This window comes from Bufo gargarizans, chromosome 1, assembly GCF_014858855.1.
Source record: "Bufo gargarizans isolate SCDJY-AF-19 chromosome 1, ASM1485885v1, whole genome shotgun sequence".
In the NCBI taxonomy this organism is placed as follows: Eukaryota; Metazoa; Chordata; class Amphibia; order Anura; family Bufonidae; genus Bufo; species Bufo gargarizans.
The window spans coordinates 139962282-140250639 of NC_058080.1; the positions used below are offsets into that span (position 1 = coordinate 139962282).

The 288358-nt window shown below is 44.3% G+C and overlaps 1 protein-coding gene, 1 long non-coding RNA gene and 3 other non-coding genes across 6 annotated transcripts; 2 read left to right on the plus strand and 3 right to left on the minus strand.

The window, feature by feature from the left end:
* Positions 1–16265: 16265 nt before the first annotated feature.
* LOC122941658 lies at positions 16266–22369 on the minus strand. 2 transcript variants are annotated; one of them, XR_006390478.1, is made up of 3 exons: positions 22314–22369; positions 19201–19556; positions 16266–17932 (listed from the first exon to the last, which is right to left on the minus strand). It is a non-coding gene; the product is annotated as an uncharacterized LOC122941658 (long non-coding RNA). The 2 variants fall into 2 exon arrangements; XR_006390477.1 differs by lacking the exon at positions 22314–22369 and adding an exon at positions 21013–21033.
* On the minus strand, positions 17999–18111 carry LOC122925301. The gene has a single exon (XR_006387610.1). It is a non-coding gene; the product is annotated as a small nucleolar RNA SNORA26 (small nucleolar RNA).
* LOC122925302 lies at positions 21959–22076 on the minus strand. The gene has a single exon (XR_006387611.1). It is a non-coding gene; the product is annotated as a small nucleolar RNA SNORA26 (small nucleolar RNA).
* Positions 22370–72940: 50571 nt separating the features above from the next.
* Positions 72941–191573, plus strand: LOC122925251. Its single transcript, XM_044276718.1, has 11 exons — positions 72941–73075; positions 98930–99028; positions 100858–101002; positions 114898–115003; positions 115187–115263; positions 128339–128393; positions 135279–135336; positions 135418–135506; positions 137387–137462; positions 180049–180141; positions 191284–191573. The coding sequence occupies exons 1-11, from the start codon at positions 72941–72943 to the stop codon at positions 191323–191325; spliced, it is 975 nt and encodes a 324-aa protein (XP_044132653.1). The 3' UTR covers positions 191326–191573.
* Positions 191574–222565: 30992 nt separating this feature from the next.
* TRNAW-CCA lies at positions 222566–222637 on the plus strand. Its single transcript has one exon. It is a non-coding gene; the product is annotated as a tRNA-Trp (tRNA).
* Positions 222638–288358: the final 65721 nt, after the last annotated feature.

Genomic DNA, 288358 nt, shown 5'->3' on the forward strand with positions numbered 1-288358 from the left:
GAAACTTGCGTTTTTTCAGAAAATCGCATTGGCATTCAATAAACTGTATTATAAACATATTTATAACTATACGGGACAGTGATATAAGCAATTTGTCAAACATCCAAATAAGATTATTACTGAAAATTGTTATGCAAGGATACATTTGATATGTGCCCTTGTTTTTTTTACTCCACACCGGGTTTTATATTCAACTAGACCCATCTCGGACTTTCCATTCTGTTTAACCCTAGAGGATGTTGGGTATAAAAAGGGGTAGACCCCCCTTTGCGGGCTACCACTGAGGAAGGGGTTAGGAAAAGACCCCGAAACGCGTCTGGTTTTTAAGAACCGCACATCAGCTGATGAACGTCTTGACCCCAACAATTTGGATCGGAACTTCTACCCTGCCGAACTTTTGATTCCATGGCACACAGCTAATATCCTGACCTAAAAACCAACAGGGTCACGATAAATGCTATACCTTATTCACACCTTCGCTTTACCTGAAAGAGTCGAGAAGACCACTGGAGAACACCTATATCGAGGGCTGTCAACTTGCCTGCATCGCTCCAGCTAAATTACTACAATCAGGTACCGCCGTATCTGACACCATTAACCACGTGGGACGCCACTGTGAGCTTTAGTCAGAAGGCAACCGTAAGTGTGATCATTATTTGCCAGACAGGGGATATCCTTTGAGTATGTTGAAATAATCAAATGAAATAATCAAATGAAATTTATCGAACTCTGTCCGGACACCTATTTGAACAAACATTCGAGTACTTATTCGACATAATATCTCTTGATTTTTTTCACAATATCGTTTTTTTATAACATCGTATTTCTACCGATTATATGTATATTTTACAATTAGTTTTATTATTTGTTTTATTGTCTTAGTATTTGATCTGCATTTAGGTGTAATAAATAATATTATCATCTCATGCGTCAGCCTCTGTGTGGTCCAGGTGGAGAGTGCTCAGCCTCTCTACATATTCTACATTTTCTTTTGACAGGGGGAGTCATTAGGCTTGGTAGCACCCATCCACAGCTACAAGCGGAGTGAGCCACCATATTCTCTATCTATCAATGTGGATTTCGGCATACAAATGGAGAATCTGGGGGAATGCCCCCTTTTGAGTTTATGGTTCACCCCGCTATTGACAGACAGCCTAGCGTCCATTGAAGGGCACCAGAGCTGTCTGATGTTAGCACCTGTTCTTAGGGCACACTTATGTAAAATAATTTAATTAGTATAAAAAAAACAAAAAAAAAAACAAATAAAAGTCAAGTTAAGGCTACTTTCTGGTTTTGAGATCTGGCAGTAGATCTCAAAACCGGAGCAAAATGCTTCAGTTTCATTTAATACATCCGGATGCATCTGTTCCGTTTGGATGCGGTTGTAACTGGATCTGTCACTAAAAACATTGTAAATCAATGGGTGCCAGATCAGTTTTATTCATAGCCGGAAAAAAACGGACCTGGCACTATTAACTTACATTGTTTTTAGTGCCGGGTCCGGTTTGTTCAGTTTCGCAGACTGGAACGGAAAGAATCCTGATCTGGTTTGTTTTGATAATGAATGGGGACAAAACAGAAGCATTTTGGCCTGGTTTTGGGATCCTCTGCCAGATATTAAATCGGAATGCAAAATGCCAGATATTAAAACCGGAATGCAAAATGCATATGTGAAAGTAGTCTAATATACTTTACTAAATACAAAGTCCTAAGACATAAAACCATATACACATATTTGGTATAGTCATGACAATGACATAAAAACCTGTATGATATATGTACTAAACAACGGCACTTGCATAAAGTCCTACTAGTCTAAGGGCTCTTTCACACCTGCGTTCTTGTCTTCCGGCATAGAGTTCCGTCGTCGGGGCTCTATGCCGGAAGAATCCTGATCAGGATTATCCCCATGCATTCTGAATGGAGTGAAATCCGTTCAGGATGCATCAGGATGTCTTCAGTTCCGGAACGGAACGTTTTTTGGCCGGAGAAAATACCGCAGCATGCTGCACTTTTTGCTCCGGCCAAAAATCCTGAAGACTTGCCGCAAGGCCGGATCCGGAATGAATGCCCATTGAAAGCCATTGATCCGGATCCGGCCTTAAGCTAAACGTCGTTTCGGCGCATTGCCGGATCCGACGTTTAGCTTTTTTAGAGTGGTTACCATGGCTGCTGGGACGCTAAAGTCCTGGCAGCCATGGTAAAGTGTAGCGGGGAGCAGCATACTTGCCGTCCGTGCGGCTCCCGGGGCGCTCCAGAGTGACGTCCGGGCGCCCCAAGCGCATGGATCACGTGATCGCGTGGCACGTCATCCATGCGCATGGGGCGCTCTGATGTCACTCTGGAGCGCCCCGGGAGCCGCGCGGACTGTAAGACTTTAATAGCGTCCTGGGTGCCATAGTAACACTGAAAGCATTTTGAAGACGGATCCGTCTTCAAATGCTTTCAGTACACTTGCGTTTTTCCAGATCCGGCGTGTAATTCCGGCAAGTGGAGTACACGCCGGATCTGGACAACGCAAGTGTGAAAGAGGCCTAAGGGTACTTTCACACTAGCGTTTTTCTTTTCCGGTGCTGAGTTCCGTCCTAGGGGCTCAAATCTGGAAAAGAACTGATCAGTTTTATCCTAATGCATTCTGAATGGAGAGTCCGTCCCTCAGGATGCATCAGGATGTCTTCTGTTCAGTCTTTTTGACTGATCAGGCTTTTCAGAAAAACGTAGCATGCAGTATTTTTACCTCCGGCCTAAAATCCTGAACACTTTGACTGAACGCCTGATCAGGCCTTTTTCCCATTGACTTGCATTAACGCCGGATCCGGCGCCGTGTGTTCAGTCAAAACGGATCCGGCTTTTGCATGTTAAACCCGAAAAATAGGAAAAAAAAGTTAAAGTCCATAAATGGCGGATCTCTTTTTTTTTCAATGCATTTTTCCATTGTGATCGAAAGCCTGATCAGGATTCAAATGTAATCAGTTTTCACACGTTTTTCCGGATCCGGCGGGCAGTTCCGGTGTCGGAATTGAACGCCGGATTCAAACAACGCTAGTGTGAAAGTAGCCTAACAAAATACAAAAAATGCCTAAGAACAGCTATATATAAATAAAAAATAATCATTTTCTTTGTCTGGATGCAAAAATGGGAAAAAAATGTTTATTTCCTCAAGGCCAAAATTGGTCCCTTCCTCAAGAATTTGAATCAATGCAGGTTTGGGTTTTGGTATAAAAAAACACTGTGTATGAGAGTACATGATAACTGTGGCAGCAGCGCCCACTATATTCCTTTTACTAGAGCACCTAAATTCTAACATTGTATAAATATCCTAATTGGGGCAGTTTATTGGCTGTTTGGACAACAGAATCTGCCATATCTAGCTTTAGCGCTGCTGAGCAACAGCTTATTTCTAGGAAAAGCTGTGTTCCGCTATCAGTGCTATTTCTATTCAGTATTTGCTTATATATCTTGAACTGTTTTTATAAGAAAGCAACGATGTCAAGTGGAAAATTAAAATCCACATTAACTGCCGAATTAGATCATGGTCACAAGGTCACATTTTCTCCACTGCCTGTCCCTTTATGATTGCAGAGCAATTTTTGTTTATATTAGGATACAATTAGCTCTAAAGTAATAGCTACTATTACTTTAGAGCTAATTGTATCCTAATAAAAACAAAAATTGCTCTGCAATCATAAAGGGACAGGCAGTGGAGAAAATGTGACCTTGTAATTTTAAAACCTATGAGGCTTGCCATACATTTGAGATATTGTACACAAGCGCTATCACTCCTGACCCCACATACATATACATTTGGATGCTGCCAAAGATAAAGATAAAAAAAGGATTGGGCAAGTTAAAAACCAACAGCCCAATCCTTATCTCCCTCAACATCTGCTGCTGAACAGTTGGTATGCCCCCATAAGTTTTAGATAATCGGCAAGCACTAATGTCCAGCTTCAGTGGGTTGTCCAGATATACAACTTACTCTTTTAATGAAAATCTGTCACCACGATTTTGGACTATTATCTGCAGTAATACACTAGTAGTAGATTTCCTTTAAAGGGAGTCTGTCACCTACTTTTCACCAATATAACTAAGAGCACTGCCCCATAGAAAATTGCATACACATCCCAAGCATACCTGTGTGCACTTTTTGCCTTTATTCCAAAAGCACTTTTATTCTGCTGGTAAACAGCTCCTAAGTGCCCAGCTTAAAGTGAAAGTAAAAACAGCTTTCACTCCTGACTCGATTTCTAACAGCTACAGTATACCGTATTTTTCGGCCTATAAGATGCACCGGCCCATAAGACGCACCTAAGTTTTAAAGAACAATAAGAAAAAAATATTTTCCATTACACCTCAGGCCAGACCAGCAATCAGAGACCCCCAAAGTTAATCAGACCTCAGCTTACAGTCCCAATTAGACCCCCAATGCCTCAGATCAACCCCCAAGCTTCAGCGATCTATCGGCCCCCATATGTCAGCCATCAGCTCCCATATGTCAGCCATCAGCCGTAAAGGCAATAAAAGAGCTTGTAGACAATTAGGAGAAAATGGCTGCTTTCTTCCACACGTTAATGCAATATAATGGCGTTTGTAAGAAAGCATTCATGATTTTCAAAATTCTGTACAATCCCTTTAATGCTAAAACATTGATGGCCTATGCTCAGTACAAGCCATCAATATCCAATCAATGTGTGTCAGACAGCCCCAACCTCTTACTGCTGCTCAGCTGTTCAAGTAGCTCCATCCAGAGCTGAATTTTAGAGAAACCCACAGCACTCTATAATTTGTTACTTGACGGGACCCCCAGCCAGGATCCCCATCCGCAGGCACCATCTCACTAATTTTTCTATTGGCATTTGTCCCCAAATTGGGACCAGGAGTGCTGCTTACCCCATTTTTTTGTCCATCCAGAGCTGGATACTGAACAATGTTCCCACTCACTTCAATTAGATCAGAGCTATAGCAATCAGTTCTGTCAACTACATGGTTGGAACTGTGCAGTTCCTGTGCTGGAGCTACTTTGAACAGCTGGAAGTTAGACCCCATATAACAGGCCATCAATATACACTACTCACAAAAGGTTTGGGATATTTGGCTTGTCGGTGAAATTTAAGTATGAACCTAAATGCACTCTAATCTTTACAGGTGAGCCTACTGTTCAGTGTTTCTGTACTTTTTGCACAACTTACTATTCTCTAACAAGGAGCTTAACAGCTAAATTTACAACAGCTGTTTGATCCATGAATTGCCAAATAAATTTCCTGATTCAATTAGAATTGGTATTTAACCAGTCATCCTCACCATGCTGTTCACATTTTGACATCATGAGATCAAGATGACACCTAACAAATCAACAGTACCTCGCCGTGGCAAGGCTTCAAGCAGGATGTACTCAGACAGAAGTGGCCACTGGGCTTAGAGTATCATGAGCAGGTTGCAACAGAGATACTGGAAGTCACAGAAAGGCATATAAGTGGACGTTCTTTTGGCCAAATCCCACACTGATGACAGCTTCATTGTGAACAATGCCCTGCAGAACTGGATGATAAATGCCACACAACTCCAGGCACATTTAACCCCTTCCCGACCTTTTACGTACAGTTCCCGCAATTTGACGTAATAGTACGTCATAGTGATCGCGGGGGCATCGGAGCAGTGCGCGCGCGATCACTGCAGGGGCCCGGCAGTCCGTGGTAGCCAGGCCCCTGCTGTATCCGCTGGCATCGCTTTAAAAGCTGATGCCAGCAAATTAACCCCTTCTATGCCGCAGTCCGCGCTGACCGCGACATAGAAGAGGTTTGTGTCGGGTGAGGGAGAGCATCGAGTCCCCGCGCTGCTGTGGCGGGGACCCGGTGTGACACAAGGCAGCCCGATGCCGTGCAGAGGCTGCCCAATGCCTTGCACGGCATCAGGAACTGCCTTCTATGGGAGCCGAGGAGATCCGGCCTCAGGCTAGGGTCTCCTAGGCAACCTGTCAGTGTATGACTTAGTGTCATACACTAACAGGCAAGGCATTACAATACAGATGTAATGCATTGCAGAGGGGATCAGACCCCCAAAAGTGAATGTCAGAAATAAAGTAAAAAAAGCACACATATTAGGTATTGCCGCGTCCGTAATGACCGGCTCTATAAATATATCACATGATCCACCCTGGCCGATAAACACCATAAAAAATAAATAAAATAAAGACTGTAAAAAAAAAAAAAGCTATTTTTGTCACCCTACATCACAAAAAGTGTAACACCAAGCGATCAAAAAGGCGTATGCCCCCCAAAATGGTATCAATAAAAGTCACCTCATCCCGCAAAAAATGAGCCCCTACCTAAGTCAATCGCCCAAAAAAAAAACAACAATATGGCTCCCAGAACATGGAGACACTAAAACATCATTTTTTTTGTGTGTCAAAACAGCTATTATTGTGCTAAAGTGAAAAAAAATTAAAAAAGCATACATATTAGGTATAGCCACATCCGTAACAAACAGCTCTGTAAAAATATCACATGACCTAACCACTCAAGTGAACACCGTAAAAAAAAAAAAAGCCATTTGTCACCTTACATCACAAAAAGTGCAACACCAAGCAATCAAAAAGGCGTATTACCCCCAAAATGGTATCAATAAAAGTCACCTCATCCTGCAAAAAATTTGACCCTACCTGAGAGAATCCATCAAAAAATAAAAAAAAGCTATGGCTCCCAGACTGAGACACTAAAATATGATTATTTTTTGCTTCCAAACTGCTATTATTGTGCTAGATTGAAAAAAAATTGTATACATATTAGGTATCGCCACGTCCGTAACAAACAGCTCTATAAAAATATCACATGACCTAACCACTCAGTTGAACACCGTAAAAAATAAAAAAAATTGTCACATTACATCACAAAAATTGCAACAGCAAGTGATCAAAAAAGCGTATGCCCCACAAAATAGTACAAGTCACCTCATCCCGCAAAAAATTTTACCCTACCTGAGAGAAGCCATCAAAAAAAATAAAAAAAAGCTATGGCTCTCAGACTATGAGACACTAAAATATGATAATTTTTTGCTTCAAAACTGCTATTATTGTGCTAAAGTGAAAAAAATAAAAAAACTATATTAGGTATTGCCACATGCGTAACGATCTGCTCTATAAAAAAAGTCACATGACCTAATCCCTTGGTTAAACGCTGTAAATATAAAAATGGTGCCAAAACATCCATTTTTTTTTACCTTGCCTCACAAAAAACTTAATATAGAGCAATAAAAAAAATCTTATGTACACAAAAATAGTACCAATAAAACTGGCACCTTATCCCGTAGTTTCCAAAATGTGGTCACTTTTTTGAGTTTCTACTGTAAGGGTGCATCAGGGGGGCTTTAAATGGGACATGGCATCTAAAAATCAGTTCAGCTAAATTTGCCTTCCAAAAATCAAATGGTGTTCCTTTCCTTCTGCGCCCTGCCGTGTGCCCGTACAGCTGTTTACGATCAAATGTGGGGAGTTTTCTGTAAACTGCAGAATCAGGGCAATATTAAGTTTTATTTGGCTGTTAACCCTTGCTTTGCTACTGGAAAAAAATGGATTAAAATTTAAAATCTGCCAAAAAAGTCCAATTCTTAAATTTCTTCTCCATTTTCCATCAATTCTTGTTTTGTATACCTTGAGGGGTGTAGTTTCTAAAATGGGGTCATTTTTGGGTGGTTTATATTATGTAAGCCTCACAAAGTGACTTCAGACCTGAACTGGTCCTTAAAAAGTGGGTTTTGCTTCCATACTTCGACGCCTTCTAACGTCCCCAAAAAATTAAATTTCATTTTCAAAATGATCCAAACATGAAGTAGACATATGGGGAATGTAAAGTAATTACTATTTCTTGAGGTATTACTATTATAAAAGTAGAGAAAGATGATAATTACTCTTACCGGTAATTGGATTTTCCGTATAGCCTCCACAACGGCACTTCAGCAGGAGGGAACCCCGCCCCCAGGGACAGGAAACGACGTAGAAAGCAGAAGAATAAATGCCTCCTCCCCATTACCTTCTCCAGTAAATACCAAAGGAACCAGGATGATGCTGAAGAAGTAACCTTTTATTTGTAGGGAGATATAAATCAAGTTATAACAGACAAAATATGCAAGAAATTTATGGGTGGGAAAAAACCCAGTGCCGTTGTGGAGGCTATACGGAAAATCCAATTACCGGTAAGAGTAATTATCATCTTTTCCGTACGCCTCCCACAACGGCACTTCAGCAGGAGGAATAACAAAGGAATCCATTAGGGGCGGACTCCCGCCGACAGGACTTTACGTCCAAACGACAAATCCGAGTTGGACTGAACGTCCAACCTATAATGGTTAAAAAAGGTGGAAGGAATAGCCCACGTAGCGGCCTGGCAGATCTGTGACAAGGAGGCGGAGGCAGATTCTGCCCAGGAGGTGGAGATTGCTCTGGTTGAATGGGCCTTAAGGCCCCCTGGAGGAGTAAGACCCTTAACTGTATAGGCCATTGCAATGGTCATTCTTATCCAAAGGGCTATAGTAATTTTTGAAGCCGCCTGCCCCCTATTTTGGCCTGCATACTGGACCAGAAGACGGTCGGATTTTCGTAGTCCTTTGGTGGCTTCCAGGTAGCCCAGAATACATCTTCGTACATCTAGATGGTGAAAGCGTCTTTCCCCTGAAGACCTAGCCCCTGCGCAGAAGGAAGGTAAGGAGATCTCTTGTTGGCAGTGGAATTTAGAAAAAACTTTCGGTAAGAAGGAGGGCTCATGTCTCAGTACAATCCTATCATCAAGGATGGTTAGATATGGAGGCCTGCATGATAGAGCGTGGATCTCCCCCACCCTTCTGGCTGAAGTGATAGCTATGAGAAAAGCGGACTTAAAGGATAGCAACCTGAGGGGGATTGACTCAAGAGGTTCAAAGGGATGGTCCATAAGGACAGAAAGGACCAAATTAAGGTCCCAAGGTGGAACCGTGGACCTAACAACTGGGTGAAGTCTGCTGGCTCCCTTTATGAAACTCTTGACCACATCCAAATCCGCTAGTCTCATATCCAGGAAGGCACTAAGGGCTGAAATTTGGACTTTAATAGTACTGACACGAAGACCTTTTCCCAGCCCTTTCTGAAGGAAGTCCAGGATTACCCTCATATCTGGGGGAAGAGTGGGATTCCAGGATTCCTTGGCAAAAGAAAGGAAGGCTTTCCAAGTTCTCCAGTAGATGTTGGAAGTTACTTGTTTTCTGCTAGAGAGCAATGTGGAAATCACTGCATTCAAGAAGCCCTTGGACTTTAAAATGGAACGCTCAAATTCCAAGCTGTCAATTTTAGTTGGCTGACTGCCGGATGCCAGGCTGGGCCCTGATGGAGAAGGTCTGGAGACAGAGGAAGGGTCCAGAAGTCCCCCTTGGAGAGGTTCAGAAGGAGGGAGAACCAGGGCCTTTTGGGCCAGTATGGAGCCACTAGGATGACATGGGCTCGTTCCTCTATTATCTTTGCCAGAACCTTTGGTATCAGCTGGAAAGGAGGGAACGCATATAGCAGCCCCAAAGGCCATGGACCCGCTAAGGCATCCACTCTCACCGGATGGTCCCTCGCCGAAAGGGAATAGAAAAGGTCCACCTGTTTGTTCTTCTGGGAAGCGAAGAGGTCTACTCTTGGGACTCCCCATCTGCTGCAGATGTTCTGGAACACTGCTCTTTTGAGGCTCCATTCCCCTGGCCAAATTCTCTTCCTGCTCAGGAAGTCCGCTAGCGTGTTCTCGTCCCCCTTTAGATGGACCGCGGTTATGGACTGAATGTTTGCCTCTGCCCAAGAAAAGATCCGAGATGCTATCCGACAAAGGGAACTGCTTCTTGTGCCCCCCTGCTTGTTGAGATATACCACTGTGGTGGAGTTGTCGGAGAGGACTTTTACATTTTGTCCGCGGATGATTGAAGCCAGGGATTTTAGGGCCAGAAATACAGTCAGAAGTTCTTTGGCGCTTGAAGAAAGGGGAAGGGTCTCTGCGTCCCAGGATCCCTGCAACAACTGACCCTGACAATGGGCTCCCCAGCCTCCCCCGCTTGCGTCTGTTGTTACTACAATTTGATTGAAGAGTCTCCAAGGGACCCCCTTGACTAGGTTTCTCTCGTTCAGCCACCACTGCAAGGAGAGTCTGACCCCTGGAGGTAGGGTAACTCTTCCTTCTAGGGAGAAGACGCTTTTGTTCCACTTTTTTAGTAGGAATTCCTGAAGAGGTCTCCCGTGAGCCTGGGCCCATCTCACCGCAGGAATCGTTGATGTCATGAGTCCCAGAATCTTCATAATCCTCCGGAACGTGACTTTCGTCTGGCTTGAAAAGACAGAAATTCTTAACCTGATGTCCCGGACTTTTTGTTCTGGAAGAAAAGAGGTCATTTGGGTGGAATCCAGAAGAATACCCAAAAAGATCATCTTTTGGCTGGGTGATAGATTTGATTTCTCTAGATTTAGTTTCCAACCCAGCGACGTTAAGGTCTCTAGGACGAACTTCACCTGTAGCTGCAGTTGAGTCGGGGAGGCTGCTGTAATGAGAAAATCGTCCAAATAGGGTATGAAGCTTATCCCCTTCTGGTGAAAAAAGGCTGAAATTTCTGCAATGATCTTTGTGAACACTCTGGGTGCAGAGGCCAGGCCAAAGGGTAACACCTGAAACTGGAGATGGAGAAGACGCTCCCCCTGAAAAATGGTGAAACTAAGATATTTTTGATGTTTCTGATGAATTGGAACATGGTAATATGCGTCCGCCAGGTCGAGCGTTACCATGGAGCAGCCCTGGGTTAAAAGGTTCACTGTAGATTTTACTGTCTCCACCTTGAACCTTTTGTATCTTATGTATTTGTTGAGGCCTTTTAGATTGATAATTGCTCTGAAAGAGCCATTGGGTTTTCTTATGAGAAAAATTGGGGAATAGAATCCCCTTCTTTCCTGGTCTGCTGGAACTGGAACTACTGCTCTTTTTTCTAACAAAAGGACAATCTGAGACTCTAAAAGATTGTGATCCGATTTTAACCTTTTGTTCAAAATAAATCTGTCTGGAGGGAGAGTGCAAAATTCCAGCTGGTATCCCTGATGGATTACATCTAGGACCCAGGCTGAATTTGAGATTTTTTCCCAAGCCGGGACAAACTCCTTCAATCTCCCCCCCACCGGACTGCTGGCGTCATTGGGAGGACTGTTTTGTGGATTTATCCTGATTAAAGAGGAAATTTCTACCTCTCCCTTTTGAGGACTGCCAAGAGCTAGAGGGATCCTTCTTCCTACGGTCCTGTCTACCCTTTCTTTGGGGGCGAAAGGAACGACGCTGTTGGAAGAACCTGGACTCTGGTGGAAACCCCTTTTTTCTATCAGAGGCCTTTTCCAAAATGTCATCTAAGACAGAACCGAAAAGACGATCTCCCTCACAAGGGATACTGCAGAGTTTATTTTTAGAAGCAGTATCACCTGACCAAGAGCGTAACCAAATTGATCGCCTTGCCGTATTAGAAAGAGCCGCTGACCTAGCTGATAACTTTACCAGGTCGGCAGAAGCATCTGCCAGAAAATTAGAGGCCTGTTTCAAAATCGGCAAGGAGGCCAGGAGATCCTCTCTGGGGGTGTCAGAGACCAGGTGTTCCTCCAGCTGGGAGAGCCAGAGAGACAGGGATCTAGCAGTATAGGTAGCAGCTATGCTAGGTCTCAACATGGCGGTATTGGATTCCCAAGCCTTTTTAAGTACGGATTCACATTTTTTATCCATAGTGTCCTTCAATAAGCCGACGTCTTCAAAGGGTAAGGCTGCCCTTTTAGAAATTCGGGCAACAGGGGCGTCAACCCTTGGAGTTTTATCCCAAAGAGCCGAATCTTCCTCGCTAAAGGGATATTTTCTTTTAAAGATTTTTGAAGTACCAGCCCTTTTTTCTGGGTCCTTCCATTCATCCCGTATAAGCTTATGGATCCTGTCATGGATCGGGAATACTCTCCTCTTCCTATCACCCAGCCCTTTGAAGATCTGATCCTGGACTGACTGTGACTGTCTAGTTTCTTCGATATTAAGAGTTAACCTTATCGCTTTCAAGAGGGCGTCAGAGTCCTCTACTGAGCATAACGGACCACTGATCTCTTCATCAGAGGAGGATCCTGAGTCAGACGAATCGTTAACATCGTCGTCCTCCATATCCCATTCTATCTGGGGCTCCGAAACCACCTTAGAGGTGGAGGGTTTCTGGGAAAAAGATGCCATTTTTGATTCCACTGCTGAGCTCACTTCCTCTCTTATAATGGATCGTAAATTCTCCACAAGAGAAGGGGAATCCTCGATCATTATTTTGTCCGTACATTTTTGGCAGATAGGTTTTTTACTATGTGCTGCCAGATGTTTTTTGCAAATAGCACATTTTTTCTTGTGCAGATTCCCCACTCCTTCCAGATTCTCTATTCTGAAAAAAAAACAAAAAAAGGGGCAAGGGCTCCCTTTTATTATAGGGGAAGGAGTGGGGCAACCGTCACCAGGATAAACCCTCAGGTGAAGAGAAATATAAAATCACTCCAGAGGAGGAGGCTTACCGGACTGGGGGCCTTAGGGGCATCAGAAGGCTTCTCCTGCTGCAGAGACATGCTGAGGGATCCCACTGCTGCTCTGCTGGAGACACTGAGCGGCGTTTTCTTCATTTCCCGCCGCTATTTGAATAATTTCCGGGTCACATGTCCAGGTCTCGCGAGATCCCGGCCCAGAGATCTCGCGCGCCTTCCGGCCCTGCAAGTGGCTACCTCCTGAGACGGTGCACCGTCCGGGGCTGCCTAAAGTAAGGACTTACGCCGAAAGCAAGCGGAGGGAGCCGTATCTCGCCCCCAGCGTCCGCTGCTCTGCCTCAGCCCTCCTGCCGAGCAGGGAATACTTACCGCAGGCTGGGCGCATGAAACTTCGGCAGGAGAGAACCTGCCCGCTTTCCACTCATCCCAAGGGACAGGAAACGACTGGAGAAGGCATTTATTCTTCTGCTTTCTACGTCGTTTCCTGTCCCTGGGGGCGGGGTTCCCTCCTGCTGAAGTGCCGTTGTGGGAGGCGTACGGAAAATTGAAATTTTCTAATGTTTCAAGATTTTTGGTAAACTTGATATTTAGGAATAAAAATGTATTTAATTTTTTTACCACGGTCATGAAGTACAATATGTGACGAGAAAATCTCAGAATGGCCTGTATAAGTAAAAAGCGTTTTAAAGTTATCACCACATAAAGGGACATCAGATTTGCAAAAAAAATGGCCTGGGCAGGAAGGTGAAACCAGGCCCAGCGTTGAAGGGGTTAAGGGAGGTGAGAGGCACCCAAGTGTCACGTCAGAACCTTCAAAACCATTTACATCAGCATGCTAGACAAACTGCACAGGTATCATCGTCTTGGGTCCAGGGAGCATCTACACCAGACGAGGGACCAGTGGGCCTCAGTGCCGTCGATGGATTCATGCTGAGCAGAAATGGCCACCAACAATATTGGAGACATCAAGGAGAGTGCTATGCATCAGCCACTGTTTGCCTTTGGTGCTGTCACAAGTGCGTCTAGTCAGTACAGAACTGCCTTGTGCCTCTGCATGAATACATGCCAATTTCAACTTCATGGACAACAATGCTCCAGCTTAGGGAACAGCTGCTGGAGACTAGGGTACCTCAAATGGATTGGCCTGCACATTCTCCAGACCTGAATCCCGCTAAAAACCTATGGGATCAGCTGAGTTACTGTGTAGAGGCTCATAACTCTTTACCCCAGAACCTCAATGGCCACCCTTCAAAAGTGGGATGCTATGCCACACCAGACAATAAGTAGACCTGTGAACCGCATGAGACATTGTCAAACTGTAATCTTCTCAAGGTCACATGACAAGTTAGTCTTTTTTGTGGGGGTATACCCATAGTTGGCTTTTGTCAATAAATAGTGCGAGATGAGGAAACCACCATCAAATGCTTCTACTTAAAAACCCTACTTTTATGATACATCACCACTTAGCATGAACTTTACATTTTCCCATGTCACCTGAAAGCCAAATCACCCTAACTTTGTGATTAGTGTATACATCTTCGAACCCCCTTTAAGAACATGTATTCTGTAACCTATTTTGCTTGCTTTCCCTTATTCAAGCAAAAACTGCTATAGAGATTTTTATTTATTTTAGACCCATATGTAGACTATCCATAGTGAAAGTCTCACATGACCACTGATACAATATGCTCACATTTCCACCATCGCTGCTTTATAGAATGGGGCAGTAAGTGGAGAGCCATCTCATTTCACAACAGCTCCATTAGATAATGGAGGCAGATAAGGCAGGGCAAAGCATGGCACCGGTGTTACTTTGGTTTCTTTGAGAGGGGGCTAGACTCCACTTCCTGGAAACTTAAGTTACACTCTTGACTAAGAATTACACAGCTGATGGGTCTAAACAGTATCACAGATCCCAATGACCCAAAATAACCTTCATATTACCTAAACTAGTCTTAAACTCTAGTCCTCAGGGCCCACCTGCCACCTACAACTCAATTCACCTTAGGATGTTGGCCATTTTAGGCTTGGTATTAAAGATATGAAATCATGTCAGTTTAATTCTGTTGAGAGGGAGTATATCTACTTATTTAATAGATAGTACGTTAATAGTATATTAGAACTAGAAGAAAACTGTCCACAGAAAAGCATTAAATGGATTCTGCACTTTGTTTAAACTGATGATCTATCCTCTGGATAGATCAGCAGGGGACCGACACTTGGGGCCTCCACCAATCAGCTGTTAGAGGGCAGTGGTGCTTGAGCAGCTCCATGGCCTTCTCAGTTTACTGCCAGCCCAGTGACATCACAACTAGTATCAACTTGCCTGGGTAGGGCAAAGCTCCATTCAAGTGAACAGAGCTTAGCCATGCCCAGGCCAGTTGATACAAGTCATGTCACTGAGCCAGCAGTAAACCGTGAGAAGGCCACAGCACTGCTGCCTTCTCAAAAAGCTGATAAGCAGGGGTCCTGGGTGTCATACCCCTGCCAGTCAAAAGCCGATGATCTAGACAGAGGATAGATCAGTTTAAACAAAGTGCAGAACCCAGTTAAGCCTTTAGACATGCAGATGAATTCCTATTGCCAAGAGTTCAAATGAGTGCCCCTTGGAGATGATCTGGCAGTGCAATACTGCCAATTATCCAATGAACAATCAAATGCTCATTTAAGTCAGGAAATTGGTATCCTTCAGCAGGTTTAAAATCAATAGACAGCAAATCGTGTTGTGCAATTAAATCAATCTACTGCTGGCAAACAATGATCCAGTTTTAAGACTAGCAATGGCATTAGCCATACTGGAGGAGACTGCTGCATGTAATAGCAGTGGTCTCCTCTGCTGCCAAGCAGGAAATTGCCAGGAAGGAACGCTTCCTTCCGACAATTGAATACATGACTTGCAGGTGTAATCAGCCTCACCTCAATGGCACATGGTGCTCTAATTGAGTCATTCATCCCCTTCTCTATATGGTCAGTGAATTGACGGCAAAAGTCAAAACCAAGGCAGTTTGCCATGGTAGGATGCCAAACAGGAAGTTCCCCAGAATCTTCATATTGATGGCCTTTCCTCAGAATAGGTCAATATAACATTGTCAGGGGGACAATCTTATGGCACTTAAGCAAGCCTCTTCCTAGGCCAGGGATGTCATGATCATTTACATGGCTACATGTAGTAAAGTTGAGGCACACCGTTTTCAGTGTTGCAATTTCAAGGATTTATTCATTCAAATCATATGCATATTTAGTGCATATGAACAGTATTCTTAGACGGATGTGTCGGTCACACAGGACCTTCAACTGCGGTCACATTTTTATCTGTTCGGTATGGAGGCATGTGGGGCGCTGGACCATTAACAGTCTAGGCACAGCTCTGTGCCATGGAAACGAATGGAGCGTAGCTGATAGCAAGCACAGCCATTTAATGCATCAATATGAAAATCCCCAAGAACCCCTTTGAGGAGCAGAGACAGGAAACACTGACGATGTAATGTAAGGTCACCGTCCATTTAAGGTTTACCCCATTTTGGTCTTGTATGATCAGTAACCAGTCAAAATGTTAAAGACAGGACAAATTGCTTATCACAAGTTTGAGACAGAAACACTCCAAGCATCAATAACTGCAAACAGCCTTTTTTTATTATGTTCTTTATTAGTGTCAGTTAAAAGGATACAAAAACATTTTTTGCCAGTTGCAATATGAATATATAGCAGTACAATGGCACATAAAGCAAGAGCATTTGGTCCACGAACACAAAACAATGGTTCAAACACTTCACATAGCTAAGAATGCTTGATCTAGCATGATTATATCAAATTACTAAACCTTTCTATTAAGAGTTGTCCCAGAGGTGCATAGAATTTCCCTCCAAGCACACCACAGGTCGTGTAGGAATTTTACCAGTAGGTTGTGAAGTGCAGAAGACTGGGCTACACAGGGACAGTCCACTTAAACTAAAGCCTATGCAGGTTGGAAACAAGGCATGAACTGGTACAATTCTGTGCTGCCCAAGAGGGTATCAAATGGATTCTGCTCCAAAACAACTTTAATATGAAGCATTAACACTGTAGTATATATTAGGGAAGATTTACCATTGCAAGAGTTTTGGTGCATGCGATACACCACATTTAAGGGTTTTAGACACTTTCTGCCTTGGTTGCTTAGAGGAAAGTGAATGTGGCCATTTTCCATAGCCAAGTCTTCCTGCACTCCCAACAGTCACCAGGATACTGGAGAGGACACCAAGGTAAAGAATGCCCCGCACATTACAAGCACAATAAGGCAGTTACTGTTAAATCACAAGTGACCTTTAGCTTATTGGATGAAATTATAGCTTACTGCAGAATTCTCAGATAATACCAATTAAAAGTTAAGGGAATCAGTCACTCATGTGCTTAGAGGGCAGCATACAAGTTTTATATCACAACCTTATTCTGCCCTCAGGGCAAAGAAGGTGGCCAATTCCCTTTAAAGAGGTTTTCCAGTATTTAGATACTGAACCTATCAGGATAGGTCATCAATATCAGATTAGTGGGGCCAAACATCAGGCACTCCCACCGACTAGCTATTCAATGCAATGGCTGAAGCTGCAAGCACAAGGTGCTGTCAACTGGTGGCCATGCTGTGGTACTGCAGCTCAGCTGTCAGTCCAATGAATGGGAGCAGAGTTGTAGTGCAATGGTCAGTTGACAGCCATTCTGACAAAATAGGCAAGTACGGGAAAACCCCTTTAATTCTACACTATACAAAAGCAATTAGTTGAAATTCTTAACTCTGCCTCTGGGTCATTGAGACTTTCCCATAGGGAGTAATGGAATTAACCATTTGTGAGCTTGCATATTGCAGTTTAAGCCTGACCTAAAGTGCGTCTGAACCTTACTAAACACATTAACACCAAATCAGTCAAGACTCCAGGAATGTTGGCATTCCCAAAAATACTGCCTTGGAAGGAATGGGTACCTCTATGGTTCAGATTCTTTTTCGGACCATTTTACCTAGAGTGGGAGAGAAGAAAAGCAAAAAACACAGCACCTAATAATTACAGCACTTAAAGAATAACACTGATTAAAAGGTATAATGGAGCCAAACCCACTCTAGAAACTTCTCACCTGACATGGATTCAACTCCGCAAGTCAGGCTGATAACTGTCTAGGAATGGAAACATATGCTTTAAAATAATCAAATATAGATGTAACTAAATTGTGCACACCATATAAAAAAACTGTACCACACATTTTACCAAGGGCTCCAGTAGACAGGTGTAAGGAGGGCATCCACAGGAGTAGTCCACTGATTCACATGATGCATCAGTATGTCGAGTTAAAAGGTCTTGAATACAGCTGGCCTTATGGGTAGCAAGACTGCAGACTGTAAGCCATAACAGAAGGTGGACTTTAGCTTGTAGGTTATTCTCAAGATTCCTGGAAGAAATAATAGTTTTACACACAGGAAACATCACATTTGTATTACTTGTGAGGTTTACAGTGAACTGTTGCTCCAGACAGGATACAAAGTAAAAACATTTTTACCTTGAGTTTTAGAGAGCTTTATTATACCCCCCTGTGTTGGCCACTTAAAGAATAGGTCTTAAAGTGGGCAAAGCTAAAAAGGGGACACCTTTGGACAAAACACACTAGTTAAAAGTTACTTACATTTAAATCAGGCATGTCCAAACTGCAGCCCTCCAGCTGTTGCAAAACTACTCCCCAGCATGCCCTAATGGCTGTAAGCTATCCAGGCATGCTGGGAGTAGTAGTTTTGCAACAGCTGGAGGGCTGCAGTTTGGACATGCCCGATTTAAATAAAAGCAGATGGTAAAGCACTGTATATAGCAGTTCTCAGTCTTCATATGTCATAATAGCTGCACTGTTATGTGTACAACTCACTGAAATATTGTCTACACATTTATGTTCATTGTGGAAGTGAGGGCACTAAAATGAAAAATGCACATTAAGGGAATCTCATGATTATGATCTGAATTTTGTCAGGGGTTGTCCCATTGCAACCACCAGGAAGCATGCATCGGTCTGACCACTTGGGTCCCCGGTGATCAGACAACCAAGCCCAAACCTGTGAAAGGGGAATAAGTTAGTGGGACAACCCCTTTAACAAATCTTGGACATCTCACTGGTTGTGAGCACCAACCATCCTTGAGATCGGTGGCCCAGTGTCAAGGCTGTACTAGTGAACTTCTGTAGCTGTATGGGTCTGTTCCATAAAAGTCGAGTAAGCAGAATCCATACCAAATTTAGTGGACTAAATGATAAATCAGTAAAAATCTATTTGGCTGCACCCTGTCCTTCGCTCTGGAGGCTGTATATAGTGTGCAGAAAGCAAGTACAATATCACTCAGCAATATTAAATTACCACTGACCCACATGCCTACCCTCTACAGCACCTATGCAAAGTGCAACATCCCTGCAGTCACCATTTTAAGCTTACCTACCAGAGGCCTGCTAGCACAAAGTAGGGGACAAATTGAAGGATCACACTGCCTACAATGTGTGATGTGTTAACATGGAAACTCATTTGGTTTTGATTTAATTGCCAACTTGCTTCATGTTGGATGCATTAGGAAGAGATTATCCTAGAGTACAGCAGTATGGAGCAGACACCATGAAGATGCAAATAGGATTGTGTGAGCCCTGCATAAAGCAGATCATGTCTGGAACACAATGACAATACACACCTGTGTCTTTCAGCATGATGTGGAGATTGGGGTACACTGGAGCATTTACTGAGCCACCACCGGTTTCTGGGCACTAGCCTGCTCTTTGTCTTCAGCCGTTTGGGAATTGGACCACTCTCGATACACACGAGATACTGTTGCACGCGAGTAGCCGAGCAGCTTAGCAGCCTCCGCTACACTCTTGCCTGAAAGAATCGTGCCAATTATCATGCCACGTTCAAACTCATTCAACTCTTTCATTTTCCCCATTTTGAAGCACTGACTACTGGCGCACACAAACCAGTCTTCCTTAAAAAGGTTGTGGTGGACGTTGCACTTCAAAGCCACTGGAATAGCAAGGATTTCCAAAAGAATTCCTATAAAAAAAAGAAAAAATAAAAGTTGAAATACAGAAGAGCATGTTTAGTGTATAGTCTGCAGACGCTGAACCAGCAGAGAGTGTACACAGTAATAAGGCATCAATTGGGTACTGAACATTGACTGCAAGTCCCCCAACTGCATGGACGTGCATACATGTAGCCACATCTATGAAGTCAGAACATCTGCTGAGAACACCTTCTCTATTCACTCTTCAGCTATATGCTATGACAAGTAGCTGCATCACCAGGTGGGCTGGGGGACCAGAGAAAGGACCGACATCTCAGACTTTTGTAAGTATGCCATGATAGCAAAGTGGGAATACCCCTTAAAGGAAGCCTGTCAGGTCTGCATTAGGCAAGGGAGAACAGTACAAACCGCTGCAGCACCCAGGACAACTGTCAGCCAGAGTTATGGACTGCGATAGGCTGCAGTGGTCACACATCCACCACTGACAGTTGGCGACGATGCAGAGGCGAGCTGAAGTGCTGGGCCAGGAGCCACAGACCAAATCCAGCAGTGGGGGGGGGGGACCAGGTGCAGTGCAGGCCTGCCACTTCTGGAAGGTCTAATGTCTTAGATCACCCCTTTAAAGGGAACCTGTCACCAGGATTTTGGGTATAGAGCTGAGGACATGGGCTACTTAGATTGCCACTTGCACATCTGCAATACCCAGTCCCCATAGCTCTGTGTGCTTTTATTGTGTAAAAAACGATTTGATACATATGAAAATGAACCTTAGATGAGTCCCTGTCGCCGAGACGAGTCTAGTGTGAAGGAGCCTAGCACCGCATCCTCAGAATATCCTCCTTGCTCTGACATCACAAAGCTAGAGCGCCGTAATCTCACGATGCGAGAGATAGCACATGCGCAGTGTCCCTTCCCTGTGCTAGCATCAGTCTCAGGGAACAAACTGCACATGCACTCTCACGAATGCTCTAGCTTTCTTACATCAGGGAGCAAGGAGATTTGGAGGATGCGGGCAGTGCTGGGCTCATCTCAGGGACAGGACTCATCTAAGGTTAATTTGCATATGTATCAAAATTTTAGACAATAAATGCACACAGCTATGGGGACTGGATATTGTGGATGTGCTAGCGGCCATCTAGCAACCCATGTCCTCAGCTCTATTCACAAAATCCCAGTGACAGGTTTCTTTTAAGAGGTAGCAAAGATCAGCTCCCTCTCCGAACAGCTGATCTGCAGGGTGCCTGGAGTCAGACCTCCAGGGATGAGATATTTATGACCTATCCTGAGGATGAATCATCAATACTGTACACCACTAAGTCTCCATCCACCAGCATGGATCAGGAGTTCTGTCACAGCAGGGTTTGCCACAAATTTGAGAAAAAAGGCATCATGTGATAAGAAAATCTGGGTTCTGCTTGGATTTAAAGGGGATATCCAAAGAAAAAAAATAACCCCCAATGCCCAGGCCCCTCAGCTTTTACTTACCTGTGTCACTTCTGATCCCTGCACGGCCACCACTGCATCTCCCCGTCACACATTAAAACATCCAACAGGGAGGTGGGGGGCCCTCATCAGTGCAGCCAACAGCAGCCTGACAGGGATGAGCATCCCTAGAGTCACCCATGATGCTAAAAATGCTCGCTGTCTCCGCCTGCCCACACCTGTTTTGATCTGTGCAACAATCATGCAGCGGGGGGGAATTAGAAGCAACAGTTGCCAGGGAGAGGTGCAAGTACAACTTAAGGTGCCCAGGCATTGGTGGGCATTATAGGCGTTGGATTACCCCTTTAAAGTCGACAAACCACATTTCTCATTAGGAGTCCATCCTTGTGGTAAACACATCACAGATCCACAAAGTATGGATGCAGATCCTTCATTTTTTTTTCTCAGCCCTACTGATTTCAATGGGTCTGGACTGCATTTTGTGGGCATTCTTGCAGAACAGAGACTGATGTGGAAATCAGTCAGTGTGACAGGGTCCTATACTTGACTGTAGAACGCAGACCACAAGTTACATATGGTCAGGTGCAGGATACCTTAGGACCCATGCACAGGACCAACAATTTTGCAGACAGCAAGCCACAGACAGCTGTGTACACGCTGCATCACAGTGAGGACACCATCTTAAAGGGTCCACAACCAGTGTCTTGCTGCCAGAGACAGGACATGTCCCAGCCAGAGTGGATACACAGAAGGGCTTCTGTGCACTTCCAGGTACATGCTACAGAAAGTAAGACATGTCCCACCTTTAGCAATAACTGATGGCTTTTAGACCCATTGAAATTCAGGGGTGACCACAAGTCTCCATGTTTTTCAGACCCACAGCAAGAGGGGCAGCCATGCACATTGGAGGACAATACTACAGCTACATTGTTAACATGCCCTGCATCAGAATGCACGGGAGCGCCCTCTAGAGGGCGGCCGGCGAAGAAGCTGTACCTCACGACAGGATACAGGGAGGAGGGGGGAGCTCCACACTGTGTTTTAGAGAGAACGTGCTCTGCCCCCCTGTGTTGACACTGCAGGGCACGACAGCTCTGAGTGGGCAATGAAGGGGCGGTTCAGCCAGCGAGCAAGACAATACCAGGCTGGGTCACGTGACAAAGACCCCCGCCAGACAGCGCTAATAAACGCTGCACTACCGCAGGGTATGACGAGGATGTACCGTCACCCAGAGCACCATAAAAACGGCCGTTACTAACGCCTATATAGAACTCCCGGCACACGGTGCAGACCGCTCACCAGCACCCTGTACACCCAAGCCCGCTCCTCACACCACCACTCACCAGCAACCAAGCCGAGACACAGAGGAAGAGGAGGGTCCGGCTACAAGCTAATAAAGAAGACGAACTCTCGCGAGAGTCATCAAATAACGCGACGTTACAGGACATCATGTGACAGCTGCTCGTTGTGCCGCACGTCATACGGACTACATTTCCCGGCATGCCTCACCGCTGGTTCCATTGTAATGGATGGTGGGAACTGTAGTCAGCAGTAGTATGTAGCCCTGAATGGTAAATAGTAGGGGTTCTTCTGTTTGTTTCTGTCTGTCTGTGGCCTTGCACCCCAAGGTGCTGTCAGTTGGTTGTCAGGCAATCTTGCAAAATTCGAGTGGTTGTCAATCTACAAGAGTGAATTCAGTCTGGGAGTGACAACTAGTGGTGAGTGCCTGAGCATCTATTAGCATTCATTGTGGACAACATAGCCCAACCTGCTGGACTGTTTTGTCTGGTAAAATACCAGGCTCCTTCACAAAAACCTGATGAATCCCATTATAGTCAGTGGGGTCCGTAGGGCGATGTTTGTTACCGTCATTTGATGGCTCCTGTTCTGCCGTTATTTCTTTTCTACTTGTACGACAAAACAACGGAAAATGAAGAGCTGGTGTAAACTCGCTTGAAGAAAAAGGCTTTGTCCACTTTCATTATTGGCTTCTATTCTTAAAGGGGCTGTCCACATAGTTTTCAACTGTCGAGAAGGGACATCAAGGAGGTTCAAAACAGGGGAACAAAAAACAGCGTGAATACAGCATCATGCAAATTTTTTTCCTTATGCCCGACCACTTTTAAATAGAGCACAGCCTAAACCTGTGGCAGATGAATTATAAATAGTATATATGACCGCCTTTACCACAACCCAAAAATACAAATTAGGGTCCATTCACACGTCCGCAATTTCATTCCGCATTTTGCGGAACGGAATTGCGGACCCATTCAGGCATTTAGGACCCTATGAGAATGCCAGCAATGTGCGGTCCGCAAAATGCGGAACACACATCGCCGATGTCCGTGTTTTGCGGATCCAGATCCGTGGATCTGCAAAACACACACGGACGTGTGAATGGACCCTTACACACCTGATCCCCTAACCGATTAAGTATCACACCAGACTCCCTATAGAAAGACACCAGACCAGACTCCCGTCTTATACAAAGCCTGGGCTAGAGCCCCCTAGATATTCATCCCAAGCCAGAACCCCTTTATACAGACCCCATATCAGTACCCCCCATTTATAAACCCCTCAATTTTGTTTTCATTCCTCAGACAATAACCCCCCCTTGTTTACAGACTGCAAACTAAATTCCTCCTGGTTTTCAGACTGCAGATCAGACCTCTCCTTATTCACAGGTTGCATACCAGGCCTCTCCTTTTTTTGAGACTGCAGACCAAACCCCTAGTTTACAAACCAGACTCCTCCTTGTTCACAGGCTGTAGACTAGACCTCTCCTTGTTTTCACACTGCAAACCAAACTCCTCCTTGTTTACAAACCAGACCCCTCCTTATTTACAGACCACAGACCAGACCCCTCCTTATTTACAGACCAGACCCCTCATTATTTACAGACCAGAAACCAGACTCCTCCTTATTTACAGACCACAGACCAGACCCCTCCTTATTTACAGACCACAGACCAGACTCCTCCTTTTCTACAGACCACAGACAAGACCCCTTCTTATTTACAGACCACAGACCAGACCCCCTCGTATTTACAGACCGAACCGCTTCTTATATACAGACCGTAGACCAGACCCCTCCTTATTTACAGACCAGAGCTCTCCTTATTTACAGACTGCCGACTAGACCTTGCCTTTACAGACCCCTCCTTATTTACATACTGCAGACCAGACCCCTCCTTATTTACAGACCGCAGACCAGACTCCTCATTGTTCATAGGCTGCTGACCATATCCCCAGTTTACAGACCCGTCCCGTCCCCAAATCTGTGCCAGGCCCTTAAAGGGGTTGTTCGGGTTCAGAGCTGAACCCGGACATACCTCCATTTTCACCCAGACTTGAGCATATAGATCCTGACTTGAGCGTAGGAGCAGTTCATGCTCCGATGCCCTCCTTTGCCCTGCGCTAAATGCGCAAGGCAATAGCATTGTGAAGAGTTCCGGTGACGTACCAGGCTCTCCATGGGGCTGCCAGGAAGCCCGATGACGTCACCGGCACTGATAGGTGGGCTTTAGTCCTGCCCTAGACAATAAAACGGTTAGGGCAGCGCTAAAGCACGCCCATCAGAGCTGGTGACGTCGCCGAACACACTGCCGAGCGGAAGCTTCCACCCGGCAGTGTGTTATTGTAAACAAAAGAGCCCGTACCCTGCGCGATCTAGCGCAGGGCAAGGGAGCACATCGGAGCATGGGCAGGGGTGCTGCCTGGGTGAAAATAAGGGTATGTCCGGGTTCAGATTGTGGACAATATCCAGCTCACCTGCTGCCTCTATCCCTTGGATCGACTTCCCTGATGCACGGAAACCTTGGTAAGACCGTGAACTTTTAGGAATGAAAAGATGAATCCAGCATCGAATCTTGTGGATTCCTTTATTTAATGTAGTACAGATCCATACAGTGACAGCATCACCTCAGTGGTCCAAGTTTCAGCTCTGAACCCGGACAACCCCTTTAACTACCCCAAAATATTCAACCACTCATCCTTCCTTCAAGTGCTCCTCCACTATATGTCATGAGCATAGTAACATAGTAACATAGTCTATAAGGCTGAAAAAAGACAATTGTCCATCCAGTTCGGCCTGTTCTCCTGCAAGTTGATCCAGAGGAAGGCAAAAAAAAAGGTAGAAACCAATTTTCTCTACTTTAGGGGAAAAAAAATTCTTCCAACTTCAATCAGGCAATCAGAATAACTCCCTGGATCAACGATCGTGCTCCAGACAGAAAAAAAACCCATCAAGGAGCCATTGGCTCCTAATCTAAAAAGTTTAAGAGCCAAATGAAGTTTTTTAGTCGTCAAATTTTTGTTGTAACATAAGGGTCAGAAGCAGGGTTTTCTTTAGCCTCTTGGCTATTAGTTTTTCCATTCATAAACCTCCACATTGAGCTCCCAGCAGCAGATATAAGCCTGCAGGGCATGCTGGAACTTCTGGTGTGACATCACCTGGGCACATGGTCTTTGCTCAGCAGAGGCTCCGTTCTCTCCATGCTGTCCCTGGCACTTCATGAGCAATCGGCAGTGCGCGCGTGCTCCCCTGTTCCATGAATGGCAGTTAAATTATCGTGCGTATTCATACGCATTATACATTTTTTAGGGAGAAAGACTGCCTGTACAGGTGTCCATGACGCTTGTACAGTCGTTATTGCGACTAGGGATGAGCGAATCGACTTTGGATGAAATATCCGAAGTCGATTCGCATAAAACTTCGTTCCTAAATTGCAACCTCTCCTGCACAGCCGTGAGAGGAGCAGCCAATGGTACGGCAGCACGCTGATACTGACCAATCAGCAGCCTCCTCACTAATAGAGCTCTGTACTGTACGGAGCTGTGTGTCTGCTGGATGCAAGACCTTTCTTCTTAAAGCGGCAGAGCAGCGGAAGGTCTAGGCGCAAATGGCGACAAGACTACAAAGTCTTGTCACCATTTTGCAATTCTAAGTCGCATTGGCGACCATTTTTGTCGCCATCTGGAGCCCTGAACGACCCATGTCTAGTAGCCATAACCTCTAATATTATTACACTCCAGAAATACATCCAGGCCCCTCTTGAACTCTTTTAGCGAGCACATTAGCAATTTACATAGAAAGCACCATACCTGCAATAAAGTGCACATAAATCTTCACATATTGCACACCATATCGATATACATATTAGAACAGTGGTGTCCAACCAGGGCCGCGCGTAAAGTGATATAAATCCTGCGAGCCAGAACCAGGTGGCTTTGCCAGAACACATGCAAATGTTCAAAATGAAATATTCTAGTTAACGTACCGTTAGAAAGAAAGGAATCATAAACCAAAAATAATTTCTGCACTCACCATTTGATGTCATTTTATTAATGTGTAACCACTTTTGGAATGTTTGGCTCAAAATTTGTCACGTTGATTCTCAGTACAGAATGCAGATGATTGTCGCGCCCGTATTGTGGCCTGCAGACAACGGGTCCGCAATATACGGGCAGCGGCCGTGGGCACACTGTATCACAGATGCAGATCCATTCACTTAAATGGGTCCTCAATCCGGGAGGTGCGGTTCAGAACGGAGGCACGAATCGAAAGCCCACAGAAGCACTTACGGAGTGCTTCAGTGGGTCTTTTGTCCGTGCCTCCGCAGTGCAAAAAAGAAGTGCATGCACTACTTCTTTGCGGTGCGGATTGCTGACCCCATTCAAGTGAATAGGTCCGCGTCCTCAGACGTGCATTAGAGACTGGAATTTGAGTTCCACAGCACGGGCAAGGCCGGCACGCAGTCGTGTACATGAGGCCTAAGGCAGACCTTTTTTGCCTTCTTGTGTACAACTTCCTCACTTGCCATTTGAATTAACCCTGCTGAAAAACTGAAAACTTTAGTTTTCTTCTGCAGCCATGGGAGTTGCTGTCTCAACCGTTGTCTGAATCTTTTCTTCAGAGTTGTAAAGTGGAGATAAACTATTCATTTTCTTATCAGGGCTTGGTTGAAGATTTTGGAAAGGAATACACCTTGGAATGAAGTCATTGGTTTCCATGGTATGCTTGGCTGATATGAGCACTCACTAAAAGGGGTAAACATTCCGGGCATAGATGCCAGTCAGCTGCATATTCTTACCGCAGTCACTTCATAAAAAGAACAATAAAAAAAACATTGATCGGTAACCAACCTGTCTGGCAAATAATCATTTGTCTTTCCTATTCCTAATTTGGTTGATGGAATTTCAGAGGGAAATCAGTTTGAAATACATAGTAACAGGAAAGTCTCGTGAATATTGGATTTCTAGGCATCCTCCATCTCAGCCAGCGGACGAATTCTCGTCTGTATTCAGCGCAGGCGCAGTGAATGTCTGACCGCTCCCTGCACAGACATCTCCACTGCGCCTGTGCCGATTACGTCAGAGTGCTCCGAGGAACAGATGGCGCAGGCGCAGTGGAGATGCCGGCGCAGGGAGCGTTCAGATAGTCACTGCTCCTGCGCCGAATACAGACGCACACGGCGCAGGCGCGAGAATTCGGCCGATAAATGAGATGGAGGATGGCATTCTAGAGGAGATGGGCGGGCTTGACGGACGAGCGGGGCGGCATACAGTGTGAGTAGACCGAGCCTCTAGGTGCTGAAAAGATGCCCCCATAGCACCTAGAGGCTCATTAGCATATCAATAAAAGTTCGTTTTTAGTGAAACGGATCCACACAAAGGTCTGAAAATAGCATTGTTAGGTAGATCAGACACTAGCAGATCGCTAGTGTCTGAGAGCTAATTAGGTCCAAATGAGGTGGTAGAAACCCTTTAAAAGTTCTGGTACTTATAAGTTGTCTACATACAGTGCATTTGGAAAGTCTTCAGACCCTTTTATGTTTTTAAGATTTTGTTATGTTGCAGCTTTCTCCTAAAATTAAAATGTTCAAATTTGTATCCATCAATCTGAACTCAATACCCCATAATGAGTAAAAGCAGAATGTTCAGAATCTTCACAGTTGTATTGTAAAGGAAAAACTAAAATCTTTCATCGAATAAGTATTCGGACCTTTTACTCAGTACTTAGTTGAAGCACCTGTTGGCAGCGATTACAGCCTCCAGTCTTCTTGTGTATGATTCCACATGGTTTCCAGAACTGAATTTGGGGATTTTCTGCAATTCTTTTCTGCAGATCCTCTCAAGCTGTGTCAGGTTGGATGGGGACCGTTGGTGGACTGTTCAGCCATTTTTAGTTCTCTCCAGAGATGTTCGATTAGGTTCAAGTCAGGGCTCTGTCTGGGCCTCTCAAGGACATTCAAAGAGTTGTCCCTAAGCCAATGCTGTGTTGTCTTGGCTGTGTGCTTAGGATCACTGTCTTGTTGGAAGGTAAATCTTCAGCCCAATTTGAGGTCCAGAGTACTGTGGATCAGGTTTTCATTAAAAATATCTTTGGTCTATTTAGCTTTCCGTTAACCCTGACCAGTCTCCCTGTCCCTGCCGCCGAAAAACTCCTCATAGCATGATGTTGCCACCACCATGCTTCACTGTAGGGATGGTATTGGGCAGTGCCTGGTTTCCTCCAAACATGAAACTTAGAATTGAGGCCAAAAAGTTCAATCTTAGTTTCATCAAACCCTCAAAAGGGCTAAATGGAGAAAAAGACGCTCATAGAAAAAGTGTGTATAGACTGCACATTTCAGAGTGAGTTGATTATGCTTACCTTCATGTGTTGGCCTAGATTAGGCACAACACTAATGTAAAGCCTATCAGTCATGGTAGTCGGTGTTGTTGCTGTCTTCTAGGTCTTCACTGCATAGGGGGCCACCCCTCAGGAGGAAAGGAACTTGGAGAGGATTGGTGGACCTTCAAATCCATCCATAGGGTGATATCTCTTGGAGGAAAACAAGACCAAAGCAGCTAAAGTGGTAGTTTCTTTAACCTCTAAGATACTATGCATTTTGGACTGCAAGGACTCCTTTTTTCAAGTCTAGAAAGTAGTTTAAAATAGGCCACTGTATACCCTGATATACAGACACAAAAATAAATACAGATAATAATCTGACTGGGAAAACCGGATTAAGGCTGTATTCACACGTCCGCAATGTGTTTTGCGGATACATGGAGACACGGATCCGCAAAACACGGAAAGCGGCAATGTGCTTTCCGCATTTTGCGGACCGCACATTGCCGACATAATAGAATATGCCTGTTCTTGTCCGCAATTGCGGACAAGAATAGGACATGTTCTATTTTTTTGCGGAAACTGAAGCAGGGATGCGGAAGTGCGGATCCGCAAATGTGGATGCGGACAGCACATTCCGTCCCCATAGAGAATGAATGGGTCCGCACCCTTTCCGCAAAATTGCGGAAAGGATGCAGACCCATTTTGCGGACGTGTGAATGGAGCCTTAAATGTAGACACTTTGTTGCCAACTTCATAAAATTTGATAGATAATACGGGTTTAAAAAAAATATATAAATAAAATAAATATGCTATATCAAAGCTAGATAAATTCATAATACTTTAAAATGATATAAATAAGTTGTAACAAATCAGTCATATCGAACTTATGGAAATTCATAGTACTGATAAAAACAATAAAGGGCAAGCAGTGACATTAACAGGGTTTTCCGGGACCCCCACCGTTCCGCTGTTTGAGAAGGCACCAATGCTCCTGTTAGTGCCGCTGTCTTCTTACAGCTTACCAAGCACAGCGCTGTACATTGTATAGCGTCTGGGCTTGGTATTCCAGCTCTGCCCCATTCTCTTGAATGGGGTTGAGCTGCTCTTAGGTCACGCGACACACGAATGTGTTGTCACTCGGCCTAAGGCTGAAATCAGGCTGTGGTGCCCACAGAAGCACCGCTGCCTTCTTAAACAGCTGAACGGTGCTGGTCCCAGGTGTTGTACCCCCCCCCACTGATCAGATATTGATGACCTTTCCTGAAGATAGGTCATGAGTATACAAATCCCAGAAAACCCCTTTAAATTAAAAACATGGTGTCAATTACCATTGGGTAAAAATCTGGATATTCAAAATGAAACCGTATAAGGTTACACTAGCGATTTTGCTGGATCTGGCAGGGTTATGAATGGATCCGGTTGTATTATCTTTAACATAACGAAGACGGATCCGTCATGAACTCTATTGAAAGTCAATGGGTGTTAGCCCAGCGGTCCGTGCGGCACCGCTGCCCCTATCCGTGGGCACTGGCGCCGGGCTCCCTCTTTTTCCTCCTGCCGCCATACTGACAAACGCAGGCAGCAGGTAGCTTAACTATCTGTTTTCCATGCCAGAGTTTCCTTCCTGCAGGAGACTTGCGTTAGTGTGTCTCTCTTCACCTATGAGGCCACACATACATGCCCTCTGTCTCACCAGCCTATGGCTGGATTTCAGCAGGTATTTAAAGGCGCTTCCTACTACAGGAAGCCTGAGCAACCTCATGGTTCTAGCTTGTCTATCTCCAAGTGCTAAGGTGTCTCTCTTGTCTGCTTCACTGTGTACTGGACCTTGCTTATTGAACACAGACTTTGCCGCCTGCCTCTGACCTCGGATCTCGTTTATGGACTTTGTTTGCTTACCGCCTGCCTCTGACCTTGGACTTTGCTTACTGACTCCGATTGATTCCCCTTGGTGCTTACACTGAGTACTCTGACCCCCTGATCAGCTGCCACTGACTCGGGGACTGCTCTGGAGTACAAGAGGATATAAGAGGAAGCAAGTAGCGTGGAGACGGTACTAGATGTAGGGGAGGCAAACCATCTTTCATCGGGTCACAATGTGGTAAATTTAACAGACATTGTTCTGGACAGTGACTGCCTCTCATTACTGTCCAAAGGTCTTAATTATGGACGGGTGTCTGAGTTTAAGGCGGTGAATTTTGAAGTGGACATGTTTAGAGCTATAAGGAAATTAAACTTGCATAAACATTTTCAAACGTATACGCATACTACAGAACATGTCCAAACAACACAATCTGCATCTGTAGGTCCATTGGGCTTTCATTTGAGACATGGGGTGGAAGAGCAGGATAGACAGATTGTTCTCACACTGTTAGACCTGCATAACAGTGGGGATTCTGAGATGCAGGAACACACGCAAGAATCAGAGTCCTTTACACAAGGGATCAACTCCACGTTTACTCCCCCCTTGTCGGCTGGAGGTAGTTTGGATCTATTTTTCAAGTAAGTCTTGAAGGAAACCAAGACATTGATATACCCACAGATTCAGTCTAACCTTAGTGCGGGTGAGCACAAGGCTTCGGATTGGCTTGAGAAGTGTAAAGAGATCATAATCAAACCAGCCGACAAGGGGGGCAATGTGGTAGTTATGTATAAGGCATGCTATATGCAAGAGGCCAATAGACAACTTAGGGATACTAACACTTATGTTCCCCTCACCTCAGACCCCACCTCCAAGTATCAACAACAACTTAGAACATTATTGTGGAAGTATGTTGACAGAGGCTTTCTGACTAAGTGCATGGCCGAAAAGCTCTATCCCCAGTTCCCTATTAAATATGTGTGGGATATAGTACCCAAGATCCATAAATCGCTGGTAGACCCACCTGGACGCCCCATAGTGTCAGGGAACGGTTCCTTGACTGAACCCCTGTCCAAATATTTGGATTGGATGTTGTGCTCAGTGTTAAAAGGGGTCCCTTCCTATCTGGAAGATACCACCGATTTTCTGGAGGCTTTGAGAGAGATACAATGGCAGGATGGCTTTCATTTAGCTGCGGTAGATGTGGAGAGTCTGTATACCAGGATTCCACAGGAACTGGGGATAGAGACGATTCGAGATATTTTGCGCAAAATAAACAAAAGTGACGTATACATTGATTTTGGCACAGAGTCCCTTTCATTTATACTGATACATAATGCTTTTACTTTCAACCAGGAATGGTTTAAACAATTGTCAGGTACAACAATGGGGACACCTGTCTCATGCACCCTTGCAAATTTATTTTTAGCTATTTTTGAAGAGAGGTATATCTACACTATCCAAAATCCATTCTTTTGATATATCAAAGTTTTTCTTCGATATATCGATGATATATTCATTGTCTGGACAGGTGACAAACACATGTTTAGTGCATTTGTGGAATATCTGAATCAAGTAATTAATATGAATATGCGGTTCACCAGCACATTCAGTGCGGAGGAACCGGATTTTCTTGATGTCAAGGTAAGGGTTAAGGATGGTCAGTTAAATTCTACCATTTACAGAAAAGCAAAAAAACAAAATGGCTGCACACCATTGTATATGCAAACAATAGAGCTAAAGAATGGGGTCATTCTAGATAAAAGTGGTACAATACCGACTATAAATGAGTAATGGAAGCTCTTAGCGCACATACGTGTCGGGCCCACCTACCAAGCGTCAAGGTGGCTTCCGCAGATGGGTCCCTATCACTAAAGATACTGCCTCACTTTGGACTTACTAAAGTCTCCAATATTCAGGGCTGTGTAGGAACCAGCTACAAAAGTACTCTGCTCATAAGTCCCAGGTAGATGGGCATGTCCAGTCTTAAAGAGGTGCCACCCCCAATATATTGCAAGAAAATTTAGACTAAAACCTTCAGAATCACAGGTGCATATCCATGAAGCAAACATAATTACAAAAAAACAAAATGGCTGCACACCATTGTATATGCAAACAATAGAGCTAAAGAATGGGGGTCATTCTAGTTAAAAGTGGTACAATACCGACTATAAATGAGTAATGGAAGCTCTTAGTGCACATACGTGTCCGGCCCACCTACCAAGCATCAAGGTGGCTTCCGCAGATGGGTCCCTATCACTTTTTATTGCAGCCATTTTGTTTTTTTGTAATTATGTTTGCTTCATGGATATGCACCTGTGATTCTGAAGGTTTTAGTCTAAATTTTCTTGCAATAAATTGGGGGTGGCACCTCTTTTAGACTGGACACGCCCATCTACCTGGGACTTCTGAGCAGAGTACTTTTGTAGCTGGTTCCTACACTGCCATGAATATTGGGGACTTTAATAAGACCAAAGTGAGGCAGTATCTTTAGTGATAGGGACCCATCTGCGGAAGCCACCTTGACGCTTGGTAGGTGGGCCCGACACGTATGTGCGCTAAGAGCTTCCATTACTCATTTATAGTAGGTGTTGTACCACTTTTAACTAGAATGACCCCCATTCTTTAGCTCTATTGTTTGCATATACAATGGTGTGCAGCCATTTTTTATTTTTGTAATTATGTTTGCTTCATGGATATGCACCTGTGATTCTGAAGGTTTTAGTCTAAATTTTCTTGCAATTTACAGAAAAGCTACATCCACTAATGCACTATTACATTATATGAGTTATCATCCGCCACACATCAAAACTGCAATTCCATATGGCCAAGTCATGCGCCTCGCCAGAATTGTAAATGATGACATGGAATTTAGGGAGCAGTGTGTGAACATGAATTGACGTTTTTTACAAAGGGGTTACCCGGAGAAGATAGTGGATAGCGCATATTTGAAGTGTGTGCATAGGAGAGAGGTTCTGGGTAGAGATATCAACACAAAACAGAAAAAAGAGGAAACAATGCAATAATGATGGTGAGCGTAGAGCGGTGTTCACATTCGACTATTCCCCAATGGCTTCAAACAGTGATTTTAAACAACTGGCAAATGCTGCAGAGGGATCCCTCCAATTGTCAGTTTTCGCAGAAGTAAGACTATAGGTGATGCCATTGTCAGGAGCAACCTCCTCCGTCCAGTTGATAACTGGCTGGGCAGGGGCGCTCCCAGAGGAAACTTCGCATGTGGACACTGCTCTATGTGCGCACATGTACACAAGCAGAAATACCTGCAGTTGGGACATGTAGGACATGTAGTTAAACAATTCATACACTGTAAGACCCAATATGTTGTGTATGCGATTTTGTGCCCATGCGGGAGGTTTTATATTGGTAAGACACACAGGTGTCTATATATACGCTTCAGAGAACATAAAAAATCTATTATTACCAGAAATGGAGCAACCAGAATAATTAAACATGTACATAATGAACATGCGGGGAACAGTGAGATTTTGAAATGTGCGGGTATTGAAGTGGTCCACACCCCCATGAGGGGGGGGGGGGGAGAGGAAACGCATTCTCCTGCAGCGAGAAGCAGCATGGATAATTAAAACGCAAGCCATGGACCCTCTAGGGTTAAATGATAAGAATAAAGGTTTTAACACATGTGTTTTTTATACCACTTTAAATGTAACCAGTGATGTATGTGAGATGAGTGTATTTATAACCCCCTCCTCCTCTACGTCACAGGAGGCTTGACAAAGCGCAACAGCGCTCGAAACAGCTGTAGCCTGTCTATCCACCTGTGTTTTGTCCACGTCCACTATGTGTACTAAGAAATAAACTGCAAACAGCAGCTTAGGGACCAGTGGTGAGTGCCGCAGTGCTTTCTTCTTATGCTATTATTATAATCACTACATCACCGATAGAGCACCACCGTGAAGGTTTGGGATCCCAGTGTTTAAAGCGCTCCAGTGACCACATAGACACATGCAGCAGTGCCGGCTGTGCTCTTTCTCTCACCCTTAATGAGCCCCTGGCAACTACCCTAACGGCCCAAGCCTATCCTCACCATCAGAGGCTCTAGTGAAAACCAGGTAGTGGCTTAGTCACGCCCCTCCAGAGTATACCCAGTCAGTGGCGCAGTGGGTCCACACCCGCTTGCATAACAATGGGTGACAGATCTATTTTCTATTGTGTCAGAGAATTCCATTGAAAAGTCAATGGGGGGCAGATCCGTTTTCTATTGTGTCAGAGAAAACAGATCCGTCCCCATTGACTTGCATTGTGGGTCATGACGTCTTGCGCCACATCCCAGGACGGTAAGCAAACTGCAGAATTTTGCGATTTTCTCTCTGGTACGAGAACGGAACATAATGCATTCTGGAGTATTCCGTTCTGTTCAGTTACGTTTTGTCCCCATTAAAAATGAATGGGGAGAAAACGGAAGCATTTGTGATGGATCTCAATACCGGAAAATATTAACGCTAGTGTGAAAGTAGCCCAATATAGAATACCATATGATGACAAATAAGGATCCTATGTGTCATAGCTGGCACTTCTGTACAACTATGGATGGATAGAAGTGGAATTAACTAATTACGCCAATGTAACCTAGATAATCAGATGTCATAAACAGTGGACATAGGTATGCATTGATAAAAAGAGGAATACTGATGTACGTTCCTCTGGCCACTCTCGTAAAGCTCAGATTGGAGGAGTGCTGAAGTGATTGTTGACTTTTCTTTCATCTGCACACAGGTTAGGGCTCTTTCACACTTGCGCTTTTCTTTTCCGGCATAGAGTTCCGTCGTCGGGGCTCTATGCCGGGAAAATCCTGATCAGGATTATCCCCATGCATTCTGAATGGAGAGAAATCCATTCAGGATGCATCAGGATGTCTTCAGTTCCGGACCGGAACGTTTTTTGGCCGGAGAAAATACCGCAGCATGCTGCGTTTTTTGCTCTGGTCAAAAATCCTGAACACTTGCCGCATCGACGGATCCGGAATAATAGCCCATTGAAATGTATTATTCCGGATCCATCCTAACATCTTCAGTTGCGTCTGCGCCAGGAAGTAGGAAGGGCTTGGCTGGCGTGAAAACTTCCACTAGACAGCCCGTGCGGGAGAAGACAGGGCGTGAAAGAAGCTCCTGGAGGTGAGTATTGTGTGTGTTTGTCTCTTGCATATTTTATTAGTTAATAATTAAATAATTTACATACCGGATCTGCCCATCAGTACACGACGGATCCGCTGTTTCGATGGATCTGGACGACGGATCCGGCCCCATACCGGATTCGTACGACTGATCCGGAAAAAAAAACGTTGATGTTGGCTTCAGGATTTCCGGAACAGTATCTTACCAAAAAAGCCGGAAAGATGCATCCGGAAAGAAAAAATTATGGGTTCTTACGCGTTTTTCCAGATTTGGCGTGTAATTCCGGCAAATAGAGTATATGACGGATCCGGACAACGCAAGTGTGAAAGAGGCCTTATTTGGAAGTCAGCCAGAGTGACCGTTGGGTTCTTGGTCACCTCTGTTACCAAGGCCCTTTTCTCCAGTTTAGGCTACTTTCACACTGGCGTTTTGGCTTTCCATTTGTGAGATCCGTTCAGGGCTCTCACAAGCGGCCCAAAACAGATCAGTTTTGCCCTAATTCATTCTGAATGGAGAAGGATCCGCTCAGCATGCATCAGTTTGCCTCTGTTCAGTCGCCATTTCGCTCTGGAGGTGGACACCAAAACGCTGCCTGCAGTGTTTTGCTGTTCACCTGATGAAGCGGTGCCAAACGGATCCGTCCTGGCACACAATGTAAGTCAATGGGGACGGAGCCGTTTTCTCTGGCGCAATCTGGCACAATAGAAAACTGATCCGTCCCCCCTTTTAATGGTGTTCAAAACGGAGCCGTCATGGCTATAGAAGACATAATACAACTGGTTCCGTTCATGACTGATGCATGCGGTTGTATTATTGTAACGGAAGCCTTTTTGCAGGTCTATGACGGATCCGCAAAAAACGCCAGTGTGAAAGTAGCCTTACTTAGTTTGGTGGGACAGCCAACTCTAGGAAGGTTGGTCCAAACTTTTTCCATTTAATAATTATGGATGCCGCTGTGCTTGTGGGAACTTTCAGTGCAGGAAATATTGTTTTGTACCTTTCTTCAGATCTGTGCCTCCACACAATCATAGCTTTGATCTCTACAGGCAGTTCTTTTCTACTCATTGCTTGGTTTTTGGTCTGATATGCATTGTCAGCTGTGAGACTTTTATATAGACAGGGCTGTGTCTTTCCAAATCATGTCCAATCAACTAAATTTACCACATTTGGATATTTCAAAGATGGAGTAATAGGAGACCCCAGAGCTAAATATTAAGTGTTATAGCAAAGGGTCAGAATGCTTATGTCCATGTGAAATTTTTATTTTTAATAATTTTGCAAACGTTTCTAAAATTTTATTTTCACTTTTTCATTAAGGGTAATTCAGTGCAGAGTGATGGGGAAAACTAGATTTTTAAAAAAAAAAAATTTTTAAGGGGGTATTCCCATCTTGCTACTTCATCCTCAATTGCTGCCAGCTATGCTGTTCACTTCCTGGTTTCCTGCTGCTAAGGCTGGGGGGGCTTAGGCAGTTTAAGTGAAGGCCTGCCACGCCCCCTTATGACATTGTTCTGTCTCCACATGAAGGCGAATGAAGGTGTAACGGATAATGACCTTGTGACTGTCCTACCTTCGTATCCAAGCAGTGGAGCAGACCGGACCGGCAGATGCTCAGGTTAGATGGATCCAGACGTAGACACGAGGATGCAATCAAACGGGGGTTTATTTAATCCAGAGCAGCGACATACAGTGATGCAGTAGATGCTGTGATGTGGATGTCTTTCCTGAGGCAACTGCTGAGGCAACTGCTGGTCAAAAACTGATGCCTTCACAAGCCAAGGTGTGTGTCTCCAGTCACAAGGAGTGCAGCACTGAAAATGGCTACAGGAAGTGACAAGGACAAGGCTGCTAAAAACACGCCCAGAGAGAAAAACTTTATAGACAAGAAACAAGGCGTGCAGCATACGAATTCCGGCCAGCAGATGGCAGCAGAGAAACAATACATAGAAACAACATAGTAAAAGGAGATATAATAATACAGTGCAGGAATTCAATTTGAAAAGAACAGCACAGACATCACAATGAGAACTCAGTCCTTGCGTGCTAGTTCATGTGAAGAGTATGAGTCATCAGTCTGGCAGCCTGAAGTGTCTGTGAGGCCCCTCCCCCTGCTGGGGAATAATCAGAGAGCCATGTGAAGTGAGCTCAGTGTACAGTAACACGTGGCTGGTCTGCACAGTTTTACACACAAAATCTCTGTCTGATCTTTTACAAACCCATTCTGTCCATCAAAAACTATAATTCCATATTATACATTAGCTCAAAAGCTTGACCAACCCCCACCTACCAGCATGATGCAGATTTGTTTCCATTACAGCTGTACTCCAGTTGTGTATAAACCTTACCCTATGTATCTTTATAGATGCATATACAGCTCTGCTACATGTGTCTTCTCCAGCCCCCTAACATCACTTTGGCTGAATGGCTTCCTATACAGCCCTACTACATCTTTATTCTACTCCCCCACTAGCACTGTGTCTGAAAAGCTTCATATTCAGCTCTGCTACATCTGTTTCTCTCTTCCACCAGCATTGATGCTGACCCGCCACATATACAGCTCTGCTACATCTGTCTATTCCCTTCCCCATTAGAACTGTGTCTAAACAGCAGCATATTCAGCCCTACTACATCCATCAGCCCCCCAAGTGCCTCCATCAGTCCCCAATCGTTGGTGGTGCACGTAGAAATAATACTCACCCACCGCTTATGTCCTCCGACGCTGTCCGCACTGTCTCTTCCCTGCACAAATTGTTCGGACGGCCGCGCATGCGCAGAACTATATTAGACGCTGCTCAAAAGAATATGGATCCGCAGCATCGCAAGGGAAACCACTGCGCCGGCGAGCGGTGGCCGTATCCATGAGCAGCGAAAATAAACAATGGATATTGACAATTCTATTTGAAAGAGAACTGTTTTTTTTTAAAATCATATATATTTAGAACAAAGTTTACTGGGGGATAAATAATTTTATCAAATATGATTAGGAAGATGCGAATACCCCTTTAGGCCTCATGCACACAACCGTTGTGTGCATCCGTGGCCGTTGTGCCGCTTTCCGTTTTTTTTTCGCGGACCCATTGACTTTCAATGGGTCCGTGGAAAAATTGGAAAATGCACCGTTTTGCAGCCGCATCCGTGATCCGTGTTTCCTGTCCGTCAAAAAAATATGACCTGTCCTATTTTTGTGACGGACAACGGTTCACGGACCCATTCAAGTCAATGGGTCAGTGAAAAATCACGGATGCACACAAGTTTGTCATCCGTGTCCGTGATCCGTGTCCGTTTTTTCCTATCATTTCAAAGGCAAACTTAACTTAGATTTTTTTTTTCATTTTTCATGTCCGTGGATCCTCCAAAAATCAAGGAAGACCCACAGAAGAAAAAACGGACACGGATCATGGAACAACGGAAACCGTTTTTGCGGACCGCAAAAAAAACTTTCGTGTGCATGAGGCCTTAAGCAAAAGGCCATCATTTAGAAAGTGTCAAACCCCTTTAAAGGGCATCTGTCAGCAGATTTTAACCCATGAAACTGTCTGACCTGTTACATGTGCACCTGGCAGCTGAAGGCATCTGTGTGGGTCCCATGTTCATATGTGCCCGCATTACTGAGAAATATGATGTTTCAATATATGTAAATGAGTCTCTAGGAGCAAAAGGGTCATTGCCATTACACCTAGAGGCTCGGCAATTTCTGCATCTACCACATCCTCTCCACTTTCATTGACAGGGCCAGGCAGTGAAAGCATCTTCATGCAGCGGAAGCCGTGTGTGGATCAGGAGCGAGGGTAAGTATAATCTATATTAGGTGCCCAGGCAATGGGGGGGATCATTATAGGGGTTGGATAACCCCTTTAATTGCTAGTATATGACATCATATTGTTTGGTTAGAATCTGACCCCTGGGACCCTCAAGCCACTCAGTAGCCCTTTACTGTTTTTCCTGCATAGTGGCACACTGGCTGCAATTCCCTGCCAAGTGGGTGGGAGCGTCAGTGTTCAGGGAAACATTTGAAGAGGTGCGAAACCAACGCTGTATTCCCTTTAGGCCCCTTTCACACGAGCAAATTTTCCATGCAGGTGCAATGCATGAAGTGAACGCATAGCACCCGCATTGAATCCTGACCCATTCATTTCAATGGGCCAGTGCTCATGAGCTTTCTTTTTTACGCATAATTTCTGTGTTGCGTGAGAATCGCAGCATGTTTTGTATTGCGTGTGGAAAACGTATCAAAACTGATTGCACCCACGCAGAAAAAGCTGAAACACTGAACGCAATTGCAGATAAAAGTAACTGAACTTGCTTGCGAAATGGTACAGGTTTCACTGAACGCATCCTGACACAATCTGTATTGTTTATGTGAAAGAGGCCTTATTCTCAGAATCGGTGAAGGTCCAGAAGTTGGACCCCCACCAGGCACAAAGTGATAGCATATTGCAACAATATTCTGTGACTTAATAAAGTGGGAATAACTACAATATTCACAACTTTTTTAATCCTGTTGAAAAAACATTACGGTAAGGCCTCATACTTTATTTGCACACCCGTTGAAATTAATGGTTCTGTGTACGGTCCAAAGAAAAAAACAGAACGGATACAGAAAGAAAATACGTTTGTGTGCATCCTAAGATGTCTGTATTAAAATATTGAAAAACCTGCATAAACAGTTTATTTTTTATTTTTTTTGTAGCGTTTTGGTGGTCAGTCCAAGTTTTACCAAACAGGCATGTTTTCCCCATAGGCTTCTGTAAAGGACTGTTAAAATGGCAATCTGTACAAACTTTCACAAAATTTAAGAAAAAAAACACCTACTGAATATTACCCCCTTCCTGACCAGGCCTAATTTAGCAAATCTGACATGTCACCTTATGTGGTAATAACTTTGGAACGCTTTTACTTATCCAAGCCATTCAGAGATTGTTTTCTCGTGACACATTGTACTTTAATGTTAATGGTAAATTTGAGTCAATATGTTTTACCTTTTAAAAAAAAATAAAAAAATCAAATAATGATACTTAATAAAATATTTATTAATTAACATTCGCCATATGTCTACTCTATGTTAGCATAATTTTAGTAATGTAATTTAATTTTTTTAGGACGTTAGACGGTTTAGAATTTTAAGTACCAGTTTACTTTTTTAAGGACCAGTTCAGTTCTGATGTCACTTTGTGGGGCTTACATAATAAAACCAACCTATAAATGACCCCATTTTAGAAATGACACCCTTTAAACTATTCAAAACTGGTTTTAGAAATGTTGTTAACCCTTTAGATATTCCACAGGAATTAAAGCAAAATAGAGGTGAAATTTCAAAATGTCACTTTTTTTTTGCAGATTTAGCATTTTAATCATTTTTTTCCTGGAACACATCAATGGTTAACAACAAAACAACCTCAATATTTATTACCTTGATTCTGCAGTTTGCAGAAACACCCCATATGTGGTCGTATACCGCTGTTTAGGCACAATGCAGAGCACAGAAGGCAAGGAGCGCCATATGGTTTTTGGAGGTCAGATTTTGCTGGAATGGTCTTTGGGCACTATGTTGCATTTGAAGAGGCCCTGGGTAACCCCACAGTGAAAACCCCAAAAAAGTGACCACATTTTCTAAACTACACCACCTAAGGAATTTTTAAGGGGTATAGCAAGCAGTTGTTTCATATAATTTTTAATACCTGGGTGTGAAAATGAAATTATTATTTTTTTACAAGAAAATGGTGCTTTAGGCCCAAACGCCTTAATACAGTAACACCCCAATTTAGTCGTAAACTGTTATTTGTGGATAGGCCAGGGCTCAGAAAGGAAGGAGCGGCATCTGGATTTTCTAACATGGAATTTTCTGTCATGGTTTTTAAGAGCAAATACTTTTTATTTTTTGTTGAATGAGCTGCGTGAGGGCTTATTTTGTGCAAGACAAGCTGTAGTTTTTATTGGCACCATTTTGGGGTACATTTGGCTTTCTGGTTGCTTTTTAACAAATTTTTGGGAGGTGAAGTCACCTTTATAGCTGTTTGGTGTCATTTTTCATTTTTTTATTTTTACACCATTCACTTAATGGTGTAGATTATGTGATCTTTTTTTTATAGATTTGGTCATTACGGACGCAACAATACCAAATATGTCTAGTTTTCTTTTTTTATTCTTCCTTTTTACACAATAAAAACATTTTTAGAAAAAAAAATGTTTTTATGTTGCCATTTTCTTAGAGCCATTTTTATTTTATTTTTTCATTTTTCTGGCTATAGCAGTGCTCCAGTCTAAAAAAAATAACCAGGAGTCAATGGCTCCTAAACTAAAAAAATTAGGAGCCAAATTTGGTGTTTTTTTGACTTTTTATTTAATAACCATTTTCCCCCCTTAGGGGTTAGAACCTGGGATCTTTTAATCTTTAAACATTGTCATGCATTTTGCACTCGCGTGAGAAAAATCGCGCATGTTTGGTACCCAAACCCGAACTTCTTCACAGAAGTTTGGGTCTGGGATCGGTGTTCAGTAGATTATATTATTTTCCCTTATAACATGGTTATAAGGGGAAATAATAGCATTCTGGATACAGAATGCATAGTAAAATAGGTCTGGAGGGGTTAAAAAAAAATATAATAATTTAACTCACCTTAGTCCACTTGCTTGCGTAGCCAGCATCTCCTTCTGTCTTCATCTTAGCTTTGTGTAGCAACAAGGACCTTTGGTGACGTCACTCCGGTTATCACATGATCCATCACCATGGTAAAAGATCATGTGATGGATCATGTGATGACTGTGACGTCACCAAAGGTCCTTGTTGCTACACAAAGCTAAGATCAAGACAGAAGGAGATGCCGGGCTGCGCGAGCAAGTGGACTAAGGTGAGTTAAATATTTTTTTTTTAACCCCTCCAGCGCTATTTTACTATGCATTCTGTATTCAGAATGCTATTATTTTCCCTTATAACCATGTTATAAGGGAAAATAATAATGATCAGGTCTCCATCCCGATCGTCTCCTAGCAACCGTGCGTGAAAATCGCACCGCATCCGCACTTGCTTGCGGATGCTTGCGATTTTCACGCAGCCCTATTCACTTCTATGGGGCCTGCGTTACGTGAAAAACACAGAATATAGAGCATGCTGCGATTTTCACGCAACGCACAAGTGATGCGTGAAAATCACCGCTCATGTGAACAGCCCCATAGAAATGGGTCGGTATTCAGTGCGGGTGCAATGCGTTCAACTCGCGCATCGCCTCCGCGCGGAATACTCGCCCATGTGAAAGGGGCCTAATAGTGCTCTATTAGGGTGAATAGGACCTCACATTCTCCCTGCTGCCCTGTACATAGTACACAGAGCAGCACAGAGATTACCATGGCAGCCAGGGCTTCAGTAGCGTCCTGGCTGCCATGGTAACCGATTGGAGCCCCAGCAGTGTAATCTGCCACTGCCACCAATGGAGGGGAGGGGACCCTGTGGCCACCATATGACAATGAGGGGGGGGGGCTGTAGCCACTGCGCCACCAATGATACTAATAATGGGGGGGAGGGCTTTGGGAGGGCTCACTGCGCCACCAATGAATGTAATTAAAGAGGACCTTTCATGGGTCCAAAGAATATGAACTAAGTTGCAGGCTACATAGAGCGGCGCCCAGGGATCTAAGTGCACTTACTATTATTCCTGGGCGCCGCTCCGTTCACCGCTGTGGCCCCCGGTATTTTCCACATTCAGAGCAAGGAGGAGGAGACGCCAGAAAAAAAACCTCCCTGTCTCTGAGCTGCTATTGGACAGCGCGGCTGTCAAGGAGAAGGAGAGACACTGGCGTATCCTCCTCCTTGCTCTGAATGTTTAAAATACTGGGGGCCACAGCGGGCGAACGGAGCGGCGCCCAGGAATAATAGTAAGTGCACTTAGATCCCTGGGCGCCGCTCTATGTAGCCTGCTACTAAGTTCATATTTTTTGGACCCATGAAAGGTCCTCTTTAACTCATTTATACAAGTGTCGGCAGCTGTATCACAGACCCGGCACCCGGCCTCAATAACAGGGCATGCGATCCGCAGCAATTAACCCCTTAGATGTGGCACCTGAGGGGTTAATTGCTGCATATCACATGCCCTGTTATTGAGGCTGGGTCTGTGATACCGCTGCCTATACTTGTATTAATATGTTTTACATTCATTGGTGGCGCAGGGGCCACAGCTCCTCCCCCTCCTATCTCCCTATTGGTGGCAGTGGTGGCCGCGTCACAGTGGGGAGGGAGGGACTCCCTCCTTCTCCACTGTGCTAGTGAAGAGAACATGGCGCATGCCATGTTCTTTAACTGATACTAGGCTGCGCAGCAGCGTGGCGGTCCAGTCGCAAATGGCAATAAGACTAAAAAGTCTTGTCGCCATCTGCAAATTTTAAGGTGCACTGGCGACCGTTTTGGTCGCCATTTAGAGCCCTGTATAGTCTTGTGTGAGGGCTTGTTTTTTGCGGGACGAGGTGACGTTTTTTTTTACTGTTTTGGCATAATTTTTATGAGTTTTTTTTACATCGTTCACTTGATGAGGTAGATCATGTGATATTTTTTGTAGAGCCAATTGTTACGAACGCGGTGATACCAAATATGTCTATTTATTTTTATTTTTTTCATTTTACACAATAATAGCATTTTTAGAAAAAAAATCATGTTTTTGTATTGCAATTTTCATAGAGCCATATTTTTTTGTATTTTTCTGGCTATGGTCTTGTGTGGGGGCTCATTTTTTGTGGGATGTGCGTTTTTATTGCTACCATTTTGGGGTACATACGACTTTTTGATTAACATGTTTTTGGGGAGGTGAGCTCACAAAAAAAAAAATCAGTTTTGGTGCAATGTTTATTTATTTTATTTTTTACGGCGTTCACCTTATGGGGTAGATCATATGATATTATTATAGAGTCGGTTGTTGTGGATGCGGTGATACCAAATATGTCTATTTTATTATTATTTTTTTCTATTTTTTAAATAACGGATTTGGGGGGAAAATTTTTTATTTGACACTTTGTGTCCCCCATAAGGTCATACAAGACTAGAGATGAGCGAATTTTTTAAAAATGAAATTGCCGGTTCGCCGAATTTTTCGGGAATTACGGTAAAACCGGCTATTTCCTGGTTGCCAAGAGCTGCCTATGGCAGCATCAGGAGGACGCCACAGAGTGGCACAATGACATATTCTGGAGTTCGCAGCAGTATGAGGAGGCCACAGAGTGGCACAATGACCGTGTCTGGAGGTAGCGGCAGCATAAGGCGACCACAGAGTGGCCCAATGACAGAGTATGGAGGTGGCAGCAGCAGCAGAATCATGAGGATACCAAAGAGTGGCAAGGTGACATAGTGTGGAGATGGCAGCAGCAGCATCAGGATACCACACAGTGGCAAGGTGACATAGTGTGGAGATGGCAGCATCAGGATACCACAGAGTGGCAAGGTGACATAGTGTGGAGATGGCAGCAGCATCTGGATACCACAGAGTGGCAAGGTGACATAGTGTGGAGATGACAGCAGCAGCATTAGGATACCACAGAGTGGCAAGGTGACAGTGTGGAGATGACAGCAGCAGCATTAGGATACCAAAGAGTGGCAAGGTTACACAGTATGGATATGGCAGCAGCAGCATCAGGATACCACAGAGTGACAAGGTGACATAGTGTGGACTTGAGATGGCAACAGGAGGATACCACAGAGTGGCAAGGTGACATGGTGTGGAGATGCCAGTAGCAGCAGGAGAATCAGGATACCACACAGTGGCAAGGTGACCTAGTGTGGAGATGCCAGCAGCATCAGGAGACCACAGAGTGGCAAGGTGACAGTGTGGAGATGGCAACAGCGGCAGCATCAGGATACCACAGAGTGGCAAGGTTACATAGTGTGGATATGGCAGCAGCATTAGGATACCACAGAGTGGCAAGGTGACATAGTGTGGAGATGGCAGCAGCATCAGGAGACCACAGAGTGGCAAGGTGACATAGTGTGCATATGGCAACAGCATCAGGATACCACAGAGTGGCAAGGGGAATTAGTGTAGATAAGTCAGCAGAAGGATACCACAGAGTGGCAAGGTGACATAGTGTGGAGATGACAGCAGCATCAGGAGACCACAGAGTGACAAGGTGACATAGTGTGAGGATGGCAGCAACATCAGGATACCACAGAGTGGCAAGGTTATATAGCGTGTATATGGCAGCAGAAGGATACCACAGAGTGGCAAGGTGACATAGTGTGAATATAGCAGCAGATTTATCAGGATACCACAGATTGGCAAGGTTACATAGTGTGGATATGGCAGCAGTAGCAGCACCATCAGGATACCACAGAGTGGCAACGTGAGATAGTGTGGATATGACAGCAGCAGCATCAGGATAACACAGAGTGGCAAGGTGACATAGTGTGGATAAGGCAGCAGGAGGATACCACAGAGTGGCAAGGTGACATAGTGTGGATATAGCAGCAGGATACCACAAAGTGGCAAGGTGACATAGTGTGGAGATGGCAGCAGTAGCATCAAGAGACGACAGAGTGGCAAGGTGACCTAGTTTGGAGATGGCAGCAGCAGCATCATCAGGATACCACAGAGTGGCAAGGTGACATAATGTGCATATGGCAACAGCATCAGGATACCACAGAGTGGCAAGGGGAATTAGCGTGGATAAGTCAGCAGGAGGATACCACAGAGTGGCAAGGTGACATAGTGTGGAGATGGCAGCAGCAGCAGGATACCACAGAGTGGCAAGGCGACATAGTGTGGAAATGGCAGTAGCAGCAGCAGCAGAATCAGGATAACATAGCGTGGAGATGGCTGCAGCAGCATCAGTAGACCACAGAGTGGCAAGGTGACAGTGTGGAGATGGCAGCAGCAACAAGATACCACAGAGTGGCAAGGTGACATAGTGTGAGGATGGCAGCAACATCAGGATACCACAGAGTGGCAAGGTTATATAGCGTGTATATGGCAGCAGCAGGATACCACAGAGTGGCAAGGTGACATAGTGTGAATATAGCAGCAGATTTATCAGGATACCACAGATTGGCAAGGTTACATAGTGTGGATATGGCAGCAGTAGCAGCACCATCAGGACACCACAGAGTGGCAACGTGAGATAGTGTGGATATGACAGCAGCAGCATCAGGATAACACAGAGTGGCAAGGTGACATAGTGTGGAGATTGCAGCAGCATCAAGAGACCACAGAGTGGCAAGGTGACATACTGTGAATATAGCAGCAGATTTATCAGGATACCACAGATTGGCAAGGTTACATAGTGTGGATATTGCAGCAGTAGCAGCAGCATCAGGATACCACAGACTGGCAAGGTGAGATAGTGTGGATATGACAGCAGCAGCATCAGGATAACACAGTGTGGCAAGGTGACATAGTGTGGATAAGGCAGCAGGAGGATACCACAGAGTGGCAAGGTGACATAGTGTGGACATAGCAGCAGGATACCACAAAGTGGCAAGGTGACATAGTGTGGAGATGGCAGCAGTAGCATCAAGAGACGACAGAGTGGCAAGGTGACCTAGTTTGGAGATGGCAGCAGCAGCATCATCAGGTTACCACAGAGTGGCAAGGTGACATAATGTGCATATGGCAACAGCATCAGGATACCACAGAGTGGCAAGGGGAATTAGCGTGGATAAGTCAGCAGGAGGATACCACAGAGTGGCAAGGTGACATAGTGTGGAGATGACAGCAGCATCAGTAGACCACAGAGTGACAAGGTGACATAGTGTGGAGATGGCAGCTGCATCAGGATACAACAGCATGGCAAGGTGACATACTGTGGATAAGGCAGCAGCAGGAGGATACCACAGAATGGCAAAGTGACAGTGTGGAGATGGCGGCAGCAGCAGCAGGATACCACAGAGTGGCAAGGTGACATAGTGTGGAAATGGCAGTAGCAGCAGAATCAGGATAACATAGCGTGGAGATGGCTGCAGCAGCATCAGTAGACCACAGAGTGACAAGGTGACAGTGTGGAGATGGCAGCAGCAACAAGATACCACAGAGTGGCAAGGTGACATAGTGTGGAGATGCTAGCAGCAGCATCAGGATACCACAAAGTGACAAGGTGACATAGTGTGGAGATGGCGGCAGCAGCAGCATTAGGAGATCACAAAGTGATCCGGTGACAGAGTGGGGCGGTGGATGGCAATACCAGTACACCCTGATGAAGGTGGGTGAAAGAAGGAGCACTTGGCATCTTGTGTGTGGCATCAGGCGGGTGGCAGCATCAGAGTAGTAGCAGGTAGCAGGCAGGTAGTCAGAAGGAACCGGTCACTTTTATCAAAGTGTTGGTGGGGCACCGTGGATGATCAGAAATTGGTGGTTGGAAATCCTGGCTGATCCATGACTGATTCATCTTGACAAAGGTCAGTCTCTCCACATTTTGGGCAGACAGGCGAGTTCTCCTTAGGGTAACTTTGGCCCCCTCCGCACTAAACACCTGCACTGATGCCACACTACTGACCGGGCAGGACAGCTTTTCCAGGGCAAACTGCTAGTTGCGGCCACAAATCCAGTTTGGCTGCCCAGTAGACCAGCAGATCTTCAATGTGGGTTGGCAGGGTGCTGTCCAAGTATGCCACCACCTGCTGGTTCAGGTCCTGCTCCGGGTCTACCTGCTGCTGCTGGTGAGTATGCGGGTGAAGAAAGCTACTTATCAGTGACTGTAGACTCAAGATTGCTGCTGATGGAGCTGGTACTGCTCCTGCCACCCCACCCCTCCCCAGCAGCCATGGCAGTGGAACATGAGCTTAGAGGGCTCCCCCGGTCATACCTGCGAGAGGATGGACGATGGCGCAGATAGGCAGCGGCCAAGTGACTATATAGGATGTATCTGTAGTAGTTAAGTTTGTCCTCCCTCTCAGTGGGTGTAAAAAAGGCCTGCATTCTGGACTGATAGAGAGGGTCCAACAAGGTGGAGAGCCAGAAGTCATCCCTCTGCCGAATGGTGACAATTCGGATGTCACTACGCAAGCAAGAGAGCATGCATTGGGCCATTTGTGCAAGTGACTCGGAGGGACTCCCTGCCTCCATCTCCACTGCATACTGCCACGGTGTGTCTGGGTCACCTGTCTCGTCTTACTCATCGCCCTGTAGCTCCTCTGGCTGCTCCTGGTTCTTCTCTCCTGTTAGCTGAGTAGAAAAACCACCCATTTCGCTACACATTGCCTGTGCTCCAATGTCTTCCTCCCCCTCCTCCTCTTCAGCCCCCATAGGGCTCATGTGGCCGTGAGATCTAGGCTCCATGTCTCCAGTTCCCTCACCAGCCATTGTTACCACCTTCTGTTCCAGGACATGAAGCAGTGGAATGACGTCGTACATCCCATAGTCTGAGACTGACAAATAACGTGGCGTCCCTCAAAAGGCCAGAGCGAACGGCAGGTGTCACGCATGAGCTGCCACTGGTTAACATCGAAGTTACACAGGGGAGTACTCCTATCCGCTTGCATCATCAAGAAATTGTTGATGGCCTTTCTCTGTTCGTATAGTAGGTCCAACATATGGAGTGTGGAATTCTAATGGTTGGAAACGTTATATATCATCCTATGTTGGGGGATGCTGCTCTGCCGCTGCAGCTCAAGGAGGGTGTGCTTTGCGTTGTACAAGTGGCTGACATGCATGCAAAGTTTCCTGCCCATTTTTAGGATGTCTTGCAGATGGGTGGAAGACTTCAGGAACCGCTTGACAACCAGATTGAACACGTGTGCCATGCAGGGCGCATGGCTCAGCCCTCCTTGATGCAGCGCCAACACAATGTTCTTACCGTTGTCGTTCACCATGGTTCCGATTTTGAGTTGTCGGGGAGAAAGCCAGGATTAAATTTCTTGATGAAGGACACGGAGCAGTTCCTCCCCTGTGTGACTCCATTCGCCCAGGGAAACGAGGTGCAGAACAGCGTGACACCGCCGCGCCTTGCACATGTGGTATGCTGGAGGGGCACTGTGACTTGTCCCTGTAGTGGAGGCTGAGGACATGGTGGAGGATGAGGAGACAGAGGCGGACATTGTTGCAGGACCAACGGCGTGACAACGTGGAGGTGGAAGTGGCGTGACCTGGCCAAGTTGCTGGTGTGGCTGTGCAGGAACCACATTTACCCAGTGGGCCGTAGTTACAGCTTGACACATTGGTGCTGCCGTGCACTTTGGCAAACACCGACAGGCTCAAGGACTGGCCTGCCTTCTGTTCTACATATTTGTGCAGGGCTGGTACTGCCTTTTTGGCAAAGAAATGACGGCTTGGGACTCCACCTCGGCTCAGCACAAGCAATCAGTTCTCTTAAAGGTGCAGAGTGCACCACTTGGAAATGGAGGGACTGCAGCACCAGCAACTTGGACAGGAGCACGTTCAGCTTCTGCACCGCTGGATTCGTGCACGCATACTGCTGACTCTTGGCAATCGTTTCGGTGATCGATTGCTGACGGAATGACTGACGAGGAGCATCTGGACCAGCAGAAGATGGGAATGACGGACAGCTCCCTTCGGCTGAGGTGGTGAAGCCTTGACTGGCTGAAACCGATGCGTGCCATTGGGGCAGGCTGGACCACCACATCGGAGCCATGGTTCTCCCAGGCCACTGCATACCACATGTGCAGGGCGTTGTTGACGCAGGGCTGTAGTGCCAACATTGGCACCCTGGCCAAGCTTCATCTTCTGCCCACATATTCTACCTATGGCCACGTTCACCTCCTCCGGCGGCTTAACAAAAAACTGCCACACCGCAGAGTAGGTGATTTTCCCCCCAACAGTCCGCACTGACTGACTGCTACTGCCGCTGCCTCTGTGAATCCCTGCACCACTACTTCCCCGGCAGGTAGGCTGCTGCAAAGCGGATGGTCTACCCCAGGCACGTTTGGCTCCTGACCTCCCACTACTGCCACCCTGGTGACTCCCGGCCACCCTATTGACTTGCTGGCTCACGGGCAAGCTGCCACCCTCTTCTACCGATGATGATGAAGCAAGCCCCTTTGTCACCCGGCTTCCCCAGTGCGATCAGCTTCATCATTAAGTACTGTCTGCACATCACTGATGTCCTCCACAACAGTCTCTGGGTCAGGAGCCTGACCACTCGCAACACCACCTCCCACGCCACTCTCCTCATCACTACTTGCCCGCCTAGCGGAGGAAGCAACGGATGTCTCCTCCACATCTTGGCTGGCCATTTTCTGCTGACTGTCCTCTAGTAGCTTGTCCTCGCTGAAAAGTGGAGGCGAGCCCACAGCATATAATAGTTCTCTAGGTGAGGAAACAGAAAAGGACAGAGGCAGGTTGAGGACAGGTGAGGGTACAGGGCCTGCTCCCGGGCCATGCCAACTAAGGGTTGTGTATGACGAACCCACCGATTGTTGGCTGGGGGTGTCTGATGTCACTTGGGATGAATTGGATGACCGAGTTAACCAATCAAGAACCGCTGGGTTGCTGGTCAAGGCACGACTGCTAGATGACACCGGGAGCTCAGGCCTCTTGCTGCGACTCCTGCTGCCACGCCCCCTTACTCTGCTGCGACCTCTGCCTGGGCCAGAAACATTTATGCCACTCCTCTGTGCATGGCCTGGCACTTCTCTGTCTGACAAACTTTTACCTGAACTAAATAAATTAAAAGCAAATTAAAACACCCCTAAAAACGACAAAAATATTTTTCTTTCTGTACTGAAATAGGCCACTAAACGCTTTCAACATATAACTGCAGAAGTCAACTGAGAATATATTTTTCTTTTTGTACTAAAATAGGCCAGTAAACTCTTTTAGCAGAAATAAATGCACCCGTGAAGTGCGTATATATTTTTCTTTCTTTACTGAAATAGGCCACTAAACGCTTTTGCCACAAATAAGTGCACCAGTGAAGTGCATATATTTTTTTCTTTCTGTATTTCTAGCACTGTCCCTAGCGCCTTGTGTTGTCTCTCCCTGCACTAACATGCTGTGAAATAATTCCTCCCTATCCTGCACTTTTAAATAGTTTTTTCAGTTTCTTTGTTCGCAATGAGGTTTTTCCTATTGCTGTCCCTAGCGCCTTCTCACGTCTGTCCCTGCACTCAGACCGCTGGAAAATGGCACAATCTAAAATTTATAGGGCTGTGACATCACAGGGCTGGCTGCTGATTGGCTGCATGCATGCATGTCAATCTGGGTGATTCCGCCTTCCCAGAGTTCCTTGCCCCATGCCCTCACATGTGCAGCCGCCATTTTAGGAAAAATTGTGATTCGTTACCACAAAGCGCGAGGTAATTCGCATTCGTTGCGAATCTCATTTTTCCTGAATTTTAGATCGAATTCCACTTCGTCAGCTTTGATTCGCTAATCTCTATCTAAGACCTCTGGGGGACATTTATCTTCATTTTTTTTAAACTACTGATTTCTTCTGTAATTGGGGCTAACATAGTAGCCCCAGTTACAGGGGAAATACACCCCCCAGAGAGGCTGTACAGCATGATACAGAGCTGTACAGCCTCAGTGCAGGGCTGATCGTGGTCTATGGAAGACCCGACAGCTCGTGCACTCACCGGGACCCGACGATCACATGATCACCGGGCCGGGGCAGGAAGCGGCACATCGCTTCCTCAGCTGTATACACAGCGCTCATTGAGCGCTGTGTATACAGCGATCTAGAAGGCAGGGACACCCAGGAACGGTCCCAGTCTTCTTTCTGGGGTGCCCTGCTGTCACTAACAGTGGGCTCCCCGCTCGGCAGCTGCACTATTAGGGAAGTGGTTAAACTGACATTAAAATATTTGGAATTTTTCTTATATGTACAGTATATTAAGCTGCAGGAAAAAGTGTGTGTGAAGGATGGCTAAGGATATGTTTAGGCCTTATTCACACGTCAGTGTTTGTGTCAGTGATTTACATTAAGCTACTTTCACATTAGTGCTTTCAATTCTGCTATTGAGATCCTAGAGAGGAAATAAAAGGACTCTTGACTTTCTCAGTCGAACGTATGGACAGCACTATCACAACTGGCTATTTTGCAATTTTCAGGTTTATTGTTAGACAACGCGTTTCGGGGTACTTCTGACCCCTTTATCAAGTCAGAGGTTTTTTTTGTGATCATTAATATAAACCTTGTGTCAGCGGTGCGGGCGGCATGGCTAGTGTATCAGCAGCACGAGGAGAACGCTGACACACACCGTCATAGGATCTCAATAGTGGAAGAAAGCACTTCGGTGTTGTCCCCATTGAAGAAAGCACTTCGTGTTGTCCCCATTCATTGTCAATGGGGACAGAACTGAACGAAACGGAATGTACCAAAATGCATTCCATTCCGTCTGGTTGCGCTCCCATCGCAGACAGAATAACACTGCAAGCAGCGTTTTTCTGTCTGCAATGTGCTGCGGAGAAAGACGGATCTGTTCTGGCACACAATGTAAGTCAATAGGGACGGATCAGTTTTCTCTTACACAATAGAAAACGGATCTGTCCCTCATTGACTTTTAATGGTGTTAATGACGGATCCGTCATGGCTATAGAAGACATAATACAACCGGATCCATTCGTGACGGATGCATGGTAATGGAAGCATTTTTGCAGATCCATGACAGATCCGCAAAAAAAGCTATTGTGAAAGTAGCCTTAAGGCCTCTTGCACACAAATGGGTTTTTTTTCCGTTTACATTACGTTTTTTTTTGCGTTCTGTATACGGACCGTATACAGAACCAATCATTTCAATGGATCCGCAAAAAAATGGAAGGTACGTATGCCTTCCGTTTCTCTATTTCCGTTTTTCTATTCCGTTCAAAGATAGAACATGTCCTATTATTATCTGCATAACGGACAAGGATAGTACTGTTCTATCAGGGGCCAGCTGTTCTGTTCCGCAAAAAACGTAATGCACATGGACGTCATCCTATTTTTGCTGATCCTTTTTTTTGTGGACCGCAAAATACTGAGGCCTTAGGGATTGTGAGCCAAAAGAAGGATTGGAGCCTCCACAGAGATAAGGTATAAGGGAAAGATCTGCACCTGTTCTATGTTTAGAGACTAATGTCCCATTTTTTTTCCATGATCACGGATCCCTCACACACATTATAGTCTATGGGTCCTTAAAAACCACGGACACAGCACGGATGACATCTGTGTTTGGCGAGTGGATTTCACAGATCGTTGGTAGGAAATCCTCTCAGGATAGGGTAGGGAATATTGCAGCCTTGTACTCCACCCACACCACTGTCCATACCTACTTGCACTATCCATCCTTAGTGAAGGTCCACAACTGGACGACAATCCCTACTTAGCTAAGTGCAGGAGCCTAAACCAAAAAGGGAAATTTTTGAACGGCCCCCACCACCCCAGCAAATTCTTTGCAACCCCCACTCGGGTGTCTAGTCAAGATCGCTCTCTCTGGTCAGCAGGCAAAGGTGAGGTCACAAACTAGTCAAATACCAGGAGGTCATGTTAGAGGCTAAATCAGTAATCAGAAGCAATGTCAAAGAAACGCGCAAAGGTCAGTGATCCAGAGAAGCAAACCACAGCTAGCTAGTGAGGCTTAGAAAACCAATGACAGGCACCTGTGACCTGCAGCTGGCTACCTGTTTGAATAGCCCGCATCAGGAAGCATGTGATACGGGCATAGAGCCTGATTGGTCCGGGGATCCGGCATCCTGACAAGTCGATCAGCCCCACTGTTATCAACAGAGTGACACCACCAGAGTGAAGCCAGACTTGCCGCGGGACCACAGACAGATAAGTGCGTGTTAGATACTCTGGAAACCAGTTCTGAGGCTAGCAGTGTCCGTAGACTCTGGATAAGACACGGAGGGCAACAAATGGACATACAGACCAAACACAGATTTTTCACGGATGACCATCCTGTGCTTTTTCCTTGCATCTCTTCCATGAGATCAGAAGCATACATCTATTCACACGGGCCCTTTATTTTCTATTGTCTTTGTATTCGGTTTTTGCAGGTCACCTATACAAAATGCAGCCATGTGCAGGAGCCATAACCGATAGAAAAATAGCCAAGGAAGAAAATGTTCAGAGAACTATTCATTAATATATTCAGTTTGTGCTCCTGAATTATTCTTATTTTAAGCTATGTAGACTCATCTGATAAACTGTATTCCTGCATAGTTAGGCAGACGTCATGATTATTTTCTCTTAGCATGCAATGTGGTGTGTTTTCTTCACATGCCTTTATATATCTGATTAGTGTTAGCTTTAACAGCTTCTTCAACATTGGCGCTTCCATTTCATATAGACAGGCAAAATGCAAAAAATGTAACATTTTAGGAGGGTGTAGTGAAAAATAGTCCACATTAATGCAGAAAATCTGGATTCAAAACAGATTGCTATGGCACATTTCTATATTTCAGCATAGGAATGTGCCTTCTGTTTTCATTCACAAGCTGGTGCACCTTAGGCTACTTTCACATCTGCGTTTTCAATTCTGCTATTGAGAAGAAAACGCTTTAGTTTTGTCCCCATTCATTGTCAATAGGGACAAAACTGAACAAAACGGAATGTACCAAAATGCATTCCGTTCCGTTTGGTTGGGCTCCCATTGCGGACAGAAAAACACTGCAAGATGTGTGGAGAAAGACGGATCCGTCCTGACATTAAACTGATCCATCATGGCTATGAAAGACATAATACAACTGGATCCGTTCATGACGGATGCATGTGGTATTATGTAATGGAAGCGTTTTTGCAGATCCATTCCAGATCCGCAAAAAACGCTAATGTGAAAGTAGCCTAAATGTAAAGCCATATTTCACAACTCACAGGAAAAAGCAAGTTTTGTCCTCCTGGATAAGTAGCAACTACTCTCTTCCCATAACAGGCAAATTGTTCAGTCCCCAAAACAGGCAGAAGTGACATCCTTGCGAAGGGTCCAGCTTGGTCACCTATGGAAGCATTTAGGAACCACAGCAACTCAACTATACTCAACTATAAAGTGTAGACCGCGTAAAGTTACAGAGCAGGATCTCTGAGTCTGGGCAGGGGTGGACTGGGAGCCTAAAGTGGCCATGGAAAAAAACCTAGGCGGGTCCAAATTTTAGAAGGCAACACAAGAAGCGCACTCTTTTTACACTGTCTTCAGCTGATTCCACATAGATGTCTACAGAACCTGTTCTATTAAACGCTTATACAAGCAGAGCCCCCCGACAGAGTGGAGAGGGTGTCAGCAGTACGTTTGTGTTCACGTCACTGATTATTTTGCCCTTCCTCTGATCCGTCAGAACAATAACCCCTCAAAAACCGCTGAACGGCAAATATATTTTACTTTTGCCACTAATATGTACATGCAACAAAAGGCTTTAGAACATGTAACTGCACCTTTGAACGGCAAATATATTTTACTTTTGCCACTAATACACGACAAAAAGGGCTTTAGAATAGAGTTGAGCGAACACCTGGATGTTCGGGTTCGAGAAGTTCGGCCGAACATCCCGGAAATGTTCGGGTTCGGGATCCGAACCCGATCCGAACTTCGTCCCGAACCCGAACCCCATTGAAGTCAATGGGGACCCGAACTTTTCGGCACTAAAAAGGCTGTAAAACAGCCCAGGAAAGGGCTAGAGGGCTGCAAAAGGCAGCAACATGTAGGTAAATCCCCTGCAAACAAATGTGGATAGGGAAATGAATTAAAATAAAAATTAAATAAATAAAAATTAACCAAAATCAATTGGAGAGAGGTTCCATAGCAGAGAATCTGGCTTCCCGTCACCCACCACTGGAACAGTCCATTCTCAGATATTTAGGCCCCGGCACCCAGGCAGAGGAGAGAGGTCCCGTAACAGAGAATCTGTCTTCATGTCAGCAGAGAATTAGTCTGCATGTCATAGCAGAGAATGAGGCTTCACGTCAGCCACCACTGCAACAGTCCATTGGCATATATTTAGGCCCAGCACCCAGGCAGAGGAGGGAGGTCCCGTAACAGAGAATCTGTCTTCATGTCAGCAGAGAATTAGTCTGCATGTCATAGCAGAGAATGAGGCTTCACGTCAGCCACCACTGCAACAGTCCATTGGCATATATTTAGGCCCAGCACACACACAGGCAGAGGAGAGAGGTCCCGTAACAGAGAATCTGGCTTCATGTCAGCAGAGAATCAGTCTGCATGTCATAGCAGAGAATGAGGCTTCACGTCAGCCACCACTGCAACAGTCCATTGGCATATATTTAGGCCCAGCACACACACAGGCAGAGGAGAGAGGTCCCGTAACAGAGAATCTGTCTTCATGTCAGCAGAGAATTAGTGTGCATGTCATAGCAGAGAATGAGGCTTCACGTCAGCCACCACTGCAACAGTCCATTGGCATATATTTAGGCCCAGCACACACACAGGCAGAGGAGAGAGGTCCCGTAACAGAGAATCTGGCTTCATGTCAGCAGAGAATCAGTCTGCATGTCATAGCAGAGAATGAGGCTTCACGTCAGCCACCACTGCAACAGTCCATTGGCATATATTTAGGCCCAGCACACACACAGGCAGAGGAGAGAGGTCCCGTAACAGAGAATCTGGCTTCATGTCAGCAGAGAATCAGTCTGCATGTCATAGCAGAGAATGAGGCTTCACGTCAGCCACCACTGCAACAGTCCATTGGCATATATTTAGGCCCAGCACACACACAGGCAGAGGAGAGAGGTCCCGTAACAGAGAATCTGGCTTCATGTCAGCAGAGAATCAGTCTGCATGTCATAGCAGAGAATGAGGCTTCACGTCAGCCACCACTGCAACAGTCCATTGGCATATATTTAGGCCCAGCACCCAGGCAGAGGAGGGAGGTCCCGTAACAGAGAATCTGTCTTCATGTCAGCAGAGAATTAGTCTGCATGTCATAGCAGAGAATGAGGCTTCACGTCAGCCACCACTGCAACAGTCCATTGGCATATATTTAGGCCCAGCACCCAGGCAGAGGAGGGAGGTCCCGTAACAGAGAATCTGTCTTCATGTCAGCAGAGAATTAGTCTGCATGTCATAGCAGAGAATGAGGCTTCACGTCAGCCACCACTGCAACAGTCCATTGGCATATATTTAGGCCCAGCACACACACAGGCAGAGGAGAGAGGTCCCGTAACAGAGAATCTGGCTTCATGTCAGCAGAGAATCAGTCTGCATGTCATAGCAGAGAATGAGGCTTCACGTCAGCCACCACTGCAACAGTCCATTGGCATATATTTAGGCCCAGCACACACACAGGCAGAGGAGAGAGGTCCCGTAACAGAGGATCTGGCTTCATGTCAGCAGAGAATCAGTCTGCATGTCATAGCAGAGAATCAGGCTTCACGTCAGCCACCACTGCAACAGTCCATTGTCATAAATTTAGGCCCAGCACCCAGGCAGAGGAGAGAGGTCCCGTAACAGACAATCTGGCTTCATGTCAGCAGAGAATTAGTCTGCATGTCATAGCAGAGAATGAGGCTTCACGTCAGCCACCACTGCAACAGTCCATTGGCATATATTTAGGCCTAGCACACAGGCAGAGGAGAGAGGTCCCGTAACAGACAATCTGGCTTCATGTCAGCAGAGAATCAGTCTGCATGTCATAGCAGAGAATGAGGCTTCACGTCACCCACCACTGCAACAGTCCATTGGCATATATTTAGGCCTAGCACACAGGCAGAGCAGAGAGGTCCCGTAACAGACAATCTGGCTTCATGACAGCAGAGAATCAGTCTGCATGTCATAGCAGAGAATCAGGCTTCACGTCAGCCACCACTGCAACAGTCCATTGTCATAAATTTAGGCCCAGCACCCAGGCAGAGGAGAGAGGTCCCGTAACAGAGGATCTGGCTTCATGTCAGCAGAGAATCAGTCTGCATGTCATAGCAGAGAATCAGGCTTCACGTCAGCCACCACTGCAACAGTCCATTGTCATAAATTTAGGCCCAGCACCCAGGCAGAGGAGAGAGGTCCCGTAACAGACAATCTGGCTTCATGTCAGCAGAGAATTAGTCTGCATGTCATAGCAGAGAATGATGCTTCACGTCAGCCACCACTGCAACAGTCCATTGGCATATATTTAGGCCTAGCACACAGGCAGAGGAGAGAGGTCCCGTAACAGACAATCTGGCTTCATGTCAGCAGAGAATCAGTCTGCATGTCATAGCAGAGAATGAGGCTTCACGTCACCCACCACTGCAACAGTCCATTGGCATATATTTAGGCCTAGCACACAGGCAGAGCAGAGAGGTCCCGTAACAGACAATCTGGCTTCATGACAGCAGAGAATCAGTCTGCATGTCATAGCAGAGAATGAGGCTTCACGTCACCCACCACTGCAACAGTCCATTGGCATATATTTAGGCCTAGCACACAGGCAGAGCAGAGAGGTCCCGTAACAGACGATCTGGCTTCATGTCAGCAGAGAATCAGTCTGCATGTCATAGCAGAGAATGAGGCTTCACGTCACCCACCACTGCAACAGTCCATTGGCATATATTTAGGCCTAGCACACAGGCAGAGGAGAGAGGTCCCGTAACAGACAATCTGGCTTCATGTCAGCAGAGAATCAGTCTGCATGTCATAGCAGAGAATCAGGCTTCACGTCAGCCACCACTGCAACAGTCCATTGTCATAAATTTAGGCCCAGCACCCAGGCAGAGGAGAGAGGTCCCGTAACAGACAATCTGGCTTCATGTCAGCAGAGAATTAGTCTGCATGTCATAGCAGAGAATCAGGCTTCATGTCAGCCACCACTGCAACAGTCCATTGGCATATATTTAGGCCTAGCACACAGGCAGAGGAGAGGTTCATTCAACTTTGGGTAGCCTCGCAATATAATGGTAAAATGAAAATAAAAATAGGATTGAATGAGGAAGTGCCCTGGAGTCCAATAATATATGGTTATGGGGAGGTAGTTAATGTCTAATCTGGACAAGGGACGGACAGGTCCTGTGGGATCCATGCCTGGTTCATTTTTATGAACGTCAGCTTGTCCACATTGGCTGTAGACAGGCGGCTGCGTTTGTCTGTAATGACGCCCCCTGCCGTGCTGAATACACGTTCAGACAAAACGCTGGCTGCCGGGCAGGCCAGCACCTCCAAGGCATAAAAGGCTAGCTCTGGCCACGTGGACAATTTAGAGACCCAGAAGTTGAATGGGGCCGAACCATCAGTCAGTACGTGGAGGGGTGTGCACACGTACTGTTCCACCATGTTAGTGAAATGTTGCCTCCTGCTAACACGTTGCGTATCAGGTGGTGGTGCAGTTAGCTGTGGCGTGTTGACAAAAGTTTTCCACATCTCTGCCATGCTAACCCTGCCCTCAGAGGAGCTGGCCGTGACACAGCTGCCTTGGCGACCTCTTGCTCCTCCTCTGCCTTGGCCTTGGGCTTCCACTTGTTCCCCTGTGACATTTGGGAATGCTCTCAGTAGCGCGTCTACCAACGTGCGCTTGTACTCGCGCATCTTCCTATCACGCTCCAGTGCAGGAAGTAAGGTGGGCACATTGTCTTTGTAGCGTGGATCCAGCAGGGTGGCAACCCAGTAGTCCGCACAGGTTAAAATGTGGGCAACTCTGCTGTCGTTGCGCAGGCACTGCAGCATGTAGTCGCTCATGTGTGCCAGGCTGCCCAGGGGTAAGGACAAGCTGTCCTCTGTGGGAGGCGTATCGTCATCGTCCTGCCTTTCCCCCCAGCCACGCACCAGTGATGGACCCGAGCTGCGTTGGGTGCCACCCCGCTGTGACCATGCTTCATCCTCATCCTCCTCCACCTCCTCCTCATCCTCGTCCTCCTCGTCCTCCAGTAGTGGGCCCTGGCTGGCCACATTTGTACCTGGCCTCTGCTGTTGCCAAAAACCTCCCTCTGAGTCACTTCGAAGAGACTGGCCTGAAAGTGCTAAAAATGACCCCTCTTCCTCCTCCTCCTCCTCCTCCTGGGCCACCTCCTCTTCCATCATCGCCCTAAGTGTTTTCTCAAGGAGACATAGAAGTGGTATTGTAACGCTGATAACGGTGTCATCGCCACTGGCCATGTTGGTGGAGTACTCGAAACAGCGCAACAGGGCACACAGGTCTCGCATGGAGGCCCAGTCATTGGTGGTGAAGTGGTGCTGTTCTGTAGTGCGACTGACCCGTGCGTGCTGCAGCTGAAACTCCACTATGGCCTGCTGCTGCTCGCACAGTCTGTCCAGCATGTGCAAGGTGGAGTTCCACCTGGTGGGCACGTCGCATATGAGGCGGTGAGCGGGAAGGCCGAAGTTACGCTGTAGCGCAGACAGGCGAGCAGCAGCAGGATGTGAACGCCGGAAGCGCGAACAGACGGCCCGCACTTTATGCAGCAGCTCTGACATGTCGGGGTAGTTGTGAATGAACTTCTGCACCACCAAATTCAGCACATGCGCCAAGCAAGGGATGTGCGTCAAATTGGCTAGTCCCAGAGCTGCAACGAGATTTCGCCCATTATCACACACCACCAGGCCGGGCTTGAGGCTCACCGGCAGCAACCACTCGTCGGTCTGTTGTTCAATACCCCGCCACAACTCCTGTGCGGTGTGGGGCCTGTCCCCCAAACATATGAGTTTCAGAATGGCCTGCTGACGTTTACCCCGGGCTGTGCTGAAGTTGGTGGTGAAGGTGTGTGGCTGACTGGATGAGCAGGTGGAAGAAGAGGAGGAGGAAGCCGAGAAGGAGGAGGTGGCAACAGGAGGCAAAGAATGTTGCCCTGCGATCCTTGGCGGCGGAAGGACGTGCGCCAAACAGCTCTCCGCCTGGGGCCCAGCTGCCACTACATTTACCCAGTGTGCAGTTAGGGAGATATAGCGTCCCTGGCCGTGCTTACTGGTCCACGTATCTGTGGTTAGGTGGACCTTGCTACAGATGGCGTTGCGCAGTGCACACTTGATTTTATCGGATACTTGGTTGTGCAGGGAAGGCACGGCTCTCTTGGAGAAGTAGTGCCGGCTGGGAACAACATACTGTGGGACAGCAAGCGACATGAGCTGTTTGAAGCTGTCTGTGTCCACCAGCCTAAATGACAGCATTTCATAGGCCAGTAGTTTAGAAATGCTGGCATTCAGGGCCAGGGATCGAGGGTGGCTAGGTGGGAATTTACGCTTTCTATCAAATGTTTGTGAGATGGAGAGCTGAACGCTGGCGTGTGACATGGTTGAGACGCTTGGTGACGGAGGTGGTGGTGGTGGTGTTGGTGGTACATCCCCTGTTTGCTGGGCGGCAGGTGCCAACGTTCCTCCAGAGGCGGAGGAAGAGGCCGAGGCGGCAGCAGCAGAATAGGCCGAGGCGGCAGCAGCAGAAGAGGTAGCAGGGGGAGCCTGAGTGACTTCCTTGGTTTTAAGGTGTTTACTCCACTGCAGTTCATGCTTTGCATGCAGGTGCCTGGTCATGCAGGTTGTGCTCAGGTTCAGAACGTTAATGCCTCGCTTCAGGCTCTGATGGCACAGCGTGCAAACCACTTCGGTCTTGTCGTCAGCACATTGTTTGAAGAAGTGCCATGCCAGGGAACTCCTTGAAGCTGCCTTTGGGGTGCTCGGTCCCAGATGGCGGCGGTCAGTAGCAGGCGGAGTCTCTTGGCGGCGGGTGTTCTGCTTTTGCCCACTGCTCCCTCTTTTGCTACGCTGTTGGCTCGGTCTCACCACTGCCTCTTCCTCCGAACTGTGAAAGTCAGTGGCACGACCTTCATTCCATGTGGGGTCTAGGACCTCATCGTCCCCTGCATCGTCTTCCACCCAGTCTTGATCCCTGACCTCCTGTTCAGTCTGCACACTGCAGAAAGACGCAGCAGTTGGCACCTGTGTTTCGTCATCATCAGAGACATGCTGAGGTGGTATTCCCATGTCCTCATCATCAGGAAACATAAGTGGTTGTGCGTCAGTGCATTCTATGTCTTTCACCGCTGGGGAAGGGCTAGGTGGATGCCCTTGGGAAACCCTGCCAGCGGAGTCTTCAAACAGCATAAGAGACTGCTGCATAACTTGAGGCTGAGACAGTTTCCCTGGTATGCATGGGGGTGATGTGACAGACTGATGGGGTTGGTTTTCAGGCGCCATCTGTGCGCTTTCTGCAGAAGACTGGGTGGGAGATAATGTGAACGTGCTGGATCCACTGTCGGCCACCCAATTGACTAATGCCTGTACCTGCTCAGGCCTTACCATCCTTAGAACGGCATTGGGCCCCACCATATATCGCTGTAAATTCTGGCGGCTACTGGGACCTGAGGTAGTTGGTACACTAGGACGTGTGGATGTGGCAGAACGGCCACGTCCTCTCCCAGCACCAGAGGGTCCACTAACACCACCACGACCATGTCCACGTCCGCGTCCCTTACTAGATGTTTTTCTCATTGTTATGGTTCACCACAACAACAAATATATTATTTGGCCCAATGTATTGTATTCAAATTCAGCGGGATATAAATTTGAGGCCTAGTATTTAGGCGCTGGGTGACCGGTATGGATTTAGTGACAGAATTAGACTTGGAAATGCACAGAAGCGTGTGTGTGTGAAGTTATTCTGAATGACCCAATGTGCACCTTGAATATTATATACCCTTTTAGGGATAGATTTCAAATAGCTCTGATATAGCAGAAACCACTAAATTATGAAATTGCTAAATTGGGAATTGTATTTCAACCCAGAACAAAAAATGTGCTTTGACGGACACTAAATAACTTTCCCAGCCACAACAGGACAGCGTTAACGAGAGATTTAGCAGGATATAAATTTGAGGCCTAGTATTTAGGCGCTGGGTGACCGGTATGGATTTAGTGACAGAATTAGACTTGGAAATGCACAGAAGCGTGTGTGTGTGAAGTTATTCTGAATGACCCAATGTGCACCTTGAATATTATATACCCTTTTAGGGATAGATTTCAAATAGCTCTGATATAGCAGAAACCACTAAATTATGAAATTGCTAAATTGGGAATTGTATTTCAACCCAGAACAAAAAATGTGCTTTGACGGACACTAAATAACTTTCCCAGCCACAACAGGACAGCGTTAACGAGAGATTTAGCAGGATATAAATTTGAGGCCTAGTATTTAGGCGCTGGGTGACAGGTATGGGTTTAGTGACAGAATTAGACTTAGAAATACACAGTAGCGGGTGTGTGTGAAGTTATTCTGAATGACCCAATGTGCACCTTGAATATTATATACCCTTTTAGGGATAGATTTCAAATAGCTCTGATATAGCAGAAACCACTAAATTATGAAATTGCTAAATTGGGAATTGTATTTCAACCCAGAACAAGAAATGTGCTTGAACGGACACTAAATAACTCGCCCAGCTACAGCACTAAGGACAGATTTAGCTGGATATAAATTTGAGGCCTAGTATTTAGGCGCTGGGTGACAGGTATGGGTTTAGTGACAGAATTAGACTTGGAAATGCACAGTAGCGGGTGTGTGAAGTTATTCTGAATGTCCCTATGTGCACCTTCAATATGATCTACCCTTTTAGGGATAGATTTCAAATAGCTCTGATATAGCAGAAACCACTAAATTATGAAATTGCTAAATTGGGAATTGTATTTCAACCCAGAACAAGAAATGTGCTTGAACGGACACTAAATAACTCGCCCAGCTACAGCACTAAGGACAGATTTAGCTGGATATGAATTTGAGGCCTAGTATTTAGGCGCTGGGTGACAGGTATGGGTTTAGTGACAGAATTAGACTTGGAAATACACAGTAGCGGGTGTGTGTGAAGTTATTCTGAATGACCCAATGTGCACCTTGAATATTATATACCCTTTTAGGGATAGATTTCAAATAGCTCTGATACAGCAGAAACCACTAAATTTTTAAATTGCTAAATTGGGAATTGTATTTCAACCCAGAACAAAAAATGTGCTTTGACGGACACTAAATAACTTTCCCAGCCACAACAGGACAGCGGTAACGAGAGATTTAGCGGGATATAAATTTGAGGCCTAGTATTTAGGCGCTGGGTGACCGGTATGGATTTAGTGACAGAATTAGACTGGGATATGGCCAAAAAATAACCACACTATTGCTGGTTAAATGCACTTGGTGATGGGCGCAGCTTGCCCCTGATGTAGTATATGGCCAAAAAATGAACAGACTATTGCTGGTTAAATGCACTTGGTGTCACAGCTTGACCAACCACACTACTGAGGGTTAAATGCACTTGGTGACGGGCGCAGGTTGCCCCTGATGTAGTATATGGCCAAAAAATGAACAGACTATTGCTGGTTAAATGCACTTGGTGACGGGCGCAGCTTGCCCCTGATTTAGTATATGGCCAAAAAATGAACAGACTATTGCTGGTTAAATGCACTTGGTGTGATAGCTTGACCAACCACACTACTGAGGGTTAAATGCACTTGGTGACGGGCGCAGCTTGCCCCTGATGTAGTATATGGCCAAAAAATAAACAGACTATTGCTGGTTAAATGCACTTCGTGTGACAGCTTCACCCTGATGTAGGCTTTAGCCAAAAAACAAACGCACCATTGAGGGTTAAATGCACTTGGTGACAGGCGCAGCTTGCCCCTGATGTAGTATATGGCCAAAAAATAAACAGACTATTGCTGGTTAAATGCACTTGGTGTGACAGCTTCACCCTGATGTAGGCTTTAGCCAAAAAACAACCACACCATTGAGGGTTAAATGCACTTGGTCGCAGCTTGTGCTGGCGCACCACAAGACACAAAATGGCCGCCGATCACCCCAGAAAAATGTGACTGACAAACGGTCTGGGCAGCCTAAAAACAGTGAGCAATTGAGGATCAGCAGCTCAATGATCCACAGCTGCAGATCGATCAGTTAATCAAGTCCTTTGGAGGAGTTAATCTGCCTAATCTCGCCCTACTGTCGCAGCCGCAACCTCTCCCTACGCTAATCAGAGCAGAGTGACGGGCGGCGCTATGTGACTCCAGCTTAAATAGAGGCTGGGTCACATGGTGCTCTGGCCAATCACAGCCATGCCAATAGTAGGCATGGCTGTGATGGCCTCTTGGGGCAAGTAGTATGACGCTTGTTGATTGGCTGCTTTGCAGCCTTTCAAAAAGCGCCAAGAAAGCGTCACAAAAGCGCGAAGAAAGCGACGAACACCGAACCCGAACCCGGACTTTTACGAAAATGTCCGGGTTCGGGTCCGTGTCACGGACACCCCAAAATTCGGTACGAACCCGAACTATACAGTTCGAGTTCGCTCATCCCTACTTTAGAACATATACCTGCACCGCTGAACGCCAAATATATATATATTTTTGGCACTATTACACTCCAAAAAGGGCTTTAGAACATACAGATGTTATCTAAACTAAATTTAAGCAATTGCTTTTCAATGGCTTTTGTTTCAAGATAACGCAAGGAGTTAAGAAATTTGAGTTAAGAGTGTGTGTGCGTTACCCCTGCCACATCTGTATAACTGCACCGCTGAACCGCAAATAGGCCCTTATTTTTTTCCACTTATACACGTCACAGGTTTTAGAACATATAACTGCACCGCTGAACGGCAAATAAATTTTTCTTTTGCCACTAATACACAACAAAAAGGGCTGTAATTTTCGCACTTCACTACACAACAACTAATAAGCCCTTTTTTCCCACTAACACAAGCCAAAAACGCTTCAGAACATATAACTGCACCACACAAGGGCAAATAAGACGTAGAAATATTTCCTTGTAATAAACCCTGTTAATGTCTGTATCAAACAGCACTTGCACCCCAATAACAAGAACGGTTTGCTGGAATTACAGAGCTGTATAATGGCAATTTGGATCCCCAGTCAGTGCACAAAGGTGTAATAGGATTGTTCCTATTACTCAGGCTGTAACCTCCCTTACTGAACCCTGTTCTACATAAATGCTGTGGAAGGATTCCTCCCTATCCTTTCCCTACACCTTGAATAATCTTTCCCTGAACTTGTAAATCATTTTTTAGCACAATGAAGTTTTTTCTAGCACTGTCCCTAGTGCCTGCTGATGTCTCTCCCTGCACTAAGTACACTGGAAAATGGCTGAATCCAAGATGGCTGAGGCTATTTATAGGGCTGTGACAGGGCTGGCTGGCTGCTGATTGGCTGCATGCATGGCATTATGGGTGATCCCGCCTTCCCAGGGTTCCTTGCTCAATGTCCTCACACATGCAGCAGCCATTTTAGGAAAAAATGTGATTCGTTACCACGAAGCGTGAAGAAATTCCGATTCGGTGCAAATCGAATTTTTCCTGAAATTTGGATCGAATTGCACTACATCAACTTCGAGGATTCGCTCAACTCTAATTGCTACCCTCAGCACAGTATTCAACTGTATCACTGTCCTGAGGATGACGATACAGGTGAATTCAGGAGAGTGGCTGCTGGTCAGATACATTAGTATCTGATGCTCCTAGCATTAATACTGAGAGCATCAGATCGTTATATGCCCAGCTGGCGGTCATGAGAAGGGATTGGGAGGCCAACCCTAGCCACTGGCCCACAGGGAAATTTCCCTGTAGGATTTATGGCCAATCTGCCCCTGAGTTCTGGGGTGCATAGTGCATAAAAGTCACAAGCACATTGCTGACTCAATAACTGCAGAGGAGTTCCAAACCTCTTCTGGCGTTAGAGAGATTGTCCAGGCTTAGAAAAACATGGCCTCCATAACACAGCACCACACCTGTCCACAGGTTGTTAGAGGTATTGCAGCTCAGCCCCATTCACTTCAGTGGAGCTAAGCAGTAACATCAGGCACAGCCCATGGGTAGATGTGGTGCCATTTCTGGAAGAAAGCAGCCGGTAGCTTCATGACATGGTTTTCCATCGCCAAGCAGATGCATGAAAACCTTACATCACCTAGCACAATGCCAAGTGTCCAATGGAGTGGTGTAAAGCATGTTGCCATTGCACTCTGGAGCAGTGGAAATGTTTTCTGTGGAGTGACGAATCATGCTTCTGCATCTGCCTGTCTTTAAGGGCTCATGCACATGACCGTATGTATTTTGCGGTCCGCAAAAAACGGATCCGCAATAAATACGGATGACATCCGTGTGCATTCCGTATTTTGCAGAACGAAACAGCTGGCCCTTCATAGAACTATACTATCCTTGTCCGTAATGCAGACAATAATAGGGCATGTTCTATTCTTTTGCGGAACGGAAATGGAATACACACAGTAACTTCAGTTTTTTTTTTTGCAGCCCATTGAAGTGAATTGTTCCGCATATGGTTCGGAAAAAAATATATAGAACGGACATGGAAAGAATATACGTTCGTTTGCATGAGCCCTAAGTCTGGGTTTTGCGAATGCTAAGAGAACGTTACCTGCCTGACTACAAAGTTTGGTGGAGGAGGGATAATACTAATCAAGAGAGCACCCAGAAATTTCACTTAGGAGGGGCCTGGGAAGAATAAAGGCAACGAGTGTAGCGCTCTGCCCAAAATTTCAGGTCATGACCATTATTATAAGCCCCTCCTACATATAATAGGCCACGCCCAACAAACACCATGCAGCTGAAATTATATTGTTGAGGATGAAGGTAATAGTCTCACACTCATCATACAAAGATACACTGTACTCCGAGTTATAAAAAAATATACACTCACCTAAAGAATTATTAGGAACACCATACTAATACTAATTGGACCCCCTTTTGCCTTCAGAACTTCCTTAATTCTAAGTGGCATTGATTCAACAAGGTGCTGATAGCAGCGTTGGCCCATATTGATAGGATAGCATCTTGCAGTTGATGGAGATTTGAGGGATGCACATCCAGGGCACGAAGCTCCCGTTCCACCACATCCCAAAGATGCTCTATTGGGTTGAGATCTGGTGACTGTGGGGGCCATTTTAGTACAGTGAACTCATTGTCATGTTCAAGAAACCAATTTGAAATGATTCGAGCTTTGTGACATGGTGCATTATCCTGCTGGAAGTAGCCATCAGAGGATGGGTACATGGTGGTCATGAAGGGATGGAAATGGTCATAAACAATGCTCAGGTAGCCCGTGGCATTTAAACGATGGCCAATTGTCACTAAGGGGCCTAAAGTGTGCCCAGAAAACATCCCCCACACCATAACACCACCAGCCTGCACAGTGGTAACAAGGCATGATGGATACATGTTCTCATTCTGTTTACGCCAAATTCGGACTCATTTGAATGTCTCAACAGAAATCGAGACTCATCAGACCAGGCAACATTTTTCCAGTCTTCAACAGTCCAATTTTGGTGAGCTTGTGCAAATTGTAGCCTCTTTTTCCTATTTGTAGTGGAGATGAGTGGTACCCGGTGGGGTCTTCTGCTGTTGTAGCCCACCTTTCTTTCCCATTCTGACATTCAGTTTGGAGTTCAGGAGATTGTCTTGACCAGGACCACAACCCTACATGCATTGAAGCAACTGCCATGTGATTGGGTGACTAGATAATCGCATTAATGAGAAATAGAACAGGTGTTCCTAATAATTCTTTAGGTGAGTGTGTATATATAGCACTGTAAATCTGATGTCAGCAATATATAACTAAGCTAAGCAAGTTTTCGGCAAAACAATATCTATTTTCTCATTTCCCTGGTTCTCTTTTGACCCCTTGTTTACCTGCAATAACAACAATATCTGCCCTTCCCCCTGCTCTGCAAAGGGAGTGAATACAAGTTCTGCCCTGAGTGACATGGCCTGCTGGGAGACTCAGCAGCATGTTGTATGTGTAGGACTACAAGTCCCAGCTGTATAAGGACACTGCTGATACACACAGGATCTTCCCCCTAACTGTTCTTGTCACAATGGGGAGTATGGGAAACTGTACAATGTAAAAAGATAAAGGGTAGCTGCTAGGCCAGTACGCTGGAATAAGGGAACAGGTCACCTCCTAAAGCATCCCTAAATCTGGCCCTGTTCTAACTGTATGAGCCGACCCATAAGGTAGGAGGGCCTATACGCTGGAATCTCAGAACCCTGAAATCCCTGAATTTCCCTGAGGTTAGGAGACAGGGACCTGAGACAACCAAGTTCATCCAAGACACAGATGAACCAGAGTCTCCACAGGCCTAGCAACAAAGGGAAAAAGAGAGACCATTCACAGCAAGAGGATCGGCTGGTAAAAACAACAAGACAACTCACTTACCTGCCAAAGCCTCCACAACTGGAACCCGTGCATCAGTACAGGAGCCCGAACACACAGCAGGTCACAGTACAAACAACCCACACTCTGCCAGAGCCCCCCATGCTCATACAGTGCATGGCAGCCCCAAGCAGTGCTGCAAACAAGCTTCAACATACAGGGCAAACGTCAAACATACATGTAGGGACAAACACCAACAACAGCCCAGACATGTAACAACCATGAAGACGTACAACACACCCTGAACATAAACCCTAACCTAACAAATAACAAGTGAGGTAGGGAACCAGGAGCAAACAAAAGGAAAGACAATTATGTCCAAAAAGCTGGCCCTCAAGGACTGGGCAGAATCACCCAGGCAAGGAGCAGAGCTCCATCACCAAACAAGGCTGTAGAACAACTAGCGGCCACACCCAGGACACACCATAATCCCCACTAGCTAGATTAACCCCTAGCACACCAAACAGCAAGGAGGCACACCTTAAAGGGGAATTGCACATGCAAACCAAAAACTACACATTGCCACCAGCAACGAGTCTGCACGGCAACCGCGTCACAGTCAAATAACAATATGACCATGACAGTTCTTGTGCAATGATCTGCAGAACTCCTCTGTCAGCTCCTGTGCCCAGCATTTGTCTCCTAACTGCCTGCAGCTACTCAGTAAAACCTTCAGCCCTGAGTCTGTGCAGCTGAAGGGGTTAGGAATCCAGGGAGAGAGCAGACAGCAGTGAAGGGGGAGCGTGGCCAGCACAGTGACGTCTCGTGTACAGACACATATCTGATCTCTCAGGCTTGTGCACAGAACATCATCAGAGCAGGGTCATGTGATCCTCAGTGAAATCTGAGAAAGGAGCAACTAAAGATGCAGTAGGTGCATGGTAAAGCTGTTACATTTGCCTAGTTAGAAACATACAAAGAACAAAAAAATAACTCAGACAACCCCTTTAATACTCAGGGCCCCAACGTAAAGCTCCTGTACTCAAACTATTATTTTTTCCCTCCCTGTGACAGAAATCACCATCCAGTTCTGTTTCACACACTGCCCACCACGTAGCTGGCTCTGGCAGGAGCTGTTGCAGCTTTGCTTCCTCCCTCCTAGTCCTGAAGGCGCCAAAAGAGGACTGGAGGAAGAGATACACAATATTTAAGGTGTTTAGGTCCGGGTGGAGGAGCCCGGCTCTACACATCATACAGAGAGGGGAGGTCTGTCCTGGTTGCACCGCCTGCTATACATTATACAATATACCACAGCAGGCTTACAGACAAAAAGCTCCTCTCATCTCCTTCCCCCCTGGATCCTGCTGACTTACTGTCATCCCCACACCCCCCGACACCTGTCAGCGGCCTGCTGCCCCCCCATTGGTTGTCCTCACCAGCATCTCCTCTCCTGCATAGAACATGCTTGTTGCCCGGCTGCCACATAGTGATCCCCGCGCTGCGCTGACAGTGTTAAAAGCACAGGGCTGCACCTAGCCTTTCTGCTGCCTGAGATGAATATTGAAATGCCCCTCCCCTCACCAATCCCCATGCCAAATTCTCAACCTAACCCCTTCCCTCCTATCATTACATACATCACTACAAAACATACATGGTAATACAATGCCACATACTTTGATGTAGATGTTCTATTTCCTTCATCAGACCAGACTGCCGTGATGACTGCTATTGCGCACCTACTCGCACGATTTTCCCTGAACGCAGACGCAACGCATGCGATCCTAATCTGGACACGCTCGTCTGCAATGGGCCTTAGTCTCCTACTTTTCCATCCTCCTCCCACCTTCTGACCACCTCATCCTGCCACCCCCAATACTGTGCCCGCTGTGCTCTCCAATACTATACTGCAGAAACAGTCCTTCTGAAAATACTAGTACCACACAGATAGTGCCCCCTTCAATAATTATTGGCACACAGTGCACTAAATAATAACTGTGCCCAGCAAATAGTGGCACTAACAGTTGAAACATAACATCCCCCAAAAATAATTGTGCTAACCTGATACTGTGCCCCCCACAATAATAGTGCTTCTCTGCAAGAGTGCACTTAGTAGTAATAGTGTCCCTAATATCAATAATGTCCCCACTGGGCCCCAGAAGCAATAATGCTCCCAAGTGCCCATACTAGTAATCATGTTCCCCATGGTCCCCCAGCAGTAATAATGGTCACCAGAATCCCCCCAGTAGTAATAATTCTCCTTATAATGTGACAGTAGAAAAACTCCCCCTAATGTGTGCTAGTACAAAAAAAGGCCCCCTGAAAATGAGTGCCAGAACAAAAAATTCCCTTTTATAATGTGTGCCAGTGCAAAAAATGCTCCTAATAATGTGAACTAGTACAGAAATGTCCCCATTATGTGTGCCTGTACAAAAAATACCTCCTTTCAGTGTCCCCAGTTGAGCTAATGTCCCCATAGTTCCCCCATAATGTATTCCAGTATAAAATACCCCTATTCAGTATAAGGGCCCCAGTAAATGCCCCCATAGTGTCCCCCCCCCCTTCCCCATAGTCCCCCCTATAATGTGCCAATATAAAATGCCCCTATGTAGTGCCCCCAGTAAATGCCCAGATAGTGCTCATCTCCCCCCTTCCCCATAATGCCCCCCATAATGTGTACTAGTATAAAATGCCCCTATATAGTACGCCCAGTAAATTCCCCCATAGTGCTCCTCCCCCCATTCCTATACTGGCTTCCATAATGTGCCTCTATAAAATGTCCCTATATAATGCCTCCATTAGATGCCCTCGTGGTGTCACCCATAATGTGCCAGTATAAAAGAACCCTTCTTAGTGCCCCCAGTAGATGCCCCCATAGCGCTTCTGTCCTTTCTTTCCCCATAGTGCCCCTATAATGTGCCTGGAAAAATGCCCCTATATAGTGCGCCCATACTGTGCCCCACAGCATTGTGCCAAGAAAAAAAAAAATGGCACTAATACTTACCTCCATGCTTCTGAGGACTTGAAGCTGAGGACGGCAATACAGATGAATGTAGAGAGATGAGCGCTTCCACAATAGAAGTGCTCATTTCCCACGGCTCTGCTGCCGCCGCCGCCATCGCCCACTTATCTCGGACTGCTTCTAGGGGGGAGGTCCAGACTCCGCCCCCCCCATGGGTGAACCCCTGATACTAACAGTCAGTGGGTGCCCCAGTTGTCCAACCCCGCTGATCATCCACTTATCCTGCTATCCTGTGTATAGGGGATACGTTGTGGTAATGCCACAAACCCTTTAAGTAGTTGCAAATCATGTATCTACTGCTGCCTAGAGCTAACTACCCTCTATGCAGTGCAGGACTGGACATTTTTTGTACCAAATGAACCTGCCGAGGGGGCAAGTAGTAAAGACCTGAAATGTATCTACAAGTGTAGAGAATGGGTATTGCAGAAGCGTGGCTTGGTGCATTCCTCTGTGAGGAGGTCCGGGGACAATGGGCTGTCCTGCATTGCACATGGTTTACTAGCTCCATAGTAACCAGTCATAATGAAGCAGACACTGACAGCAGCCAGGTATGGTATCTCCCCGCACGTCTCTTCATATCCTGTCTGTACGCATTTATGGAGTGGAAAGGAAATATCCATTTCCATATGCATTAATGTGGACTGTATGATTAGTGTATGTATAACACAGCACAGATCATTCAGTGTGTGAAGCAGCCTGTAACATGACATGTAAAGTTCAGTGCAGGCCTTGGGTTACATGGAAACTTTAGGTCTGAAATGTTAGGATTTATCTCTCTTGTATCACACGCAGGATGTAAGGAGATTCCAGACCGAGCAGCATCGTCCTTCTCTAGAGGGGACTTTATTTATTGAGCTGTTAACCGGTAACTAAGGAAGTCAAGAGAAAAAAGTTATGTTAATATTTATACTAAAGGGTAATATATTATGTACAGGAGTGATCTGCAGGCTATTGTGGAACTAAAAGTCCCAGCATGACATGAAAGCTGCAGAGCCAGACTATCAGGGCGTGCTTGGACTTCAATGAATGAATGATCAGACATACGGTATGCTGCAGGTATAGGGACACAATTGTATACCATATACCATCATATACTTATAGCTTAGGGTCTTTTCACAGTGCGTGATTGGCTTCTGTCAAATGTATGACACCAGGAAAGGCTTCGTAAAAAACGGCTGTGACAGATGTCTGAGGGTAAATTCACCCTGAGTTTTTGAGGCAGATTTTTCAGCCTAAGCTAAATATAAGGAAATGTTAAGGAAGGCATTATACTTCTCCCTCTGGCCTCATGCGGTCCCCAATGCACAGGCAACGTCCATGCGGCGGCCGAGACGGATCGAGACCCATTCAGCTTAAATGGGTCTGTGATCTATCTGCACCGCAAAAAAATAGAACATGTGCGGGAGCACGGACAGAAACACCACGTGAAAAAAAAATTAAACGGACACGGAAACAAAATACGTTCGTGTGCATGAGGTCTAATGCACCTATTTTACAGGATGCATCTGAATGGAGTAGTGCGTTCTGCTGAGCCTTTCATTTAGTTGGGTCTGTGTACATGAGCGTCGTTTTTCACGCATCATATTTGTGTTTAGGAAAAATCACAGCATGTTCTATATGGTGCGTTTTTCATGCAGCCCTGGCATCTGTCACAGAAAATAATGCACTAGCACAATGGATACAAGCATTATATATGGACTAACCCCCTCACTTTGATATGATAAAATCTGAGACTCTCAGCCAATATATTTTGATCAAAACACATCTGTGCCCGCCAGTGGCGGATTATAATTGGGGCGTTTGGGTCTGCAGCCCCGAGTCCGGCATTGCTGGGGGGGCCCCAACGCCGACCCCAATGCCCACAAACTACGGCGGGGCACGGGAATGCATAGTTCCCTACCCCGCCGATCACCGCTATAGGCTTCAGGCCTGGTAGGCCTGAAGCCTATGTGGTAGTAAAATCCCGGCGCAGGCGAGCATGATGACGTTATCGCGCGCCTGTGCCGGGGACGCAGAACAGTGACGTGTGCGCGCCTGCCTACCATCTACGAGTGAGCGCCAGAAGTCTGGGACACTGGTAAGTATTAGCTTCTTTTTTTTTGTGTGCCAACTTTGGGGGACATTACTGGAGAGCACAGGAGGATATTACTGAAGGGACAGTGGAGCTCAAACTACTACATGGGGGCAGTGTGGGTGAAAATTACAACTGTGGGGGAAGTCTCCCAGAAAATTACTACTGTAGGGAAAAATTACTACTGTGGGAGCAGTGTGGGAGACAATTAATACTGTGGGGGTAGTGTGTGGGAAAATTACTACTGTGGGGGAGTCTAGTGGAAAATTACTACTGTGGGGGCAGTCTGGGGGAAAATTACTACTGTTGGGGAAATTAATTCTGTGGAGTCAGTCTGGGGGGAAATTACTACTGTGGGAGCAGTGTGTGGGATGTTGCTATTGGGTAGGAACTATAGGATAGGCTGAAAGAATTAGTCATGGCGTTCTGGGTCAAATGCAGGAGAAGAAGAAAGAGAAGGTCTACATGACAGAAGATGTCACTGGAAATAAGAGGTATGTGGTGCTGTATTCTACTATACGTATGTAGTGCTGGCTCCCTACTGTGAGCTGCGTCTTATCTTCTCCTCCAAGTCTTTTTTTATTATCATTTATTTTAAATTTGGCTCCTAAATTTTTCTGTTTAGGAACCAATGGCTCCTGGGTATTTTTGCAGTTCCATACACTACAGATAACATAAGGTAAAAGGGTTCTCTGGGATTTATATATTGATGACCTATCCTCAGGATAGGTCATCAATATGAGATTGGTGGGGGTCTAACTCCTGGCACCCTTGCCAATAAGCTGTTTGAGAAGACCGCGATGTCCAGTAAGCGTCACAGCCTCTTTGCTCAGTGCTGTCATTTGATAGCACTGTGCTTGGTATTGCAGCTCAACCCCAATCATTCGGATGGAACTGAGCTGCACCTATGCCATGTAACGATAAGTGTGATGTCAAATGGCCTAGGCCTTTATAGCTCACAAAGCACCACAGCCTCTTCATATAGGAAAAAAAAAACTAAACTAAAATTGAGGGAAGGGCCCGAGTCGGGTAGACAGCCCCGGGCCCATCATGCACTTACATTTGCAAAAGTGGATGGGCACTCTGATAGATGGAATCACATATAGGTCAAATTTGTCACTGGAATTTTAATATAAACAATAACACACTATTATAATGCAAGATAGAAGAATCCCTATCAAAGCATGGTATTTCCAAAATGCATCCTATATCAAATACATAAAAATATAAAATAAAATAAATAAAATTAGAAAAATTATTTCCTCCTATCTGGAATAAAAATGCAGGGTAAAATCCACATAAACTAACAAGTATATCAAGCAATAATCTGCGAGTGGAATAAATCCAACTGATTGCGGTATTCACGCAGCCTAATGGGTTTTAGAACCCCTTGGTGCAGGATCACATATAATCGGTAAAAGGCCTAGGAATCTTCCTATATATCGTGCACTATAGTTCATATGTCTCCAGACATGAGCCGGTCTAAGTCTTGGGACTAGTGGTCACAAGGTATCAGTCTTTATATTCATATGGATCGTTACAGTGAATTTTTTTTTATATGATATGTCTTTTTAATCATATTATCAACATGTTGTTCTGTAAGTTAGATATTTTGCAATAAATAATCGATGCTTAAGTAGTTTAGTCAGCCTTCAGTATAGAGATATGGTACACACGATTCCGCTTTCATTTGTGGCGTCCCACGTGGAATGGCTGGAATGTAAGCTTACCTATGGCTTTATACACTCTAGGAATGCTTCGCTGCAGTCTCGTAGCGGGTCTGTATTTACCTGCTGCTTTGTAGCGAGATGTTATTGAATATTCGCGGTCCCAGTAGCTCAGTTTGTTACACTTGTTACACTTTGGATAATCTTTCTTGGGCGTCCCACGTGTCTCAGGGTAGCAGGAGCCCCAGTGCTGGGAATGGGTCGGCTACGTGCCTGTTCCTATGGGAATGTCGATTCCAGGTTACCGCTATCAGGTACCTTTAGTGAAGCGCTTCACTTATTGATAACTCAGTCAGTATGAACAAGCATATGTCCGGCTATTCAATCTGATGACCGAGTATGTCGTCCACGCCATAAGGACTCCAGTTGGCTGACACCTCACTCCAATTAGCTCTTGGAGATGTCATTAGTCTAGGGGGTTACATACTTTTTCCACCTGCACTGTGAATGTTTACATGGTGCGTTCAATAAAAACATGGCAACATTTAATTCTTTGTGTGTTATTAGTTTAAGCAGACTGGGATTGTCTATTGTTGTGACTGATGAAGATCAGATCACATTTTATGACCAATTTGTGCAGAAATCCATATCATTCCAAATGGTTCACATACTTTTTCTTGCAACTGTATATGTACCACCTAATCAGCCCTGGCATCCGGATGCAATGCATTTTTCACTTGTTGAGTGTTATTCTTCAGTTTTTCTTCATGTCCATGAAAAACGGACACAATTCTGATGATAAAAACAAAGCCGCTAAATGCAATTGCAGAAAAACGGATTCAACTTGTGTGAAAATCCATCAGTTTTTTACTAAACAGACCCATGTTTCATTTAAGTCAATCAGTCTGCAACAAAATGCACACGGACAGCATCCATATTTTGCACATTTGTGTTTTGCAGACCACAAAATGGACTCGGTTGTGTGCATGAGGGTTTACATTTTGCATCTGCAGAACTTTTTTATCATCGCTATAAGCGGTGCTTACTTAAAGCCTAAGAATTTGTGACCGTAGTAATTTATAGACACAGGATGTTCCCTAGAGCTATATTTGTTAATCTTGGCCTGATCTGAGCTAAGTGTTAGTAGAATTATTTACTTATTTCACCTTAAATGTTTAAGAAAAGATATATACAGTATCACGTGTGAAGGACGGCTAGATGAATAAGTGAGGCAGTTAGAAAGGACATAACACAGAGCCATCCATATGCTCCTACCCGGAGGCCGCTCCTCTCCAGTTCATAATTCATACTAACAACTGAACGTCCATGATCCTGAATAGTCCCCACTCTCTGTTCTTAAGACTAATGGTGTACAGTAAGAAATCCAGATTTATCATGTACAATTGAAGCAGTCAGAGCTGGTTATAACAGGCTCTCCTGGGGGAAGAAGGAAAGTCAAAAAAGCATTAAAAGACTTTAGTGTAATGGATCATTATAGTATATCGCAGGGAACAGAATCAGAATGATCTGCAGTATAAGAAGTAAAAGCGTATTAATAATGGTGTTATATTTTCCTGCTATGATACTTTATATTTCCTGTGTATGTAGGAAATACATCCAGCACTTAAAGGGATTCTGTCAGCCAGATTTTCACTACAGAGCTTTTCATATCATCATATCAGTCCCCTTGATCTAGATAAAAATATACTAGTCTTACCGCTGAAGGCAAAAATCCCAGAATGCACACCTAAATAGTCAGTCCCGACGCGTTTCCTCCTCCGGATGGACAGAGGATTCCTCAGGGGATTAGAACGAAAAGTTAAACGGCAAAAAACAATAAGATACAATGGAACCAGATCCACAAATAGTTAATCATACCATGAACCACATCTGCCCCAGGAACCACATCTGTTGATCCAGTCTGTGAGTATATGACTCATCTGGCAACACCCAGCATAATGGTAGGATGACCTTATTATCTGCTATCCTCTACTGGTGGCCTTATAATGACACATGGTATGATTAACTATTTGTGGATCTGGTTCCATTGTATCTTATTGTTTTTTGCTGTTTAATCCCCTGAGGAATCCTCTGTCCATCTGGAGGAGGAAACGCGTCGGGACTGACCATTTTGGGACTGGCTGGACTTAGGTATAATAAACAGTGTCCGAAGGATAGGCCAAGGACATGATAAGGAAAGTGCAGTCCTAGGCACGAGGACGGGGAGCATCTACCACTAAGGTGCGTCCCCGGGCTGAGCAGTTTGGAGGGTGAGATCAGGGACAGTCTCATATAATTTTTCACACAGTCTCCTTGAGTACTCATCCTACTGCTTGATCCTATGTTGTTTTTGGTAATAGCTTATTGCGGTATATAGGGCCTTTATGGATCCAAGTTATAAGATTTTATTGTATTTAATAAAAGTTACGTTTTAGATTTTTGCCTTCAGTGATATCCCTATTTTTTCTTGCAAGAGTTTGGACATTATTGGTTTTTCAGTGATATTGGTCTTTTTTTTTTTTTTTTTATACTAGTCTTACCCCCACATGTCTTTTCATTTTTGCTAAAAATTGCTTTTATTCGTATGATAATTACCTTCATAAGGAGCCCAAAGGGCTGTCCCTATGGCCGTTGGAGCCCAGCCGCGCCCCTTATCTTGGAGCTCAGCGCCGCCCCACTGTTAATTATTCACTCCTCTGCTTTCTTTTTTTGCCAGTGCGCTGTAATCTCACGCATGTGCCCTTGATCCACACGTCCAGGCCTCGCAGTGTCCTGTGTCCGGGTTGAGCGAAGTGCGCAGACAGCTGGCGCACACGCGATTACCCTGCATGAGGCTGCTGCCAGGACACTGCGCGGGTCCAGACGTGTGGATCAAGGGTGCATGCGCGAGATTATGGCGCACTGGGGGGGGGGGGGAAGGAGAGGAGTGAATAATTAACAGCAGGGCAGCGCTGGGGTCCAAGATAAGGGGCGCGGCTGGGCTCCAATGGCCGGAGGAACAACCCCTTGAGTTCCTTATGAAGGTAATTAGCATACAAATAAAATCTTTCTAGCAAAAATTAAAAGACATGTGGGAGTAAGACTAGAATATTTTTCTCTAGATCAAGGGGACTGATATGATGATATGAAAAGCTCTGTAGCGAAAATCTGGCTGACAGAATCCCTTTAAGCAGAACTGTGAAGGCAAAATAGGGGATGAAGATATATTATAACCTCTTATTGACCAGCCTGTTTTGATTTTTGCTGGACGACTTGTATTTTTTATTGGTATCATTTTGGAGTAAATTACGCTTTTTGATCACTTGTTATTAAGCTTTTTTGGTGGCAACTAAGAATAAATCAGCAATCTTATTTATGTAGTCCGGGTTATTATGGACACGGTAATACCAAACATATGGGGGAGATTTTTTTTTTGCAATTTCTTTCATTGAAAAGCTTATTTTTTTAATGGAATTTTTTTAATTATTAAATGTTATTTTTTTTATTTTTTTACCACTTAATAGTCCCACAAGTGGACTATAACAGACAGTATATTGATTGCTTTTAAAATGCGATGCACTATTCCTATAGTGCGTTGCATTTTAATGGCAATGCTATTCTGACATTGACCAGCAGGCTGCCCCAGAGAGTCTTCTCCCTCTGTCAGCACTTTACATGAGGCGGACGCCATTACCCGCGGCATGTAAAGTGTTAAACAGCCCGGATCGGCACTCCTGCTGGTCCGGGCTATAAAAGCAGGGCCGTGGCTCTCATGTGAGGACCCGTGCAGCTCTTAGACTAGGCTGCCGTAAAAAAACGGTGGCCCAGCCTAAGGCCCCTTAGTGACCGCCGTAAAAACACGTATGGGTGGTCACTAAGGAGATAAATTTAAATATTTTATATGCAACTAGTCCTAACCTATTAACTTTTAACTATTGTATTTTCACTAGAAAGGGTCTTCTATGTCGTCAGATTTAGTCATATTTCCCTTGCTTAAAGTATGTTATAGAGCAGGAGAAGCTGAGCAGATATATAGTTTTAGGGGAAAAGATTCAGTAAAACTGGTAATTTATACATTTAAACTCCTCCTCATTCCAGGCTTTGAAGTCCAGGAGGCGGTCCTATCAGTGATTGACAGCTCTCTCTGTATACACAGTCATAAAGGGCAGGCTGTCAATCACTGATAGGACCGCCCCCTGGACTTCAAAGCCCGGAATGAGGAGGAGTTTAAATGTATAATTTACAAGTTTTACTGAATCTTTTCCCACAAAACTACCGTATCAATCTGCTCAGCTCCTCCTGCTCTATAACATGCTGCCTGCAGCTTTGACAGCATGTTCAACATAGCAGATTACCTGTAAAATGGTTTTTCAACCAAATTTTTCACAAACAAGTGATAATGTAATGGTCACCTTGCCAATCCTCTGCCTCTTCCATGCCGCAGCTTCTCTGGTTGTGTTGTCTTGACATTTGACCTCTGCAGCCAATCACTGTCCACAGCAATTACCTTGGTGATGTCAATATATCAAAGCTACAGCCAGTGATTGGCTTCAGTGGTATTGACACCCCATACCATTGCTGGAGCCCGGTAAACACAGTTCGGGAAGGATTGGCATGGAAGAGCCAGAGGATTGGTAAGGTGAATATCTCTTCTCCTTTTCTTATTTTAAGTCATAACGTCTTGAGGTTAAGAAACCCATTTAATGCTGTGGTCACCTCCTCTCTCATATTGCTGCGGTGACTGAGAAGAACAATGTCATCAGCAGCAAGTAAGAAGAGAACTGAGGAGACATTACAGCCTTGCATGATGAGAGGTGGTAGAAAGAAGTGGGCTACCCTAGTGTAGGAGACAATGGTCTCAAAAACAAGATGGGTGGGTGTATAGTATGTGCCCCAATGCACTTTTCTGTGATGAGACAGTGATCACACATCTAGAGGGGTGCACCCACGGGCATCAGTCAATGTATCATCAGAAAATAACCTGTTTGCATTTTCATTTTGAACATTCTTTTTACGTTTTTGTTGGTGTTTTTCTAATTATCTATGTCACTGTCTGAACTAATTATTGATCCCAAAGTCAGTTTTCACATTTGCCTCTAAAGGACCCTTTACACAGGCCAAGAATCGCATAGATCTGGCGGTGTAAATGTACTGCCGATTAACCGATGGACGAGTGAAGCACTCGTTCATTGGGTAATTGGATCGTTTGAGCAAACACAAATTTCCCGACAGCAGATCGTGCTGTGTAAATACGATCTGCTGAGGGCAAACAGCAAGTCCAAATCTGAGCCTTTGGGTTCAGTGCTGTACCTTCCATGGAGGTAGGGCATGCAGCTGTTACAAGGCCTGGGACAGGAGAGCTCATCACTAAACTTCTTCTGTTCCTGAAATTAAAATACAGCATTTTTATTCAGCTGCCATTAGGTAGAGCTCAGTGTAAAGAAATGATTACAGTTTCCACTGCAGACAATAGTAACTATATAAATTCCTATGCACTGAGCTCCCCCTAGTGGTGACTGTAAGCAGGCTTTTTTTGTAATATCTTACACAAGGAGAAGCAGTGATTTAAAGTTGAATGGAAAATATTTATCAGTGCATTTATATTAGTTGTCTGGTGTAAATAAATTGAGAAAAATGGTTTCTAGAATGAGCGCCATATTTTTGAAGCACCTCTTCCACTTTTCCTAACAAAGAAGTTGGAAAAAGTATTTAACCCCTTAAGGACACAGCCTTATTTCACCTTAGGACCAGGCTATTTTTTGCAAATATGACCAGTGTCACTTTAAGTGGTGATAACTTTAAAACACTTTGACTTATCTAGGCCGTTCTGAGATCGTTTTTTCGTCACATATTGTACCTCATGACAGTGGTAAAATGAAGTAAAAAAAACCCTTTTTTTTAAATAATAAAATACCAATTTTACCCAATTTTTTTTAAAAAAATTGCTAATTTCCAAGTTTCAATTTCTCTACTTCTATAATACATAGTAATACCTCCAAATATAGTTATTACTTTACATTCCCCATATGTCTACTTCATGTTTGCATCATTTTGGGAATGATATTTAATATTTGGGAGATGTTACAAGGCTTAGAAGTTTGGAAGCAAATCTTGAAATTTTTAACAGATTTTCAAAAACCCAATTTTTAGGGACGAGTTCAGGTCTGAAGTCACTTTGTGAGTATTATATAATAGAAACCACCCAAAAATGACCCCATTCTAGAAACTACACCTCTCAAGGTATTCAAAACTGATTTTAGAAACTTTGTTAACCCTTTAGGTGTTCCACAAGAATTAATGGAAAATAGAGATATAATTTCAAAATTTCACTTTTTTGGCAGATTTTCCATTTTAATATTTTTTTTTCCAGTTACAAAGCAAGGGTTAACAGCCAAACCAGACTCAATATTTATCGCCCTGATTCTGTAGTTTACAAAAACACCCCATATGTGGCGGTAAACCGCTGTACGGGCACACGGCAGGGCGCAGAAGGAAAGCAATGCCATACTGTTTCTGGAAGGCAGGTTTTGCTGGACTGGTTTTTTTGACACCATGTCCCATTTGAAGCCCCCCTGATGCACCCCTAGAGTAGAAACTCCATAAAAGTGACCCCATTTTAGAAACTACACCTCTCAAGGTATTCAAAACTGATTTTACAAACATCGTTAACCCTTTAGGTGTTCCACAAGAATTAATGGAAAATAGAGATACAATTTGAAAATTTCACTTTTTTGGCAGATTTTCCATTTTAATAATTTTTTTCCAGTTACAAAGCAAGTGTTAACAGCCAAACAAAAGTCAATATTTATTGCCCTGATTCTGTAGTTTACAGAAACACCTCATATGTGGTGGTAAATCGCTGTACGGGCACATGGCAGGGCGCAGAAGGAAAGCAATGCCATACGGTTTTTGGAAGGCAGATTTTGCTGGACTGTTTTTTTTTACACCATGTCCCATTTGAAGCCCCCCTGATGCACCCCTAGAGTAGAAACTCCATAAAAGTGACCCCATTTTAGAAACTACGGGTAAGTTTTTTTGGTACTAGTTTAGGGTACAATGATTTTTGGTTGCTCTATATTACACTTGTGAGGCAAGATAACAAGAAATAGCTGTTTTGGCACCGTTTTTATTTTTTGTTATTTACAACATTCATCTGACAGGTTAGATCAGGGATCAGCAACCTTCGGCACTCCAGCTGTGTTGAAACTACAACTCCCAGCATGTACACCTCCATGGCTGTTCTCTGAACTCCCAGAGAAGTGAATGGAGCATGCTGGGAGTCGTAGTTTCACCACAGCTGGAGTGCCGGAGGTTGCTGATCCCTGGGTTAGATCATGTGGTATTTTTATAGACCAGGTTGTCACGGACGCGGCGATACCTAATATGTATACTTTTTTTTATTTATGTAAGTTTTACACAATAATTTCTTTTTTGAAGCAAAAAAAATAATGTTTTGGTGTTTCCATAGTCTGAGAGACATAATTTTTTCAGTTTCTCGGCGATTACCTTGGGTAGGGTATGATTTTGGCGGGATGAGATGACGGTTTTATTGGCACTATTTTGGGGTGCGCGTGACTTTTTGATCGCTTGCTATTACACTTTTTGTGATGTAAGGTGACAAAAAATGGTTTATTTAGCACAGTTTTTATTTTTAATTTTTTACTGTGTTCATCTGAGGAGTTAGGTCATGTGATATATTTATAGAGCCGGTCGATACGAACACGGCGATACCTAATATGTATACTCCCCCCCCCCCCCTATTTTTTACCATTTTTTTTTTACTTTATTTGGGGAGAATTATGTTTTTGTTTATTTTTACTTGAAACTTAATTTTTGGGGGGGAAAACTTTAATTTTTCAACTTATTTTTTCACTTTATTTTTTGTCCCACTTTGGGACTTTGCAATGCATTCCAATACTTCTGTATTGGAATGCATTGGCTGTATGAGTAATACTGTGTATTACTCATACAGATGCCGGGGCCTGTGAGATCCAGGGGGCTGGGTCTCACAGGCTCGTCACCGGAAGGCAGTGCGATGCCTTCCTTAAACATCGCGCTGCCTTCCATGCCATCGGGTCCCCCCCACAGCCGCATGGGGACCCGATGGCACCGCCACACGCCACCACCGCAATAGATAAAAGCCGCAAACCACAGGTTTGAATTGACCTGCGGTTTGCGGCGATCGCCGACATGGGCCCCGGGCATTTAGCCGAAGTGCCTGCTCAATGATTTGAGCAGGTACGGGCTTCCGATCACCGCCCGCTGCGTGGCGGTGATCAGAAATACACAGGGCTTACAGGTACGCCCTCTGTCCTTAAGTACCAGGACATAAGGGCGTACACGCCCTATGTCTTGAAGAGGTAAATGCTGAGGGCAACTTTTTTTTTTTTTTTTTTATTACTACAGTTTTGTATTTAATTCAAATGTCTTCCACCTAATAAAAAAAATTGTAAGGGTCCATTCACACGTCCCCAATTTCGTTTCGCATTTTGCGGAACGGAATTGCAGACCCATTCATTTCTATGGGGCAGCACAATGTGCTGCCCGGATCCGGAATTGTGGACCCGCACTCAGGATAGGTCATCAGTATCTGATCGGTGGGGGTCCAATACCTGGGAGACTCGCCAATTAGTTTTTCGAGAACTACTGCGTACTCGCTGCCCTCTTGCTGCTTTGCCTAGGCCGAGTGATGTCACATTCATCAGTCACGCAGCCTAGAAGCAGCTTATCCCCATAGAAGTGAATGGGGCTGAGCTGCGATACCAAGCACAGCTGCTATACAATGGACGGTGCTGTGCTTGGTTAGCATGGGGAGGCTGCGGCGCTCACAGGAACGTCGGTTACTTCTCAAACAGCTGATTGGTGGGGGTCCCAGGTGTCAGACACCCACCGATCAGATACTGATGCCCTATCCTGAGGATAGGTCATCAATTGTAAAATCTCAGCAAACCCTTTCAATCTGCATACATATTTTAGCTGTTTATACATTTGCCACACATTTTAAGTACTGCAAAACATAAAATGTAATGGGCAGGAAATCTATACTCATAAAATAACCTATAGTTTGTATCAAGTTTTTATATTAAATGTTTTTGGTGACGTTATTAAGTTAGTTATGTTATAAAAAAAATATGCTGGCCTGTGAGTCCACAGAATACAACTAATGTGTACGGCACATACATAATATTAGAAAATAATGACTGTGATTACGTGTTTTGTACTGTACTATTATGTGACTCTGCTTTTGGCATTTACTTAATGACTATATTTAGTTTTTCATGTATGTTCAAATGATGTTACTTTTACAAATTATGTTGTAGTATAAACATTTAAAAATACATTCTGTTCAGTACAGCTATTTAATCAGTGAAAAATAAGGTGACAAATTCCCTTTACTAAACCAAACACTAGGAGAACATATCACAATGCTAGACCATTTAAATAAATGCACAATAATAATAAAAACACATTTTCACCAGAAGGTCACATTGATAGATGAACAAGTAAATCTCACCCCAGTTCTGTAGTTAGCCTCTACTGACTCTTAATGGGCAATTTTGTTGAAAGCTCCATCAATAATAATGGCATTTGTTAAAACGCACCCTATAAACATTCTTCCTTGTCTCAGCCCAGGCTACTTTGTCATATATAAGTGGAATTCAGGAAGTGGTGGAAATAGCAGACACATCTTTAATTAAAGATTCCGATGTGTGAATAAGGGTGGTCATTAAAGGTCTTTAAAGCATGTGGTTTTCTATTGCATAGTTGCCCCCAGACCTCTGCAGCCCCCTAGTTCATGCAAAGGTAACCTTTGGTGGACTATAATACGGTATGGTTTCTCGTAGCTCATGTCCATTCATGCTATAGTTTTACAGAGTAAAAAAAAAAAGTCTCACATGTATACAACAGCATAAAAAAGCAAAAGGTGCCGGCACTGATAGACATGATTCCATGGTAGTGAGTAGGGATGAGCGAATCGACTTCGGATAAAACATCCAAAGTCGATTCGCATAAAACTTTTTTTCAATACTGTACGGAGAGAGCGCTCCATACAGTATTGGAATTGGAGATGAGTGAATTTCCGCTTATGAAATTTGTTTGCGATTTGTTTACTGGTAAAAGCAGACTTGCGTTTTGGATTCTGTTACCACGGACCATAATGCAATTCCATGACGGAATGCATAACGGAATACCTTTAGAGGCATTCCGTTATTCATTCTGTCATAATAGAAGTCTATGGGCTGCATAACGGATCCGTCCCGTTTCCGTTATGCAGGAGAGGACTCCGTGGTAACGGAATCCATAAAACAACTCTGCTTTTACCAGTAAACGAATCGCAAACTAATTTCAAAATATGAAATTTGCTCATCTCTAATTAGAATGTATTGGCTCCGAAATGTATTGGCTTCAGAAATTGATTTAGGCCTCATGATTTAGGCCTCATTCAAGTGGTCGTATTGCGGCCACTTGAATGGGTCCGTAATTCCGGAGATGCGGAACAGAGTCACAGAACGGAACACCGGAAGCACTACGGAGTGCTTCCGTGGTGTTTCTTTCCGTTGTTCGGCACCACAAATTAATATGACATGTCATTTTTTTTTTTGCGGTGTGGACAGACCACGGACCCATTCAAGTTGAATGGGTCCGCCCTGCTGCACGGATGTTGCCTGTGCATTGGGGACCGCAATTGCGGTTCCCAATGCACGGAACGGCCGCACAACGGCCGTGTGCATGCGGCCTTAGACTGTAAAAAAACATTTCCCGAACTCGGGTTCGGTTCCAAGTGGTTTCACCCAAAGTCGAATCGCTCATCCCTAGTAGGGAGGGTCCAAAATTTTAATAGCTCAAGTGCTGAGTTCATACGTTTTGGCTGCAGCACAGCCTAGGTGTACCCAAAATGCAGACAGAACCGTGCCAACATGAGCATTTAGGGTTTTATTTGAATTGATTGGTTATGCAGCTCAACAGAACCTTCATAATTCAGCTGTTGGTTCTCATGGTGCTCAGGCAAGCACAGTGCCTTACATTTTATAATGACTATGCTTGGTATTGCAGCTTGTTCCCATTCACTTGAATGGGTCTGAGCTGCAGGAAGGCCATGTGACCAATGAACACATTACATCACAGGCTTAAAGCCGAGGCCGCAATCTTGCCCGAGCACTCAAAACACTGATCCTGCAACAGTCGAGTCCTGCAAAACCCCTTTAAAAGTTATTCTTGGGAAAATCTCTTTTTTTTTAATTATGTTTCTGGGAATAAGCTGATCACAGGATGTCCCACTGATGTTCTACCCAACAATTAGCTTTAATATGTGGGGGAACCTGGAAGCTAGTGTCTGATTTCTTTGCAGCTCCATCCAAAGGGAAATTAAATATAAGATTGTACCCATTGAAATAAATGCTCTTTCTATGTAACGCATGGACACGCCAGGTTCTTAAAGGGTTTCTCTGGGATTATAATGTTGATGGACTATACGCAGGGTAGGCCATCTATATCTGATCGGCAGGGATTATTTCATGCTGTCCAACATCCCACACCCCTGGGAGCTGGTTATTGCATTGATGCTCCCATTGAAGTAACCACACAACAGACGGGACTGTGTAGTTCTGACTCTGGAGCTACTGCAGAACAGCTGATCAGCAATTATAGGACAGCCACTGATCAGATACTGATGGCCTATTCTGAGCATAGGCCATTCATATCAAAATCCTGGAAATTGCATTTACCCCTTAAGTGACAACTAAGTTTTGGGGGTGATGTTTTTTGTTTTTTTTCCTCTGTGCCTTGAAGAAAATAGTAACTCTTTTTTACCATTTACATAGTCATATAAGGTTAATTGCTCAATTGCATCACTTTCTTCCCAGAATTCCAGAGGAGCACGTATGGCCTATAAGTCTCCTCACACCAATTAAGGCGCTCTTCCCAAAGAGAGATAGTATCCCCCAAATCCTGACTTAGGCCTCTCACCCAGTAAACCAGAAACAGCTGTCTGCAGATGAGATGCTGGCTTATTTAATAACCGAGTCATGTCCCAAGGCCTATTTAAAGGGTTAAACATTGACTAATAGAATAGCTGCCTTACATCTACTTGTATTAGAGGCAGAGCTTGTTAAGAGCTTATTTGGATCCCTTTCTTCCCAGAATTCCAGAGGAGCATGTATCGCCTATAAGTCTCCTCATGCCGACTGAGGTGCTCTTCCCTTCTAAATCCATTCACTTATCTGTTACTTCATACTGGAGATGTAATAGTTTAATTCATAGTCAAACGAGCAGTTAAGTGCACTAAGGACACAAGCTACTCTGAGCACCCTTCTTGATTGACCGCATAGTCACTTCACCTTGCTTTGTTAATCAGTCTGCTCCATACATTCCTTAGCAGTCAATAACAAACATGTAAGTTCATTGGTCGCTAAGAGGGTAAAGGGGTCGTCCAGGATTAGAAAAATTGGTTCCTGAAACAGAAGCACATCTGTCCATGGGTTGTGTCTGGAATCACAACTCAGCTCCATTAAAGTGAATTTGGTTGAGCTGCAATACTGCACACAACCTGTGGAACGATGTGGGGTGATTTTGGAAGGAAACAGGACTGTTTTTTTTATCCTGCACAACCCACTAATGGTTTAAAGACGATCAGGCTATCAGTGATATCAACAGTTAGTCCAGCAAGAGTACCCTGTTTATCCATTAAGTAACTAAATTTAATAGGTAAGTTCAGAATTTACATATATACAGACAAAACAGTTCTATGCAAATGATCCATGTAGAGGCCAGAATATGGATACCTAAGATACAGGTATACACAGGCGGGAGGCCGGGGAAAGTTATCCCTAGCACTGATTCCCTGATCTGGTCCTCTGCCCAGGGACGTCTCCTGATGGTGGGGGCGCCCTGTCCCCGTACCTGAACTCCAACTCCTAATTATCCCTGGTGAGGTGAGTGATGGAGTGGGACGATATACGTGGTGTCTAACATGGAAAACAAGCACAGATAGGAAAGGATAGGTTACAAAGGTGTCCACTGTATACTGCCCTCATGGCGTAACCAGGAGGTACAGGGCCCACCTAGAAGATAAAATATACTAACAAAACGCACAATTGGGTATAGATATATTAAGATAATTATAGATGACCTACAAACCCCGACGCGTTTCACCCAAACGGAGGGTTCATCAGGGGGTTACGTGTAGTAGGTATGCAAAGATAATGGGACCATTGCCAATGGTTATGGCCGCCCCAGTTCAGTGATGCGTGCGTGCATATATAACAGGAATAGACAATCCTTTATGACACTGCAGACCCACAGTAATGAAACGATTGCCAAATGGCAGTTTACATACGTTTTTGGCAGCGTGGTGAGTGAACTCGACTACCAACATACACACTGAGGTTGGCAATAATATATTGCAAACAAGGTCGTTCCTGAGGAGGCTCATAGATAAGAGCATATGCACCTGACTGAAGTGCAGCACGAAAGATATGCGTGCCCCAGTTTAGTCACCCAGGATGCCGGGTTACCCACCCAGAGGATACCTAAAAAAAAAATTTTTTATATTGTATGTACCTCAACATACACTCAGGGCTAGACATACATTACAGATAGTAAAGAGACATTGTCTGCTACTTACATGGTGTGGTCAGTGGTGTGGAATAATGGGTCTGAGGTGGTGATCCTCAGTTTAGCCCTCCCTTTTAACCCCCCAAAGCCCATACACAGGTGGATATCTAATTAATTAAGGTGTGGCCGAAAGAGTAGGGCGTGCCAGGGGGAGGCATGCTCATTAATGAGGTTGTGTAGATGTCATGACCTGGTGGATACAAGATGGAGGTGCCCCATGCTGTCCTATGTAGTTTGTAATCGGCCAGCATGTGTGCTTGGCCCGCACGCCGGTATGCGTGTCAACGTGGACCGCACACCGGAAGTGACGTACATGTATTCACCATCAAACCGGAAGTGCGGTGTATGCGTGTCAGCTTGACACGCATACTACCGCTGATGTCGACCAGTTGATGATGCGCCGAAAACGAGGCTGTCCTGGTATATGGAGACAGTAGGCAAAACATGTATAGATGAAGGTGCCCCATGCTAACCTACGTAGTTTGTTATCAGCCAGCATGTGTGCTTAGCCCGCACGCCGGTATGCGTGTCAGCGTGGACCGCATACCGGAAATGACGTAAATATAGTCACCATCATACCGGAAGTGCGGTGTGTGCGTGTCAGCTTGACACGCATATTGCCGCTGATGACTACCAGATGATGATGCGCCAGAGTTATATGATGACAGTGGGCTGAACATGTATGAATGGTCAAACAGTACACATACATGATGGGGGATAGTCTGTGGTCCGGTTGGGCCAGGTCGCAAGGGTTGCAAGTAATGGGCAAAAGTAGGGGACATGTATAGGGTGGGGCATGAGGAGTTTCTGTGCCAGAAAAGATGCACACAGAGCTGTTACTGTACATGTATATAACTACTGACGTACAAAGAAGATATATACAGAGAGCTCCCTTCAGGATAACAAGGAAGCCCCATACAGGGTATGTCACTGTGAATAGACATCCCATTAAATGTAACGTTCGGGTACTTTACGTACCCAGGCTATACGCCAGGGAATTAAAGATATTACTGAGGTCAGAATTGCAGGGGGGATGGCCACCTGATAGGGGATACCCCACTAACAAGGCCAGATCAGTGAAGCAAGGGGAAGTTAATGACAGAATGGAGGTCACCATTCATGTCATAAGGCAATGAGAGAGAATGAGCAGTTATAGAAAGCAAGAAAAAGTCAAGCGCTCGTTAAGTCCTCGGGGTGATTGGGAGCGAAATCTATAAATCCACTTGCTCTCCTTCTGTAGGATACGTCTGTCCAAATCACCGCCTCTTGGAGAGGGGGATATCAGTTCAAGGACAGTGAAGCGAAGGCAAGAGGGATCACCACCATGACAGTCATTTACATGAGTAGCCACGGGTGTGGGCTCTTTTTTGATGACGTCATTAACGTGTTCCAGGATTCTTCTCCTGAACTCACGTATCGTCTTGCCAACATAATCCATAGGGCATGGGCACTGGCAGAGGTAAACCAGCCCACTGGATAGACAATTAACAAAGTCCCGGACCTGGAACGTTTGACCAGTGACCGAACAGGTGACAGACTTGGTGGTTCGAACATATTGGCAGGCCTTGCACCGACCGCATTTGAATATACCGATGGGTTTCCGGTTGAGCCAAGAGCCAGCCTTCTGAGGTGGTGAAAAATGGCTGTGAACCAGACGGTCCCTAAGGCTCCTACCTCGCCTATAAGAGACCGACGGATATTTGCTTATGATATCTGAAATATCAGCATCCATTTGTAGGATCGGCCAGTATTTCTGTAGGATTTCTCTGGTTTCACGGTTGGCGGCATCGAAATTGGCGATGATACGTGCCGGTTGAGGATCATCAGAGGTACGTCTTCTAGGTACCAGGAGTTCAGTCCGTGGTCTAGTGGATGCTTTCTGAAAAGCCTCCCGCAGAATATCCCTCGGATACCCCCTTGCCAAAAATCTATCTTGAAGCTTCCCGGCCTCCTGAAAAAAGGAGGAGTCATTAGAGCAGTTTCTCCTCACTCTTAAGTATTGCCCCTTGGGTATACCTCGTCTGAGAGGGGCGGGGTGATAGCTGCTCCAATGGAGAAGAGAGTTGGTGGCCGTACTCTTACGATAGATATTTGTTAGAAGACTGTCACCCACCTTAGTGACCCTTACATCTAGGAAGGTAATGGATTCATAATCCCATTCACAGGTGAATTTAAGACCAATACTATTAGCGTTAAGGTCTGTGACAAACCGTTTAAAGCTGAGGGGATCACCCTTCCAGACTATAAACACATCGTCTATAAATCTGGTCCAAAATTGGATGTAGTCAGCCCACCAGACGATGTGGTCCGGAAAAACCTGCGTGTCCTCCCACCAGCCCAGGAAGAGGTTGGCGTATGACGGAGCACAGGGACTGCCCATCGCCGTCCCCCTGAGCTGGTGGTAAAACCGTGCATTGAACAGAAAGTAGTTGTGGTTAAGAGTGAACGTCAAGAGTTCACGGATGAAAACATTATGCAAAGAACAGTGAGTCCCTCTGGTTTTGAGATAGTGATCCACAGCCCTTAACCCATGCTCATGTGGTATAGAGCTATACAGAGCCTCGACGTCTATGCTGCCGAGGATGCATGCCGGATCCAGATTCAAGGTATTAATTTTATTGAGGAAGTCCATCGTGTCCCTCGTGTATGCGGGGAGGGACACGACGAACTCCCTCAGAATCTGGTCCAGATAAATGCCACTATTTTGTGTCAGGCAGTTGACGCCTGACACAATAGGACGGCCTTTTAAAGGGGAGGTACCCTTGTGTACTTTGGGTAGGCCATAGAAAGTAGCGACCAAGGGTTTCACTGGTAATAGAAATGTGTATTCAGTGGTGCTAATGACCTTATTCTGTAGACCCGTGTTCAAGATGTTTTTGAGTTTACCCAAGTAAAGAGCAGTAGGATTGTTCTGCAGTACCTCATACCCCTCCCTGTCTTTAAGGAGGTCCAGGCACATATTTTTATATAATGGGGAGTCAAGGATGACAAGGTTGCCACCCTTGTCTGATGGCTTGATCACGATCGTGCTATCCCTTTCCAGTGACCTAAGTGCCTCCATCTCTGACACTGAGAGATTGAAGGACCTGGGTCTCACATGCCCCAGCTGGTCAAGATCTCGTGTGACCAGCTGGAGGAAGATGTCAATATGTTCTGAACTCAGTGGAGGCGGCATTCTACTGCTTTTGGGCCGTAGCTTGGTGAACGGGCCTGTGCCCGGGATGCTATTGTGCTCACTGTTGAGATCCACAAGGTCCTGCAGACCCTCATAGTCAGTCTCTTCCAGGCCCAATCTTAGGCACGTGTCCCTGTTGGAGTTCTTAAAGAACTTGTGCCATTTTAGCCTTCTGCAGAAGAGATGGAGGTCCTTGGTCCAGGCAAAGGTACTGAAGTCCGTGGTGGGTACGAACGACAGTCCCCGCCCGAGGACCCCCATCTCCTCAGCACAGAGTGTACGGGCAGAGAGATTAATGACTTGGAGGTCATCTGCAGGCTCTTTACTCAGCGATTTTTTCGAAGTGAATAAGGCATCCCTCCTTTCTCTAAAAAAGAGGAAGAGGATGAGGAAGAGGCACAGGCAGCGAGAGCTTGCGGCTGCTGGGATGGGATGTTTTGAGAGAGGCCAGAGGGAGGGGACGGCTGGTATTCGGGGGGAGGGTGTTGATGCCCATGACCCCGATAGCTTCCGCCCCTGCCTCGATATCTGCCTTGTCCTGACCATCGCCGACCACCTTGTCGTCTGGGGTCAGAGCGACCGCGATTCGAGGGTGCGTATCGTGGTTTAGGTCGAGAATCAGTATCGGAAGTATCCACGTCCGAAGATGAGAATTCAGATTCAGACGGCTGATTCTGTGTAGCAGTATATGCCCGATTTTCTCTAAAGTCGCCTAAATCTCGCACAAATTGTTTGTGCTTGCGTTCCTTTATGAGTGATTGGAACCTCACAACAGCTGATTGTAGGGATGCCTCCCTTCTGGAAAAGTCTGGGTCTTCCTTCAGTTTAAGAGCCGTATCTATTTGTTCCTTCAATTTCTTGGAGGTGTTTTCAAATAATACTCTCTCTTCGTCCAATAGTAACTTCATGAGGGACAAAGAATTATGAGTCAGGGTCTCTTCCCATTTAGTCAAGAATCCTGGTGAGGAGATTCTGTCAGCAGGCCGTATACGGATACGGAGTCCCCGTGGGACAATTTTTTGCTCAAGATAGCTCTCAAGTGACTTTATCTCCCACCAGGATTTGATATTGTCTTTATAATAGGTGTATAGATCACTAAACACCTGCTTGCTTGATGCTGACTGGTCAAGTGTGGGGACGCCCCTATCCGAAAAGACATCCCTTGCTTCATTCAGCAGATCATCAGTAAAGATAGTTCCCGTTAGGAATGTAGCCATAGCAAAAACAAAAATGTAAAAGTCCAGCAATACAGATAGCGAGCTTATACTAAGACGGGGTATCAATATGTATCAACAGTTAGTCCAGCAAGAGTACCCTGTTTATCCATTAAGTAACTAAATTTAATAGGTAAGTTCAGAATTTACATATATACAGACAAAACAGTTCTATGCAAATGATCCATGTAGAGGCCAGAATATGGATACCTAAGATACAGGTATACACAGGCGGGAGGCCGGGGAAAGTTATCCCTAGCACTGATTCCCTGATCTGGTCCTCTGCCCAGGGACGTCTCCTGATGGTGGGGGCGCCCTGTCCCCGTACCTGAACTCCAACTCCTAATTATCCCTGGTGAGGTGAGTGATGGAGTGGGACGATATACGTGGTGTCTAACATGGAAAACAAGCACAGATAGGAAAGGATAGGTTACAAAGGTGTCCACTGTATACTGCCCTCATGGCGTAACCAGGAGGTACAGGGCCCACCTAGAAGATAAAATATACTAACAAAACGCACAATTGGGTATAGATATATTAAGATAATTATAGATGACCTACAAACCCCGACGCGTTTCACCCAAACGGAGGGTTCATCAGGGGGTTACGTGTAGTAGGTATGCAAAGATAATGGGACCATTGCCAATGGTTATGGCCGCCCCAGTTCAGTGATGCGTGCGTGCATATATAACAGGAATAGACAATCCTTTATGACACTGCAGACCCACAGTAATGAAACGATTGCCAAATGGCAGTTTACATACGTTTTTGGCAGCGTGGTGAGTGAACTCGACTACCAACATACACACTGAGGTTGGCAATAATATATTGCAAACAAGGTCGTTCCTGAGGAGGCTCATAGATAAGAGCATATGCACCTGACTGAAGTGCAGCACGAAAGATATGCGTGCCCCAGTTTAGTCACCCAGGATGCCGGGTTACCCACCCAGAGGATACCTAAAAAAAAAATTTTTTATATTGTATGTACCTCAACATACACTCAGGGCTAGACATACATTACAGATAGTAAAGAGACATTGTCTGCTACTTACATGGTGTGGTCAGTGGTGTGGAATAATGGGTCTGAGGTGGTGATCCTCAGTTTAGCCCTCCCTTTTAACCCCCCAAAGCCCATACACAGGTGGATATCTAATTAATTAAGGTGTGGCCGAAAGAGTAGGGCGTGCCAGGGGGAGGCATGCTCATTAATGAGGTTGTGTAGATGTCATGACCTGGTGGATACAAGATGGAGGTGCCCCATGCTGTCCTATGTAGTTTGTAATCGGCCAGCATGTGTGCTTGGCCCGCACGCCGGTATGCGTGTCAACGTGGACCGCACACCGGAAGTGACGTACATGTATTCACCATCAAACCGGAAGTGCGGTGTATGCGTGTCAGCTTGACACGCATACTACCGCTGATGTCGACCAGTTGATGATGCGCCGAAAACGAGGCTGTCCTGGTATATGGAGACAGTAGGCAAAACATGTATAGATGAAGGTGCCCCATGCTAACCTACGTAGTTTGTTATCAGCCAGCATGTGTGCTTAGCCCGCACGCCGGTATGCGTGTCAGCGTGGACCGCATACCGGAAATGACGTAAATATAGTCACCATCATACCGGAAGTGCGGTGTGTGCGTGTCAGCTTGACACGCATATTGCCGCTGATGACTACCAGATGATGATGCGCCAGAGTTATATGATGACAGTGGGCTGAACATGTATGAATGGTCAAACAGTACACATACATGATGGGGGATAGTCTGTGGTCCGGTTGGGCCAGGTCGCAAGGGTTGCAAGTAATGGGCAAAAGTAGGGGACATGTATAGGGTGGGGCATGAGGAGTTTCTGTGCCAGAAAAGATGCACACAGAGCTGTTACTGTACATGTATATAACTACTGACGTACAAAGAAGATATATACAGAGAGCTCCCTTCAGGATAACAAGGAAGCCCCATACAGGGTATGTCACTGTGAATAGACATCCCATTAAATGTAACGTTCGGGTACTTTACGTACCCAGGCTATACGCCAGGGAATTAAAGATATTACTGAGGTCAGAATTGCAGGGGGGATGGCCACCTGATAGGGGATACCCCACTAACAAGGCCAGATCAGTGAAGCAAGGGGAAGTTAATGACAGAATGGAGGTCACCATTCATGTCATAAGGCAATGAGAGAGAATGAGCAGTTATAGAAAGCAAGAAAAAGTCAAGCGCTCGTTAAGTCCTCGGGGTGATTGGGAGCGAAATCTATAAATCCACTCGCTCTCCTTCTGTAGGATACGTCTGTCCAAATCACCGCCTCTTGGAGAGGGGGATATCAGTTCAAGGACAGTGAAGCGAAGGCAAGAGGGATCACCACCATGACAGTCATTTACATGAGTAGCCACGGGTGTGGGCTCTTTTTTGATGACGTCATTAACGTGTTCCAGGATTCTTCTCCTGAACTCACGTATCGTCTTGCCAACATAATCCATAGGGCATGGGCACTGGCAGAGGTAAACCAGCCCACTGGATAGACAATTAACAAAGTCCCGGACCTGGAACGTTTGACCAGTGACCGAACAGGTGACAGACTTGGTGGTTCGAACATATTGGCAGGCCTTGCACCGACCGCATTTGAATATACCGATGGGTTTCCGGTTGAGCCAAGAGCCAGCCTTCTGAGGTGGTGAAAAATGGCTGTGAACCAGACGGTCCCTAAGGCTCCTACCTCGCCTATAAGAGACCGACGGATATTTGCTTATGATATCTGAAATATCAGCATCCATTTGTAGGATCGGCCAGTATTTCTGTAGGATTTCTCTGGTTTCACGGTTGGCGGCATCGAAATTGGCGATGATACGTGCCGGTTGAGGATCATCAGAGGTACGTCTTCTAGGTACCAGGAGTTCAGTCCGTGGTCTAGTGGATGCTTTCTGAAAAGCCTCCCGCAGAATATCCCTCGGATACCCCCTTGCCAAAAATCTATCTTGAAGCTTCCCGGCCTCCTGAAAAAAGGAGGAGTCATTAGAGCAGTTTCTCCTCACTCTTAAGTATTGCCCCTTGGGTATACCTCGTCTGAGAGGGGCGGGGTGATAGCTGCTCCAATGGAGAAGAGAGTTGGTGGCCGTACTCTTACGATAGATATTTGTTAGAAGACTGTCACCCACCTTAGTGACCCTTACATCTAGGAAGGTAATGGATTCATAATCCCATTCACAGGTGAATTTAAGACCAATACTATTAGCGTTAAGGTCTGTGACAAACCGTTTAAAGCTGAGGGGATCACCCTTCCAGACTATAAACACATCGTCTATAAATCTGGTCCAAAATTGGATGTAGTCAGCCCACCAGACGATGTGGTCCGGAAAAACCTGCGTGTCCTCCCACCAGCCCAGGAAGAGGTTGGCGTATGACGGAGCACAGGGACTGCCCATCGCCGTCCCCCTGAGCTGGTGGTAAAACCGTGCATTGAACAGAAAGTAGTTGTGGTTAAGAGTGAACGTCAAGAGTTCACGGATGAAAACATTATGCAAAGAACAGTGAGTCCCTCTGGTTTTGAGATAGTGATCCACAGCCCTTAACCCATGCTCATGTGGTATAGAGCTATACAGAGCCTCGACGTCTATGCTGCCGAGGATGCATGCCGGATCCAGATTCAAGGTATTAATTTTATTGAGGAAGTCCATCGTGTCCCTCGTGTATGCGGGGAGGGACACGACGAACTCCCTCAGAATCTGGTCCAGATAAATGCCACTATTTTGTGTCAGGCAGTTGACGCCTGACACAATAGGACGGCCTTTTAAAGGGGAGGTACCCTTGTGTACTTTGGGTAGGCCATAGAAAGTAGCGACCAAGGGTTTCACTGGTAATAGAAATGTGTATTCAGTGGTGCTAATGACCTTATTCTGTAGACCCGTGTTCAAGATGTTTTTGAGTTTACCCAAGTAAAGAGCAGTAGGATTGTTCTGCAGTACCTCATACCCCTCCCTGTCTTTAAGGAGGTCCAGGCACATATTAGTGATATCATGTTGAAATTTATGAATTAGTATGGGATATGAGAATTAGTATGCATATGAGAAATCTATGAATTAGTAATTTATGAATTAGTATGCATATGAGAAATCTTGTGGACGACTGTGTGAGGAACAGACAAGAGGAGAACCAAGGAGGAGTAAGGATGGGAGATTACTTGTGGGGATGTATCTGGAAAGCAGGTCATAGATGTACAGAGGGGACGGGTTGTGGACGGCCTTATATGTAGTTGTTAGTATTTTAAACTTAATTTGCTGGGCAGTGGGGAGGCAGTGAGGAGAAATGAGGGGAGAGGTGGATTAACTGGGCAGCAGAGTTTAGTATAGATTGGAGGGGTGCGAGAGTGCTGGATGGGAGGCCACAGAGGAGAGTGTTGCAGTAGTCTAGTTGGGAGACTATGAGGGAGTGCACCAGCCCTTGACTGGACTCCAGGTTAAGGAAGGAGGGAATACGAGAGATGTTCTTGCGTTGAAAGTGGCAGGTGGAGGTTAGGATTTGGATGTGTGGCTTAAAGATTGCATAACACTGTAACAAATTGGTGAATGGGACATTAAAATTCAAATTTGAAATTCCATCACATAAGCTATGTAAAATACATCAATACATTTATCATGTTTTCCCAGCGTTAATTGTTTCATTCAATCTATATTTCTTTTTTATAGATGGATGAAATTCATTTAATTCAGAGTTGGTCCAGGTACAATAATAAGGTACAAGCCCTGCAGCAGTCTCTTGGACTTCCGTCATGGCAAAAATCTAAGGTAATTCTAATTATTCCTGAATGATGCCTTCTCTCTCGTATGACTCACATTAGGCTAAATGAACAGGCTAATGGCACAGTCCCTGCAGATTGTGTAAGACTGCAGGGACCACACATGGGACACTATACACTTTTTGGATTTCGGCCCCACTTGGACACAGCTGTCAGTAGCATCGAGTTTGAAGGTGAGTTACCATCTCTTGGTCATTGGCATCCTTTTCCATTACTTTCTACATAATCTTTCCATTGCACACTCTGTCTCTCGTCCCGTCTCTTGTCACTAACTTTTAATGATCTCATATAAGCTGCTATGTCTGCTATTGTTGACTCCTTCATGGGCGTCATTTTTATGTGGTAATCTTGTAGATGAGCCTGTCCTAATGTCATTGGCCCTTGGATACGTTGAGATGTAAAGCTGCGGCAGAGCACAATAATCTTGACCTATATATTGAATACGTTTTCCACAAGACTGTTAACTGTGGAATGGGTTGTTTACTGGAATTCACTCTTCAAAAGGGTGCAATTCTTTTAACGTTTCATAACTTGGCTTAACCAGCCTGAATAGTCACTTTAAACTTTTTAGACGGCCACAGTGGTCTGCATGCCTCCTCATATACAGTAGCTTCTCTTACTTGTGTACGCCCTCTGGACTCCTGGGATGACACTGAAGGAAAGCAACATCCTAGTGGGCTTCTCGGACGGTTCTTACCTACGCCCCAACTCCTCGTACCACTTTATCAATCCCAAGGAACTCACCCAACCACCGCTGACTATAATCAAGCCCAGCAATAAAATAAAAATGGTTATTCCATGATTGATGTAAAAGAAAAAAAGAAATCACAACCTCGTTCTATCAAAGTAAGAACCAGCCCTGTACCTCGCAAGGATCCAGAGATGTCTGCATCATTGCTCCAATTGTTCTGCTAGATTTATTTCAAGCTGCCAGCTCAGTGGAAGTGTCCTTTTGCTGCAGGCGATGGCAGCTAAAGGATGGCACTGAGCATGTGCGTCCAACTCACTGAGGTGGACAGAGAAATTAGAAAAAGACCAAACAGCAGGTGGCGCTACACAAGTGGATTTCATTTCATAACTCAATAGCTATAATACATTTTTAATTACAATCAACTATAAAAGTATTCAGATCCAGATGCTCTTTTGAAAAATGTAGACAAAATGTAGAAGATTTTTTAGTGGGACAAGCCCTTTAACAGAAAATTAAAAAGATCAGCATGGCGGGAGGAAGGAAACTGGCCACATTACAGAAGTAATTACTACATGTAGGAGTATTGAGTTCTCTCCATTTACTTACCGAAAACGGAATACTAACACTAAAGATAAATGTGTTATTTCACTTTTGCCTTTTTACAATTTCCTGAAACAGAAGAGAAATCAAAGGACATAAAGGGTACCTACACAGTGCCAGAACCTCTGACACATAACAACTTTATTGTATCTCCCGAAATACAGCCGTGAACTTGGTGAATCAGAAAGTGGGAGAGGAACATATTTAATGTGAATTTGTGGAGCTAGAGATGTTACATAAACATTATAGGGCTGGAATAAATAGTGCCTGTGACTGTGTTTCACCTCCCGCCACTAAGTCTACAAGCGTGCCCATTGCAGGGATTCCTTAAATTACTAGCAAGTGATATAAGCTCCGGAAGAGAGAGCCAGGGACCTGGGCCTGATTAAGGACAGGAATGCCGTGTAATTACAGCTGATAATGCTACATTTACTATTACACTATGCCCGGGAAATTATATTGCTCCAAATGCTCAGACAGCAGGCAACGTTTCTGACTTGACATTTCCTGCTTTCTCCACACTACAGTCCAACTCTCCAACACCAGAAGACACCTCTACAAAGATGTTTAAGTCTGGCCAGCGACGCATGATTGGAAGTGAGCTCCAGAGGGAGGTTCTCAAGCACTGTGGACCGTCTGAATTTCACGCAATGATGGAAAGTTATTCTGCAGGTTGGAGCACTATTGTTTCCTTCTTTTCCTTTTAATTAGTCCTCATGCACACGACCATAGTTTTGGTCCATTTGGTTGGTTTCTATGGGTCCGGAAAAAATCCTGACAGCATACGAATGTCATCCGTATTCTGTCCACATCTGTGTGGCCATTCCGCAAATTATAGAACATGTCCTATTCTTGTCTATTTTGCAGGAGAAAAATAGCCATTTCTACTGATGGGTGTGAGAAAATGGCAGAATGCACACGGTCGGTATCATATTTTGCAGCTATGCTGTTTGCGAACCACAAAATGGATACGGTTGTGTGTGTGGGGCCTTGCATAAATGGTTAAAATAGAGAATTGAGCAAGCCTAGAATATACTGTGATTTTAGCCACAACCGCCGTTTTGCGGACAAGGATAAGCATTGTTAAAATAGATCTGCCAAAAAAATGCATACAACACGGATGTCATCTGTATTTTTTGCAGATCTGAGTTTTGAGGACCACAAAATACATATGGTCTAATGAATGCATGCTGTGAATTTTTTCATCAGATTTGAAATCCATATTGTAGAAAACAATAGACAATTGACTTGTCTATTCTTGTCATGGGAAACATGGCCATTGGAGATAAATCTGCAATAAATGTAGAAATCTGTGGCAAAATACTGAGGGTACACGGCAATGAAAAAATCTGCTGTGTGAACATACCCTATATCTCACTACCACACTGTTAATTTATTCACTCCTCATCGCCGACCTCATATGCCTGGTGCACCGTAATCTCGCGAATGCGCCGTGCAAAGACCAGTCAGCACATGCGCAATGTGTTCTGTGAGGCCGATGCCAGGACATCGCGCGTGCGCTGACAGGTCTATCCCCAGTGCAGGAAATAGGGGGTTCAGCGGCACTCCTTGTTGGCGGTTGGGAGGTGCTCAGTGGTAGGGGTACATGCAAATTTTATCAAGAGACCACGGCACTCTATAAATATTTTAGTTGCTTATTTTATTTCATATCTTTTGTATATATATATATATATATATATATATATATCTATATCTATATATATCTTTTCTTTTGTATATCCATCCAAAAGTAATAGCCACTGGGCAGTAGCTATTACTTTTGGATGGATATACAAAAGAAAAGACATATATATACAAAAGATATGAAATAAAATAGGCAACTAAAATATTTATAGAGTGCCGTGGTCTCTTGATAAAATATCCACAGTGCATGCGCGAGATTACGGCGCACCAGGCATATGAGGTCGGCGATGAGGAGTGAATAAATTAGCAGTGGGGCGGTGCTGGGCTCAAGGAGAAGGGGCGCGGCTGGGCTCCAACAGACAGAGGGACAGACCCTTGGGCTCCTTATTTAGGTAATTTGCATATTAATAAAAAGCGATTTTATAGACAAATTACAAGACACAGGGCAGTAATACTAGTATATTGTAATATAAATCATGGAGACTGATGTGGTCATGTTAACAGCTCAGTAAGTGAAATACTAGTGACAGAATCCCTTTAAAGGGGTTTCTGGGAGTAGAATATTTATAAACTATCCTCACAGATCCGCTGTGAAGAGGCCATAATGCACTGGTGAGCACTGTGGCCTCCTTATAGCTTACCAAGCACAGAGCTGTACATTGTATGGTGACTGTACTTGGTATTGCAACCCAGACCCTTTCATTTGAATGTGATGGACATGTACACAGCGCACACCCACCCCACGAGAATCAATTTAGAGTGACTCTACCTTCTAACATAGTGACTCACAGATGACGTCTCCACGGATTTCAGTTGTTCACTTTCCTTTTCTTCTCCATTTGGTTCAGACCAACATGCGCAGACATCTTTGGTCAAAGATCTACTACCTTCCCCCCCCCCCCCACGCTATATAAGAAGACACTGGTAATAACAAACGGCACACACTGTAGAAGGGGTACTGTTACAGATTTTACATTAGGACTGTAACATACTTACCTGTCCGGGCTACCGTGGCGCCATCTAAGCCACGACCCCTGGTGACACGACAGCATTTTTTTAGCATCCCGCAGCAGGCATGTTCTGGGGGAGATTAGCAGTGGTCTCTTTAGCTCAGCTGCTCTATTACTGTATACTAGTGTTTTTGTTTAATGGAGCTCAGAGTCGTGGACCTCTAAGGTTCTGATCCTGGGACGGTGCTCTATTTAAACCCCTTCCTGGCCATACACCAGTGCCAATGATAGTCTCTGACTCACCAGCTGTCCTGTCCATCCTCTCTGTACTTCATGTCTCCTCATGAACTCCATTCCCACAGAGATTCAGCTGAAGATCTTATCAGCTATATTCAGGATCATAATCCCTGACAAGTAGAGCAGAGAGGATGATGAGGCAGCTATTTAGCTCAGTGTTCTGAAGTAACTCGTCATGCTATGTGATTAGGACAGGTTTTCTGAGTACAGATAGGATGGCAGCCATTTTCTTTCTCCTAATGATTGCTTCCTAGATAAAAAGAGCCGCTATAACTAATGAAAGGTGTAAAATATAAGAAAAAGAACTGGATCGCACAATACTATGCTTTCATCTAATTGGCCTATGCTTTTTGATCAAATTGTATACTAATGCCTGATGTATAGCATGCAGCATAGGGGTAAGTATACGATAAATTGCGTTGAGAAGCGATGTCAATTATGCTGAGAAGCAGTTATTAGATAAAAGCATAGTATTGAGGATGTGCGATCCAGTTCTTTTTCTTATACTTTACACATAACCAATGAAAAGTGTTTGGGAATATATTTATAATAAAGTAATATTTAAGTATTTTCATTTTCTTAAAGCCCAGAGAACCCCTTTAAATCACACCTCAGATCAGACCCCAAATTTGTTGCCCCTATAACACCCCCTCCTCCATCTTTTTAATCAGACCACAGATCAGACCCCAAAGTCATGGCCCCTATATAACAGCCCCTCAATCAATCAGACCTAAGAGCAGACCCCAAGATTATGGCCCCTATAACACTCCCCCCTCCATCAATCATATCTCAGATCAGATCCCAAAGTAATGGCGCCTATAACACCTCCCTCCATCTATCAGACCACAGATTAGGCCCCAAAGTCATGGCACCCCTCTCCCTCCATCCATCTCATGAATCAGACCTTAGATCAGACAAAAATAAATAAAACTTCTCTCTCCTGCTCCGGAAGGCAACGGCACTCTGGAGATCCGGTGCACTCCTCTTGCAGCTCTGTACCAACGTGTAGTCTAGCATGAGGTCACAGTGCACCACTCTCTGACCTCCTTTAGAGTAAAAAAAAAACAAAAAAAAAACACATACACATTAAAATAAAGTTGTGAGAGGGTTCCCCCTTGAAAAATTCATAATGAACAAAAAAATCTAAATTAAATCACATCCATATAAGTGAAATTCACCACGTCAAAATTGCTGTGGTACAAGTGAGTTCAACTCTTCATAATTACCTAATTGTAAATATACACATATTGCCATTATGTCCCCCTGCCAATTACTTATGTACACTAACCATCAAATCTCCCCATGATCTAATTATGAAGCCCACGCAATCCTTGCACACCTCTATAGTCTCATACAAGACACACTATATGTGCCGAACCCGGATGCTATACACACATACAAATTAATTAACCTCTCGCATAATCCATAGCCCACTAGAGATTCAACCTCACACTACCATCATAATCACATAAAACATAAAAAGACCTGGACACAGCAAGGAGATTCAAGGAGGAGCTACTCACAGAAAGGAGGCGAAGGGTACCTTGTCATTAAGCCCATATGGTACCTGAGTCTGGAGTTTAATTATCCATTTACTTTCAACCTGTTCTAGACGTCTAAAGAGGTCACCACCCCGGGAGCCCAAATTCACTCTATCGATGCCACGGACCTTCAGGTCCTGCCATCGATTATGTTTCAAACGGAAGTGTCGCGCAACTGGTTTAAGTTTCACTATCCTGTCTCTGTCGTGATCACCAATTTTAGATGCAGTGCGTATATCACTTTGATGTTCCTGAATCCGTGTACGCAATTCACATGTCGTCATGCCTATGTAGATTAATCCACATGGGCATGTCGTTTAATATATAACACCCGTGGTGCTGCAAATAATGAAATGTACAATCTTATACACATTTTTACCAGATGAATCACGAAAAGAGTCAGTCTTAATCATAGCCTTACAGATACTACAGTGCCCACAGGATATCGACCCCCATCCCCTGGTCCCCTGGTCTGAGACAAAATTGTCTTGAGATTTTGGTGGGACATAGTGGCTGGATACCAAAATGTCATTAAGAATTTTAGTGCGTTGAGCCACCAGTGTGGGAGTCGAGGTGAGCACTGAGTCAAGAACATGATCCGTCTGCAGAATCGGCCAAAACCTCACACCCGCCCGCCGCCCCTGGATGACAATCGTCGCGCAGTAATTGCGCGACTCTCCTCCTCCGGACCGGCTGGGCGTGGCTTCGAGCGCGGCGTTCATGGCAGAGTGTCGGACGATATATAACGAGCACTCACCACTTGATATAATCCAGGTGAGTTAAAACAGATGGATGACAGGCCAGCCAATGACACTAGTAAGTTAATTAATGTTAACCTATCAGTAAATATGGCATAGCTGATCCACCTATTTAAGAGACCATTCTCACCACATTAGCCAGTACCCCTTGAAAAAGCTAAACGCGAAACGTGCATTGGGGAGCGGACCGGTGGTGTTCCTGTGTGGTATACTAAAGTTGGTTGGTCAGTATTTTCTATGTGCCTATTATATTTTTAGGCAACTCATTGCCTCAGCTAGCCTTTGTGGTGTGTATTTTCACCCCCAAATTTTGGTATCTGTTGTACAATATATGCATATGGGTCGTATTATGTAGTTTGTAGCCATAGTGGTTAGGTGTAATACACCTTTTTACTGATGACCAATCAGGATTACTGCACTTACACTTTATTAATATATACCAGCAGTCCACCATCGGTCCTCTTGGTTTTTAATACGTTCATGTATTGTGACCTGTGTTAAATGTCTTTTGCGAGTTGTGTCAATCATGTCCTGTTGTGATTTTCTAATAAAATTATGTTATTTTTTGACTACCTCAGTATTATAAGTGTTTTTGTACTTTATTGACCCACTCCTTTTGGTCGGTTTTCATATAAAATCATAGTGACAACTTTATCTCACTGTGATTTTGTAGTACAAAGATCACAGAGAGGCATAGAGCTATATCAATCATGTAAATGCTCTGTTTCTCTGCTGTCCGGAGCGGGGTTTGGCACTCTTTCACGCAGCGGATTACCCTTACGGCATCCGTTCCTGTGAAAGAGCCCTTAGGCCCCTTTCACACGGGCGAGTTTTCGGCGTGGGTGCAATGCGTGAGGTGAACGCATTGCACCCTCACTGAATCCGGACCCATTCATTTCTATGGGGCTGTGCACATGAGCGGTGATTTTCACGCATCACTTGTGCGTTGTGTGAAAATCACAGCATGCTCTATATTGTGTGTTTTTCACGCAACGCAGGACCCTTAGAAGTGAATGGGACTGCGTGAAAATCGCAAGCATCCGCAAGCAAGTGCGGATGCGGTGCGATTTTCTTGCATGGTTGCTAGGTGACGATCGGGATGGGTACCCGACCTTTATTATTTTCCCTTATAGCATGGTTATAAGGGAAAATAATAGCATTCTTAATACAGAATGCTAAGTAAATTAGGGATAGAGGGGTTAAAAAAAGAATTTAAATTAAACTCACCTCATCAACTTGTTTGCGCAGCCCGGCTTCTCTTCTTTCTTCTTCTTTGAGGACCTGGGAGAAAAGGACCTTTGGTGACTTTCACTGCGCTCATCACATGGTCCATCACATGGTCATGGTGATGGACCATGTGATGAGCGCAGTGACGTCACCAAAGGTCCTTTTCTCCCAGGTCCTCAAAGAAGAAGAAAGAAGAGAAGCCGGGCTGCGCAAACAAGTCGATGAGGTGAGTTTAATTTAAATTCTTTTTTTAACCCCTCTATCCCTAATTTACTTAGCATTCTGTATTCAGAATGCTATTATTTTCCCTTATAACCATGTTATAAGGGAAAATAATAAAATTTGCACAACACCGATCCCAAACCCGAACTTCTGTGAAGAAGTCCGGGTTCGGGTCTGGGTACCAAACATGACGATTTTTTTCACGCGTGTGCAAAACGCATTAAGACGCTTTGCACTTGCGTGGAAAAATCGTGCATTTTTCCGCAACGCACCTGCATCTTGTCCAGTCCTCACACGTGATGCCCGTGTGAAAGAGGCCTTAGTCTGTATGATTTTTCAGACTTCCTTGATCCAAGTTGTATCAGGTACAGAGGTACAGAATGGTTAATAACCAGTGATGCCTTTGTCAGTCTAGGCGTTTCAAAGGACAACGTTCTTATTCTAAGAACGTTGTCGTTTGAAACGCGTAGACTGACAAGGGCTTCACTGGTTATTCATCATTCTGTACCTCTGTACCTGATACATCGCATGACCAAATAAAGGAACCTACGACTTTATCAATTTTGAGTGCCGGATTTCCTTCCTTTCAACCTATTGTAACAAGGCTTCATCCTTTATATTAGTGCACCTTGCAAGAAAAGGCGGGTGGGCTGGAATCCAATTACTTAGTTCCTTGATCCAAGTAATGATTCCCCATGGACTCCGCTCGGCGTCTACATCTCGGGGCATATTCTAACCAGCAACAGGGAGCTTCAATCCCCCGCGATGCAACATTCAGAGGGCATGCCCTCTTTCTCAAGTGTCATCCACGCTTGAGAGAGAGGGTGTGCTTGACGCTTGAGAAAAAGGGGTCTGCCTTCTAAATGTCTCATAGCGGGTGCTTGAAGTTCCCTGAAGACACTGAGCGGAGTGCACAGGGAATGAATGAGAATGTCGACTTATGATCAAGGACATCTGAAATATTATACGGAATACGGTTTTTATGTTACTATTATTGTAAAGCAATTTTAGACGTTTTGTATATGAAATAAAGAAGCAAGAAAGATATATGAAAGTGTTTGTTCCAATTACACATTAGAGACAGATTTGTGTTAGGCCTCATGCACACGACTCTGCCTTTTTTTTGCGGTCCGCTAACCGCGGATTGCAAAAAACAGAAGGCGCCCGTGTTGCCTTCCGCAATGAACGGAACGGGTGGCGGCAATATAAATGCCTATTTTTGTCTGCAAAGCGCGGACAAGAATAGGAACGTGTAATTTTTTTTAGCGGGGCCGCAGAACGGAGCCACAGATGCGGACAGCACACAGAGTGCTGTCCGCATCTTTTGCGGTCCCATTGAAATGAATGGGTTCGCATCTGAGCCACCAAAATGGCGGCTCGGATGCGGACCCAAACAGCGGTCGCGTGCATGAGGCCTTACAGAGTGTGGATCTCCAAGTGCATTGGGGACTTGACGAGCCACAGTATTCAGTTACTAGTTTGATAAATCTTCCCCAGTGACCCCCATTTTTTCAAAATTGCCTTTTTGTCCACAGCAACCAATCATAGCTCAGTTTTCATTTCTTAAATTGCTCTCTCATAAACAGCTTTCAAAAACTGTGGCCTTTTGTGCCCATCCTAATCCCTACATTTGATGGTAAAAATAATATTCTTCTATGATTTTATTAATAATTGAATTAATTTCTTTAGGAGACTTCTTTTTAACAATATTTATTTTTAAAAGGTGCACCTTTCTATATTTCTAAAGAAAATCTCCCATTCAAGCAACAAAATAAATTTTCATTCATTAGCAAATAGGCCATCTGCTATCATGTACTTGATGTGCTCCACAGAAATATGTCTGCAGGGCAGGTGCTAATTAGACAAAATGATGAGTTATTATGAAAAAGTATAACACAGCTAGAGACAACCAATCTGGATTGGGAAACCGTTACAGAATGCGCAATCAAACGTTACATAATGTTTAAAAAGTATTCATTATAATGTCATTAAGGAAAGAAAAGTCCTTCTGAATAGTTGGCACTGTGCAGCTGGTACTGAACCATTATGTAATGCTGCCTACTTTGATGTAAAACGGCAGCCGCATGTTACCCAGTGTTTGCAGGTTATTAGGATAGGGCATCATCCTAAGGCCCCTTTCAGACGGGCGAGATTTCCACGCGGGTGCAATGCTGTGAGGTGAACGCATTGCACCCGCACTGAATCCGGACCCATTCATTTCTATGGGGCTGTGCACATGAGCGGTGATTTTCACGCATCACTTGTGCGTTGCGTGAAAATCACAGCATGCTCCTCTTTGTGCGTTTTCCACGCAACGCAGGCCCCATAGAAGTAAATGGGGCTGCGTGAAAATCGCAAGCATGTGCGGATGCGGTGCGATTTTCACGCATGGTTGCTAGGAGACGATCGGGCTGGGGACCCGATCATTATTATTTTCCCTTATGTTATAAGGGAAAATAATAGCATTCTTAATACAGAATGCATAGTACAATAGGGCTGAAGGGGTTAAAAAAAATACAAAATAATTAAACTCACCTTAATCCACTTGTTCGCGCAGCCGGCATCTCTTCTGACTTCATCTGTGAGGAATAGGACCTTTGATGACATCACTACGCTCATCACATGGTCCATCACATGAACCATTACCATGGTGATGGATCGTGTGATGGACCATGTGATGTGCGCAGTGACGTCATCACGGGTCTTTTTCCTCACAGATGAAGACAGAAGAGATGCCGGCTGCGCGAACAAGTGGATTAAGGTGAGTTAAATTATTTTGTATTTTTTTAACCCCTTCAGCCCTATTTTACTTAGCATTCTGTATTCAGAATGCTATTATTTTCCCTTATAACCATGTTATAAGGGAAAATAATACAATCTACACAACCTTGAACTCAAACCTGAACTTCTGTGAAGAAGTTCGGGTCTGGGTACCATAGTCAGTTTTTTATCACGCGCATGCAAAACACATTGCACCCGCGCGATAAATACTGAACAACGGAAGGCAATCGCAGTCAAAACTGACTGCAATCGTGTACCTACTCACGCGGGTTTTCTGCAATGCACCGGGACGCATCCGGACACGCTCGTGTGAAAGAGGCCTAAGGGTCCAGTCACACGTCTGCAAGTGCAGACTGTGTGATAGAAATGCCTATTCTTGTCCGTGGCTGCGGACAAGAATAGGACATGCTCTAGCTTTTTTGTGGGGCCGCGGAACAGATCTACGGGTGCGGAGCCAAAATGTGACGCCCGTCTGAAAGAGGCCCAAAAGAACCCACTCTTGAAATACAGGAATCACTTGAAACACTAATTAACCTATACAGCATTTTTCATTTTAAAGCCACCACGCTGGGCTATGTTAATGAGCAACACCATCATTCATTCAGTCAAATTGTCAATTACTCAATATTATATAGAAAGCTTATGGTAAATAATAAAATAAAAAAAGATATACTGGGGAGATTTATAAAACTGGTGCAAAGGAAAACTGGCTTAGTTGCCAATCAGATTCTACTTTTCATTTTCCAGAGGCGATCTGAAAAATGAAGGGAGGAATCTGATTGGTTGCTATGGGCAACTAAACCACTTGCACATGCACCATCTGTGTGGCTTGCGCTGACAGATGTAGATCCATTCAACTTGAGAGCATGTTCTATTTTTTTGCGGTGCAGAGGCACAGACTAAAATGTCGCGTTAGCGCTCCGTATTTATTTATTTTATGCACTTATATAGCACTACTATATTTCGCAGCGCTTTACAGACATCAGCATCCAGCTGTCCCCAATGGGGCTCACAATCTAAGGTCCCTATCAGTATGTCTTTGGAGCGTGGGAGGAAACTCACACAAACACGAGGAGAACATACAAACTCCATGCAGATGTTATCCTTGGTCAGATTTGAACCTAGGACCCCAGCGCTGTAAGACACCAGTGCTGACCACTGAGCCACCGTGCTGCTTCCATGACCTTCTGCTCTGTGCCTCTTCTCCGTATCTTCTGGATTTGCTGAATGGGTCCTGCATCCGTGATACGGTGAGCACATGGCCGGTGCCCATATATTGCGGATCCGCTGTTTGCGGACCACAACATGGGCACGGCCGGAACACTTTTGTGTGCATGAGCCCTTAGTCATCTGTGGGCAGGCCCCATCCATACGCCCGTGCCGCAAATTATATAGAACATGTCCCGCTCTTGTTCATTTTGTGGACAAAAATAGGCATTTCCAGAACGGAGGCAGAGAAAAGTGCGGAATGCACAGGGCCGTTATCCATATTTTGCAGATCCATGGTTTGCAGACCGCAGAAGAGATATGGTCATGTGCAGGAGGACTGAGGCTGCTTTCACGGTCAGTGTTTGGTAACTGTTTGATAAGTGACTTCCATCGTGAAGCCTATAAAGAGATAGCGCTTCATTTATCAAAACTAACAGGAAAACTGACTTAGCTGTCCATAGCAACCAATCAGAGCTCGCCTTTCATTTCTTGAAATGTCTGAAAAAATGAAAGGTGAGTTCTGATTGGCTGCTATGGGCAACTAAGACAGTTTTCCCGTTGAGGCTATGAAGTATAATGGAAAGATTTGCTCCTGTTCTGTGTTTTGCACCCACACTTGGTTTTGGCTCACAGTCACTGATGAAAATTCTGGCGACTGAATATCAGTTCCATTCATCTAAATGGGGCAGCAAGCATGTAGATTTCTGCAAGCTCAGTTAAGGTGAATGGAACTGATTTTCAGTCGCAGAATTTTCTGCCACAAAATCTGCTGCGTGTGAAGGCGCCCTTAGGCCTCTTTCACACGAGCGAGTTTTCTGCACAGGTGCAATGTGTGAAGTGAACGGATAGTACCTGCACTAAATCTTGACCATTCATTTCAATTGGTCTGTGCATTCGAGTGTTGTTTTTCACACATCATTTCTGCATTTAGGAAAAATCGCAGCATAGGACCTTTGATGACGTCACTACGTTCATCACATGGTCTGTCACATGATCCATCACCATGGTGATGGATCATGTGATGGACCATGTGATGAACGCAGTGACGTCATCAAAGGTCCTATTCCTCACATGAAGACAGAAGAGATGACGGCTGCGCGAACAAGTGGATTAAGGTGAGTTCAATTTAATTTTTTATTTTTTTAACCCCTCCAGCCCTATTTTTCTATGCATTCTGTATTCAGAATGCTATTATTTTCCCTTATAACCATATTATAAGGGGAATTAATACAATCTACACTACAACTAACCCAAACCTGAACTTCTGTGAAGAAGTTCGGGTCTGGGTACCACATTCAGTTTTTTATCACGCGCGTGCAAAACGGAACGCAATCGCAGTCAAAACTGACTGCAATTGGGTACCTACTCCCGCGGGTTTGCTGCAATGCACCGGGACGCATCCGGACACGCTCGTGTGAAAGAGGCCTAAGGGTCCAGTCACACGTCTGCAAGTGCAGACTGTGTGATAAAAATGCCTATTCTTGTCCGTGGCTGCGGACAAGAATAGGACATGCTCTAGCTTTTTTGTGGGGCCGCGGAACAGATCTACAGGTGCGGAGAGCGCACTTTGTGCTGTTCGCATCTTTTGTGGCACCATTGAAATGAATGGGTCCGCACCCGGTCCGCAAAATTGACCTTCAGTTGTGCTTAGTTTGCATCAGTTTGTGTTTCATGTTTTTGATGGGAGAAAAAATACAACAGGAAGAACTTTTCATCCCATGAAAAATAACCGATGTCTGATGCAAACTGAGCACAACTGTAGGGATTACAATGGACTAGAAAGCTCAGCATATGTGTGAACACAGCCTAAGGGCTCATGCACATGACTGTTATCACAGAATTTTCAGCAACAAAATCTGCCATGTATGACATGCTTAACATTGTAGCCACTCAGGTACGAAGTCAGGTGTTTGGTGGGAATATGACAACCCATGACAAAAAAACTCTCTGCATGACTATATAAAATTGTATACCCACAAAGAGGTACCGTATGACCCCACAGATCCGTATTATGTATCCATGCAATCCAAATTTGTAACATTGCCACACGAAAGAGGCTGCTCAGATTTTATCTGAAAAATAAATTGTGTGTATTTAGAAATAGGAACACACTGTATAAACTGATAGGTGAAGATATTAATAACCTATATCTCTTGGACAGGACTCCCCTGTCATCGTTCTGTGATATTAAGCATGTGCCCTCTCTTGCAAAACTGTATACTATGGAACATACAGTATGTACCATAACTATATCGCCAGCTCACAACTGAAACAAATGAATTGTATCAATGTTGTTAGTTACTTTGGCAGTGAAGACCTCGCTAAAAATAAAGAGACAAAGTATTCATCATCTATTGTTATACAGGGGAATCTCTATCCAGTGCCTATGATCCTAGAGGTGCAAAGTCAAGTTGATAGACCCCTTCCCTAAAGGCCAAGATTCATAGCAGTTTCATACCCTGCCTTTACCCTGGGTTCACACCTGAGCGTTTCTGAGACGCGTGTTTTACACGCGTATTTGTTGCGCGTTTTTATGCGTGTTTTTTGCAATAGTAAACGCGCGTTTGACGCGCATTTGTGTGATTGACTGCAGTGTTGTCCAATGAGTCTATGGCCAAAACGCGCGACAAACGCCCCAAAAAAAGCTCAAGAACTTGTTTATGCGTCGGGCGTTTTACAGCGCGTTCAAACGCGCTGTAAAACGCTCAAGTGTGAACCAGGGCCATAGGGAAGCATTGGTTTTCACGTGTTGACCGTTTTACAGCGCGTTTGAACGCGCTGTAAAACGCTCAGGTGTGAACTTAGGGTTAGGGTGCATTCACACGACCGTAAGTATTTTACGGTCTGCAAAAAATACGATTGACGTTCGTGTTGCATTTTATTTTGCAAATCTATTAAAACAATGCCATTTTTGTCCACAAAACAGACAAGAATAGGACATGTTCTATCTTTTTTTGTGGGGCTACAGAACGGAAATATGGATGAAGACAGCATCCTAGCCGCAAAAAATGCGGATCAGATGCAGACCGAAAATACAGTTGTGTGATGCACCCTTTCTGTTCTGTTTTATTGCTGCCCGTATGCAGAACCATTCACTTCAATGGGGCCTCAAAGACAACAGAAATGACTGTGTGCATAGGAACATGTCCTATTATTGCCGCTGTTCTATTATGAGGAATGCACACAGCCAGTATCCGTGTTTTGAGGATCTGCAATTTTCCGAACGCAAAAAATCAATGGTCATGTTCATGAGCCCTTATAGTAGGTACAACATTCCGATAGCAAAACTTGGCATGTTCACCTTATTGGGTCCCCTCGCATACTTGCATTGACATTACTTTGATTTACAATGAATGATCAGTATCGCAATGTCTTCTTTTGGTCCAAATTAAAACTCTGCAATTTGTAAACAACTAAATTAAAATAAAAAATTAAACAGCTTTGCAAATGGTCTTCATTAAAATTCTCTTATAATTGTTTGCCCACAGCTACTATGGAGACCTCTGTGTCTTCATGGTAACAGACTACAAACAAATATTGTGTAGTCTGATTTAGCAGTCGTCCTCTCTTCCATCTGTCCTTGACATAGAGATGTGACTGTTCAGCCAAACACTGGCTGATGCAGGTTCACCACTGTGGCCATTGCCTGGCTGAGTGGTCAGATTTTGCTGTGTCGGGAAGGACCAGGCAGGAGATACCAGCTGGAGGCAAGCATTGGAACGAGAACGGTGGAGAATCGGTGAACTAAGTAGAACTTTTTCCAAATATTCTTACAGCATTCTGTCCTTTACAAAAAATATTGGCAGGGCAATCCTTTTAATTTCACAGCTTTAATCACAAGTGTCATATGCTGTCATAATAGTATAAAAGGCATCAATATATATAAAGGCATTGTTGTGTAAATGTTGTCTTTTTGCCTTTTCTACCTTGTGTTAAAGACTCAGAGCCTGGTTCGCCACCGATGCAGAAGGTACTCGACAAAGTTCTGATCAGAAGAAGCATGGCTCAAGCCCATAGGCAGAAGTACCGGGATGAAGCTATCGGGTATCTGGAAACATAATATTCCCTGAGTAAATAATAATAATCATGTACATTGCCTTAATTGCAATTCTCCCGTTTAGTTCTTCATCAAATCACATATTTCCCACAGAAAGTTTGCTAAATTCTGAGACTGAAAAGAGGTTTTGCTAAGTATCCTAAATATAGAATTTTAATTTTTTTTTAAAGAAAACTGGAAGCGGCCAAAGAACATTTGAGGAAAGAGCTTAAGAATTTGGAAGCACAGAATGAGTTCTTTGGAAATGGTATGTCTTTACCAATTATAGCAGGCAGCTATGCACGTCTCCTCACATCTCAATCAGAGAACATGGACACAGGACTAGTATTGCCAAATATGGCCAAAAGCCAAAGAAAAGAGCAACCAGATGAGGGAAACCTGACAATGCTCATTAGTACATGGCTGTCTTCTGGAGACCCTAACAGGACAATGTACTTTCTGCAACGTAACCATTAACACAGCACAACAGTATGACTATTGTAGGGCTTGACATTTAGTGCATTTCCATCTGATACTTCATCTTCTCAATATCCAGGAGAAGCAATGTCTTCAATCTCTCAGAGTCATAATATAGGGACATTGATAGAATAATGTAAGATGTGAAACACCATATTTGTACATGATGTATAATTTTGGTGAACATAGTTACAGAAATGTACATTTTTTCATGGACAAAAATTGATTAATGATGCAAAAGGCAAAATAGCAGTAATAATATAGTTTGTCAGGTAAGAGAGATTGTGCAGATATGACTTAATACAGGAACACTGCAAACTATAATATTGTTTATAGTGTAAAATATTCAGTTACTTTAAATACACATAAAGAAAACATTTAACGTTTTCTAGCTATACAGCAAGTGCTTACTATTCAGCAAATTGACAGAGCTGACTACTGACTGTAAGGGCTCATGCACATGGCCGTATATGGCTTCATTTTGTGCATGGCTACAAGAGATACATGCGCCCGCTTTATACCTCTTATTTTATGTCCGATTCCATACCAATCTGCCACAAATCAAATTGGTGCAGTGCCATTGGACTTCATTGCATTGCTTACAAGAGAGAATACACACTCTCCATCCAAGAGAGCCTACAGATGTAGTAGAGTTAACACTCATGTTTTATGAGACGTGTTATCTAAACTAAATGTGCCAAGCAAACACCTTCAATTGCTTTTCAATGGCTTTTGTTTCAAGATAACACGATGAGTTAAGAAATTTGAGTTAAGAGTTTGAGTGCTAACCCTGCTACATCTGTATATGGAGGATGTTGGGTGTTGAACTTAAAGAGCCTTGGAGGCTCTATACAAAGCTACAGGCGCCCCTTAAGCTGTTCACTGTGGAACATGAACTTTGTATATGTTGTGGGCGTTTAGCTCTTCTTCGGGGTCATTCTCACAGATACGGCTTCAGGACACCAGGTTTCAGGTCCAAACAGTGCATTTATTGCGCCTCAGCAAACCAAACATAAATACAAAATAAACACCTGCCCGGATGGGCTCTAGCTAAACATGAAGTTCCTGACTCACCTAAGTCCCAGTCCACACCCTGTGAACCCATGCGGTTTTGTCAGCCAATGTCCCACAGCCTCCTGGCTGCTCCCACAACAATGTCTCCTTGGGGATAGAGGTCTCTCAGCCCTCTCGGCTCAGACCACACAGAGCCACTCCAGCCTTCTGTGTGCAAGTCCCCACCCCCTCTCACTCTGAGGATTCCTTTATCCCCAGGTGATTACTGCACCTGGTCTTTCTTCAGACCTGGCGATTCTGAGGGAAGACACAGCAAATCCTGCCATATATCTCCCCTAATAACCATGAGGCATGTACCTGCCTCACATACCTCCCCCCTTTGTTTAAGCCTGTAGGGCTGAACACTAGCATCAAATCCAGATGCACGTGAACGGGCATTAACCTGGCCTACAGTCTTCCCCTTATTCTGCCAGACCCAGGACAACAGCGCTTGGTTTGTCACCCTCATGAGTTTATTACAGAGCTGACAAGGCCTCTGGGTATTTCTTGTCCATCTCATGAGCAGGTACTGTCTTTTTATATTTCCTAGTTTCTGCACAGGCCCCTCACGTCCTTTCTTGGACTGCGGTAACTCTTGACTGAACTGGTCCCAGTCATGGTCGTGTCCCAACCCTTTCTTGTTTGCCTTGCAGGGCTCCTTCAGCAGAGCAGGTTTCTTATGTCTCGCTCCTTTTCCACGCCTCTGGACCCCTTTACTATTATTCTCAGCAGGTGTTTTGGAGCCAGTTTCAGAGTCTTCTGCGTCTTCAGTGGCTTTTCCCACTTCAGCAGTCTCTCTTTCCGCCCTAACCTTGTTCTCTGGGACATCCAAAGTTTTCTCCCATTTCAAGAGCTCGGCCTTAGCTTCCTTGGCCTCTGTCTCTTTGGCCTTTACTTTATTAGCCTTCTCCCCATTCAGGGACATGGCATCATATCCTTGGTTTCTTAATTCCTCCTTCCCTTTCGCATCAAGGTTGGAGGCACTGGGGTCTTCAGCATACTTCTTGTCTTCTGGCGTTTTCCCCAGGACACTGGTCTGCTTTTGGGGAGGAGTCAGGAGAGACAGCCCATCGCAATAGCCCGGATCTGCATACTGGTCGTCCGTCTCCTCATATTTCTTCCCCAGCAGGCAGCTGGCTACTTGGAAGGCCTTGTAGGCGGAGGGGATGTCTTTTGCGACCTGGTCCTGGTTACACACTGTCATGAGACTCTTGGCCTCTGCATCGACATCAGCCCCATCAACTGGTTCAGCTGATACCTTTTCCACCTTCTCTGCCTTGGCCAGTACCCTGGCACCACCATCTCCAGACCCACTCTTATCAGGCTCTGACTTCTTGGCACCTTCCAGAGGATCTTCCTCTTCTGGTTTCTCACTTTCTTCCACCTGCTGTGCAGGAGCACACTTAGGCTTCTCCACCTCATAGATGGCATCTTTTGAGCTCATGAGAGCTTCCATCTTTGCTCTGAGTTGCTTGTTCAGCCTTTCTAATTCATTTAGCTCCTCAAGCACTTCTTCAAGGGCTCTAGCCAAGGAGAGGGTCTTGGACTCTTTCTCCCAAGCATCAGCCTCCGCTCGGTCGCGTTCTTCGGCATATCGAGCCGATATGTATTTCTCTTCAACCAAGAGCTGGTCAAACTTCTTTTGTTTCTTCTCCAATCTAGACACAGTTTGTCTCTGGTGGTCCAGGTCCACCATGCGATCACATAACTCTTGATCAAGTTGAGCCATCCTGGCTTCCAAATGTCTTTTCTCCTCCAAGAGAGCAGATTTTTCTGAGGCGCTGTTTAGAACCTCATCAGCCAGCTCATCTCTTTCCTGCTCTGCATGAAGTCTGGATTGCTCAGAAACTGCAAGTTCCTCTTGAAGTTGGAGAATTTCCGCTTCTATTAGTGACTCTAGTTCCTTCAGTTCATTCATCTCTTTCTGTGACTCCTCTGGAGATTCCTGCAGTTGCTCTGCGAGAACCGCTAGCCCTGTCTCTAGTGTATCTAGGGACTGTGCAGAGCGAGCGAAAACATCTTCAAGTTTGTAGCTGTACTGTCCTGTCAGGTCATCTACAACTGTCAGGATATGAGCTTCAGACACTAGGCTGTCACCCGACTGAACTCTCGTCTCGTCAGATATAACTGTCACCTGGTTGCTACTAGTAACGACTTTAGTTTTGCTGGGTCCTGACATGGTAGCCTCACTCTCGGAGTTGCTAACTGTCACGGCACATAGGCCACTTATACGGCTCATGTCATTATTAACCCTGGCCTCTAGGGGCACCCCTGAGTCAATCCCCACCTGGGACATTTTATTAATCATAGAAACCTGTGGAGACTGCACATCCACCTCTGGTCCGTGTGGTACACCCTCTAGCCCCGCCATGTTGTCTACAATGGGGTCTCCTAGCGATGTTTCTTCAACATTTATCAACACTTTTATATCAGACACATGTTTACCCACAGGGGGAGCTTTTTCCCCAATCACAGCCTGCAAAGGAAAAGGCATGTCATTATTATCACATATTTCATATGACATCACATTTTCCTTAGGCATTTCCGCACTTTTGTCACCATCTCTTTGTATTTGACCAGCACCATTGTTTCCAATGGTCCATATGCTTTTCCCATGCAGGTCAAAGTGCAGCTCCCTTAGATCCTCACTTAAAGGTACAGGCACAAGTTCTGCAGGAGTTTTTGCACTCTCTGCAGAAGTGTCTCCATTACTACACCACTCCCAGCATAAGGGAAAAGTACACCCCAACACTCCCTCATGCATGAGCTTATCTGTAACATCAAGTTCATCAGTCTCTGTTCTCATTGGAGTCTCACGCTCAGTGAAATTCAGTGGATAGTCCTTATCCGCACGACTGTCCAGCACCTTTATTATTTTACCAGTCTCAGGTTTCAATATTGTGCTACCCCTTACCCGGGCTAGCATGGGATCCCGGATCCTTGTCATCCCAAAACTAGCTTTGGTCATGGGCAACTGAGGAAACACAGAAACCTTCTCCCCTGCAGGTTTCTGCGAGGGAGCAATCACAGCAGGCTTATCCGCCTGTTCAGACACAGTTTTTTCTCTGTGTGACTTATCACCTACCGGCCCAGCAGATATCCCCTGCCGCCGGCTCACTGTCACTGGCTCTGCCACAGTCTTACCCTTTGTAATCAACCATTCTGGTAAAGCAGTGACATTCTCTCCCGCGGACTCATCAAGGTTGTGGTTGCTCCTAGCAACAGCTTTACTGCACCTCCGCACTTCCTCTCTAGGTCTCCGGGCACAGTCGCAGGGAAGATATGCACTCCCGAGAACCACACCGCTCTTCACCTCCTTTTCTTCCCGACGGTTGCCCTTGGCAACGGCATATCCTTGCCTTTTATCAGGAACTCCACAACTGCCCAAACAATGGAAAGTCCTTGCCCAGTACAAATTCCACTTCCAGTGTCTCACATTTTAACAGCTCCCATTGCACAGAGCCATAGTCCGTCACAAAGGTCAGTGACACCGTAGTTTTTGTCTCTGGCCCCCTTGTTACAAAGTCCAGAATTACAGGCAGGACCCGAGACACTTGCTGGCGGGAGTCTAGAATGACCCCCAGCGGGATTCTGCCGATCACTTATCACGATCGGCGTAACTGTCACATACGTGACACGGAGGGAGGAAAAGAGGGAGGCCCTGCCCTAGTGAGAGGGAAGGTGGTGACCCCTGACTCACCTTGCGTCTGGCACCTGGCTGCCCTGTCGTCCCTAGACGGGTTCCTCACCCGTACGCCGATCACGTGCCTAAAACCCTGGCTTTCCCTAGGATGAGCCCTAGATAGTGAACAGGGCGGTGGGAACACTAGTCCGCACCACTAGCTCTAGAGGAAAACACCAAGGGGAGGACAGACAATACAAACTAAACATATAATCCCAGGTGGGCAACAACAGGAGACAACAAAAGCCCAACAGGGATCCGGAGGGAAGCACTCTGGAACAACAACCAGGATTCACAGCTCCAGTGGGTCAGTATAGATGTCCAGGCAGGAAGCTCTATAACTGGCAACAAGAGAAGTGTGAGAGGAGAATATAAGGAGTTTGGGAGTGGCAGACAAGAAACAGCTGAGGAGGAGAAGCTACGGATCCCTGAGTGAGACAAAAAGGATAGCAAGGCAAACACAGAAAACAAACACTAAGAAACACCGTGATCTTTAGACATAGAGCGCGCAGCCACCCGCTGCGACTTCCTGACCCCGGGTATAACGGAGTCAGACGTGGCTCTTGACACCCTCGTGACAGTACCCCCCCTTTCACGAGGGGCCTCCGGACACTCAGGACCAGGTCTCTCCGGATGAGAGACATGGAAAGCCTGAATCAACCTGTTGGCGTTTACCTCTGACGCTGGAACCCACATTCTTTCCTCGGGACCGTAACCCCTCCAATGCACCAGATACTGAAGAGAGCGGCGGACCCGACGAGAATCAACAATTCTGGATATTTGAAACTCCAGATTACCATCCACAACAACAGGAGGAGGTGGCAGCGGTGATGGTTCTAGAGGTGGAACATACTTCTTGAGCAACGACTTATGGAAGACGTTATGGATCTTAAAAGTCTGAGGTAGCTCCAGGCGAAAAGCCACAGGGTTAATGACGGCTACAATTTTATAAGGACCAATGAACCTAGGACCCAGTTTCCAAGAGGGAACCTTCAACTTAATATTCCTAGTAGACAACCACACATAGTCATTCACTCCTAGGTCCGGACCTGGCGACCGTTTCTTATCGGCCATGCATTTGTATTTACCACTCATATTTTTCAAGTTAGCTTGCACCTTCTGCCATACCGATGAAAGAGATGAAGAAAACCGTTCCTCTTCGGGAACCCCAGAAGACCCCCCCTCTTTGAAAGTACAAAATTGGGGATGAAAACCGTATGCACCAAGAAATGGTGACTTGCCAGTGGATTCCTGACGGCGATTATTTATGGCAAACTCGGCTAACGGTAAATATGATGACCACACCTCTTGGTTTTCAGACGCAAAACACCTTAAATATGTTTCTAGGTTTTGGTTGGTACGCTCAGTCTGTCCATTCGACTGAGGATGGAAAGCTGAGGAAAAGGATAAGTGTACCCCTAAACGGGTACAAAAAGCTTTCCAAAACTTAGAAATAAACTGGGTTCCCCGATCCGAAACCACATCGGAAGGGACCCCGTGAAGCTTCACGATTTCACTGATAAACACCTGAGCAAGAGTCTTAGCATTAGGAAGTGCGGGTAGCGCAATAAAGTGTACCATTTTGCTAAACCTGTCTACTACTACCAAGATAACTGTTTTACCCGCAGACAAAGGTAAGTCAGTGATGAAATCCATTGATAGATGTGTCCATGGTCTATTGGGGATGAAAAGTGGCAATAAAGACCCTGCTGGACGTGTATGAGAGACTTTCGCGCGTGCACAAGTAGAACAAGTAGACACGAAATCTATTACATCCTGACGCAACCTTGGCCACCAAAAACGACGAGACAATAGCTCCAAGGTTGCTTTACTACCTGGGTGCCCAGCAAGTGCCGAATTATGATGTTCCTTCAATAACTCAAGACGCAGGTTTAACGGTACAAACAATTTCTCTGAGGGGCAAGAGGCCGGGGCGTCCCCCTGGGCCTCTAACACCTTTCCCTCTAGAACAGAGTGTACAGCCGAGACAACCACTCCTCTTTGTAAAATAGGTACCGGATCACTAACATTACCCCCTCCAGGGAAACTACGGGACAATGCGTCTGCCTTGGTATTTTTTGCCCCAGGACGATAGGTGATTACAAAGTTAAATCTGGTAAAGAATAGCGACCACCTAGCTTGTCTAGGGGTGAGACGCTTAGCCGATTCTAGGTACAGAAGGTTTTTGTGATCCGTAATTACCGTGACGGGGTGGATTGCTCCCTCTAAGAAGTGACGCCACTCTTCAAACGCCAGTTTAATCGCCAACAGTTCCCTATTTCCAATATCATAGTTCTTTTCTGCTGCAGATAATTTTTTGGAAAAGAAAGCGCAAGGACGCCAATTGCCAGGAGACGGACCCTGAGACAATACAGCCCCCACTCCCACCTCCGACGCATCAACTTCAACAATAAAAGGCTGGGAGACATCAGGTTGAATTAGGACAGGTGCCGAGGTAAATCTCTCTTTTAGAGAGGAAAATGCAATTTTAGCGGCGTCAGACCATTTAGAAAAATCAGTCCCCTTCCTAGTCATGTCAGTAAGGGGTTTAACGATCACTGAATAATTTTTTATAAACTTTCTGTAGAAATTTGCGAAACCCAAAAACCGTTGTAGAGCTTTAAGGTTCTCAGGAAGATCCCAATCTAAAATTGCCTGGACCTTCCCAGGATCCATACGGAAACCTGAAGCAGATAATAGATATCCCAGGAATTGTATTTCCTGAACGGCGAAGACACATTTTTCAATTTTCGCATATAATTTATTCGTCCGTAGGACCTGCAGTACTTGCCTGACATGTACTTCATGTGTTTTCAGATCAGCCGAATAAATTAAGATATCATCTAGGTATATGACTACAAACCTGCCGATGAGATGACTAAAAATATCATTAACGAAATGTTGGAAGACAGCAGGGGCATTGGTCAGACCGAAAGGCATGACTAAATTTTCGTAATGCCCCTCAGGGGTGTTAAAAGCTGTCTTCCACTCATCCCCTTCCTTGATACGAATCAGATTGTAGGCCCCCCTAAGATCAAGTTTGGAGAACCACCTAGCACCCGCAATCTGATTAAAAAGGTCAGGAATGAGAGGAAGAGGGTATGGGTCTCGGACGGTTATCCGGTTTAGCTCACGGAAATCTAGGCAAGGACGCAGGCCCCCATCTTTCTTTTTAACAAAGAAAAACCCTGCAGCCACGGGTGAAGAAGAGGGTCTGATGTGTCCCTTGGCCAGACTCTCGGAGATATAATCTTTCATGGCTTGTCTCTCGGGACCCGAAAGATTATACAACCTGGACTTGGGTAATTTTGCACCGGGAATCAGGTTAACCGGGCAATCATAAGGACGATGAGGTGGTAGCTTCTGACAACCCTTTTCAGAAAAAACGTCCTCAAAGTCCGAAATAAATGTAGGTAGGGAAGCTATGGAGGCGATTAAGCAATTGTTATTTAAGCAATTCTCTCTGCAATGCTCACTCCACTCCAATATCTCCCTGGCCTGCCAATCCACCACTGGATTGTGCGCTACCAACCAGGGAAGACCCAATACCACAGGAGAGGGAAGGCCCTCCAGAACGTAACATGAAAGACGCTCCTTATGGTGGTCCCCTACCCGAAGATGTAAGTTATGGACAACGTGAGTGAGGTTTCTCTGAGACAGAGGAGCAGAGTCAATAGCGAATATGGGAATGGGTCTCTGCAGCGTACAGAGAGACAAACCCATAGTGCGGGCAAAATGGGCATCTATCAAATTTACCCCTGCACCACTGTCTAGAAAAAAAGAAATAGACTCCGTCTTAACACCAAAAACAATAACCGCTGGCAACACAAATTGAGATGTTCGTATGGAGGAAACGTATACCCCCCGGCTGACATCCTCCGCACAGCCTGGGGTTAGTAGTTTTCCGACGGTCTTTTGTTTTTGGGAAAGGAGGGACAGACATTAATGAAATGACCCTTCCCCCCACAGAAAAAACAAGCCCCCCACCTACGGCGAACCTCAGGAGGACGGACCTGACGAGAAGTTCCTCCTAGCTGCATAGGCTCATCCAAGTCCGTACAGACTAACTGCTGCTTGGGAGAGGTTACCGATTGCTCAGGAATTTTCGATCTCTCCCTAAGACGTCTATCTATCCTGATAGAGAGGGACATAACAGCATCAAGGGAAAGGGGGGTCTCATACAGCGCCAGCGCATCCTTAACCCTTTCAGATAACCCAGAGCAGAACTGACTCCTGAGAGCCGGGTCGTTCCACTGAGTATCCGTAGCCCACCTGCGGAACTCTGAGCAATATTCCTCTGCTGGCCGCTCTCCCTGTAGGAGTCTCCGTAACTTCGACTCAGCCAGGGCGACACGGTCAGGGTCATCATATATGAGACCCAAAGCCCCAAAAAATCCCTCCACTGACCGGAGAGCCTGGGAACCAGGGGGTAACGAGAACGCCCAGGATTGCGGGTCCCCCTGAAGCAGGGAAATAACAATCCCCACCCGCTGTTCTTCATTACCTGAGGAGTAAGGGCGCAGCTTAAAATATAATTTGCAGGCCTCACGGAACAACACAAATTTGTCCCTTCCCCCAGAGAATCTGTCAGGAAGAACAACCTTGGGTTCTGTAACAACCTGGTTACCCATAGCAACCGCTGGGCTTACGGTCTGCTGCATTTGCTGCTGCTGTTGGAGGACAGACGCCTTCAATCCTGCCACCTCCAAAGACAGGCCTTGAAGCTGTTTTGCCAAAGCAGCAATAGGATCCATATTGGATTCTAAGTAGAGAAAAAAAAATTAAATATATATATTTTTTTATTTTATTTTTTTCTCAAAAAATAAGGGCCAGTTATAATATCACGATCGGCGTAACTGTCACATACGTGACACGGAGGGAGGAAAAGAGGGAGGCCCTGCCCTAGTGAGAGGGAAGGTGGTGACCCCTGACTCACCTTGCGTCTGGCACCTGGCTGCCCTGTCGTCCCTAGACGGGTTCCTCACCCGTACGCCGATCACGTGCCTAAAACCCTGGCTTTCCCTAGGATGAGCCCTAGATAGTGAACAGGGCGGTGGGAACACTAGTCCGCACCACTAGCTCTAGAGGAAAACACCAAGGGGAGGACAGACAATACAAACTAAACATATAATCCCAGGTGGGCAACAACAGGAGACAACAAAAGCCCAACAGGGATCCGGAGGGAAGCACTCTGGAACAACAACCAGGATTCACAGCTCCAGTGGGTCAGTATAGATGTCCAGGCAGGAAGCTCTATAACTGGCAACAAGAGAAGTGTGAGAGGAGAATATAAGGAGTTTGGGAGTGGCAGACAAGAAACAGCTGAGGAGGAGAAGCTACGGATCCCTGAGTGAGACAAAAAGGATAGCAAGGCAAACACAGAAAACAAACACTAAGAAACACCGTGATCTTTAGACATAGAGCGCGCAGCCACCCGCTGCGACTTCCTGACCCCGGGTATAACGGAGTCAGACGTGGCTCTTGACACCCTCGTGACATCACTAACTCGCAGGATTTCTCCCACGGGCTATACCATTTTGTAGCCATTTCCACTGATCAGTCTCTTTTACTCAACTACTGGCCCTTTAAGTCCTGCACTGTTTGCACCACAGAAAAAAAACGTCCAGTTTAACACCAGCAGTCTCTGCTCTGCAAACTAGCAGGCTTCCAGCACTTTTACTTCTCAGCAGGGACACCTGCCCGCATCCGACACCAATTGTGGGGGTTTAGCTCTTCTTCGGGGTCATTTTCACAGATACGGCTTCAGGACACCAGTTTTCAGGTCCAAACAGTGCATTTATTGCCCCTCAGCAAACCAAACATAAATACAAAATAAACACCTGCCCGGCTGGGCTCTAGCTAAACATGAAGTTCCTGACTCACCTAAGTCCCAGTCCACACCCTGTGAACCCATGCGGCTTTGTCAGCCAATGTCCCACAGCCTCCTGGCTGCTCCCTCAACAATGTCTCCTTGGGGATAGAGGTCTCTCAGCCCTCTCGGCTCAGACCACACAGAGCCACTCCAGCCTTCTGTGTGCAAGTCCCCACCCCCTCTCACTCTGAGGATTCCTTTATCCCCAGGTGATTACTGCACCTGGTCTTTCTTCAGACCTGGCGATTCTGAGGGAAGACACAGCAAATCCTGCCATATATCTCCCCTAACAACCATGAGGCATGTCCCTGCCTCACAATGTGTAGAGTATTGCCAACACATATGACAAAGAACCTTTCTCTCTATGAAAGAGTTTGGCCAACACATATGTGTAACTATGATGGCCCATGCCCACCTCTGTTCTGCTCCTCCAGGCTGGGGTGTCTAGTACTTCTGCTGCAGGATGCGGCCTGCACTCCTCAGCAAGGAGTTCCTGGTTTGCCCGTAACGTGCACAAATGCTCCCTGACTCTTAAAGGGAATCTGTCGGCTCCAAAACACTCCTCAAACAAGACTAAATGGTGTTTAGTATAAGTGATGCTGAGTCTGGTTATATGATTTTTATCTTCATAGTCTCTTGCATTCTGACGCTCTGCTCCAACAAACCATCAGTAAAATACATTGACAGGGCTCTTCCTTGAGTCTTCTCCATTATTTGTGTGAGCCCGGAGGACCTCTCAATGCATTTTACTGCTGGTTTATCTGAACACAAGGGAGTATGAGGATAAAAATTACATTACACACAACCGTATTTTGTTTCCATGTCCGATCCGTTTTTTTTGCGGATAGGATGTGGACCATTCATTTCAATGGGTCCGCAAAAAAACGTGTGCTGTCCGCATCAGTATGTCCGTTCCATTGCTCCGCAAAAAAAATAGTGCATGTCCTATTTTTTTGTAGTTTGCGGACAAGGATAGGCATTATTACAATGGATCCGCAAAAAAACAAACGGATCCGCAAAAAAAACGTTTTTTGGGCGGATCCGCAATTTGCAGACCGCAAAACACATACGGTCGTGTGCATGTAACCTAACTCTGCTGCAAATTCATATCAAAATCAGAATGCAATAAAAAAAAAGATGCAGAAAAAAATATTGTATATCTGAACTTACTTTTATAATTCTTCCAGAAACCACAGGAGAGATGCTACATATGAAATTTAGTCTATTATCTTTGCATACAATTTACCTTGTCATTTACAGTAGGATTTAAAGGGCTATTCCCATCTCAGACATTCATTACCTTTAAGAGAAATCCAGCACTGCGTCTCGATAAAACAATCCTTTATTGGTCACGTTTCGAAAAGATCCATGAACTGTGGATTTGCACTTTATAGATCTTTCTAAGAAGTGACCAATAAAGAATTGTTTTATCAAGATGGAGTGCTGGATTTCTTTTATCAGTACTGGACCGTTTCTGGAGCTGCTTCTCCATGCACCGTCATATTTTTATGGGATTTGGACCTTGCAAAGTGATTTAGTGGTGAGCTGTATGACCTTACCTCATCTTTGTTCATTCATTACCTATCCATCTCTGGGATCTGCACCTGTGTTGAGCACTGAAGACCACCTGTTAAAGAGACCACATCATCCAGATGGAAAAAGAATAGAGAGGTGGCTTTGCATGTCCTTGACTATTTCCATTCTCTTCTATAGGACTTATGGAAACTGCCATGCAAGAAGGCCACTTTATTAAGCAGAAAAGGTCATAGTTCCCCCCCATTGTCAACATAAGTGTGGGTCTCAGTGGTGGGACTCTATTGGACATTTATGGTGAATCCTATGGATATGCCAAAAATGTCTGTACAGAATTTCATTTCCATATCTATGTGAATTATTCTACATGCAGACTCATAATGCAGAGGTGATCTGACAGATTATGCAGCACATCAGGATGGGGGGGTTCATTACCTTCCATGACATGTCTTAGACGCTGTCTAATGTTATCTTAAGATGCTGAGTCACCAGGCAGGGAGAAGGTAGACCCTTTGATTCTTACTTTTCACACATAAGTTAAGAATACTATGACCCTTGCATGAGTCTGTCCTCGGGAATTAGTCTGAGAATTCCAACATGAAACAGCACAAGAGCACGTGAACCTATAAAAGTGCAGCAGACAGGTTCATTGGAACCAGATTAATAGCCGTATACAGAGTTGTTTAATATATAACCTGCTATTTTACTGTATGTCTTCCTTTACAGGAGGAAAGTCACAGGCTCCCACACCACTCATCATGGATCCTTCCCCTAATTTCAGGTTGGTTTATTGTATTTACCTGGTCCTGTAAGAATTTAAGAGCTGCCAACCATACAATTATAAAAAGTAATAAAAAAGGAACCTATTGCATGCCGGTAATAACTTAAACTTTATAAAAACACAGTATGCTCCCTCTAGTGGTGGCTGCAGAAGCTCAAAATTGTATTATTTAAAGAGGACCTTTCATCAGATTTAAACTGCTAAAGTAACTATACAGGCATGTAGAGCGGCGCCCAGGGACCCCCCTGCACTTACTCTTATACCTGGGCGCCGCTCCGTTCTCCCGTAATTGCCTCCGGTATCTTTACAGTTAGGCTCCACCCAGGGGAACCTGCCGGCGCCTCCTTCTCCCATGCTGCAGCGCTGGCCAATCACAGCGCTCAGCTCTCTCTCAGGCTATGAGCTGAGCTCTGTGATTGGCCAGTGCTACAGCATGGGAGAATGAGCCGACGGCAGGTTCCCCTGGGTGGAGCCTAACTGTAAAGATACCGGAGGCAATTACCGGAGAACGGAGCGGCGCCCAGGTATAACAGTAAGTGCAGGGGGGTCCCTGGGCGCCGCTCTACATGCCTGTATGGTTACTTTAGAAGTTTAATTATGGTGAAAGGTCCTCTTTAATGGGGTTGTCCAGAAAAAAAAAAAAAAAAGGTTTAAAACAGATCAGCATGTTGGAAATAAATAAAAATAACAGGTATTCTTACCTCACAGACACCCCACTACATGATTATGTATACAAGTAAGGTTATCAATCACTAAGTAGAACTGCGCACATGACTGCTAACCATAAAAAGAGCAGAGATATAAATGTATAAATTGAAAGTTTTACTTATTGTTTCCCATAATACTATACTGTATATAACTCTGCTCAGCTCCTACTGCTTTAAATGTATAGATTATAAGTTTTACAGAATCTATTCCTGCAAATTATACATCAATCTGCCCAGCTCTGCCTTCCCTATAAGGCTGCTTTCACACTAGCGTTCGGGTTTCCGTTCGTGAGCTCCGTTTGAAGGAGCTCACGAGCGGACCCGAACGCAGCCGTCCAGCCCTGATGCAGTCTGAATGGAGGCGGATCCGCTCAGACTGCATCAGTCTGGCGGCGTTCAGCCTCCGCTCCGCTCGCCTCCGCACGGACAGGCGGACAGCTGAACGCTGCTTGCAGCGTTCGGGTGTCCGCCTGGCCGTGCGGAGGCGTGCGGATCCGTCCAGACTTACAATGTAAGTCAATGGGGACGGATCCGTTTGAAGATGCCACAATGTGGCTCAATCTTCAAGCGGATCCGTCCCCCATTGACTTTACATTGAAAGTCTGGACGGATCCGTCCCAGGCTATTTTCACACTTAGCTTTTTTTAGCTAATATAATGCAGACGGATCCGTTCTGAACGGAGCCTCCGTCTGCATTATTATGGGCGGATCCGTTCAGAACGGATCCGCCCGAACGCTAGTGTGAAAGTAGCCTAACATGGTGTGGTCAGATTGCATTGAATTTCATGGTGACAAGTTCCCTTTAATATTGTGTTATGTGTATGAATCACTCCCTTCATAAGCAAGAATGTGCGACCAATAATAATGCTGAGAATCCAGGAGACTATGCAAACAATAAGATGGTAGATTGGAAATGGATAAAAAGGGTGTTCGTTTATGGATGAAGAAAACCATATATGAAAAGTACAAGCCACATTTACAATGTATTTTTTGTCATTGAATTGATCACACAGGTCAGCGTCATTGAATGGGGCAGAGCTGCGATACCAAGCCCAGCTGTTAGACAATGAGCTGTGCTGTGCTTGGTGAGCTAAGAGAAGACCACAGCACAGCTGATCGGGGGCGTGCGCGCGGGGGGGGGGGGGGGGGGGTGTCTTAGAGGATAGGTCATCTGTAAAACAAAACTCTCAGAAAACCCCTTAAGTTATGCTTTTACAACAATAATATTTACAATTGATCTGAAGAATAGGCAAAAAAACAACCACAACAAATATGCAATCAATGTCTTTTGAGTATTCCCTGCCAATAGGAATTCTGTTCACATGTGTCAGACTGTAGAATTTACTATTTATGTAGAAAAGTCTCCAAGCACAGTAGTGTGCCTATATTGTGTCTATATCATTTACATATACTGCCATGTATTATACAATGGCACACCTATCAACTCCCCAGAAGAACTACTATGGTGAATGGCCCAAAAATCGGGCATTTTCATGAATTCCCCAAAATTTTAGGGTTGACAACTACTGGAATACATTATTTTGTAGCAGTGAAATTAGAAAAATCTGATCATTTTTCTGAGGACTAGAAACATAAAATTTGATTAGTTATATTGCCACAGGTAGAAACATTTATGATGTCTTCAATCTTAGAAATGTGTAAGGATATCAGTACCCTTGACTGGTGATAACCTTTGGCCATAAACATGATCCATCCAATGATCAGCAGTCAGAGTAATACCCTTTATATCTGTAGTAACACATCTTTAGTTAAAAACAGCAAGAAAGAAGAGTAGGTGGAGACTACAGTAAAATGTATAAGGGGCATTGAAATAGGCATACCACCAGATGTGGTCAGCTAATTGGACATGTTCCACCACTTGCAGAATGGACATACGATGCAGAAAGCTCACAGATCATCCTTGTGCTTTCAGCATCTCTGTCCATTCCGCAGATGATAGAATGTGCCAGCTAAATGCAGACCATGGACCCACTGAAATCAATAGATCCGAAAAAAATACAGACAGCACACGAACCACATCTGTATCTCTGATTTGCAGACCACAAAATGCATACAGTCATGTGCATGAGATCTAAGGGTGCATATTAAAATGCATTCCTTCTTTGTTCTGGCTTTTGGCACCCCGTTATGTTAAATTGTGGGGGTTCTTTACATCTTTTGTCTATTCCTATTTATGCAGAATAGTTTTGGATTCTACCAATTAAAGATTATGGGGGACATTTATTATCCTCCGAAAGCCATGGTGGCTCCGTGGTTAGCACTGGTGCCTTTCAGCTTCTAGGATCCTAGATTTGAATCCAACCAAGGACAACATCTACATAGAGTTTGTATGTTCTCCTCTATGTTTGCTTGACTTTCCTCCGGGTTTAATTCCAAAGACATAGTAATAGGGAACTTAGATTGTGAGCTCCATCGGGGACATCAAGCGATCATAACGTGGAATATGTCAGTACTATTTAACCCCTTCCCGACTGCCCACGGTGTATATACGTCCTATCTGCACATGTCCCATTCATACACGTACAGGCAGCACTTTAATACCAGCACTGATCAGCTGGAATTCAAACTCCTGCTCTTGCAATCTAGCAGGAGCAGGTCGGGTCTCGGCTGACAGACACAGCGGGGACCCCGAGGAGAAGACAGGAGAGGTTTATTACCGCTTCTGCCTTCTCCTTTGCTGGCAGGAGAGCGGTACCTGAATGCATGGGCAGAGCCACTTCCTCTTGTTGTCATGTGACCGCCAGGGGTGTCTGGGGCAGGAGCAGAGCTGCAGGGTCTAAGGAGACCCTGATCAGCACTGCCTGTGTGTCGTGCCCACACAGGGGCTGTTTTCCCCTGTAACAGGGGATGCCCCAGTTACAGTGAAAACTGGAAAGAAAAAAAAGGTAAAAAAAAAAGTCTGTGTCCTCCAGAGGTCTTTTAATGACCTCCTGGGGGATATATTATGTGACAAAAATAAATTAAAATATAAGTTAAAAAAATAAATACAAAAAATACAAAAAAAAACCTATACATGTTATATATGAAAACGATCATCACTAAATAGGGAACCCATTGCAATTAATTATTTTTGGGTCATTTTTAATATTTATTAAATAAAAAGCTATAATAAAAAAATTGACTTTTTAATAATTAGCGGTTTTCCTTCAAATTAAACCTAAAAAAAGGAAAAAAAAATCTCTAAAAAAAATTCTAATAAAAAGTCCTAAGTTTCAAGTAAAAAAAAATAATCACAAAAATTATTTTGGTAGTCTAACAAATAAAAAAGCTATGCTCAGTAAACCAGCACATGCACAAAATCACAAAAAGTTGCCTGGACATTCAGGGCTTTTTTGGGCCCGGTCATGAAAGGGTTAAATGAGTAAAAGAAATACCAGAAAACCGGGAATCAAAAAGTCATTACGTTTTGTGTATATCATAATTGGAGGCTTGGAACCCCACTGGCCACTTTTCCAAAATGTGGACAGAACAGGTAGCCCAGGGCCAGCAGAGCCAGCATTTACAATTTATATAATCTACGTGAGGAAACTGGCATGGATTATAGCAGAAATCTACACTAGCTCCCTTTCTGGTGTAGATTCCCATTTTGGCTCTCATGGCTGCACAGATGGGAGGCATGCTGCTCTTAATAATTGTGGCTCATCTGACACCAGTGGGGGACAGATTAAGAGCGGCTTGTAATACACCAGGCTTAGTAAATGTCCCTCTATATATATTCTATATTCTAAATTGTATAATTTTGCAGCATGCATCACATGACAGCTACTGTATCATCCGGCTGACTCTCCTGCTTTATCCCACTTTATGGATCAGATTATTCACGATGCTATCCAGATGTCATTGAGTGTTGATTGTAAGATGGGAGTAAAAAAGGCCAGTGGATGAATGTAAAAGTTCACGGATAGACAGGGCTGAAAGGCAGATAAATAGTAGAGTAAGAAGTGGACTTCATCCGCTAGAGTAATCTGGAATAAAGTATACATTTTAAGGCTATGGAATGGTTGCCGCTGTCTTGTCTGTTGTAAGCGTAGCTTTATATAAGCCACTTTATATTGTATTCGGAGGAAATCAGATGAGAAGATAGGCCTGGTTTATAAGAATTACATGCTGGAGTCTGTTAAACTCTGGCCTCGTGCCAGGGCCCATTAGGCTCCGTTCAACACATTTAATAAAATACCAGAAGGATGCTCATTAATTTAAACAAGGGCTCAGGTTATAAATCTTTCTGGCATTCACATGCTGCATTTTTTTTAGCTTGCTTTTATGAAGTCATTCATTTATGTCAAATGGTGTTTGAATGTGCTTTATCAGATGTACGGCCCTACCCAAAATAAACACAAGGATCCTCGTGATGAAAGAAGGGGGTTCACAATATGGTTAATGAGATTTTATTTCTTCCTTCTGGAATTAAGAAGAACATCTTGCCTTCAATATGTAGCATGCAGAAAATTAGCTGTATTATCTGTCTTTATACGTCTTGTTATTATTGCCCTCGCACTCAAGAACTGCAGTAAAAACTTTGATTTTAAACTTTGAAATAAGATGGAATTTTTCGGCCACATCAACTTTTACAGATGAGGAGTGCACATACTTTTCATTATTGCAGTACTGCTATAAATCATCATTAGAGTACAGTCCCACTTACCTGGTCTTCATTCTTCTGCATCTGGAAACTGTTTTAAAGGCTATGGACCCACTTGCCCTGATTGTTTCATTGCTTATTTACTTCCTCAATGCAAAATTTACTTTTACCAACTTTCTAAATAGTTTAAAAAATTCCTACTATTTTGCTTCTGTAGGATGTGTGAGAGACCTTCGCTTAGCTACTGGTGCTGCTGAATCTCTGAATCTGACATAAATCCCTCAGAGCACATCTACCGCAGCCCTATTGACCATAGTGGTGTCTGGCGGTGATCCGTCTGCTCTCTGGCATAAATGCCGGGTTTCAGCCGTACAAAAACCTCTGCGCACACTGGTTTGTGTCCGGCTGGCAGACGGATTTTTACTGAATTGAGCACGTCAGACATGTGAGTATAGCCTAAGGAGGAGGACTGGCCATGTATGCCCTTAAAGGGGTTGTCCGGGTTCAGAGCTGAACCCGGACATATCCCCATTTTCACCCAGACAGCCCCACTGACATGAGTATTGGAGCATTTCATGCTCTGATGCTCTCCTCTGCCCTGTGCGGAATCGGAGGCAAAGCCTGTAATACCGCTAGGGAAGTGCTAAAGCCCTCCCATCAGTGCCGGTGACGTCACTGGCAACACTGCTAGGTGGAAGCCTCCGCCTAGCAGTGCTAAAACTTAAACAAACAAGCCCTTGCCCTGTGTGATCCAGTGCAGAGCAAGGGAGAGCAAAGGACCGGTGTAAATGGGGATATGTCTGGGTTCAGCTCTGAAGCCAGTTAACCCCTTTTAATCATACCTTATTTATTGGTTTTAAATCACTAGGTGCATACTCAAGATTTTTTTAAAGCAACGGAAAAGCAATCATAGTTATGCATATGGTAAAGTGTAGAGAGTATGGTCGGCACTGCTGTAGGTGTTGAATTAAATTTTGTGCTGCACTGGTCAAATGTGAGTAACGGTGGTGCTCAGCATGAAGACATGCGGTATTTGCAAAAAGCCATGGCTTGGAAAAGCGCAACAAGCGCGAAACGGCTGTTGCCCTCTAGCTGCGCTTTACCCGCATGACGCTGATCTTTTTATGTGAATAAAGCTGCAAACAGTATTCTTGCTGAGTGCTGCATTCTTTTTTTCTCTTTTTTTTTCTTCTTTTTTTGCATAGTTATGCATATGTTGCATGCACAAACATACAAATGTCCGTGTACTTGAGAGTAATAGCTGGTGCCCTCGTTAGTGAATGAATAATCAATGTAACAATGCAACATACATAGACAATGATTTATTTGCATTTCATTGTGTGACATCTCTGTATTTCATACTGTATTATTTATTTTATATTTCAGTATTATTAGAACTGATAGCTAGTATACCACCCTGCAGAGCAAACATTATCCATGCTCTTTTTTTATGTTACAGATATTTGCATGTTGTTCTCAGAAATGAGGAACATCCCTGAATCTAATTCTCAGTTTCCAAACATCTGTCCCCAGTTTTTGTATTTACTGCAATACTATTGTTGCGTTTCTTTCTAGAAATAGAAATGAGAAGTTGGGTCCAGCTGGAACTGACCTTCTGAAAGGTTTAGCTACGGTATGTTGACATGTGTGTTATGACACGATGCTGTATTTGGCTGATCATTAAGTTCTGTATTTTTTTTCTTTATTGCTTCAGGATAATACTCTCCTGTATGAAGTAGTAGAAGAAATAATGAATCCCAACTTATCACTCCAACCCCAAAAGATGAATCCTGAGAAAATACGGTATCCTTTTACATATACACAGTATATTCTATAAACTCAACAGCCATGTAAAGTGTTTTATGCACCATTTTAGAAACTTGGGATTGACTTTGTGTCCATTGGACTAAATATAACTGTCTTTGTCTTTTTATTATTGCCAGTACATATACTGTTACCGTATTTTCTTACATTATACAGTATGTATTAAAGGTATTCAATACTGTATACAAAATCAGAAACTGTAAGTAAGCAAAAAGATTTAGACTATAAAAATAAAAGAGGTGGTCAAAAGGAAGGACACAAAGCAGCACAGTGTTTTTCTAGAAGCACTGTTACAATGTTCTGTTGTTGGACCCTCAATAATTGACCACTGAAGGCATAGCCTAGGGACATGCCATCAATATTTGTACTTAGACAACCCACTTCAGGTGTTTGTTATTCACAATTTTAAAATCTTTTCTGAAAGCACTACAACAAATCTGGTTCTTACTCCCCTTTCCTAAATTTACATCCTCACCTATTCTTGGTTGAACTCGATGGACTTCAGTCGTATTGTGTAACTAAAATCATGCACCCTCTTTATACACTGTTCTATAGTTATTTCCCAACCCAGCAGTTCAGACTGTTTTCCCAAATAGAATAAAACCCCAGATGGGAGGAGGTTTGGTAATACCTTGGAAAACAAAGTTGAGATGAATTGGCTCTTGACCTGAAATATCCTGTATTCCCACCAAGAATAACTGAACATTCATATGTTAAGAGACTATCAAAGGAATCTTAAAGGAGTTGTCCAGGGTATGCCATCAATATTAGTTTGGTGGGGCAACATATTCCGCACCCTTTCTAATCAGCTTTTCCAGAGTAAATCTGCTGCTGGAAGTAGATGACAGAACTACACACCATCTATTGTGCAGTTCAAAGTGCTGGTAACTGCAGCGCTGCCTGCGCCTGCACTTATTTGGGAGCAGCGCTGCACTACACAATGTATGGAGCTGTGTAATTCTGTGCCTACTTCCAGCACCAGCGCTACAGATGATTGATGTGGTGCAGGATGTTTGAACTCCTCCAATCTGATACTGATAGCATATCCTAAGGTTAGGCCATCAATATCAAAACCCTGGACAACCCCTTAAACCCCTTAGTGACCGCCATTACCCCTTTTTACAGTAGTGACTAAGGGGCCTTTTTACCTAGTCTAAGCACTGCATGGGTCTCCCTTGCAGCAGAGAGCAGTAGCCTGGCTCTCATTTCACAGCCGGGCTCCTGCTCAAATATCCTCTAGTAGTCCCAAACCCGAAGAAGATCGGCCGGCACCACTACTGTCAGTTCAATAATGGCTCGAATCCTACTTATCACAATCAACTACCTTATGGGTCACCCCCAATTCCTCATAGATTGTAAGCTCTTGCGAGCAGGGCCCTGACTCCTAGTGTTTCAGTTGCATATTAGCCAGTTACCTTTGGTTTGTACATGAACCCTATGAATTTGTAAAGCGCTGCAGAATATGGTGGCGCTATATAAATACATTTTATTATTATTTGTACCTATGAAACTGCACGCTTGTCATCTGAAGGCATTTGTGTTGGCCTATGTTCATATGTGGCCACATTGCAGAGAAAAATAAAGTTTTAATATATGCAAACTCTCATATGGGTACATCGACGAAAAAGTTATAGGATTGTAACAATGAAAAAAATCAAAAAGTAAAAAATTGCTTGGTCACTAAGACCCAAAAGAGCCTCGAGTTGTCACTAAGGGGTTAAAGTGCACATCTTGCTTTCCTAGTATGTATTCATTGATGGTTGCCACTGTATGATGGTTGTTGTAATGTCTATGACTGATACTTTTCAATAATTATAAATATAATTTACATTCATTTTCTTTAATTAAACTGGTATAAGACAATTGCAGAGAAGAAAATTAGAAGCGTCCATGGATCATGTTCTTCATCTTATAGAAGAGGAAATTATTCTTGAGGTCGGTATTTCTTCCTGTTCCAAAAATGACAATGTATTATTTGAACCTGATATACTCTGATAAAACTCCACTTATAATAAGATTCTTGAACTTATACTGTATGAGCATCCATGTATTTTTTTAATAATGTCTTTGAGATCTCATAGTCCCCAAATCTGGGATTTTGTAGAACCTTAGTTTATATTAAGGGATTGTGTACTTGTGGTTGGCAATGACAAACTCTCAGACTCCGGGGGTTAAAAGTCCATGTAGCGCTTTATTTTTCTAATTAGCACAGCACAACTCATGGCATCCAAGTTAACGGTCACTTGGGTAAACCCATGGCACACAAAACATAACATCAACTAACTAAGGCTCCCACACACAGCTGTTGCCTGGCCGTTCCATGCATTGGTGACCAATGCATGGGCACCATCCATGCGGCTGCCGCAGACGAATCCAGGCCCATTCAACTTGAATGGGTCCATGATCCGTCCGCACTGCAAAAAAAGAACATGTTCTGGAGGGCAGAGCTTGGCCGCTGTTGAAGATGGCCGCCTGATTCCAAGCTCTCCTACATACTGATGCTTAAACTGCGGCTCACATCACCTTAGACCTGCCTCAGCACCTGCAAAAGGCAACACAGCAACCTCCTACACGGGCTGGTAACTACCGGACCGACAGTTAGCCATCTCCACAGCGTCACCGATGGCATCTACCCTCCACCAACCTTCAGCTTCCTAATCGCACTGTGGGTCCCGCGGGTCACAGGAACGGCGCTATTTCCCAGGCGCCGTCCTCTCAAAGTCATACTTCCTGCACACCGCCTTTGATCCCCAGCACCGAGGAACACTCCAGCAGCACGGACCCAGCGTGGAAAGGAGGTACATTCACTGCCTGACTCCCGGGCACAGCCGCTATATTGGTTGCGCACATTTCAGCTGCGCCATTACGGGCCCCTGGCCTCACACGTCCGGGGAGCCTTCCCCTCATAATACCTGGCTGCCTGCCCAGCTTTCCACTGCCAAGTAGTGATGAGCGGCAGAGGCAATATTTGAATTCACAATATTTTGCGAATATTTTGTAGAATATTCATCGAATATTTGCGAATTCGAATATTCGTTATATTGTACATTCTCTTTTTTTTTATTTTTATATTTTATTGTTTTAATACAAAATTAATAACCATATTACATATCTAGTATTTTATAGTCCATAAGTCCGTCAAATCTAGTCTATGGACGTAATTAACAGTAATTGGATACAAATGTCCATAATTATGTGAAGATTTAAAAAATCAGGTGGATTACGTTAATTACGTTATATTGTACATTCTCATTTTTTTTTTTACTCGAAAATCGGCAAGGTAATGATCGCCTAATATGCGAATATTACGCGATCAATACAAGCGTGGGTCAAAAACTAATATATAGCACTATAGAATATAGTGCTATATATTCGTTTTTAGAATATTCATAATTTTTTCCATTTAAGCAGGGAGGAATCATGACTTCAGATGGAAAAAATTACGAATATTATAAAAATGAATATATAGCACTATATTTGAAATATTTGCGAATTCTCTAAGTTGTGATATTCGAGATAAAAATTAGCTTTTCAAATATTCGCGCTCAACACTACTGCCAAGAAGAGCGCACAGACCATATAGAATGGAAAATGGCTGAGTTCTCTAGTGTTCACAACGAATTGGTGGATGCACATAATGCACTGGAAGAAGATGTGAAGTGGCTCAAAACAAAAGCTACAGACGCCAAAGACAGATTACGGCGTAATAATATCAAAATCAGAGGCATACCAGAAGAAGTCTCTACTTCTGAGCTCATGGACTATCGTAAAAGCCTCTTTTGGAAGTCAGTCCCTACCTTAACACCTATGGATCTTACCCTGGACAGGGCGCACAGAATTCCTAAGTCCAAAGCCGCTCCGGAGAAAGCACTATGGTGAGAATTCACTTCTATCACATAAAATAGTTGATATTGTATGAGGCTCACAAATATGGCTAATTTCCTACACCATACACAGCGCTCTCCCTGTACCCAGAGCTATCGGCAGCCACACTGCAAGCTCGCAGAGACTTTTCCCCAATTACCAAAGTACTGAGGGACAACACAACATCTAATACAGGTGGGGATTCCCAATTAAACATATGATTTCATGCAATGGAATATCCACAGTTTCTCGTCCGTTGAAAGTATTAAGATTCTGGAAAAGTGGAATCTCCAAGATGGCAGAGCATCACCCCAGTGTACACAACATCATCCTCCTCCACCGATTGCTGCGGATTAGTCTTCAGTTCCCGTTACCCAATCAAAGGGTTGAGAACTGCTCAGGAATAGATCACATCCGCCTTGACGTTTTTAACCCCAGGGCGGAAAGTGACGATAAAGTTAAATCTGGTGAAAAACAATGATCATCTGACCTTCCTTGGGTTCAGTCACTTAGCCGACTCCAGTTAGACCAGATTCTTGTGATCTGTAATTACTGTAACAGGATGAATTTCTCCTTTCAACCAATGCCACCATTCCTCGAACGCCAACTTAATGGCCAGCAATTCTCTATTCCCCACGTCAGAATTCCTTTTAGCAGTCGAGAGTTTTTTTGAGAAAAATGCACATGGGCGCCATTTACTGGGTGAAGGACCCTGTGCCAAGATTGCTCCTACCCCTACCTCGGACGCGCCAACCTCAACAATCAATGGTTGAGACACATCCGGTTGCACCAGAATAGGGGCCGAAGCGAAACATTCTTTCACAGCAGAAAAGGCCTGTAATGCTGCATCAGAAATATCAGCACCCTTCCTAGTCATGTCTATTAAAGGTTTGACCACCGATAAATAGTTCAAGATAAATTTATGGTAGTAGTTGGTAAACCCCCTTAACCACATAAGTGCTTTCAGATTTTCGGGTCAATCCCAGTCCAACACGGCACGGACCTTCTCGGGATCCATACGAAAACCTGAGGATGAGAGCAGGTAACCCATTGCACTTCCTGTACAGCAAATACACACCTTTCCATCTTAGCATACAACTTTTTCTCTCTTAGTATCTGTAACACCTGTCTCACATGATCCTGATGAGTCTCCATATTAGGCAAATAAATTAGTATGTCATCAAGGTATACAACAACAAACCTCCCCACCAGATGATGAAAGATGTCATTAACAAAGTGTTGAAAACACAGGAGCATTGGTTAACCCAAAGGGCATGACCAGGTTTTCAAAATGACCCTCAGGGGTATTAAATGCGGTCTTCCACTCATCCCCCTCCTTGATCCTTACCAGATTATATGCCTCCCTCAGATCCAATTTAGAGAACACCTTGGCACCAACAATCTGACTAAACAAATCCGGAATCAAAGGAAGGGGGTTAGGATCACGCACGGTAATACGATTGAGCTCACAGAAGTCCAGACATGGCCTCAGGGTACCATCCTTTTTCTTTACAAAGAAAAACCCAGCAGCCACTGGGGACTTTGATGGTCTAATATGTCCCTTTGCAAAACTCTCGGTGATATACTCTTGCATGGCCTCTCTTTTGGGTTCTGAAAGACTATACAACCGAGATTTGGCCAATTTAGCTCCGGGAATAAGATTGACGGGACAGTCATACTCCTGGTGCGGAGGCAACTCCTGATTACTACTCTCAGAGAACACATCAGAAAATTCAGAAATGAACGAGGGTACAGTTTTAGTGGTAACCATAGAGAACGATGCATTAAGACCATGCAAAAATCACTCCAATCGAGAATCTGTCTCGCTTGCCAGTCGATGTTAGGGTTATGTTTGCTTAACCATGGTAGACCCAACACCAATGGAGCAGGAAGACCCACCAACACATAACAGGAGATAGATTCCTGATGAAAATCACCCACTCTTAAATGAATGTCATTCACTACCTGCGACAGGCATTTTTGGTTGAGAGGTGCTGAGTCAATTGCAAAGATAGAAATACTTTTCTCTAATGCATTAGTAGTCAACCCGTGAATGCGCACAAACTGTCCATCAATCAAGGTAACTCCTGCCGCACTGTCGATAAATGCTTAGATTTTCAGAGTTTGGACTCTAGCGCCACCTTGGAAAATGGGTACTACCAGTAAAAGACAAAAGTAGGTTTTCTTGCCCCCCACCCACACCACCAATAGTAATTTGGGGATTAAACGTCTTTTTCTTTTTGTTTACACCTTGATGCTGCAAATATGGACAAATATTCACAAACTGTCCCTTATTGCCACAACGAAAGCAGACTCATTTCACATGACCCAAGCTTTTGCCAGTAGTTCCAGGATTAGCTTCTCCTAACTGCATAGGCTCATCACAAGGCGCAACCACCAGTGTCTCTCCACCATAAGTGTCAAAGGAAGCAGTACTCTTGATGGACAGTACGTCCTGAAGGTAAGGACCCCTAGATCTCTCCTTCAGGCGTCTATCAAGACGTACATCAAGGGACATAGCTGTTCTGGAGTTTATTGAAAAGCCAACGCGTCCTGCAGTCTCTCAGAGAGACCCTGACAGAATTGGCTACGGAGAGCAGGATCGTTCCACTCTGTATCGGTAGCCCATCTCCTAAATTCAGAGCAATAGGTCTCCACGGAACGTTCTCCCTGCCGCAAACCCCGTAATTTGGTCTCGGCCTGAGAGATCCGATCCAGGTCATCGTAGATAAGACCCAAGGCTCTAAAGAATTCATCTACCGACCAGAGGGACAGTGATCCGGTCGGCAGAGAAAAAGCCCAAGATTGAGCGTCCTCTTTAAGCAATGAAATAATCATACCCACACGTTGACACTCATCCCCAGAAGAGTATGGACGCAGTCTAAAGTATAATTTGCATGACTCCCTGAACTGGATGAAATTGTCACTACCCCTGGAAAACCTGTCCGGGAGAGACATCTTTAGTTCAGAGCCGGCCTGGGACCCACCACCAGAACCAGCAGCCTGTGGACTCTGAATCTGCAAGACTGTCATGCGGAGGTCTGCTACCTCCAAAGTCAGATTCTGCAGCTGTTTGAACCAGTGCAGACATAGTATCCATAGCTGCACAGATCAGAACAGAAATGGCGGTATTGGCTCTGGATAATGTCACAGATGAAGTAGGGGAGAACAGCAAAAGACAACAAGAAGGAAGGGGAAAGACACTAGGCCTCACTGCTAGGGAAGTAAAAGGGTCACCACCTATAAAACCCTGCTCCTGGCCCTAACTCCTATCTGTATGGGCACCTCTCTATGGTAGAGATGCCCATACACAGGAACCTAGAAAATCCTGGTGATCATAAAGGTAATGACAGGGCAGAGACAAACTGTTCCTTCCCTGGTGAAGGAACCAGCGTCTCGCTGAGGCCTAGTAAACAACCGGAAGGGGGGGGGGAATACAAAACATAACAAGCGGAACACTTCTGAGGATGATGGATGAACAGGACTTCAACAAGAACCACACTCCAGCTCTTCCAAAACCAAATGAAGCTATCCAGAGCAAGGAGTGATGGGTAAAGTCAGACTAAATAGGGAGAGGTAAAGGTCACATGATCCACACCTGAACAGGAGATGTGGACATACCAGCAACACACAGACAAAGTGAAACCAAAAGAGGCTATCAGATCACTCATGTGCAGTCAGTCTTTCAGACCTTCTAACACCTGTCACAGGTGTGACATCATGAGAACTGCAACACTTCTAGGTTTCTTCATACGTATTAATTAAACCGTTAAGCCACCAGCTCTGAGGCTACTTTGCAGCATGAAGGTTTTTGAATAGTTCTTCAGAGAAGAGACATAATAAATCTGTAGCCATAAGCTTAATATTTAAAAACATTTCTGATCTAAGCTTTCCTATGAAACATTGAATCCTGTAATTCCTTTGTTTAGACAGGAAATACATGCCTGAGTTTTATGAGCCTGCGTGGGGAGCCTGCGATAGGTTTTATTATTTTATGATAAATGCAAGTATTTATTAAAACAGGCATGTCAGGAGGGATGAGCATTTTTTAAAGGTTATTTTGTATAGATTGTTGAGCACAAAGCTTGTAAAACATTTGCATGAATTTTATGTCAAGTTTAGCTGATTTCTGCAAATTGCAACTGGAGACAGAAAAATATATTTGCCGTTCAGCGGTGCAGTGATATGTTCTAAAGCCCTTTTTGTTGTGTATTAATGGCCCAAAAATTTATATTATTTGCCGTTCAGCGGTGCAGTTATATGTTCTAATGACTTTTGTGGCATGTATAAATGTAAAAAATAAGGGCCTATTTGCCGTTCAGTGGTGCAGTTATATGTTCTAAAGCCTTTTGTGTTGTGTAAAAGTGGAAAAAAATAAGGGCCTATTTGCCGTTCAGCAGTGCAGTTATGTTTTAAAGCCCTTTTGTGGAGTGTATAAGAGGAAAAAAGAAAAAATATATTTGCCTTTAAGCGGTGCAGTTATATGTTCTAAAGCCTTTTGTGTCGTGTATAAGTGGAAAACAATAAGGGCCTATTTTCCGCTCAGCGGTGCAGTTATATGTTCTAAAGCCCTTTTGTGGAGTGTATAAGAGGAAAAGAAAAAAGGGCCTATTTGCTGTTCGGCGGTACATTTATATGTTCTAAAGCCCTTTTGTCCTGTATTAGTGGCAAAAGAAAAATATATTTGCCGTTCAGCGGTGCAGTTATATGTTCTAAAGCCCTTTTTTTTTGCATGTATTAGTGGGGGAAAAAAGGGCTTATTAGACGTTGTGTGGTGAAGTGAGAAAATTACAGACTTTTTTAGGGTGTTTTAATTTCCTATTTATTTATTTATTAGATTTTTTGGGCATTAGCAATACTGATGAATTACTGACCAAATGCTGACCGAGTAAAGGTGGATGCTCAACAGACAGGGTCCGTTTTTTGGGGGTTATTGTTCTGACTGATCAGAGAAAGGGCAAAATAATCAGTGATGTCAACACAAACTTACTGCTGACACCCTCTCTACTCTGTCGGGGGCTTTACTTGTATAAGCGCTTAATAGAACAGGTTCTGTAGACATCTATGTGGAATTAGCAGACGGCAGTGTAAAAGGAGTGTGCTTCTTCTTGGCGCTAGCATCGACCTGTAAGGCTGAGTTCATACTTAAGTTATTTGGTCAGTTTTGGCCCCGTGACTGCCCAAATAAGTGAAGTGTGCAGTGATTCTAAAAGCAACGCTTGTCATCTGCATGTCATACTGACTTATTATTTCACTACCACAACAGACTCCCTGTGCGTGTTACTGCAAGGCACAGGGTTATACACCACTATAAAGGCTCTCTGCAGCCAAGAAATAGCAGTTTTTTTTAACTAAATTCGCCGCGAATAAATTCGTATCGAACCGAATTTTTTCAAAAAATTCAGCAAACCGGCCTCTCTAATTGCAACCTTGTGCTAAAATAAAAAAGTTACAATTTTTCCCATCTTTCTGAACTCAATACCCCATAATGACAAATTGAAAACAAAATGTAAAAAATCTTTGCTAATTTATTGAAAAGGAAAAACTAAAATATTGTATTGACAAAACTATTCAAACTGTTTATTTAGGACTTAGTTTGAAGCATCTTTGGCAGAGATTACAGCCTTCAGTCATCTTGGGTATGATGCCACGAGGTTTGCACACTTGGATCTGGGGATCTTCTGCCATTCTTCTCTGCAGGTCCTCTCAAGCGCTATCATCTCTCAGGGAGTTCTTTCTTCCTAATGGTTTAATTTTTGCTCTGGTATGCTTAGGCACATTTCTCTATAGTCTGCCTCAAGAGGTGGTCATGGCAGGAACAGTGGACTTAAAAAGGCTTAGATGAATTATTAAAATTAAATAACATTAAGGCCTCATGCACACGACAGTATTTTTTCACTGTCCGCAAAACGGGGTTCCGTTGGTCCGTGATCCGTGACCGTTTTTTCGTCCGTGGGTCTTCCTTGTTTTTTGGAGGATCCACGGACATGAAAAATGAAAAAAAATCTAAGTCAAGTTTGCCATTGAAATGATAGGAAAAAACGGACACGGATCACGGACACGGATCACGGACACGGATGACAATCTTGTGTGCATCCGTGATTTTCACGGACCCATTGACTTGAATGGGTCCGTGAACCGTTGGCCGTGAAAAAAATAGGACAGGTCATATTTTTTTCACGGCCAGGAAAAACGGTTCACGGATGCGGCTGCCAAACGGTGCAGTTTCCGATTTTTCCACGGATCCATTGAAAGTCAATGGGTCCGCAAAAAAAAACGGAAAACGGCACAACGGCCACGGATGCACACAACGGTCGTGTGCATGAGGCCTAATGCTTATGAAAATGTGTACTAGTTTGGGTCTCGCTCCCCTTTTCTAAAACAACATCCCCACCTATCCCTTGGTTGAACTTGATGGACTTTACTATATAACTACAGGTTGGACAGCCATTTTCAGCTATCTCCAGAGATGTTTGATTGGGTCCAAGTCAGGGCTCGGGCTGGGCCACTCAAGGACGTTCACAGACTTGTCCCAAAGCAACTCCTGTGTTACCTTGGCTGTGTGCTTGGGGTCATACTCTTGTTGGAATGTAAACCTTCAGCCCAGACTGAGGTCCAGAGTTTTTTTTATTAAGAATATCTTTGTGCTTTGATCCATGTAGCTTTCCCTTAATTCTGACAAGTCTCCTTGTCCGGGCCTCTGAAAATCGCCCCTACAGCATGATGCGGCCACGACCATGCTTCACTGTAGGGAAGGTATTAGTCAGTGCCTGATTTCCTCCAGACATAACTTTTGGAATTCAGGCCAAAAAGTTCAATCTTGGTTTAATCAGACCAGAGAATCTAGTCTTTTAGGTGCTTTTTCATTTTTGCAGACTTTAATGTGTCTTTCATGTGTCGTGAGGAGAGGCTTTTTCTGGCCACTCTACCATGAATCCCAAATTGGAGGAATGCTGCAGTGATGGTTGACTTTCTGGACGTTTCTCCCATGTGCACACAGGATCTTTGGAGCTCAGCCAGAGTGACCATTGGGTTCTTGGTCACCTCTTTAACCAATGCCCTTCTCCCCCAATTACTTAGTTTGGTGGGGAGACCAGCTCTAGAAAGAGTCCTGGTTGTTCCAAACGTTTTCTATTTAAGAGTTATAGAGGCCACCGGAATCTTGGGAACTCTCAGTGCAGCAGATTTCTTTTGTACCTTTCTCCAGATATGTGCCTCCACACAATCCTCTCTCAGCTCTACCGGCAGTTGTTTCTTCCTCATGGCTTGGTTTTAGCTCTGATATGGATTGTCAGATGTACTGTAAGACCTTATGTAGACAAGGCTGTGAATTTCAAAATCATGTCCAATAAATTTGATTTACCACAGGTGTACTCCAATCAAGATGTAGCAACATCTCAAAGATGATCAAGAAAATAAATCCTTTTTATTAAATTTTCTAATATTTCTAAAAGTCTATTTTTACTTTCTCATTATTTGGTATTCAGTGCAGATTGATAGGGAAAATGTTATTTTTTTTGTTTTTTGTTTTATTTTAGCACAAGGCCACAATATAACAAAATGTGAAAAAAGATAACGGGTCTGAAGACTTTCTAAAAGCACTGTGCGCAAACGTTTAGAAATAGGCTGAAAACTGTACTACAAATCAGCTTACTAATAGGCTGTAAGAAGAATATTCCTGCTGCTCTCCCCTTCCTTGCAGAACAAACCCCTGACAGTTAGCTCCTGTGTAAACCTACCCCAAACATGGCCACCGATGGAGGGGCACTCCACTAAACCCATCCATTTAGCATCCTCAATTGAGCAACACTGTGCAAGACAGTGCTCATGCATTAGTTACCTATGCCATGTAAAGAGGCTGCTAATTAATGGATCTAGTCATTTTCCTGTCACAGAACATGTCTAAGTGAACCCTTTGTTCTTCACAGTACCCCAGATGGTGGGTGTCAGGAATATGGATTAATATTTACTCACAGCCATGTCCTCACACCCACCATTTGCTGAAAGAGAGCATAGGTAGTGAACTCCACAGAAGGGCCCTGCTTCAAAGCCGCAGCCAGATAGCAGAAAACTCCTAGCAGGCCACATTTGGTTAAATTTCACACCTCCATTCAGACAGCACGGATCCTGCAGGAAAACCTCCCTGTAGGGGGTTTAAGCCATTCCCCAGTTCAATCAAATCTAGCAGACAGCATGCAATCGGCGATTTATAAGGAATTATGAATCGCCAGGCCATCACAGGCACAAACCGGATACATATTTGTGTCCCTGTGGCCATGATGAACATGCCTATGGTCTTAGTTTGGTGGTGGGATTCCAGGGAAGGGAGATATACATATCTTCCCACAGAAACCCAATAATGGTACCATGTTTGGACTCTACTTGTAGCTGGAACCCCGGTGGATCTGTTGGTCCCAAAACCATCCCCCAGTGATGTTCTGGTCTGAAGCTATGAACCCTAAAGTGTTTTGTGGGTCATTGAGCTGCCAGGATCAGCAGTGAGGGGAGGGGCCTGCTACAGGTTAAAAGGCTTGTGCCAGCAAGCGGGCGTGTCTTTTTCTGAAAGAGGGTCACATCATGCCATGTGTTTGGAGAGACCTGGAAACAGCTGACATCACTGTCCACCACGTGACCTCAGCCAAGGACTATTACATCATCCTAACCCAAAGGAACATTCATCTACTCGGTAACTGACTTGTACTCTGTGTAATCCTGTGTGTACCATATTACCTGTATTTGTAACCTCATACTACTGTATATATTCTGTGTGTATAGTGTTATCTCTAGTGTGCCCTTAAGGCGATTAAATATATAATTTAATCTTGTGCTGTCTTGTATCTCGTCAGATCAAATAAATATCCTTTTAGAGGTTCTATCTACATATAAAATAATACATTTTATTTAAATTCTTTAAAATATCCCAACAAAAAACAAGTGGATTGAAACTATCGGGTTTTCATCCAATCTTTTTGTGTATGTTCAGATGCCGAAGTGGAGTGAGTGAATAAACTATCTTTTGTAAGATTTTGTTGTGAACTGTTTGCCTATTAATTACTCATTATCCAGTTATTTGGGGTGACTGGAATATGGACTAAGGGATAATACTCCTATGTCCGGTGATACAGTTATCAGATCAATCGCAGTTACATTCACTGCTTCATTAAGCTCTCATAAATTACAGAGGAAAGCCCCAATAGTCTGTAATTGGTGATCCAGACCTCCGGGTTCACTCACATACAACTGTCCCTCGGTCCCGTGTGTACAGGACTGATGCAAATATACACACCACACTCACACCGCTAAATATACGGCATCTAGTCTTAGTTGGATGGAGAAATGCCCTGCCTAAAATTGAACGTCTAACACTCCCGCACCCATGTTTCGCCGACTTGTGGCTTCGTCAGGGGTATAGGGGTAATTACTACTAATTACCCCTATTGAAATAAAATGTATTATTTTATATGTAGATAGAACCCCTAAAAGGATATTGATTTGATCTGACGATCGATTGTGAGAATAGTGGTTTGGTTTCCTGATGGTCTCTATCAGGGCCCCAATTGTTTTCAGTCTTGTATCTCGATCACGAATCTGTGTTTTGGCCTAGTTAAAAGGTACCGCGGGTTGGTTTCTCACCCTATATAATCCCGTTAGCGGAACGGGCTTATATCAAACGAGAGGCTGGTGGCAGATTACCCGGGCTGAGAAAGCGCTGTTTTCTCTGCAGCAGTGAAAAGGCTCTCTCAGCTTGTTTCCTCTCTGTGCCCGTGTGGCAGGAGGTGTCTGTGTAAACTGTAACAAGCTGACCTTACCTGCTCCTCTGTAGGGCGTAACGTCATGTCTTGGTAACCAGGGACCATACCACGACTCGTGAGCTCGACGTAGTTGACGTAAGTGGGCATGAGGCGTGGTATCCAGCACAGTGGGGATAGACTTTCGCAAGGGGAACACCAGGTCGCTACCTCTTGAGGTGGATTGGTACATGAATCAGCTGGTCCAGGTAGACCAGGGGGTACCAGAGAAAGGTACCAGAGGTACAGTCGTAGTCAACAGGCCGAGTCATAACCCGGAGCAACAGTGCAGGATCGAAGGAAGAGACAGAGACAAAGTTGAACAAGCAATGGGTCAGAGCTGGCAGCTCAGGTATGGGTCAGGCAATCCAGGTTAGAAACAGGAGAGATGAGACAGGGAAGACAAGGATCAAACAGGAAGCGAAGTCCAAAATGCAAGCATGGGTCAGGAATGCAGAAACACAGGCACAAACAACAGCAACTATTGCAGGACACAATGACCTTTGACGCTCAGGCACCTGGGAACAGGGCTGGACCCTTTGCATAGGTGCAGGATGGCTGGGATTGGGCACACAGGTCACATGTGGAAAATCTTTAAATCACAGGAAGTGACGCCTAGCCCTTAACAAGGTGCCAGAGGGAACAGTCTAGAAGGCATGCTGGGTTCAGAGCTGGAAGGAAACCATGGAGCGGATTCCAGGAAGGATGACTCCTGCAAGGACAGAGCCCAGGACTGCAGCAGTGAATAGAAAGACACTGGCATCAGATCAACGCATCTTCCTGCCCCTTAATGCAGCCTGATGTGGACAATGACGAGGGTGACTAAGGACGACAGTACTCGCCAGAACATGGAGCCTGTGAACACGGCGGTGAGTAGGGTAAAATCGGAGGTCAGCAACTACCATTACAGTTCACCTCCATTAGTGGTCATTTTAGAGGCAAGATCATTATGTCACAAGGAGCTGTTTTGGGTCAATAATTGACTGCAATAGGATCTTTAAACTGCCTGTAGTCTCTCTACCCTCTATTTCTATATAAATGGAATCGGCAGCCTAACGAAGATTTCACTATCCAGAGGAGGCAAAAAAAAAAAAAAAGGGGGAGAAACAGATCTCTCCAAAAATGGAAAAACTTGGCTAGAAAATACATGAATGCTTAGGAGACTTAAGGAGTTAGACACTGACCCACAAAGTGACCATGTAAATGCCATATTGGAACTGTTTTCTTATATTTTCGAGAAGAGCTATTTGCATCTGTTCCCTAAGGAGTATTTATAGCAGTCTCCCTTTCCTTTTGATTCTCCCTAAGGTGAGTAAAGATGGTTACCTTAGATAACTATGACTCCTGACAACCCCATGTATATACAAGATCTGATCAGCTGATAGCGCATGTGTTCTCAATGAGGAATACACCCTTGCCAGATGGCATATCTTCCTTGAGAAGATAATCCAGTATCCTGAAAGAAGGACCCCACCAGACACATTGAATGTTTGGCCGGTTGCATCAAAGTCAATGGAAGGTGGCTCTAGAACTACACAGCTCCATCCATTGTGTTATGAACGGAACTGGTTACTGGAGCACTACTCCTATTGAACTGTATGGGAGCAGCACTGCAGTAACCAGATCCATCCATTACATAATAGATGGAGCTGTGTAGTTTTAGAACTGGAGCTACTTGATAGCATGTGATTAGTGAAGCTGCGGGATGTCAGACCCCTGTTGATCAGAAATTGATGGCCTTGTCTTGTCTTTTGACCATTGTAATACAATTGTTATATAGTACATATGCATATTCGAGGACAGTTCTTGTCCAGTTATATTACTAGATTTCCGGTGATTGGGATCTATGCCAATATGTGTTGACAGAATTGGAACTGCTTGGTATGCATCTATGAGATTTATTTCCATTGTCAAATCTTTCATGTATACTGATCATTTGAATGTCAACAGATTCCATAAGAAAATATGTATGTTTCTTATACTCTTATATTTTCTTCAATAAAAAGACAATTATAAAAAAAAGAAAAATAAATTGATGGCCTTTGGAGGCCTGGCCACCAATAGTAAAATGACAGGATACCCCTTTGAAGTATTCCAGTGTGCTATTCTTAAGTGTAAGGGAAAATACTTTGCACGTATCTGGCTCTCTATCTGTCTAAGAATAGCACCCTATTTCTTAGTAAATTGTTCAAACCCGTTTCTGACTTTTTATTCACATTAGACTAGTATTTAAAAGATGTCTAGTTTTAGTTGTTAAAACAGCAATGAAAAACATGAAGGTTGCTAAGACCAAAAGCAGATCACTGTTTCCCTGTTGTTAAACACTCTTTTCCTCTGAAGTAATAAATCATTTGTTAAGCTATTTTTAATGTGACCTTGGGTTTATTATTTCTCATTTATTTCTACAGATTTACAGAATAACATTTTTGTTGGTTACCTTGCGACTATACTAAAGCTGTTACTGCTGAAATCGCAACTTAATTATGCGTCTGTGGTTTGATTGGCTGCCTGATATGTCACAAGTAATAAATCATCTGTGATTTAGAGGACAAATCAAAATAACAGAGCTGCCAAAATGTCTTAACAAAATATAGTCATTATTGCTGCAGACTTACAGGAAGGAAATGTCTAAAGTTATAACACGGACTTTGTTGAAAGAAATATTAAGGCAGATTATCAATATATATGCCTATTGGGAATATTTCTGGAGTAGGTCATCAGTATCTGGGGTCTGACACCCGGGACCCCCGCTGATCAGCTGTTTGAGAAGGCACTGGCGCTCGCAATAGCGCCGCAGCCTTCTCTCAGCTCACCAAGCACGGAGGCGTACGTTGTATAGCGGCTGTGCTTGGTATTGCAATTCAGCCCCATTCACTTCAGTTGGGCTGAGCCGCATCTAGGCCATGTGACCAATGAACGACATATGGTCTAGGCAAAGCCTCAAGAAGGCTGCGGCGCTACTGTAAGTGCCAGAGCCTTCTCAAATAGCTGATCAATCACTGATAACACCTGCCCGTGTACAGCTATCAGTAACTGACAGCTATCTCTGCATACACACGTACACAGAGAATGCTATCAATCACTGATAACACCTCCCCTGTGTACAGTTATGAATGACTGACAGCTATCTCTATATACACACTTACACAGAGAATGCTATCAATCACTAATAACACTTTCCCTGTTTACAGCTATCAGGGTCTGACAGCTATTTCTGTATACACACGCAGAAAAAGCTGTCAATCAGTACAAACATCTCCCCTGTGCACAACAGAAGTCAGATAAAACAGAGATTTATATGTATAAATTAGGCTTTGTTCACATCTTGGAATCCTTTGTGCATCGGGGGTGTCTGGCATATGCCTAGCCTTACAAATTTTATTGAATATTTTCCTACAAAACTATGGGGGATGGTGTAAAGGAAAACTGGTTTAGTTGTCCATAGCAACCAATCAGATTCCACATTTCATTTTTTTTTTAGCTCCTTTGGAAAATGAAAGGTGGAATCTGATTGGTTGCTATGTGCAACAAAACCAGTTCTCTTTTTGACCAGTTTTGATAAATCTTCCCCTATATACGGTATCAGATTTGAACAGATTTGGCTTGTTGCCATGCCTAAGGGCGTTATCTAAGTGAAGCCCCTGGTATTCACCCTTTAATCCTTATACAGGGATCTGGACTCCACTGCAGGAGAACCACCAGGCAGCTACATCTTGGAGTACATATTCGAACATCTGTTCAAATGATGGCTCACCAACGGGCGTCAAGAGACACCGTTGCAGAGTGTCAGGCATAACCATAGTCGGGGACAGTGCGAGCAGTTTGTGCAATCTGATAATCAGTCCAAGGTCAGGGTGGGCAGTTCTGAATCAAAATTAGGATTAGGCAGAGGTAAGTTATGGTAGCAAAAGGGTCAAATAAGGCAATCAGGCAGAAGTTGGCACATATGCAGACTAACATAGAAAGAGTACACCTTTGCAGGACACTAGCGAAGTAGAACCTATTGCTGAGGCACATTCCCACAAAGGGAAGGTGCCTTAAATATCCTAAGGTGCACAGCTATTGGCCGGGGAACATTAGGGTGACTACTCTGGCCCTTTAAGAGCTGAAGGGAGCATAAGCACTGCAGAGGCGGACCTCAGCCTCTGAGCTGGATTAGAGGGACGCTGGCAGTGCTACTCTGTCAGCCTTGCCCATTGGGAGGAGAGGATGTCACCACCAGACATCTGAGAAGCTCTGACAGATGTTCTTCAGAACCTCCTGCTTGAGGTTCCTTTTGTTTTGCTTTAGTTTTCTCATCTCGTTAGCCTCTCTCAGCTGTCATGTAGTTGCACTAATTGCATCCCTTTAAATCCCTTCCCATACTGCATCACTTTGCGGTTTATACAACTTCCTGGAGTGTGCTGATGCTAGAAGCTGTTACTACTGCATTCACAAGATAAGTCTGTTTTCTTTATTTCTGTTTGCCTGTCGGCTTGATCCTAGGTGACCCTGACTCCCTCCGTATTAAGTTTAGGAAGCCAGTGGTCGTGTCCCTTCACTATTATAGGGTGTTCAGGTGCATATAGTCGAGGAACGAGGATATGCAATTTTCTACCATTGAGATTTTTGCATAGGCTGAGCATAAGGGAGAGAGCTAGGGCTCTTACAAGGCTTACCCTCCTGTTCCTTAGTTTTGGATCAAGTCAGTCGGATCTTCATTTGTGTCTTCTAGTTTTCTGTACACCTTCCGTGAACAGAGGAGCAGCAGTGGGCACGGATCAACAACATAATAATTGCTTCTAAGGAATATGTTTTTTTTTTTTTTTTTTTTTCCAAAAATTTATTGGGAAAACTACAAAACATTTACAGTACAAATTTTTACAATCTCTCAATTCTTAGTGACCCGACTAATTATATATAGATATAAATATATTCAACTCACCCTTTCGTTACATTTAGAAAACCCTCCCCTCCCTCCCCCCTAATCTGTGGTGCGTCAAAGTAGGACCCTTATAAATGAAACAACTTGACCTCAGCTAGTCAATCCTCCAACCACCCCATATCCTATTCCACTGGTCCTCAACTTCCCTCTGTTTGTATATAATTTTCTCATAGTTTTTTACCTTATCAGTTAAATTTATCCATGTATTTATGTCTGGAGTGGATCGAGCAAACCAGGTCCGACTGATCAAAACTCTAGCCAACATCAGTATTCTGCTCAGGAAGATCTTTTGATACTTGTGATTTTTTAATTTGGAAAGATCATTAAGCACAAATACTTGTGGTTCAAAAGGAATTCGAATTTTTAGTTTATACATAATGCAATTATTAATACTATTCCAGTAATTTATAAGTTCTGGACAAGTCCATATCATATGGAGAAAGTCTGCTCCTGCAGTGTCACATTTGGGGCAGTTGGACGTGTCTCTTAACCCGCATTTATTCATCCATAGGGGAGTAATATATAATCTATGGCAAATATAGAATTGTATTACAACATGGTTGAAGTTCTGGGATAGTGAAACCAAATTCCCAAAAATATTCTCCCACCCTTCTATTTGTAAATTCGGACAATCCGCCTCCCACGCTTTTTGTCCTGGTGAGTGTGTATCACTAAACCGTGCCTTAAGTAATAACTTATATATATTTGAAATTTTTGTTCTAGAAGGTATACCCCCTACCCAATCATTCAAAAAAGTTAAATTATCTATATCCAACAGCCGCTTATCATCCAAACTGGATAGTACAGATCGCAATTGAAAATACCTAAACCATGAAAGGTTTCTTATATTATGTGTCATTTCTATAAAAGATTTAATTTCTCTATCTTTAACTACCTGTGAGATATATAAAATTTTATTCTTCTGCCAAAATGTGTCAGCTGCAATATCATCTAGCCTTTGTAAATACAAATTATGCCAGAGGGGCGTAAATGTAAGTGAACCCTTAACCTTCAACCATGTCCTAGTTATAGCCCACACTTTCAGGAGTAATTTTATAGTCTCTCTGTAGCCTTGCTCATAACTCTTCAATAGGCCAGATTCCAACAAGGTAAAAATATTATTGTGGGCATGGCTAGTTACCAACTTACCCAGGAATGCGCTGTTCTGTGATTCATAGCACATCAGTAACTGGGCTGCAATAAAGTACCCTTTAAAGTAGGGGAGATTTAAACCCCCACACTCCACTGATTTATACAAATATTCCAGCTTAATTCGAACTCGCTTTCTTCCCCATATTAAATCATTAATTATTCTTTCCATAAGTTTAAAATGTTTATCTTGTATCCAAATAGGTGTATTCCTGAGCACATAAAGAAATTGTGGTAATATCACCATTTTAACTAGTGAAACTCGATCAGCTCTCGATAGGGGAAGTTTCAGCCAGATTCCTATTTTAGCTCTAATCTTTACCATTATGGGGATCAAATTAAGTTGTACAAAATTTTCAACCCGAGGCGATATAGTCAAACCCAAGTATTGAAAAGTATCAACAATATCTAACTGTGTCACAGGAACCTCTTTCTGTGGCAGGGGGTCTATTGGGAGCAAACTGGTCTTGGCCCAGTTTATAAGAAGACCAGACACCTCACCAAATACTTTAACCATTTGAATAATCCTAGGAAGAGTGATTTCCGTATGGTCTATAAAAAACAAAACATCATCTGCATATAATGAGATACGGTCTTGTGTTCCTAACGTACCGAATCCTTTAACCTGATCATCCTGCCTGATGGCCATCGCAAGGGGTTCGATATAAATATCGAATAACAAGGGAGATAATGGGCAACCCTGCCGCGTGCCTCTATTTAAATCAATACTACTACTCAGAATTCCATTAAGACTCAGTTTTGCCCTTGGAGATCTATACAGTAGCCTAAGAGTACGTATAAACCTTTCTCCAAAGCCCATCCTGGCAAGAACCTTCCAGAGGAAACGCCACTCCACCCTGTCAAAGGCCTTAGAGGCATCCAATGACAGGATGGAGCGGGCGGTCCCCCCAGGGGCCTGAATATTAGAAAAAAGCCGATGTAAATTATGATGTGTACCCTTATTTTGGATAAAACCGCTCTGATCCGGATGGACAATGGAGGAAATGACCCTAGAAAGCCTTGTAGCCAGGACCCTCGCAAGAAGCTTTACATCTGCGTTGAGCAGTGAAATTGGTCTATAAGATTCTAAATCTAAAGGGTCCTTGCCTTTTTTTGGAATTAATATTATTGTAGCCTCCATCATTGAATCTGGCAGCATCCCATCCTCCATTGATTCAGCAAAGACCTCCAACAGTCTGGGAAGAATACAGTCCCCATATTTACTATAAAATTCATATGGAAGCCCGTCTGAACCAGGAGTGGAGTTAGTTGAACATAGTTTAATAGCTCCCTCAAGTTCCTGAATTGAGACCTCCAATTCTAGTGCTTTCTTTTGCGTCTCAGTAATAGTTGGAAAATTGATCCTGTCTAGATAGAAATCTATCTTATCATCTGTGATGTTGGAGTCAGCTTTATACAGATCAAGGAAGTAATCAAGAAAGGCCTTCTCCACCGGGCCCTGTCTGGTGACTATCCTACCATCACTCAATCGAACCTTATCTATATGTTTTTTGGGTTGTTGATTGGAGATTACTCTGGACAGGAGTTTACCAGGTCGCCCTGACTCTGTAAAATATTTTTGCCCTTTAAAGAAAAGGTTCTGTTGGGCCTTATCCAATAAAAACTTAGCATATATTTGTGTGGCTCTTTGCATATTTTCCCTGTTCTTCTCCGTCTTGTTCCTGTGAAAGGATTCTGTCGCCAACACTACATGTTCTTCTAGATTTTTCTGTTTTTTCCATATTCCCTTCTAAGGTTCGCGATATTACTAACCATCAGACCCCTCATATACGCCTTAAAGGTATCCCATACCACTTGAATTTTTGTTGAGCCATAGTTAATATCCCAGAATCGGCCTATTTCATTTCGAATTATTTCATGTGTCTTTATAACTGATAGCCAATAAGGATCTAGTCTAAAGGGAGGTTTTGGTGTATATCTTTCCTGAGATAAGCAAAATTCAAGTAATAGCGGAGAGTGATCCGATATTGACCTTGTTTCATATTTCATTCGCTTTATCAGTTTCACATGTTTACTATTTATCAATGCAAGATCTATTCTGGACATCGATTTACCTGCTTTACTAAAGCATGAAAAAACCCTTTTCCCCTGTCCCAGATGTTCCCAAGCATCCTCAAATCCAGCCTCCAGGCAAAACCGTGCCAGGGGAGACCCCTGGACCGGACTGTCACTCCTGACACTCGTAGAAACCCTGTCACGTAAAGGATCGATGACACAGTTAAAGTCGCCAATAATCAATGTTGGACATTCTGGCCATTTATCCATGAATAATAACAGAGAGTTAAGAACCGAAAAGGAAAATGGCGGTGGGATATAGACAAAGGCCAAAATACATATCTTCCCCCCCAACCTACAATATAAAAAAATAAATCTCCCCTGTTGGTCGACAGAGGATGCCTCACAAACGAAATCAATAAGTCTATGTATCAGCACCGTAACACCTCTCGAATAATTGGAGAGAGTAGAATGATACGTGTGCGCAGCCCATCCCCTGTCGACCACTCTAGTGGTCTCCTCAGTGAGGTGGGTCTCCAACAGGCATACTATTGCTGGTAAATGGGCCTGAGTCAAGTCAAAAACCGCTTGTCTCTTACCTCTATCCCCCAAACCACGTATATTCCAAGCAATAATTCTAGTCAGCATCATCAACAATGGTTAAATGGAGAAAAAGGAGAGAGAAAAAGAAATAAACTAAAAGAAGGGAAACCACACCTACTTTGACGCACCACAGCCCAACCCCGCCCCCCCCTCCCCTCACCCCCCTCCTACAGGCAATCCACCACATATTGTAGTAGATTTCTTTCCTATGACCATCCCTCCCACACTCCCCCCGCTCAGCCACCCGCATTAGGAAGCAAAGGAAAATACATTTAGGGGTATAGGCCCCTTATAGTACTAATTATTCCCGCCAGATCATAACCCAATTGAATTATCGATTATTTCGATCAAGCCAGTCCGCGGCTTCTTCTGAGGTGTCAAAAAAAAAAGTTTTATCATTAAGAACAATCCGCAGTTTGGCTGGGAATATGAGAGAATATTTAATATCCCTTTCTCTTAGCCTCTTTTTAACAATCATAAATGTGCGTCTCTTTTCTTGTATATCTTTCGAAAAATCGGGAAAAAAGGCCAGTCTAATCCCGTTATATACAACCGGTGAGGATTCCCTCGCCCTTCTCAGGAGGATATCTCTGTCCCCTGTAGTCAATAGCTTAGCAAGGAATGTCCGAGGTTGTCTCCCTGGAATTGGTTTTCCCCCTGGGACCCGATGAGCTCTTTCAATCATAAAAAGAGAAGAAAATGACTCTTTCCCAAAATTCTGAAGAATTAACTTCTGTATGAATTGGGTTGGATTTTTCTCTTCCACACCCTCTGGAATCCCTATTATTCTCACATTGTATCTTCGTGACCTATCCTCAAGGTCCGCTACCTTTTTCTTCAGAAGGTTATATTCTGATTTAAATGTGGAGACTTCCGTATTTATTTTTTTGGATTCATTCTGTATAAGGGCGACGGAACTCTCAAGGATGTTAACTCTGTCTCGCATTTTTGACAAATCATCTTTTATTAGTCCCACATCAACTTGAATAAACCCAAGTTGGGTTGTGACCGCCTGTATTAAATCCCCGTTCTGTTTAACCGCTAGGAGTATTTCTTCTAGCGGAGAGGAATTGTCATTAGGGATAACTTCCCCCATTATACCATCTTCTTCTTCGGAGTATCTAGCGGCTTTTTGTGTTTCTAACTCAGTCATCTCTGAGTCATCATTTTTTTTTGTGACAGGTTCCTTTTGTCCGCCCCTCGTATTAACCCACGGAGACCTCAGGAACTGGTCTATTTTTGTTGATTCAACAGTTTTAGACCCGTGTTTCTGACTTGAGAGATCAGTCGAGCGCCTACTAGCTTTTGGGGCCATATCTTATTCCTGCTTTTTTTTTTTTTCTCTTTTTTTCTTTCTTTCCCCTTGTTCCGCCTCTTTCTCTCCTTTTGAATATATATCTCTTCTTCGCTCTCCTTCTTTCCCTTCTCTTTTCCTTCTTTTATTTATTTTTTTTTTTTCCCCTTTATTATTTTTTTTTTTCACTCCCTTCTTATTTGTTCTTGTTTTCTTTTCCTCTTTTTTTCCTTTTCTTTCCTTTTTTTTTTTCTTTAACTCTCTCTCCCTCTCCCTCCTTCCCCTCCTTTTTTTTTTTTTTTTTATTTATTTGTCCACTCTTCTTTATACTCTTTCTCCTCCTTTTTTTTTTTTTTTTTTAAATATTGACACCAGCAGACTGTCAGAGTAGGGTCAATAGAATTAGTCCCAGCAGTATAGAGGAAAAAAGGGGAAGATAATGATCAAAAATACTGGACAAAATCTAAAGGCACAAAACGGGGTTAAATATATCATGGACTTCATACAAGCCCCCCCTGAAGAGTCCTCCAGCAGCTTAGCGATCTCCACTCAGGGTTAGTTAGAGTCAGCAATCATAGGGAGGTTAGTCACCACAACATCAAAGAGGAGAGGGAACGAATCGGGAGAAGCTGAAGACACGAGGAGAGGGTCAGGTCATGTACAATAACATGAGGAGAGAGCAAGGAGAATCGGCAGCAGTCCTAAGTATGCTTCTTCAACTTGTCAACTTGTCCAACAAACCATCGGGTAAGGGAAACACAAAGGTGGCAGTAGCATAGTAGGCTGTAGACAAAAGGCAGTAACGCTGTAGCGCAGTAGCGCTCAACACACGGTCATAGAGAGGGTACGGGAAAAATTCGGCACGAGAACGCCAGAACGTTCAAAGCAGCGGGACAGCTGAGCCGTGGGGAGGCGGAGAGCGCGACGTCCTCTACGTCATCACGTCTTCTAAGGAATATGTTGATATATTAATAACAGTAAATACTAATGCAAAAAATGTGATAAAGTTCAGCTGAAACAGCTGTCTGAACATAGACTCATTTCACACTAATGTTACAACCAGGATACTGCCTTTCCCAGGCAGAACCCTTTGACTATAATAGAATTCTGTGAGGATCCAGCCTGTTTCTGGCATGAGTGCAAGCACCATTTTTTGTCTGGCAAAATCTTGGCAAAATCTTGGCCAGAAACAGGCCGGATCCCCGCCGAATTCCATTATAGTCAATAGGGTCTGGCGGTGCTCTTGCCCTTTCCGGCTATGCTGGATACAATGAACTAACTGATAGTTTTAATGCTAGTGTGAAAGTAGCCAAAATCATGTCTTTTGTCTGTGATGTTTTTACTATACTTGTGAGAATGTCTCATCAAGTACATGAAAGGTAAAATGTTATGCCTGTGTGCTCCTGTAATAGGTATGAATATTTGATTTGTATCAGTTTTAATTGTTCTCATGAAGAAGAACACAAGTGTAGCTCCATGTGAGGAGGCAAGTGTTCCAAGTGAAGTTTACTGTGTGTGAGTGATATGGCACTCTGGGACCACAATATTCAGAAGAAGCTTTACTTATTATGGGCTGGATCAAGTTCGCTATTTACCATATTCCTGTACTGTACTCCTAGTACTGGATACATTGTTACACTCTGTTCTTGTACTTTTGTTTTCCTCTCTGGTCTTTGAACTGCACTTTACGCAGCTTATCTTTACCATCTCAAAATCCTCAACTTTTTGGATCGCATTTCTCCAACTGATACAATGTTATTAGTTAAAACCCCCACTCCAATCATTAATTCTACAGACAGTTTTATCTGTACACTTTCCATCTCTCCTTGCATCAAAGCCTCTGCAATCAGTTATGTCATTCAATTACCCTCCTATTGGAATTGGAGGAAATGTTTGTTTGGAACATGTGCTCATGTCTAATGTAGATTTTGTTGACCAGTCATAAAAGTACAATTTATGCGGCTGGCAGTTGCAACGCTCAATGGTAGACACGTGCACAAAATAAACAATTTATACTTATAATAATACTTAAAAGAAAAAAAAAAAAGTTCTGTACATGTGCCCTTATTCCTAGCTTGTTACTAAAAATGTGCTTTATAAATTAGATAACTTCTTTAATGATTTGATAAATGAATGAGCCAGGATTCTGTACCCTAACCAGTGGTCCAGGGGGCCATATGTGGCTATAGAGACCCATACATGTGGCTTCCTATTTGTTGGCAACGGCAAATACGATTTCTAGTTGTCGCAACTGCAAATATTATTGTGAGCTAGTTGCAAAAGAGATTTCATAGCATTAGTGAAACTTGACACAAAAAAAAACAAAAAAAACCTTACCACCGATAGTTAAAGGGGTTATCCAGGAGTTTAATATTGATGGTCTGTCCTCGGGATGGATCATCAATATCAGATCAGCGGGGGGCTGACTCACGGCTGATTAGCTGTTTTAAGGGGCTGCAACGCTTGATTACAGTTAGATTGTTTAAGGTGCTGGACCAAGGCCAAGTTCTATCTGCTGTATATAAAATGTAATGATCTGTTTGGAGAGATTGTATTCTAATATTTCACTTGCATATAAACGGGACAGGTGGATACTGGCTTTTAGTTACGCCTCATGCACACGACCGTTGTGTGCATCCCTGGCCGTTGTTCCGCTTTCCGTGATTTTCTGCGGACCCATTGACTTTCAATGGGTCCGTTGAAAACTCGGAAAATGCACCGTTTGTCATCCGCCTCCGTGATCTGTGTATCCTGTCCGTCCAAAAAATAGGACCTGTCCTATTTTTTTGACGGACAACGGTTCACGGACCCATTCAAGTCAATGCGTCCGTAAAAGAACGCGGATGCACACAAGATTGGCATCCGTGTCCGTGATCCGTGGCCGTAGGTTACTTTCATACAGACGGATCCGAAGATCCATCTGCATAAAAGCTTTTTCAGAGCTGAGTTTTCACTTTGTGAAAACTCAGATCCGACAGTATATTCTAACACAGAGGCGTTCCCATGGTGATGGGGACGCTTCTAGTTAGAATATACTACGAACTGTGTACATGACTGCCCCCTGCCGCCTAGCAGCACCCGATCTCTTACAGGGGGCTGTGATCCGCACAATTAACCCCTCAGGTGCCGCACCTGAAGGGGTTAATTGTGCATTTTATAGCCCCCTGTAAGAGATCAGGGGCTGCCAGGCAGCAGGGGGCAGACCCCCCTCCCTCCCTAGTTTTAATTTTATTGGTGGCCAGTGCGCCCCCTCCCGGCCCCCCCTCCCTCTATTGTATTAGTATCATTGGTGGCCAGTGCGGCCCCCCTCCCTCCCTCTATTGTATTAATATCATTGGTGGCACAGTGTGCGGCCCACCTCCCTCTATTGTATTAATATCATTGGTGGCACAGTGTGCGCCCCCCCCCCTGGACCCCCCTCTCTCCCTCTATTGTATTAATATCATTGGTTGCATAGTGTGTGGCCCCCCCACCCTCCCTCCCTCTATTGTTTTAATACCATTGGTGGCACAATGTGCGGCCCCCCGCCCCCCCCTCCCTCCCTCTATTGTATTAATATCATTGGTGGCACAGTGTGCGGCCCCCCTCCCTCCCTCTATTGTATTAATACCATTGGTGGCACAGTGTGCGGCCCCCCTGGCCCCCCCTCCCTCCCTCTATTGTATTTATATCATTGGTGGCCAGTGTGCGGCCTCCCCTCTCCCCCCCGATCATTGGTGGCAGCAGAGAGTTCCGATCGGAGTCCCAGTTTAATCGCTGGGGCTCCGATCGGTAACCATGGCAACCAGGAAGCTACTGCAGTCCTGGTTGCCATGGTTACTTAGCAATATTAGAAGCATCATACTTACCTGCTGCGCTGTCTGTGACCGGTCGGGAGCTCCTCCTACTGGTAAGTGACAGATCATTAAGCAATGCGCCGCACAAACCTGTCACCAGTAGGAGGAGCTCCCGGCCGGTCACAGACAGCGCAGCAGGTAAGTATGATGCTTGACTGAAAGTCAATGAGGAACGGATCCGTTTGCAATTGCACCATATTGTGTCAACGTCAAACGGATCTGTCCCCATTGACTTGCATTGTAAGTCAGGACGGATCCGTTTGGGTCCGCACGGCCAGGTGGACACCAAAACGATTTTTTCTTCATGTCCGTGGATCCTCCAAAAATCAAGAAAGACCCACGGAAGAAAAAACGGACACGGATCACGGACCCCGTTTTTGCAGACCGCAAAAAAAAACGGTTGTGTGCATGAGGCCTTAGGAGGAGAGGCTACAGTAGGTTTATAAGGGACTCTGTTATGGGTTAGTTTGAGTTAGTAAAGGTAGGGGTTAAGGGGCAAAGGGGGGATCACTCATTGGGGTTTCTCCGGGTTTTCACATCTATGAGAGGTCATGTCCGGGGGGCCCAAAAGAAGATCCTACCCAAAAACTTGGCTTGAGAGGTATTTTACTCAATCTAGGAACATGGTATTTGAAAGCTCCAACAGGGTAAACTACAGTGGACAGTTTGAACTTACCAGCTCGCCTGGCAGGGTGCATGGGAAAAATATGGACTATTTAGGCTACTTTCACACTTGCGTTAGGAGCGGATCCGTCTGGTGTCTGCACAGACGGATCCGCTCCTATAATGCAAACGCTTGCATCCATTCAGAACGGATCCATTTGCATAACTGTTTATTTCAGATCTGATTTTTCACTTCGTAAAACTCAGATCCGACAGTATATTCTAAACACAGAAGCGTTCCCATGGTGATGGGGACGCTTCAAGTTAGAAAATACTGAGACCTGTGTACGTGACTGCCCGATGCCAGGCAGCAGGGGGCAGACCCACGCCTCCTGTATTTAACTTATTGGTGGCCAGTGCGGCCCCCCTACCTCCCCAGTATTAATTGTAACCAGTGCAGCCCCCCTCCCTCTATATTCATCGGTGGCCAGTGCGGATTCCCAGTATTAAATATGACCAGTGCGGCCTCCCCCTCCCTCCCTCCCCAGTATTAAATATAACCAGTGCGGCCCCCCTCCCTCTATATTCATTGGTGGCCGGCCAGTGCGGATTCCAGGATTCCAAGTATTGTGACCAGTGTGGCCTCCCCTCTCCCCCCCCCTAATTAAAATCATCCCCCCCCCCATCATTGGTGGCAGTGGAGAGTACCGATCGGAGTCCCAGTTTAAATCGCTGGGGCTCCGATCGGTTACCATGGCAGCCAAGACGCTATTGCAGTCTTGGCTGCCATGGTTACTTGGCAATAAATACAAGCATTATACTTACCTGAAGAGCTGCGATGTCTGTGTCCGGCCGGGAGCTCCTCCTACTGGTAAGTGAAAGGTCTGTGCGGCGCATTGCCTATAGCACAGACCTGTCACTTACCAGTAGGAGGAGCTCCCGGCCGGTCACAGACATCGCAGCTCTTCAGGTAAGTATAATGCTTGTATTGCTAAGTAACCATGGCAGCCAAGACTGCAATAGCGTCTTGGCTGCCATGGTAACCGATCGGAGCCCCAGCGATTTAAACTGGGACTCCGATCGGTACTCTCCGCTGCCACCAATGATGGGGGGGGGGTGATTTTAATTAGGGGGGGGGGGAGAGGTTAGGCCGCACTGGTCATAATACTTGGAATCCGCACTGGCCACTAATGAATATAGAGGGAGGGGGGCCGCACTGGTCATATTTAATACTGGGGAGGGAGGGAGGGGGAGGCCGCACTTGTCATATTTAATACTGGGAATCAGCACTGGCCACTAATGAATATAGAGGGAGGGGGGCCGCACTGGTCATATTTAATACTGGGGAGGGAGGGAGGGGGAGGCCGCACTTGTCATATTTAATACTGGGAATCAGCACTGGCCACCGATGAATATAGAGGGAGGGGGGCTGCACTGGCTACAATTAATACTGGGGAGGGAGGGGGGCTGCACTGGCCACCAATAAGTTAATTACAGGAGGAGGGGGGTCTGCCCCCAGCTGCCTGGCAGCATCTGCCAGGCAGCAGGGGGCAGTCATGTACACAGTTCTCAGTATATTCTAACATGAAGCGTCCCCATCACCATGGGAACGCCTGTGTTAGAATATACTGTCAGATCTGAGTTTTACGATGTAGCTCAAATCCGATGGTATATTCTAACATAGAGGCGTTCCCATGGTGATGGGGACGCTTCAAGTTAAAATATACCATCGGATCGGAGAAAACTCCGATCTGATGGTATATTAATAGGGACTCCTGACTTTACATTGAAAGTCAATGGGGGACGGATCCGTTTGAAATTGCACCATATTGTGTCAACGTCAAACGGATCCGTCCCCATTGACTTGCATTGTATGTCTGGACGGATCCGTTTGGCTCCGCACGGCCAGACGGACACGAAAACGCTGCAAGCTGCGTTCGGGTGTCCGCCTGCTGAGCGGAGCGGAGGCCAAACGGATCCACATCCACTCAGAATGCATTGGGGCTGTACGGATCCGTTCGGGGCCGCTTGTGAGAGCCTTCAAACGGAACTCACAAGCGGAGCCCCGAACGCTAGTGTGAAAGTAGCCTTAGACAAACTGCTTTTCACACAGGATATTACTGTCTGCAAATGAGTGTTCTTTCTTTTTGGATATGAATTGTATTACCCTCTCCGATTACTGTGTATTTTTTGAAAAAAATAATAATAATAAAACCGATGTTTAAAAAAATGTAATGATCTGATGAAAATCATACAGTACATGGCAATCTTTTTCTAATAAAGCTAGAACCAGCCCTGTACCTCACATGGATCCAGAGATCTTCCCATTCATTGTTCAAATTTCTCTGCTACAATCACTTCAAGCTGGGGCATGACCTTTCTGCTGCAGCTCTATGCCAGTCACAGCTGAGGTGTCATGTCCTACCTGACATGAGGTGTCATGTCTCCCAGGCACATCTCAGGGGGTGTGTCCTTTCAGCAGCAGCAGCTTTCTCCCTGTAACATTCGTCTAACAGTAGATGATATGGCTGGTGACAGTCGAAGGATGGAACTGAGCATGTGTGACCACCTCAGTAGGTAGATGCGCATATTACTATACAGATTTAAACACCAGGGGGAGGCTTAATATTCAAGAAAATAGAATATCTCAGATGGAACATTTTTGTAACAGAACTTAAATTACAAAAGTAACCAGTTTGTCATGTTGAATTATATTAAAATAACATTGAATGGTGACACAGTCCCTTTCACAAGAGGTAGCCCTATTTTATAAATAAAGATATCAGTGTAAGGACCCACAGCTTTTTTTTTAACTGCATTTAGGAGCATCCAACACTTTAAAGCGTGAAATGCTTTAGATGTGCCTTTTTCTGTAATCTTTCTCCTTTGACTAAAGTGGAAATATTGTGTAGGCAGTTTTTACATGCCATGATGATTACTTAAGTAGCTGCACTTACACATTATTTACTGCATGAGGCTACTTTAATGTAGCACACTCATCTCTTCTAGGGCCCTAAATCACTCTCTACAAACAGGAGCTGCCCTTAGAGCAGCCAGTAAGCAGGCATTCAGTTGTTACTATTTCATTCTGTACCATTTAGTACAGGAAGTACATATAGACATCAAGACTGAAGAATGTGTATGGCAGAAGTGATGTATGAGTGATCTATTCCGTCAGGGTAGATGTGTGGCATACCTCGACACTGCTAGGTATCTGATACTAACTCTGTTAAAGGGGTTGTCTGAGTTATTTTTTGTTCTTTGTATGTTTCTAACTAGGCAAATGAAAGGACTTTACAATTCACTTACTTTATCTCCAGTTGCTCCATTCTCAGATTTCACTGAGGGTCACATGACCTGTGATGTCAGCTTCTCTCCCTGCTCTGATGATGTTTCGTGCACAAGCCTGAGAGAGCAAATATGTGCCTGTACATGAGACGTCACTGTGCTAGCCACGCCCCCCTGCACTGCCGGATGCTGCTTATTGCTCTCTACCTGGATTCTTGAGGAAAATCATTAACCCTTTCAGCTGCACAGACTCATGGCTAAAGGCTTTACTGAGTAGCTGCAGGCAGTGAGAAGACAAATGCTCGGCACAGGAGCTGACAGAGGAGTTCTGAAGAGCATTGCACAAGAACAGGTAGGGGGAAGATCTTGTGTGTATCAGCAGTGTCATTGTACAGCTGGGACTTGTAGTCCTACACATACAACATGCTGCTGAGTCTCCCAGCAGGCAGACATGTCACTCAGGGCAGCACTTGTATTCACTCCCTTTGCAGAGCAGAGGGAGGGGCAGAGATTGTTGTTATTGCAGGTAAACAAAGGGCCAGAAGAGAACCAGGGAAATGAGGAAATATTGAATTTTCTTTGCCTAAAACTTGCTTAGCTTAGTTATTTATTGCTGCCCATCAGATTTACAGTGTTTTTTTTCATAACTCGGACAACCCCTTTAAGACTTATTTACACTGCACTGATGAGCGAACAGTTATCGGGAAGAACGCGTTCTTCCCAATAACTGCCTGCTCAGCAGTGGAAGTAAAGAGCTGCATTTACAAGCATTCATCACCTCTACAGTATGAGGGTGTGTGATGGCTGCTGCTTTTGCTCATCCTCATACAGATCCATTGTTTCTGGGCGGAACATCCCTGTTCACACAGCACAATCTGCTGCAAAGCAACAATGATTGAGGTGTTTGCACCAAAGATCATTACACTTGATGATTAAGCGTGTTATACTCGTGTTATTGAATGCATTGTATATTACTGCAAGATACAGTTTTGCATTGTAAATTGTCAATACTAGTGTGCAGTGTGTTTGTGGAAGGGGAGGGACATTTAATTGTGTATCTGTCTTTAAATTACAGAAAAAACACTTGCAATTTTGCTAGTACCATTTTAATAATCTGTTTACCAAACCCCTAACTGTTCATTTATAGGCCTCATAAAATGTTTGGTAAATGGAAGAGTGGCAAATGAAAGACCCATGCCTCATTATCCAAGATTCAGAACTTCTGATTGGCACCACATTATTATTTCATTCTCATGTCTTAAGGTTGCTGTATGGGTAAACTGTATGAAATTGTTAGCTAAATCTACTATAATACTATACATGTGATACAAGCATCAGAACAATTTCTGCTAAAAGTCTTTGCCAAATATAAATCCATTCTGTAACGTTGTCCAAAACTAGTCTGGTCAATTGGAGAGCAGCCTTCATGTATTACAGAATTTATGGACTTGGCTTTCAAACCAATACACGCAGTACAGAACAAGAGACAAGCTCTCGCACCCGGCTTACCGTGCAATCGCTTATTGTGAAAGAAACCTTAGTTTGTTACACGTGATTTTATTTATAAGATATGGCACATGCGAAATGCCTCGGATACAGTACATTTAAATTTTTTTATATCTGGATTGTAGATGTATTTGCAATCAGAATTTTACTCAATAAGTCTATAACAGCAAAAGCACATTGAATCAAGAGAAGTTGATTGATTCCTACTAAAGGATGAAATACAATAAGCAATTAGATAACAAAAGCGATGCATCAAATAAAATATGCAAAGTCTTTTAATAGAAAAGATGAGAATAGGCAATCTGCAGCTTGTTCTAATTAAATCCATGTTTACTGAGAGTCTTATTTGCTTGTAGTTTGGGAATTTTTAACACTGAATTATAAAAGATTACATTGTTATAAAATAAAGACTATAGAATGCAGGTGCTCATGAGACTTCTGTGTGGATAGTTATGTATGTAGTTTCTTATAGTTAATACCCCTTCCTTACCACAAATATAGTTGGAATAAATAGGAAAAATTGCTGACCAATCTATGACTTAAAGGCTATGTACACCTTTGGAGGCAATTTTTGTTTATGATTGCATTTTACTCATTTTTGGCAAAAAATCATATTATAAATTGGCCTTTATAAAAAATATTAAGACATTCTGTCATAAAGGGTTAACAGTTTTGTTAACTGTGTGACTGGTACTTTCACTTTGTGCTGGTCATCTAATAACCCTTATCTCTAAGAGGTCATAAACACTTTTAATCCACATTCTTATCAGTAAGATGTGAACTAAGCTATAATGAGTGTTTATAAAGTCAGAGAGAAGAGATAACAAGTCAGTCTGCTCCCCAGATGACGAAAAAGGCAGAAAATCCACAGGCACCTAGTAGAGCATCTCAGCTATGTACAGAAAAAAGGATTCCATATTGTTAATAAACACCAATTGAAAAAAAAATGAATTAGCTCAAAATAAGTGCAATGGACTAATAATAAAAAAAAGGTGTACATAGCCTTTAAAGCCCTTTTACCTGGGCCAATATGGGGGCAATTATTGGCAATAATTCATGTTCCTGCTAATTTCCCTATGCAACTATGTGGCCAATCATCTGATGAATGGACAAGCCCTTGATTATTGTGTGAACACATCTTTTATGTGACACAGAGTTCTGCTGCCACCAAACAACAAATGTGTATGGGGATGAGCCATGGGCGTAGCTATAGGGGGTATAGAGGTAGCAGTCGTTACCAGGCCCAGAAGCCTGAGGGGGCCCAAAGACCCTTGTGCCACATAAGAAGACACTGGTATTATAGAAAGTTCATGCAGGTCAAGTTACACCTTTCGCTGGAGGGAAGGGGATAGGTCAGGAATTTGACATATTGGGGGTGGTGCTGTTTCACATTTTGCACCAGACAGCACAAAGGCTATGTGCTTCCCTGGCCACAAAGCACTGAGGGAAGGGGGGCCCAAACTAAATTCTTGCACCAGGGCCTATGAGCCTTTAGCTACGCTCCTGGGATGAACGATCGCAGTAGCAATAGTTTGTTTCTATACAGAGGAGAAGATTGCTGCATATTAATGCAGTTATTACGTCCACTCACGATCAGGCAGTTCTCAATAATTACCCTGATACTTGACCCATGTAGAAGCATCTGTAGTCAGATGGACTGAAAGGTATATGGATTATTGTTTTGAATTGGTGATGCAATCTAGTATTAGACACTTTCAAGCAGTGGTCCCCAACCCGTAGCTTGCAAGCCTCTGCTGTGTGGCTTGTACTGCCACCACCTTGTCTCTCCTAAATGAGAGAAGCCAGCACAGGGGATGGAGCCCTCCCTGAGCCCCCTCACTCAATTTTCCCTGAGTCCCCTCATTCAGTTTAGTGGGGGAAGAGCGCTCAATTAGTTTATGAGACATGAAGAACTCTTAATAAATATTGGTGGGGAAGGGGGTCAAAGCGTGGTGTAAATGCATGAGTGGTATTGGAGGAGGACCACAGTCAGGCCTTTTGTCAACTATCTTCTTGAAAATGGCCACTGATGGAGGTTCATGGGTGCAACCCATTCATAAGTGCCTTCTATTTTAACGCATAGCGTCCCCAATAGCTTTCTTCACATCCATGAACTGCATAAGCGCAGATAAAAGGTGTGACATTAGGGCACGCTGATACTGCACGGTGGGTGGGACAGTTGCTGAGGTAATCAAGCAACATCCAGCAAGTATTGTGCGCAGGTCCTATTAATTAAGACATGTGCACAATGATTGTGCTGAATATGGCTGTCAACCATCTCTCAGTGCTGACTGTGGCTCTTGTAGTACGAAAGGTTGGTGACCACTGCTTTAAAGATTAACTAAGTGGTTAATGTGGTCAGGAGAGATTCAAATATTTGACCAATTACTAATCTTCATCATCTGTGTTGGGTGGAAGAAGGCCCCACATATCTGCCCTATGCCCAACTGTGCAACCATCTGTTTTTTGTTTTATACTTCTTGGGAGAATGCTAATTATAAAGGACTGTTGCTTAAACACATTTTATATCATGTCTTAACATTTCTAATAATATTATTATGAACATTTTCAGTGAGGGATCGAGAAAGTTTGTGAACATGGAACAAGTGCCCCAGCCCCAGAATGAGAGGGCTGGGATATGTAGTCATGAACCTGCACAAGGGAAGGTCATTTAGATTTTTGCTCAGGGGCCTTCTTTCTCTAGGTCCACCCTTAGCCATTAAAGGTTCACTGTGTTATTTCTGCCATAATTTATTTCATTGCTTGCCACTTCAGTACCAACTGCTTTTTTCCCCTATTATGTTTTTAATTGGCATCTAAAAGGTTAATGTCAGAGTTTCCATTTAAATGTTATTGTCTTGTAGCAAACATTACATGGTGCAGAAATGTGTTACTCTGAAAGCCATTGAAGTATTTTCTCTGAATGAATAATTCTCATTATTCTCAATCTGAGTTCCTGGAATTTCAATGTGCAATTCCGTTAAATAGGAATAGCCATCAAAGCAAACTAGTTGTATAAATTAGGTTTTAAGAAGCAAAGAAACATCTTAATCTTCCCAGTATAAACACTATAGTAAATAATTTTTGTATTTCTACATTGTTTTCTCCAACAATCAGCTGAAACATGCCTGTAATTACTACCAGGAACAACATAATATACAATAATATTGCTACCGAGAATAAAAATGTCAGATAAATTAATCCTTTATGTCTACATTTTAACCACTTCAACCCCCCTAGCTAAAACACCCTTAATGACTAGACCACTTTTTACAATTCTGCACTACACTACTTTCACCGTTTATTGCTCGGTTATGCAACTTACCACCCAAATGAATTTTACCTCCTTTTCTTCTCACTAATAGAGCTTTCATTTGGTGGTATTTCATTGCTGCTGACATTTTTACTTTTTTTGTTATTAATCGAAATTGAACAAAATTTTTGCAAAAAAATGACATTTTTCACTTTCAGTTGTAAAATGTTTTAAAAAAATGACATCTATATATAAATCTTTCCCTAAATTTATTGTTTTACATGTCTTTGATAAAAAAAAAATGTTTGGGTAAAAAAAAAAAAATGTTTTGGGTAAAAGTTATAGCGTTTACAAACTATGGTACAAAAATGTGAATTTCTGCTTTTTGAAGCAGCTCTCAATTTCTGAGCACCTGTCATGTTTCCTGAGGTTCTACAATGCCCAGACAGTAGAAAAACCCTACAAATGACCCCATTTCGGAAAGTAGACACCCTAAGGTATTCGCTGATAGGCATAGTGAGTTAATAGAACTTTTTATTTTTTGTCACAAGTTAGCGGAAAATGATGAATTTTTCTTATTTTTTTTATTTCCTTACAAAGTCTCATATTCCACTAACTTGTGACAAAAAATAAAAACTTCCATGAACTCACTATGCCCATCATGAAATACCTTGGGGTGTCTCCTTTCCAAAATGGGGTCGCTTGTGGGGTAGTTCTACTGCCCTGGCATTTTAGGGGCCCAAATGCGTGCAAAGTAGTTTGAAATCAAAATCTGTAAAAAATGGCCGGTGAAATCCGAAAGGTGCTCTTTGAAATGTGTGCCCCTTTGCCCACCTAGGCTGCAAAAAAGTGTCACACATGTGGTAACGCTGTACTCAGGAGAAGTTGGGGAATGTGTTTTGGGGTGTCATTTTACATATACCCATGCTGGGTGAGATAAATATCTTGGTCAAATGCCAACTTTGTATAAAAAATGGGAAAAGTTGTCTTTTGCCGAGATATTTTTTACTCTTACTGGCTGGAAAAAAACTGATCAGTTTTATCCTAATGCCATCTGAATGGAGAACATTCCGTTCAGTATGCATCAGTTCAGTCCCTCTTACGTTTTTTGGCCGGAGAGAATACCGTAGCATGAAATGCATCAATGCCGGAATCCTCTGCCGCAAGTGTGAAAGTGCCCTAATAATGCAGAATATATCTGTCTCATGGAAATAAATTTGTGTCCTGGAGATAAAACTGAGTAAAACAGAGAATATCAAACATTTTATTAGTGATCTGGACAAAGACAAACCTTCATATCCAACCTAAAACAATGTAGTTAAATAACTCCTAATTCATGTTGTGAATGACATGAATTAAACTTTAAGAAAGCTGCTTTGCAGCGATACGCCTGGGGTTCAGCCCATAGCCCTTTAATTGAACTATTGATGCATTCTTTTTTCTTATTTTTCGTTGTCACATAATTTTTATTATGAATTTTTCATTGGACGCTGAATTTCATTGCACTCGCATGTTATGTCACCTTCCATGAGGAACTATAGGGGGGATTTATCATTGTTAGGTATATTTGAGGTTATTTTTAAGACTGGAATTGCTATGTGCACCTGCACCAAATTTATGAATATGGCACACAGTAATAGTAAATTTGGCGCAAGAGCAATGGGGTTGCACCGATATGCCTGGGGGTTGCCTGGCACAGAGCTGAGACTTTTTTTATTACTTATTAAAAAGTTGCACTTCATAAATGCCACAAAATTGATCTACAAGGAAAACTGAACCAAATTTTAATTTCACTTCTGAAAGTGTCGCAGGCAGCCAAATGTTGCAACATTTTGTGCAACAGCAGCCGTTACCATCAAGTGTGGCATTTTTACACCTATGTATCTTTAAGGCTATGTACACCTTTGGTGGCATTTTTTTTTTATTATTTCATTGTACTCCTTTTGAGCTAAAATCATTTTTGTAGTTGTTCTTCATTAAAAATGATGAGCCGTTTTCCCTGCACAGCTTTGAGTTTATCTACTAGCAGGATCTGTACTTTCTCTCTGCTCCGTGAGGCAGGGGCTCCTTACCTTTGATCTCTGACATTATAAGCACTCATTATAGCTCAGCTCTTATCTTACTGATAAGTAATAAGTATTTATGACTAGAGATGAGCGAACTTTGAAGTTTGTGTTTGGATTTACGTTGAATAACGTTATGGATTCTGTTACCACGACCATAATGGAATTCAAGGACAGAATGCCTTTAGAGGCGTTCTGTCCCAAACCCGAACTTCAAAAAATGGAATTCGCTCATCCCTATTTATGATCTCTCAGTAATTTAGAAATAATTGTTATTAGATGACCAGCACTAAGTGAAAGTGAATGTACCATTCACAGAGCTAGAAAAACTGTTAACCCTTTAATGACAAAACAACTCAATATTTTAAAAAAGACCAATTGAAAAAATGATTTTTAGCCCAAAATGACAAAAATGCAATCATAATTTTTTTTTTCGTGAAGGTGTATGTAGCTGTTAAGTGTTTGTTGTTTGCGTCATGAATTTTGCATGTGTGCTTTTTTTGTGTCGTGTTTTCCTGCAGACAATGCAATTATATTTGGTAGCTGTTAGAAATAATGGACATCTCTGAACTGAAAGGGGTTATCCCATAATCAACAATTAGGCTACTTTCACACTAGCGTTTCTGTTTTCCGATATTGAGATCCGTCATAGGGTCTTAATACCGGAGAAAAACGCTTCAGTTTTGTCCCTATTCATTGTCAATGGGGACAAAACGTAACTGAACAGAATGGAATGCTCCAAAAAGATATTCCGTTCTGTTTGGTTGCGTTCCCATACCGGAAAGCAAACCGCAGCAAGCTGGGATGTGGAGCAAAATGGATCCGTCGCCATTGACTTGCATTTTGGGTCATAACGGATCCGTCTTGGCAATGTTAAAGATAATACAACCGGATCCATTCATAACGGATGCAGATGGTTGTATTATCAGTAACGGAAGCGTTTTTGCTGAGCCCTACCATTGTGAAAGTAGCCTAAAAGTTGAAAGAAAATGTAAGTGAACCCTTTGAAATTACTTTGATTTCCTACTTTATAGACAATCTAACTAAACTAATAGCACACAGTTGTACCCTTTATGTCTTTTATATGGAAGTTAGTGCAGGAGGACCAGGGAGCGGTGAATGCAGTACCCCCTGTGCTGGCTCTGTACTCACCGCTTTCTGGTCTTCCTTGGCCGCACATTGTGCTGTGACGTTTGTGCAATGTTGGGTTGCAGCACAACCTGACAGGAAAAGCAGGGGCTGGATCTCTGAAGCTGCGGCATCCGGAGCAGGAGAGGTAATTAGATTTATTTTATTTTTTTCTCTTATCTGAGGTCTGATGTACATTGGGGTCTGATCTGAGGTCTGATTGGGGGTCTGATCTGACATCTCAAGCAAGCATATCCATAAATTGGTGAAAGTAGTGTGGTGTCCTTTACTCACCCATACAGTGACATTTCAGTCCTCTTGCTGGGACTGTTGTCAAGCAAGAACAGTCCCAGCAAGAGGACTGAAAGATCGCTGTATGGGTAAATAAAGGACACCACACTTCTTTCACCAATCTATGGATGTGCCACAGATATCTTTCTCTTCATTTCTTTAAATGTTTGATGGCATCTGAACTGCTGGCACTCCACGTACTACTTCTCTGACTGTGCTGCCTGGATTCTTTACATATATTGTGAGGGGTAGCTTTCTTTCAGAGGATCATCCTCACAGATACGGCTTCAGGACACCAGGTTTAAAGAGGACCTTTCACCAGAATTAAACTTCTAAAGTAACTATGCAGGCATGTAGAGCGGCGCCCAGGGACCCCCCTGCACTTACCGTTATACCTGGGCACCGCTCCGTTCTCCCGTTATTGCCTCCGGTATCTTTACAGTTAGGCTCCACCCAGGGGAACCTGCCGGCGCCTCCTTCTGCCATGCTGCAGCGCTGGCCAATCACAGCGCTCAGCTCATAGCCTGAGAGGCTTTTTTCTCTCTCAGGCTATGAGCTGAGCGCTGTGATTGGCCAGCGCTACATGCCTGTATAGTTACTTTAGAAGTTTAATTCTGGTGAAAGGTCCTCTTTAAGGTCCAAACGGTGCATTTATTGTAGCACACCAGCAAAAGCAAAACAAACAAAACAATAAACACTCGCCCGTCCAGGCTCTAACTAAACACAGTATTCCTGACTCACCTAAGTCACCGTTCACACACACATGAACCCATGCGGCTTTCCCAGCCAATCTCCCACAGCCTCCTGGCTGTACAGAGCACAGTACACCCACTGTCTCCATTCCAGTGTCTCTTGTAGGGGGTTGGGGCTCAGTAGTCTGCCTGACTATGGCCCTGCAATCCTCCCAGGCGTCGCTTCGTCCCCCAACTCCAGGCTATCTTCCAGCCTCGTGGTCCCTCAGCCTTGCCCAGCTGAGACCACACTCACAGAGCCTCCAGGCCACTGTCCACGGGTAACACACTCCCCCTCTTACTGACACCCTGGGAGGTGCTTTATGCCAGCCAGAGTACGGTACCTCCAGCTGGTCTCACCTGTGGTGGAATAGGGGTGTGGATGCACTATCCACCCCTTCCTTGCCTCTAAGCTGTGTGAGACCTGTCACTGTCTCACAAATATATATATATATATATATATATATATATATTTGTGATCATGGCTACGGCCAAGAGGTATCCGAAGAACCCTAGGGAGAAAACAACAGGAACAACCTAACCCAGCTAGGCGTGTCTTAGCTGACCTGACTAAATGGCTTGTTGTGTGCCCTAAGCCATGATCGTGGGTAGGCCTATAAGTGGGCATACCCTGTGGAAATGAGAAGATAAGGGAGGGAGGGTGGGGCACCTGAAAACACACACCTGTGAGTGAGGGTGTGGCTCGTATATGAAGAGCCTCCGCCCCTCCCACAAATGCAGGCTGACTAATCAGCCTTACCAACTTGTGGTCATGGCTACGGCCAAGAGGTATCCAAAGAACCCTAGGGAGAAAACAACAGGAACAACCTAACCCAGCTAGGCGTGTCTTAGCTGACCTGACTAAATGGCTTGTTGTGTGCCCTAAGCCATGATCGTGGGTAGGCCTATAAGTGGACAAAAACCAAGCCAAGTAGGGTAGAAAAGGAATTTGAATGGCATGTACAAACTAATCCCCAAGCCAACTGCAAGGCATCCGGGATCTAGGGTGAAAATTCGGGGTATGTGAGGCAAGACCAGTAGGAAACCTACAACCCATCTTGTGGATGACAAGGCCAGAGACATGATGCTCAATATTGCGGATACTGCACCAAAGCGGAATGGAGGACCGAGAATACGTTGTGAAATGGATCATAAAAACCAACTGAAACTTGTAAAGTTTGGTTCTAGTGCGAGTACTGGCAATGCCCTAGCGTCAGGAGATCGTGGGACCAAAACCTAACTGCCTAGACTATGCAGGAATGAGGGCCAAAAAGAACCATGTAGATAGGAAGAGAATCCTTGAATAGTTACCCAGACAACAGCTATCCACGCTTTGTTCTACTGTGCGCCCCTGAGAATTGTTTTTACGCTTGAGACGTGAAGACCGACCTACTATCTGAATCTTCTACCGTGAGAAAATGCTGGACCTTGTCCAAAATCCAATTCAACGTGGTTGTAGGGAGACGGAGGTTAGTGGGGCAAGAAGCTATGAAGCCATAATATACAAGATTCTGTCTATGCCCTCCCATGAGTGAGGGAATGCAATGCAATGAAGCTACTGGCGAAAATGAATTCCTGGTCGTGGTAAAAAGGCAAAGACTTTGCGCGAGGACCTGGTTGACAAGATATGATCAACTACAATCAGAGACTGAAATGCTAGAGCAAATTGCCCTACTTGTTCTTCCTCTGGCAGGACCTGAATGAAAGCATGAACAATTAAAGAAAGACGAAATATCTGCGTAAGACATGACAATAATGCTGTAGGGCGAACCGGACCAGTTTGCGGTCAAAACATAAAATGAGCGATCAACATGGATTATTAGGAAATTAGGGAAGCAGGTATGTATGCGATACATAGGGGCCAAATCAGCCTAGATGCACAGATGGACAACCAACCAGGCAATCAGCCCAGCAGGTTTGAAAACAGTCGTCGGGCCCCCGAAGCCATGGGGCCGAAGCAGTCGTCGGGCCCCCGAAGCCATGGGGCCGAAGCAGTCGTCGGGCCCCCGAAGCCATGGGGCCGAAGCAGTCGTTGGGCCCCCGAAGCCATGGGGCCGAAGCAGTCGTCGGGCCCCCGAAGCAACGGGGCCGAAGCAGGTCGTCGGGCCCCCGAAGCCACGGGGCCGAAGCAGATCGTCGGGCCCCCGAAGCCACGGGGCCGAAGCAGGTCGTCGGGCCCCCGAAGCCACGGGGCCGAAGCAGGTCGTCGGGCCCCCGAAGCAGGTCGTCGAGCCCCCGTAGCAGGTCGTCGAGCGCCCGAAGCAGGTCGTCAAGCCCCCGAAGCCATGGGGCCGAAGCAGGTCGTCGAGCCCCCGAAACAGGTCGTCGGGCCCCCGAAGCAGGTCGTCGGGCCCCCGAAGCCATGGGGCCGAAGCAGGTCGTCGGGCCCCCGTAGCCATTGATCAACATGGAGCGATCAACATGGATTATTAGGAAATTAGGGAAGCAGGTATGTATGCGATACATAGGGGCCAAATCGCCTAGATGCACAGATGGACAACCAACCAGGCAATCTGCCCAGCAGGTTTGAAAACAGTCGTCGGGCCCCTGAAGCCATGCACCTGGAAACACACACCTGTGAGTGAGGGTGTGGCTCGTATATGAAGAGCCTCCGCCCCTCCCACAAATGCAGGCTGACTAATCAGCCTTACCAACATATATAACAATTAGATGGATTCACAATATTTTGGTCACCTTGCCCCTCCCTAAGAATTATGTGCCCCAAAATTGTCCCATAAAAACAAGCTCTCAGAAAGGTCTGTAGACAAAAACTTTTTTGAAAGGTTTTAATTTTTTTAAGTAGTAAAATAAAATAAAAACTATATAAATTTGGTATCACCGTAATTGTACTGAACTGCAGAATGAGCTTGTCATGCCACTTTTAGTGTATAGTGAAACCCATAAAAAAATATTTTTTTTCCTGTTTTTTTTACACAAGATATAGTGAATTAAATGGTTCCATTAAAAAATAAAACTTGTCCTGCAAAAAAATAAGGATGTGTGAACAGAAAAGTAAAAAAGTTATGGGTCTTGAAAGGCAAGGAGAAAAAAAAATGAAAATGCAAAAACAGAAATTGGCCTGGTCTTTAAGGGGTTAAAAACGGTATTAGGCTACATGCACACGACCGTTGTGTGCATCCGTGGCCGTTGTGCCGTTTTCCGTTTTTTTTCGCGGACCCATTGACTTTCAATGGGTCCGTGGAAAAATCGGAAAATGCACCGTTTGGCAGCCGCATCCGTGATCCGTGTTTTGTGGCCGTGAAAAAAATATGACCTGTCCTATTTTTTTCACGGCCAACGGTTCACGGACCCATTCAAGTCAATCGGTCCGTGAAAAATCACGGATGCACACAAGATTGTCATCCGCGTCCGTGATCCGTGTCCGTTTTTTCCTATCATTTCAATGGCAAACTTGACTTAGATTTTTTTTTTCATTTTTCATGTCCATGGATCCTCCAAAAATCACGGAAGACCCACGGAATAAAAAACGGGCACGGATCACGGTACAACAGAACCACGTTTTGCGGGACGGTAAAAAATACTGTTGTGTGCAGGAGTCCTAACACGGATGACGCAGGTGTGCGTTACACAATTTGCGGCACAGAAATGCCTATTCTTGCCCAAAAAACAGACAAGAATGGGACATATTCATTTTTTTTTTTTTGCGGGGCCACGGAATGGAGCAACGGATGCTGATAGCACACAGAGTGCTGTCCGCATCCTTTGCGGTCCCATTGAAGTGAATGGGTCCGCTTCCGAGCCACAAAAAAAGCGTCTCGGATGCGGACCCAAACAACGGTCGTGTGCATGAGACCTTAGGCTGAGTTCACCCATAGTCTTTGTTGCAAAAATGCTGCCATTTTACGGGAGAGCTAGTGGCCAGATGGTAGCTGTAAGTCAACAAACATTAATCTTGTAGCCTTTTTCTTCATTTGTATTTTTTTTGGTCCATATCATTTTTCTTTTTTTCATTACAAGGGCAGCAAAAAACACAACTTACCTCTACAACTAAATTGGTTTTGTGACTTTTTGAAGCAAAATAAAGGCGTAGAGAGCTGATAAACCTTTCCTGATATGTGAAGGAAACCTTAGCTGGATATATTTACTAACCATGGATTTATGTCATAATGTGTTTCAACCTTCCTAAAGCCACAAAGAATGACCAATGCCATATGTATTTATAGGTGACACTTGACATGGCTAAGCAAGTGGCTGCAGATGTGTTCAAGAGAGCAATGTTGAGCTCAGAATTTGAATCTCGCTTTAAGTCTGAACAGGTAACAATGTTTTCTTTCTCAACAGGCATTTTTTATTATTATTTTCCTCTTTACATTTTTAGGACATAGTAGTAATTCACAGATGCAGTTGACAGTGGTCCCTTTCCTTACCCCCGAGTTAAAGGACACCATGGGTCGAATGAGGAAGTTCAATCTCCATCACAGCCTGCTCTTTAGCTGGTCATACAGTTTTATTGTTTGTCGGCAGCACATCCCTATCTACACAGTGAGCACATCCCTATGCACACAGATTAATGGTGTCTTATGTGAAAGATGTGATCACCCGACAAACAAGCGTTTTCTATTTTTTTCTGGTAATTGCTGGGACATGTGCACACGAATTATCGGGAACAAGTGTTTGTATGCACTTTCATTGGTGATAATTGGCCAGATCTTTGGCCTGTGTAGAGGGGCCCTAATTCTAAAAAAAAAATTCCCCCTATGTTATGCAATTGAATGCTATTTCATAGGGACCAACATTTTGAATTGCTTTTCTAGCTTTTGATTGGAGTGAGTGTGGTTTGACAGGGCATAACTTGCTATGGGAAGGAATTTGCCAAAATATTTCCTGTAAGGTGTCCTTACTATGAGAGCTTTATAGTAAAGACTGTATAGAGGGAGGGGATTATCCATAACCATGACCTCAGATATCATTTTCAGTTAAATGTATTTATATTTTAAACTTGAATGACTTAATGTTTAATTTAATTATAATTTTTTTTATCCTGAATGAACCCTTTAATACAAACTAGACCTGCCAATTTATTCCAGACTGTAGACCAGACCCCAATACTCATAACCTAAAATTCAGATCCCAGATCAGATCCCAGAATTCAGACCATAGACCAGACCCCATAATGTAAACCCCAGACTGTATTATTCAGACCCTACACCAGATCACATAATTCTGACTTTAGATTCCAAAATTCAGCCAAAATCTGATTCCTCTAATTGCTTTCAAAAATGCTTCCAATTGCCTTTCCGTTAAAATGAAAGCTTCATTTTCAGAGATATATCATAAAAAGTATAAAATCTACATGTTACTGCTTGCACAAACATGCTTTTGGATATGTATGCCTGGATGTCAGCTCTGTTTGTCCATGCACACTTACCTCTCCTTGCTACTGACTATTCTTTTGCTGTGGGCACTGCCACACAGAGTCCTAATGCTGACCGGCATCAGAATATTGTGTGTGGCACTCATCCCTGCATTTGAAGGTCAGTCCCTAACAGTCCCTAACCCACATTTCCTAACAGTGACAGTTCTGCCAAATTGAGCAATTATACAAATTATTGCTCCTTTAAATGTAAAAATGTAAGCTACAGAGAGTAAAGTTTTCTTAAAGGTGTTGTTCTGGATTAGAATAACATGATTGCTTTTTTTACAGATGTATTACAGTGTTGCCCCTTTTACTACAAAGGCCACTTTCCCACAAACGTATTGGTTCCGTTCCATGCATTAGGGACCCAATGCACGGGCAACGTCCGTGCGGTGGCCGGACAGAACCAGACCCATTCAACTTGAATGGGTCAGTGATCCGTCCATTCCACAAAAATATAGAACAAGTTCTGTTTTTTTGCGTAACGGAAGCACGGATCGGAACTCCACAGAAACACTCCGTAGAGCTTCCGTGGGGTTCCGTTCTGTGCTTCCGTTCCACACCGCATCTCTGGATTTGCAGACCCATTCAAGTGAATGGGTCCGCATCTGTGATGCAGAATGCACAGGGCCGGTGCCCCGTGTATTGTGGAACTGCCGCATGCGGCCTGCAATACGGCCACGGGAGCACTACGGCCGTGTGAAAGAGGCCAAAAGCAGACTCAACACATGGATAGGCGTGGCTGTTTTTGAAAGTAACCTTTTTTTTACAATTCTGGGCGACCTCTTTAAATAGCAGCGCAAAAAACACATGCCTCTAATGTTATATGTTCTACTCTCTTAGTCTTAAAGCTTTAACATTTGCAGCTCTGCTCCTCTTGAACAATTTATAAGTGGTAGTTTATGAATGCTTTCACCTTCTTGTTCTTCTAATGATCTAAAATTCACAGTTTTAATGGTTCAACTAAACTGGCTATGAAGGGGGCTTAGAAACAGGGGTATGAATGTAGAGGGTAGAATAGGTTACAGTTACACTAGAAAATTGATAGGTTGTAGTCCAAAAATGTATAACATAGTCCGTCTGAGTCTTAGCAGTAATATCACCTATCTATTTTGAACTCATGAATATTCATAAATGAGTGGTGGTCTTTAATGCAAACCTTTTAGGGCAGAAGAAATCACTTATCAGAGATCAGGGTATGACAGAGGAAGATAAGCTGAGCTCATGTAGGTTGATATGATTTGGTGCAGGATTTCTGAGTAAAAATCAGGGTAACTCTTGACTGGACTCCTAGGAGAGACCATGAGAGTCCTGATTACACAGGATTATTGACAACTCTCCTTATATCGGTTCATCTACAAAGAAGGTTGCCAGTAACTGTGTGTAGTAATCAGGACTCTCACTGTCTCTCCTAGGAGTCCTGTATATATCCTACGTGTAACAATTCTTACCCTGACACTTATTATGCTTTTAATTACGAACTGTACAAAACTTTAACCAGTTTAAGACCGGACCATTTGCCCCCCTTCATAACCAGATGCATTTTTTGTGTTTTTATTTATTTATTTATTTATTTAATTTTACATGCATCTTCTAAAGCCATAACTTTTTTCGGTTAGGTTATGTAAATCATTTTTAGGAATTTTTTTCGTGATATATGGGGCTTTATTGTTATGCCATTTCTACAGTTTTTTTTTTTTTTTTTACGTTTTTATAGCCAGGAAAATGTAAAAAAAGTTAAAGTCTGTTATTCACATTTTTTTAAATAAGAAAAAGTGCAACTAAAATACTTCATTTTAACTTATGTCTCCTTTCCATAATGGTGGTTTGCTACATATTTTATAATCACTAGGGGCATGGTCAGAGGCTGCAGTGAGGCGTGTGGTGGTGTTTTTTTTTTTAATGAATATTTTTATTTTGTCTTTTACACTTTGTGCCTTCATAAGGTCATATAAGACTTTTGTAGGACATTTAACATTACATTTTTTATTGCTGATTTGTCCTGTAATTGGGGCTGACATATTAGCCCCAGGTACAGTGGGAAAACAGCCCTGCATGTTTTATCAAGACTTGTGTACCTAACCACAGAGCTGATCTAGGTCTGCTAAGACCCAGTAACTCATGCTTCTACCCGCTAGAACCGTGGCAGGATGTGGCATTGCCACTTCCTGATCCATATTCATAGCGATCATTGAGTGCAGTGTATACATCAGTAGAGAAGGCAAAAATGGTAAAAAAAAAAACTGTGCCTACCTTCTCTATCAGGATCCCAGGTGTCACTAATAGCTGGTTCCCTGCTCACGCAGTTGCACAATCTCCATGTAGCTGATAACTCTACAAATGCATTCAGGAATGTAAATGAACTTTCCTGGTTGCTTTAAAGCAGGCATGCTCAACCTGCGGCCCTCCAGCTGTTGCAAAACTACAACTCCCATCATTCCTGGACAGCCTACAGCTATTAGCCTACAGAAGGGCATGGTGGGAGTTGTAGTTTTACAACAGCTGGAGGGCCGCAGGTTGAGCATCCCTGCTTTAAAGGGACCAAGAAGCCACATCTACTGTACCACACCTTAGTCAGAAAGGTGCCATGAAAGTGAGTACAAAGGTCTCTCTTAAGGTACCTTTACACACGCCGATTATCGTGCCAATTCTCGTTCTTTCGCACAAAACTGCACAATTATCGTGCCGTGTAAAAGCTGTGAACAAGCGAGCGACTAGCGACAGTCGGTCGAATTCTCACTAGTCTGATTGTTTGGTCATTGTTGAATCGTTCACTACACCCGGAAATGACTCGTTTGTCACTTTATCGTTTCGATAACTGCTTCGGATACATACCTTGCCAATAGGTGACTGAAATCCAAGGGCTTTTTAACCCATATTTGTTTTTTACGTTATAAATACAGATTATAGCAGTTGCATTAGAGACAGTAGAAAAATCCCTCTCCTCTACAAAGAGGCATGCCAGATCAAGAAAAGAACAGAATAATTTAGATATACTATATGTGGCAGTGGGACGGAGCTGTTAGCACCAACTTACATGCTCTGTAATTAAATCTGTAAATTTAAAAGACAGCAAATGCTACCGGTTCATTGTTCTGTGGTTTATGTTTTCATATAAAATTACTCATTTATTTTTCACACAGAACAAAATGTCTCAGTTTATAAATGGAAATCAACTGTGATTTTACATTTTTGTTTTAAAACCAATAATTAAAATGTACAGTCACAGCATCTCTTATGTGCATTAATCATTTATGGTAACTGTGGACCAATAAGTACATTTTTATTAAATATGGAACAATTTTTATTTTTTATAATTTTACCTTTTAGATCTAATTTAGAACTAATGTGTTTCTGTTACTTTCATGTATTTATTTTATCTTGGAAGAAACATAAGCAATATACTGTATTTTTTTATCCTATAAAATGCACCTGCCCATAAGACCCACCTAGGTTTTAGAAGAGGGAAATAAAAAAAATGTTTTCATCAGATTTCATATTAGGCCCCCAATGCTAATAAAACCTCAGCTCAGAGCCCCAATTAGAACCCAAATGTTAATCAGATCTCAGATAAGAACCCCAATCAGACGTCAGATCAAACCCTTAATGTCCCTCAAGCCCAATGTTAATAAGGCCCTCAGACCTCAAATCAGACCCCAAAAAAATTTAAAAATCAACTCACCTCTCCCGTTCTGGACGCCACCATTGCTCCTGAGATCCAGCTCTCTTTGTGCCGCGCTGTTCTGTGACTCTGTGTCGCCGCACAGCGTTAGGTCACAGAGCGTGCCGACGTCCTCACGTTGTGCACAGGTCACAGCACAGCATGCAGCACCAGCAGGCGAAGACCAGGAAGCAGTAAGTACAGAGCATGCACAGGGAGCACTGCATTCACCACTCCCCAGTCCTCCTGTGCTAATGAGTGCTTTCATAATGGAAGTGCTTATTAGTATTCGCCCCATAAGACATACTCATAGGGCCAAAAATACAGACGATTACAAGAAGAGGACTACCCTCTTTATTGACATGGCTTAATAATAATAATTATATGCACTTTAGGACATAATCTAATCTCCTTATCAAACACATACACTAGAACCAGTTTCTTTTTTCACTAAACACATTTAAGGGATTGTCCGAGCTATGGTGCTCGTACAAGCATCCTCTTCAATGTTACCTGCTCTTTGTTTAGATTGTAGTGGTGGTGCAGTGTAATTTCAGCTGTTTTTCCCACTCAACTAAATGGGAGAGGAACCTTTAACCTGTAGGATACCACCACTATTGTGTCCCAGCGCTGTACAGGTACGGTACTCTGATCAGGCGGGCGTGTGGGCGTAGCAGCAGGGGTCTGGCTGTTTCTGACCGCTGAACCCCTTCTCTATATGCCGGCATTGGTAAATACACCGATGCCAGCGCATTAACCCCTTGTATGCTCTGGTCAGTGCTGACCGCGGCATACACGCGGTTTGCAGAGGGTACGGGATCCTTCCCCATCCCTATCAGGTCCCCGCTTTGTGGTGATGGGGACCCAACGGGGGGCAGGCATCAGGACTTGCCTTCTATGGAAGTGATCGAAGAATAAAAATAAAATGCGTTTTTACTGTGTACAACTTAAACGGGTATTCCCACCTGAGACAATGGGGGAATATTGCTAGGATGCCACTTCATCCATCTCTATAGGCATAAAAAAAAAGCAGAGGGCAATTCATGCAAACTAACTACTGAGCTACTTGCAATCATACATATTTTTAGAGAAATGTATCGAAATTGGTGTGTTGGAGAAATAGACCAGTAGGCCGTGATAGGTTGCTATCTTTTTTTTCATTTTTTTGGCATATTTTACTCCTCAGTCCGATTCCACCTGAAAAGGCCCCCAAAGCTACCAAAAAATGAGCCTTCTGTCAAACCAATTTATCATAAACCTGCTCCTTTCTGCATTCAGTTAGTAGGAAATTGAGATTGTTGGCAAGTAATCCACACAGCTGTACAAAGAATGGGGGATTCTGGGCTAGATTTTAGTCATGTCACGTGAATGCCTCATTGTTAGTATATTTTCCCACTAAAATGTTTACGATGTTTGTTGTAATAGCAGCACCATAGGTGCAAGAAATTCAACCCTGGTGAATTCCCTGCAGTTGTGGCAGCTCGCAGGTCTGAACATGACCTCATTCACTTATATTAGTAGCAATGTAGGCGTGATGTAAGCACAACTACACTGCAATCTTTGGTGGTGTGACATGTGTCAAGCCAAAGCTACCATGTAACACAGACACAATGGGGGACATTTACTAAGCATGTTGCACCAGAATTATGGCTAAAAATGCGCCAAAATGAATGGCATTTTCATTTGCGCCAAATATATCAACTGTTTTCTTCAGACTTTTCACCATAAAGAATGTATCACGCCAGAAATGAGTTAGAAGTGTCTAAGTGGGTGGGGCTATCAAATTGGCGCATATTACGCCTCATTTATCATCCTCTTATCGACCGAAATGGCTCAAATTGTTGCGGACAATTAAGCCAGCTTAGGCTACTTTCACACTAGCGTTCGATCGGATCCGTTCTGAACGGATCCGATCATAATAATGCAGACGGAGGCTCCGTTCAGAACGGATCCGTCTGCATTATTTTTAGCATATAAAAGCTAAGTGTGAAAATAGCCTCGTACGGATCCGTCCAGACTTTCAATGTAAAGTCAATGGGGGACGGATCCGCCTGAAGATTGAGCCATATTGTGGCATCTTCAAACGGATCCGTCCCCATTGACTTACATTGTAAGTCTGGACGGATCCGCACGGATCCGCACGCCTCCGCACGGCCAGGCGGACACCCGAACGCTGCAAGCAGCGTTCAGCTGTCCGCCTGTCCGTGCGGAGGCGAGCGGAGCGGAGGCTGAACGCCGCCAGACTGATGCAGTTTGAGCGGATCCGCTCCATTCAGACTGCATCAGGGCTGGACGGCTGTGTTCGGGTCCGCTCGTGAGCCCCTTCAAACGGAGCTCACGAGCGGACCGACGAACGCTAGTGTGAAAGTAGCCTTATGTGGTGGTCTTTTGTGTAAAAAGTCACATTTATGGTAGAAAGATACAACTTTTTGTCAAAAAGTTGCATTTATGAAAAGAAAACAAACTCGTTGTGGGAACAAGTGATCGGAAAGTAATAAAACAAGATGCATTTATTTTTATCTAATAGAAAGGAGTTAAACAGCAGGGTTTTGTCAGTAAAGTGATATTCAACAAAAACGTCCCAAGTATGAGACAAAAGTCGCAATTCACCACTGGAAATGTTGCAAATAAGCTTCAAAAGTCGCAAGTGTGGTCAGGCAGGGTTGGCTGAAATGGCGCATTTCTGTTTAAAAAAGTTTCATTTTAGTGCCATTGGCGTTAAAATGTCGGAAATCAAGAGATATAGGCTGATAATTACGTTTATATTTAAAAAAAAATCATATTTTAAAAGTGGTATGCGCCTTTTGATATATGAGGTGAAACAAATCACCACTTTTATTTTGTAATGTTAGTATTTTTTTGGGGCACAAATTACGCCATTATTGATAAATGTCCCCCAATGTGCTAATGTCTATTATTTGTTACAGCAAAATTGATCCTTATGTCTATTTATCTATCTACTATCCGTCCTATCTATAACTGACATGTAACTGACACTGCACATAGGAGTGGTTATTAAATGGAAGGGAAAGAAGTGCCGTAGGCATGTGCATCCGGTATTACAAGGCTCCACTGCGTAACTAACAGCAACTGAAAATAAAAACTGATTTGCCACAGGGTGCAATGGTAGCCTAAAATGAGGCCGTTTTGATAAATGGTGGCATTCTTTGTTCCCAAACAAACAGGGACAAAACAAAAAACCAAGGATCTATCCAAGATAATATTACCATTTAACACAAAATACAAGAAAGTATCAAGAATAATTCAAAAACATTGGCACCTATTGAAAGAGGATAAAATACTGGGACCTGAGATCCCTAGACAACCTCCAATAATTTATACCAGGGCACCAAGCCTATCTTTAAAAATAGCACCAACAGTGAGAAATGACAGTAAGACACGAAAAAACAACTGGATGACCTTAAATGGTTTTTTTTAAGCGTGGTCACTGTCAGAATTGCAAGCAGACCGATTTTCAGAGGTGAATTAATATAACAAAGTCTACTGTTAATGACTATAAATGGGAAATAAAGGAGCTGCTGACATGTAACAGTAAATCAGCTATATACTTGCCAAAAACAGTACATAGGGAGGACAAAGAGGACCCTGAAAATGAGAATCACTGAGCATATAAATAATATAAAAAAGGGCTATGATAAACACACATTATCTAACCATTTTAGGAAGCATCATGCCAGTAACCCAATGGGAATGAAGGTTATGGCCATTGAGACAGATGAAGAACATTGGAGAGGAGGAGATCATATAGCTCAGATGTCTAGGTGTAAGTCTAAGAAAATATACGAATTTGGATCCTTGATGCCGAGGGGACTCAATGCGGAGTTGGAGATCTTTGGGTTCCTTTGAGTGTCTGGGGGGGGGGGGGGGGGGGCAGGCACGAGACGTCGGCGCAGCATTATATACTCAAGCGCCGACGTCCCCTGCAGCAGCCCTTCCCTCATCCCTTCACCCCAAGCAACTCACTACCCATCCATATATTTGTCTGCTTATTACCACTGCTATTTGTTATTCATTAAAAATTTAAATTTTATTTTATTGGTATATTTTATTTTATTCTCATTTCTATATTTCAGTTTATATATATTATGGTGATAAAAATTCATACTAAAGTTGTGCACATACAATAGGAGCATATGTCCATATGTCCAACCACATTGTTTTTGGATAAAATGGGGGAAACCCATAAAATCGCATGAGAATGCATACTAATGAGGTAGACTGCATCTATAATGATCCGGTCCATGAAGTGAAGTACACTTATGAAGTAGACCGTTCCTATAATAATCCAGTCCGTGAATTGAATGATACTAGAACTAGCCCTTTAAATGAACGTCATGTCCCAAAGGTAAACCATTGTTTGCTATACCACTGAGGAAGAAACTTTATTGTTTCGAAACACGTCTGGTGCAATAACGGGCAGTGTGAACATCGATTCATAGCAATAGACAAAGACCACAGTGAACATCGATTCATAGCGATAGACAAAGACCAGAGTTTTTATAAGAAGTTGGTGTCCTGACAATCTTGCTGCGCACGCGTGAGACATACTCTCTGGGGAGAGGTTGAGCTGACAATCAGAGCGGAGGCATATGCCGGCAGAGATCCCGTGAGTAACACACATAGCGTGTAAGGCTACTTTCACTCTAGCGTTTTTCTTTTCCGGCGCTGAGTTCCGTCCTAGGGGCTCAAATCCGGAAAAGAACTGATCAGTTTTATCCTAATGCATTCTGAATGGAGAGTAATCCGTTCAGGATGCATCAGGATGTCTTCTGTTCAGTCTTTTTGACTGATCAGGCTTTTCAGAAAAACGTAGCATGCTGTATTTTTACCTCCGGCCAAAAATCCTGAACACTTTGACTGAACGCCTGATCAGGCTTTTTTCCCATTGACTTGCATTAACGCCGGATCCGGCGCCATGTGTTCAGTCAAAACGGATCCGGCTTTTGCATGTTGAACCCGAAAAATAGGAAAAAAAAGTTAAAGGCCATAAATGGCGGATCAGTTTTTTCCAATGCATTTTTCCATTGTGATCGAAAGCCTGATCAGGATTTAAATGTAATCAGTTTTCACACGTTTTTCCGGATCCGGCGGGCAGTTCCGGTGTCGGAATTGAATGCCGGATTCAAACAACGCTAGTGTGAAAGTAGCCTAACAGCTGCAGCGGTGAAATCAGCTGCGACTGAACAGGAGGACATATAGACCAATGGCAACTGTGAGTAACACGCGGTAGCGTGTAACAAATCAAACTGGACACTTGGAGTAGAGTGTATATATGCACGTACTGTTAATAAATATCTTAACTGGAAGGTACTGAACAAACCAACGAGACGTGCAATAAAACACCATACTCTAAATGGACACAATTCAATTATTCAACAAAGAGTACATTAATCACAACACAAGTGAAAATTCACTAAAATAGTCTATCACTTGATATGATAGATCACATGCCCAGAAAGAACGAATTATAACAAAACGGAAGTTTTAAAAAAAAATGTTTTTAACAATACTTTCATGAGCTCCGCATTCAAAGGGACAGTTCAACAATTAATGTGCATGATTTGATTTGTATTTATTTTTTGTATGTTAGTAAAGGTTGATGAAAATTACTATATATCGGTGTAACTGTTGTCTGTTGATGCACATTACTGTGAGCCAGTCAATTTGTTATTTTTGTGATTAGAAATTACTGCAGGGTGGGCAGCGGGCCGAGCTCCAGTGAAGCCAGTGAGCATCCCCTATAATATAAATTGGGTTTTATATTTTAAAAGTTGTATGCGCCTTTTGATATATGAGGTGAAACAAATCACTGCTTTTATTTTGTAATGTTAGTATTTTTTTTTTTACACAATTCACGCCATTATTGATAAATGTCCCCCAATATGCTAATGTTTATTATTTGTTACAGAAAAAAAAAGATCTTTATGTCTATCTTATCTATCTATCTATCTATCTATCTATCTATCTATCTACTATCCGTCCTTCCATCTATAACTGACACGTAACTGACACTGCACATAGAGGAGAGGTTATTAAAGGGAAGGGAAAGAAGTGCCGTAAGCATGTGCATCCTGTATTACAAGGCTCCACTGCGTAACTAACAGCAACTGAAAATAAAAACTGATTTGCCACAGGGTGCAATGGTAGCCTAAAATGAGGCCGTTTTGATAAATGGTGGCATTTGGGGAAAGTGATAGCAATAGCTGTAGGACAGGATACATTTATATTAGTGGCGCAACCCCTTTAATAAATGAGTTAGTATATTGCCTTTTGACTTGTTTATTGAACTGTTGCTTTACCATAATTGGAATTTGTTTTACTAAATGTTTTAATTATTTATATCTTTCTTTCGTGCTTTAGGTTCAAGAATACTTAAGGAGCACCGATCCTTTAAATTTCTAACTATGTATTGGCATGTCATTTTTTGTCATTATATTTTCTGTAAATTTGCATAATAGTGCTATTTTTGTAAATATGTCCACACACAATTTTGTAAAAAAAAACACAGCAAGAAACGACTCGCTGATATGGAAATGGAAAATGTTAAAAATATCCAATAGTGGAACATATTCAGACATCCACAGCAGATACATATCATCGGCTGAGGACAAGATACAATATACGAATTGCACTCATGATCACTACAATGACTGGGAGAAACACTAACAGTTGCCTCTTCAGAATGAATATATGCTTTGTATGTAAACTGTGATTTCAAACTAAAATCAGTGTCATGAAAATTGATAGCAGTTGTCACATCTCTGCCTTTAATGGCCATTTGGGAGCAACCCACAGTAAGTGCCAGCCTGGAGAGATGGAGTTATGGAAATGGCCAAGCGGTCAATATTTTGTTGTTTCTGTAACTTCAATAACAGTGAATGGGAACAATGCAAACAGCAAAGCACAGCAATGTAATGAAAAAGGTCGCTGTCCGGTACCACTGCCAGAAAAACTCAAAAACTGCTACCAGTCTTCCTTCACTACTCCGGTTAGTATAAACTAAGCTACCCCTAGGATTCTTACCAGTGCCCGTCACAAGATAAGATGTCCTTGGCTGCTAAGGACCCAGGTTAGGGTACTTTCACACTAGCGTTTTTCTTTTCCGGCGCTGAGTTCCGTTCTAGGGGCTCAAATCCGGAAAAGAACTGATCAGTTTTATCCTAATGCATTCTGAATGGAGAGTCCGTCCCTCAGGATGCATCAGGATGTCTTCTGTTCAGTCTTTTTGACTGATCAGGCTTTTCAGAAAAACGTAGCATGCAGTAATTTTACCTCCGGCCAAAAATCCTGAACACTTTGACTGAACGCCGGATCCGGCCTTTTTCCCATTGACTTGGATTAACGCCGGATACGGCGCCGTGTGTTCAGTCAAAACGGATACGGCTTTTGCATGTTAAACCCGAAAAATAGGAAAAAAAAGTTAAAGTCCATAAATGGCGGATCCGTTTTTTCCAATGCATTTTTCCATTGTGATCGAAAGCCTGATCAGGATTCAAATGTAATCAGTTTTCAAACGTTTTTCCGGATCCGGCGGGCAGTTCCGGTGTCGGAATTGAACGCCGGATTCAAACAACGCTAGTGTGAAAGTAGCCTTACATGTATAAATGAAGTCAGCAGAAAACTGACTAAATCTCACTGGTAGCAGACCTACCAGAATGACCAAGTGGTGCAGAAGAGTAGTCAGCATGCATAGTCAGAGCCAGGAAAGTCGGTAACTACCAAATCTGTAGACGAAGGGTTAATCCAGAGGCAAGCTAACGTTATTTCACCATGAGAGACAATTTAAAGCAAATTAGTAGACAATGGGTTAATCCAAGCAAAATCAGTTCACCAGGATTGTTGAAAGTAGAAACCCCTTTATATTAAAACTGTATTTGTTGAAAATAAAATTACAAGTAAATATACCAATATATAAATGTAAAATACCAGTACCAAATTTGTCCATTGGTCCTTGCTCTATGAATCCATTTGAGCATATGCAGACTATGTACCTTCAGAGCAGGAGAAAACCTTTTTGGCCAATTTGGCCACACTATGTGTGCAAATCCTGATGTGGCTGCAGGTTGGATCTAGTAAGACCTAACAGGATCATAAGGACCTAAAATGTTGTTAGTTCAGTGAATAAGCCCCTCGATAAGGCAGGATTTGCAGCTCATTTTGAGCAGAATGGTGGCTCAGTGGTTAGCACTGATGCCTTGCAGCTCTGGTGTCTTGAGTGTGAATCCAATCAGGGACAACATCCGCAAGGATTTTTTTTCTCTGTGTGTCCATGGTTTCCTCCCACACTTCAAAAATTTACAAATAGTCAAACTGGCTTCCTACAAAATTGACCCTAGTGTGCATTGTGTGTTGGGGTTGAGCACCTATATGGCACCACTGACTTCCCAGGGAGTCGCCCATGAGAAAAGTGCATTACAAATGATTGTCATTTTTTGAAATGCCACCACCCCATTCCTGGCCATGAACTTACCAATACCCTGTTCACCTTAACTCTTGCCTTATTTAGGTGTCCCACCGAGCCTTCTGCCATGTTCGACAAGGCACCATATGAGACCCCACTGTTACCATGGCTAGGAATGAACCCCACAATCTCAACAAATTAAACTTTATATCCCTTATCAACTCCCTAACATGCCTAACATCCAAATCATTACTGCCAACTTGAAGTACCAAAACATCGGGAAACCGATCCAAGCGTGCAAAAGGATTCACCTCCCTTAAGACACTACCCCACAACATACCTCTGGACCCGAGCCACCGCACAACCGGGACGTCCATCTCAAAGCCCAACTGATGCCCGTTCGGCCGAACATCTGCTCTCAGAGCCCCCCAAAAGACGAACGAGTGCCCGAGAATCCAGACCAATGACTGGGAATCCACTGAAACAAAGCAAAACATAAGGAGAAAAGTTAACAATAAGACAACCCCTTCACTTACAACCTCCCTAACCTCACATAAGAACGGAACCACACTGATTCCCACCTGCCGATCCATTTTATCACTTCGTCACTCATACCTAACCTCACAGCTTCCGTCGCAGCCCCAATCCTAAACGAATGTCCCGTATAATCCTGCGGGTCCGTCCCCAAACCTCTTAAGCAATGCTTAAAAACAGCCAAAAACTGAAAACGCAACAAGAATGACCCATCATCATGCCCAAGAAGAGGGATACTCCCCAAACTTGTAGCCAACCTGTAATCTTGCAAACACCGAACTGGACGTAACATACACCCCTGAACAGCAAATACCATCATTGACCGAGGCTCCTTTTGGGAAAGACAGATGGTGAATGGGCTGAAACCTGCCCGGCTCCTTCTTGGGCACTACCCCTAATGGCGACACCCGCAAATGAACCAAACGTGGTTGCAAAAATGGGCCATCCATACGACCCAATGAAACCTCCTTGGTTATTTCCTGATTCTCCAAAGCCAAGCGCAAGTTTTTCCGTACCATAACAACCGGCAATGGTGTTGACGGAATATTGAAACCCTACGTAAACCCCCCTTTAATAACTCAGCCGCTCCACAATTGGGGTATCTACTTAGATACCGCTCCATCTTTTTCACCCGCACCGGAGCAGCCCCTTTTGCAGCGGTATCACCTCCTTTTTATCTAATTCCTCTGATGCACCTATTGGCCCTGTAATTACCTCCACAGGACAAGCACTCTTACATTTCCCCCCAAACTTGCAACTTCCTTCATTAAAGAGGAAGGACAAACCCTTAGCCGATGCTGCTGCAAAACTGAACTGGCTTGACCCTCCTGTCTCCCACGTCACCTTCAGCCCGAGCCCAATGTCCTCATGGTCCCACCGTATATTAGGGCGTACTGCCTTCCTCTGCCTGAATTGCTCGTCATACCTGAGCCAACCTATCCCCCGGTATGCCTTCCCTATCGCATCTAAATAGCAAAAAAGCGCTGAGCAGCACTATAGCGCTTTTTCACCAATTACATTTGTTAGGATAGCAAATGCCTGGAGCCAATTAGAAAAATTGTGGGGAATCAATCGATAGCGGCGCTTTTCCTTTTCTTGCTTTTTTCCCTCATCCTTTTTAATCCTGTCTAAGTTAAAATGCTCAAGTGGGAGTAATAAAAAAATTTCCACATACTCCCGCTTCCATCTATGCTCACGTACGTCCTGCTTCAAGTGTGCCCCCAACAGGCCTTCAAAGCATACGTAGACCTCCCCCTTTGCCGTGTCATCCACCCTGGTCCTATCCTCTTCACCCCCGGCCTGCATCTGCACTGACACCGATCCCCCGACCCGACGGACTCCCTGCCGCCCCGCTAACCCCAGGGCCCATACCCCACACCAGTAACAGAGAAATTCCTGATGCCCCCTAACCCCGGTATCCAACCAGCCAGGGTACTCAATAGCTGCCCTAAGCCCCCAACTATTTCCCCTTGATGCCCCCAGCCCCTACACCCCCTGGGTAGCTAACGAGTGAAAGAAGTGGTCCTAACATTGTCTCACCTGGCTGTGAACCCCACAGCTCCCCTGGCTCCTGGCAATCTACACAGGTTGGTATATCTTTTTCCCTCCGTCCTGCTGCCGAATTCGGATTGAAATACTGCACCCCAGCCGCCACCATGCTGGATGTGCTCCGCGATGGCCATGACTCCTCCTTCTCAGCCTGGTACACTCTCCTGGCCTCACAGTGCACAGCCTTGTTCTCCCTTGTGCTGCTCCTTCACCGAGCAGGCCCCCTAGCTAATCCAGATAGGTGAGAGCCTGCAGAACTCTGTCCTGTCTCCATGCTGCCTGCTGCTGAGGATGGGGGACTTGACCCCCTGCCCTGCTCTGGGTCCCGCCGCAAAACTGGATTCCTCCCATGCCGGGAGAACCTGGAACTGGGCTTCCACCCATCCCCCCGATATGAAGGGTCCCCGGAGGGGCTTCTTACCCGGTGCCGGACCCTTCTTACCCGGTGCAAGTGGCTGCGGGTTTGCTGCACCAGCTGCTGCCCCCTGTAGTGAGCCTGCCACCTGCTTCTGGAGCCATTTATGTCCCCAGGCCTCTGCTGCCACCCGTAACTGCTGGATGATGTCCTCCACTGCCTGCATTATGGTAAACTCAGTGAGATGGTGGGAGCTTGCTACCCCGAGATTCAAATTAAAAACTGGCGCCCAATCCCTCCCAAACTACCCCTTATAAAGCTAAAACCCCACCCCCTTAAGTGCACACCCCCTCCTACACCAAATTACCCCTTGAGTGCTGGCCCCTCGGCCAAAAGCTATCATGGCGGCCTCCCCTAAGCTGACACCCCAGTCCGGCCTCTCTTTCTTAGTATAAGACAGCTTATGTGTGATTTAATATGATTTTGATTGTGACACTTAGCCAATGTTGTTGTAGAGGCTGATGTAACTCACATGATCTTAAGTGTATACTAATTCTGTGGTTTTTTTTTATACTGTCAATTAAAGACAATAATGCCCTGTTTTGCGGATACACAGATCCGCAAAACACGGAAAGCGGCAATGTGCGTTCCGCATTTTGCGGACCGCACATTATCGGCATTAATAGAATATGCCTGTTCTTGTCCGCAATTGCGGACAAGAATAGGACATGTTCTATTTTTTTGCAGAACGGAAGTGCGGACCCGGAAGTGCGGATCCGCAATTCCGTGTCCAGGCAGCACATCGTGCTGCCCCATAGGAATGAATGGGTCCGCAATTCTGTTCCGCAAAATGCAGAACGAAATTGCGGACGTGTGAATGGAGCCTAAAAGGACACTATAGTCCCAGAACCACTACAGTTTAATGTAGTGGTACTGGTGTCTATAGCCTGTTCCTGCAGAGACCAGACACTGTGCAGTACTGGTGGTAAAGGAGCACTATAGTGCCAGGAAAACAAACTCATTTTCATGGCACTATATAGTTTTTAGGAGTGGGGCACCCCCGTGTCCCCCTCCCACTGGGCTGAAGGGGTTAAAACTAGAGTTGAGCGAACACCTGGATGTTCGGGTTCGAGAAGTTCGGCCGAACATCCCGGAAATGTTCGGGTTCGGGATCCGAACCCGATCCGAACTTCGTCCCGAACCCGAACCCCATTGAAGTCAATGGGGACCCGAACTTTTCGGCACTAAAACGGCTGTAAAACAGCCCAGGAAAGGGCTAGAGGGCTGCAAAAGGCAGCAACATGTAGGTAAATCCCCTGCAAACAAATGTGGATAGGGAAATTAATTAAAATAAAAATTAAATAAATAAAAATTAACCAAAATCAATTGGAGAGAGGTTCCATAGCAGAGAATCTGGCTTCCCGTCACCCACCACTGGAACAGTCCATTCTCAGATATTTAGGCCCCGGCACCCAGGCAGAGGAGAGAGGTCCCGTAACAGACAATCTGGCTTCATGTCAGCAGAGAATCAGTCTGCATGTCATAGCAGAGAATGAGGCTTCACGTCACCCACCACTGCAACAGTCCATTGGCATATATTTAGGCCTAGCACACAGGCAGAGCAGAGAGGTCCCGTAACAGACAATCTGGCTTCATGTCAGCAGAGAATCAGTCTGCATGTCATAGCAGAGAATGAGGCTTCACGTCACCCACCACTGCAACAGTCCATTGGCATATATTTAGGCCTAGCACACAGGCAGAGCAGAGAGGTCCCGTAACAGACGATCTGGCTTCATGTCAGCAGAGAATCAGTCTGCATGTCATAGCAGAGAATGAGGCTTCACGTCACCCACCACTGCAACAGTCCATTGGCATATATTTAGGCCTAGCACACAGGCAGAGCAGAGAGGTCCCGTAACAGACAATCTGGCTTCATGACAGCAGAGAATCAGTCTGCATGTCATAGCAGAGAATGAGGCTTCACGTCACCCACCACTGCAACAGTCCATTGGCATATATTTAGGCCTAGCACACAGGCAGAGCAGAGAGGTCCCGTAACAGACAATCTGGCTTCATGTCAGCAGAGAATCAGTCTGCATGTCATAGCAGAGAATGAGGCTTCACGTCACCCACCACTGCAACAGTCCATTGGCATATATTTAGGCCTAGCACACAGGCAGAGCAGAGAGGTCCCGTAACAGACAATCTGGCTTCATGACAGCAGAGAATCAGTCTGCATGTCATAGCAGAGAATGAGGCTTCACGTCACCCACCACTGCAACAGTCCATTGGCATATATTTAGGCCTAGCACACAGGCAGAGGAGAGGTTCATTCAACTTTGGGTAGCCTCGCAATATAATGGTAAAATGAAAATAAAAATAGGATTGAATGAGGAAGTGCCCTGGAGTCCAATAATATATGGTTATGGGGAGGTAGTTAATGTCTAATCTGGACAAGGGACGGACAGGTCCTGTGGGATCCATGCCTGGTTCATTTTTATGAACGTCAGCTTGTTCACATTGGCTGTAGACAGGCGGCTGCGTTTGTCTGTAATGACGCCCCCTGCCGTGCTGAATACACGTTCAGACAAAACGCTGGCTGCCGGGCAGGCCAGCACCTCCAAGGCATAAAAGGCTAGCTCTGGCCACGTGGACAATTTAGAGACCCAGAAGTTGAATGGGGCCGAACCATCAGTCAGTACGTGGAGGGGTGTGCACACGTACTGTTCCACCATGTTAGTGAAATGTTGCCTCCTGCTAACACGTTGCGTATCAGGTGGTGGTGCAGTTAGCTGTGGCGTGTTGACAAAAGTTTTCCACATCTCTGCCATGCTAACCCTGCCCTCAGAGGAGCTGGCCGTGACACAGCTGCCTTGGCGACCTCTTGCTCCTCCTCTGCCTTGGCCTTGGGCTTCCACTTGTTCCCCTGTGACATTTGGGAATGCTCTCAGTAGCGCGTCTACCAACGTGCGCTTGTACTCGCGCATCTTCCTATCACGCTCCAGTGCAGGAAGTAAGGTGGGCACATTGTCTTTGTAGCGTGGATCCAGCAGGGTGGCAACCCAGTAGTCCGCACAGGTTAAAATGTGGGCAACTCTGCTGTCGTTGCGCAGGCACTGCAGCATGTAGTCGCTCATGTGTGCCAGGCTGCCCAGGGGTAAGGACAAGCTGTCCTCTGTGGGAGGCGTATCGTCATCGTCCTGCCTTTCCCCCCAGCCACGCACCAGTGATGGACCCGAGCTGCGTTGGGTGCCACCCCGCTGTGACCATGCTTCATCCTCATCCTCCTCCACCTCCTCCTCATCCTCATCCTCCTCGTCCTCCAGTAGTGGGCCCTGGCTGGCCACATTTGTACCTGGCCTCTGCTGTTGCCAAAAACCTCCCTCTGAGTCACTTCGAAGAGACTGGCCTGAAAGTGCTAAAAATGACCCCTCTTCCTCCTCCTCCTCCTCCTCCTCCTGGGCCACCTCCTCTTCCATCATCGCCCTAAGTGTTTTCTCAAGGAGACATAGAAGTGGTATTGTAACGCTGATAACGGTGTCATCGCCACTGGCCATGTTGGTGGAGTACTCGAAACAGCGCAACAGGGCACACAGGTCTCGCATGGAGGCCCAGTCATTGGTGGTGAAGTGGTGCTGTTCTGTAGTGCGACTGACCCGTGCGTGCTGCAGCTGAAACTCCACTATGGCCTGCTGCTGCTCGCACAGTCTGTCCAGCATGTGCAAGGTGGAGTTCCACCTGGTGGGCACGTCGCATATGAGGCGGTGAGCGGGAAGGCCGAAGTTACGCTGTAGCGCAGACAGGCGAGCAGCAGCAGGATGTGAACGCCGGAAGCGCGAACAGACGGCCCGCACTTTATGCAGCAGCTCTGACATGTCGGGGTAGTTGTGAATGAACTTCTGCACCACCAAATTCAGCACATGCGCCAAGCAAGGGATGTGCGTCAAATTGGCTAGTCCCAGAGCTGCAACGAGATTTCGCCCATTATCACACACCACCAGGCCGGGCTTGAGGCTCACCGGCAGCAACCACTCGTCGGTCTGTTGTTCAATACCCCGCCACAACTCCTGTGCGGTGTGGGGCCTGTCCCCCAAACATATGAGTTTCAGAATGGCCTGCTGACGTTTACCCCGGGCTGTGCTGAAGTTGGTGGTGAAGGTGTGTGGCTGACTGGATGAGCAGGTGGAAGAAGAGGAGGAGGAAGCCGAGAAGGAGGAGGTGGCAACAGGAGGCAAAGAATGTTGCCCTGCGATCCTTGGCGGCGGAAGGACGTGCGCCAAACAGCTCTCCGCCTGGGGCCCAGCTGCCACTACATTTACCCAGTGTGCAGTTAGGGAGATATAGCGTCCCTGGCCGTGCTTACTGGTCCACGTATCTGTGGTTAGGTGGACCTTGCTACAGATGGCGTTGCGCAGTGCACACTTGATTTTATCGGATACTTGGTTGTGCAGGGAAGGCACGGCTCTCTTGGAGAAGTAGTGCCGGCTGGGAACAACATACTGTGGGACAGCAAGCGACATGAGCTGTTTGAAGCTGTCTGTGTCCACCAGCCTAAATGACAGCATTTCATAGGCCAGTAGTTTAGAAATGCTGGCATTCAGGGCCAGGGATCGAGGGTGGCTAGGTGGGAATTTACGCTTTCTATCAAATGTTTGTGAGATGGAGAGCTGAACGCTGGCGTGTGACATGGTTGAGACGCTTGGTGACGGAGGTGGTGGTGGTGGTGTTGGTGGTACATCCCCTGTTTGCTGGGCGGCAGGTGCCAACGTTCCTCCAGAGGCGGAGGAAGAGGCCGAGGCGGCAGCAGCAGAATAGGCCGAGGCGGCAGCAGCAGAAGAGGTAGCAGGGGGAGCCTGAGTGACTTCCTTGGTTTTAAGGTGTTTACTCCACTGCAGTTCATGCTTTGCATGCAGGTGCCTGGTCATGCAGGTTGTGCTCAGGTTCAGAACGTTAATGCCTCGCTTCAGGCTCTGATGGCACAGCGTGCAAACCACTCGGGTCTTGTCGTCAGCACATTGTTTGAAGAAGTGCCATGCCAGGGAACTCCTTGAAGCTGCCTTTGGGGTGCTCGGTCCCAGATGGCGGCGGTCAGTAGCAGGCGGAGTCTCTTGGCGGCGGGTGTTCTGCTTTTGCCCACTGCTCCCTCTTTTGCTACGCTGTTGGCTCGGTCTCACCACTGCCTCTTCCTCCGAACTGTGAAAGTCAGTGGCACGACCTTCATTCCATGTGGGGTCTAGGACCTCATCGTCCCCTGCATCGTCTTTCACCCAGTCTTGATCCCTGACCTCCTGTTCAGTCTGCACACTGCAGAAAGACGCAGCAGTTGGCACCTGTGTTTCGTCATCATCAGAGACATGCTGAGGTGGTATTCCCATGTCCTCATCATCAGGAAACATAAGTGGTTGTGCGTCAGTGCATTCTATGTCTTTCACCGCTGGGGAAGGGCTAGGTGGATGCCCTTGGGAAACCCTGCCAGCGGAGTCTTCAAACAGCATAAGAGACTGCTGCATAACTTGAGGCTGAGACAGTTTCCCTGGTATGCATGGGGGTGATGTGACAGACTGATGGGGTTGGTTTTCAGGCGCCATCTGTGCGCTTTCTGCAGAAGACTGGGTGGGAGATAATGTGAACGTGCTGGATCCACTGTCGGCCACCCAATTGACTAATGCCTGTACCTGCTCAGGCCTTACCATCCTTAGAACGGCATTGGGCCCCACCATATATCGCTGTAAATTCTGGCGGCTACTGGGACCTGAGGTAGTTGGTACACTAGGACGTGTGGATGTGGCAGAACGGCCACGTCCTCTCCCAGCACCAGAGGGTCCACTAACACCACCACGACCATGTCCACGTCCGCGTCCCTTACTAGATGTTTTTCTCATTGTTATGGTTCACCACAACAACAAATATATTATTTGGCCCAATGTATTGTATTCAAATTCAGCGGGATATAAATTTGAGGCCTAGTATTTAGGCGCTGGGTGACCGGTATGGATTTAGTGACAGAATTAGACTTGGAAATGCACAGAAGCGTGTGTGTGTGAAGTTATTCTGAATGACCCAATGTGCACCTTGAATATTATATACCCTTTTAGGGATAGATTTCAAATAGCTCTGATATAGCAGAAACCACTAAATTATGAAATTGTTAAATTGGGAATTGTATTTAAACCCAGAACAAAAAATGTGCTTTGACAGACACTAAATAACTTTCCCAGCCACAACAGGACAGCGTTAACGAGAGATTTAGCAGGATATAAATTTGAGGCCTAGTATTTAGGCGCTGGGTGACAGGTATGGGTTTAGTGACAGAATTAGACTTGGAAATACACAGTAGCGGGTGTGTGTGAAGTTATTCTGAATGACCCAATGTGCACCTTGAATATTATATACCCTTTTAGGGATAGATTTCAAATAGCTCTGATATAGCAGAAACCACTAAATTATGAAATTGTTAAATTGGGAATTGTATTTAAACCCAGAACAAAAAATGTGCTTTGACGGACACTAAATAACTTTCCCAGCCACAACAGGACAGCGTTAACGAGAGATTTAGCAGGATATAAATTTGAGGCCTAGTATTTAGGCGCTGGGTGACAGGTATGGGTTTAGTGACAGAATTAGACTTAGAAATACACAGTAGCGGGTGTGTGTGAAGTTATTCTGAATGACCCAATGTGCACCTTGAATATTATATACCCTTTTAGGGATAGATTTCAAATAGCTCTGATATAGCAGAAACCACTAAATTATGAAATTGCTAAATTGGGAATTGTATTTCAACCCAGAACAAAAAATGTGCTTTGACGGACACTAAATAACTTTCCCAGCCACAACAGGACAGCGTTAACGAGAGATTTAGCAGGATATAAATTTGAGGCCTAGTATTTAGGCGCTGGGTGACAGGTATGGGTTTAGTGACAGAATTAGACTTGGAAATACACAGTAGCGGGTGTGTGTAAAGTTATTCTGAATGACCCAATGTGCACCTTGAATATTATATACCCTTTTAGGGATAGATTTCAAATAGCTCTGATATAGCAGAAACCACTAAATTATGAAATTGCTAAATTGGGAATTGTATTTCAACCCAGAACAAAAAATGTGCTTTGACGGACACTAAATAACTTTCCCAGCCACAACAGGAAAGCGTTAACGAGAGATTTAGCAGGATATAAATTTGAGGCCTAGTATTTAGGCGCTGGGTGACAGGTATGGGTTTAGTGACAGAATTAGACTTAGAAATACACAGTAGCGGGTGTGTGTGAAGTTATTCTGAATGACCCAATGTGCACCTTGAATATTATATACCCTTTTAGGGATAGATTTCAAATAGCTCTGATATAGCAGAAACCACTAAATTATGAAATTGCTAAATTGGGAATTGTATTTCAACCCAGAACAAAAAATGTGCTTTGACGGACACTAAATAACTTTCCCAGCCACAACAGGACAGCGTTAACGAGAGATTTAGCAGGATATAAATTTGAGGCCTAGTATTTAGGCGCTGGGTGACAGGTATGGGTTTAGTGACAGAATTAGACTTGGAAATACACAGTAGCGGGTGTGTGTGAAGTTATTCTGAATGACCCAATGTGCACCTTGAATATTATATACCCTTTTAGGGATAGATTTCAAATAGCTCTGATATAGCAGAAACCACTAAATTATGAAATTGTTAAATTGGGAATTGTATTTAAACCCAGAACAAAAAATGTGCTTTGACGGACACTAAATAACTTTCCAAGCCACAACAGGACTGCGTTATCGAGAGATTTAGCAGGATATAAATTTGAGGCCTAGTATTTAGGCGCTGGGTGACAGGTATGGGTTTAGTGACAGAATTAGACTTGGAAATACACAGTAGCGGGTGTGTGTGAAGTTATTCTGAATGACCCAATGTGCACCTTGAATATTATATACCCTTTTAGGGATAGATTTCAAATAGCTCTGATATAGCAGGAACCACTAAATTATGAAATTGCTAAATTGGGAATTGTACTTCAACCCAGAACAAAAAATGTGCTTTGACGGACACTAAATAACTTTCCCAGCCACAACAGGAAAGCGTTAACGAGAGATTTAGCAGGATATAAATTTGAGGCCTAGTATTTAGGCGCTGGGTGACAGGTATGGGTTTAGTGACAGAATTAGACTTAGAAATACACAGTAGCGGGTGTGTGTGAAGTTATTCTGAATGACCCAATGTGCACCTTGAATATTATATACCCTTTTAGGGATAGATTTCAAATAGCTCTGATATAGCAGAAACCACTAAATTATGAAATTGTTAAATTGGGAATTGTATTTAAACCCAGAACAAAAAATGTGCTTTGACGGACACTAAATAACTTTCCCAGCCACAACAGGACTGCGTTATCGAGAGATTTAGCAGGATATAAATTTGAGGCCTAGTATTTAGGCGCTGGGTGACAGGTATGGGTTTAGTGACAGAATTAGACTTAGAAATACACAGTAGCGGGTGTGTGTGAAGTTATTCTGAATGACCCAATGTGCACCTTGAATATTATATACCCTTTTAGGGATAGATTTCAAATAGCTCTGATATAGCAGAAACCACTAAATTATGAAATTGCTAAATTGGGAATTGTATTTAAACCCAGAACAAAAAATGTGCTTTGACGGACACTAAATAACTTTCCCAGCCACAACAGGACAGCGGTAACGAGAGATTTAGCAGGATATAAATTTGAGGCCTAGTATTTAGGCGCTGGGTGACAGGTATGGGTTTAGTGACAGAATTAGACTTGGAAATACACAGTAGCGGGTGTGTGTGAAGTTATTCTGAATGACCCAATGTGCACCTTGAATATTATATACCCTTTTAGGGATAGATTTCAAATAGCTCTGATATAGCAGAAACCACTAAATTATGAAATTGTTAAATTGGGAATTGTATTTAAACCCAGAACAAAAAATGTGCTTTGACGGACACTAAATAACTTTCCCAGCCACAACAGGACAGCGTTAACGAGAGATTTAGCAGGATATAAATTTGAGGCCTAGTATTTAGGCGCTGGGTGACAGGTATGGGTTTAGTGACAGAATTAGACTTAGAAATACACAGTAGCGGGTGTGTGTGAAGTTATTCTGAATGACCCAATGTGCACCTTGAATATTATATACCCTTTTAGGGATAGATTTCAAATAGCTCTGATATAGCAGAAACCACTAAATTATGAAATTGCTAAATTGGGAATTGTATTTCAACCCAGAACAAAAAATGTGCTTTGACGGACACTAAATAACTTTCCCAGCCACAACAGGACAGCGGTAACGAGAGATTTAGCAGGATATAAATTTGAGGCCTAGTATTTAGGCGCTGGGTGACAGGTATGGGTTTAGTGACAGAATTAGACTTGGAAATACACAGTAGCGGGTGTGTGTGAAGTTATTCTGAATGACCCAATGTGCACCTTGAATATTATATACCCTTTTAGGGATAGATTTCAAATAGCTCTGATATAGCAGGAACCACTAAATTATGAAATTGCTAAATTGGGAATTGTACTTCAACCCAGAACAAAAAATGTGCTTTGACGGACACTAAATAACTTTCCCAGCCACAACAGGAAAGCGTTAACGAGAGATTTAGCAGGATATAAATTTGAGGCCTAGTATTTAGGCGCTGGGTGACAGGTATGGGTTTAGTGACAGAATTAGACTTAGAAATACACAGTAGCGGGTGTGTGTGAAGTTATTCTGAATGACCCAATGTGCACCTTGAATATTATATACCCTTTTAGGGATAGATTTCAAATAGCTCTGATATAGCAGAAACCACTAAATTATGAAATTGCTAAATTGGGAATTGTATTTCAACCCAGAACAAAAAATGTGCTTTGACGGACACTAAATAACTTTCCCAGCCACAACAGGACAGCGTTAACGAGAGATTTAGCAGGATATAAATTTGAGGCCTAGTATTTAGGCGCTGGGTGACAGGTATGGGTTTAGTGACAGAATTAGACTTGGAAATACACAGTAGCGGGTGTGTGTGAAGTTATTCTGAATGACCCAATGTGCACCTTGAATATTATATACCCTTTTAGGGATAGATTTCAAATAGCTCTGATATAGCAGAAACCACTAAATTATGAAATTGTTAAATTGGGAATTGTATTTAAACCCAGAACAAAAAATGTGCTTTGACGGACACTAAATAACTTTCCCAGCCACAACAGGACTGCGTTATCGAGAGATTTAGCAGGATATAAATTTGAGGCCTAGTATTTAGGCGCTGGGTGACAGGTATGGGTTTAGTGACAGAATTAGACTTAGAAATACACAGTAGCGGGTGTGTGTGAAGTTATTCTGAATGACCCAATGTGCACCTTGAATATTATATACCCTTTTAGGGATAGATTTCAAATAGCTCTGATATAGCAGAAACCACTAAATTATGAAATTGCTAAATTGGGAATTGTATTTAAACCCAGAACAAAAAATGTGCTTTGACGGACACTAAATAACTTTCCCAGCCACAACAGGACAGCGGTAACGAGAGATTTAGCAGGATATAAATTTGAGGCCTAGTATTTAGGCGCTGGGTGACAGGTATGGGTTTAGTGACAGAATTAGACTTGGAAATACACAGTAGCGGGTGTGTGTGAAGTTATTCTGAATGACCCAATGTGCACCTTGAATATTATATACCCTTTTAGGGATAGATTTCAAATAGCTCTGATATAGCAGAAACCACTAAATTATGAAATTGTTAAATTGGGAATTGTATTTAAACCCAGAACAAAAAATGTGCTTTGACGGACACTAAATAACTTTCCCAGCCACAACAGGACAGCGTTAACGAGAGATTTAGCAGGATATAAATTTGAGGCCTAGTATTTAGGCGCTGGGTGACAGGTATGGGTTTAGTGACAGAATTAGACTTAGAAATACACAGTAGCGGGTGTGTGTGAAGTTATTCTGAATGACCCAATGTGCACCTTGAATATTATATACCCTTTTAGGGATAGATTTCAAATAGCTCTGATATAGCAGAAACCACTAAATTATGAAATTGCTAAATTGGGAATTGTATTTCAACCCAGAACAAAAAATGTGCTTTGACGGACACTAAATAACTTTCCCAGCCACAACAGGACAGCGTTAACGAGAGATTTAGCAGGATATAAATTTGAGGCCTAGTATTTAGGCGCTGGGTGACAGGTATGGGTTTAGTGACAGAATTAGACTTGGAAATACACAGTAGCGGGTGTGTGTGAAGTTATTCTGAATGACCCAATGTGCACCTTGAATATTATATACCCTTTTAGGGATAGATTTCAAATAGCTCTGATATAGCAGAAACCACTAAATTATGAAATTGTTAAATTGGGAATTGTATTTAAACCCAGAACAAAAAATGTGCTTTGACGGACACTAAATAACTTTCCCAGCCACAACAGGACTGCGTTATCGAGAGATTTAGCAGGATATAAATTTGAGGCCTAGTATTTAGGCGCTGGGTGACAGGTATGGGTTTAGTGACAGAATTAGACTTAGAAATACACAGTAGCGGGTGTGTGTGAAGTTATTCTGAATGACCCAATGTGCACCTTGAATATTATATACCCTTTTAGGGATAGATTTCAAATAGCTCTGATATAGCAGAAACCACTAAATTATGAAATTGCTAAATTGGGAATTGTATTTAAACCCAGAACAAAAAATGTGCTTTGACGGACACTAAATAACTTTCCCAGCCACAACAGGACAGCGGTAACGAGAGATTTAGCAGGATATAAATTTGAGGCCTAGTATTTAGGCGCTGGGTGACAGGTATGGGTTTAGTGACAGAATTAGACTTAGAAATACACAGTAGCGGGTGTGTGTGAAGTTATTCTGAATGACCCAATGTGCACCTTGAATATTATATACCCTTTTAGGGATAGATTTCAAATAGCTCTGATATAGCAGAAACCACTAAATTATGAAATTGCTAAATTGGGAATTGTATTTCAACCCAGAACAAAAAATGTGCTTTGACGGACACTAAATAACTTTCCCAGCCACAACAGGACAGCGTTAACGAGAGATTTAGCAGGATATAAATTTGAGGCCTAGTATTTAGGCGCTGGGTGACAGGTATGGGTTTAGTGACAGAATTAGACTTGGAAATACACAGTAGCGGGTGTGTGTGAAGTTATTCTGAATGACCCAATGTGCACCTTGAATATTATATACCCTTTTAGGGATAGATTTCAAATAGCTCTGATATAGCAGAAACCACTAAATTATGAAATTGTTAAATTGGGAATTGTATTTAAACCCAGAACAAAAAATGTGCTTTGACGGACACTAAATAACTTTCCCAGCCACAACAGGACTGCGTTATCGAGAGATTTAGCAGGATATAAATTTGAGGCCTAGTATTTAGGCGCTGGGTGACAGGTATGGGTTTAGTGACAGAATTAGACTTAGAAATACACAGTAGCGGGTGTGTGTGAAGTTATTCTGAATGACCCAATGTGCACCTTGAATATTATATACCCTTTTAGGGATAGATTTCAAATAGCTCTGATATAGCAGAAACCACTAAATTATGAAATTGCTAAATTGGGAATTGTATTTAAACCCAGAACAAAAAATGTGCTTTGACGGACACTAAATAACTTTCCCAGCCACAACAGGACAGCGGTAACGAGAGATTTAGCAGGATATAAATTTGAGGCCTAGTATTTAGGCGCTGGGTGACAGGTATGGGTTTAGTGACAGAATTAGACTTGGAAATACACAGTAGCGGGTGTGTGTGAAGTTATTCTGAATGACCCAATGTGCACCTTGAATATTATATACCCTTTTAGGGATAGATTTCAAATAGCTCTGATATAGCAGAAACCACTAAATTATGAAATTGTTAAATTGGGAATTGTATTTAAACCCAGAACAAAAAATGTGCTTTGACGGACACTAAATAACTTTCCCAGCCACAACAGGACAGCGTTAACGAGAGATTTAGCAGGATATAAATTTGAGGCCTAGTATTTAGGCGCTGGGTGACAGGTATGGGTTTAGTGACAGAATTAGACTTAGAAATACACAGTAGCGGGTGTGTGTGAAGTTATTCTGAATGACCCAATGTGCACCTTGAATATTATATACCCTTTTAGGGATAGATTTCAAATAGCTCTGATATAGCAGAAACCACTAAATTATGAAATTGCTAAATTGGGAATTGTATTTCAACCCAGAACAAAAAATGTGCTTTGACGGACACTAAATAACTTTCCCAGCCACAACAGGACAGCGTTAACGAGAGATTTAGCAGGATATAAATTTGAGGCCTAGTATTTAGGCGCTGGGTGACAGGTATGGGTTTAGTGACAGAATTAGACTTGGAAATACACAGTAGCGGGTGTGTGTGAAGTTATTCTGAATGACCCAATGTGCACCTTGAATATTATATACCCTTTTAGGGATAGATTTCAAATAGCTCTGATATAGCAGAAACCACTAAATTATGAAATTGTTAAATTGGGAATTGTATTTAAACCCAGAACAAAAAATGTGCTTTGACGGACACTAAATAACTTTCCCAGCCACAACAGGACTGCGTTATCGAGAGATTTAGCAGGATATAAATTTGAGGCCTAGTATTTAGGCGCTGGGTGACAGGTATGGGTTTAGTGACAGAATTAGACTTAGAAATACACAGTAGCGGGTGTGTGTGAAGTTATTCTGAATGACCCAATGTGCACCTTGAATATTATATACCCTTTTAGGGATAGATTTCAAATAGCTCTGATATAGCAGAAACCACTAAATTATGAAATTGCTAAATTGGGAATTGTATTTAAACCCAGAACAAAAAATGTGCTTTGACGGACACTAAATAACTTTCCCAGCCACAACAGGACAGCGGTAACGAGAGATTTAGCAGGATATAAATTTGAGGCCTAGTATTTAGGCGCTGGGTGACAGGTATGGGTTTAGTGACAGAATTAGACTTGGAAATACACAGTAGCGGGTGTGTGTGAAGTTATTCTGAATGACCCAATGTGCACCTTGAATATTATATACCCTTTTAGGGATAGATTTCAAATAGCTCTGATATAGCAGAAACCACTAAATTATGAAATTGTTAAATTGGGAATTGTATTTAAACCCAGAACAAAAAATGTGCTTTGACGGACACTAAATAACTTTCCCAGCCACAACAGGACAGCGTTAACGAGAGATTTAGCAGGATATAAATTTGAGGCCTAGTATTTAGGCGCTGGGTGACAGGTATGGGTTTAGTGACAGAATTAGACTTAGAAATACACAGTAGCGGGTGTGTGTGAAGTTATTCTGAATGACCCAATGTGCACCTTGAATATTATATACCCTTTTAGGGATAGATTTCAAATAGCTCTGATATAGCAGAAACCACTAAATTATGAAATTGCTAAATTGGGAATTGTATTTCAACCCAGAACAAAAAATGTGCTTTGACGGACACTAAATAACTTTCCCAGCCACAACAGGACAGCGGTAACGAGAGATTTAGCAGGATATAAATTTGAGGCCTAGTATTTAGGCGCTGGGTGACAGGTATGGGTTTAGTGACAGAATTAGACTTGGAAATACACAGTAGCGGGTGTGTGTGAAGTTATTCTGAATGACCCAATGTGCACCTTGAATATTATATACCCTTTTAGGGATAGATTTCAAATAGCTCTGATATAGCAGGAACCACTAAATTATGAAATTGCTAAATTGGGAATTGTACTTCAACCCAGAACAAAAAATGTGCTTTGACGGACACTAAATAACTTTCCCAGCCACAACAGGAAAGCGTTAACGAGAGATTTAGCAGGATATAAATTTGAGGCCTAGTATTTAGGCGCTGGGTGACAGGTATGGGTTTAGTGACAGAATTAGACTTAGAAATACACAGTAGCGGGTGTGTGTGAAGTTATTCTGAATGACCCAATGTGCACCTTGAATATTATATACCCTTTTAGGGATAGATTTCAAATAGCTCTGATATAGCAGAAACCACTAAATTATGAAATTGCTAAATTGGGAATTGTATTTCAACCCAGAACAAAAAATGTGCTTTGACGGACACTAAATAACTTTCCCAGCCACAACAGGACAGCGTTAACGAGAGATTTAGCAGGATATAAATTTGAGGCCTAGTATTTAGGCGCTGGGTGACAGGTATGGGTTTAGTGACAGAATTAGACTTGGAAATACACAGTAGCGGGTGTGTGTGAAGTTATTCTGAATGACCCAATGTGCACCTTGAATATTATATACCCTTTTAGGGATAGATTTCAAATAGCTCTGATATAGCAGAAACCACTAAATTATGAAATTGTTAAATTGGGAATTGTATTTAAACCCAGAACAAAAAATGTGCTTTGACGGACACTAAATAACTTTCCCAGCCACAACAGGACTGCGTTATCGAGAGATTTAGCAGGATATAAATTTGAGGCCTAGTATTTAGGCGCTGGGTGACAGGTATGGGTTTAGTGACAGAATTAGACTTAGAAATACACAGTAGCGGGTGTGTGTGAAGTTATTCTGAATGACCCAATGTGCACCTTGAATATTATATACCCTTTTAGGGATAGATTTCAAATAGCTCTGATATAGCAGAAACCACTAAATTATGAAATTGCTAAATTGGGAATTGTATTTCAACCCAGAACAAAAAATGTGCTTTGACGGACACTAAATAACTTTCCCAGCCACAACAGGACAGCGGTAACGAGAGATTTAGCAGGATATAAATTTGAGGCCTAGTATTTAGGCGCTGGGTGACAGGTATGGGTTTAGTGACAGAATTAGACTTGGAAATACACAGTAGCGGGTGTGTGTGAAGTTATTCTGAATGACCCAATGTGCACCTTGAATATTATATACCCTTTTAGGGATAGATTTCAAATAGCTCTGATATAGCAGGAACCACTAAATTATGAAATTGCTAAATTGGGAATTGTACTTCAACCCAGAACAAAAAATGTGCTTTGACGGACACTAAATAACTTTCCCAGCCACAACAGGACAGCGGTAACGAGAGATTTAGCGGGATATAAATTTGAGGCCTAGTATTTAGGCGCTGGGTGACCGGTATGGATTTAGTGACAGAATTAGACTGGGATATGGCCAAAAAATAACCACACTATTGCTGGTTAAATGCACTTGGTGACGGGCGCAGCTTGCCCCTGATTTAGTATATGGCCAAAAAATGAACAGACTATTGCTGGTTAAATGCACTTGGTGTCACAGCTTGACGCACCACACTACTGAGGGTTAAATGCACTTGGTGACGGGCGCAGCTTGCCCCTGATGTAGTATATGGCCAAAAAATGAACAGACTATTGCTGGTTAAATGCACTTGGTGTGACAGCTTCACCCTGATGTAGGCTTTAGCCAAAAAACAACCACACCATTGAGGGTTAAATGCACTTGGTGACAGGCGCAGCTTGCCCCTGATTTAGTATATGGCCAAAAAAATGAACAGACTATTGCTGGTTAAATGCACTTGGTGTGACAGCTTCACCCTGATGTAGGCTTTAGCCAAAAAACAACCACACCATTGAGGGTTAAATGCACTTGGTCGCAGCTTGGATGCACTTGGTCGCAGCACCGCACAAGACACAAAATGGCCGCCGATCACCCCAGAAAAAAGTGACTGACAAACGGTCTGGGCAGCCTAAAAACAGTGAGTGAGCATTTGAATTTCAGCAGCTCAATGATGCACAGCTGCAGATCGATCGATTAATCAAGTGAAGTCCTTTGGAGGAGTTAATCTGCCTAATCTCGCCCTACTGTCGCATCCGCAACCTCTCCCTACGCTAATCAGAGCAGAGTGACGGGCGGCGCTATGTGACTCCAGCTTAAATAGAGGCTGGGTCACATGGTGCTCTGGCCAATCACAGCCATGCCAATAGTAGGCATGGCTGTGACGGCCTCTTGGGGCAAGTAGTATGACGCTTGTTGATTGGCTGCTTTGCAGCCTTTCAAAAAGCGCCAAGAAAGCGTCACAAAAGCGCCAAGAAAGCGACGAACACCGAACCCGAACCCGGACTTTTACGAAAATGTCCGGGTTCGGGTCCGTGTCACGGACACCCCAAAATTCGGTACGAACCCGAACTATACAGTTCGAGTTCGCTCATCCCTAGTTAAAACCCCTTCAGCCACTTACCTTTCTCCAGCGCCGGCACTCGGAACTCTTTCCCCAAACCTCCTCGCTGCTGCGAATGCGCATGTGCACGCATTCAAAACTATGTTCCGCATCTTCCCACTGTAATTTTCACAGTGAGAATAGTGGAATCACCTCTAGCGGCTGTCAGGGAGACAGCTACAAGAAGCTTGATTAACCCTAAGGGAAAAATAGCAGTTCTTTTAATTTTAATGCTGAGAAAGGGGTGGAACGTGATATGGGCAAATCATCTGATAAGGGGGGTGGGGGGGTGGTAACTTTTATCTTGCCTAGGGCGGCAAAAATCCTTGCACACGACAGTATTTTTTTGCGGTCCGCAAAAAGGGGTTCCATTGTTCTGTGATCCGTGTCCGTTTTTGTTTCCGTGTGTCTTCCTTTATTTTTGGAGGATCTCCAGACATGAAGGAAAGTAAAAAAAAAAGTCAAGTTTGCCATGCAAATGATAGGAAAAAAATGGACGCGCGGACGCGGATGACAATCTTGTGTGCCTCCGTGTTTTTTCACTGACCCATTGACTTGAATGGGTCCGCAAACCGTTGTCCGTGAAAAAAATAGGACAGGTCATATTTTTTTCACGGACTGGAAACACGGATCACGGATGCGGATGACAAACGGTGCATTAACCAAGTTTTCCACGGACCCATTGAAAGTCAATGGGTCCGCAGAAAATCACGGAAAACGGAACAACAACACGGGACACAACAACGGTCGTGTGCATGAGGCCTTAAATTGTTAGAAGTATAAATGTGAAGTAGGCATATTATAACTATATTGCATGTATAACTTGTACATTAAAACAAGTAAAAGTTTGGCAAGAATTGAATAAGAACACAGGAATGTCATGTCATGTGTACACATTGTTAATTAAATTATTTTCTGCATGTTTTCCAGAGAGACCAGATGTAGATGAAGGTGCTTCTAGTTTTAAGTTCCTAGTGGGAAAGCTCCTCTAATCTATAGAATTGATCAGCTTTGCTGATCCATTGGTCTATAGTGGGGATCTCAGGTGAGCACCATGTAGTGGGTATCAGAATTCGAGCAGCAGATATCATGAAAGAGAAGAGGGAGATTTTATGGGAATCTTCTCCGCGGATGCCAAAGGATAAGAGAGCAATCTCAGGAGTACAGAGGAACTTGGATCTACAAACATCATTGCTTATGCTAAAAATGTCTTTCCACCAGAAGAGTATCAGAGGGCTTCCCTTACGTCCTAACCAGCAGCACAAGTGGGGTATTCGCCCCTGTGAAGCTGGTCAGAACAGGCAGAATTTTTGCTGAATAAAATTCTGCATCCTTAGTAATTAATAAATTAATTAGCTCCCCCCTCCTTATATAGGCCGCCCTCCATAGGGCTAGTTGCTTTTTTTTTGTCCTGTGTGTTGGTCTGACAGGCATGACTCTATCCAGAGTCTCTCCCCCTGTATTTTGGGGAGAAATTTGCTAAATTTCAGCATTGTTACACTTATGTTTGTAATCTTCTCTTACAGGTTCAGGCAGAGGACGGCTGTCTCCTGCCTGTCAGCGGGCGTAAGTATGTGTATCCTGGCTGTAGGTAGCCGGTAAGTTAGACAGGGAAGTGTGTAAAGCGGAGCTGTGTAGCTCCCTTCCCCCTGTCCTCTCTCCGCTCAGCTCCGCTCCCCCCCCCTTCCCCTCACCTCCCTCTGAAGTCTTCAGCCGGCCCTGAGATCGCGTCTCAGCTCCGGTGAGTCGGACGCAAAACCGGAAGTGCGTCACTGAAGCACTTCCGATCCGCAGCTTAATTCAGGGCCGCTACAAAATACAGTGAATAAGCTGTATTATTCCTGCGGGGGAAGGGGGAGGAGGGAATAGGATTAGCTTTTAGTGCTTACCTTCTATTTTTATAAGTTAGTCCCACATTGGGGAGCCTGGGGATTGTTGGAGGAGGAGCTGTTGCTCCCTCCTCCCCCCTTCCTCCCCTTCCTGCCATATAAGGCCAGGCTGCTGGCTGGGTCAGTGTTGCACTCAGTTTCTGTGTGCAGCTGACCTTGTCTGTTGGCTGATCCAGTGTAGTTCCTTACTCTGATCAGAAGGCTCAAGGTTGTGCTTAAAATTCTTAAAGTCATGACGTCACCTTCCCACGGTAAGATTGATGTCTGGGCTGGACCCTTTCCTTCTTTTTTTGCCGTTGGATCCATTTAAAAATGCTTACTTCTTTTCTTAGGAAAAGCCTCCCACAAGCAGAAGCACCTGTCTTGTTCCAGTTGTGGCTTACCATCGCCCTCCTTTTTATCTGCCCATTCTACAAGGGCAGTTTCTACATCGTATGCGGAAAGGAAACTAATCCCTTTAAAGCAAATTTGTGCTGCTGCCTCATGCAGTACGCAACACACCTTTATTTCCCATTACCGCCTGGAGAATAGGCGTTCAGAGGGAACAGCCTTTGGACGGTCTGTGTTAAATGCTGCTCGTCCATAGGTCAGCTCTCTATCTCCTGTGGGATAATTCAGCTACTTAGTAGTAGTCCTTTAGCCCTCCCAAGATTTGTGCGAGGTTCCTTGCTACTTCCCCACTTGTGCTGCTGGTTAGGACGTAAGGGAAGCGTCAATTTTGACGTAAATTTGTTTTCCCTTAGTCCTAACAGCAGCACACAAATATCCCTACCTCTATGCTGTTATGATTACTTGTTAAAAAAAAAAAGCAACTAGCCCTATGGAGGCCGGCCTATATAAGGAGGGGGGAGCTAATTAATTAATTAATTACTAAGGATGCAGATTTTATTCAGCAAAAATTCCGCCTGTCCTGACCAGCTTCACAGGGGCGAATACCCCACTTGTGCTGCTGTTAGGACTAAGGGAAAACAAATTTACGTCAAAATTGACGCAACTCCACCATATATGGAAGAATGAGCCTCTACTTTTTCCACATCTCCAGCACTGGTCCGAGATGTTGGGGTAAAAAAGTGCTAATTTGTCTGGAGTTCTATACCATCTAGACAGCACTTTATAACCGTTTTCCTGCACCCGGACACAGCGTGAAAGTTTATGAGGAATGGTAAAAAACTTAATAGTTTCTTGTTGAGAGAATTGTCTTTTCAGGTCTTTCTCCCATAATCCTATTATTGCTGGTTTGGCAACCACAGAGGGGATGTTTAGTTTTTTATACAAGGTGGAGATCAGTTTGGGGGGGGTATTTAGTATTAGATATAAAGTTCTTAAACCACTGTTAGGGAGATCCAGTAATCAATGATTTAGCCTAAAAATCTATCGCTTTTTTAAGAAAATTAAGAAATCGAGCATGTGGGCTGAGGATATTAAGATAATCTCTCAGTGAGAGTTCTGGAAGAACACACCCATCGGCATCCAGTAAATCAGTTATTAAAAGAGGAGAAGATTTGACTCCTGGGGGGCAGGATTCTCTTATTTCCTTAGGGGTGAGGGATATAACATCCCTGACTTGAAGGAGGGGTGAGGGTAGGGTCAAGGCTCGATGATTGGAGGAGAACCACCCCCACACTTTTAAGGTAGTACGGATAATTGGGTTTGGAATAGAAGAGATAGTGGGTGGTGGTCTGTCCGCCAACTAAAGGGCCCTGAGGGTAGTAGGAAGAAACGCAGTTTCCATTGAAAGCCACTGTTTGTGGGTAGAGGGTCTTAGCCATTCCACTAAGTGGGTAGCTTTTATATATAATTCAGGCATGCATATTAGGTATCGCCGCATCCCTAATAACTTGCTCTATAAAAATATCACATGACCTAACCCCTCAGATGAACACCATAAAAAATAAAAACTGTGCTAAATATAAAAGATTTTTGACAAATTACATCACAAAAAGTACAACAGTAAGCGATCAAAAAGGTGTATGCCCACCAAAATAGTACCAATCTAACCGTTACCTCATCCCGCAAAAAATGAGACCCTACCTAAGACAATCGCCCAAAAACTGAGAAAACTATGGCTCTAAGACGATGAAGACACTAAAACATGATTTTTTTTGTTTCAAAAATTATATTATTGTGTAAAACTTACATAAATAAAAAAAGTATACATATTAGGTATTGCCACGTCTGTAATAACCTGCTCTATAAAAATATCACATGACCTAACCCCTCAGGTGAACACAGTAGAAAAAAAAAAGTGTAAAAAAAGCTATTTTTTGTCACCTTACATCGCAAAAAGTGGCAATCAAACCGTCATCTCATCCCGCAAAAATCATACATTACCCAAGATAATCGCCCAAAAACTGAAAAAACTATGTCTCTCAGACTATGGAAACACTAAAACATGATTGTTTTTTGTTTCAAAAATGAAATCATTGTGTGAAACTTACTTAAATAACAATTGTATACATATTAGGTATCGCCGCGTCCGTCACAACCTGCTCTATAAAAATACCACATGATCTAACCTGTCAGATAAATTTTGTAAATAACAAAAAAAACTGCCAAAACAGCAATTTCTTGTTACCTTGCCTCACAAAAAGTATAATATAGAGCAACCAAAAATCATATGTACCCTAAACTAGTACCAACAAAATTTCCACTTTATCCTGTAGTTTCTAAAATGGGGTCACTTTTTGGGAGTTTCTACTCTAGGGGTGCATCAGGGGGGCTTCAAATGGGACATGGTGTCAAAAAACCAGTCCAGCAAAATCTGCCTTCCAAAAACCGTACGGCATTCCTTTCCTTCTGCGCCCTGCCGTGTGCACGTACAGCAGTTTACGACCACATATGGGGTGTTTCTATAAACTACAGAATCAGGGCCATAAATATTGAGTTTTGTTTGGCTGTTAACACTTGCTTTGTAACTGGAAAAAAAATATTAAAATGGAAAATCTGCCAAAAAAGTGAAATTTTGAAATTGTATCTCTATTTTCCATTAATTCTTGTGGAACACCTAAAGGGTTAACAACGTTTGTAAAATCAGTTTTAAATACCTTGATGGGTGTAGTTTCTTAGATGGGGTCACTTTTATGGAGTTTCTACTCTAGGGGTGCATCAGGGGGGCTTCAAATGTGACATGGTGTAAAAAAAAACAGTCCAGCAAAATCTGCCTTCCAAAAACCATATGGCATTTCTTTCCTTCTGCGCCCTGCCGTGTGCCCGTACAGCAGTTTACGACCACATATGGGGTGTTTCTGTAAACTGCAGAATCAGGGCCATAAATCTTGAGTTTTGTTTGGCTGTTAACCCTTGCTTTGTAACTGGAAAAAAAAATATTAAAATGGAAAATCTGCCAAAAAAGTGAAATTTTTGAATATTTTCCATTCACTCTTGTGGAACACCTAAAGGGTGATGACGTTTGTAAAATCAGTTTTGAATACCTTGAGGGGTGTAGTTTTTGGGTGGTTTCTATGTAAGCCTCACAAAGTGACTTCAGACCTGAACTGATCCTTAAAAAGTAGGTTTTTGAAAATTTCTGAGAAATTTCAATATTTACTTTTAAACTTCTCAGCCTTGTAGCCGAATAACTATTTTTGTAGTTATTACTATGTATTATAGAAGTAGAGAAATTGAAACTTGGAAATTTGCAAATTTTTCCAAATTTTGTATTTTTTTTTATAAATAAAAGTGCATTTTTTTTTAACTCCATTTCACCAGTGTCATGAAGTACAATATGTGACGAAAAAACAATCTCAGAATGGCCTGGATAAGTAAAAGCGTTTTAAAGTTATCACCACTTAAAGTGACTCTGGTCAGATTTGCAAAAAATGGCCTGGTCCTTAAGGTGAAATATGGCCGTGTCCTTAAGGGGTTAAGATCACCATTGGGCACTGATTCAGGTATGCCTCTGAACCGGAGATTAGCCTTTTTCTGAGTCTGCTACAGTGCGCTCGTCTGTCGGCGCCATCTTGGGTTCTATAGGCACAGACGTTGCTTTTTCAGATATTTTGCCATCCCCGATCCCGGACTAGGACCTTTAGGGATTACGGCGGGTTCAGTGGGCTTTTGCCCCCTGATCTTTACCATTCTGGTGTCTGTTGGCTAACGTTAGCTTGTCCCTTTAGCAAGAAAGTAAGCGGAGCTCAGCCTAGCTAGCATGTCTTCACAGCATGGCAGTTGGCTCTGCCCCCCTTTCTAAGGGTACTTCCACACTAGCTTCACACTAGCGTTTTTCTTTTCTGGTGTTGAGTTCCGTCACAGGAGCTCAATACCGGAAAAAAACTAATCATTTTTATCCTAATGCATTCTGAAAAGAGAGCAATCGGTTCAGGATGCATAAGGATGCATCAGTTCAGTCCCTCTTACATTTTTTGGGCTGGAGAAAATACTGCAGCATGCTGCAGTTTTCTCTCCGGCCAAAAATCCTAAACACTTGCCGGAATGCCGGATTCGTTTAATTTCTATTTAAATGTATTAGTGCCTAATCCGGCATGCGCAGACCTTCAATAATGCAAAAAAAAATAAAAAATACCGGATCCTTTTTTCCGGATGACACCAGAGAGAGACGGATCCGGTATTTCAAAGCATTTGTCAGACGGATCCGCATCTGGATCCGTCTGACAAATGCCATCCGTTTGTGTCAGGATTTCCAGATCCGGCAGGCAGTTCCGGCGACAGAACTTCCTGACAGAATCCTCTGCCGCAAGTGTGAAAGTGCCGTAAGAGTCACTGAGAGGGAATTATTCTTTTGTAGGAGGCATAAAGGTTACAGAAGGCACAAAGGTGGGCGCTATTACTGTGTGGGGGCACAAGGGTGGACATTGTTACTGTGTGGGACCTAGAGAGGACATTATTGCACCACTATTTTAATGTTACTCAGAAATTTACAAAAGCCATTATACAGTAACCTTCTAGGGAACAAAGCAAGGTACTTTTATTATATTATATGGTGCACTATTACTGGTTGGGGCACAATATCTGTCTGGTGCCATTATTTGGAGGAGCACTATATTTGGCACTAGTGTTTTCAAGAATGCTACATGCCCTTTTTTTTTTTTTTAAAGGGGGGTGGATAACAATATTTGTGACATCATTATGTCTAGAGAGCAGTATTTGCAGGTATTGTGTAACACAGCAAGTATAATAATAGGGGGACAGGGAACAGTAACAAGAGAAATGGGGGTATCAGCAGGATGGGGAGTTTGTGTAGGATGGACAAAGGTAGGAAGGATACTGGAAGAAGTGGTCTGTGTTGCAAACTCTGCAGAGATGAAGTCATCATGGCAGTCTGGGTGGAATATAAAAAACTGGAAAACCGAGTCAAAATATCTGTCAACTGTAAGTCATTTGATTTAATTTTACTATAGTCACTAATGCAGTCTGCAGAGTGCCTGTATGAAGCACTGTATGGCGGTAATAATGGTCTTTATGTAGTATTTTTTATTTAGGCTAGTTTCACATATATACGGTTAAGGTATCTGGCAGGCTGTTTTAGCAGAGGAACAGCCTGCAGGAGTTCACCAGATACCCAGATAGGGAAATACGCACCCTATTGACTATAATAGGATCTGGCAGAGTTCTCTTTATCTGGCATAGGTGTATATGGCCTTTCACTGCTGGAGCCCATTTACTATCTGAACGTTTTCCGGCATGAGCACTGGGTTACGGCTGAACAAATACAAGGGTTTATCCTTCTGTGGACTGGGGACTTAAAGTGGCTCTGGAAAAAATCTAAAATAAAGGTGGCCCCATGTTGTAGGCATCTAGAGATTAGCAGAAGATGGGGCAACAAAATAGGCAGAGACAACAGAAGAAGCCAGAGACAATAGAAGAAGGCAGGGTCAGAAATACCATAGTGCAGCACAAAATACTGGTCCAGCAGAACCAAGTACCACAGTATGGCCATGCAGTTGAAAGCAGAAGGACCGCTGTGACCACTGGATGAGTGAATTAATACCTGATGCTCCTAGCATTAGTTAATGATGAAAGCATCAGATCGTTATGCACTTGGCTGGTGGCCGTGAGCCAGACTCAGACGGCCCCCAAACATCGTTCCACCAGGAAATTTTTCTGTAGGGTCGATGGCCACTGAGATTAGAACAAGGAAACAGAGATCCTATCCATGCAACTGTCTCACCTAAACCCCTTTGTGTTCTGAAGCATATCCGGATGCACTACTCATATGATTCATGCATTTATTGATAGACAATGTTATTTTAAACTCTGGCGGAAGTTGTAGTTGAAGCCTGAGCCAGCACCTAGCTGGTGCACAGCAGGACAGAGATGTGCCTAGTTTATTAAGCTGTATCTGCCTCTTAAAAATAAGGCGCACCTCACGTCAGGGAGATGAAGACTGGCGTGTGGGCACACTAGTCTTGATAAAGGTTCCTCATTGTTTGTTTTTCATGGCCATTTTTTAACCTTTTTTATATCCATTTTTAACAGTGCTAAAAAAGCTGATAATTTTAATTGGCTCCCATGCTGACTCCCAGCTGTAATAATGTTGTCCTGAGTGGCCCCCAGCAGTAATAATGTCCTCATGAGTGACCTCCAGCAGTAATAATGTCCTCCTGAGTGGCCCCCAGCAGTAATAATGTCCTCCTCAGTGGCCCCCAGCAGTAATAATGTCCTTCTGAGTGGCCCCCAGCAGTAATAATGTCCTTCTGAGTGACCTCCAGCAGTAATAATGTACTCCTGAGTGCCCCCCAGCAGTAAGAATGTCCTCCTGAGTGGCCCCCAGCAGTAAGAATGTCCTCCTGAGTGGCCCCCAGCAGTAAGAATGTCCTCCTGAGTGGCCTCCAGCAGTGATAATGTCCTCCTGAGTGGCCCCCAGCATTAATAATGTCCCCCTGAGTAGCCCCCAGCAGTAATAATGTCCTCATGAGTGACCTCCAGCAGTAATAATGTCCTCCTGAGTGGCCCCTAGAAGTAATAATGTCCTCCTGAGTGGCCCCCAGCAGTAATAATGTCCTCCTGAGTGGCCTCCAGCAGTAATAATGTCCTCCTGAGTGCCCCCCAGCAGTAAGAATGTCCTCCTGAGTGGCCCCCAGCAGTAAGAATGTCCTCCTGAGTGGCCCCCAGCAGTAAGAATGTCCTCCTGAGTGGCCCCCAGCAGTAAGAATGTCCTCCTGAGTGGCCCCCAGCAGTAAGAATGTCCTCCTGAGTGGCCCCCAGCAGTAAGAATGTCCTCCTGAGTGGCCCCCAGCAGTAATGTCTGAATAATGGTCTATTCACACGTCGCAAAAATGGGTCTGCATCCATTGGACCCATTCATTTTAAATGAGGCTGCAAAAGATGCGAACAGCACACAGTGTGCTGTCCACATCCGCACTTTTGTTCCGCGGCCCCGCAAAAAAATAGAACATGTCCTATTTTTGTCCACGGACAAGGAAAGGCATTTCTATTATAGTGTCGACCATGTGGCCAGTGTTCGTGTTTTGCGGATCTGCAATTTGCAGACCGCAAAATAGTTGCAGTCGTGTGAATGGTGAGTGGATTTCAGAGGTCTGTCATTTATAAGTTAAAAGTAAGTGGTTGCCGAGAACCAACATCACAATCTTTGCAGATTGGGCCTGGAAAAGAGTCCCGGCCACCTGAGAAGAATCCTGGTTGCTCATAATCTCCTGCTCTCCTGCCCACCTGCTGATGGCTGACAGTCTTCTACCGAGTTTTCTCCCTTTCTGTCTAGAAGAGAACTTCCAATCATTAGTAGATGGGTGAGGAGAGCGGGAGATTAGGAATAACCAGGACTCTTCTCAGGTAGATTTGACACTTTGTCTTTCGACCTTGTGGCTCAATGGTAGCGTGTCTGACTCCAGATCAGAAGGTTGTGTGTTCAAATCACGTCAGGGTCAGTTAGATTTGACTCTTCTCACGGCCTGAGCTGCAATGATTATGATGCTGGTTCTCAGCAACCACTTACTACAATAATGTAGCAGAGTGCAGATAATGTAGTATCAATGTAGTCCTATGTAAAGCCACAGTCATTGTCTGCACAGATAATGTGTTACCTGCAGTCCTGTAACACTACATATAACACTGGATAGTAGGGGCAAGTTGCCAGTGCCTGGGGGCCAAAGAAAGGCAAGAGGAGGCCCACCGCCAGCAGCAGTGTGATTGAATACTGTCTCAGGGCAGCTTGGACAGGCTTCATAGTCTTGGAGCCATAAACCATGATGTACCCATGTTGTAGGCATGGGTACATCATGACTGAATTCTCTGGCACAACGCTCCCCCTGTCTGAGACCTCTGCGTTGTGATGTCCTCTTAAAAATGCTCAGTGTGCGCCATGCGTGCAGCGCAGTCCTGGTGGATCACTTATTAGAGGTGTCGGCACAACTTGACAGCTGCGCATGGCTCTTCTTTGTTCCGTGCAGAGGGAGGACTGGCACCCCTCAACCCTTTGCATGCCACATCTGCCCTATGCTCCCTACGTCCCTGGGTACATCATTCTGAAAACTATGTTTGATAAGTATATTCTGTAAAGATTATCATTATTTGTATTATCTGTGACATATTTTAAAAAAAGTTATTTTTAAGTGAACATACTTATTTACTCTTTCTAACACCTCATGTCCCAGAACATCATTTGCATATGATGATTTCATTATTACATTTTCCACCAATGCAATTGCTTATTTGTTCCAGAGCCTAATCTGCATATTCATGTGATGATGTCACAATTACATTTTCCACCAATCCGATGGCTTATCTGTTTCTCATTTGCATATTCTGATGATGTCATAAAGACAAATGTCTCTTAACCGGTGCCTGATGCTATAACCTGTGCAGTGCTGTTGTCTTCTCAGTGGGACATAGTTCTGCTCTCTTGCGTCCTTAGCGATTATTTGCTACAGGAAGCGATTTTACGAAAAATGACTGGTTCTATCCAGACCATGTGGCTTCTACTGGTTGTAACATCTGTCTTCATCGGACTGTCTCTCTGTTGCATACCATGCGACTCCAGAGGGAAAATGGCTATGGAAGAATTCAACACCTTTATCAAAAGCCAAGTCGATGACATTGACTCCATAGAAGCCTATGTGAACATCAAGCGGTTTGCCAAAACCGCAGAGAAAAGGGTCCTGGACTACCTTGAGGATGAAGTCGGCATACTGGGTAATTATATTATTACTATTATCTCTATTTCATATAATCTACAGATAGATAGATAATGATTGTACCATTATTTTCCTTCCAGATAAATATGCTATATCTGAAATTGCGTCTGAATATAAAAAATCTGTGGACGTCATCCAGGATATAGATTTTAAGGGTAAGTACAATATCTTATACGTAGGTGGAAATTCTACTTCTCTTATTAATAGGAATTAGTGTGTTGGGGGCTCAGACTGATAGATGAGGGGATCGGACTCTCATTCTCCTCTTTATATATCTTAGAGGTCCAGCTTCTTCACATCATTGGACTCCATTTCCAGCGACTCAAAGAAAAGCTCAAGGTTATCGTCCAGGACTCAAAACAACGTAAGTGGAATCCTCTTCTGTCTACCATTGTACTTATCTTCTACGTGTCTGGTAGGTTGTCAGAGAGGATGTTTTCTGCTTGTTTACCTTTCCCTACAGCCTAGTGACAGGAGGGAGCGATTGGAATAAAATGTTCTATACTGGGTAATTGCTATGCGTGCAGTTTTCTTTTGTATTGTTGCAGTGTTATAGATAGAGCCCTGATATACAGGGGATTTCTGTTCTCTATTGTTTTCTATCAGTAATTCTGCATTTCTTCATTTCTCACTTTTAGGGAGGTGTCCAAATAAACAAGGTGAGTTCTTCTAGATATAACACGTGCTATAATATGACATATAAATGCATTACACACACAGGCCTCTTGTAGTAATAGTAATGTAGACCCAAACTAGAGATCCCCACAGCCACCAGTCAGATCACGGCTGTTATCTCCTACCCTGTACTGGACATATGAAAGCCGGCACCTGATTGGCTGCCAGGGATGTTTGCACTAGGAGCTGCTGCGCTCTATAGAGGCCCGGAACGTTCTGGGGCGGCTCAGAGATTTCTGTCAATGGAAATCTAGAAAACAAAGTGACGAACACAGAGGCACTGACATCATGTAATAATAAGGAGACCCAGAGATTAGAGGTTTCTGAGTCTGACAATGAGAACGGTCAGTAATGTCTTCTTTCTTCTCCATTCCTCAGGTGCAGACAGCTGTGGTAAGTACATTTTATACCAGATTCAGCTTCTTGTCATTATTATCTATAAGATTGGAAGGTTATAACACAAGTGCATTTCCCCAGGATTAATGGTGCAAACCTACACCAACTGTAAGACCTGCTCCGAGGAGAAGGTTGTCTGCGCCGGGGGCCCTCCAAAAAATCAAGGTACAGTATAAGATTTCTATCATAGGCCAGAGAAACTAGAATTACAGTATAATAATGCATGTCAATGGACCTTTCCATTTCCAAACTACGGGGGTAATTTATTAAACAGAAATACGCCTAAATTAGGCGTATTTCTGGCACAGATTGTGGCGCAAAGGTCCTTTGCGCCGCAATCTGCGACTTTTCACGGCTTACGCCAGGTCTAAAGAAGTGGGCAAGAAAGGGGACAGGCCAGCAGGCCCATCTCATTTACCTGAGTTTTTGCGGCTCTGATGCAGACCCATTCACTTCAATGGGTCCGCAAAAGATGCGGACAGCAGTCCGTGTGCTGTCTGCATCCGTTGCTCAGTTCCGAGGCCCCGCAAAAAAAGATATAGCATGTCCTATTCTTGTCCATTTTGGGGACAAGAATAGGCATGTCTACAATCATCCGTCCGTTCTGTTCCGCAAATTGCGGAAGGCACACAGGCGGCTTCCTTTTTTTGCGGATCCGAGGTTTGCGAACTGCAAAAAACAGCACGGTCGTGTGCATGAGGCCTTAGGCTTAGAAAATGGTCAAAATTTAAGACATCTAGGAAGCTTACTTACATTTAGAAGCGGTGGTAGATCCGCCAAAATTGTATAGAGGCTGGTGCCTCTTCCTAACTTCGGCGGATCTGCTGCCAGTGCAGGGCTTTATGATGACCGATATCTAAAACACCGGTCTTAATAAATGTGCCCCTATATATGTATACTATGTGTGCTGTGCCTATTATACAGAGGAGAGCAGCACTACATAGGTTCTGTAAACCGAACCCGCTGACTATTATATGATGTCTCCTCTTTTCACAGACTACTTGGAGAGATGCAGCTGCCTATGCACCTCCAACAGATGCTTCGGTAAAGTAGACGTTTCTATTCTTACATCTAAATTTGTGTAGTACATCAGTAAAAATATAGGACCCCATATCCTCACTGTACACTAAATTTTCCTGTCACTTCCAATAGTCCATACTTCATAACAGAAGCAGGAGGACATTTACATTAATACGATTCAGTCTATAAGCAGGCTAGAAGGGTGATTTGTGGCAGCCTGTACAGTATACTGTCCATGTGCAGGTGACAGAGGGGTGATAGATACCAGCACATGATTATCATATTTATTCTAATATTATAAGTGTCTTTAATGCTCGGCTCACATTTCATTTCTTTCTTCTTTTCTCAGATCTGAAAACTGGACGGTCCTGCTCTCCATGTAAAGACCACAAGTCTCACCTGGCAGAGACTGTAAACTGTGGAGGTGAGGAGATAGCAGAATATAACCAGTTGCTATCAGTCTCCTCTATGATGGCCGTATTTCCTATTAGGTCTTATAGAAGGAGACGTGTTATTGAGACAACCCCTAAATGCAGGACAGAATATCTACACAATTACTTCTATAATATCTTCTTTCATTTGCCTTTTTTTTCTAGAGATAAATATAAAAATCCCAGAATATGAAGAACTAATTCTGGACTGTACTTTTGAATGGTACGCGAGGCTGGAGGAAACCTATAACAACGTGTTCACCCTGGTAAGCACAATGCAGATTCCAAAAAAATAAGTGTAAAACTGAGAGATTGTTTAATTTAAGTTATACCACCATCTTGTTAGGGCAGTGCTTCCCAAATATATTCTTTCATTTCCCCAAAGAACTTCCTTTTACCCAATGTCATCATCAGGCTGCTTATTATAGTGTAAAATCAGATCAGACTTTCTGTCATGCCAGCAAATTATCATCAATCATTTTATCCATTTTTGTCTTAATGATAATGACAATGATAAATGACAAATATTATAAATGATTGTGACATCCGAGGTTCTAACAGTTCTCCATATTATTTCTCTAGCATGGTGAACATGAACCCAAAATCACCCGGGAGCCCTATCTAGTGATCAAGGGCGTACAGAAGGAGCACTCCGGACGGTACACGTGTACCACCATCCTGGACTCTGAGGTGCCAGTGAGTAAGATCACCTATAACGTGGCAGGTAAGGACATATTATTACTGGCACTATGCTGAGTGGTAATATTAGTATACACGGGATTCATATCTACTTGTGGGTGATAATTAGTGAGAAAGGATCTAGGTCTGAACATGTGAATTGTCACCTATAATATATTTTACATTAGTAAAGCGCTGCGGAATATGTTGGTGCTGTATAAATAAATCTTATTTTCATTAGTATTTGTAAGAAAAAACCTATAATGCAAAGATTTGCGCGGCTTCCGTATTTTGGAGCCACTCTTAGTTTTGACAATGTTTCTGAGCCGCCATGATACAGACGATTCTGACATATATTTGATGTTATTTCATATATAAGATACACTACAATGTCATTGTCGTTCTCACGACGGTATGAACTATTAATCTAATTGTTTTCTTCATTTAGTTATCAGTGGATCGGAAGGGGCGACAGAAAAATACCATCCTCGCCCTACACTTCCTGATGTGCTTGACATCACAGCGCCTGAGCCGCCACTTCTAGAGGAGCTACGGAACAACAATGCTTCCCTGATAGCAATATCTGTGGCCGGCTCCGTCACCATCATGCTGATCGCTGGCATATGGTAGGTAGTATTTAGATACTCTATGGAGCATGCATATTATTTCTGCTTAATATTTACACAGCATACACTTAGTCTAGGCAGTCACATGATGCACCGCGTTTATCACAGTGCTGAACGCTTTGTGATATATTTGGTGCATATTACAAGGCCAAACATGTTATGATGTCACTGGACTGATAAGCAGCTAATGTAACGGGAAAAGATTGGAGGATCTGTGCACACATTTCACTCAGAGCTGACATGTAAGTAGCAAATATCAAATAACTGATATTCTTTTTTTTCAGCTTCTGCATGTTCTGGAGGAAAATGAAATCTAGAGAGCCTCTGGAAAAAGAGCGGTGTGAAGGCGCATAGTCAAGCACCATCCTGTACTGCCACCTGCCAGGAAAAAAAACCCCCAAAAACCTACCCCCAAAAAACTAAACAAAAAACCAAACAAAAGACCTTCCCTTTCCCCATTTCTCCCTTCCTCTTCTTTCCTTAACCCCCTCCATAAAAATGATTAAAAAACTCCCAAATATTTCCCAAAAATGAAACAATAATTTTCCCTTCCCCATTTCTTCCCTCCCATTTTTCTCCCTCCAAAAAAAATAAAAAAAATATAAAAAAAATCTTTACTGCAGCATTTCATTTCTCCACTGCACCAATTTCCAGATTTTTCTTGATATACCTTTCAAGCTTACAGCAATGGTGGAATGCAGGGAGATCCGACAGGCTGCAGGGAGATCCCTGCCTGAACAGCCTGCCGGATCTCTAGTACTGGTTTGAAACTAGCTTTACAATATCAACCACTCTTTCTTCAACTGCCCCTCTAGTCCATAAACTACCACACCCTCGTAGAAACTTCAGACATCTCTAAGGCCCCTTTCACACGGGCGAGTTTTCCGTGCGGGTGCGATGCGTGAGGTGAACGCATTGCACCCGCACTGAATCCTGACCCATTCATTTCTATGGGGCTGTGCACACGAGCGGTGATTTTCACGCATCACTTGTGCATTGCGTGAAAATCGCAGCATGCTCCTCTTTGTGCGTTTTTCACGTAACGCAGGCCCTATAGAAATGAATGGGGTTGCGTGAAAATCGCATGCATCCGCAAGCAAGTGCGGATGCGGTGCGATTTTCACGCATGGTTGCTAGGTGACAGTCTATTCACTGTATTATTTTCCCTTATAACATGGTTATAAGGGAAAATAATAGCATTCTGAATACAGAATGCTTAGTATAATAGTGCTGGAAGGGTTAAAAATAATAAAAAAAGTTAACTCACCTTCTCCTCTTGTTCGCTTAGATCCCGGTCTGTTCTTTAGCTGTGGGCTGAAAGACCTGTGGTGATGTCAGATCACATGCTCCATCACCACGGTGATGGACCATGTGATTGGAGCATGTGATCTGACATCACCTCAGGTCATTCAGCCCACAGCTAAAGAACAGACCGGGATCTACGCTAACAAGAGGAGAAGGTGAGTTAACTTTTTTTATTATTTTTAACCCTTCCAGCACTATTATACTAAGCATTCTGTATTCAGAATGCTATTATTTTCCCTTATAACCATGTTATAAGGGAAAATAATACAATCTTCAGAACATCAATCCCAAGCCCGAACTTCTGTGAAGAAGTTCGGGTCTGGGTACCAAACATGCACGATTTTTTTCACGCGAGTGCAAAACGCATGACAATGTTTTGCACTCGCGCGGAAATATCGCGCATTTTCCCGCAACGCACCCGCCTCTTATCCGGGCCAAAAACATGACGCCCGTGTGAAAGAGGCCTAAGGAGGACATTATTATCGCTGGAGGCCACTCAGGACATTATTACTGCTGGGGGCAGGTGAGTGTAGCTTATTTGTATGTTATGAAGTCTTCCTTACACTGGTATGATCTATACCAGTTTATTACTGTACTGTGGCGGCAGCAGGAAGCACACGGCGTCATAGCAACCAATGACGCGGTGCGCTCCTGCACTCAGAAGAAATCCAGGCTGGTATCACACGGACCGTGTTTCACGGACGTGTGAATCCAGCCTAACCCAGCAAATCTTTCAACAGCCTTGGTACACTCACCAGACAAAAAAAAACTAAGATAAGCTGTACGCTGTAAGAAAACACTCCAAGGAAGACTTCATAACATACAAATAAGCTACACTCACCTGCCCCCAGCAGTAATAATGTCCTTCTGAGTGGCCTCCAGCGGTAATAATGTCCTCCTTAGTGGCCCCCAGCAGTAATAATGTCCTCCTGAGTGGCCCCCAGCAATAATAATGTCTGAATAAGGGTCCATTCACACGTCCGCAAAATGGGTCCGCATCCGTTCCGCAATTTTGTGGAACTGGTGCGGACCCGTTCATTTTCAATGGGGCCGCATCCGCACTTCGGTTCCGCGGCCCCGCAAAAAAATAGAACATGTCCGATTCTTGTCCGCAGACACAGACAAAGAAAGGCATTTTTATTATAGTGCTGGCAATGTGCGGTCCGCAAAATGCGGAACACACAAGGCCGGTGTCTGTGTTTTGTAGATTTGCAATTTGCGGACCACAATACAGTTGCGGACATGTGAATGGACACTTTGGATGAAAAAAAGAATACCTCACACACTGGAGAATTCCCTCCTCACTAAAGGCAGAAAGACCAGACTAGAGATGAGCGAATTTTTCAAAAATTCGATTCGGCCAGTTCGCAGAATTTTGGGAAAAATTTGGTTCGATACGAATTTATTTGCTGCGAATTTAGTTAAAAAACAGCTATTTCCTGGCTGCAGAGAGCCTTTATAGTGGTATAGAACACTGTGCCTTGCAGTAACACTCATAGGGAGTCTGCTGTGAGTACTGTGAGTCAGTATGACATGCAGATAACAGGCGCCACTCTTAGAATCCCTGCACACTTCACTTATTTGTTAGATCTGTATTCAGCGCACTCTGTATGGAGGCTGACTGTAGGGTTCCACCCCAATAGATATAATAAAATCAACAGCAGCCTTGATTATCGATGCTATGGTACATTTATTGAAGATATGTTTTCACATGCGACAGTATAACGTTTCGGCATAAATGCCTTCGTCAGATACTACAGAAAAGAACAATTCAAGATCAAAATTAGACAAAAAAGAACATAAAAAGTAAAATAACATAACCAGTGATCATATAAAAGGATTACATCAGGATCGTTATGGCATATGCATATGAGGCAGAAATATTGAAGACTCAGATTGTTGGTTACAGTATACATAATCCATAATTCAAGTACTGCATGGAGTGCAGAGCAGAGGAGTCCATATAAGTAAGGAGAGACGGTCACAAAATCTGTCCAGAAGAATCAATGTACTAGCTATTCATCAGGTATTAAGGAATATAGAGGCTCACATAATATACACATGTTGTTCAGATGTGGCTACTACTTACCAATGCCACAGTCAGAGAAGGAAGAGAACAAGGTGAAGGGACGCAGGTGAGATGTGCATGAACTGTGCATGCTAAGCCAGAATGGCGTCTATGGGTGTAGGAGCTTGGTATCATATTTATAGAGGCAGTGTGGGATTCTATGGCGCCATAGAATCTACGTAATCCGGTCCGTACAGCAAAACCTGTAGGCCTTGTATAGTCCATGATGTTGTTGTGGAAATTTAATTAGGATGTGTTTCTAATATATTGTGTATTGTCATCATGTCTCTCAGTGTCAGGGTAAACCATTGGAGTGGATATCTTCCTGTGTATGTCCTGTCACAACTGCTGGGCGCAGAGGTCTCCGTTGGCGAATGGTCCATGTGCTAAGCACTGGGCTGTGGGCCGGGGGAGACTGATGTATTCAGCAGAGCAGGGTTTTGTTGGCTGATGTATGGACGCCGGCTAGGGCCCCCGCGCAAGACTTGGCTTGGCATGGATGCATTTGTTAAGAGAACAATATAGGAAAGGAACGTGCGTTTGTTGTCTCTAGTGCGCCTGATCCGTCGCTGGAGATAATGACGTTGTCCTGTAAATAAACATGCATGAGGATCATAGTAACTTTATCTGGCATTAATCACTGAGCAAGGCTGGATAAAGTTAACTCCAGTGGTTATATTATTATTATAATAAATTTGTATTATTAAAGCGCCATTCATTCCATAGCGCTGTACAAATGAGTATAGGATACATGTGTTTGTTAGCTGGCTATGTTATTCTAAATGATGGTGTCTTGTCTTCCTATGTCATCACTTCCTACATCCTTGTTACATGAAGTAAGTGGTCGGGTGATGGGCCAGCCCCTTTTCTATTGTTACACCTTTTGTGAGTAAACAATAAAAGTGTACAGACTGGGTGAGATCAAAGCAGTTGCTCAGAAGAACTCAAGATGGTAACACCTTTGTCTGAATGTGGTTGAGGGATTTACCTGTCCTTACACAAAGTTTGATGCGAGCGGATTACAAATATTACAACAATCTTAAAACTTCCTTCTAACCATTCTAACCTCTCAACTGTCAAACAATTTCTAACCTAGTAGGGAATTACGTTGAGAACCATCATGACTGCCTTTTCTTTGACGGTACTTGGGTCAGATTTTTGCAAAGAAGGTGAAAATCATGGCCGATCCATGGCCTGAATGTTCCGCTGTAACCCTTTATTCCATCAGATATACCCCCAGCAGCCCCACGGGTTATCACCCGATGTCCACCACTGGGTTCGGGAGTCTCTCCCGGACCCAGACTCAATAACCAATGTTGATTCTAGTCAACCAGGTGATTGGGTCGTGCTAAAGAAACATCCGAGGACGGGACTAAAGCCGAGATATCTTGGGCCATTCCGGTGGTGCAGATGACGCCAACCTCTCTGAAGTTTGAGGGACGAGACAACTGGATCCACACTGGTCACTGCAATAAGCTGCTCAACTAAGTCAAAGAATGAAGAGTATCACTTTTGCTTATTTGTTTAGTTTAATTTTTAGGGAGGGAAACGCACATTAAACTAGCCAGGGCCACAAGGAGACATTTGTTGATAGCATTGATTTTCTATTTCTAGAGGGTAATATCAGCTATAGGTTTAATAATAGCTCTGGCTCCTGCTCCTCGCTTGTTAATCCTGTATGGGTGTCTGGGCAGTTAGGCGACCCATAGGTGTGGTAAAGGTCATAATTTTGTGGGATCCTCCAGTTGTGAGGAAGGTATAACGGTCAACCTTACTAATGAAACCCCCGATCTCTTTAATAACACCCATAGACCAGATTATATCTCCTGGAAAGAAGGGTGTGACGTTCAGACTCAGGGAGCGATCCCTCAGTCTATTCAGTTATTACTGGAAGCCCGTGACCGTAAGAAGTTCTTGTTTGGAGTTGACGGGTCCATACTATTTCCTATGCGGGTTAGCCGCTTATAAGGTAATTCCCCCTAATGCCAGAGGTTCATGTGTCCTGTTGAAGCTTGTCCCTGTATCTTACGTTGCAGCCGATTGGGAGAAACTGATGGTGTGGAAAGAGGTAAGAAGGACAGGGAGAGCTGGAAGGGATTTGCTTTCTGGCTGGACGGGATGGGGAGTTGGACTTATGAAGGGATGTTCAAAGAAACCGTTGAGGCAGTGAGAGAGATCACCGAGAAACATCACGTAGAGCGTCCAGAGGAGGGTTTCTGTGAATTAGATGACGGTTATGCCTGGCTAGCAGACACCATTGACAAGGGTCAGGCCCATACTGACAGGAGCAGGGCAGAGGCGGAGCTATGACTAGTGAGGGTTGGAATCCTTTTTAAAGCTTTGGGAGGTTTTGGGGCTCACTGGTTTTCCATTGGATCCGGGCGAAAGGAAATAGGACATGTACTTATGTTTTTTTGTTTCCATTCCTGATGTCTAATCAACTGAGTTACCGAAGCCCGAACAGACAAGATGCTCTGAAGACCAAACCATGGACCAGATGCAGAGGATTCCAAACCAGCCGCTACCAGCGCGAAACACCACCTCCTGAGTCAGCTCCCGAAGAAAAGAATCTCTGAATCAAGATTTGTTTTTGAGCTATGTGTCAAGATTGACTTTATGTTTTCTATCATCCGTTTTATTTTACTTTTCGTAGACAAGACAGTTTTTTTTCAAAGAAGAAGATCGAGATTCGTCGAGGGACACTGGGGAGCATATGACAAAGAGGAGGGACTGTTGTGGAAATTTAATTAGGATGTGTTTCTAATATATTGTGTATTGTCATCATGTCTCTCAATGTCAGGGTAAACCATTGGAGTGGATATCTTCCTGTGTATGTCCTGTCACAGCTGCTGGGTGCAGAGATCTCCGTCGGCGATTGTTCCATGTGCTAAGCACTGGGTTGTGGGCCAGGGGGAGACTGATGTATTCAGCAGAGCAGTGTTTTGTTGGCTGATGTATGGACGCCGGCTAGGGCCCCCGTGCAAGACGCAGATTTATTGGCTTGGCGTGGATGCATTTGTTAAGAGAACATTATATGAAATGAACGTGCGTTTGTTGTCTCTAGTGCGCCTGATCCGTCGCTGGAGATAATGACGTTGTCCTGTAAATAAACATGCATGAGGATCATAGTAACTTTATCTGGCATTGATTACTGAGCAAGGCTAGATAAAGTTAACTCCAGTGGTTATAGGATACATGTGTTTGTTTTTCTAAATGATGGTGTCTTGTCTTCCTATGTCATCACTTCCTGTATGTCATCACTTCCTGCATCCTTGTTATATCAAGTAAGTGGTCGGGTGATGGGCCAGCCCCTTTTCTATTGTTACATCTTTTGTGAGTAAACAATAAAAGTGTACAGACTGGGTGAGATCAAGGCAGTTGCTCAGAAGAACTCAAGATGGTAACACCTTTGTCTGACTGCGGTTGAGGGATTCACCTATCCTTAGGCCGAATGCACATGGCCGTGAGCGGTCCGTGGTAACACGGCCTGGATCCCGGCTGCGAGCAGGAGCGCACGGCGTCACTGGTTGCTATGACGCCGTGCGCTTCATGCCGCCGCTGTACTACAGTAATACACTCGCACAAGTGTATTACTGTTGTACAGCGCGGCGGCATGAAGCTCACATCCAAAAATAGTAAAACCGCAGCACTCTCTTGTCTCATTAATCCTTTTATTTCATCAAATTCATCAAATTGAATTTGATGAAATAAAGGGATTAATGAGACAAGAGAGTGCTGCGGTTTTACTATTTTTGGATGTGAGCTTGGAGGGAAGCTACAGACTGGCATTCAGCACCGCGTGCACCACCACATTAAGGCCAGTATATCCTTAGTGCTGCTACAGCATCTATCTTATGTGGCATGAAGCTCATAGCAACCAGTGACGCCGTGCGCTCCTGCTCACAGCCGGAATCCAGGCCGTGTTACCACGGACCGCTCATGGCCGTGAAACACGGCCGTGTACATTCGGCCTTACACAAAGTTTGATGCGAGCGGATTTCAACTACAAATATTTCTATATCAATGTCTAAAAGTCTGTCAGCAATTTTTACTGTTGCAGCTGCCTCTCTTGCATCAGACAGAGGGGCCGATACCTCTTCTCCTAGAAAACCCGGGCGTGGGCTGTCTTCTGTACAGGTTTCCCTATCTTTCCACGGTTTGAGTAAATTCACATGGTAAATCTGCCCCGACTTTCGCTGCCCTGGCTGGTGTAACTTGTAGTTTAAAGTTGTGTTCAAAATATTAGCAGTGTGTTTAAAAAAGTGAATAAAGCTCAAAATCCTTCTAAAAGCTTTTATTTCCATACACACAAATGCATTGGGAACACTACACATCCTATTCCAAATCAAAACATGAAGAAAAATATATCAAATTTGTGTTGTTTCTCAAAACATTTTTAAGAAAAGTGTTGTGCACGTGACACATTGCCGTGCATGCTGGTTGCCAGGGGCAATTTTTTTCTGGGGGCATTTATGTCGGCTTGTATGTGCTTTTTCTGTTTTTTGCGGTTCTCGGCCCATTGTAGAAATGCCTATTCTTGTCCGCAAAACGGACAAGAATAGGAGATGCTATATTTTTTTTTGCGGGGCCACGGACCGGAGCAACAGATGCAGACAGTACACGGAGTGCTGTCCGCATCTTTTGCGGCCCTATTGAAGTGAATGGGTCTGCACCCGAGCGGCAAAAAATGCTGCTCAGATGCAGACCACAACAACGGTCATGTGCATGAGGCCTTTCTCCCCTTCTCCTGGTTCCTCCCCTGTTTGGTGCTGGAGGGGTTAACTACCTTGCTGGGTGTGGTCACTAGGTGCTTCTTTTATCTGTGGCTTAAGGTCAGGAGTCAGTTGTACTCCACCCATGGTGTGTGCTGGAGTTATGCTCCTTGTCTGGATGTCCCTTCTTCCAGTGTGAGGGCCACCTAGTGGGACACTGATGTCTCCAGTGATGTCTTCCTTATTTCTCCTTGTAACGGATCTCCTGGCACCCCGACCGAGTACCTCCGTCGATAGATGCTCCTAGTGCTTTCCGGGGACTCCAAGCACTCCACTTGGCTTGAGCTTATACTCAGGGGAGTATTGTGATATAGCAATCCCCAAGAGTGTAGTTATCCCATTCCCCAAACATGAGCCAAAACTTCATGAAGGTATAAAGCAGCCTCTTTTTTTAACACACATGCATTTTATACACATCTTCCAACAAGGTTACCACCCACAGGGTTTTGTAAAAACAGCCAATAACCACGTACAATACACTCAGACACTCCCACACAAAATCCTCTCCTCTGCCCGTGATAGAATTACCTCACACTGGGTTGATGCAATCATCACAGGCAGGCGAATACACAATATCCTCTGTCGAGGAGACAACACGGAAGTAATTCAATTTTCTCTCAGGACAAAGAACATCGCCAATACACACAGAGAGACAGACCTCCCTATTCAACGTATACAATGTCCCACCCTTTTCAATACACATAGACATTTAACATCCCAAAATGGCACGAATTAGACCAGGGGTTCAAGTTAGTCCAAGTCTTTTGTGAACAAAAGAGGCCTGGCTGATGGGAGGGCCCATAATCCTGGGGCAAGAGGCTAGTAGCCAGGTCCCTCCAAAACCCAGTGGCGAGGTTGGTTTTGCCACACATCTCCCCCTCCCAGGGAAGACTAACCAGATAACTGACCTCACGGTCAGTACCTGAGTTAGTCTGGCAGTCCAACCACAAACCAATACTGGACCTGTTGAATTTTAGGGCCTGGCTCTGTTCTGTATGTCCCCAGCTGTTGAGTGGGCATCTGCGACTCCTTGCTTCCTTGTGGTTCTCTAGCTTGGAGCTGTAGGTACTTGGTGGGCAGAGGCCGACTGCAGTCTGCCCAGACGCCAGCTCTTCCGCTGGGGTAGCCTGTGGGAAGTCTGGCTCTGGAGAAGAGGATAGGGGAGGGCAGAGGCCAGCGGTGCTCTGCCCTGATGCCAGCACTTCAGCTGGGGTGCATGGTGCCAACTCCTGCTGAGTAGTAAATGAACGGTTAGGGCAGAGGCCAGCGGCGCTCTGCTCTGATGCCAGCTCTTCTGCTGGAGAGGGCTCATTGGGGTTTAAAGCCTTACCCACTACCCTCAGTATTGGGCTGGGAGAGAGCTGTGGAGGGGGGCTATCACTTACTCCCTCCTCTAGATACCCCATCTGCCGCTGGGGAGAGAGACCAACTGTCTCCTCTCCCTGTAGAGTATACTGCCACTGGGTAGTGAGACCGACTGTCTCCACTACCAGTGATTCTGGTTGTTGCAGAGATGAGGGACCAACAATCTCCTCTCCCTGTATTCCCAGTGGCAGTTGGGGATCTGGGCCGCCTGCCCAGCCACCCTGTTGGGCCGGTGGAGTGACTACAGTCCCATCTCCACCTGCTGACTGGGGTTCCTCCCAGTACCAGTCTATGAAGTCCCCTACCTCCACAGTTGGTGAGGAAGTAGGGGATACCTCAGCTGTGACTTGCCAGGGGTAGGGCTGCAGGTCTGGGCCTGGTATCCAACTGTTTTGTATCATGCGTTGGGCTTGAATGGAGCGAAACAACTGTTGATAATCTTGCTCCAGCTCCCACTCCCTTTGGACCAGAAAGGTCAGATCTGCCCTCACCCCACTAGTTGTAGGCCAATTGTGCAAGTCCCCTCTGTAGTCAGTAATGTCCCAAAATCCAAACTCTTCTGTGCTCCCAAAGCCAATGTCTTCAAAAAACTCCCACAATAAACCAGGGCTATTATATTCCTCACCTTCGGGATTGGTGTACTCCTCCATCCATGGAGACTGTCATACTGTGTCCCACGATAGTGCTTGGTAAGCGTCATCCAGCCAGGTTTCCTGCCATACCAGTGTCTCAAGCTCTGACACAAACTCCATCAATGGTTGCTCTCCCAGTAGAGGTAGTCGCAACGCCAATCACATTCGTAATCTCTGCTCCTCACTGGGAAGACTCTCCCCCCTCTGACGCTGCACGTCCTCCAGGGCCTGGTGCCATACGCCTTTCCGCTCGGCATCCCTTTTAATCTGGGTGATCTTCCTCATGGAATGCTGTGCAGGAACCAACGGCATCCATATTGCTGTTGCCAGGGGCGCTGTACGGTTACTAGCGTTGCCCTCAATTGTAAAATCCATGAACGGTGTCTCCGAGCTGCTTCTCCTCTCACTAGGACGCCATCCCACTGCTTGCCACCAATGTAACGGATCTCCTGGCACCCCGACCGGGTACCTCCGTCGATGGATGCTCCCAGTGCTTTCCGAGGACTCCAAGCACTCCACTTGACACCGTACGCACTGCAGACCCGAACCGCCGCAGCTTGGTTGGGGTCTTACCGTCCTCCACCCACACTAGACCCAAGACCGGGCTTCAGTTTCCAGTGGGTGAACCTCTCCTACATCCAGAGAGCAGGAACCATGAACAAGCTCTTACAAGAGCTTATACTCAGGGGAGTATTGTGATATAGCAATCCCCAGAGTGTAGTTATCCCATTCCCCAAACATGAGCCAAAACTTTATGAAGGTATAAAGCAGCCTCATTTTTTAACACACACGCATTTTATACACATCTTCCAACAAGGTTACCACCCACAGGGTTTGTTAAAACAGCTAATAACCACGTACAATACACTCAGACACTCCCACACAAAATCCTCCCCTCTGCCCGTGATAGAATTACACACTGGGTTGATGCAATCATCACAGGCAGGCAAATACACAATATCCTCTGTCCTGGAGACAACAGAGAAGTAATTCAATTATCTCTCAGGACAAAGGACATCGCCAATACACACAGAGAGACAATGGAACAGACCTCCCTACTCAACGTATACAATGTCCCACCCTTTTCAATACACAGACATTTAACATCCCAAAATGGCACGAATTAGACCAGGGGTTCAAGTTGGTCCAAGTCCTTTGTGAACAAAAGAGGCCTGGCTGATGAGAGGGCCCATAATCCTGGGGCAAGAGGCTAGTAGCCAGGTCCCTCCAAAACCCAGTGGCGAGGTTGGTTTCGCCACACTCCTCATTTTCCCTACTTTATCTGTTGTTATGTTTGGTGTGGGTATATGTTCTGGGGTTGTTGTACGTCTAGTTGTTGTTCCGTGTCTGATCAGTGTTTGGTGTATTCTGTCCGGCATGAATGCTAGATGTTCCCCTGTTTGTCTGTTGTGTCCTCCGGAAGGGGGTCTAATGGTTTCCCAGAGGGGTGAACCAAAAGTCAAGTTTGTGAGCTGTTGCTGGAGTGCTGATTTCTGTGTGTCAGTACGTACTGCATCCGTTTGGTGTTTGGATTGCAGTTTCTTTGCATGGGTTCCAGTTTACCTTGGTGTGGTCTTCTGTTGTGCCATCCAGCAGCTTCAGCAGGTCATTTACCATGCCTTCCTGGGTTCTTGGTTCAGTGGTTATCCCCGCCACTGGATACTTACCTGCCGTTCCACTTGGCTTCCTCTCCTTGCTTCTAGGCCGGTTGAGACTCCTGTTCTTCCGTGTCTTGGAAGAACAGATTGTCTCTCCCCTGCTCCTATGTGAGGGATTATTAGGGCGACTCAGGGTCCTAGGTATACTGGATATGAGCCGTCCTACCATCCAGGTCCTCTCATACAGTGAGGAGTTAGGGTGAGTATTAGGGACGCTTTAGGAGATGACCTGCTCATTGCCTGGTGGCATTCCATTCTCCCCTGACATTGTACGGTGGGGAGTTTCCCCCACTCCCCACCATGACAGTATGTCCCACTAGGTGGCCTTCACACTGGAAGATGGAACAACCAGACAAGGAGCATAACTCCAGTACTCACCAAGGCTGGAGTACAACTGACTCCTGACCTTAAGCCACAGGTAAAAGAAGCACCTAGTGACCATACCCAGCAAGGTAGTTAACCCCTCCAGCACCAAACAGGGGATGAACCATGAGATGGGGAGAAATGCACATACAAGCCGACATAAATGCGTTGCCCCTGGCAACCGGCATGCACGGCAACGTGCACAACACTGAGGCCGTGACAGTATTCCAGCCCAGGAGTATTGGACTACATTCTACAGTTCTTCTCTATTTCTTGGTTTTGCCTCAGAAACTGCATTTTTTGATGTCACTCCACAAGTTTTCTATTGGCTTAAGATCCGGGGATTGGGCTGAACACTCCATAACGTCAATCTTGTTGGTCTGGAACCAAGATGTTGCACGTTTACTGGTGTGTTTGGGGTCGTTGTCTTGTTGGAACACCCATTTCAATGGCATTTCCTCTTCAGCATAAGACAGCATGACCTCTTCAAGTATTCTGATTTATTCAAACTGATCCATGATCCCTGGTATGCGATAAATAGGCCCAACACCGTAGTAAGAGAAACATCCCCATATCATGATGCTTGCGCCACCATGCTTCACTGTCTTAACAGTTTACTGTGGCTTGAATTCAGTGTTTGGGGATTGTCTGGCAAACTGTCTCCAGCCACTAGACCCAAAAAGAACAATCTTACTTTCATCAGTCCACAAAATGTCTCTTTAAGCCAGTCAATGTGCACTATCTGCAGCTTCTTGCAGATAGCTTGGCTTCACATAGGTATCTTCTAATTGTAACAGTACTCACAGGTAACTTTAGACCTTCTTTGATCTTCCTGGAGCTGATTGTTGGCTGAGTCCTTGCCATTTTGGCTATTCTTCTATCCATTCGAATGGTAGTTTTTCGCTTTCTTCCACATCTTTCAGGTTTTGATTGCCATTTAAAGCATTTGTGATCATTTTAGCTGAGCAGCCTATCATTTTTTGCACTTCTTTATATGTTTTCCCCTCTCCAATCAACCTTTTAATAAAGTTACGTTGTTCTGAACAATGTCTGGAACGACCCATTTTCCTCAGAATTTCAGAGAGAAATGCACTGTAACCAGCATGTACAACCTTTGCTGCCTTCCTTCCTTAAATAAGGGCAATAATTGCCACCTGTTTTTCAAAGAATGAATGACCTCACTCATTGAACTCCACACTGCTATTATTTTGAACATGCCCCTTTCAATTAGTGATTCAATAACACAGAATCATCAGCATTCATGTCATGACTGTTGGGTTTGTTGGATTTCTATTACTCTACTACACCTGCTAGTAAATTATTTGCCATGTAGAAATATAATTTCTACCAAAAACTGTGATTGATCAGGTTAGTGATGTCTGACTGCTATTATTTTGAACACAACTGTACAATTTTCTCGAGTAGGGCTCCTTCTGCCTAGCCAGGAACTTACTGTTCATGGTCGACACCAGAACCAAAACCTGATCACCCGGGTTAAAGATCCAGACCCAAGCCTGCCGATTATAGACCCGACTCTGGGCTCGCTAAGCTGCCTCCATATGCTCTCTAACAAAAGGCAACACTGTCTCTATTAGATCTTGCATCTGGGTAACGTACTCAATGACACCTTTATGTGGAATGGGTTGTTGTTCCCACGCCTCTTTGGCCACATCCAAGAGACTGCGAGGGTGTCTGTCATATAGCAGTTCGAAGGGCGAGAACCCAGTAGAGGCCTGGGGTACCTCTCGCACTGCGAACATGAGATAGGGCAGAAGGAGGTCCCAGTCCTTCCCATCTTTAGACACTACCTTTTTCAACATGTTTTGTAATGTTTGGTTAAACCGTTCTACGAGACCGTCCGTTTGCAGATGAAAACGGATGTCCGTAGTTGTTTTATGTGCAGCAGCTTACATATTTCCCTAATCACCTTGGACATAAAAGGGGTCCCTTCGTCGGTCAGAACCTCTTTAGGTAGTCCCACTTGGGAAAACATCTCCATTAACTCCTTAGCTATGAGTTTAGCCAAGGTATGTCGCAGTGGCACCACCTCCGGGTACCGAGTGGCGTAGTCTAGAATGACTAAGATGTGTTGATGCCTTCTGGTGGACTTCGGTACTGGGCCTATGAGATCCATAGCTATTCGGTCAAACGGTACTTCGATAATCGGCAGAGGTACTAGGGGACTACGGTAATGTGGCTGGGGACTAATTATCTGGCAGGTTGAGCAAGACTTACAAAACTCTTCCAATTTGAATATGCTGGGCCAATAAAATCGCTGTAGAATACGATCCTGAGTTTTCTGCTGTCCCAGGTGACCCCTGAGAACATGTTGGTGGGCTAGATCTAACACGAGCTTGCGATAAGCCTTAGGGACCACCAACTGTTCAATAGGCTTACTCCGTAGTTGGTTTACCCAATACATCATATCCTGATGAACCACAAAACAGGGAAACACTGACTCTGCCCCCGGTTGTTGTGGTTCACCATCTACTATTAACACATTTTCCCAGGCGCGGATAGGGTTGGGTCCCGACATTGGGCGGTACCAAAATTATCCCCGGAGACATTGTGGTCTGCCAATTCAGGACCGGCGGCAAGTCCACCACGTCTCCCACCATCACACTTAGCGGGGTTGTCGCTACCCTCTTCCACTGAAGTGGCGGTCACCCCTACTGCTGGCCCTTCGGTCTCAGGTTCACAGGGTTCTGGTCTCCCCCCCTGAGCCGAGCCACTCTGCTAGGTTACCCCTGTCTCATGGGTATCAGTCACTCTCAAAACAGGCCACAATGCCAGGAAGCCCGGGAAGTCTCTCCCTATTATAAGTTCATAGTGTAAATTTGGGGCAACTGCCACTTTGTGCGTCCATCTGCTAGCCCCTGTGGTTAGAGACACTAGGGCGGTGGGATAGTCGTTTAAGTCTCCATGGATGCACATGACACCGACTTTCCTGCCAGTATACTTCTCTGACCGTACCAGGGGAGCCCTTACTAGGGACACTAGACTCCCTGAGTCCAGCAGAGCCTCTTCTAGAGTTTCTCCTACCTCCACCTGGCACAGGTGGTTTAGAGTTTTTGGGGTACCTGCTGCACACAGCTTCCTGGCATATAGAGACTGACAGTAGCCATAGTTAGTATCCATGGGTTCCACCGTATGGGCACCGCCAGCAGACTATCGGAGCCAGGTCCGTAGAGGGTACACCCTGGGTGGGTTTGGTTGGTACAGTCGCCGGGTCTGGGATGGAGATTTACAGGGTTTGACTGCCCCCTCCCAAAAGAACCCCCTGTAACAGTCTTAGTAGCCTCGTAGCACTCCACCAGGTCCACCATTTTTAGGGCATTTCCAGGAGACACCTGGCCAATCCAGTGCTGGAGAGGGGGTGGCAGAGCCCTCCAGAACATATCAGCCAATAGTCTATCCAGCATAGCCGTGGGACTCAGCACATCAGGCTGTAGCCACTTTTGCAAGAGGTGAAGTAAGTCATAATATTTGGTCCTCGCAGGTTCAGCCGGCTTAAACACTCTCTGATGTACCCGCTGTGTCCGGACCCACACATTCACCCCCAGTCTTGGCCTAAATCACAGCCTTTACTTTTTGGTAGTCGGCCGCTTGATTGTCCGGCAAGTCGAAATACACCCGCTGGGAATCAGATTCCTGGAATGGAGCGGCGCTGGTCACGGGGTAGCTTTTCCCTGATGGCCGCTTTCTTATCTATCGCCAGGTAGGTTTTAATATCGTCTGCGGTGGTCATCTTAGAAATCACGGCATGGACTGCTTTCCGGGCATCGTGGATGCTCGGGGTTGCTCCTGCTGTCTGCAAACCATCACGTGCTGTAGCAGCAACTGGTTAGTCTCCTGCTGCTGCTTATTAGCCTTGCGTTGCTGCAGGTTTGTCACTCGCTGCTGCAGATTAGCCTCCATGAGGGCTTTCACAACAGCATCCATTTTGTCGTGGGGCACTGGTTGTAATACAGCTGGTTTAATCTAAGACATACAACCGTGCCTGAAAAATGCAAAAAACAAAAATATCGGCGTTCACGCCAGCCTCACTGCTCTTGCCCGCATTCTCTACCAATTGTGGGGTTTCACTCTGGTGGATAGGGTAAGCATGCGCAGTACAGAGGCAAAATAAAAGTTCTTAACTCAAAACTTTAGTGTTTATTCACACTTGAGGCAATTGCACAAAACAGCATGTAACTTTGCAGTCTTGGTGTTAATTCACACACAATGGAAAGTTCATATCACACAAGTCACCTTGCTGACAGTTCTGCCTCCAGTAGTTCACAGTAGGCTTTAGGGAACCTGTTTCCCCAGTATCTCTCAGCCCTCCAGCACGGCACAAAGCCTCAGATCCTAAAAACAGAGACATGTCTGCTGAGCCCAGCTCCAGTCCGGTATTTAACCTCACCTGGCTGGAAACCAGCCCAGCCGCACATGCCGGGAGGAAAATACCTGCCTTGCCAGACACAACCCCTCACTGTGTCACAATATATAAATATGCATGGGGGAGGAGGTTTGCTGTATGGCTCTAATAGCAGCAACCCTCCTACAGATACAGAATGTCCCCCATGTGTCTTAAACAGTTCAGTGTTTATTCACACATAAGGAAACACAAAATGACTGTTCACCGTCTTGGTGTTTGTTCACACCATGCAATGTCCAAAGAACAAAATCTTCACCTGGTTAGCAGTCTTTCCCCCAGCTGTCCACCGCAGAATTTAGGTGCCTGTCTTTCAGCATGCGGCTTTCAAGCTTTTAGCATGGCACCAATTCACAGATCCCAAAACAGAGTCTCCACAGCTTCCCAGTCAGATGGAGGATCATCCACACCCAGCTGAGACTGCTAGCTGGGTTTTATATAGGCCAATGAAGACCCGGCCTGAAGCGTGGGGAGCAGCCACCCACCCAGCACTTTGGCTACTCCCAGTAAGAGCCGGCCCGGATCGGCTTTACAGCCATACTAACAACAAATAGTGTCAATCAGCACTAGCTGCCGATGACACTTAAAACTACCGGCTCTTACCTCACCAAGGCCAAGAACTTTGGTGACAAATACTTTCCATCAATGACGGCCCCTTGCGCCTTCCTACAATATATATATACACACACATATACAACAGACAGAGGCCATGGTTCACAGCTCCCTCCCCTAAGGCACACACACACATATACGTCCTTCTTTATATATAGATTACATTCCTCTATCAGCAGGATAGCTCATTCACGCTGTAAATTTTGTTTGTTGGAACTTCCCTTGCGCATGCATAATGATCCACAAATGTTGGGGTCAGCAGCAGGTCTGAGTGTTAAACTGCAGCACTGACTGTATCAGCATCATTACACTAATTTGAAGCATGTGAGACTGTAGCCTCGGCCAACACTGTAGGGTTTTCCAGCATGCTGAAATGTATTTGTGATGTGCAAGATCCAGCATTGTACTGAAAGCGAGTATCACATATAAATCAAATGAATCATATCCATTGCCAATGAGCTGCCACATCAAGGTTTTATTTCATTTTGTATTATTATTTTTTTTCCATCAGAGGTTAACTGATAGTACGGGTGAAAACCTGTACTATCGGTCCATGTAAATGATGCAATTATGGAAAAACAGAGGGATTTTCTTACAATGGTTTTTCGGAAAAGGTAACATTTCATTTTTTTAAAGTATGCATGGGGTTACAGCTTGACAAGAGAGATAAGTATGAATCAGCATCTGCATATTTATAACATAAAAATAACGTTTATTTGTTTTTTATGTAAATGTGTCCAAAATGCCATGCAAAATTCTTAAAGGGATTGTGCAGTCAGTACATATTGATCGTTTTCATGATTCTTTAGCATTTTGAATACATGTTGCAAAATATGTTAAATATATTCCAGCTACCAGGGCCGGAGCTTCCATATAGGCAAGGGGGGTAATTGCCCCGGGCTCCCGAGTCCTTAGGGGTCCCCCCACGCTGGCCCACAACTAACTATATTTTCGTGGGGGCAGCGGTGGCAGGACAGTCACACAGGGAGATGAGCGCTTCCATTGTGGAAGCGCTCATCTCCATAGTCATCTGTATCCCCGTCCTCAGGACAACGATACAGATGGCTGTGCAGCAGGGCAGGGGAGGGAGAGGTGTGTCCCTTCCCTGTTCCTCTTCTAGGCTGCTGGCACTAGGCCGGCAGGCTATCAGAGGCCAGTGCAGGCCGTATAGCGTATAGCGTGGGACACAGGCCGGAAGAGGCCTGCATCGCATCGCTGACATGGAGGTAAGTATAAGTGGGTGTTTTTTTTCAGTTTTTTTTGTGTACAATACTGGTGGCTACTGGCACATGTTGATGGGGGGGCTCAGGCTACTGGCACATGATCGGGGGGCTCTGGCTACTGGCACATGATAGGGGGGGCTCTGGCTACTGGCACATGATAGGGGGGGCTCTGGCTACTGGCACATGATAGGGGGGGCTCTGGCTACTGGCACATGATAGGGGGGGCTCTGGCTACTGGCACATGATAGGGGGGGCTCTGGCTACTGGCACATGATATGGGGGGGCTCTGGCTACTGGCACATGATATGGGGGGGCTCTGGCTACTGGCACATGATATGGGGGGGCTCTGGCTACTGGCACATGATATGGGGGGGCTCTGGCTACTGGCACATGATATAGGGGGGCATCTGGATACTGGCACATTATATAGGGGGGCATCTGGATACTGGCACATTATATAGGGGGGCTCTGGCTACTGGCACATGGAGGATCTCTGGCTACTGGCACATGATGGGGGGCCTCTGGCTACTGGCACATGATGGGGGCTCTGGCTACTGGCACATAATAGGGGGGTCCTCTGGCTACTGGCACATTATATGGGGGGGGGGGGCGCTTGTTACTGACACATGATGGTGGGGGGCTCTTATTACTGGCACATTATTGGGGGACATCTATGGGGGCACTTATTACCTGCACATTGGGGGCACTTCTTACTGGCACATTATTGGGGGGCACTATAGGGGCATCTACTGAGGCCACAAAGAACGGTTATTTTATATGGGGGCTCTGTATAGGGGCATTTTCTACTGGGACACATTATGGTGGGTACTATGGGGAAGGGGGGAGAGGAGTACTATGGGGGCACTGAGAAAGGGTATTTCATACTTACAAATTATGGGAGACACAAAGGACATCTACTGGGGCACTATATATGGGGAATTTTATACTGGTACATTATGGGGGGCACTAGAAGGGAGCGGGGAGAGGAGCACTCTGTGGGCATTTACTGGGGGGCACTATATAGGGGTATTTTATACAGGCACATTATAGGGGCACTATGGGGACATTAGCTCAACTGGGGGCATTACAAGGGGTATTTTTTGCACTGTCACATTATAAGGAGAATAATTTCAACTGGGGGAGGGGGCATTATGCTAGGCTTTATTACTCCCCCATGGTATGAGCCCCCTAGTAGCAGCACCAGCCTCTCCCTGCTCTGCTATCCCTCTGCCTCTTCTCCAAATCCTTATTATGAAATATTTCTCATTAGGATAAAACACATCAGCTCCACTGAGCCCCCGGCCAAAGTGTTGGAGTGGTGTCTGAGATCCCCAAGGGCCAAGCCAAGTAATTGTAAGTTTTCATATCAAATATGTTTATGTTATACACATATAGCATACACTGTTCCCCGCAATATACAGTTTCTTCTGTAAAAGTGATCAAGTGTCATGGGGGAGGCCCCTTATTGTTTTTCGCCCCAGGGCCCCATTTCACCTAGAACCGGCCCTGCCAGTAACTCAACATTATACCCCATGTGGTCATCTAACTGCATCACTACCGCACTGTGTGATTATACCCTGATTCTTTTGAAATGGCACCCCCTTTTCCGCCTCCCCCAGTCCTTTGTGGCCGGATGCAGGGGAGTACCTAGCCTTTCTGCTGCCTGAGGTAAAAATTGAAATGACACCCACATTAAAGATGGCTTTGTGATTCGCCTGTCTGTCGTTTCGCGGCAAACTTTGCTCGTTCGCGATTTGCCGAACATGTGAACATATGGCGATGTTTGCATGCGTCATATTCTTTTGCATTGCGCTGAACTTTGACCCATGACACTTCCATGGCACAGGACAGCCAATTGAGACATTTCAGCACATGGACATACCCCCACCCTATAACAGAACCCGATCTGGCAGCCATTTTACATTTTGTGTTTTGCCAGTGTAGGGAGAGGTTGCTTTGTGGAGCAGGGACAGACTGTTAGGGACACCAAACGCTAGCAAATAAGGCCACAAAAGTCCTTTTAAGGACTGGTATAGGTGTGCTATCGATAGGTGTGATATACTGAGGGGTGTAATATACTTATAATATATTTTCTATGTTAGAAAGTATATTATAGTGCATTTGTATTGTGCAGTATATAGAGGGACAAGCACCATTGGAACAACTATTTGCAATGGGTGTGATATACCTGTTGCCCCCAAAAAAACTGATTGAGGGGTGCAATATACCTGCTTCCACTAAATACTGATTTAGGGGTTTGATATACCTGCCTCCACAAAATAATGATTGAAGCGTGTGATATACCTGCTTCCACCAAATATTGATTAAGGCCTGCGATATATCTGCTTCCACAAAATACTGATTGAGGGGTGTGCTATACCTGCTTCCACGAAATATTGATTATGGGGTTCTATATAACTGCTTCCACAAAATACAGAGTGAAGGGTGCGATATACCTGCTTTCACCAAATACTGATTAAGGGATTAATATACCTGCTTTCACTAAATATTGATTGAGGCCTGCGATACACGTGCTTCCACAAAATACTGATTGAGGGGTAAAACATACCTGCTTCTGCAAAATACTGACTAAGTGGTTTGATATACCTTCTTCCACAAAATACAGATTAAGGGGTGCAATATACCTTCTTCCACCAAATATTGATTAAGGGGTTCTATATACCTGCTTCCACAAAATACTGATTAAGGGGATTCAAATACCAGCTTCCACAAAATACTGATTAAGGGGTTGGATATACCTGCTTCCACAAAATACTGATTAAGGGGTGCGATATATACCTGCTTCCACAAAATACTGAATAAGGGGTTTGATATACCTTCTTCTACAAAATACATATTGAGGGGTGCTATATACCTGCTTCCACCAAATATTGATTAAGGGGTTCTATATACCTGCTTATACAAAATATAGATTGAGGGGTGAGATATACCTGCTTCCACCAAATATTGATTAAGGGGCTCTATATACCTGCTTCCACAAAATACTAATTGAGGGGTGCGATATACCTGCTTCCACCAAATATTGATTGAGGCCTGCAATACACCTGCTTCCACAAAATACTGATTGAGGGGTGTGATATACCTGCTTCCACCAAATATTGATTGAGGCCTGCGATGCACCTGCTTCCACAAAATACTGATTGAGGGGTGCGATATACCTGCTTCCACCAGATATTGATTGAGGCCAGTCTGCTCCAGCAGAAATATGCCATTAATGACTACCTGTACGAACTCTGCAGCAGGACAGGTTCTTGGGAGCTTGTTTTTTTGTCACCGCACCAGTGGCTGCTCATGCGCAGTGACATCGTACCTTATGCCTCCTTTCTGAAGCGCGCATTGCGTTGTGTCATTGATCAAGCCATTGAGGAGCAGGAGCTGGAAGATGAGGAAGTTGCAATGCTGAATGATTTCCCAGGGGGAGCTACTCCATCTGAGACAAGTCAGCAGGAATCTGAAGAGGAGTCAGAGGAGGATGGTGGCTGGGGGAAGGAGGAGCAAGAAGAGCAGGCTTTAAACTTTTCTGGGATCCCTGGTGTTGTCCGTGGCTGGAGGGAGGAGACCAAGGACAACATTCTCCTAGGCGATGAGCAGGAGCCAGGGCGCTCCACCACTTCCAGTTTAGTGCAAATGGGGGCCTTCATGTGTTGAAGAGGGACCCCCCTATAAAAAGCATAAAGGGCAAGGACCAGTACTGAGTAGCAACATACTTAGACCCCCGGTCAAACACAAAATGGCGGACATGTTACCAGCATCTCAGAGAGCTGGCAGAATGCAGCATTTCCAGGCCTTGCTATGAGAGATGCTGCATCCTGCTGTTGCAGGCGCTGGCAGAGGAATTTCCACCCACAGCAAAACATGTGCGGGTACACATCCTACCATGCCTGCAAGAAGTGGGCGGTTTAAAGATGTGTTGGTCACTTCGGATATGAGATCATTCTTGCAGCCAACCCATTGAGAGCCGCCCTCCGAATCCAGCCTCAGGGAACGCCTAGACCCACAGGTATCAGAATACATTGGGTTAACGGCCAATGTGGACGCTCTAAGAAGCGAGGAACCCCTGGACTACTGGGTGTGCAGGCTTGACCTGTGGCCAGAGCTGGCACATTTTGCCATGGAACTCTTGGCTTGCCCCTCGTCGAGTGTCCTGTCCGAAAGCATGTTCAGAGCAGCAGGGGGGATCGTGACCGATAAGCGCACTCGCCTAGCTCATGACAGTGTGGACTACCTCACATTTCTAAAAAATAATGAGGCATAGATCTTGAAGGAATTTAACACCTGTGACAACCACTTGTAATTGAATTTCCTCATGCCAGCCCACACATATCCGCCATCACCCAGAAAAAAGAATGGTCCTTGTCTTATTTCTATACAGCGGCATAAAAGGCCTTTTCTGTTAGGTGAATGCTGAATTTTTGGGGCCTGTACTAGCCTACAGTACAATTTTTAGCTGGTGACCGCCTATTGTACCTCCAACCACATTATCACAAGTTCTTTTCTGTCAGGTGAATACCTAATTTTTGGGGCCTGTACAGGCCTACAGTAAAATTGTTATCCACTGACCATCTAATATATGTACCTCCAACCACATAATCACTTGTTCTTTTCTGTCAGGTGATTGCCTAATTTTTGGGGGCTGTACTCCACTGGCCTACAGTAAAATTGTTATTCAGTGACCGCCTAATTTACCTCCAGCCACATAATCACTTGTTCTTTTCTGTCAGGTGAATGGCTAATTTTGGGGGCCTGAACTCCACTGGCCTACAGTAAAATTGTTATCTAGTGACAGCCTAATGCAGTGGTCCCCAACCTTTTTTGCACCAAGGACCAGTTTCATGTCAGACAATTTTCCAGGGACCGGAGAGGGGGCGGGGCTTAGGTCTTGGGGCTTAGGGGGTGGGCAGGGCTTAGTGGGTGATGGTCGGCGCTGACTGATTCACGCGCATAACAAAACACAAGGTTCATGTTAACCACCTCCGGACCGCCTAACGCAGATGTGCGGTCCGGAGGCGGCAGCCCTGCGCACGACGACGCATATACGCGTCATCTCGCGAGGGCCGGGATTTCCTGTGAACGCGCGCACACAGGCGCGCGCGCTCACAGGAACGGAAGGTAAGCGAGTGGATCTCCAGCATGCCAGCGGCGATCGCTCGCTGGCAGGCTGGAGATCCGAATTTTTTAACCCCTAACAGGTATATTAGACGCTGTTTTGATAACAGTGTCTAATATACCTCCTACCTGGTCCTCTGGTGGTCCCTTTTGTTAGGATCGACCACCAGAGGACACAGGTAGGTCAGTAAAGTCGCACCAAACACTACACTACACCCCCCCCCGTTACTTATTAACCCTTTATGAACCCCTTATCACCCATGATCACCCCATATAAACTCCCTGATCACCCCCCAGTCATTGATCACCCCCCTGTCAGGCTCCGTTCAGACGTCCGTATGATTTTTACAGATCCACGGATACATGGATCGGATCCGCAAAACACATGCGGACGTCTGAATGGAGCCTTACAAGGGGGTGATCAATGACAGGCGGGTGATCACCCATATACACTCCCTGATCACCCCCTGTCATTGATCACCCCCCTGTCATTGATCACCCCCCTGTAAGGCTCCATTCAGACGTCCGTATGATTTTTACGGATCCATGGATACATGGATCGGATCCGCAAAACACATGCGGACGTCTGAATGGAGCCTTACAGGGGGGTGATCAATGACAGGGGGGTGATCAATGACAGGCGGGTGATCACCCATATACACTCCCTGATCACCCCCTGTCATTGATCACCCCCCTGTAAGGCTCCATTCAGACGTCCGCATGATTTTTACGGATCCATGGATACATGGATTGGATCCGCAAAACACATGCGGACGTCTGAATGGAGCCTTACAGGGGGGTGATCAATGACAGGGGGGTGATCAATGACAGGCGGGTGATCACCCATATACACTCCCTGATCACCCCCCTGTCATTGATCACCCCCCTGTAAGGCTCCATTCAGACGTCCGCATGTGTTTTGTGGATCCGATCCATGTATCCATGGATCCGTAAAAATCATGCGGACGTCTGAATGGAGCCTTACATGGAAGGTGATCAGTGACAGGGGGGTGATCACCCTGATCACCCCCTGTCATTGATCACCCCCCTGTAAGGCTCCATTCAGACGTCCGCATGTGTTTTGTGGATCCGATCCATATATCCATGGATCCGTAAAAATCATGCGGACGTCTGAATGGAGCCTTACAGGGGGGGTGATCAGTGACAGGGGGGTGATCACCCTGATCACCCCCTGTCATTGATCACCCCCCTGTAAGGCTCCATTCAGACGTCCGCATGTGTTTTGTGGATCCGATCCATGTATCCATGGATCCGTAAAAATCATACGGACGTCTGAATGGAGCCTTACAGGGGGGGGGGTGATCAGTGACAGGGGGGTGATCACCCTGATCACCCCCTGTCATTGATAACCCCCCTGTAAGGCTCCATTCAGACGTCCGCATGTGTTTTGTGGATCCGATCCATGTATCCATGGATCCGTAAAAATCATGCGGATGTCTGAATGGAGCCTTACAGGGGGGGTGATCAGTGACAGGGGGGTGATCACCCTGATCACCCCCTGTCATTGATCACCCCCCTGTAAGGCTCCATTCAGACGTCCGCATGTGTTTTGTGGATCCGATCCATGTATCCATGTATCCGTAAAAATCATACGGACGTCTGAATGGAGCCTTACAGGGGGGTGATCAATGACAGGGGGGTGATCAGGGAGTCTATATGGGTGATCACCCCCCTGTCATTGATCACCCCCCTGTCATTGATCACCCCCCTGTAAGGCTCCATTCAGACATTTTTTTTGGCACAAGTTAGCGGAAATTTTTTGTTTGTTTTTGTTTTTTCTTACTAAGTCTCATATTCCACTAACTTGTGTCAAAAAATAAAATCTCCCATGAACTCGCCATACCCCTCACGGAATCCAAATGCGTAAACATTTTTAGACATTTATATTCCAGACTTCTTCTCACGCTTTAGGGCCCCTAAAAAGCCAGGGCAGTATAAATACCCCACATGTGACCCCATTTCGGAAAGAAGACACCCCAAGGTATTCCGTGAGGGGCATATTGAGTCCATGAAAGATTGAAATTTTTGTCCTAAGTTAGCGGAAAGTGAGACTTTGTGAGGAAAAAAAAAAATAAAAAAATAAAAATCAATATCCGCTAACTTATGCAAAAAAAAAAAAAATTCTAGGAACTCGCCAGGCCCCTCATTGAATACCTTGGGGTGTCTTCTTTCCAAAGTGGGGTCACATGTGGGGTATTTATACTGCCCTGGCTTTTTAGGGGCCCGAAAGTGTGAGAAGAAGTCTGGGATCCAAATGTCTAAAAATGCCCTCCTAAAAGGAATTTGGGCCCCTTTGCGCATCTAGGCTGCAAAAAAGTGTCACACATGTGGTATCACCGTACTCAGGAGAAGTTGGGCAATGTGTTTTGGGGTGTCATTTTACATATACCCATGCTGGGTGAGAAAAATATCTTGGTCAAATGCCAACTTTGTATAAAAAAATTGGAAAAGTTATCTTTTGCCAAGATATTTCTCTCACCCAGCATGGTTATATGTAAAATGACACCCCAAAACACATTCCCCAACTTCTTCTGAGTACGGCGATACCAGATGTGTGACATTTTTTTGCAGCCAAGGTGGGCAAAGGGGCACATATTCCAAAGTGCACCTTTCGGATTTCACAGGCCATTTTTTACAGATTTTGATTGCAAGGTACTTCTTACACATTTGGGCCCCTAAATTGCCAGGGCAGTATAACTACGCCACAAGTGACCCCATTTTGGAAAGAAGACACCCCAAGGTATTCCGTGAGGGGCACGGCAAGTTCCTAGAATTTTTTATTTTTTGTCACAAGTTAGCGGAAAATGATGATTTTTCTTTTTTTTTACTTTTTTCCTTACAAAGTCTCATATTCCACTAACTTGCGACAAAAAATAAAAAATTCTAGGAACTCGCCGTGCCCCTCACGGAATACCTTGGGGTGTCTTCTTTCCAAAATGGGGTCACTTGTGGCGTAGTTATACTGCCCTGGCAATTTAGGGGACCATATGTGTGAGAAGTACCTTGCAATCAAAATGTGTAAAAAATGGCCTGCGAAATCCGAAAGGTGCACTTTGGAATATGTGCCCCTTTGCCCACCTTGGCTGCAAAAAAGTGTCACACATGTGGTATCGCCATACTCAGGAGAAGTTGGGGAATGTGTTTTGGGGTGTCATTTTACATATACCCATGCTGGGTGAGAAAAATATCTTGGTCAAATGCCAACTTTGTATAAAAAAATTGGAAAAGTTGTAAAAAATCATCATCATTTTCCGCTAACTTGTGACAAAAAATAAAAAGTTCTATGAACTCACTATGCCCATCAGCGAATACCTTAGGGTGTCTACTTTCCGAAATGGGGTCATTTGTGGGGGTTTTCTACTGTTTGGGCATTGTAGAACCTCAGGAATCATGACAGGTGCTCAGAAAGTCAGAGCTGCTTCAAACAGCGGAAATTCACATTTTTGTACCATAGTTTGTAAACGCTATAACTTTTACCCAAACCATTTTTTTTTTTTGCCCAAACATTTTTTTTTTAATCAAAGACATGTAGAACTATAAATTTAGCGAAAAATTTATATATGGATGTCGTTTTTTTTGCAAAATTTTACAGCTGAAAGTGAAAAATGTCATTTTTTTTGCAAAAAAATCATTACATTTCGATTAATAACAAAAAAAGTAAAAATGTCAGCAGCAATGAAATACCACCAAATGAAAGCTCCATTAGTGAGAAGAAAAGGAGGTAAAATTCATTTGGGTGGTAAGTTGCATGACCGAGCGATAAACGGTGAAAGGAGTGTAGTGCAGAAGTGTAAAAAGTGCTCTGGTCATGAAGGGGGTTTCAGCTAGCGGGGCTGAGGTGGTTAAAATAGATAACTACTGCATTTATTATTTAAATGTGACTCAAAACTGACTAGGGTCTCTGCTGCACTGCTGATATTTTCAAGGTGACATGGAAAAGGAACTGCAGGTCATTCTCCCACTCACTCCCTCAGATACTATCTGAAACTTTATGCCGACAACTCCCCCCCCCTCCCCCGCCTTCATGTTCATTTCCATTGGTGGGGCAATGAGACCTAACCAATCCCTCCATCACTAGCCCTTTTCAGCTTTCATATTGGTGGCAGTGGCTGGCCGGCATCACAGTTGGAAGGAAGGAACGCTCTCCTTCCGACCCGCTGTACGGCCGCACGCTGTGTGTGATATGCGCGTCGGGCACGCATGCGTCTGGCGTAGTGGTGTAACTAGAATTCTATGGGCCCCGGGGCAACCTTTGAATTTGGGTCCCCCCTGTGGCAATAATAACCATGAGCACCACCATGCCCCTCATGTGGCCGACGTGGTTATTATTGCCAAAGTTTTGTCAGTCGCCTCCTTTCTCACTATATTTCATTTTACCCCCACTCCTATATATTTCATTTTTTGCTCCTCTCTGTATATATTTTCATTTTCATTTTGCCCCCTCATTATTTGCTGCCCCTGCCCTCATATGGCCGGCGTGGGCCCCCCTTTCCGAATTCAGACATTAGTGCCGGTTATTATAATGTGATATGATATTAGGGCAGGAGCAGCAAATAATGAGGGGGCAAAAGGAAAAGGAAATATATAGAGAATGGGGGCTAAATGAAATATAGGTACAGAGGGTCCACTGACAAAACTTTGCCAATAATAACCCAGTTATAATTGCCAATGTTTTGTCAGAGGCCCCCTCTCTACCTATATTTCATATGTTTTTGCCCCTCATTATTTGCTGTCCCTGCCCTGCCCTGCCCTCATATGGCCTGTGCGGGCTCACCCCTTTCTGAATTCAAACATTAGTGCCACTGATCATCATCTGCCCCCCGTACTTACAGGCTGTGGCGGGCTTCAGTTCAGTGCGCAATCCCATGGTTCTGCCTGCGGCGCACCGTCGTGTCATTCCAACAGTGATCCCGCGAGACCCGCCACACGAGGTCACGGGTCTCGCGGGATTGTAACAGGTTATGAAGCACAGCGCAGGCGCACTCAAAATATAAGTAGGGCCTGGCCTAATGTACCTCCAGCCACATAATAACTTGTTCTTTTCTGTCAGGTGAATGCCTAATTTTTGGCACCTGTATTCCACTGGCCTACAGTAAAATTGTTATTCAGTGACCGCGTAATGTACCTCCAGCCACATAATCACTTGTTCTTTTCTGTCAAGTGAATGCCTAATTTTTGGGGCCTGTACTCCACTGGCCTACAGTAAAACTGTTATTGAGTGACAGCCTAATATACCTCCAGCCACATAATCACTTGTTCGTTTCTGTCAGATGAATGCCAGATTTTTGGGGCCTGTACTCCCGTGGCCTAAAATAAAAAAATTCTAGGCTTCAGCAGGGCACATTTTAGAGAGTTTCTTTTTAAGATGCATAAAAATAGCCCCTGATTAAAATACATGTTTTTTGTGGGAATTTTTGCCATTGATCCCCCTCTGGTATGCCACTGTCCATGTTGTGGGACTATTTGTGCACTTCTAGTAAGTATTTGGTGGCTGAAAATATGACCTGAAGGTTTTTCAGTTACGCCTGCCATTAAAGTCAATGGGGCCCGCCGCAAATGCACGGTTCACGAATGTTTGATCGCGAACGCGCATTTGCGAAACTTCCCGGTCGATGTTCGTCCATAACTAACCCACATGCCAAATTCACAACCTAAACCATTCCCTCCAGATGGGCAGGGGGTTCCGACACCTGGCATCCCCACCGATCAGCATGTTTGAAGAGAACGAGGCGCTATGAGAGCTGTTTTCTTGGTTCACTTGCTCACCACAGCATTTGCTTTGAGCAGGTAAACAGAGCAGAGAAGGCAGTGCTCGTACAGAAAAAAGGCGTACTTGTAAAACATTACATACAGCCCTACAGAACATACAGGGTCATACAGCATCATACAGCCCGACATATGTGCCTCTTACATCCAGTGACAGCTGTGTCTCTTCTGTTCTCAATGTCCCCCAAATGTTCCCCCACACAGCTGTCTGCAGACATGTACAGTACATGAATTTCATCAGGGCAACCCCAAATGTATCAGAATTATGGGCATTGAAGTGGTTAAACCCCCTACCAGAGGAAGAGATTGGGATTGCACATAATTACAGAGCGAGGCCCGTTGGACCTTCCTTCTGCGAACTATATCTGAATTTAAGTTTGGGTCTGGTACAAACATTATCTACTATACCCTGGTACTTAGATTCATTATGCACTGTTTTATTTCTATTTATTATCATGCAATACCTATCTATTAGTTCCTCCCTCTGTTTTCCCTCTTTCTTTTGATTTATCAATGGGGTTTATTTGCTTTCCTTTTTTTATTTGGTTATGTTTGGCCACACCATTGCTATATGTCGTTTCTTTTGTTATTTCAGTGACGTGATGCTTTGAGACTATTTCTAATCTGTTACTCCAGTAATGCCATTTTCCAGGTGGCTTGGCCCTCTGTCTAGGGCCTCGCATTTGACATGCGCCAGAAATGCGTCCCGGTTACCTGGCAACAGTTTCTTCCAAAGATCATGCTCGCATCTTGTGTGCCCTGACGCAATGACGTCATCGCTGCGTCATCTGCGTCATGATGCTGGGAGCCATGCCTCGCTCTGAAGCGGCCCAGCGCTTACAGGGAACCTGTCATCAACTTTGTGCTGCCTATACTAATGGCAGCATAAAGTAGAGACAGGTGAGTTTATTTTTATTGGTCAGTCATTTAAAAGTTAAAAGTAAGTGGTTGCCGAGAGCCAACATCACAATCATTTAAGACTAGGCCTGGAAAAGAGTCCTGGCCACCTGAGAAGAGTCATGGTTAATCATAAATTCCCGCTCTCCCCGCCCATCCACTAACCTAGTTTTCTCCCTTTCTCTCTAGGAGAGAACTGCCAATCGTCAGCAGATGGTTGGGGAGAGCAGGAGATTATGAATAACCAGGACTCTTCTCAAGTAGATTTGACTCTTTTCAAAGCCCATGCTGCAATGATTATTATTAGAGATGAGCAAATTAAAAAAAAATTCGATTTGGCCAGTTCTCCGAATTTTCTGATAAAATTAGATCCGAATTTATTCGCAGAGAATTGCGTAAAAAAAAAAAAAAAAAAAAAAAAAAAAAGCTATTTCCTGGCTGCAAAGAGCCTGTATCGTGGTGTAGAACACTGTGCCTTGCAGTAACACGCATAGGGAGTCTGCTGTGGTAGTAAAATAATACTGTGAGTTCATATGACATGCAGATGACAGGCGGCGCACTTAGAATCGCTGCACTGTCTACTTATTTGGGCAGTTACGGAGCCAAAACTGACCAATTAACTCAAGTGTGAACTCAGCTTTACAGTAGGTGTTAGCAGTAGCACCGGGTATAAAGCACCATGCAGAGGCCCAGGATCCTACTGTAGCATGAAAGAGCGCACTCCTTCAAACACCGTCGTCAGCTGATTACACATAGATGTCTACAGAACCTGTTCTATTAAACGCTTATACAATTAGAGCCCCCCGACAGAGTGGAGAGGGTGTCAGCAGTAAGTTTGTGTTAACGTCACTGATTATTTTACCCTTCCTCTGATCCGTCAGAACAATAACCCCCCAAAAAACGTATCCTGTCTGTTGAGCATCCACCTTCACTCGGTCAGCATTTGATCAGTAATCCATCAGTATTGCTAAAGCCCAAAAAAACCAGGAGTGGATCCAAAACAGAGATGACACGTGAATGGAATGCAGTTAGGTTCATATATATTTGGACAGAGACAAAAATTTTCTAATTTTTGTTCTGTATATTACCACAATGAATTTTTAAAGGGCTTCTGTCACCCCACTAAAGTAATTTTTCATTTTTTGGCTACTTAAAATCCTTATACTGCAAGTTATCAATATATAGTCCTCTTACTCTTTTTCATTCAGTAGTTTCTTCAAAAAGCACTTTTATAATATGTAAATTACCTCTCTACCAGCAAGTAGGGCAGCTACTTGCTGGTAGCAGCCGCATCTTCCTTTCAAATAAACGTCCCCTCCTCCTGCTGATTGACAGGGCCAGCGACCGCTCTCGTTCTCTGGCTAGCCCTGTCTGCCTTCTAAATCTCACGCCTGCGCCGCACCGGTCTTCAGTCGGCGCAGGCGTACTGAGAGGAGGACGCTCGCTCGGCCGCTCCATCCTCAATGTGCCTGCGCCGGGTGTAGATGTGACGTCATTGGCGCAGGCGCATTGAGGATGGAGCAGCCGAGCGAGCGTCCTCCTCTCAGTGCGCCTGCGCCGACTGAAGACCGGTGCAGCGCTGGCGCGAGATTTAGAAGGCAGACAGGGCTAGCCAGAGAACGAGAGCGGTCGCTAGCCCTGTCAATCAGCAGGAGTAGGGGGCGTTTATTTGAAAGGCGGATGCGGCTGCTACCAGCAAGTAGCCGTCCTACTTGCTGGTAGAGAGGTAATTTACATATTATAAAAGTGCGTTTTTTTAAGAAACTACTGAACGAAAAAGAGTAAGAGGACTATATATTGATAAATCACAGTATAAGGATTTTAAGTAGCCGAAAAATGACTTTAGTGGGGTGACAGAAGCCCTTTAATAAAACAATTCAGATGCAGTTGAAGTTCAGACTTTCAGCTTCAATTCAGTGGGTTGAACAAAATGATTGCATAAAAATGTGAGGAACTAAAGCATTTTTTAAACTCAATCCCTTCATTTTAGGGGCTCAAAAGTAATTTGACAAATTAAATAATTGTAAATAAAATGTTAATTTCTAATACTTGGTTGAAAACCCTTTGTTGGCAATGACCAATGGGGGTCCAGGTCTTCTTGCATTGTTGAGGTAACCAGTGCTATCTTTCTTTCTCAGGATATACCAAACTGTAGATTTTGCCACTCCTAATAGTGTAGCAAATTCTTGGATGGGTTTCTTCTGTTTTCGCAGATGAAGGATGGCTTGTTTCACCTGCATAGAGAGCTCCCTTGACTGCATATTTACTTCTCAGCAAAATCTTCAAAATGAAAGCACCACACCTCAAATCAACTCCAGGCCTTTTATGTGCTTAATTAAGAATGAAATAATGAAGGAATTACCCACACCTGCCTATGAAACAGCCTTCGAGTCAATTGTCAAATTACTTTTGGTCCCTTTAAAAAATAGGGTGCCACATGTAAAGAAGCTGAAACTCCTAAACTATTTATCGAATTTTAATGTGGATACCCTCAAATAAAAGCTAAAAGTCTGGACTTTATGTCCACGTCCATTAAATAGCTTGAATATGTTTTAGTAAACAGGTAATAAAAACTAAATTTGTGTCAGTGTCCAAATATATATGGACCTAACTGTATTTGCATGTCTTCTGTGTTTTGTACCCACCCCTGCTTTTGGCTACCAAATCAAAAGCCAATTCTTATGGGGCCATACAGGCCTTACAGCTTCTACACAGACAGGATCCGTTGTGCATCTCATGTTTCCTTCCTTCTGACAGATCAGAAGAAGGCTCAAATAAATGATGACGTCAACCAGGCCAAAAAGGTAAAATAGTGGCCCAGTCATGGAGTGGGGAGGGTGTGAGAACAGGTTGACAAGTCCACAGAGTGGCCCAATGACATAGTGTTGAGGTAGCAGCATGAGGAGACCATAGAGTGGCCCAGTGACATAGTGGGGAGGTGGCAGCAGCATGAGGAGACCACAGAGTGGTCCAGTGACATAGTGTTGCGTTAGCAGCAGCATGAGGCGGCCATAGAGTGGCAAGGTGACAGTGTGGAGTTGGCAGCAGCATGAGGAGGCCACAGAGTGGCCAAGTGACATAGTGTTGATTTAGCAGCAGCATGAGGAGACCACAGAGTGGCAAGGTGACATAGTGTGGAGGTGGCAGCAGCATGAGGAGGCCACAGAGTGGCACAATGACAGAGTGTGAAGTTGGCAGCAGCATGAGGAGACCACAGAGTGGCACAATGACAGAGTGTGGAGGTGGCAGCAGCATGAGGAGGCCACAGAGTGGCAAGGTGACATAGTGTGGAGGTGGCAGCAGGATGAGGAGGCCACAGACTGGCAAGGTGATATAGTGTGGAGGTAACAGCAGCAACAGCAGCATGAGGAGGCCACAGAGTGTCACAATGACAGAGTGTGGAGGTGGCAGCAGCACGAGTAGACCACTGAGTGGCACAACTACAGAGAGTAGAAGTGGCAGCAGCAGCATGAGGGGGCCACAGACTGGCAAGGTGACAGTGTGGAGGTGGCAGAAGCAGCAGCATGAGGAAGCCACAGAGTGGCACAAAGACCGAGCGTGGAGGTGGCAGCAGTAGCATGAGTAGACTTGAGTGGTGAGGTGGCAGCAGCATCAGGAGACCACAGGGTGACCTGGTGACAGAATGGGGAGGTGGGTAGCAATAACAGTACCTGCTGACGATGGTGGGTGTAAGAAGGAGAACTTGGCATCAGATGTGTGGCATCAGGTGGGTGGCAGCATCAGAATAGTAGCTGAGGCAGGTAGCTAGAAGAAACCGGTCTCTTTTGTCAAGGTTTGGGTGAGGCAGCATGGATGATCTAATCTGATGCATTGGTGGGTGGAAATCCTGTCTGATCCACGCCTGATTCATCTTGACAAAGGTCAGTCTCTCCACATTTTCAGTGGAATGCCAGTTCTCCTTGGGGTAACTATGGCCCTTGCCGCACTAAACACCTGCTCTGATGCCACACTACTGGCCGGGCAGGACAGCTTTTCCAGGGCAAACTCGGCCAGTTGCGGCCACAATTCCAATTTGGCTGCCCAGTAGTCCAGCTTCAATGTGGGGTGGAAGGGTGCTGTCCAAGTATGCCACCACCTGCTGGTTCAGCTCCAGGTCTAGCTGCTGCTGCCGGTGAGTAGTTTCTTCACTAGGCGGGTTAAGAAAGCTGCTCATCATTGACTCTAGACTCAAGCTGCTGCTGATGGAGCTGGTACTGCTCCTACCCCCCTCACACCTGCCACAGCAGCCATAGCAGTGGAACGAGAGGGCAGAGGGCCCCCCCGGTCAGACCCTCAAGAGGATGGACAATGACGCAGATAGGCAGCAGCCAACTGACTACATAGGATGTCTCTATAGTAGTTCAGTTTGTCCTCTCTCTCAGCAGGTGTAAAAAGGGCCCCCATTTTGGACCAGTAGCGAGGGTCCAACAAGGTGGAGAACCAGAGGTCATCCTTCTGCTGAATGGTGACAATTCGGCTGTTACTACCCAGGCAAGTGAGCATGCAGCGTGCCATTTGCCCAAGTGACTCAGAGGGACTCCCTGCCTCCATCTCCACTGAATACTGCCACAGTGTGCCAGGGTCATCTGCCTCGTCTTCCTCATCTCCCTCTTGCTCCTCTGGCTGCTCCTGCTCCTCCTCTCCTGTCACCTGTGTAGAAAAACCACCCATTTAGCTACAAATTGCTTTTGCTCCAATGTCCTTCTCCTCCTCCAGTTCAGCCCCCACAGGGCTCATGTGGCCGTGAGATGTAGGTGCCATGTCTCCAGTCCCCTGACCAGCTATATTTACCAGCATCTGTTCCAGGATATGAAGCAGTGGAATTATGTTGTTCATCCTGTAGTCCTGGCGACTGACAAATTACGTGGAATCCTCAAAGGGCCTGAGCAAACGTCAGGTGTCACGCATGAGCTGCCACTGGCTGACATCAAAATTACACAGGGGGGGTACTTCTGTCCGCTTGGATCATCAAGAAATCGTTTATGACCTTTCTCTGTTCGTATAGTCGGTCCAACATTTGGAGGGTGGAAACGTTGCATATCAGCCTATGTTGGGGGGATGCTGTTCTGCCGTTGCAGCTCAAGGAGGGTGTGCTTGGCGGTGTACGAGTGGCTGAAGTGCATGTAAAGTTTCCTGCCCATTTTTAGGATGTCTTGCAGATGGGTGGAAGACTTCAGGAACTGCTTGATAACTAGGATTGAACACATGTGCCAAGCAGGGGCATGGCTCAGCCCTCCTTGACTTGGCGCCAACACCATATTTTTCCCGTTGTCGCGGAAAACAGAGTGACACCCTCATGCCCTGCACATATGATATGCTGGAGGAGCACTGTGAATTGTCCCTACAGTGGAGGTTGAGGACACACTGGAGTATGAGGAGGCAGAGGCGGACATTGTCGCAGGACCAATGGCATGAGAACGTGAAGGCGGAAGCAGCATCACCTGGCCAAGTTGCTGGTTTGGCTGGGCAGGAACCACATTTATCCAGTGGGCCGTAAAGGACATATATTGTCCTTGACTGTAGTTACAGCTCCACACGTCGGCGCTGCCGTGCACTTTGGCAGACACCGACAGGCTCAAGAACTGGCCCACCTTCCGTTCTACATATTTGGGCAGGGCTGGTACTGCCTTTTTGGCAAAGAAATGACGGCTTGAGACTCTCCACCTCGGCTCAGCACAAGCCATCAGTTCTCTGAAAGGTGAAGAGTGCACCACTTGGAAAGGGTGGAACTGCAGCACCAGCAACTTGGCTAGGAGTATTTTCAGCTTCTGCGCCGTTGGATGAGTGCATGCATACTGTTGTCTCTTGGCAATCGCTTCAGTGATTGATTGCTGACAGAATGACTGACGAGGAGTAGGAGGGCGAGGAGCAGGAACATCAGGACTGGTTGATAATTAGAAGGACAGACAGCTCTGTTTGGCTGAGGTGGTGGACCCTTGACTGCCTGAAATCGGGTGCGTGCCACTTGGTGATGCAGCGGTTTCTGTGGCAGGCTGGACCACCACATTGCAGCCACGGTTCTCCCAGGCCACTTTATGGTGACGCTGTATATGTTGACGCTTGGCACCCTAACCATGTTTCACCTTCTGCCCACAGGTTTGGCAAATGGCCATGGTTACCTCCTCCGGCGGCTTAACTAAAAACAGCCACACCGCCGAGTAGGTAATTTTCCCCCCAACACTTCGCACTGACTGACTGCTACCACCGCTGCCTCCGTAAACCCCTGCACCACAACTTTCTAGGCAGATAGGCTCCTGCAAAGCGGGGGGTCTACCCTGGGCACGTTTGGCTCCAGATCTTCTACTGCTGCGACACTGCTGACTCCCAGCCACGCTACCAACTTGCTGGCTCCGCCGCTGCCTCACGTGCAAGCTTCCACCCTATTCTACTGATGATGATGAAGCCCCTTCGTCACCTGGCTCCCAATTGTGATTGGCTACATCATCATCGAGTACTGTCTGCACATCACTGATGTCCTCCTCAACGGTCTCTGAGCCAGGAGCCTGACCGCTAGCAACACCATCTCCCACGCCACTCTCCTCATCACTATTTGCCCGCCTACCGGAGGAAGTGGCGGATGTCTCCTCCAGATCTTGGCTGGGCAGTAGCTGCTGACTGTCCTCTAGTAGCTCATCCTCGCTGTATAGTGGAGCTGAGCCCACAGCATATAATACTTCTCTGGCTGAGGGAACAGAAAAGGACTGAGGCAGGTTGAGGACAGGTGAGGGCACAGGCCCTGTTGCTGGGCCATGCCAACTAAGGGTTGTGTCTGACGAACCCACTGACTTGGCTGAGGGTGTCTGATGTCACTTGGAATGAAGTGGATGACCGAGTCAACCATTCAAAAATGCAGGGTTGCTGATCAAGACACGACCGCTAGATGAAACTGGGAGCTCAGGCCTCTCAAAGTGACCCCTGGTGCCACTCCCCACTCCCCCTTACTCTGCTGCGACCTGTGCCTGCGCCAGAAATATTTAGGACTCTGCCCATCCCCTGTGCAGGGCCTGTCACTTCTCTGTCTGACATACTGTTAGATCAAATAAGTAAGTAAAAAGGAAATTAATACACCCCAAAAAAGGCTTTAATTTTGTCACTTCACCACACAACGGCAAATAATACTTTTTTTTTTGCAACTAATACACGCCAAAAAAGGCTTTAGAATATATAACTGCACCGCTGAACAGCAAATAATATTTTTTTATGCCTCTAATACACGCCAAAAATGGCTGTAATTTTCTCACTTCACCACAACGGCTAATAAATCCTTTATTTTTCCCACTAATACACGCCAAAAAAGCTTTAGAACATATAACTGCACCACTGAATGGCAAATAATACCACTAATACACACCAAAAAAGGCTTTAGGACATATAACTGCACAGCTGAATGGCAAATAATACTTTTTTCCCATTAATACATGGCAAAAAAGGCTTTAGAACATATAACTGCACAGTTGAATGGCAAATAATACTTTTTTTTGCCACTAATACATGCCAAAAAGAGATGTAATTTTCTCACTTCACCACATAACGGCTGATAAGCCCTTTTTTTAAGCCCTTTATTTTTCCCACTAATACACGCCAAAAAAGCTTTAGAACATATAACTGCACCACTGAATGGCAAATAATAAATTTTTTTGCCACTAATACACGCCAAAAAAGCTTTAGAACATATAACTGCACAGCTGAACGGCAAAAAATACTTTTTTCCCATTAATACATGGCAAAAAAGGCTTTAGAACATATAACTGCACAGTTGAATGGCAAATAATACTTTTTTTTGCCACTAATACATGCCAAAAAGGGCTGTAATTTTCTCACTTCACCACACAATGGCTAATAAGCCCTCCCCCCCCCCCCCACTAATACAAACCAAAAAAGGCTTTACAACATATAACTGCACCGCTGAATGGCAAATACTTTTTTTTTGCCACCAATACACACCAAAAAGGGATGTAATTTTCTCACTTTACCATACAACGGCTAATAAGGCCTTTTTTCCCACTAATACACACCCAAAAATGCTTTAGAACATATAACTGCAGCGCTGAAGGGCAAATAAGCCATATTTTTCCCGCTAATACACGCCAAAGGCTTTAGAATATATAACTGCACCGCTGAACGGCAAAAATATATTTTTTTTGCCACTAATACACGCCAAAACTGGCTGTAATTTTCTCACTTCACCACACAATGGCTAATAAGCCCTTTTATTTTTTCCCAATAATAAACACCAAAAAAGGCTTTAGAATATATAACTACACCGCTGAACAGAAAATAATACTTTTTTTGCCACTAATACACGCCAAAAAAGCTTTAGAACATATAACTGCACCGCTGAATGGCAAAAAATACTTTTTTTTCCAATTAATACACACCAAAAAAGGCTTTAGAACATATAACTGCACCGCTGAACGGCAAATAATACTTTTTTTTGCCACTAATACACGCCAAAAAGGGATGTAATTTTCTCAATTCACCACACAACGGCTAATAAGCCCTTTTTCCCACTAATACACACCAAAAAAGGCTTTAGAACATATAACTGCACTGCTGAAGGGCAAATAATACCACTAATACACACCAAAAAGGGCTGTAATTTTCTCACTTCACCACACAACAGCTAATAAACCCTTCCCCCCACCACTAATTCAAGCCAAAAAGAGCTTTAGAACATATAAATGCACCACTGAATGGCAAATAAGCCCTTTCTTCCCACTAATACAAGACAAAAAAGGCTTTAGAACATATAACTGCACCGCATAAGGGCTAATAAGACGTATAAATATTTCCTAGTAATACACTCTGTTAATGGCTATATCACACAGCACTTGCACCCCAATAAAGAGAACGGTTTGCGGGAATTACAGAGGTATCATCTATTGCAAGACTGAAAGCAGCCGTATAATGGCAATTTGAATCCCCAGTCAGTGCAGCAAGGTGTAATAGGATTGTTCCTATTACCCAGACTGTACACTCTGCTATTGGACCTTATTCTGCTTCAATACTGTGGAATAATTCCTCACTATCTTTCCCCTACACTTCTAATGATCTTTCCCTGAACTTCTATTCAGCAAAATAAAAGTTTTGAAGTCTTTCCTAGCACTTTCCCTAGCGCCTGCTGACATCTCTTTCTGCACTAAGTACACTGGAAAATGTCTGAATCTAAGATGGCTGAGGCTATTTATAGGGCTGTGACATCACAGGGCTGGCTGACTGCTTATTGGCTGCATGCATGGTATTGTGGGTGATTCCTTGTTCCCAGAGTTCTTTGCTCCATGTCCTAACATGTGCAGCAGCCATTAGAAATAAATGTGATTCGTTACCATGAAGCATCAGGAAATTCGGAGTGAATTGAAATTTCCTGAACTTCAGATCGAATTCTACTTCATAAACTTCGATTCGCTCCATCTCTAATTATGATGCTGGTTCTCAGCAACCACTTACTTTTAGCGTCATGAGTGACACATCGCTGAGATCAGCATTTCTGTCACTATATTATGCAGCCCTCAGTGAGGTCAGCATAAAGTTGATGACAGGTTCCCTTTAAATACACACAGCTTAGCATTCCTATTAGGCTACAATCTGCCTGCAGCATACATCAGGCCCTTGTGAATGGGGGAGTGGGGCATGGACCCGCCACCACCCTCCGTCCTATAGAACTTTATCTTTATCCTAGTTGTAGTTCTGTATTCATTTATGGAATAATTGGGCAAAATTAATTTATTGCAACTATGTCTCTACCTTACAGTACCTATCCTTGTACTGTTTAGTGCATGCCCAGTCGACACTTGTGTCCCCTTATGAGTCTTTTCCAGAAAGCGGAACATGCATGTAGGAAAAGAGAAGGACAGGTCTATCTAGGGCTTGCTTATCTAGGCTAAGGTTCTGTACGGGGTCACCCTTATCAAGGCAGGTGCTTTGTAACTAGGCTTTCAGGGTCAGATTTAGCACCCCCTGTTTATGGTATTATCACTTTAGTGGATCTGTCATGGCTGAGGATGGGGAAAACCCTCAGCCGTGCGATGACAGAAGATGGTGGTCGCTGCTCGACCAGGACGACAGAATTAGGGAGCAGGTCACCTCCTAATCGCATCCCTAATCTGACCCCGACTCCTAGCTGTATGAGCCGACCCTGATGTAAGATAATTATCAGGCTACATAAAGCAGCGCCCCGGGATCTAACTGCACTTACTATTATCCCTGGGCACCGTTCCGTTCGCCCGATGTGTCCTCCGGTATCTTCACTGAATTGGTTCTACTAGGCGGAGTCTGCCCTGTTTGACCCTGGGCGTTCCTTCTCTTAGGCTGTAGCACTTTCCAATCGCAGCGCAGAGCTCACAGCCTGGGAGTTTTTTTTCTCCCAGGCTGTTAGCTCTGTGCTGCGATTGGACAGCGCTACAGCCTGGGAGAAGGAACGCCCAGGGTGAAACAGGGCAGACTCCGCCTACTAGAACCAATTCAGTGAAGATACCGGAGGACACAGCGGGCGAACAGAGCGGCGCCCAGGGATAATAGTAAGTGCAGTAAGATCCCGGGGCACGGCTCCATGTAGCCTGATAATTATCTTACAATGTTTGGACCGATGAAAGGTCCTCTTTAAGACAAACACACAATTTGGATTAAAACACACCTTCAAGTACTTACGCTCTCTCTTTTTCACATAAGTAACAAAGCTGCTTTTCCCACTTAGCAGAACTACGGGCTGCAACTGGCAATTTTCTATTCTTTTGAATAGGTCTTAAGGTGTTATAAGTTAGTATTCATGGTTTGTGGCATACAAAAGTCACTAATTTAGGTGCCATTTTGTGTCAAAATGTGTGACTTTTTGCTATTTTATATCAGCCTTACCACTTTTTAAAAGTAGTATGAACAATGGCAGAGTTTAGTATTTAAATTAGTTGTTTGCTAGATGTATCATTGCAAATTTTGGGATAAGTCAAAAATAAATGGCAAATTCACACCAGTTAGAGGAGCGCTATAGAACATGTGGAGCAGAATTTCTACATTGTTTTAAGATGCACCAAATGTATTGACTATGCTGTGACTTTTGATAAATTTGGTGCACATCACTCTGTCTTACCCAGTAAGGACAATTCTAAAAAAAAAACTACAAATCATGCATTCCCTCCCATGTGCTTGTCATCAATTTATTTTATTTATTCAGATAAACAGAATTTATTTTCAGTCGCTGAAATTTCAGCAACAAAATCTGCTGCATGTCATGTTAAGACACCCTAAGGAAAAAAAATAATTATGTAAATAAACAAAAAAAAAAAAAAGGCAGCAAAGATCGAGACGGAGGGTAATTGCCAAAGAGTAAAATGAACCCTAAAATTTTCATCACTTATATAATAAAAAGGTTAAAAGTGAGGACAAAGTGAAGTTATTAAACATTTTATTCTCCACTGTATTCATAAATGAAATGCCAAGGAAAATGCACAGTGACAAAGTAAACTCCCCAATTTAAGGGTGGTTTCACACACAGGTTTTTCTTTTTTGACATTTTTGTTGCATTTTTTATGCAAAGAACTTCTGCTCTAGATGATTATTAAATGCAGTGTAGATTTATTTCAGTGTTTTTTTTCTACACTTCAGTTGTGTATTTTGGGTCAATAGTGTTTTTTAGAATTTCCAGCATGCACTGGTTGTGGTGTTTTTCTACAGAGGGGTACATACATTGCTTGCATAAACACCATAAAAATAAACATACATGCTATAAACATTCTAAAAAAGGCACAAAAAAGTATTAAAATTGCCACTGAAAATGACCAAAAAGGAAGACATTTTTGGATGCATTTTTTTAAGAAGAAAAGCACATACCAAAAAGTTTTGTACGGCAGCACATAACTGTCACCTATCTGACACCGAAAGAAATGCAGCTCTGCCTTAAATTTTTTTTTAAATAAATCACCTGGTACAGATTGCATATACCTCTGTATACTAAGGAAATTACGTATGACCGGGGAGATTGAAAGGATCTGGATCAATTGGAGGTTACAAACATAAGAAGGGAAAATACAAGTCTTCAGTACATACTAAATGGTAAAACACTGGGAGGACAGTACCCAGACAAATTATCAAAATTATAGTTATTCAGTTTTGAAAAAAAGAATGATGAGGGGAGATCTCAGAGGTCAGTACAGAGATCTCTCCCATCATCTATTTATCTCGAGGACTGTGACAAGAGGACATCCTCTACATCTAGAGGAAAGAAGGTTTGTACACAAACATAGGAGAGGATTCTTTACGGTAAGAGCAGTGAGACTATGGAGCTCTCTGTCTGATGAGATGGTGATGGTGAGTTCACTAAAAGAGTTCAAGAGGGGCCTGGATGTATTTCTGGAGTGTAATAATATTACGATTAGAAGAGTAAGCCAGTACCTCCACATATGGTGTCTCGTGCAAGGACACGGTCCAGTCCGTACAGATCCAGAAAAGTAGTAAGAGATGTCCAGCACCGAGATAAATAAAAATCTTCAGTCTTTATTTCCTAAATTTAAAAGAATGCAGTTTCTTCACATAGATGATGGTGATGCCCCAATGCATTTCGAGCTATACGAGCTTAATCATGAAACTGCATTCTTTTTAAATTTATGATATAAAGACTAAAGATTTGTATTTATCTCTTACTACTGGACATCTCTTACTACTTTTCTGGAAGTATAATATTACAGGTTATAGTTACTAGATTTCTGGAGAAGGATCATTGATCCAAAGATTAATTCTGATTGCCAAATTTGGAAATGGAAATAATTTGTTCCCCTAAAATGAGGAAAATTGGCTTCTACCTCACAAGAGTTTTTGCCTTCTTCTGGGTCAACTTTGCAGGATAATAGGCTGGATGGACGTATGTTCATGTTACTATGTCTATGATTGTGATTTCAATAACAATCTGGCCACATTTTATTAGTAATCAGTGCAGAAATCTAGCTACAGTGGGGCAAAAAAGTATTTAGTCAGCCACCAATTGTGCAAGTTCTCCCACTTAAAAAGATGAGAGAGGCCTGTAATTTTCATTATAGGTATACCTCAACTACGAGAGACATAATGAGAAAAAAAAATCCAGAATATCACATTGTCTGATTTTTTAAGAATTTATTTGCAAATTATGGTGGAAAATAAGTATCTGGTCAATAACAAAAGTTCATCTCAATACTTTGTTATATACCCTTTGTTGGCAATGACAGAGGTCAAACGTTTTCTGCAAGTCTTCACAAGGTTTTCACACACTGTTGCTGGTATTTTGGCCCATTCCTCAATGCAGATCTCCACTAGGGCAGTGATGTTTTGGGGGCTGTCGCTGGGCAATACAGATTTTCAACTCCCTCCGAAGGTTTCCTATGGGGTTGAGAACTGGAGACTGGCTGGGCCACTCCAGGACCTTGAAATGTTTCTTACGAAGCCACTCCTTTGTTGCCCGGGCGGTGTGTTTGGGATCATTGTCATGCTGAAAGACCCAGCTACGTTTCATCTTGAATGCACTTGCTGATGGAATGAGGTTTTCACTCAAAATCTCACGATACATAGCCCCATTGATTCTTTCCTTTAAACGGATCAGTCGTCCTGGTCCCTTTTCAGAAAAACAGCCCCAAAGCATGATGTTTCCACCTCCATGCTTCACAGTAGGTATGGGGTTCTTTGGATGAAACGCAGCATTCTTTCTCCTCCAAACACGACAAGTTGAGTTTTTACCAAAAAGTTCTACATTGGTTTCATCTGACCATATGACATTTTCCCAATCCTCTTCTGGATCATCCAAATGCTATCTAGCAAACTTCAGACGGGCCCGGACATATACTGGCTTAAGCAGGGGGACACGTCTGGCACTGCAGGATTTGAGTCCCTGGCGGCGTAGTGTGTTACTGATGGTAGCCTTTGTTACTTTGGTCCCAACTCTCTGCAGGTCATTCACTAGGTGCCCCCGTGTGGTTCTGGGATTTTTGCTCACCGTTCTTATGATCATTTTGACCCCACGGGGTGAGATCTTGCGTGGAGCCCCAGATGGCGGGATATAATCAGTGGTCTTGTATGTCTTCCATTTTCTAATAATTGCTCCCACAGTTGATTCTTCACACCAAGCTGCTTGCCTATTGCAGATTCAATCTTCCCAGCCTGGTGCAGGTCTGCAATTTTGTTTCTGGTGTCCTTCGACAAGTCTTTGGTCTTGGCCATAGTGGAGTTTGGAGTGTGACTGTTTGAGGTTGTGGACAGGTCTTTTATACTGAAAACAAGTTCAAACAGGTGCCATTAATACAGGTAAGGAGTAAAGGACAGAGGAGCCTCTTAAAGAAGAAGTTACAGGTCTATGAGAGCCAGAAATCTTGCTTGTTTGTAGGTGACCAAATACTTATTTTACCAAGGAATTTACCAATGAATTCATTAGAAATCCTACAATGTGATTTCCTGTATTCTTTCCTTTTCTGTCTCTCATAGTTAAGTGTACCTATGATGAAAATTACAGGCCTCTCATCTTTTTAAATGGGAGAACATGCACAATTGGTGGCTGACTAAATACTTTTTTGCCCCACTGTAATTCAAAAACGGTTCACTTACTTTTTCTTCAACTGTATTTTGTTTTTACACAGAGTATATTAGCACTCAGGGAATTGTTGCTGTTAACGCTCATATAAACTCTTCATTGACCTGGAAATTTAAATATAATGTGCCAAATATAAGACAGTGACAAGTTCGTGCCAACTACAAAGACAGAGTGCATTCTTGGCATGGTTCACAGGTATACAAGGAGTAGGTTAATGGGTTACCGGAGAATAAGAAATGTCCCAGAATTCCCTCTACATGGCAGTCTTAATCTTATAATAAGTAGACTTTGTATTCATTGACAGATTTCTCTGGAACTTTTATGCCATCATGTCCTCCAGTATATAAAAGGACTAAAATAATTAATGAGTGTATGTGCTCCATGACTAGTTAGGTAGATAGCGCTCTGTGGAGTCAACAGTTGTATTCTTTTTATTATGCCATTGTATTAGATCTTACAATATATTATGGGGCATAAGCTTTTGTGTTTGTTCACCACTGAAATTTCTTTTCACATTGGAATATCTGTAGGATATCAAAATTTTGATGCATGATGACATAAGATCTGGCACACTGTTGTGCTTTCTCACTTTCTCTAATTTTGGACATTTAACAAGATCAAAATTATTTTATTGGAAACCAAAGTGTGTAATTGCCTCTCTTCTCTGCCAGTTCCTTTATGTCACACATTTGACCAGCAAATACTGTAATGTCCTTATCTCCCAATATCTCCTGATATGCAACCATTTCCAGTCCTTACAAGACCTTCTACTTTCCTGTTCTTTTGTCTACCCCTCACATCTTCTCAGTTATGCCACCTAATGCCTCACTCCAGATAAACCAATACATTCACATCTGCATCGCTTGTTCCATCTTTCTGTTGAAAGAAGAAACCTGGCAGTGCCGAATCCATCATATGACAAATGATGGTGGACCCCATTGACTACAATAAGGTCTGTTGGGTTTCCCTTTGGGAATCTGGCGTATTACTCCTTATGCCACTATCAACACAGATGTAAGGAAAGCCTAATTTGTACATTAAAACTGTTTATTTTTATTCTATCAAACCTCTGCTGGAGTCCAGAGAAGGTGTGGAAAATATCACTGTATCACATACAGGGCCGTCTTTAACGCGGGGCAAAAGGGGCAGCTGCCCCAAGCTCAGTTGCTCCTGGGGGGCCCAAGGCAGCTGCCTCTTGAGCCCCGCTGTCCAGTGGTGTGACAAGTGGGGGGTGGTGGCAGGGCACAGGGAGATGAGCGCTTCCATTGTGGACGCGCTCATCTCCATAGTCATCAGTATCGCCGTCCTCAGGGGAGGGAGAGGCGTCTTCCTTCCCCGTTCCTTTGATAGGCTGCCAGGGCCGTCTTTAATATTGATTGGACCCTGGGTAAGAATTTACTTGGGCCCCCTGGATCCCACCTTCCCACACTCTAGCATGCAATCTTGCCCTCCACCACAACACACACACAAAAATTCCACTAGATGAGTGGCCACTAGAGGTGTTCCTTGGCAGTAATGTAAATACTGCCTTTTTTTACTGCTATAGACACCAAAACTACTACGTTTAGCTGTTGTGGTTCTGGTGACTATAGTGTCCCTTAATATAGAGAAAAAAACAAGAATCAGCACAAAAGTATCAAATAATATGGCTGTATCATTATTCTAAAAAGTAGTAATAAAGCCCATCATAATGCCTCCCAGCAGTAATAATTCTCCTTATAATGTGCCAGTGCAAAAAATACCCCCTTTTAATGCCCCCAGTTTAGCTAATGTCCCCATAGTGCCAGTATAAAATACCCATATATATATATATATATAGTGCCCCCAGTAAATGCACCCATAGTGCTCCTCTCCACCCTTCTTCCTAGTGCCTCCTATAATGTACCAGTATAAAATGCCCCATATATAGTGCCCCAGTAGATGCCCTCAGTGTCACCCATAATTTGCAAGTATAAAATACCCCTTCTTAGTGCCCCCCATAGATGAGACCATAGTACTCCTCCCTCCCCTTCTCTATAGTACCCCAGTATAAAATGCCCCTATACAGAGCCCCCCCATATAAAATACCCCTTCTCTGTGACCTCAGTAGATGCCCCCATAGTGCCCCCAATAATGTGCTAGTAAGAAGTGGCCCCACAGATACCCCCATAGTGCCACCCAATAATGTGCCAGTAATAAGTGCCCCCATAGATGCTCCCACAGTGCCCCCAATAATATTCCAGTAAGATGTGCCCCCATAGAGGCCCCCAATAATGTGCCTGTAACAAGTGCCCCCATAGATGCCCCCCAATCATGTGCCAGTAACAAGTACCCCATAGATGCCCCCCCAATCATGTGCTAGTAACAAGTACCCCCATAGCCCATAGATGCCCCCCAATCATGTGCCAGTAACAAATGCCCCCATAGATGCCCCCCAATCATGTGCCAGTAAGTAGTACCATATAAAAAAATAAACACTTTTATACTTATGCAAAGAACTGAGAAAAAGCGCAGCCAACACTGCTACATGTGTCTGTATGATCACTAGAAATGCAAAATCGCACTGACTCAGTGGTCTCAAGGTGGTGCTCTGCTGGTTTAATAGACCATATGATAAAATATAGAAGTAGAAAAAAGTATCGCAACATTAACCATCAGTCTTGAACTGCAGTTTTATTTCATGGTAACAAAAAGGTGGTGGACATGGAACAATGCACAGGTGTGTGAATCAACAGCTGTTTCGCGCTTATCCACGCTTTGTCAAGCCTCCTTTGACGTGCAGGAGAGGAGGATTTAAATACCTCCCTCCCATATACGTCACTGCTATATATGTGCATAAATGCATTAAAAAATAACAGAATCACTGCATTTATCCCAACTCACATTGCATTTACCTTTAATCAGGAATGGTACAAACAGCTGTCAGGAACGGCTATGGGGACACAGGTCTCATGCACTTTTGCGAATGTATTTTTAGCGATGTTTGGAGAAAAATACATTTACACTGTTCAGAATCCATTCATACGGTATATCAAAGCCTTTTTTAGGTATATAGATGATATATTTATTATTTGGATGGGGGGGAAGGATATATTCAATGCATTCGTGGATTATTTAAACAATACTAATGATATGAATATGCATTTTACCAGCACTATAAGTGAAGATGAATTGGACTTTCTTGATGTGAAAGTCAGAGTGAGGGATGGACAATTACATCCCACTATCTACAGGAAATCAACATCCACGAATGCATTGCTACATTACATGAGCTACCATCCGCCACACATCAAAACTGCTATCCCATACGGTCAATTCATGCGTCTGGCCAGAATCATCAAAGATGGCACAGAATTTCAAGTAGAATGTGTTGATTTAAAAAAACGTTTCCTTCAGAGGGATTATCCCAAACAAATCATAGATAAGGCATATATGAAGATCACACAAAAAAGTCAGATGCTAGGAAGAAATATCATTAAAAAGAAGAAAAAGAGCAGACAGTACAATGGAGGTGGAGATGGTAGAACAGTGTTCACATTCGATTATTCCCCAATGGCTCCCACAACTAAAAAAGTAATTTCAAATAATTGGCAGATGTTACAGAGGGACGTGACTCCATAAGCTAGAGTGGAGAGTCACCCCATTATTAGTTTTCACAGAAGTAGGACTATAGGGGGTGCCATTGTTAGGAGCAACCTCTCCCGTCCAGTGGATAACTGGCTGGGCAGGAGTGCCCCTAAAGGGAATTACGACTGTGGACACTGTTCTATGTGCAATTTTGTATAAAAACAAAGATATCTACAAATAGGTAGTGTGGGACATGTTGTGAAACAATTCATACACTGTAAAACCCAATATGTGGTATATGTGATCTTTTGCCCATGTGGGAGATATTACATCGGAAAAACGCACAGGTGCCTATATATATACGCTTCAGGGAACACAAAAAAAATCAATAATCAACAAAAATGGGGCGACCAGATTAATTGAGCATATACATGCTGAACATGGAGGGAGGAGTGAAACTTTGAGATGTGCAGGGATAGAAAAAGTCCAGACCCCTATAAGAGGGGGAGATAGAAAACACATTCCCCCTCCAACAGAAGACAGCATGGATAATTAAAACGCAAGCTATGGGACCTTTAGGGTTAAATGATAAAAATGATTTGGCTGTCTTCATTTGAATGTTTTTAAAGGTTGTATATGTTTTTTTATGCATTCATGCACATGTATAGCAGTGACGTATATGGGAGGGAGGTATTTAAATCCTCCTCCCCTGCACGTCAAAGGAGGTTTGACAAAGCGCGGATTAGCGCGAAACAGCTGTTGATTCACACACCTGTGCATTGTTCCATGTCCAACACCTTTTTGTTACCATGAAATAAAACTGCAGTTCAAGACTGATGGTGAGTGCTGCGGTACTTTTTTCTACTTCTATACTTTTCTACTTATCTCCATCAGGCTGGCAGCGAAGTGATGCAGGCCTCTTCTGGCCTGTGTCCTGTGAACAGGCCCGTGGTCATAGTTTGGTGGTGGGATTGCCGGGGAGGGAAGATATACATATCTCCCCACAGAAACCAAATAACGGCTTGGACTCTACTGGTAGCCGGAACCCAGGCAGATCCATTGGTCCCAGAACCACCTCCCTGCGACATTCTGGTCTGGAGCCATGAGCCCTAATCGGTTTTGTGCCATGTGTTTAGAGGGACCTGCAAACTGCTGACATCACTGCCTCCCATGTGACTATAGCTAAGAACTCATCACAACTCAAAGAACTCATATACCTGGTAAACTGACTTTTGTTCTGCCTAACCCTGGTTTACCCTATTATCTGTATTTGTAACCTCAGACCACTGTATATATTCTTTTTATGTATAGTGTTATGTCTTGTGAGTCCTTAAGGCGATTAAATATATAATTTATATGAGGAATATGGATTAATATTTACTGTCAGCCATGTCCCCACACCAACTATCAGCTGTAATATAGCAGAGGTAGTGAACCCCACAGGAGGGCCCTGCTTCAAAGCCCAGCCATATGTAAGAGAACCTCTAGTAGTCCACCTTTGTTTACAATTTCTCACCTCTATTCAGCCAGCCAGGAACCCAGCTAATGGAACAGGAAAAACCTCTCTGCAGGGGTCTAGGCCATTCCCCAGTTCAATCAAAATGTATCAGACATATTGGATTCGGCGGTACATAAGGAATTGTGAATCGCCTGGCCATCACAGGCACAAACCGGATAAATATTAGTGTCCCTGTGGCCATGATGAACAGGCCCGTGGTCAGGTGGTGGGATGCCAGTGAGGGGAGATATACATACACTACCTCTTTGCGACATTCTGGTCTGGAGCCATAAGCCCTAATCGGTTTTGTGGCTCATGTGCTGCCAGCCCAGCAGAGGGGGGTGGACCCCTCCCAGAGGCCGGGAGCGGAGGGGCCGGCTACAGGTTAAAAGGCTTGTGCCAGCAAGAGGGCAGGTCTTTTCTCTGAAGGAGGGTCACATCACTGCCCTTCATGTGACTACAGCAAATGACTCATCACAACCCAAAAGGACTCATCCAAACTGACTTTTGCTCTGTTTAATCCTGTTTGTACCATACCACCTGTATTTGTAACTTCAGACCACTGTATATAGTATTTGTGTGTATAGTGTTATTTCTAGTGAGCCCTTAAGGTGATTAAATATATAAGTTAATCTTGTGCTGTCTTGTATCTCAGTCACGAATCTCCACGTCCTTGTTTCGGCCTAGTAATACGCTAACGCAGGTTGGTTTCTTACCCTATATAATCCGGTTAGCGGACCGGGCTTATACGAAACAAGAAACTGGTGGCAGTCTTCCCGGGCTCAGAACGCGCTGTTTCACTGGGGCAGTGAAAAGGCTCTTTCAGCTTGTTGCCTCTCTGTGCCCGTGTGGACAGGAGTCTGTGAAAACTGCACCAAAACTGACCTTACCCGCTCCTCCAGGAGGGTGTAACGTCATGCCTTGGTAACCAGTGACCATACCGGGTCTCGTGAGCTCAACGTAGTTGACGTCAAGTGGGCATGAGGTGTGGTATCCCTCACAATTTAATATTGTACTGATCTGGTATCTCGATCACAAATCCCCACGTCCGTGTTTCGGCATAGGCATACGCTACTGCAGGTTGGTTTCTCACCCTATATAATCCCGTTAGCGGACCGGGCTTATATCAAACGAGAAGCTGGTGGCAGTCTTCCCAGGCTGAGGAAGCGCTGTTTCACTGGGGCAGTGAAAAGGCTCCCTCGGTTTGTTTCCTCTCTGTGCCAGTGTGGACAGGAGGAGTCTGAAAACTGTACCAAGCTGACCTTACCTGCTCCTCAGGGACGGCGTAATGTCACGCCTTGGTAACCCGTGACTATACCGTATCTCGCTGGCTCTACGTATTTGACATCCGGCGGCGGCGAAGTCCGGTATTCGTCACAGTAAGTATAAGTGTTTATTTTTTTATATGGTACTTGTTACTGGCACATGATTGGGGGCATCTATAGGGGGACTTGTTACTGGCACATTATTAGGGGCATCTATGGGGGCACTTGTTACTGGCACATTATTGGGGGGCATCTATGGGGGCACATCTTACTGGTATATTATTGGGGGGCACTTTTGGGGCATCTATGGGGGCACTTCTTACTGGCACATTATTGGTGGCACTTTTTACTGGCACATTATTGGGTGGCACTATGGGGGCACCATGGGTGCATCTACTGAGGCCACAAAGAAGGGGTATTTTATATGGGGGCTCTGTATAGGGGCATTTTATATTGGGGCACATTATGATGGGTACTATAGGGAAGGGGAGAGAGGAGTACTCTGGGCTCATCTATGGGGGCACTAAGAAGGGGTATTTTATACTTGCAAATTATGGGGGACACTGAGGGCATCTACTGGGGCATTTTATACTGGTACATTATAGGGGGCAGAGGAGCACTATGAGGGCATTTACTGGGGGCACTGTATAGGGGTATTTTATACTGGCACATTATGGGGGCATTAGCTAAACTGGGGGTATTAAAAGGGGGTATTTTTTGCACTAGCACATTATAAGGAGAATTATTACTACTGGGGGGCATTATGATGGGCTATATTACCATTGGGGATCTATGGGGAACATGATTACTAGTATGGGCACTATGGGAGCATTATTACTTCTGGGTCACAGTGGGGACATGTTGGGGGCACTGTAGAAGCCCTATTACTACCATGTGTGCTCTAGCAGAGAATTATTCCTATTGGTGGGACTTTTGTGAACACTTTTACTGTGGGGGCACCTTGGCACAGTATCAGCTTGGCACAATTATTTTTCGGGGACATTATGTTTACACTATTAGTGTCAGGGGCACTATTTTCTGGGTGCAGTTATTTTAGGGCACTGTGTGCCAATAATTATTGAAGGGCACTATCTGCTTGGTACTACTATTATCAGGGGGTTTATCTGTTTCTGCAGTATAGTATTGGGGAGCACAGCGGCAGAAGATGGGAGGATGATGGAAAAGTAGTAAACTAAGATTTTGTTTGTCAAACTGCAGAGACGAGAAATGGCTGAAAAATGGTGGTCTGGTCTGAAGGTCTGAACGGAGAAGATGAAGAAAGACAACATCTACATCAAAGAGACGTCACTGGATGTAAGAGGTATGTGGCGCTGTATTACCCTGTATGTAGGGGTGGATGTAGGGGTTAGAAGTACAGTACTATCTGCACACAAAAAAAAGTAATCTGCAAAATACTATATACCGTATTTGAGTCAGAAGTTGTGCTTTTTTAATTTTTAGAGTAATGATACAGACATTTTTTTTGATACTTTTGTGCCGATTCTTTTTTTTGCTCTATATTAAGGGACACTATAGTCACCAGAACCACAACAGCTAAACGTAGTAGTTCTGGTGTCTATAGCATGTCTCTGCAAGCTTTTTAATGTAAACACTGCCTTTTCAGAAAAACAGGCAGTATTTACATTACTGCCAAGGAGCACCTCTAGTGGCCACTCATCATTATTAAAGTTTACTACTCTACGACGTGTTTGATTTTTTTTTTGTGTGTGTGTGTTTTGATGGAGGGCGTGATTGCATGCAAAGGTGTGGGAAGGCGGGATCCAGGGGGCCCAATTAAATTCTTACCCAGGGTCCAATCAATATTAAAGACAGCCCTGATCACATATCAATTACTCTCCACCTTTCTTATCGGATATTGTTATGGAGGTTGCAGCCATGATTTATGAAATTCAGTATTTTACTGAGCCAGATATAATGTAAATGATGATAAATAGTGGGAATAGTGAACACATGGCCCTGCACTGTGCAGACATGTAGTTTATTTCCCTTGTAATGTCTCCACCACATATAATTTATTATACTAAAATAAACCACCAGATTCTTTTGGAACACTCCATACTGATTGCACAATGTAAGCACGGTGGCATTCTCGTTCCTGTGTTTGTTTAACTAGGCTCCCATTATAAGTGAAAATAAAATGTTTATTTGAGAGGTAAAGAGGCGTTCTAAATTCTGAAAAAGTGCCCCGTGTTTAGCAGGTTTCTACAGTGTTTCAAAGTGGAATATAGAATATAACGAGTATAGTGTAGTTTATAAGATGCAACCTGCATTTTATGTATTTGCAAATGAGCAAGTTCGGGCACCAGGAAGCTAGCCCTTGGAGCACTGCTTTTGTAACGCTCCTCTGCTGCCCACAAAAGGAAGAGGGAGTGTGCAGACTTCAGGGCAGAGGTGAATAAAAGGCGAATCGGTCATTTAGATTTTTTCGGTTATGGTGCATATTGGGATGCAGTGGTGCAAATTATCTTTTTTTAATTTATTTTTATTATGAGGAAAGAGGTGTGATTTGAATTTTTGTACTTTTTTACTTATTTTTCAAATATTTTTCAAAACATTTTTACACATATTTAAAGTCCCCTTAGGGGACGTTTACAATGAATTGTTAGATCACTTATCTTATAGACTGCAATGAATTTCAGAAAAAACACACAATGAAAGTCAGTTCTGTGTCCCAATAAAGGCAAATACTTGCGCTGCTGCAGGCTCCGGGATAGTGTGGTAGGTGTTCACACTCAGTACAAGTAATAGAAAGTTTGGAACCGCGCTGCTTTAGACTAGATTCCCCGGTCACTGATGGATGGCATTGGGCTCCAAACCCTTTCCTTATCACCCCAACAAGGTCCAGTCTTCCACAGACAGTAGCCTCTATGAGGTTCAAAAGAATAGGCAAAATAGTGAAGCACCCTTTGTCAACTGGTTTTAAAACGTTTTAATCTACTCACAAGAGTTGTTCAACAAAAAGCATGTAACAGTATCGTTTAAGATCGTCTCGTATCTTAAACGATACTGTTACATGCTTTTTGTTGAACAACTCTTGTGAGTAGATTAAAACGTTTTAAAACCATTTGACAAAGGGTGCTTCACTATTTTGCCTATTCTTTTGAACCTCATAGAGGCTACTGTCTGTGGAAGACCGGACCTTGTTGGGGTGATAAGGAAAGGGTTTGGAGCCCAATGCCATCCATCAGTGACCGGGGAATCTAGTCTAAAGCAGCGCGGTTCCAAACTTTCTATTACTTGCAATGAATTTTAGCCTATGGGAGCTGCGCTATGTTTCTATGGAGCCCTGCCATTGGAACTACTGCTGTGGTAGCCTTGGATCCTATTGAAGGACCAAGGCTACCACAAGGACTCCCTCTTTCAGGCCCCCAGAACACAATGCTCCTGGGGAAAGCCACCTCAAATTTCAGAGTCACCATTAACCACAGCATATGAGGGTTGAATTGTCAGCGATTGGCGATAGCATTAGCCACTGGTGTCTGTTGTCTGAAGCAGCAGAAACCCTGCAGCTATGGTGCCCGCTCCCATATTTTTGGTAATCCCATAGTGGTGAATGGAGAAGAGGACGTGCATCCACAGTGTGTTCTCTATTCACCGCTATGGAATTTCCAAAACATAGCTGAGCACGCTTGCTCAGCTATTTTCTGGAACTCCTATAGTAGTGAATAGAGAGCACACTGTGCATGTGTGGTGTGCTCTCCCCCACTTCGTGGGCAGAGATGGAACTCACAACTACCGTATCTGACTTTGATGGCATATCCTAGCAATATGTCATCAATGTCTGAGATGGGCAACTCCTTAAAGACTTGGCACAAATCCTTTTTTTGCACAGTAGAAGAATCCTATTATAAACACAAATGTAAAAAAAGGAAATACTGTAGATCACAAAACCAAGAGGCACGTAGAACCAAGTAGAGATGAATGAAGTTTTGAAAAATTCGATTCAACAAGAAATTCAATTTGTTACAAATTAATTTGTCATGAACCTCTATAAATCAATTATACCCAGGTCACTCTGCCTTAGGGTACAGTCACACGGAGCGGCCGTGCTGCAGGCAGGTTGCAGCCATGCTGTGGTGAAGAACCGCAAGACCAATTAGCCCACAGCTGCCTTTCATTTATAATGAAGACGGCACTGTATAAGGGGTGCAGACTGGATGGTATTGGTTGGCACACTGGCAGTGGAATAATAAAGGCTTTCATCTTATTGGTATTGAATTACATATCTTAGTTTATGGCTGATGTAGGAATAAGTAAATGTAGGAATAAATAAAACGGATGCAGAATATGTCTCCCTGCACTCTCCCTGTAGTGTCCCTGCACTCTCCCTGCACGCTCCCTCTCCAATATTCTTCTATTAATCATTTTCAGCAGCACTGTCCGTAGTGCATAAGCTTTTGCCACGTCTCTCCCTATGATGCTCAGCACACAGCACAGTGGCGGAGACCGTGCAGGATGAGGGTTTTATAGGACTGTGACATTTACAGGATCGCTATCTGCGGATGGGCTGGCTGCACGGCATTATAGGTGATCTTGAGTTCCTTGGCTTCTTACTTTCACTTTGTAACACATGCAGCCGCCATTTTAGGAAAAACTGATTAGTAACAGATTCATATTTCTAATATAGTATTCAGCTCTAGCACCAATATAGTTACACCAGAAAACGGACTAAATACACAGATAATCACCTAATGTTAAAAATAGTTAAAATATGTTTCCCTATAGAAAAGGTCTATGACACAATAAAGCGGGACTTACCTGTTCAGCTCTGATACTGTCATCCTTGCTGCATTTTTAAGCAGCAAAATGTTTGAGTGTTTTCATGACAACAACTGTATGGCCCCTTTCACACGGGCTGTTAAGGTTACCTGCACAATTGCTTGTAGAGGTTACTCGAAGAGGGGAAGGAGTCCAATGGCAGCGACACAGGAACAGAGGAGCGTGGAAACGGAATGGATGAATGATCCCGATATGCAGGAATGGCGGTGGCTCAATGGACCCGATAAGGTGCACGTGGTAGATGAGTGCCGAAGAACGAGGAAGGCAAGAGAGTAGTCAGGCAGTCCTGGGTCGGTACACGGGATGGCAGGTACAAGGATTCAGGATGAGGCAGGAGAGTAGTCAATGGAGGCAGAGTTCGGTACACGAGATGGCAGGTGCAAGGATTCAGGATGAGGCAGGAGAGTAGTCGATGGAGGCAGAGTTCGGTACACGAGCAGGTTAGCAGACAAAATACTGAGAGGCTGAAGCAAGACTACGGCTGAGATAGCTCAATAATCTGGCAAGGGAGGAAGTGACATGGTCTTCCTTAAATAGGGCGTACACAGATCTGATTGGTCAAACCAAAAGCAGGAACATTCAGGTCAAGGAGGTGGTTCAAAAAAGTAACAGAAACTGTCCAGGAAGCTCTGTGGTCTAGTGAGCAAGGCTACAGCCTAGGACGCTGGAGTCTCCCGGTTCGATCCCTGACAGTACTCCCTCTCCTCCACGATGACCTCCGGGCATCTCCAAGATAGGCCTGTCGGGGTATTGCCAATGAAACTCACTGACCAGTCTGGGAGCGTGTACATTCTCCTTGGGTTCCCACGAGTCCTCATCAGGACCATAACCCTTCCAACAGATCAAATACTGCAGTTTTCTTCGACAAATTCTAGAGTCCAGGATCTTTTCTACAACAAACTCCTCTTCTCCATGCACCCTGACTGGTGGGGGTGGCATCAAAAAGCAATCAGGGAAAGTATTCTCGACAAATGGTTTGAAGAGTGAACAATGGAAGACCGGATGTATCTTGAGCGAATCCGGGAGTTTGAGTTTAAATGTGACATCATTAATTTGAGCTGAAATCTGATACGGTCCAATGTATTTTTGACCCAGTTTTTGAGAAGGGACTCTCAGCTTAATATTTTTTGTAGACAGCCACACTTTGTCCCCAATATGAAAAATGGGTTCTGGTCTACGGTGTTTGTCCGCAGCTTGTTTGGAGCGTCTTTGTAAATTCTCCATGATTTTTCCCTGTACCTCCTGCAGGTTAGTTAACCGTTCGGTTACTGCTGGGAGGGCCGTGGTGATTGGCTGATGGGGAATGAAGACTGGATGGAGGCCTGTGTTTGCGTAGAACGGGCTGAAAGAAGTCGAACTGTGTTCCGAGTTATTGTATGCAAATTCTGCGGTGGAGAGATGTTCCATCCAGTCATCTTGTAAATGGGTAATAAAACAGCATAGATACTGTTCGAGGGTTTGATTAGTTCTTTCAGTCTGACCATTAGATTGTGGGTGAAAAGCTGATGACAAATTTACTTTGATTCCAAGGGCAGAACAGAAGTTTTTCCAGAATTTGGACGTGAACTGTACCCCACGATCAGAGACCACGTTGTCTGGAATCCCGTGTAGCCGGAACACTTCACGGATCATGAGTTCTGCTGTCTGTTTTGCAGATGGTATTCCTTTGAAAGGTATGAAGTGTGCCATCTTGGTAAGACGGTCTATGACAACAAGGATAGTGTTCATTCCTTGAGAAGGAGGTAAATCGACCACGAAGTCCATTGAGACTGAGCCCCAAGGGCGAGATGGAACCGGAAGTGGTTGTAATAATCCCAGAGGGGAAGAACGTGGTGTCTTGTAATGCGCACAGGTCAAACATGAAGAAACATACCTTTTCACATCCCCTTTACAATTGGGCCACCAGAAGGAACGAGATAACAGTTCTTGAGTTTTTTTTATGCCCAAGTGACCGGCCAACTTGGAATCATGAGCCAGTTTAAGGACTTCCCGAAATAGCTCGACTTGAACATATAGTTGATGATCCGGTTTGATCCAATAACCATCCTGGAAGTGAAGGTTAACCTCACTAGTGGGGTGGCTAAGGAAAGAGTCACTCTGATATCCGTCTTTAATTAGTTTCCATAAATCCCCCGAATGGGTGGCCCCCAAGAAGTTTCTTTCAGGCAGGATCGTGGTCTGATTCTTATTTTCTTGGGAGGAGTCAGAGAACATTCTGGACAGCGCGTCTGCTTTGCCGTTCTTAGAACCTGGACGGTAGGTAATAATAAAGTTAAAACGAGAAAAGAACAGGCTCCATCTGGCCTGTCTGGAGGATAATCTTTTGGCGTTATGCAGAAACTCAAGGTTCTTGTGATCAGTCAAGACGGTTACGGGAATGGTGGCCCCCTCCAAAAGGTGTCTCCACTCCGAGAAAGCTTCCTTGATTGCAAGTAGTTCCTTATTCCCGATGTCGTAATTTTTCTCGGCTGGGGACATTTGGCGAGAAAAATAGGCACAAGGGTGAAGCAACTCTTTATCTCCTGTACGTTGTGACAAAACCGCCCCCATTGCTGAATCAGATGCATCCACTTCTACCGTGAATGGTAGTTCTGGATCTGGATGGATTAGTATTGGTGTGCCTGTGAACAGAGTCTTTAGTTGACTAAATGCGTCTTGTGCCTCGGGAGTCCAGGTAAAGTGTACGGTTTTCTTTGTGAGTTGTGTGATTGGTTTGATGACCCTGGAGAAATTCCGGATAAATCTCCTGTAGAAATTGGCAAAACCGATGAATCTTTGTATGTCTTTTACATTTCTGGGAGTAGGCCACTCCGTTACAGCTCTAATCTTGCTGGGGTCCATCTCTAGACCCTTCGGAGAAATGATGTATCCCAAAAACTGAACAGTTGTTTTTTCAAATTCGCATTTCTCAAGTTTAATGTAGAGTTGGTGTTCTCGAAGTCTCTGTAGAACCTTGCAGACATCCATACGATGTTGCTCCAGACTTTCAGAAAAAATTTGAATGTCGTCCAAGTATATTATTACGAACTGATCCAACATGTCCCGGAACACATCGTTAACAAAGTGTTGAAATGTAGCTGGCGCATTACACAGTCCGAAAGGCATAACGAGGTATTCGAAATGTCCATACCTAGTTCGGAAAGCAGTCTTCCATTCATCACCCGGACGAATACGGACCAGGTTATATGCTCCTCTGAGATCGAGTTTCGTAAATATTCTGGCAGTGCGCAGTCTTTCGAGAAGTTCAGATATTAAAGGAAGGGGATAACGATTTTTTACAGTGATACTATTAAGTTTCCGGTAGTCTATACAGGGGCGTAAAGAGGAATCTTTCTTTTCTACAAAGAAAAAAGGAGCACCAGCTGGAGAGGTGGAGGGTCGGATAAACCCCTTTTTTAGATCTTCATCTAGATATTTTTTCAAAGCCTTCAATTCAGGATCAGAAAGCGGATAAATGCAGCCAAACGGTATTTCCGCTCCCGGTAATAGTTCAATCGGACAGTCGTAAGAACGGTGAGGAGGAAGCTTATCTGCATTTTTCTTGTCGCCAACATCCTGAAAATCCTTGTACGGCAGAGGTAATAACTCACTTGTAGACTATTCCGGAACCAGAGGGATCGCTGGAGTTGAAGACTGAGTGTCTTGCAGGCAATTACACTGACAGAATTCCGACGGGAAGTGTAGTAAATGATTTTCCCAGTCAATGGATGGATTATGAATCGCCAACCATGGGATCCCCAAGATTATGGGAAATTTTGGTGAAGAGATCAAAGAAAAATGGATGTCCTCAAGGTGATCCGTGTTGATGTGCATTTGGAGCTTTACCGTTTCTTGCGTAACTGGACCTGAGGAAAGAGGTGAGCCGTCCACAGTCTCCATATCCAATGGTGTTGTTCTCTTTAATAGTGGGATATGGTTTTTTGTGCAAATGTTAAGTCCATAAAATTGCCCCCGGCCCCAGAGTCCAGCATAGCAGAGCAGGAGATTTCGAGTTCAGAGGTGAAGATCTGAATGGGTACCATGAAATGAGACTCGGGGATAGTAGTTTGGTCTTTCTTCCAAGCAATAGGGGAAATAGAGTTTATTTCAGAGTGTATGGAGTATGGATTTTCTGATTCCAATTGTTCTTCTATCTCTCTGACCGCGTTTATTCTACGGACCCTTCTAGGGCAGTCGATAGCATAATGTCCCGGTTTTCCGCAGTAGAGACAAAGATCTTCTGAGATGCGTCTTTCCTTTTCCGCTACAGTTATGGATCTCCGTAATGCATCGATTTGCATAGGTTCCGGTGCAGGTTCAGGATTACGGGGAGCTGATGGTCTGAAAAAATAGGTGGGTCGGTTTTCCTGCGCCCATTCTTTCTCCCTTCTCCTTTCAGTAAGTCTCTGATCGACTCTGATACAAAGTTTAATGAAGTCTTCAAAGTCTTCTGGAATATCTGTCCTAGCAAGTTCATCTTTCATTTGCTCAGACAACCCCCGCCGGAACTGACTCTTTTGGGCGGCATGATTCCAGGTGGTGTCGGTCACCCAGCGGCGGAATTCGGCTGTGTAAACGGCCACTGAACGGTTTCCTTGGCGTAGATTATGTAGTTTTAGTTCCGCAGTAGCACAACGATTAGGATCATCAAACATCTGACTTATGGCAGAGATGAAGGTCTCCAGATCCCGCAGAAGGCTGCTGTCGGTCTCCACGTAAGGAGATGCCCATGCGAGAGCCTCATCAGACAAAAGATTGATTATGAACAATACC

Excerpts from the sequence above, each read along its gene's own strand:
- LOC122925251 (XM_044276718.1), top strand. The coding sequence starts at position 72,941 with ATGGGTATTGCAGAAGCGTGGCTTGGTGCATTCCTCTGTGAGGAGGTC. Across the intron at positions 101,003-114,897 it reads GATGGAAAGTTATTCTGCAG|ACTCAGAGCCTGGTTCGCCA; the intron begins GTTGGAGCACTA and ends CTTGTGTTAAAG. Across the intron at positions 128,394-135,278 it reads GATCCTTCCCCTAATTTCAG|AAATAGAAATGAGAAGTTGG; the intron begins GTTGGTTTATTG and ends GTTTCTTTCTAG.